The sequence below is a fragment of the Anopheles moucheti genome, chromosome 3, assembly GCF_943734755.1.
Source record: "Anopheles moucheti chromosome 3, idAnoMoucSN_F20_07, whole genome shotgun sequence".
NCBI classification, from domain to species: Eukaryota; Metazoa; Arthropoda; class Insecta; order Diptera; family Culicidae; genus Anopheles; species Anopheles moucheti.
The window spans coordinates 19,390,248-19,678,605 of record NC_069141.1 but is presented as its reverse complement, the minus strand read 5'-3'; the positions used below and the strand labels follow the sequence as shown (position 1 = coordinate 19,678,605).

At 43.0% G+C, this 288,358-nt stretch overlaps 14 protein-coding genes across 17 annotated transcripts; 5 read left to right on the top strand and 9 right to left on the bottom strand.

Annotated features, from left to right (window-relative positions):
- Positions 1-83,253: 83,253 nt before the first annotated feature.
- Positions 83,254-207,988, top strand: LOC128300609 (dual specificity calcium/calmodulin-dependent 3',5'-cyclic nucleotide phosphodiesterase 1). Its single transcript, XM_053036735.1, has 8 exons — positions 83,254-83,614; positions 161,901-162,299; positions 167,271-167,691; positions 167,849-167,962; positions 170,611-170,871; positions 197,455-197,704; positions 202,538-203,837; positions 203,938-207,988. Exons 1-8 carry the CDS (start codon positions 83,254-83,256, stop codon positions 204,078-204,080), a joined length of 3,249 nt encoding a protein of 1,082 aa, XP_052892695.1. The 3' UTR covers positions 204,081-207,988.
- Positions 122,193-124,157, bottom strand: LOC128300614 (alpha-glucosidase-like). The gene is given in 4 exon segments (XM_053036740.1): positions 122,193-122,328; positions 122,404-122,840; positions 122,902-124,070; positions 124,073-124,157. Coding segments are annotated over 4 exon segments (1,827 nt in total).
- LOC128300615 (maltase 2-like) lies at positions 136,788-138,737 on the bottom strand. Its single transcript, XM_053036741.1, has 3 exons — positions 138,234-138,737; positions 137,808-138,169; positions 136,788-137,742 (listed from the first exon to the last, which is right to left on the bottom strand). The coding sequence occupies exons 1-3, from the start codon at positions 138,735-138,737 to the stop codon at positions 136,788-136,790; spliced, it is 1,821 nt and encodes a 606-aa protein (XP_052892701.1).
- Positions 139,576-141,833, bottom strand: LOC128300612 (maltase A1-like). Its single transcript, XM_053036738.1, has 2 exons — positions 141,318-141,833; positions 139,576-141,228 (listed from the first exon to the last, which is right to left on the bottom strand). The coding sequence occupies exons 1-2, from the start codon at positions 141,831-141,833 to the stop codon at positions 139,930-139,932; spliced, it is 1,815 nt and encodes a 604-aa protein (XP_052892698.1). The 3' UTR covers positions 139,576-139,929.
- LOC128300613 (maltase A1-like) lies at positions 142,460-144,547 on the bottom strand. The gene is made up of 4 exons (XM_053036739.1): positions 144,014-144,547; positions 143,657-143,941; positions 143,193-143,582; positions 142,460-143,122 (listed from the first exon to the last, which is right to left on the bottom strand). The coding sequence occupies exons 1-4, from the start codon at positions 144,545-144,547 to the stop codon at positions 142,460-142,462; spliced, it is 1,872 nt and encodes a 623-aa protein (XP_052892699.1).
- On the bottom strand, positions 144,891-150,221 carry LOC128300611 (maltase 2-like). The gene is made up of 5 exons (XM_053036737.1): positions 149,679-150,221; positions 149,282-149,569; positions 148,212-149,104; positions 148,038-148,115; positions 144,891-146,288 (listed from the first exon to the last, which is right to left on the bottom strand). Exons 1-5 carry the CDS (start codon positions 150,219-150,221, stop codon positions 146,117-146,119), a joined length of 1,974 nt encoding a protein of 657 aa, XP_052892697.1. The 3' UTR covers positions 144,891-146,116.
- LOC128300617 (mesoderm induction early response protein 1) lies at positions 198,378-202,378 on the bottom strand. The gene is made up of 4 exons (XM_053036742.1): positions 201,661-202,378; positions 201,000-201,583; positions 200,660-200,921; positions 198,378-200,405 (listed from the first exon to the last, which is right to left on the bottom strand). The coding sequence occupies exons 1-4, from the start codon at positions 202,376-202,378 to the stop codon at positions 200,362-200,364; spliced, it is 1,608 nt and encodes a 535-aa protein (XP_052892702.1). The 3' UTR covers positions 198,378-200,361.
- Positions 207,989-228,922: 20,934 nt separating the features above from the next.
- Positions 228,923-230,859, top strand: LOC128300618 (cyclin-Y-like protein 1). The gene has a single exon (XM_053036743.1). It carries the CDS (start codon positions 229,192-229,194, stop codon positions 230,293-230,295), a length of 1,104 nt encoding a protein of 367 aa, XP_052892703.1. The 5' UTR covers positions 228,923-229,191; the 3' UTR covers positions 230,296-230,859.
- A 2,972-nt stretch (positions 230,860-233,831) lies between these two features.
- LOC128300608 (nuclear pore complex protein Nup214) lies at positions 233,832-239,785 on the bottom strand. The gene is made up of 2 exons (XM_053036733.1): positions 239,731-239,785; positions 233,832-239,655 (listed from the first exon to the last, which is right to left on the bottom strand). Exons 1-2 carry the CDS (start codon positions 239,764-239,766, stop codon positions 233,962-233,964), a joined length of 5,730 nt encoding a protein of 1,909 aa, XP_052892693.1. The 5' UTR covers positions 239,767-239,785; the 3' UTR covers positions 233,832-233,961.
- An 867-nt stretch (positions 239,786-240,652) lies between these two features.
- Positions 240,653-243,355, bottom strand: LOC128300610 (SET and MYND domain-containing protein 4-like). Its single transcript, XM_053036736.1, has 6 exons — positions 243,231-243,355; positions 242,644-243,165; positions 242,399-242,575; positions 242,003-242,327; positions 241,223-241,934; positions 240,653-241,155 (listed from the first exon to the last, which is right to left on the bottom strand). Exons 1-6 carry the CDS (start codon positions 243,353-243,355, stop codon positions 240,710-240,712), a joined length of 2,307 nt encoding a protein of 768 aa, XP_052892696.1. The 3' UTR covers positions 240,653-240,709.
- Positions 243,356-243,530: 175 nt separating this feature from the next.
- On the top strand, positions 243,531-245,005 carry LOC128303477 (protein cornichon). The gene is made up of 5 exons (XM_053040442.1): positions 243,531-243,652; positions 243,719-243,952; positions 244,052-244,164; positions 244,266-244,409; positions 244,485-245,005. Exons 2-5 carry the CDS (start codon positions 243,803-243,805, stop codon positions 244,510-244,512), a joined length of 435 nt encoding a protein of 144 aa, XP_052896402.1. The 5' UTR covers positions 243,531-243,652; positions 243,719-243,802; the 3' UTR covers positions 244,513-245,005.
- A 748-nt stretch (positions 245,006-245,753) lies between these two features.
- LOC128300629 (protein maelstrom homolog) lies at positions 245,754-247,460 on the top strand. The gene is made up of 2 exons (XM_053036755.1): positions 245,754-245,889; positions 245,955-247,460. Exons 1-2 carry the CDS (start codon positions 245,754-245,756, stop codon positions 247,013-247,015), a joined length of 1,197 nt encoding a protein of 398 aa, XP_052892715.1. The 3' UTR covers positions 247,016-247,460.
- Positions 247,461-251,998: 4,538 nt separating this feature from the next.
- Positions 251,999-285,911, bottom strand: LOC128305318 (protein held out wings). 4 transcript variants are annotated; one of them, XM_053042704.1, is made up of 3 exons: positions 278,620-278,692; positions 275,325-276,765; positions 251,999-252,727 (listed from the first exon to the last, which is right to left on the bottom strand). In XM_053042704.1, the coding sequence occupies exons 2-3, from the start codon at positions 276,345-276,347 to the stop codon at positions 252,695-252,697; spliced, it is 1,056 nt and encodes a 351-aa protein (XP_052898664.1). In that variant the 5' UTR covers positions 276,348-276,765; positions 278,620-278,692; the 3' UTR covers positions 251,999-252,694. The 4 variants fall into 4 exon arrangements, with proteins under 4 accessions (XP_052898664.1, XP_052898663.1, XP_052898666.1 ...); XM_053042703.1 differs by lacking the exon at positions 251,999-252,727 and adding an exon at positions 254,397-254,923; XM_053042706.1 differs by lacking the exons at positions 251,999-252,727; positions 278,620-278,692 and adding an exon at positions 285,894-285,911 and having other exon boundaries at positions 274,069-276,272.
- Positions 279,707-281,461, top strand: LOC128305317 (potassium/sodium hyperpolarization-activated cyclic nucleotide-gated channel 3-like). The gene has a single exon (XM_053042701.1). It carries the CDS (start codon positions 279,707-279,709, stop codon positions 281,459-281,461), a length of 1,755 nt encoding a protein of 584 aa, XP_052898661.1.
- Positions 285,912-288,358: the final 2,447 nt, after the last annotated feature.

Genomic DNA, 288,358 nt, shown 5'->3' with positions numbered 1-288,358 from the left:
CTCCAATAGAGACTTTCCTCATGAGAGCGTTTTATTGATTTAGGTGCAACCACACATCAACCGACATGCTATTGTTGGAGCACATCATTGATATCCTTCACCGCTAGCCTACTTTCCATTCAAGCTTCGTTCCGTATTGATCCGATGGCTGCCGTGTCCGGTGTACGTATGTGCCCATTGTGAGCTGTACGAGTTCCAGAGGATTTCCAAACGCTAAGGTAATATATTGCAATTCATATTGCCTGGACAGATATATCAGCTTCCCGGACGGTTCCCATTCGCATTGCTGTGCATATCACCTCTTCTGTTCCATTAGTCACACTAACCTTTCCACTAGGTGACCTTTTGTCCAGTGTTTCAGGGAGCTGTACAAAATGGGTGGGTGAGAGAGGGACAGTTTTCGCAGAGTTTTAAGTCAGCTCAGAACGGACGGGTTGGACGAAAAGGACATTCTGCTCCTTCGATCGAATGGACCAATTATCTGCTCACAATAACTCTCGCACGTCACACAATAAAGCTATCGAATGGAAGGTCTCAGGCTCCGGCCGGTTGTCGTACGGTTTCCCCGGTCACCTTAAGGTTTCACATTGCATGCCCGATTGCATTTCGCACCCGTCTTGGTGTGCTGTGGCTGGAAATCTTTGGCCGCCAACTGTACAAGATAGGTGTGTGTCCCGGGAACGTAATAAATTCAAGGCCATCGATTATGCTCCAGAAATAACCTGATCCAGTTCGGTGCCGAGTTTCTGATCGCGTTGTTTTTTTTTTTTTGCTTCTCGCTGCTGTGCCATCGTGCTAGTCGGGCATCTTGCGGGTGTTCTGCTGTTTCCATCGCCACGTGACATGATTCGTTAGCGGACGCCACCGGCTCGGTGCATCGTTATTGCATCGTTCCCTGACCTTGCTCCAGATGGTTCTCGGTGGACGTGCGCGCCCGCCAACGGTACGCTGCGTAAAGGCATCGAGTCCTGTCAACGGGCTGGTGCAAAATGTGGTCCGTTTGGTTGGAGGCTTCTGTGTTCGATTCGGGCGAAATGGTGAAAAGGTGCCGATGGTTGTTGGTTCGAGTGCAGCAGCCAATAGTTTTGGATTTTATTGGAGCACTATGGGCTAGGATAATATAAAGATGATTAATATTTGAAATTTTGAATGATTAATATTTTGTGTTTGTTTATTAAAAATTTGGCCAAAAACATTAGCAATATCTTGATAGAACTTTGCTGTCCACAATCAACGAATCACTATCGATTAAAATGTTTTGACCAAAAACCTTGCCAACGACGAACCATTGTCGTAAAGCTGCAGACAAGACAAGACATCCACTTCAGCGCATTGCCACACAAGCTCCCCCGAGGCCATCGTTTGGACCGTTGGCTCACTGCTGCCCTTTTCCATCGGCACAAAAACCAGGCGTATACGAACCGGGCAACGCAGATAGACGCAGATGACCGCGAAACCTGGGGACGAAAGTCCAACGCCGCCAGTCGCCGACAGTCGATGATTCAATCTTTTACGAGGGCAATTAATCAGAACAGCGTGTGTTCTCGGTCATTTCACGGCTACCATTTCCTTGCCGATTAAGGGTTTTTTTTTTGCGATGCGAAGCGACCAGACGAACGGCACCAAAAAATGGAAGCCAAATAAAGGAATTTTGAACCCTTGCTTTTGGGGAGCTTTCTGTTCGGATCGTTTTCATTCATTCGTTCTGGCTTATGAATGATGTGTTGTTTTTTTTTTGGGGGGGAAGGTTTTTGTTGCTCTTATCATTATGTTTTGTGTGGACGATTGTGAAAGCATTATTATTAATGACACCGTTTTCCGCTTTTGTTCGATAAATCATCTTTTATCGTGTGCACTGACGAGGAAGTGGTTCAGTATAGAGTGCTTTTAAATGTCAAATAAGTTCTTGATCACACACATGTTTTGGGTTATTACGAATATGTTCTAGATAATCTTAGAAAATTATCTATTTTTTAAAATGTTTCGACAGCAAACCATAAATTATAATTACAGAAATAATGATAATAACGATTAAAACAAGACAATTTTCGTCTACCTTGTAGCTAAATTGCCTGCTCAATCCCTTCTAGGCATGTTTCGTTTCTAGCATCGATTAAAGTGTTGTATTTTCCTCACCAAACAACTATCATAAATGTCAAGCATATTTAAGACAATCCATTTTAACTAGCCAGCATTCCTGAGTTGCTCTGCCTTCGGGATACTTCGGGTGGTATATATCTTTTCCAGCATTAATTAATCGTTCGCCTTTTAGCTTTTCCGTGTGCTTGTTTCGGTCGGTATGGTTTGCCTTTTGAACGCAAGCCTGCGGTGCTGAAACTGCAATCGATACAGCAACGTCCCAAATTGCCCATTAAAAGCCTGATTAACAATTAAAACCCTACCACAGCGCAACTGTCACCGCTTCCGAGTATCGCGGTCCGATCGGGAAATTCTAGGTTACCCATTTGGAACGGGTGATTGTGGGAGAGTGTCATAAAGGGGAGTCGGTCATATTTCAAACCTACCCCTGAATAGCCCTGGATGCGCACGATCCCTGGCCACCGTTCAGAAATTAAGGTTACGAACCCGAACAAATTAACCGGCATAACCTCACCGGTATTTGGTCAGCCGTGAATCATGTGACGGTGTCCCTTCTACAGTGCCGCGTTCTAGAATTGTTGCGGTATCGCCCGAATAGCACACCGTTGACGATAGCTTGTTGATCCAACGTTTTTATTTTCGAAAAAAACAAACCACCTCCATCAGGATATGCGTGACCCAGACAACCTGGTCCAAAATGGGGGCAACATAACCCAGTGCGACACTATCACCAACTGAGCTTTCAACCGCGGGTCAAGGTCACTGTGTGGTTACGGCAACGGTGTTGAAGATATGTTACAGTCTGATAAACGACGAGAGCGAAAGGTTTCGAGTTTATTTTTCGCCGAAATAGTTTTGCACCCTTCGGTCGGTGTTTAATTTATGATTTTTTGACTGGCAGTGCAAAGGAAATGTAAAACACTCATTGCTCCGGTTAACTGATCGTAGACATGCGATTACATTGCGCTTGGGAGGTTAAAAAAGGCACGTAATATTGTCTTTAAACACGAGTTTGATTATTTCTCTTCACGTTTTACATTTGTAAAGTTGGTTTTAGCGCGTAAAAGAGTAATTGTTTCCTGTGCATTATTACCATAAAAACCTTCTGTAATTGATCTTTTCTTGCACGGTTCAATACAATCCACATGATAAACAGAGCTATAGCATACAACAGATATCCTTGAAACATAATAATGAGACATAAATTGGATGCGACACGTTTGTGCTAACAGAGGAAAGCAAAAAGGCTCCTAATTGTTTCCGTGAACGTTATACACCATGGCAAAGACATTCTGAAGCTATAGAACCAGAGTGACACGTGTGTCATAAAAATTAAGCTGATGGCATTGAATGACAACAACCCAATACGAGGTAGGAGCTATTTACCTCTAAAGACTAGCTGATTTGCTTCAAGAAATGGAAGAACATAAAAATAATAACGACACGAGGACAAGTTTTTGAGGTGGGAATACAACGAAGAGCCTGTCTTTTATTAATACGATTGACATCTTCTGCAGTGTTTATTTATTAAAGTGATAAGGAGAATGGTAATTACTGGTTTATTTATAGAAAGAGATTATTCTTCGTATTCTTTCTTTGGTACTTTTTAAGAAATGTAAAATAGATTGAACAGCTCATTAACGCAAAGTGCTGTACAGTGCGCAACATAACTTTATGGTCAGGAGTTTTTTTTTTGGGAATTAAAAAGGATATGTCGAAAAGCTCGTTTTAAATAAAAAAGTACTGCGTTGTTAGATTCATGGATGACACCATCTTAGTTTGGACACATGGACTTTACTGATTAGATTATCCGGAACCATTTTAATGACATGAACAGTCCGCCTTATCGTAGCGAATCTAACTTGTGGCTTCGTCATTAATGCGGCATTGTTCCTTCACACATCAAAAAAAAAAAAACAAAAATCCTCTTGAGCTCTCTTTGTCTCGAATATGGCAAAGGAACGCTAGTTTTAGACAGAGAATCTAAAAAAGTTCTATATAGTCCCAGCTTCGATCGCAGTTGTTTTAAGTGGTTAAAAACTGTTTAATATATGCTTTTAAATTTCAGCTGAAAAAAACACTCCCATTAAATGGGTAATATTCATTTCCTTATTACCATCCCCGCTTCCTTCTGAACATATCGCAGGATCCCTGTAGCACTGCACGCTACCGTCCGTAATTGATCGGCCGTACAATTGATGTTTGATTCATTGCTCATTAATTTAGCGGCCCACTTTAACCGGTAATTGCCATATGCGTGACAGCAATTGTAGCCAAGTCGATTATTAAAGTTCATCCCAGCCTGGCTATCCATGCGTTCGTCACCATGACATTTCCGTTCCGGGCAGAACCGTTCCATTTGTTTGCGTGCCATCACCATCCCCTGTCTTCGGGCGCACCTTCGAAGGACGTGCTGCACGTCAACTCAATTTCGACCCCGGTAAAGAAGCGACCGCTACGCCTGGGCGATAATTATGCAACACAACCGACCGTCAGCCGTCATCGCATGATCCATCGGTACAACCTTCGGTCGGTTGTCTTTGCACGCGCTCGGTGCAAACCAATCAACGGCGCAACATCCGCCGGCAACCACAGATCATTTAGCCACCGTAACCCGGTGGCGAAAGAATGATTGACACGGTCAGGTTATCGGGGGTACGGTTCAAATCTTTCGCTGCTTTCCGTACCGCACTGTTGCAGTGTGCAAAGCTTTGAAAGCACATCGTTGTAACATTAAACAGGGCTGGCAGGAAACTGGAGCATTATCTTGTAGGATTTCCCTTGCTTCCCTTCAACATCACTACTCACATCCGCTCCAGAGCATTACCTTCCGGCGCCGTTTACGTTCAGGCCTGCAGGATGCTAATTAAAATCCCATAAAACCAACTCAGGATGCAAAGTGATACTCCGCTCACCTGCCATCCAGTGTGTGCCAGTGGTATTAAAACGAGTCGTTTTGTCGGGTCGGTTACCTCCCATTCCGGCTTTGACCTCCAGACTGCACTGCCAGGGCCCACGCGGCGCAAGATGATTACATTTTAAACATTGTTTGTCTTCGTCTGCAATCACATCCTTTCTGCGTGCGTAGGATCAAAGTGATACCGATCTGGTGGGGAAACACCGAATTTTTGTCGTTTTCTCTCGTCCAAATCGAGATATTCCGGGCTTGGCAGAGGATGGTGGGCGATAAAAAAAAGGCTAAAAGAAAGCAAAAGTAATGAAAAAAAAATAGAATTGCTTCCCATCGTTACACTCTTTCATCCTGTTGCTTGGTGGCAAAAATGTTACAAATCATCTTCAAATTATGGGGTATTGGTAAAAGGTCGGATGGCGATGACATTGCTCGCAATGTGTTCGCAACAAATACGGTCGCTGGTACGCTTTGATGATATATCTGTTGACGAAAGGAAAATATCAGCAAAGCGATGAGCCAAAATCAAGAGAAAAATCGGATGTACCCTACGCTAAGGAAGCGGTAATCTTTTAAGCATCCTTTTTGAGACTTTTGCAAACGTGATTATATACGTAAGGTGGAAAAGAGCGAAGCATTAGGTTATGTGACATTTAAAAGGATAACTTAACGTGTTTGAAAATAACAAATAATTCAGTTATTTATTTGTTAATTTGTTTATTGTTTATTTTGGTTATTTTGGTTTGGGACGTCAATTTAATTAAATTGCAATATTTTATTCCATTAATTTTAAGGGTAAACTGAACAAATCAACTGTAAAAAGTTTCTCAGGTACCTTTCTGACAATTCTGCCTGCTACCATTTTACAATTCACATTCACAAGGCAAAGCAAAACTTTACAATACTGAAATAAAAATTGCTTCACGACACTCCACCAACTATTTATTATTACTCTTTAATTAGTAAACACTCATTTGTAACGAAGCGTGCGGTGTTGTTTGTGCATCGGTTTACCTCTGCATTACATGTTCTCACCAAGCATCGCTGGTGGCATTCATTCCCCGAATGACACGATCACGGTCTGCACGCGTTCATAAATAACGATTTGTGGTGTGATTTTGCGGTTCACCAGCCAGTCGTCGCCTGTGGCCGGTAACCACAGCGGAACAAGTTGTAATCTTTTTGTATAATTTCATTTATGCTCTGCCGTACCCAGACACGAGTACAGCGTCAATAGCATGTTGGGTTGCGTTGGTGGTGCACATAATCGAAAGTTCCGCTCAGAGGAGTTTCCGTGCGAGAATGATGTTGCGGGTTGGTTGGAAAACCCGTAAATGTAAAATAAAACACATCTCGGCACAACCACGCAGTTTGTCCGGCACAGCACAGGTCCATGGGAGACAGAAGTGTTGATGTTGCACATTGTTCATTAGCACGTGTGACATTCTTTTACGTGTGAGTTCATTTATCTATTTCTGTGCTTTTTACTGATCACGTTGAGGTGGAGTAACTTTTTTCGCTCAATTCCGGAGTTCTCGGGCGTGTAGATTGCACTTTTCCATCTGTGCTACTGATAACTTGACCTTTGGTAACAATCGAGTGTTTGATTGAGGAAAACTCTTCCTGTGTGTGTTCCCTTGGGGACAAGTGATAGAAATTCATTCACTACACGAAGCAGAGTAGAACAGAGCTTTTTCTGGAATAAAAATCAATTCTTCTAAAATATTTTATATAAAGTGTTTGATAAAATCTTTCGTTTTTCATTATTTTTAATATTTTTGCTTCACTATTTCAATTGATTTTGCAATATTTAAATTGAACATAACACCATTGGATGAATCACACCAAAACAAAACAGTTTCATTCCCGCTGATATCAATTGCTCAGAGCTTCGGGGGAGATTTTCCCAGATCGCACTCCATCATCCCATCGGTGAACCGTTTACATGGCAACCAGAAAACAATATTGTAACCACACACGCCATCCGAGTAGGGGGATAATAAATCATTTCAAGCTCACCGGAGTTGTTTTGTTTATTGGTGGCCGGGGCTTGCGTCTTCACAAGCACGCTCCAGTGCGCCTCATTTCACCCGGGGACCTTTGAGTTGAGCCATCGATTGATTCCATATCACAGGTTCACGGTGCACGGTGCGGTCATATGTTCAATGCTGCAACTTACATGCGTATTACCATCACCTACCCCTAGTGGCGTACCGTTGTGTTGAAAGAAAACGGCAGGTTAACGGCAGGATGGGCGAAGCAGTGAAGGAAATGATTAAAGCACGATTAATTTATGGCCTATTGGAGACGGTTTCCACGGAAAACGAAAGAGAAGATAAGGAGAAGGACGGCACACAAGTGGACTGGTTTATGTTGCATAAAGGTTTCGGAGCTAAACGGAGGCATAATGGTGGAAGAAATATGGAGCGTACGAAAACGAAAGCAAAAAGGCAACCATTGAAGAACACGACCGTAGGTTAAGGTTTTTGCATCCGGGCACGAGCAGAAACTGGAAACTTGTAAACACGACGCCACACCAGGGTACGGACGCACGCACGCACGGCATGCCATACCATACTGGCGGGAAAGGATGCGAAATATGGTTTGGTGCGAACCCCGGGGTGCAAGGAGGACAGCATAATTGAATACTTTTGAAAACGTTGACATAATTTATTAGCGCTCATTGTCTGCTGCCCGGGAGGGTGAAAAACGGCATCGGAATACGCTTCTCGCACCCGTTGCGTCCGATAATCGAAAGCAAAGAAGAATTCGATTGGATACACTCACGGGGGGAGCTGGGGTGGCTACGCTATGCCGCTGCAAGTGGCCTGAGGATAATTTAATATAGTAACCTCCCGGATCTGACCCGGTCGGGATCCTGGACGCGGGGTGCTGCTAAACGGTGCCCGGGAAACTGGTCCCGTATCGGCCGTCCCCGTGCGCGGGTACCAGAGCAGAGCTTTTCCTTTCCCGGCGTATGGTCGGGTTTGTTCCCGTAACCTTGCTCCAGTTTCGATGCCAACGGTGTGACCTTTCGGGTGGGCCGAGGTTGTAAATCAGACTCCGAGGGAGCATCATGCACATGAGGATGGGCACGCAGTGATGGTAGACCTATTTTGCGAGCAATCGATTTGGGGTGCGCTTATGTTGGGGCCAGCAAATCGTGAACAAATTATTCACCCAATCTGTTCGACCCGGTTGGGGGGTGAAGTTCAATCAGGATATATTGGTGAGCCGTTGGGAGTTGGCGAATGAAAGGGTAAATATAGGAGCTTTTACCTTTCCTGTGGAATTCAATCTAGCCAAGAGCAAACTCGTTTACAATGTTGACATAAACTTATGATTTTATTGTAGCAACTTTTAGGGCAGATTTATTAAAATTGAACGATTCTTTTTCGGGATTGAAAAAAAAAACATTCAAATACCATTACCGACAACTTAGCCTGATTGTGATACTCTAAAAAAAATGCAGTGAAATTTGTGTCATTTGTAAAATTTAAATGTTACTAGGAGCTTTACTGACAAATGTTTTATGTTCAATTACTCTATGCTAATAACTTATCATTACACCTTATTGGGTGAAAATGTAAATGTCGGTTATCCAAGAATAATTTGAGATAATCTAAGAGTAATTCAATGCACACTACAAATAGTTGATGAATAATGCTTTGATAATGTTATTCTTTCACTTAAAAATAATAACAACGTTGATTGTTGATGTTAAAAGGTGATTGCTGAAGACTGAATTTAGAAATTAATGAGTTAAATCGAACACATTTTCCGCGAAAACATAATTAAAATAATTGTTGCTCTTTGATACGAACTCTTAATTTACAACCTTTCAAAGCAGTTTTGCTTATTGGTGAGCTGTTGTTTGCTAATTATTGTAATTCAAGGAGAAACCTTAATATTACTTCGTGTTTTATACAGCCATTCTTTCTTGTTTGTTTCTCCCATCGATCAGACCACGTGTTGCACAGCATTACGTGTGTGTTTTCATCTCTCAAGTCACGTTGCTTATTGGATTTTATGTACGCGCTCCGCCACTTGCCATGTTCAGCGATCTATTGATTTCTGTAATCAATATCTGTCATATCGCTTAGCTGACAGTCAAGCGTAAATTCTTCTCTCTTCACTGACCATTTTCAAAATTAGATCCCTTTGATATCCCAACTGTCAATGGAACGGAACGCACGACTAAGCACGCTGAGCTCGCTCCACCACATGCGAAACAGTGCGTAAGCCCCTACAAATCGCTCATTTAATGGCATTTTGTTGCAACTGCACCGGGGTCAATTGCGATCAATCGTTCTCAAAACCCACCTCTATCGGTTCGCCGTTTACAACATCATCGCACATGGCAGCCAGGTGTCCGGTTGAAATCGAACCTCCGCCTCAAAAGCGCCCAGCCACTCGAAATCGATTAATGCGGAAAGCGAACTGGTCTCGGGCGTTGTGATTTGTTAAGTGGCTCGGGCGACTCGTTAATCATATCACGATCGCGAGGGCGATCGATCGTGCCGAGCGGGTGAAATGGATGACGCACTTGCTATCAGCGCTGCAGCTGCAGCCGTCTGCAAGTGTCTGCAATTGCCGAACGGTATTTCGAGCAATATTTCGACAATCATTGCCTTGCGAAAGCGTGATTCGGGTTTTCAGGCCACCGACGGGGAATGGAGCTACAATCCCTTTTTGGGTTGGCCCCGAGGGGAAGCACTCTGTTTGACGCTTGGCGGGAAATTGAATTTCACCACGTGTCTCGTACCGTTACACCGCCCGCCCTTACACCAGGGTGAAAACATGAACGAATTATTTAATGGCATTATGATTAGGGAGGCCGTCTGTGTGCCTGTGTGTGTGCATTAGTTAAGTTTCAGTCCAAGCACACCTGTAATGCGAACCGATGACGGGAATTGGGTGTTGCGCTATCAGCATTATCCTTCGTGCGTTAAACAGGAGATTGAAAACTATTTATCTTTTCATTCTCAATTTGTTGCAACGCACAGGGTTGGATAATGAACAGTGCTGAGTGCTGGGAAAATGGATTACACACATGTGCCGGACAGGGTAAATTAATCGAAACGCTATGCACCACACTCTGCGGACGCAACATACTGACCCACGCAAATCTGTCTGTTATGCCGCAGTGTAAAGATTAGTCCATGCTGAATGGAATTGATGGCGTTCGTTTTGCATGTGTTTTGTTAAACCAAGTAAAACAGATTGGAGTTAAGGGGGGAAAATGGTAGCCGCTGACCGAATAAAACGCAGACAGGGCTGCTTTTTCGGAAATGTTTATTTAGCTGCGTTGCAATTTTGGATTAAACTTTCCACGAACATATTCAGCTGACCAACGCAGCCCATCGACACCTTACCGTAAATCGATTTTACTTTAATTGATAGTGAGTTTATCCACAGCATGCATATTTTATTCAAACATTGAACATTGAAACATTGAAAACCTCCTTACTCCCCCTCCAGCTGAAAGGTGTTGGTCTTAATCAATTTAAAATTTGAAAAGGAAAAATGATGTTTTATAATATGTTAAAAGCAATACGATCTTCTCATATTAAAAGCAGGTTTAGTTTATCAAAGTAACAATAAACAAAAATTAAACGGTTTTAGTCGTAGTTGTCAGTTGTAATAAAATAATTAAAGAGTCAAGCTGTTTTTAATATGTTTTAAATCAAAACTCCAGTCTGCTTTTAGATTTTAAACATAAAAATTTTATTTTGAAAATTTTGGTTTTAAAATAAAACTTACTGCTCAAGCTGTGAATTTATTTGATAAATCAATAATGTTTAATAACGATAATAAGTTGAGGGATCAAAATATCCAACAAAAGCAATATATTTGTTGCAATCATCTTCAATTGATCGTGAAACTAATGCTAATGCTTGATCATGCCATCCACACTGCATAAATACATATCCTACGTTGTTATCGATTGGAAAAACATCTTTCGGTCTACCACTTGCTCCATAAAAGATGACAAACTTATCACGAACACGAAGGAAGAGCATCGAGCTTTAACGAGCAAGCAGGCAAAAAGAAAAACGTAATCGATAATTGGATTTACAACAGTGAGCAATTTCTCCAAACGGCAAAGCTCAACCGAGCACGGGCACAGGCAGTGAGCGAATGTTCTAAAATGTGCACACCTCGGCAACAAAACCAACCAATCTTTGACTAACTTTAAAGTAATCGATACTTCCACATATCGTAAAACTTTTTCCCCATCCACCCACAACGCATCATCATCGTCACCGTCCATGGGCACCGATAATCGTACCAGGTGCAGCACGGTGCGTCCATCCGGTCGGCAGATGGCAAGATATTTGGGTCGACGATAATGTCATTACTTCAGCAAAGTCTTTCCCCGCACTCGACGTTATGACGAGCAAGTTTTCTGGCTCGAGCGGTAACGAGGGTAGTGCGGAAGGCTATTGCATCCAGACCGGGGCGGATAAGCTTCGCATACCATTAGGTGGAATTATTTACATAAATTATTCAAACTTCTAGCATCGCCGTCAGTTCGTCAACACTTCAGACCGGCAAGAAGCAAGTGTTGCAAGTGTTTTCACATTGACCGTGGTTTATTGCACACTCACACGTACACGAAACCGTGGTAAAGATATCGCTTTAGCATCGAAAGGGCAAATTTGAGCATCGACCAAAGGAGCTGGTGTTGTTGACTTGAAGATAATCCAATTCCCTTGCTGACCGTCGCCCGCTCCCCCAAAGGACGATCCTGAGCATATCGCTAGAGATTCGAAGCTTCCCACATGTGTTGCGAAATGTAACCACCGCCACAGAGCATGTAAGCATTAAAATATTCTAATTTGTCAGCAGGCAGTCGATCGATCCATTGCCGGTGCGATTTGAAGCGCGTTTGGTAAAGGCCCCAGCCGCACGGTGCGCTTCGTAGGAAGTGAGCATAACTCAATAAACGGCTTCATCAACATGTAATTCGATTTCATGCTGCATCGCCCTTGGGAGAGTGTTACTCGAGTCACATTCCATGCTACGTAGCGCTTACGTCTCGATCATCGCTTTCCACCATCTCCGGTGGTGGCGTGACTGATGGATTATGTTAGCTGTGTGCATATCGGTACTTTGTGGTAGAGTGATTATTAGGCTAAAGTGGTTGGAAAATTGGTTTGTAATGTAACAATAGTAATGACAGTATTAAGGTGTTGTAATACGTAATTGAAGGGTGGTAATGGATAATAGGGAAATAATTGTCCATTATTGATCGTTTCACAGCAAGACAAGATGATCAAGTACGGTATGGTAACAATGACGATAATTTGAGCAGAGCTGATCAATTTTTGTACACTTTGAAATGCAACTTCTGGATTAGATATGATTTGTTTTTATATCTTTCTGCTTGAAACTACAGAGCCTTTATTTAACATCCATATGGTGCTTGATGAGCTAACCTCGATAAAGTATCTTAGGGCAAAATTGACAGAACAGGACAAAATTGCATTTTAGCGGCTGTGGACTGCATCAGGAGCTCTACAATTAAAACACTAACAATGCAGAATTCTAAAAGTCCACATAACTCTCCACAACATATTCTACTCACAATCGATTATACGACAACGTAAGCCCTTCGAATAATTTATTAATTATGATGTCATGAAACAGAGACGCTGATGTGCTATTATAGTTTATTTGAAACATTTCTATGTTTCAACATAATGGAGCCAAACATAATACATGTTACTCTATACGTCACTGAGGCATCTGCCATAATTTAAGCTTTTGCACATTTGTCAATCAATCAATCACAAATAAGTCAACAACATTGAGCCGTCGGTGACATGGAGGGTGACAAAACACCCATCTCCCGTTTCAAATTGTATGACACTGACAAGCTCGAACCATCATCATCCTCCATGGTCCTTTGTAATAATCTTGCACCGAATGACACGAACCACCAACACTAAGATCTGACGAGTGTCATCACTCATCAACCGTTTTTTCCGAGAGCTACCGTACTGATTGTCGCTCCTGCTGGGTAACAGCAACGGCCAGTAGTGCTCAAAACTGACGCGCTATTCACAACCAGGCGTTGGACCAGGTGTCCTTTGGCCATCATCGTTACCATCACCCACGACACGGATCGGACGCTTGTTTGCCAAAGGATTTTATTATTTTGACAAGTGCCACTAACCTTTGCATCCTGGATCATGCAGAGTGCAATTTCACAGCTTGAACCTCAAAACCGAACTCCCCATCGTATCACCTTCGTATACCTGAATGTGAACCGAAAGGCCGTCCTCGCTGACAATACTCTTTCCATTCCGTTCCGTCCCCAAACAACGACGCTTGCAAGTTAAAACAAATACCAAACTCACACAAACGGTGGGTCGGTTTTGTTCGGTAGTTGATTTGGATTTCAAATTTCTTCTCTATTTGCAGATCATTAATGGAGCACTAAGCATCGATCCGTGCTTTCGCAGGTTGCAAGGAAGTGTGTAGAACGGACCGTTATGCGGGACGGTCACTGATTTGGTATGATGGATTTAGAGCAGTTGGCCGAGTAGCGGGTGACGATTGTCCTCGCAGATACGTACGCACTTGAACGCGGTGGCTAAAGCAGTGACAAAAAACAGTTGGAAAGGTGGTAAACGCGTTGAAGTTCATCCCGGAAGAAGCGAAAACTCTACCATGGGCACTGTGGTTTGCCTTCCGGCTGGACCGGATTTGATATCACAGTGCAACCGTTGCGCTGCCTGCCTCCCGAAAGCGTTTGGTAAACGAGGTAAGGATATATTCTATGTTATTTGCTGTTATACTAAGATATTAAGTAATGGTACAAGCAAGTGTACTAATGCAAAACCTGTGGAAAATTCCATCTAAATATATTTGAAAAATTACGACGATTTACGATTTATTGAGCTTACTTTGGTGATGCAAATTAACTTTTTCTCGTTAGCGAAATTTTACATTTGATTATTAAAACAAAAATTGTACGAGTAAACTTAAATTAGAGATTGGAAAATTAGTTGAACATTGAGCAAACAGTATGTGTGGAAAACACGTGTTGGCAAGAGATTTGCAAAACTGTGTTGATACTAAAATCTGAGCCATTCTTTTTAATGAGCTCGTGAATTAACTCTATTTTCCCTAAAAGCAACTCTTTTGGATTTACGAAATACCAAAAAACTTTTTGCAGTCAGGATTCTATGTTTCACTGTCTACATATGCGAACAGCCTTCTTCCCTTGAAAGGTTGGGTGTTAGTTTGTTAGCTTAGTCATTTTTACGCGACGAGAAAGTACAACTAGTAATTGAGTTGCGGGATTGATTCAATGAACATTAAAGAAAGGAAAGAATTGATTCGAAATTCAACTTTTTTGAAAGAGTGACTAATTGTGAACCACTTTTTTGAAACAGTAGTAAAACACATCTCTCCCTACAGCAGTAATCAAAGGATTCTGTGGGGGATAGGGACCAAGGAGGAAAAAGGGCAAAGTGAACCATAAAGTTGAAATATTTCGTTGACAGCGGGACGGGGCGATCACCATGTGTATGCATGCACGTGTCAATGTATACATGCACGTGTCAATATATGCATGCACGTGTCACTTTGTGGTTCCGTTATTATTAAACAGAACAAAAAAAAACTTTTAACGAAATTTTAAAGCTTGCAGTTTTTGAAATATTTCATACGTATTCGAAAAAATATGAATAACGTATGAAATATTTCAAAAAAGCTTCCCAGCTCCCTGCCATGAACGAAATATTTCAACGTTATGGTTCACTCGATATTATTATGGTTCGTTTCAAGTCTTCCACAGAATCCTTTAATTACTGTTGTAAATAGAGATGTGTTTTACTACTCTAATTCTTTTATTCTATTCTCGTCGAATGCTTATTCTATTCTTTGCGGAATTAAAACTTACTACTCCTTTGAAATTCTTTACGGATTTCAAGCGAATTGTTCTTTCAACATGCAGTTATGGAATATGTATTTTTTCAGCTACACATTATTAAATGATTTTGGAATTATTACTGTGACAAAAACTACTATTCACTCGAGTTGGTTTTCTGAACGTGCAACTTCTCGTTAATTTCCGAACACTGCCTACTGGTGTTCAAAAGTTGGTCTTAATATCCTGACTCGCTACGCAACACATAACCTGCTTCCTTCATACTATCCTTGCCTTGAATCACATTTTTGGTTGGAATCTCCTTATTAGGACATCAAATCGATCCAGCCAATCCGATCACTAACCGAGCGTCGATCGAGGATCCTTTTGCCGAACCTACTTCGGCTCCTAGTGTCACCTAGTGTGTGGTCCCCTAAACAATCTCGCTATACAGGCAGTCCCAGAGATACTCGGTTCCTCTTATACACGGATTCCGACGATGATCTAGGCAGACGGGCTAGTTTATTGCACTATATCTAAGCAAAAAGGTGAAAATTGACCGAAAATACCTTTTTTGTCGTATAAAACATTTCTTTCTAACTTATTTTAAGGTATGCTTTCTAAAAATCGCCTGATTCGGGCAATAAATTAAGTGCTGGGAGGGAAATCGACTCTATGACGAAATATACATATTACGTATAAACAAAATTGCACCAGGATTCGACTTACGCGGAAATTCGAGTTGCGCCGTTTTTTGCCGGGTAATAGCGTTTCGCTTTAATAGCGTATCTCGGGAACTGCCTGTTTTCACCTACACTAGGTGACAACTGCCCGGTTCCTGACAAGGCGTTGTTTACAACAGCTCCGCGTGGTTAACAAATCGTGCCAACACTCCAGTTCGTAAAATCTATAGTTCGCGAGAATTAGCTTATAACTAGCACGATTAGTGTAGCTGAAGTGTAGTGTAGTGAAGTGTTGTTTGCGATCCCATAATGCGTTTGTTAGTACACGACTTCTCTTGTAGCTACCTCGGAGTGGTTCTGCCACATCCGGACAGGGTGCCAGAAGTGTTTTTGTTCCGGAAGAACTTCCTCGAAGAAAAATGTTTGGAGAGAGGGCTTCTTTAGTTCCCGAGGTGAGTGGCATATAACATAATGGACGCGAATTGATCAAATTCACAGCGTCCGCCAGAACCGTAAGCAAAATCTCATCGTTTAGGCTCCGTCCACCATCGCGCGCCTGCGACGCTTTCTTGACGCTTCTTACCCTGCTTTCCCACACACCCATGTGCGGTGGCGATGGTGGGTTAAAGGCCCATGTGGTGCGGGCGTTGTTAAAGGTGTCGGTAGCGTCGTGGGTCCTTAGAGCAAATTCTCGTTTTAGCTCGTTATTAGCTCCTACAAAGTTAGTGCCATTGTCAGAAAATATGTGAGTCGGAGAACCGTTCCGTGAGACAAATTTTTTCACTGCCATAATGAAAGAATCGGTGGATAGCTAATGCGCATCTTCCAAGTGAATTGCCCTAGTGACGAGACATGTGAATACTGCTACGTATCTTTTCTCCTTTCGTCTACCAATCACTACATCCAGTGGACCCAGGTAATCTACGCCTTCGTGGCTAAACGGGTGAGTGTGCGTGCTTAGTCGTTTCGCCGGTAACGGTGCTATTCTAGGATAATATTGCTTGCACTTATATACCTTACAGTGTTGGCAGTCCCTCGTCCTTCTATCAACCAACGATCTTAGATTAGATATGAAATATCGCTGGCACATCTCGTTCACGATGGTTTCACGGTTTGCATGCACAAAATTAAAATGGTAGCTGTCTACAATCAGATTTGTTACCGGATGCGGGTTCGGTAATATCACTGGATACCGAGCATCGTAACTGACATGGTCAGCGTTAGCAGTTTGCCCATCAAATCGCAGCAGTCCGTTTTTGTCCAGTAATGGGGACAATTTGTGTAGTGAACTTCTCCTTGCTATACGTCTGTTAGTGTCGTCTTCGTCACACAGAGTAGTAAGTTCGCTTCTGTAGCATTCTTGTTGGGCCATACGAAGCAAAAATATCTCAGCCTTGCGATATTCCTCACTGTTCAGGGAAACTTCAGTCGAATTGATCGATCGTTTGATTAGTTTACCCTGTTGATCTTGAATGTATCTTCCACCGAATCCCTGGACATATCATTGCTGTTTTTCCATGTTGACAAAGTCGACGTTGGACGGTGGGTGATTGGTCGTTTCGCCTAGACTGGTTAAGACATTTCTACTGTTGCTAATCCAATTGCGCATGTTAAATCCGGCGCAAGAGTGAATTGTCTTAATTTCTTGCGCACATCCAATGGTCTTCTGTGTCACAGCTGTCGAAATACTCATCCATAGATGTTATATGTTGAATGGCTTTTGCGGAAAGTGGAAATTGGATGTCCCGTTTTGTTGCATACGGGACATGGCATAACTGACATCTCGTATGGTTTTGACTTCGCGTGGTTAGCAAATCGTGCCAACAATTACTGTCGGTAAAATCGGAAAATTTTGTCTACGCACAGTTTTTTTTTTTGTATTTCACAAATCCAAAAGAGTTTCTTATAGTAAAAATAGAGAATTAATTCACTTACTCATTGAAAAGAATGGCTCGTATTACATAATCAACTCATTTTACCACATCTTTAGTTTAAACCGTTATAAAACCGTCTAATATCAGTCTGAATATGGCCAGATATCGGTTTTTGGCCAACAGGGGTTGTCGGTTTTTTTTTTTCATAATCATTATTTCATATCCTTTCATTTGATTTATTGTTCATTTGAAGTTAAGTCTTTGGTGTTAAGTTTGGAGATATTTTTATTTTTTTTTATTTATTTCTTTTGGTTATTTGATTGATCCTCCGTTGTTTTCCGTGAGTTCTTCTCCTTTTTTCAGCGATAGTAACGACAGGATGTGTGAATTATTAAGTAATTGATTGTTGTAAGAGAAACTCTTCTTGAAAGGATTTTAAAAAATCTTTGAGGGGAATAATTTATATTTTTATAGGCAAATTCTATAAAATTTTAATGTGTTATTGTTTTAAATTGGGGAACATTATCTAGGACTTCAAAAATACGGGTTTCATTATTTATTATCAAATTTGTACGATTCAAAATTACCCTTTTCTAACTTTTTGCAGGAGTCGCTACGCACTGTCCAACAGTGCCATCAAGTGATAGTGTCTATAGGCTTGCCGTAAGTCCTTACTCGATACCTGCGTGTGTATGTATGTGTGTGTCTAAGTGTGTGCGTGTGTATATTTGGTGTTATCCTTGCGATCTATGATCGCTGTTTGTTCTGTGTGACTATTTCGATCTCTTTCCTACTTTCTTTACCTATCTGCTGCAATTGTACATGTGTAATTTGTGGGCGTTCGTGTGCGACGCGTGTCTTTGATGTATTCATTTTGCCATAACTGTCCCTTCTGCATTTATGTGTGTGTGTGTCCCTCAATCTGTCTCTCCTTCTTTTTAAGTTGATTCAAAAGCTCACTTTTCTTGCACAATTTGGTTTTAAAAGAGAAAAAGATTTTGCTTCCAACCCAGCGTAACTGATGCGCTTTAGTTACGCGCGAAACCCCCCATTTCGGTTCGATGTACATTTTGCAACGAATGATTTCACCCGAATACAAGTTATAAATACAAAGGGTTTGCACAAAAGGGGTGATGTAAACGAGCAACATCGGAACTGTTTGCTGTAATCCTACTTTTTCTTCGTCCATTTTAGTTGTTTCATGGTAAAATGGAACTGTTTTCAGGCGTACATATTCGACATTATATCGACTCCTCCCTACGATTTCACTTTTCTCACTGATGATTGTTTTGTTTTATGTTTGTAAGGTACAATCCGCACCTTTTCTTGCATTTCTATATCTCGTTTACCTTCTCCAACGCCTACCAACTGTTTCTGTTTGATGTTAAGTGAAGTGTAAATAAGGGTTTCCGCGAATTGTTAGCTGTATCTTTTAGCACATCCATCTGTTTGTGTTTTTTTTTGTTTAACATGTGACACATACTTAAAATTTCTAAGAGAAGCATTCACACCCTTAGTATTTTATTTATTTTAAATGTAATTTTAAAAATGTATATTGATTTATGTTAACTTTCACAGGTTTTCAAATAATTTCATCAAGAAACATTTTCCTTCTATCTACCTACTAAACAGCAGTTTAAGTAAATTGTTAACATTTTGCACTATTGGTAGACGTAATTTAAATACAAACCTAACGCAGAGCTCTACTATTTGTTACAGGAAGCCCATCAAAGCAGTGACGGATCGGTAACTCATCGCCTAATTGAAGGTAAGTACATACATTAAACATCATTTTACCATCCTCAATTGGTGCATAGCTCGATTGTAAACGTAGCTTTCAAGAAACGGAAAGATAATGCCCACATTCAAAGTGGATTACACCAGGAGACACCTGAAAGCCAATAAGCTTTTCGAAAGCTGCGCATAATCTTATTTCACTTACTCGATACTATTTGTTGCATGTTACCTTTCTTTTCGAATTTTGAAAGACCGTTTCATCTTGTGAAACATTTTAAATCCCAAAACGAACAACCAGATGGAAAAATGGCACACGCACAAGGAGAAAAAATCGTCACAATCGTTTTACCTTCTATTACATTTTTTTGGGTTTCTCACAGGCTGGAACGAGACGTTCAGCCTACGCGATCCGATGCAATGATTACGATTTGAATAGATTTTCATTTTCCCCAAAACAGGATGCGAAGGATCGTGTCACGTTGAAAGGAAGTTGGTCACGGTTTTCCAAATCCCACCCATTCTCAAAACGCCCCACCACTGTTTGTCCTTGCGCTGGCCATTCTCGGCCATCCGACGGTAATGAATGTCGATGTGCCAATAGAAGAACCCGGGGTTGAAAGGAAAACTCTCAATTTCCACCGGGGAATGGATGTTTCTTTTTTATGCTTTCGGCCAAGCCCTTTATTTTACGTTTTCTCGCGTCAACCATGGTCCGAGCGCAGCGAGATAACGTAGCCAAAGCAGGTCAAACCCCAAACCGAATCAGGGTTCGGTGTCCGGTCCGCTGGTCGAAACATCAAACGGCAATCGATATCCTGTTGTTTCAGTATTTATTGCTCCGGCAAGCTCATCTTACCCGAAAAAAGCTTTCCCTTGCTGGGGAAAGTGGACACAACGGTGGTGAAAATGCCAAAAAACAACCCTTCCCGGTGAAGATGGGTGTGATTTTTGTGTCCCTCGTGGACGTTCCTTTTACTAGCTCCATCCGCTTTATATTTATCTTACCGTTGGTCGACACCCGCTTCGTGCACCTTGTGTCCCGTTTTAGTTTCACCAAAAATGGGAAAAGGAAACATCCTTCCGTTTCGGTGGGACTGCAGCAAATTGGACCTGGGTGGGATCTGGCAAGGACGAGGGTAATTTTCCCCTATTTTACAACCGTCCGGCAATGATTGAGAACGACGGGTCCGGACGTTACGGTTAGACAATCCTGTCAGCCAAAGGCAAGCTTTATCGAAAAAAAAAGAACCCAAACACCCACCTTCCTTTGGGGAGTATCCTTTGGGGGGCGAAGCTTCAAGCGTGCACGAAGGTGGGAATAAAATCGAAACTAAAATAAAATAAAATAATACTACCATAAAAATCACGATCACCACCATCGCATGTCCTTCGACAGCACCCGGGGGCAAACGAGGTTGACCTTGACGAAACAATGCTCCTATACGCGTTATAATCAGTAGATCTTAAAGGCAATAGCAAAACAACAATAAGTAAGCTTCCTTTAGTGGTTCTGACGTGCATAAAGTTGTGCAAAATAAGAATAAAAAAACCCAACACACACCCCGTGTCAATCCCGGTTAGAAGTCGTTGGCACCCTGTGGAAAGGATTTCCTGGAAGCCGTTCGGCTTCACACCGGCATGCTTTGGCAGGGAATGTGTGAAGTTCGTCTTTTCGGGTTCGGCTCGCCACTGCCTGACACAGTGAGCATCCCAGTAGAAGTTTAGTAACGACTTCCCACCCGAATGGGAATCTCAAGATCTTTTCCTTAACCGTATTTCCGTAAGTGAACCCAGCACCGGGCGTCTCCATCGGTGGGTGTGGGAAATGTTAATTCTATTGATTTTTACGACCCGAATCCCGGGTCCCGCTTCTGTTGCACGTGGCGTACACAACGGTCGGCCACACAAGCAAAACCTGATAGAAGCGACCGTTTCCAAGAAGGAAGGTAAGGAACACTCGGGTGTACCTTTTTCCCTGCTTTCCAACTTGCTTTTGCCACAGCTCCAGCCTACACGGTGTGGAGCTGCGGATGGAGAAGAACAGAGATAAATAATACGAAAGCGGTTCACATTTAGCGGCGAGCGGAATGTTCGGCACTCGAGCGCGGGACTTTTACCGTCCGCTGGTTGCACGGTTTCGAAAGGATAAATGCGCCATTCACTTAATGAATGCAAGAGGGATGCCTTTCGGGAAGGACACGACATGTTCGAGGGCAAGGGACAGGAGTGTTTTGAAGGTTTGTGCGTGTATCAGTGTGTGCATTTCGTAAGGAAACCCACGTGCGTTGCGCACAACAGCACTCGAGAAAACGGTGAAGTAATGCGATGGCAAATATTTTATTTACTGAGCAACATAATCGAATCGATGCTGACTTCGAAAGTTCAGTTGCCCTAGGACATTGTGTTATTCGTATGTGTGTTACATGCAGTAGTGTTGGAATGTGGTGAGGGAGAAAAGATTTTCTCGGAGGGTTGTTCACTTCCCCAAAGCTAACTGAGCTTGGCTTTCACAAAAGGTTCCAGCCCGCCACCTCATGCTTTTGGGAAGTTTGGGAAGGCAACAAAAAAAGGACGACCAGCCTGCTGTGTTGCTGTTGGTATTCTATTTTTCTTTTCCCATTTTTCATTTGCTGTCGTTAGGTACAACCACCTGACCGCAGTAGAATCGATTGGCGGTGTATTGAATTCTAATGTGATTTCGTCGAAAGTGTGGATTGTACGTCGTTTCGAGCCGCGAGTACGTACGACAACGCAAAATATGTGTGCGCTCAAGCACACACACTCGCGCGTCGTGATGCGTAAAGTCGAAAACAACGGAAAGAATCGAAAGTGGATGATTGTGCTGATAATAGACGTGTACCGTTCCCGTTCTGCTATAGTCTTGCTTGGAGTATCATGCGGAGTGAAAGGAATGTGAAAGTCAATAATGAATTCAGTGAATAACTAACTGCCTGCCCTTTTATTATTCATTATTGTGCGCTGTGGAGTGTGTGAGAGCGTGAAGAAGAGTGAATAGGAGAAGGACAAAAAATAAGCACGGTACTGATCGGTGCTGCTATTGATTAGGAAATTCCGATGTTTCACGGAAGCTAAAGAGCTTTTGATGGAAGGAAAATGCGTAAATTACTTCTGTACATTTTCCTTCTTCTTTGCAGCCGAGAGGAGAAAACTAGGAACGTCTAGATTGTTTGGAACGCAAGGGGCCTAATTCCGCATGGAGGAGTTTTAGAAAACGGTACTTAAAAATTAAGTAGGAACTTGTTGCTTTGAGTGTGTTTACGGTGAAATTTACCGTAGTTTATGAAGGAATATCCATCCTCGATCCATCCTTTTCATTAGCAGCCTGTATGGAACATCTCCTTTTAGACGTGAAACTATTATAAAAATATTTAAACATTTCACAAACAGAGACAAACATATTTTATCACAATATTAGTAATAAAGCTTAACCATACTAAAAATTGTAAATTTAAATTCATTATGCCCAGGTATGTTAACAGAAAAGATCGCATATGTCTGGAGTTTATTTTTTTAGGATACAATTACAGTGCCAGTTCAATTCTTCTGTTTAAAACACTGTTTCAAAAAAGTCTTATATAAGGCTTTTGCTATCCTAAATTACACTTGAAGATTCCTTGTTGTTGCCAAAATTTTGCTTGGAAATTTAGTCAAAAATATCTTATCAATAACTCAACTTCGCATATCAACGGATGCTTTAAAATTTATTTTATGACAATTCAAAACCATCATAATTGATATCTAAGGACATGGACTAGTTAAGTTTTCCTTGATTTTTTAATACCTTTCCAAGCACAACAAGTTACAAGCTACCTTCTCTACGTCTTTCCCTCATACGAATTCCAACGATAACACGAAAGCTCAATTAAACTTTACAACCCGTCAGCACGCATCATCTAAATAATAAATGCCGGACAGTTATGGTTGAATTCGCTGGATTCGTGTTCGTTACAAATTCATTAGCATTTGATTACCATTTCACGATGGAAGGGGTGATACACCGTTCCCACCACTTTGCTCGATATGAGAGGCCTTAATTAATGAGCAATCGATCAGACGGAACGGAACGTATCATCACCTTGGCCATTGGGAAATAACGAACGAACCGGTTCCACCTTTAGCCCGTCTTAACTTCCCATGCCAGCCCTTGCTGTGTGTTCGACACCGTTCGCTCGTTTCTGCACAGCAAAAGATCGATTTCGATGCTTTGATTTCACTGCGCAAGCCAGCATGCAATTTGCAAAAAAAAATTGCGCCAGCTATTTTGTTTAGCCTCGGCGAAAGGTCCTGTCCATAAAATGAACAGATCCCGCATCAAGCCGGCTGGGCAAAACGGTGGGATGACACGGTTTTGCACGATGCCGGGCGATATCTGTAGCCTTTTTTAATTAAAAAGCTCTCGGGGCGACTTTTATGTTCCTGCTGGTTCCCGTAAGCGGATGGGTAGCTGTGTGTGTGTGTGTGTGTTTGGGGGTGTTAGTACAAGCCTATCGTTTTCTTTTGTTACTGCGTCACTGAGCTCCTCGTTCCGGGTGTCCTTGTACATCCGAGGAACCACTGAATGACTGGTTGGAACTTTACTCTCGTTCGCTCTCTCCTTCACGCGCAGTTCTCAGTTTATACTTCCTTTCCTAATTGGTTCATTACTAAAACCGGTGTCGGCCAATGTATGGGTGCAGCCAGTATTGTTATGCTGCCACACACCGTCCGAAAGGATGTGCAAATGCCCATCGACCATAGTATCACCTTTTGCACACCGATGGAATGGGCGTTGCAGGTCCGCCGCTTTGAATGTCCCCCGAAGGGTACTGAGGTTAAATGGGGCGTAAAAGATACGAACTAGAGTAGCCGTGCATTAATAATACGACATGATACGACCGGGGCGAGATTTCTGGTCCCATGAAATGACATTCCGGGATCAATTATAACACGCTGAGATGGGTGAAAATCTCCCGGTTGGTGATAAATTATGCTCAAAAATACCACCAACTGATCTGAACTTATTAAACAAAAGGCGTCTTAAATGTACACGGACAGCTCGAAAAAAGAGTCGTTTGAGGATAATCAGGTATTACAGTAAACACTACACAACGGGAGCAAGACAAATTACTGTACCCTGCATAATGTGGCAGCAACCGAACCCTAATGGAGAATCAGAGAACAATGTTTTTTTAAAGCGACCATCCTTCAGGGATGGAGAAATTGAAACAATGGAAAAATAAAAGATGGCCAACTTTCCCAAATTTTTCCTACTGCATCGTTTAAGGGAAAACGGATGAAACCCGGTCTTATCGTACGAAAGCTCGGCAAGAATGTAGCACTGTTTGCTTTCACATCCTTTCCCGGCTTTCAGCACATTTGAGCGTAAAGAAAAAACCTTCTAACCAGGAAGTCGAGCCCTTAAGCGTTCCTTTACATTCCCACAGCGGCACGGGAGCAGCTTTCGCAGTCTCGGGATATTTCCTCCATTCTTTATATTGGTTCGTTTCGTTTTTCTTTCTACCACTCACGATGGCCTTAAATTTCCATCCCATCTCGTTCTCTCTCAATTTTGGGCTTACTTCGAGTGGTTTCAATCCTCTGATTGTCGTCGTCCCTTAACATGGCAAACAACAGACACACACATACAGACGGATTTAAAAAAAAAACCTTCCTTACGAGCCTTCACAGCCAAAAGTACGGGATTGCGCATCCATGTCACAAAGGAGAAGCCCTTGAAACAAAAGGCAAAACAGTGCAGGCGATTTCATGATTCATGCGATTTTGCAAACGACGAGGCTCAGAAATATAAAGCCAAAGCGGAGAAGAAAGATAGAAGAAAGCATAAAAAAAAGATCACACGAAACATTAGGCGACAAATGGCAACATAAGGGAACAATAAAAACGCTACGACCGGGAGGCTGCTGGATTGCCTCGATGGGTGGATGGGACAAAGACAAAGCCCGTTAGAAACAACTGCTTGAGCGGAAGAGCGTGGAGTGGAACAACGTGGCAGAAGGGAAGTGTGGCGTCTGGCTGTTATTGTTAGCGGAAAGTAGCCTAAGCTTAAGTGCTTCTGGCGGGAAACCCCGGGCGGACGAAAGGGAGCGAGCTATTTGCGCGTTGTTTTGGGGGTCTGTCAACGCGCGCGCCAACTCCGGCAGTTCACGGTATGGGCCGCCCCGAACCGCGGTACAGGTCGCACACTCGACTCGCTTCTTGAGGCTAACAAAAGTACACTCGACTCGGTTTTGCCTAACGAACCCACCTGGACGTGTCAAGAGCGAACCGGGACAGATATTGAGCTGGAGCGGAATTAAGGCGGGGGGAATAGGCAGTAAAGCGAGGGGCAACAAAGAACGGCCGAGCAGGGAAACATAAAAGCCACACACATACATATGGGGACGATGCTTCTTTTACCAAGCCGTATCACTTCCTGATGGTCGTCGTCGATAGCGCCGGTATAGATGTCACTCATATATGTGCAGTGGAACTGCGCGCACAGTTCGGCCATTTTGGTTTGGGGGCAGAAGATGCAGACGCTGTTTCATAAATCCTTCCACCGGCGTTATGATGGTGCTCCAGGTGGAAGGCAAAAAGGCTCGCCTAATGGTGCGCTGGGGACGTCCTAGACTGGGGCAGTTCGATGCCGAGCACTAAAAATATCTTCAACGATGGCAGCTTCTCGGGGCCTGAGTGCCAATAGAAGTGCGTTCGGTGGAGTACGTATTTTAGATGGCATTATTGTGTATTATTTTTGGCGGTCGCTAAAGTAGCACCGGAACTCAATCCAATAAACGGTGAGCGGTGGCTCAAGTGTTCACGAAAGTGGTTTTTTTTGTAATTAAAGGAAAGGAAAAGGACTTGTTATTTATTACAAAATCTCAAAACATTCACAGAAAGAAGGCAATTGACAAATAAAAAAATGCTTAATTTTAAATAATATAATTTGATCTTGAAGATCAGACTTTCCCTCGGACTTTGAAAAAAAAAAAATCCATTGAAGTTGAAGACCTGCATTTTTAAGAACTTGTTGAACATCACAACGTGCAACCGATCGCGGATCAGTTAGCAAACAATAGCTTCGGGAAGAATTTCCCCTGAACAAACCCATCGTCTTAATCGTCCATTTATCAAATAAATAATTTCTCAATTGAACAGCCATAAAAGAACCTAAATTGCACCGCAAATAAAATAAGACCATTCGGTTGCAATTTATGGACCGTCCCGATAATAGGGCGAGTAAATAGTTTAAGCCAACAAGATCATTTCACTTTTCCGTACAGTCAGCACCAACCGACAGTGAAGTCGATGGCATCCGCTCGCAATTGTGCAACACTTTCAAAAGCACAAATAAAAAGCAAATATCAAGTCAAAAACGGCTCCCTGGCACAAGTTGTAACCCGTTGCAATAAAGTGGTTGCAAGTGTCCAACCATAAAAATGTACCACAAACACTTTGGCGCAGCAGCAGCTGGAATGCAACTGGTGGTGAGATTGGTTTAGGTTGGAAGGAAGCTGGAATTGTGAGCGCTTTTCTTCCGTTTCTAATTTGAGAGTGTGTATTTGTCGAACGAATGATTGGACGTGAACAGGCGAACTTGCGAGGAGTGTAATTCGGGTTCGAGCCAGCACTGGGTTTCGGGGGTGCATTTTTGTCCTCCACCCAAACAACACGACACGCGCGATCGATACAGCGCACTGCAATACGTAATATCTGTTTGGCGACAGTTTTGGGGCAGACGCCGGGGAGGACAGCAATGGTTGGCTGGATATAGTTGTAAATTCGTCGACAGTTGTACCATTTTGTTGCCTCGTAGTACGTTACCAAACACGCGAAAGGATAACATGGTTTCCCTCTCCCCGAACTGGGAAGAATCCGGCAAAACAACACGCGACGGGTGTTGAAATGTTGGGCAGGAATTCTTGCGATGGCAAAATGTGTTTGGGAAAGATATTTTCAACTTTAGATGAAATTGACACTGTACTGCAGTGAGTTTGTTTCGGGGAAGATGTAGTCAAACAAAAATAAGAAAATAGGAAAAGGAACCGAAAGCCATGGCGCAAGAAGAGGTCCTTTGGGAAAAGAAACCCCAAAAAATCGATCTAACCCAAAACAAAAAACGCTTCCAGTAAATCATTGCCTTGAGCGCGATGCTAAGAATAAACAAGTCTTACTGCTGTGACACAGAAGAATCCTTGGGAATCCTGAGCAGAATCCTGAAACAGAGGATGGATAAAAAATGTAACATCTTTTCGTATGAATTGTTTCGTGCAGTCTTATTCTGTGTGACGAAAATTTTCCCCATTCGACTGTTCGATGGCGGACTGTGGGAAACTTTTGGTGGCTTTCGTTGCCTTTCCTTTGGCATCAATCTCAACCAGATGACTGTTCGTTTTGATGCCAAACCGCACACGATGCTTTATTCTCTCGGTGTACTTCTCTTATTGTACAATCGTTGCGTAACGAAGCACTACTTGCACGTACTTAAATCACTCCCGCAACGGATTGAAGTTTCAAAAAGGTTTTGTCGTTCGAAGCATCGCTTGGCTAAAGTGAGCACAAAATTAAATTTTCATACGTGTAGCATAGCCTGGGGAGAGCTGAGTTCTTCAAAAAATGGAACAAATTGTGCAAGAATTCACCGAAAACACACTGCAAAAGCAGCTCAGTGTGTTCACGTAAAGCGAAGGCGTATGGAATAAGAGAATTACTTAAGTGGAATTTGTAATGCTTTTATTGTGTCATTTGCAATTTATCACAATTCAGCAAACTTTGATCAATCAAACACATCTGAAAACCATCCTTCAAACCTTTCCAAAATTAGAGGAAAATCCATGCGCCATTCTCAATCTTTCTGTTCTACCAGCCTTGTGACGATCGGTAAAATGAAAGAATCCTGCTGCTGGATTGATTGATCCAATGGATCATTTCTTGCAAAACGTCTACCTCACATACGCTGCTGACATGCAGCCGATTGACATCCGGTTCGGAGCTCGCTACCGGAAATAACGAAAACCTTTCACCAACATTGAATCATACAATCAAATAGACCATTAGTTCAAGGGCCCCTACGAAGATACCGTTCCGGAAAGACGCATCCTTTTGGCATAAACCAGATTTTAATCATGTATGACAGCGTGCCATCAACATTTGATTGCAAAATTATCATCCGAGCCGAGCCGAATCATCAAACAAAACATGCATTGGTGTTCTTCCCAGCATCCTCCTTATCGCGAACGCGTATCCGCTAAGGAATTGGAATTTTATTTTTAACTTCAACTACCCTCTACTGGTCCTTCAAGTAATGGATCCCTCGGTCTGCTATTGTCGTCTCGGACACTGGTAGCAGACATTCGCCAAAGCTAATTCCACTTTATAGCAAGCTAATAAATCTTATTAGCCGCATCTGATGGCCCGCACAAGCTTCAATAGCGAAATTGATTCACCGAAACCTCGTGCCACGCTTCGCTGCAAACGAAAGTCAAAAATTCATTCAAATTACATGAACCGAGCATGATTTCGTACCCATCCACATCATCCTCCAGTGGCAGCATGACGGTCGATTGACGGTCGGCCGGGACGTGAGGGAAATCAGGCAAAAAGGTAAACACACACAGAGCTTCAAGTAGCAACAACGCAAAGCCAAACTGCAATGTGGCTTCCTGTCCCTGTACGGTTGCAAGGTCGTTGCCTTCCTTTCTCGGGGGAAGGGGCGTTTTTTCGAGTCTCAGTACGGAATGGAAAACTCGTGGAAGTGGAATTTTCTCGTTACATCTTCACGTTCACGCCACCCATCGATTGGCCTTGAAATCTAACCCGCGAGCAAACGGCGTAACATCACTCAAACAGCCTCAATTGCGCACGCTGGCAACAGTTTTCTTCCGCTTCCGGGCACCAGGTTGGTCTTGTGATTCGCTCCCCAGCAGACTCGTTACGAATGCAGGCGAAATGATTTGCCCGCGTAATAGATTGGCTTCGGGTTTTGGTTTCGATTTCGGGCCTGCTTCAGGTGGTTCGGAAGGTAACGGCATGAAATTGTATACGAAATGAAATAAAATTTGTGAAAACCCGCTCTAGCTTGAACGCGAAAGCGTGAACACAGCGCTTCGGGTAATGGATGGGACCAAAAATCGGAACGGTAGCTGATAGATCGACGTTGCAGTGCTTCAACAGGTTGTTTTTAAGGTTAGGATTTCGGTGAAAGGAAGCGTCTTACAGTGCGTTTTGAGTGCGAGAGACGTTTCAAGGACATCGTTGATTTTTTTTTAAACATAATAAATGGAAAAAAGGCGAACAAATTGCTGACATGTCTAATATTTAGGAGCTATTCTTTTGTATTGTGAGATCAATCTGGAACTCGCAAGTCTGCTCAGTCTCTTTGAGTTTGCCTGAGTCGGGTGCCTGAGACGTACGTGAAATATAAAACAGCTAAAGAATCAAAAATGAATCTTGTTTCTTGTGCGTTATTCTCTAAATTATTCTTGTCACATGATTTATTCTCGTACGTTTTCCATTACCAAAGGTGTAAATACAGATTGAATTTAAAAGACATGTGGCCTGTTAGGGCGCCGAAATCCCAAATATGAATAATTGAAATCGTACACATGTATTCCATTGAAACGAACAATAGTAAACACTTTTATCACATATACTTAAAATCAAAATCACAAATCGCACACTCCAATTCTAACAGCAAAACTCATTAACATTCTCAAACGCAGCATACACATATTGCTCAAATCAGGCTTTCAATTTAATCCAATTGAAAAGCTCCCCAAGCTGACTCACCCCGATGCTTACAGGTAAGCGGGTGAATATTCTCATTCATATAAATAGATTCACTCCAAATTCGCGCACTATTGCCACCCGAGGGTTTTATGGCATGGCGTGAAATGGCGTGAACACAAAAATCCATGCTCGCCAAACGACAGTGCGCGCGACACTCATCCGCAAAGCTCGTGCATAGTAAAATATGCATAGTTTAATTATTGTGACGGAAATTGACAGTACTCAAATACCCGCGGGATTTCCATGCTCGATGTTGAAGCACGGCGGCCCCCGCTGACCGCAATGACGGTCATTCTGGTAAAGCGCGGAAACTTTATCGTAATGATGCGTGATGATGATGCAACACAAAAGTCGAAACACATTTTCGCTGGTAAGTTAATGTGCTACCAAACCTTCCGTTTCACTCGTACCATCTGCTCGCATTTGGCAATAAAACTGATGTTCTGAGAGCTTCCTTTCGGGGCTAAATAGGAACCGAAAATGTTTCGATCGATATTTTCATTAACAGCTTGAAGGTGCATCCTGGCGCTGGTGATGAGAGCCAGCGCGCACACAAAGTTTGCACAGTAAGCGAACCGAACTTACTGACCCACCGTAATGATGGCCTACGTCTAAGGGGGTTGTGAATTTATCGCAATGCCGAAGTACCGTGCAGTTCAACTTCACGTCACGTCATCACGCGTCCAGACACGGCTGTTTCGTCCGAAAAGCTCGTTAATATCCATTACCGGATCTCATTAAGCTGCCCTCCCCTGCCCGGAACAAGATGCCGGCGGATGACCTGACGGCATATGAGCTGAGTCGTTTCTTCTGATTAATACCTATGGACGGTGTATCGGTGGTGTCGGCCATGCTTACCTACGCCCAAAAACCCAACACCATCTCTGCGAGGGAATGAATGTTGTTTAATTCATGCTGCAGTGCAAATACTTATCTCTGTCGGTGCTGCGTGTTTGAATACGTAATCTAAAACATTGGCGTGAATAGCGTTGCTGCCAAGAAGCAATTAATTATAAGTGAGATATTTTGACCTTAAGCGATTGAAGATCTTTTATTAAAGAAACGGTTTTTTTTCTACAGCCGAGATTTCGTTAAACAATCTCGCTCCAACCATGAGATCTGCCCCAAACTGGCATCCGTTATTCAATTAGTTGCTTGATTTATAGCGTACAACGCTTGTGGGCCGGTCGCGCGGAAGGTAACGCGAACCAGGTGAGATAATTAACTTCATCGCCCACAGGGCAAATCAGGAATCGGGCAAATAGTTAGCCAAGGCCAAATCTCATTCCCCTCAGCACGGGCGTTAATCCGATGGGTCTAAGCGTCTTTCACAGCTTTATGGTACATCGTCCATCCGACCTTTCAGGATCGATACTTCCGGCAAAGGACCTTGGGCTGAGGATGATGTGCCGAAAAAAGAGGAAACAAAACCCCGCAGAGAAAAAAAACGAACAAAAACAGGCAAGCAATAAGTGGTGCAAACAATCCCACTATGAATTGTTCGCCCGTTCCATGGTCACTCCAGCCGAAAGAATGATTCCCGCCGTGTGCTAATGGGAATAATCGAAATTGATCCCTAATTTATGCGGCCAGGAAATTTCTTCCTTGCGCACCGCTCTCGTTGGCTCATTTGCATAAATGATAATGAAATTCCGTGTCTTGCCAGCGTTTTCTTGCACTTGTTATTGTGCGGGGGCACACGAACCTTTTCCTCGTGTAAGCGGTGCTTGTTTGTGGTCGAGTTGTTGCAGTAGTAGTAGCTGGTTTTGTTGTGTGCAGATCGCTTTCGTTTCTGACCTTGCCAGAGCCTTCTGGAGAGAGCAACGTCACCAATGCAATGGTGCTTAGGATTCCCTTTTTTTGTTGCTTTTTGTACTGCCCGAGCAGGAACGAGATAATCCGTATTCGTTTGAGCTCGTGAAGTGGAGTTAAAAAGGATTGCACTCAATAGAGTTCATGCAAATGGTGGTTTGCGAACAATTTGTAGCAATTGTTTCACAAGAGAAAACTAATGAACCTCTTCATTGGATGATTGAGCTAAAGCGACAAATGGAAATTAAGACAAGCGAGAAGACTCTTCAGGTAGTGGCGTTTATTGGGGCTGTTAGCTCGTTGATTGTTCATTGCAGGAACTCAATTAATCTAATGAAGTAAAATGCATTTTAACAAAAATAATGAGATTTATTAGAAAATTGAGGGGTAGATATTGACGCGTTAGCTCCAAAAAATAGACGTGTTGTTTTCTTTATTAAATTTAGGACTATCACTGCAACATGGTTAACGACAAGTTTGAAAAAAAGATGATTTTCCTCAAAATGCTAAGAAAAAATTGTTTGTTAGCCACAAATATCAGCAACATTGTAATCGGGAATTTGTTATCATCACTACATAATGCTTCCCAAGCACGGTTCTCTAGTCTCGGGCTTGCTACATATGGGAACAACATTGTCCAAATGCACTATTCAGACATTCGTTTATTTTTGCTATTCGTTCCCTTGCTTTGCTGCGAATGTTTTCTCCCTTCAAGCTCGATCGATTTATCTCCAGCCAGTCACCAGTCCACCAGTGCAAATCTGCACTGCCTGATGATAGATCGATAGCGAAACTGTACACTTGCGGCAACTGCTGCCACTTACTATTCATGCATAATACAACCAGTTGCTGTATGGCGAACGGTAGAGTAAACCCCACATAACTCCTGTGGGCCGGCAGGGAAAAACACAACAGGGAAGCGGACGGAACGTACAAAGGCGAAAGTTTTGTAACGGAACTGACAACTAACCTACATGCACATATACTCACCAGGGGAAAAAGGCAAGGGAAGATGTGGTGTGGGTGTGAGTGCCGGAAAGGACGAATAAAATGGCATTCCAAAAACGCGGGACGGATGGCGTCGAGATGAACGCGCGCACCATCAGAACTGTGTGCGCCGGGGATGAAAAATCGAGACGTTTCGCCGAGGAGACAAATCATCGTTTCCATTTCTGGCAAGGTTGCGAACGAAAGCGTCACAAGCGGCCTGTGGGCCACCATCCGACAATGGGAATGTGGTAACGCAGGGGACATTTTCGGGGGGTAAAACAGGGTGGAAGAAGGGATTATTTACGAAATGCATTTTGCAAACTGCATCGCTTGCGTTCTTCCCATTCCAGGAGAAGTACTGCAGGAGTTGGATTGTGTGCTACCATTTGTCTGGCTTATTGTTTCAGCGAAATTGCACAGTTGATCATGCCAAACCCGGGCATAGTTATTCTTTCGATACTGTGAAAGTTTTATTGTTTTGCTAGCATAATTCTAGGCTAACACACACAGGCCGATGATCAATAGGCCTGTTAAGTGTAGTCGAGAGTTATTGATCGTTGTCGTTGTGTGGCAATGTGTTGCAATAATACATTCTCGCGATGAAAGCTTTAAGCTCCAAATTTATATTTATATTCAAGTTCGATAATAAAACAAAACTCATCTACAGTAACGGAAATTTCCCTTTTTTTACTTTACTTAGTTACTTTTACTGAGGTTCTGGTGAAAATAATGGCAAAAAAACACATGCATGAAATGACAGCCCTTTCGATGGTTCTAATTTATGAGCTGCGGTACGTAAAACTCTCACGCGTGCCCAGAAAACGAGAATCTGCATTCCGAGTTAGACAGGCATATGAATGAAGTTAGCATTTTTATTGCTTACCCAAACAACGTAACGAAACGAAAGCACAGCGCTAAAGCTCACCCACGACGGTGCTGCACATTCCACAACTCGCTGGCAAAGGAAGGATGCTACGACCAAGGGCTGCGCGGTGCCATGTTTGCTCTGCTTGTTTATCGTCAATTTTATACGCCATGTTTTGCTTACTTTACCAAAAACTTTCGCCTGGCATGGGAATGCAAATTGCACGCTCTATATGATCTCGTTTCGCGTTTTGCCAGCGTTTTCTCCATTGCACGCTGAAGCCGGTCGTTGCGTGTGAGATTTTAATTAAAAAGCACTCATTCGCAACCTTCCATTATCCCCGCACGGATGCCACTTTGTTGACGGGTGGATCGGTGGGTGGCCGTTTCGTCCTTTCGCGTACAACCGGCACCTCCAAAAACGCAAAACCCAAAATCGATGATAAACTGCCAGCACTACCTGTGGGAAACAGGCTGAACGCGTTATAACAACATCACCGGGTGAGTTTTACTTTTTTCGCCCGTTCTCCTTGAGCTTAGTCATCTGTGAGAGCGAAAGTGAGCGACCATTACGAGAACAATTGGTGGGATGGGCTTTTGGGGGGCTGGGGAAAAAACGCGCTTAACGTTATGGCGGGAAAGTGCCATTCAGTTGCCCGTACGCAGTACCGTTCCCTTAACGTTCCAACCCAAAAACTAAACTCCCACTTGGACGGTTAATGATACAATTTCGCAATTTTCATACACCCCTCCCCCCCGGAAACCTCTGGCGTGGTGCAATGGGGCAAAGAAAAGTGGCGAAAAAAGCACCACGGGAACGTTCTGGAAATGAGTCATTTATCATATTACGTCCATGTTCGTACGCAACATGCTATCCAGGTCGTCGATGTCAAGCGTAGTTTCCGTGCGACGACGATTGAAATATGACCTGCGTATGTTTTTTTTTCTCGCTTCCTTCCGCTTCCGATGCGTCGGGGCTGGCATGGAATGGACCCCACGGGAGCCTTCCCGAGGTGCTCGCCAAAGGTTCTATTCTGGGGAAAACTACTTTTAGCCAGCTCTAGTGGGAGCTATTTTCGCTTGAAGGTGAATATTAAGAAGGTGACCATTCATTTCGCAAGCGAACATTCTTTGTTTAATTCTGGCTGAAGGAATGAATGAAGGTAATTAAAAACCTTTTGGGCGTAAAACATTTGAAGGCATTCGTTGACAAGAGCTTATCGTGGTTGTTGCTTTGTGTGCAAAATTGAATGCTTAATTATTAAAGCAAACATGTCGAACGTCTGCAAGGCGCATGAATAGTTTTAATAAATCAAATACAGTTTGATAAAAAATAATAGGAATACTTGGTTTGTCAAGAGTTAAAAAAATAAATTCAAATCCTTGATATGTCATAATAATACATGATATCTGATATTAAAACGAAAAAGCAAAGCTTTAAAATACCTTTTAAACGTATTAACAAAATGAATTGTTAACTGGAGTTGTTGAGAAAGTTGGAACAAGTGGTTGACAGGTTGAACAGACATATTAAACAATTGTTAACCTGATGTATCTTAATAATTCAAGGCACTTTAATGTTAAAGTGTTTTATTGCATAAAAATTGAAACAAACATTTTTTTTATTACGAAGACTTTAGCTTATAAAATTGACAACTTTCATTAAAAATCTGTCTATTGTGCTTTACTGCTTGCTACTACTTTTACTACTATTTAACTGTGGATATGTGGATATCTCAGTAACTTAAATTATTATTCGTAGTGTTACGATAATTAATTTATCAAATGTAACATTACAAACTTATGAGTCATTGATATAGGAAAAGCTTTTCCTTTTCATGTTTCCAGATGCACGAAACTCTCGTTCAGCATAACAACTCAATTTTGAAACCACCGTTCCCGTTTAGCACTCCCCACACACATACGCATCCACACGAACAAGATCCTTTCAATCCCAGCGGAGCAAAACACCTGCATGAGCTCCGCATTGACAGCGCGGTAAACATAAGCAAAATAGAAACATTTCTCACAAACAACACCGAAACAACTTCATACAACATTTCGCTAAAATGGGTCATAAAACCGCGCCATTTCTCTTGCAAAATAAAAAAAAGAAGCCAAGCGCGAGCCCATTTCACGCCCGTCTCATGACGGTTGTTTGGATGAGGGCTGTTTCGTACTGCAACAACCGCTCCCGGGCATTCTTCCTCACTGGCAAACATGTATTGGGCTTTTTGCATACGAAAGTACCCCACATCACACATGTGAAAATAAGCTTCACCGGCGGTGAAGTTGTTGTTTTGCGTTGCCACCACGAAATACTCTTAATGACGGTGCTCGTAAGGATCGGCGCACCCGTCTACCTACAGGCAACGAGACCAAGTGCTAGCAGCTGGGAAATCACTTTTACTTTGCCATCGTCATCGTCATTGCCCCAGTCGCCGGCAATGGCTGCGTGGCTCGGTGACGCGATGTTATTGTGTGCGGTGGTGAGTATTTTTTTGGAAAGTGAAACATGCCGCCATTCCTTTTTACATTTTCCTTATTTTTGCTCCACGCCAAAAATGATCCTCAGGTGCGGCAAAAATTAATGAATTTATGCTTCCCAACTCCCCAGCGTATGCGGGCTGTGTGAACGGTCGGTCAGAGTGGACCGTTTTAATGCCGCTTTTGCAGACCATTACGCGACTCGACCTTTGAATGCCACAAAACGCTTTTTCCGCAATAGGAAAGTGTGTGAAATGGATGGCCGGTTGGTTGTTTTTTTGTTTTTAATTCTTTGTCTCTCCCTCTCTTTTGTGTCACATCAATGCGTTGCAGTGGTGTTGATGGGAAATTATGAGTCTCGGCTGCAAAGGCTCACCGGGGGCTTTGTATTTTGTCAGTAAATTATGTCAAGCTTTACACCTTTCGGTGAAAAGCCGAACCACTCACGCATTCCGTTTGTTGAGTTTTTTTTTTTCGTCTTCTTAATTCCGTTTCGGCCATCATGCCGTCATCATACCTTGGCGAGCCTTTTACACGACTTGGTAAAGTGCTCACGGTGTGACACCCTTGCCGCTGCCAAGATCAAACGCTTCCTGGAAGGATACGGAACACTAAATATGCTGACGAATTCACATTGCAAACCGACGCGAGGCAGTGAAACGGAGACCGACTGGTGCTAAACTCGTGCTTACCATGTGAGTTTTGCATACGGAACGACAGTCTCTGTCTACTGCTCTGTGGACAGCTTTAGCTTTCCCTGCTCAAACACGAATTCATAAGCGTGCAATTGAATTTCAAAACCCTCCTCGATCGTGACAGACAAACTTTGCGGGTACTATTCCCCTATTGCTTGTGTGGTGTGCGTTAAACATCCCTAGAGGACGTGGTGGTGCGGACTCACGCATTTCATTGGGACGACAGGAAATCAAACAACCTTCAACAGATTATACCGACTTCTGGCCAACCGTTGCACTATCACTCTGTGCACCTCGTATCATCTTCCGAAACGAGAGAAATCCAAAGATGCTCAAGTTGCACAAACATCCTTTTTTGTGCATGTTGATTTCAACACCTTTTCCACACCGGCAAAGCATCGGGGGGAGCTTCAATTCACCACGTATCGCAGTGCAATGAAGGCTTGGTGAAGTGCAATCGTTTGTGCGCAAGCACAGTTCAAACCGGCTCTGTGTATTCGAAGTGGGTAAAATGTGCATAACAAATGTCAAACAAGTCGATAGAATGCAAATTGCGCTTTTCCAGATCATTGAGCGTTTGCCATGTAGGCTTTTGGTGAGGTCTTTCGTGTGTCCCAACATAAATGTCACTAAAATTGGTAGGAAGGATTTTTTAAGGCACAATAGCTGAATTTTCCAATTGTTTTGAACTGTTTGGTATAAAATTATAGAGCCTGGAAAATTGAAAGCTAAACTATGTTGGTTAGTGGTTTTTTTTATTGTTCCTGGGAACTCGAGTTCAATGTCAATGGCAATATCAGCTTCATTTTCGTATACGGGTCTTTATAGCTTTTATTCAGGTAGAGGAGAATATTGCGAGCTTTCTGCTCAAAGCTTTCTCAATGGCTACATCAATCATATACGATAACTTAAATATGTGCAAATTGAGAAGGCATCACGCAGGATCAATTTTAAACTTAAAAATGCTTGCCAAAGATTGAAAGAATTCTGATTTCATTATACATATTCTACTATTTCTTTGAAAGAATTCAGAAAAGCTTATATACTTTATCGTATCATCTTAAATCCTCTGTGCATACATCGTTATATTCGTTTATTTACTTAAATATTACTTATCAAGTTTTTTCCAATAAGTATTAATAAAGTATTCTAAGGCGATACATTTTTTTTAAGGAAAGATTTCATGAACCTTCACACTATGTATTGACATACATAAAAAAAAGCTAATCGCAGCATATAATACATGCCACACTCAGACGTCAAATACCATAAAGCTTAAGATTTGTGCTAAAAGAGTGAAACAACATCTAAACTGCCTTCCTAAGTCCAAGTTAATAGTTCTGCGAAATCAATATCGTCCAACTGCTTGAAGAAGAACACATTTTCCAAGAACCCAACACTCAACGAAACTTTTGCGCAGTTAATTTGAGACCCTTCGGCGCAACGAAACCCATCGAGATAAAGCCTAATGACAAAATCAACGACCCCAATGCCATCAGCGTCAAGAGGCAACACATTACTGTTTTAACGTTTCGATCGTTTTTTTTTTTTCGTGCTGCCGGCGCACACTCTCGGACATCGGACCCATCGGCCCGGGCGGCTACTAATGCCACTCAGGTATGGGGGCAAAACTAATTCTCTACCACAATTACGCACCCTAATCGAATCCGTTAACTTCATTTCGGCCCTGGTTGCAGATTGTTTCGCTTTTGGCCGCTCGTTCCACACTGTGTCCCGTTCGTTATTCCTTTCGAACAAGGTGGAAACGACTGTTGTGCCGGAACGAATACTGCTGTCTGCTCCTAATTACCCATTTCCGGCACCCATTCCCAAAAATCCATCAACAAGTGGAAAGCCACGGTTCTCTACCGTGTGCCAAACTGTCAAAGATTGCACCAGCTAAAAAGCTTTTTCGGGGCTCGAGCTCCCAAGACTCGAGTGTGACAAAAATCAACAGTTTTCCGATGAACCAGCTGAACTCTTCGCAGGTGGAAAACTTGTCTGGTCAGTTTGGTTTTAGGTTGGTGCGTGTTTCTGTGTGTGCGTTTGGAGTGAGCTAAGGGAGACATGGAAACAGATATTGGCTAGTCACATCATCCACCTCTACCCTCTACTATCCAACGCAAGGACACACGCAGAATTGGGGTTCGCTCGTTTCGTCCAACTATTTGGCAAACGCAAAAGTTTTCCGATGATGAATGGCGCCTGAAGCGAAAGTGAACTGTCCAGATCTTTCCCGTACCTGTGCGCCAGTGTCATTAGTCTCGATTGAGAGACACTCCCTCTCCATACATACACCCTCTTCCAGCCGTTTTCCGCGTGGAAATGTGTCAAATTAGCGGTGGTGAAAGTTAATTTATGGTTGCACTTTCATCGTTCCCAAGCAACGGCCCAAGGACGCTATGTTTGTCGCTTGATCCTGCTGTCAATTCAACGACAAACTGACCAATGAGAGTTGTTGTTTGCGTGCGTGTGTGTGTTTGTGTGCGAGAACTAAGTGAAGGTGTGCAGTTCGATTATGAGACCACGTTATACGACGGAACAGCTTTCGCCGTCCATTCGTGCTCACTTTTATGAACTCTACGGTGTCTACTACCTGGTACGCTTTGGCTTTCTGTTGACCCATTTGCCCCCAAACCAGAACTGACCCGTGTACCGTCGAAAAAGTGTTGTCAGATAGTCTCATCGGGATGTCGCAGGACTCGACACCAATATTGGGGCCCGCTACTCATTTGTTCGGTCGTTTATTTTTGGCCCTTTGCTCAACGTTGACCGGCGCACGGAAAGACTACCAGCGCAACAACTGATATGAAATCGTCGACAACAGATGACCGGAACGAGGATAAAAGCTCGTTTGCTTTTCTCATTCTCTCCCGATTTTTTCTTTTATCACACTTTCAAAATGAACAGGTATATAAGGGATGGGACATTTCCCCAAAAAAGAAACTCATTCTAGTAGCAGCAAAAAAACAGGACGAAGCTAAATGAATCGCCTGAAAATATTTTCCACGCATAGTTAAAGCACCTGAAGCTGGAGGAATATCAAAACACACAGACAGAGGAACACACACACACACATTTAAACACCAGAAAGTATCAGAGAAACAGAAGAGACGATAGATAAGACACCCGGGCGAAATAGATGCAATGTAAGGCAGGAAACAAAATATGCTGACGGTAAATGTGGGTGAAGAACGTCCATGATACAGCAAATCATGGCTTGTAGCGCAACAAACTGGGTTTGGTGCAAAATTGCGGCCAGAGTCGCGGCTAGGCGAAAAGAAAGATGGGCGAATATCTATTATTATGTTGTTAATCGTGGCTCACGTACGGTGCGGGCCGCGACGAATCGATAAATGTGAATGAAGGAAAATGTAGCAGAATAATGGGGGTGAAAATAAGGAGGACATAGCGCTAAAACACATTAAGATCTTTAATTTATTTCACTTCTCCGCAGTTCGTTTTGCCTGGTGTTATTACACACTTTTATACGCTGCTGTCTTACCTTTGTGGAGTTGAAGCGACAATGGTTCGGGTTGGTGTTCTAGTTTTCTACCTTTACAAGTGCGCGACATCATTTAAATTCTTTTGCGAGCCATTTTTGATGCCATTTTCTTCGTCGGTTTTTTTTAAATTGAAAGAAGAAAGCTCACATAAAAATATTATCAGTAAGAGATAATTAAGTTTGAAAGCAACTTACAAATATCTCAAAAAGGAACTGAAAAGAATATAAACCGAAGTGACAAAATACAAAACTTATATTAGATGGTTTTAACGTAATATGGAGCCATTTATTTCATTTTTGGTGGATTTATATCAAATATAACTGGAATATGCAGACAAAGATAAGGAATCTTATCTGATTTTTGTTTAAATTTAATGAACAGTGTTTTTACTGAACTTTTCGCACATCATGTTGGAAAGCTTAGCGAGTATTGGAGTTAAGAAAACGTTCCGCAAAACCCTGAGCAACTTGCAACTCTACAAACAAATAGTATGAAGCAAAATAGGGAAAATATCACATTTTTGGAATTTTAAATAGCAAATACCGTCCAGAAGTCTAGAATTAATTTATTCTTTTCACATTTTCTCCTTTCTCCAAGGCAAAATGCTAAAGTTCTGCAATACCGGCCATAACTTCTTCGCTCTAATTATAGGTCTCTTCGCAGAGTCATAAGTCTTTCTGGCGTTGTCGCGTTCGCTGGCGGCTATTATTTGTCCGTTATAAATCGCTCGCAATGACTCGATAGTCTCGAAAGCCTACCGGAAGTGACGCACGCAAATGTTCCTTTTTCAGGCGTTCGCACTCGTAACACATCGTACGGGTGGCCGTTCATACACATACCCCAAAACCGATGTCATCGGTGCTAACAGGCTGAAAGGAAATATTTTCTTTCGCTTTTTTCGTGCACACAAACAACCGGCGTATTTTTTCTTTTTTTTATTAAAATGGTGCTAAATTAAATGAGTGGAAAAATATGATAATGGAAAATGCTTCAGATAGCATTCATTGGATCTGAATAACTGGCTCCCATCCGGCCCGATTCCACCCGCGGCCGTACAAACCCCGAAAGGGTGTCCGGTGTTCGATGCTGGAAGGAATTTCGCGTACGGCCATGACAAAAGGAATCGATAGCATGAAACCAGCAAAGCGTTAGACCGCAAAGTACTTGCGGCCAAAAGGCCCCGAGAGGCTGTATGTCCGTGTGGAGCTCGTCTCTCTTCCCGCGTGTTTGGAAACTTTTCAAATGGCCGCTACTAATAGCTTCAGTCACACATTGAATCCTCCCGATCGGATGCCGGTTTGGGCCCAACAGTCTGGATGGGATAATTTCCGTTTGAAATAATGAAGCCATGCCGTGCGATGGGACCCATCGATGACGACATGGGAAAATTGTCATACCACAAAACGCTTACATGAATGGACCGAGCTTTGTCGAGCGTGCTTTGTGTGATGGTTTGGCCTTTTTGTACGATCATTAGGCGAATGTGTGTGTGGGGACAGTGTCCCCCTTTAATAAAAAAGGTTCCTCTCTGGTAAGATCGTCCAAAATTCAAAGTCATTGCTAAAATATTCATACGTAGAATCTCGGTTGATGTTTCCGGAGGCTGCACAATAAAAGGGTTTCTAATGAAGGCGTACCAAAGTGGTGATATGGAGTGGAAGATAACAGATAGTTAATACTTCGTCAGGACTGATGCTCTTTACAACATTTGTGTTCCGCATGTTTATAGCTTTCTTCGCGTTTGATACAAAGTGGCATACATATTTCAACCCGATTTTCTCCCGTAATACAAGTAATCACTTCTTTTTATACAATATAAAATAAAACTTTATACACTCTCAACCACAAACTGTTGCTTCGAACGATTAGTGTGGCACACGCACTTCCTTTTATGATTCATAAATGAGCGCAGTGTACGTAGGTATTAAATTTTCCCAATGAAACGGTTTGTACAAAATCTTACACCCCGAATAACCGAGATAAAACAGAAACTCGTAAAATACATGCTGTCATAAACCGTAAAACACCGCGTCCAATGCTCGACAACAAGCTCATCTGTCATCTACGACAGCTTTTGCAGCAGATTTTCCGTGCGCTTGATGATAAAGTTTCCCATCCAAGTAGACCGGCCATTTTTTGTTGTTCTTGTCTCACAGCTGCTTCAAGTAGCTGTTTCGAGTAACTCACGCTGGTGTCGATGATGGGTGTTTTTTGGAGCTGGTTAAGGAGTTTTCGTTACGTACAGCAGCTCATCAAGCTGCTCCGTCAACTGTACCGGGGTGCAATAATATTTCCCTTTTTTTATTTTTGCTCGGGAAACTTTTACGCTAACCGGTGGCGGGCTTAATAAAATAATTTCTTCACCACTCTCACACACACCGCCGCGAGGGGCGTATCTGTCGGTTCGTGTCCGTGATGTGTGAAACGATCCGTGATGAGATTTTTCATCTTAATTAACTGCACTGTGTACGTGGTTTATTGGGGTGAAAAATTTAATATTTTTTTGCGTATTTCGATGCTTTGAATAAGGAGGAAACACATTTACGAATTACTAGTTTCACATTTAGTGCAACAATATTTTAAAACTTCGTTCATCTACATTAAGCATGAATTCATACAATCAGCACTCATAATTTAACTTCACCCCGTGTGGACAAAATGAAACAGTGTAAAGCAATTTTTAAACGTTGCTTTCCACAATAAGAGGAAAATGCTAACTTTTTCCCTAACAGTCGTTCAGCACAAGTTAGCTTTATTCCTTTGAAGCACCGGCTTAAACGCAGTGGAAACTTATGCGTGTGAGAATAAGATACTTATTCGAACCGGGAGAATGGAAAGAAAAGCTTGAAGGTTACTTAAAATATATTTTAAACTCACATTTTCTTTCCTCCTCCCATTTTTATAAACTTCATCCGCCAGGTTACGTTATATTTCCCTCTCCTTAAAAGAAGCTTCCACACGAACTCCCAAACGAGCGAACACCTTGAAAGAAACGAACGGAACGGATTTGTTTACTTCCGTCTTTACGTGTTTCTCGCCAAATAAAAAAATACCCCGAAAAAGCGAAGAAAGTGAAACGTCGTGTACCCCGATCTTCAAACAGTTTTCCACACAAACACACACAAATACACACACACGCACTCACCCAAACGTGGCCATGGCCTCTGGAAATCGTGCGCACTTTGACGCAGCCATTTGCTGGAGACGCTGCTGGACTCGGTAATTGAGTTTTAGGGAGCAGACGGGCACACGCAGGTGGCTGCGGGTGTTGGCCACGGCTAAAAATAGAACCCCGTCGTCGTGGTCGTGACTTCACACACCGGAAAAGCCGCGTGCCGCGCGTTTTTTGACAGCTTTCTGTCAAACGCACACGGAAATACACACACTCACACACACACCCACACACGGGCGTATATTTTCCGAGCCGAACGCAACCAGTCAGCGGCCGGAACCGAAGGCGAAAGTCGAAACCCGAACCCACCGTGCCGAGGCGGTCGAACCGGCCGAACACAACCGTCCGGCCAAACCAGTCACCCAACGACCGGGAAAGCGAACGGTGGCGTGAATTTTCTCTGTTCCTCCAGGTGAAAGTCAGTGAAACCGAGAAAGCGGAACCTGTTTCATGGTGTTCTTTATCGTTGTGGTGCGTTTTGTGCAAGTGTTGTTAGCTGTCTGATTCGGTCTGCAAGTAAGTTGTGGGCCTCCGGTAATGTGGTTACAGAATCCTGCAAAAGTTCCTGTGTGACAGTGGCACCAGCGCCCAGGTGCCCTAGCGCCAGTACATAAATGCGGGCGAAATCAATACGAATGCGTTGTGTGTTGTGTGCTGCTACTGTTGTGATGGAATTTTCACTACCGGAAAATAGTAAAAGCAACCAGCAAAGGAGTACTGGCGAATGAAATAAACAAACATTGCGAAGCATTTCTCTTCCCCAAAGAAAGTTCTCGGTTTACAAATAAAATGAAGAATGCCTCAAGAAACTGGTAAAATAATAGCATAATATGATTTAAACAGTGTTCCCACTGAACGAATGATAATGGTTGCGCGAGTTAAACAATTTTCACCTTAAACAAGATAAGTAGGAAAAGGAAACCAAGCGATAGGGAAAAGCAAACTCTAGAACGGTGTAAAATGGCAACTGCAGTGCTTCTTTTCTGCTGGGAAACCGCTCAACACAACTCTAAGCCCGCAACTATCTTTCAAACTAATTATAGCTGGAACTGGAACGTCGTTCTTAAAAAACCTGTTCCTCCTACACCCGGTTCCCCGTTCCCGTATGCACCATCATTCCCCTTTGCTGTTGTGCACTGTTTAGTTATGCTGCTTTATTTTACATTTTCACGCCTCACCACCGTCAGATCGTCTCGTCCCGCACCAACTACCCATGGCGCAGTTGGAAATTTACCTTTTTCCTTTTTTTCCTTTTGGGATTTTTGCTTTGAATTATTTTTCCAAATGGTCTTTTGTTTGCGCTTTTCCAACTGTTCCTATGTCCTCTAGGCACAATTTTGTTTTTGTTCCTTCCTTTTCCCCCGGTGCAGTGCTTAAGAGTGAAGAGGAAAAATACGATCCACTCTTGCTCTGTTCTGCATACCGAAGTTTTACAGTGCAACTCTATTGACAATCGCTGTACGTCGTGTGTGTATTTATTTTTCACATTATTTTGCTGACGTTTTCGAGTCACCTTTTGCACGGTTGTCGGTCCGGTATGCACATGTGGCGATACAAAAATAATTGCAAAACCATTGCGCCGGATTTCAGCGTGTTTGTGTGCCCGTTGGCAAGTGGGATTTGCATTTTGTTTCCCTTTCTTCCGTGCAAATTTTTATTTTTCCTTCACAAAATTTGTTTAATGTTTTCCATTTCGATTCGTAAAAGCTTTGTCGAGTGCAGCATTGCAATCGCCGTTTTATTTCTATTGTATTCTTGCTTTTAAAAGTGGAGCAAATAAAACGAACGCATCCAACATGAATGCGGCACATTGTCGTGCTTCGTGCTTTGTTATTTTATTCATCGTTTCATCTGCAATCGGTCAAACCAATGGTGTGACAATTGTTGGAAAAGATTTATTATTTACCATTGATTTGAGTTTTTGGACGAGCTTATTCCGCTCTGTGAAGATAACTAAATAGACTGACCGTTTAACCTAAAATCCTAAATTCTAGGAATAATCTTTCATGCATTCCAGCAATCCAATTATCACGATCTATACGTCATCATGCGCTTTTGGAACTTCTGTTCTTCTCACTGCTCACATTTTCCTGTAGTTTGTGTTGCAAGAAATTTAGAATGATAATGCCTCACATTGCACACTCTTTCGGGTCCAATCGGACGTTGCTCTCTATTGCATCTGTCACTCAGCAAGCTGTGAGTAGACGTATAAACACAACAGCAAGTGCCTCACTGTGCAGCCTTTTCTCGACGACCAGTTTCAGCCTAGCTGTATGAACCGTACACTACTACGTACGTGCAGCAGGATATTACCATACGAACCTTTACGTCCGGAGGCAATTTCCTACGTTCGCCTACCGGAGAAGAGTGTCTCACAAGTGTGTCAGGTCAACGGCAGATGGTTCTAGTTTTAGGAGTGGGAGTGCGAAGTGGTTCTAAGCGTTCCCAAGCACGGTCGCGTTAGTGTCCATTGTGAGTAAATATGTGCTAGTGAAGGGGAAACGTGTTTCACACCGCCACAAGCACGACGGTACCCAACGTTTTCGGAAGGAACAGTGAACGCATACAGCGAGGTCCCAAAACCAGAACAGAATTGTTCCTCCACATTGCCAGACTCCAACAATGATAGGTCTTTTTTCCGATTTCGCTTAAGAAAGGTGATAAAACCCGAGGGGTAAAATCACTATTCCTACGACGAAAGGAATTTACAGCGGTGTTACGCCGTGCGGATAAGGTTACGGGTGCTACTGTGTTTTAAGCGCTGAGCCGATTGAATAGATAATTGTATTAGTTTCGAGTCTGGCTCGACAGTGTTTCTGTGCTAGTGTGTGACTACGAGTGTGGTGTGTGAGTGTGTCGATGTCGTTTTTTTTGTGCCTCTTCTAACCAATTTTCCATTTTCTCTGACCCCTTTTACCCTCTGCGCGTGTTTATTCTCATCAAAAATGTTTATTCGTGCGCAATCCGAAGGGTAGCGCGCAACGGTGGTGTAGGAATTTAATTTAACGTCCAGCTAGATTGGATTTTGATTGAGCAGAAGAAGTGCCGATTTGTGAGCGCGCGCGCGCCTCTCGAACTACGGCCACTCGTACAACGCTCAGTGCACAAAACAACAAGTGGATTTCAACACTTCACACCCAGCAGTAAAAGGATCAGCTGGTCACTGGCAACAGGAAGACGAAAAAAAAACCCCAAGCACTCGGCCCTGGAGGGAAACGCACGCTGAAAGATAAGTGGAAGATTTTCCCCCGCCTTGCTTGCTACGGTCGTTAGGAGCTTGTGTCACACAATTAAGGTACGTACCGGTTTCGTTCCGGATCACCAGCTACATCTCGTGTCTATGGGATAGGCAACACACGACGCGGTAGTGGAAGGTGATAGAGGAAGCTTCTGGGTAGCATCTGGTATTCAATTTGTGTCCCTTGTCCCACCGGCCGATCCCCCTAGCGGCAATCGATTTTAATCTAATTCATCGGTTGAATTGAGAGGTTATTGAATTTTTGCAATTAATAATGCCATATTTTTCGGAGCGGGAGTTGAAAAATGGAACCCCACCCATGGAGACGCCTAGTTACCGATGTGCTAATTAATCGTGTTACGAAATGTGAGCGCCACCAGGCGTCTCCATTACCCCGACACCAAAACAAACCAGTCCCACTTGTTATCTCTTGTAATGCTTTTCCGCCATTATGAAGCATTCCGCATGAAGAATGTTACGAATTATGGCGCTTGTGCTTAGAAATCGTTCGAAGAAGATATAATTAAACTAATTGATTTAATGTATCCATGTACGCGTGTTTGTCGGAAAGGATATTACCGTGACGAATAATGTAAATAATCCATTTCACATTAAACCAACTTTCCCTCCCCCCCAATGCTATTCCGGTTCATTCCGCACCCACTTCTAAACGGCACTGGTTGTTTGTTAACAAAATATGGATAAACAATTTTACTGCACTGCAATCAATACGACTTTCAGGCGAGTAAATATTTAATACCAATCCAAACCTCGATTGGCTCGACATTCGTTCCCCGGCCTGCTCCTTCATTCCATTCCTACACATGGATTATGGTGTTGCGATACCATTGCTTCAAATTCATTGCTCCAGCTCAATCCAATTGATCTCCACAGTTGGCACACGAGATTGTTATTACAGTCATCGATTTAAATCAATACATGAGCGCTTTGCGTTCCGTTACATGGGGTTTCGATTTTTCTTTTTTCTGCACATGGTTGTGCACAGGTTCCGTGTAGCTGGAGAGTGAAAAAAGTGAAACGTAAATCCCCTTGCTGGCGATGGACCGGTATCGGATTGACTGGGCGGGAAACGTTGACTGCATGCATGTAAGGGGAACAAGTTACACATTAAAGGATGTGCTCTCGGCTATCGCAAACATGCACCAAGGACTCTGGCAAACGAACGTTTGGTTGATTTATACTGTTGAATCCAATCGTTTCACAATCTTCTGTGTGGTCGTGTGATGTAATTGCTGATATTTCTAATGGGTTATTAGTTTCATCACACCAAGATTTGATCATAACCACACATGTATGTAACGCTGATTAAATTACCTTCACAATGATCAATGATTCATAAGATGATCCCCATGATCCCAAAACTTCCTGTTACAAAAAATGGACTGTAACAATGATGTACTTTTTGTTTCGAAATGAATTAAAGTGAATTAAAGCTTGTTTTGTTCGAAATAATATTAAAAAAACCTTTAAGTGCTGGACAAGAGCCAAAGGCTTTCATTTACTTAAACACTTTGTTTTGGTTCTCCGGCGTACCAAACCAACTATCTCATATTTATACTTTCCTCCTAAGAATTTCCCACTTTTTTCGTTGATTAATTGCTCCCTCGAGGATCGAGATGGCTACTTCGATTTCGGGTCACTCTCCCGAAGCAATTTCCAGACTGCTACCTGCCCAGGAGGTTTGGTTTCCGTCTTGGTTCAATTTGCTGGAAAAAGCCACTCCGGAAATCTTTACCTTATTGCTCTCCCACACCAAACAACAGTTTGCCCCGGCTGTAATCTATCCACACCTTGCCCATCTGTCTCTGTCTCTTCTTGCTGTTCCATCGATTGCCGCAAGCAAGGGCGGGGAATTATGGGAACTCGTGGGAGTTCTTCGATTTCATCATCGGTTAACGATGATTGCACCGGGGAGCTGGTACCCAGGCGCTGCTGACTGGCGGCCGAGTATAGTAAATTGGAAAAAATCATCATGTAATCAGGCAGGTGGCCGTGTCGCGGCCAGGAACGAAAATTAAAGAACAGCAGTCGATGATGGGAAAGGAAAACGGAAAAAACCAAAAATCGTTCCCCCGCATGGCTGAAGGTGTTTCATAACGGTCAAAAGCGGTGGGAATAATTTATTTAGCCGCGTTTTGTGTATGAGGACGCATGAGGGTAGAACGAACAGCACGAAATTTAATGGGAAACTTTAGACCACAAACAACGTGCGGTGTTGAGTTTATTAAAAATAAATTATTTTCCCATACCACATCATCGTGTGTTGGGATGGTTATCGATCCGTAAGATGAGGGAAATTTTGGGTTTGTCAGGTTTGAAGGTTTGTCGACAAGAGTAGCACAAATGACGCATGTTCTCATCCTGACAGGTTAAACAACCTCTATCTACACTAACAAACTTATTCCTTTTAAATTCCCAGTGGCACACAAAGCATTCGCATCCTTTTAATGATGATTGTACATTAATGTAAGGCACGGTAAGGTAGAAACATTTGCTCGTCTTCACTTCCCATTAACAAACACTCGCCTCAATTATCACACGCACCAGGGTTCCTTTTGTGAGATAATTATAAGCTCATTGGCACACGGCAAAAGTTTGTCCTCGCTTGATGACCCATTATGACGAAAGCCTTAAAGTCCAGGACAGCTAAACAATGGGCTGTACAATGCACAAATGGGCACTCTAATCGTAAGTATAAAGCTAGTTACGCGCTAGTTCTAATTTAGTTGATTGATGATCCGCTTATCCGGGAGTGAAATGGGCTCCGTTGGTTCCGTTTTTTTCCATCGATACACACCTAATGGGTTGTTGTAATGGTTGCCGGTACGATTATAGTGCCATTAATCGCACTGTACGGCTGTAGAACTTTCATGGCGGTGGATCAATCAAGCAACAAGAGAACCGGTGGCTGCAGACCCTTAAGCGCTGCTGCTAAATGAAAGGCACGCAATACGTTACACCTCATTGAACCTGTAGCTACATGCATATGTTAACACGCGCGCGTGTGCTAAATGGATGTGCAGAGCGTCAAGCGCGTCAACATTAACAACATGGATGTGCAACATAAAAGTGCTTAACTTATCATGTAATCAGTACGGCTGAACAGATTGCAGCGCACGTTTGCATTATTGATGTTATGCGATGAGCAATTATGCGATCGAACAAAATGGAGCAAATATTAATATTGATCACTTAATTAGCATCAGCAACAGTAAGGGAGTCATGACGTCTTGTGGAACACATCGGTTTATTATTGATAACAACAAATGTGACATCTATTTTATTAGATTTAAAAATATTTTTCAGCTAAGAAGGGTGTAATACTGCAATATCTCCTTCATCAATTATTCTTACAACTATGGATAACGTGGTGTTTGCATCTGAAGTTGTTTATTGAATATGTTCACTTCCTGTCCCAACAATCAATTTGAGACTATCGCACGGATATGTTAAACTTGTTAGGGAAACTAAAAACAAAAAAACAGATAAACCTCTCCACCCACGAATGGCAACATTTTACAACACGAACACCAAACTTTTCACCCGATGGCCATGGGTTTCATTGAACTCGAACCATATTTCATATAACCTTGGGCACACAAACACGCACACCCGGTTGTGCACAAATTGACATCGGCCCAACTATGGTTTCACCGTAAGCAAATGCAGACAGCGTTAGCCCACTCGAGCGTCGGCTCGTTTCCGGCTTTTCCGGCCAGCGCACTGTGTAACGGTTGGTTGGGCATGTGGGCCAACATTACCGCGCACCGCCCTGTGTGCCACATGGGCGATGGTACATTCGCCCCATCCAATGCTCAAGCACCATGAGATGTGGTCCATCTCTCGGGTGCAAGAAGAACATAAATTGGTTTTTATGTTATCCCATCCTTCATCGTCGCGTCCTTCATGCACCATGTCGAACCAATTGCAGCAAAAAGGGTGGCGTTTTTCGGCACCAACAAGGACACGCGGGTGCGGATGTTTTAAAACATAAACATTGCCAAAGTCATCCGGGTTCTAAACGGTGTGGGAGTTGTCCCCAATCGGTGAGGGAAGCTCTATGAGCTCCTCGAAGTTTTCACAAACCTGTCGAACTAAGAGCATCGGGTAGAGCATTGATTCGTTGATTCGATCCATCCAATTCATAGTCCCTTTTTGCACAGGACCGTTTCTATCCGTCGAAAAGGCCTGCAATGTGCGTCAGTTGGTTGGTGTTTTTTTTTTGTTTTGCTAACAATATTTATCGCCACCAGGAGGCTAAACGTGTCCTACCGAACACATCCGCATTGTGTGATGTTCGTTCGTTCCTAAAGGCCTGTAAAAAACCTTCATGCTTCGCACTTCATACCCTCCTCGAATATGGGATGTTGATGCTATTTTCCACCATTTTCCAGCAACGATCCAACCGAACCTCTGCGGGAGTACTAACAACGCCTGTTTACTCGTTTGCTTTTAGTTAGCGCCTGGCTATGGTTGGTGCTATTTTAGAATTGTTAAAAGTAACACCGGGAAGCCGCATGAGGATGGAAACATTGCACACACACTTAGCTATGTCCACAGAAAACCTCGTTCACGACACTTGGGAAGCTTTTCATGTAGTTTATGCCTATTTATCGGACCAAACAGCAGCTAGCTCAGAGTGATTACCTTTCCGAACCGGGCAAAGAATCTTTTGCCATTCTATTTTGCTCACCGTCGGATATTTATAGCTCTCACGAGAGCCTTGGCGCTTGTCCATCCGCGAAAGCCCAGATGTCCCTTCCCGGGGCTTCCTGGATATACCGGCCGCAACAACATTACCGGCAAACGCTGTCATCCTGATAATGGTGAAATCCGACGTATGCCCGACGCGGCCCACTACCCACCTAACCCGGCCAGCCTGGGTGAAATGGAACGAAATTAAATAAAAAAGTATGATGCATGACCCGTCCACATGAGGATTGCCCGTTACTTAAAGCTGCCCCGATATCTTGGCCCGGCTAGACTCATTCCGATGGCCATTGAATCAGTGCGCTTGATCGTTCACTCGGCAGCAGGCTTTGCTATTTACCACGCGGAACGCGAAGCAGACAGCAATAAGCCCCACATACATAACGAACCAAACTTACCATGGGCAAATGGGAAAAGTCACAACATCTCATGGTGGAAACGTTTCCCGGTTAGCAGTGTGTGACTATTTCTCTGCTTTTAGTTTGACCGAAAAGAGCTGGTGTAATAGAAACGATAGACAGCATCAGAAAAAAAACATCTTCTGCTAAAGAAGAAAAAGCGAACGATGGAGTAGATGGTTTGATTGAGGATGATTTGATTATTTTCTCTTTAAGAACCGATTGATGCTGTATAAAAAATGATGCTATATAAAATCGAAATCGATTGAGACGGACGCTGATAGTCTGAGCAGCTTCATAAATATTGCATGCTGTGATTTGCTTAAAGTTCGTGTTGATTTTTTTTCTCATCAAAAGATTAAAGAAGCATTTGGAAGTGGAGCGGTTTAGCTATAGACGACACTAGTAAATTTACTCAGATTTCACCAGATTTTTACCTCAAATGTTTGATAATTTTATATCTTAAGTGTAAAAAATTTCTTGGTGTTTTTTAGTAAATCTATATATGAATTCGAATGTAGCATTTTCGAATAATCTGACCGATCGCTATGATACTCATCTATAAACATTTAAAAGTGCTTGTTGGCAGATACTTCAAGTTCATTAAGATTCGTCAGATATTGACATTCACTGTCAACTGGTCAGAGCTAGATCAGAAACATCTTGGCAAATAGTGAACCAAAATTCTTTTTTTATAATTCCGGACTATTCCAGAATATTAATAATATTGAACACGGACTCATTTTATAATAAATTGTATTAATATGATATTCAGAACGTGAGAGTTGTTGCTTTTTCTTGGAAGTAGTTTTCGTTAAACCATGTTTTGATTTTTATTGCATTGCATACACAATTTTTTAAAATATTTCGAAATATAACTTAATTATGATGAAGTGGGAGAATGTACTTCTAGATAGTACTTATCGGTCATCAGAATAAATATTGAACTTCTCATTTTTCCGTAAATTGTTTACCAATAAGAGTTATTTTACCTCAAATATTACTTTAATTGCTGATGGTTATTATTCTAAATTTTATATTATCCACAAAACAGATCAATACGTCAGATAAAGGTTCCAATCTGACAAACAAATTTCATACGCAGTTCGGCGTTGACTGTTTAGTTAGAAGAGTTGTAATCAACAAATAATCAATGATTAGGCCACCTTCAGTTGTGGACCTAAACAACACGTAGTAAATCAAATTTTAATGTAGTAGATGAATGTTGTGCATACCGTCTTAATTCAGTGGAAAATTGAATCTTCAATTCTTTGAGCGCTGTTGAAAATATTTTACGTGATCATTCATAATTTCATCGGTTCCTTATAGCATACCGTATGAAATTTTCCTTTTGAAATATAACCATGCACACAACCCTTCCTGTTTCATCTGAATTCATTCGAACACTCAATTGTTTACACGTCTGGTGTACGTTGCTCATCACTTTCCCGCCGCGAGTTTTGATTAACGTAGTGGGGCGTGTAACATGAAGATCCGCTTTGGAGCTTGAGTTTTCCGTTCTGAGTGCGTTTTACGTGCGCCCGAGTGTTGCAGGTTTTGTGTACACCTTTTTTGTTGTTCCATCCGGTTTGTTGAATGATTGGTCGGATTTCTTACGTTCAGTTGTGGGATAGCATATCAAGAAACAATTTTTACGATTACATTCGGCTCCGAATCGGCATGTGTGCCCTGTTTCCCATCCATCATCCGACACAATAAAGCGAGCCAAAAAGGAAGCGTTTGTAATTGAAGCCCAAATCTATCACTGCACCAAAGCTGTCGGTTACAAATTGTTCATACACTTCGCGCTGCCTGGGGCAATTGCTTACATCTGCGACTAAGCCCCTCCCGCCCCAACACACTGCGCAAAAAGATAGATGAAGGCACAAAAATGATCCAAATAAAATCCTCCACCATCCAATAACGAAGGTACACACGCACGAATCGGTCGTTATTTACAACCCCGTACCCCACCCCGGTATGTGGACTTTGGACTCCAATCGGCACTACGGAACAATTTACTGCAGTGTGCGAATTGTATTGTGAGCGGTTTGGTAGGAGATTTCACCATTGCGCCAGTGATCTTCACGGCGACGGAAAACCGTCCTGATCCCCGGGGTGTTCCTGTGTGTGTTTTCGGACACAAAGCCACAAAGCTCTGGCTGCTGGTAGAACAACACCCGATTCTCACGTGTGAATTGATCCTCTGCAGGGAACCTCAATGGACGTGGACGGACCTTTCCCATGTTTATGAAATCGTCCCTCAAACGCGATTATTGCCAAAGGGATTCCTACTTCGGATGCTCGTAAAACGCATCTTTACGTCTCGGGCGATGATCGTAAAAATATGAAATAAAGGTAAATAAACGATGATATAAAGGCAGCTAGCGAATTGTTACGGTACACGGATACGGCCGACTACGGATGCCCATGCCCCAGCCACCGTTGGCTTTGATGTGGATTAACGCAAAATGGGATGGCGATTGAGATGTGGGCCGTTTCGGGTTTGGATAGATTTTTGCATATTAAACTCCGTTCGCACCCGTCTAAACGATCTCATTTCACGCACCCCAAATGAGGATGTACCGACACTGGAGCTGTAATGCACGTTCGTGGCGGCAACAATTCGTGAAAGGGCGCGCACTGTTTACGGTGCGGCAATCTGCTAATGTAGCAAAGATTGAAACAAAACGTCCAACAGCAGCACATTACATTCTCTTTCAGCTGATTTTCCACCGAGCGCACGTACCGGCATGATGACGGTTTGGTATTTGGCGTAGTAGGGTTTTTCCTCCCCTGCCCGAAACGATGCGAACCGTTCGTAGAAAAACGTCAATCACGGCGATGCGCCTCCATCAAGCGGGTACGGCGGGTTTGTAAGCTGACTTGAAAAGTCAATCGACCAACAAATTATTCCATCAAAACAAAGTCTATTCCGCTTGTCGGTGTGACCAGCAACAGGCCACTTTGGACAAACAAACACACCACACTGTAGTCCGTTACGAGGTCTTTTATTTAAATGTTTCATTGGAAGTGACTTGTACGAGCTAAGCCGCCTCATGCCTTTGCCGCTTTTCTTCCCAGGAATCGCCCCATGTTATGACCGTCGCCCACCCAACTCGCTACTCGGTTGGACGGTTCAATAAGGTGAATAAAATTGAATCGTAATTAACTGCCATTTTGAGGGAAAATTGAATTCGCTACGAAAATAAACACGCTACTCGCGGTTACGCTGGTGTGCGAGGGTACTGTTTTAACGGACCGACTTAATCTTACGCATCAGCGAACAATTGGCTCGACACGGTGGACACGTTCTTTTTTTTCCCAAACGGAAAGTCACAACAACGCTTCAACAAAAACGTGGTTGGTGGTTCGTTTTTAGTATATTGGAATAGCGATTGCGTAGGCTATCGAACCCAGTTGTGAGCTGCTAGTTGGTGTGTTTTTTTCAGCCATTTTATTGGAAAATTGGTATCAGGAAGGTGCATTAAACATTAATACCATTTAATTTCTACCGGGAAACGGCTTCGTAATGCATGATGGTGATGGCACATTTGAAGGATGCAAAAGCTATGTTGAAATGTTTTGTACGCGAGCCATTAACTTTAACAGCTTTTAATTAATACCCCTTGTGACTGGAACAAGGTTTTGTGACGCGCTTATAAATCTTTCCTGCATTTACAAGGCATTATGTCCATTAAACGAAAAAAGTGACACACAAGAAGAGTGAATTATTTCGCATTGAATTTCTGGTTTTTGTTCATGTTTTTTTTTATATTACTATTTCAGAGACTTCTATAACTTTCATTTCTATGACTTTGTGGGAATTTGAGTGGATATGATTTAAACTTTTATGTCATAGGGACGGTTTATCTTATTTAATCCCATTTCTTTAAACTTTTCCAACCAACTTTTCATATCTTACTATTATTAGACTATCTTCATTGAACATCGAATGAAAAAAACCCAACAACAGTTAAATGAAATGAAGAAAAATAAATTGTACAAATTTAGAACATTGTAGTTACAATTCATTTCAAGAATAAACTTAGGTTTCAATCAAGAATTTTTACAAATTTACTTCAGTAAAGTTTGCAACATATTTATTTGCATATTTGTACAACAATTATTTCAACGGTTTTTAGAATTCTATCAGTACTGTTGCTTAACAGGGCTTGCAACAAACTTTCGTTTAAATTCATTTCATAAGAAACAACCTAAGATTTAAAAATTCCTTTCATATCAGTCGTTTGATCGAATCACTGTTCCAGATGTTTCCTTGAAACACACGTGAAAGAACCAAAACCCCTGATTTTTAAAGGAATATCTTTCAAAACAAAAATTCTTCAAACAACCACCAAACGATGCGTCGATTGACGCAAGAGAGATTGTTTTTCAAACGACCACCGCCATTGCTCCAACGTCGGGCACGGTTTCGTTGCGGTGTGGCCAAGGTGATACGTACCCATCTGTTTCGTGCGATCGTGTGAAACGGGAAATTGATCCCGAACGCTAGCGGTGGCTCATTCACGCACGGCGGCTCACGGTTTATTTGCTCTACCGAATAGATCACCCGATGGTTAAATTCTACCACCATATCCCGGCCGATAAACGATCGATTTTCCAACTCAAATCGAATCGATTTTCACTTTGATTAACATCGCAGCATGTGATTTCCGTTTCGATCCGAGTCGTTTTGCATCCGTCCCGGCGCTTCCATTGCACCCTGCGTACCGTGCGTAGTTCACCACAACGGTCGGGAAAAAGGCCAAGACATTTACGGTGTAAGGATGGATTGAGTGAAAAACCAAATCACATTCCCAAAACATCCATAAAACAGAAGAATGAGAGTGAGTTTCAGCAACAACTGAGCACAGCACACAGAAAAAAAGGTGGAAAGAAATACGAGAAAAAGTAGCAACACATTCAGCAACCGTGTTCTGTCCGTGCTTCGTTCTGACAGCATATTCCAGCCAGCGAGCGCTCATTGATGGCATTTGTAAACAAACGTGTCGCTTTCGGTAACGCTGTAAGAAGAACCAGTGAGAGCGAAAGATACTTTCGGGTGGTTATTTTCCGTGCGATGCGTGGTTGCTTCAGCGGCTTTTGTTTTGGTACCGGCCACCATCTAGCGCCCCGAAGGTCCGTGCAAATGATGGTTGGATTCAATGACGGTTTCATTTCTCGTTTCACAGTTCATTCAGCTGTTGATCGCTCTTGGTGGCCATCTAATAGAGCGTAGAAGCGACGAGTACCCAGCTCACGCGGGACCCGTACCGGGTGTGTTCGTATTTAGATTTTCCCTTTTTGGCAACCCAGTTCTCCTTCCCATTACGGGTTTCCTTAACGTGCTTCGGCCAGCAACAAAATAAACAGACATTTTCCCTTAACTCTAACCTTACAATCAACCCGACACCCTACCGTCACACCGGGCCAGTGGGTTGCTTGTTCCATTCTCTAACCTTGCCCTTCCCAAATGACGTCACGCCCGCGTTCAACTAACGAACGAAATACGAAAGCATACGGTGTGTAATCCACGAAAATGTACCTCATTTTCCCGTTTCCATCATTCTACGGGTGGTAACAATTCGCGAGATCCAACGGAAAACCAAAAAACCAGGCACACACCCAAGAAGTGGCAAGGAACCCATCCCGTGTTGGCCATCACAAAAAATAGCTTAATTTGGCCCTTTAAGTTTGCTAGGGCCGAGTGAAAAAACGAAAGATTTTTCCCTCCCAAAAATACCTTTAATGTGAGCGAGAGAACGCTAAAGGAAAAAAAAAACACACTCACACTCGGGGCCAAAACTGCCATTCCGAACCGATAGGGCGTAGTGGATGTAGACGGATTTCCAATTTATTACAATTAGCTAAGCCGTTTGGTGCTGGCAGAGAAGGTGTTTGTTTGTTCAAACCGTCCTACCGTCACTACAGCAAAGCGGACGCACGAAATGCCAGACCTGTTCATGCTGTGTTCGAGGATTTTTGACAATTACGGTAAGCCCTTACCGTGGGTGGCAACACCGAGCGCCTGTTCCTTGGTCCTGACCGTTCGGCTGGTCGATTGGTTACGTTTAATTTTGCTGTCGGTGTTAGCTGGTGCTGTTAATTAGCAGCATGCTTTATGCGTACCAGCACCGAAGGACACGTTCGGCCGAGAAAAAAGGTTTTCCCAAACGTGCGAACGTACACTGCCCGCCCTTGCATGCAACAAAATCATTCGAATGGTTTATGCTTTTACCAAAAGGTTAATAGTGCGTATTTTTGTACGGGACCGCTCCACCATTTCGACGCGAGTTGGCAAGCGAGAAAACCGTTTCGTACCGTACAAAAAGTCACAAGTAAGCCCATCAATCAATAGCTCTCATTAGCAGCGCTTTTAATGCAGTAACGTTTTAATGATTTGACGAAAGCGACCGTACGCAATACAGCTAAATTATTTATCGAGTTGAGATGCTTAATCTTACATTAACTACTTGGTGCTTAAGGACAAGTTGTGTGTCAACTGGGTTTTTTTTCTCTAAATGTGTCCTTTAACAATCCTAATCATCCTATCGCAATAGAGGTAGGAAAATATTATAAAGAAAATCAGTCAAAAAAAGGTATTTTTATTCAAGGTCTGAGAAGTAAACTGCTATAGTTAGATACACTCCTATCTATGACTTATTGGACCTTACATAATTCATACTGAATACTACTTTCTAATCTAAAGTTGCCAAATTATAAACCATCCAAGAAGGCAGTTTTTGTGTTTAAAATATTGTTTTCTGTGTTGTATACTTACTATAATATCCTGACAAAAAGATTTAAGTCAGCTTTAAGTGGACTTCAACGCTACCGATCGTGCATCTAAAAGGTCCTTCCAACACGTGTAATACCAATTTCAAGACAAGGATCGGCTAGAAACATAATTAAAACTTTCCTCAAATGTAACCAGTGAGAATTGAGTCATTCGTCATAAATTCTAATCGAAAAAAGGCTGCCAGTAAGAATAACCCACCTCAGTCAGAAACACGCAATGAGGTTCAAAAAATAACTATGGAACGTTTGCGTTGTGCCACATCGAGCTCGTACTAAACATGTATGAATAATTCCTGCGCTCGTGTTACAAGCGCACATGAACAAATCCCTCCCGGATGTCGGCGTGTTAAAGCCAATCTATGGCCGTCGTGCCGGGCGGTGCTTTTTCATATCTCCCCCTATCATAAGTTTGGCCCCCGTTAGTGCTGTACGACACATTCCGGTACAGTTTATACACGCACGGGAACACATAATACCAAAATTGGGGACTTTACCCGCTCCCACCTTTAGCAGGCGCATGATAAACGACAGCAACATGTACTAGTGGGGCTAGTGAACCCGTCACCTGTGTGTCGGTAAAGGGTCCAAATCCAAATCTGGAAAAGGGTCCTAATTTGACTAAGAAACATGTCACGGTGGCAGTGAATTAATGTCAAGTCTCCGGGAATCAATATCTCGGCAAACAATTCGTGCGTCGGGAACCATTTTTATCAAGAACAGAACAAGCACAACAGAGAAAAAGGTGAAGCACATAAACATTGATTGGATGTGGACCACAACCATGCGTTTGATAACATTGTCCAAACTTAGGAGGATTTCATTTATTCATTAACATCTGGCAGTGGTGTGGAGTTCCACTCAACGTTCCAGAATGGAAAATGGTTATGGAACTTTTCGGGAGGGATATGATGGACGTCATTGACCCTAATAATAAAAACTTTACAACCAATCATTACACACCCAGACTGTGGGAGCCTTCTAGGTATTCGGAACCATGCACACAGGTTCACTAGCTCGTCTAAGTTTGTTTCTACGTCTCAAGGATGTGTGTGTATGGGTGTAGTTCCGTTTTCAATATAAAACCTGTTCCTAAAGTGAAATTGAATTTTTCCATTAATTTTCAACGTAGCTTAGTAAAGAAATTACTAAGTTTGAACAAAATTTGTCTACAATATGAGTTTGTCAAGAATCATCATTTTAAGAATTCAAAACACTTATATTTTATGTTTTATATTAATTGGCAATTTAAACACAATTAAGTACACTTAAATTTGCTCGGAAATATCAGAATCTTTTCACAACAATCACGCACTTAATCTATCATACATGAAAGACGAAAAACAAAAGAAAACTCCCTCGCGTGTCTCGCTTGTGTTTGCCAGCCGGCGGAAGTGAATTTACGGTTAATTGAAGCTGATGGTAAAATGAAGTGTAAATTATTTTTCAACAAACCTTCCCTTTTTACTGTGCACCCAACTGCAACATACATACCATCGGTACGCCCGGTTCCTGCTTCATAATTTATATCCGACAATCGTGCCCGGGCGGTTGGGCACTTTGTGGTGAAGATCCCGTGCAGAGCCCTGCGGACCACGTGGCGTCGGAGGTGTTGAGATGGAGGAGGAATATAAAATCCAGTGCATGTTTACGGATTGTCCAGATAAATATTTATTCAACCGATTTTCTGCACCGGAAGATGCAGCGCCAATGATAAACGACTGTATGCTTTCGCTTGGTTAGAACAATTCATTGTTCGTTGTACGTCGTGACGGATGGTGTAAGGATGGTGTACCGAATGGGAGAAGTATGGTGGTTTGTGATTGTGTTTTAAAAAAACGTCCATCATATTGCCTGTATGAAATCTTTAGACATCATGGTGCTTTATTATTCACATGTGTAAATGACTCTATATGATGAAATTTAAAGTTGAACAAAAACAGACTTAATAAATGTTAAACAAATTGTAATGGGTTACTATCTAAAAGGATGTATAAATTTTCTCATAATTTTAAAGAATTGTGTTCTATTATGACACGTTGTAATATTAATCAATTGCCGCTGAATTATCAAAAAGATTGAAACTTTGATACCCCAGAGCAACCACTCATATGCTGCATGTACGCTAATAAATATAGACCGAACAATATGCTTCACATTAGCACTGTAATTGACATGTCGTGTCATTTCCTCCAGCAATGTTGACGAAAACTTTGTTAAATTACGTGTCGGTTCATTTTGCTAGCCAAAGCTTTGCTCGTTCTTCTCCCATGTCGCTAATGCAATTCAAGTAATCTTGTGCCATTGTTTGTGTAGTTGCAAAAAAAAACAAAACATTTCAAACTCGGCACCCAATCCAAGTCTGACGATGTGGTAATTCTTGGACAGCCCATGAGCAACAAGTCCATACAGAGGGCTTTTTTTTGGAGTGGCGCCTTCCCGTAACACTCGAGCCGACTGGGGGAAAAAAAGAAGGCCGTTGTAGACTTCCGAAAGAATGTTGTTAGAACCGATGTGAAAAAGTGGCCCATCCTCGGGGAGTGTTTTAAGTAGCGAAAGCGAACGAAACGAACATAACACTGCATACACGGTTTATCGAACGTTTGACGAAGAGGTGGAAAACTCTTGTCCGAAGAGAGGGATACGGATCGGTCTCGTTTTCGCGTTGTACGTACCACCTCGTGTACCCGGGGCGATAAAGTCTTGCCTTGTTGAACATCGCTGTCGACAAGTGAAGCGCGCGAGCGTTCAATGAATTTCTTCCGGCGGGCGAACATCAGTTTTCCAGTAGCCTCATACTTCGCAAGACGGAAAGCACCCGCACTCTCAGGAAACTCAGCCGAAAACGTGGTTCGCCTCGGTGCGTAACAGTAGCAACCAACGTGACGCATTGGGGGTGGTTTCCCGTCCTGTCCCGCGTGCGACTGCTAACAGTGTCACATATCCACCGCCATCGAGCCCCAATCACTCACTGCGATGCTTTCGGTCGGAAGCGAACGAAGAAAAAATGATATCCAATATGTTATGTAACGTGGTCGCGTTCGCTTTCATGGTTCGTCGACGATGAAATAAATTGGAAGTGGAAATGAAAACCGACCGAAGGGCCCATCACAAACCAGTAGTAGCGTAGCAGCTGGCCTAGGATGGAGCAAGGAGACAAGAAAAATGTGTGGGAACATAACCTTCGCTGCTGGCACAGGAATCGAACAGGCATGGGAGAAGATCCCATTCCCAGGAGGCGATAAGCGAAGATAGAAAATCCCTCCCAATAAACCCCCGAACCCCGAAATGCCTGGGCACATAAAAAAAACCCCCAGACACACACAAGATCGATATAACAAGGAGAAATAATTTACCTCCACTTTTTCTTTCCCTTACATCCCCACCACCACCATGACCGGAAATGCTATAAGAAGTCAATGGGTGGAACGGAAACATGTTTACGGCGAATGGAGATCGTGTTTGTAGAGACAAGCCATAAGGGTAAAGTTGTTGCGGTGTAAGGCATAGGATCATGGAAAAGTTTTGCGCCACTAATCACTCAGCAAAGCGTGCGAGACTGCGGCTCGGGAATGTTCACTCACCGGAACAACCGGTGTCCTATTACAATGAGCGAGCTTGTGCCAGGCCAGCCTATGGGAAAGCACTCAATTCACAGTCGCTGCAAAGGTGAGCACCTTTTTCGGTGCTGTGCTGGAATTTCTGGCACCATTCCGTGGATGATAGTTTTTAACACGCTACGTCAACTTCACACCCGAACAGTTGTACAACATCATTAAACTTGCTGGAATTCGTTTCGTTATGCTGGGACAGGCAAATGAAAATAATGAATAATAGACGGAACGGATACAGGGCTTCATTTTCCTGACAATCTTTGAAAGGCTGTGACTGCTATGATGAATGAGATTTCTTGAAGGAATTAAATGTAGGATTTCCGTGGGAATTAGAATTGTAATTAGTTTCTCGGGATGGAAGCAAGAAACATGTCCACTGATTCAGCCATTTCACACATCTTCATCGCGATATATTTGTTCGCGAATCAAATGTGGGTTCCATGTAGGCTTGTTGAGAGTGATTATAAATGTGATTTTATACAAAACTGACAACTTACCTACAATATTACAATTCAACACATTGATGCTTTTCGACTTTAATCTCACGAATTGTTTTAGTGCGTTTCAAACTCTACAAAATAATCACACAACGATAAAAAAATATTTAATTTATAAAAAAAAATATTTTATTAACAATGAATTTCGTAAACATTATTTATATTTTAAATTTTTTTCAAGTATCACAACAAATATGATACAAATATCAAATATCGAGGTAAAAAACTCACCATTTTGTGAGAATTTATATAATATTACTTTTACATTCTATCCGATGATTTACTCTTCCATTATCCAATCGAAGCTTTCCGTTCGACTTCAAGCTTTATCTTTTAAAGCGATTTATTTTTTGTTCGCTCCCCTCTCGCTCTAGCACATAACTGCATGTCGATGAAATATTCTGAACATCATCACAACAAAAGAACAGCGAACGAATCGCTTTTCCAGACTCCAACCGCTCCATGCGCGGCTTGAAACAATTCCAGCCCCCGTCATCATCATCATCATCATTCGGATTGTTCTGGTTTGATTGGTTTCTTTAGAAACAATCAACCGCTCCGAGTGTGGGATCAACTGTTGGGCCCGAGCTGTGCAAAAGACGTGTGCACGATACATAAAGGGGATCGTTCATCCGCTTCCTCTAGCTTACAACGCTTACATTTGCCATCCCATCGTCGTCCGACCGAGAAGTGATCATCGGACAGAACAAAAAGAAAACATGCAGGGCCATTCAGTCGCCAGCATCGTTATCGTGAACGTTGTACAATGGCAGGAAAAAAAATAGAAAAACCTTTGCTCAACAAGCCGCATTTGTGGCACCGACAATTGTCAAAGGACTGCAAAATGGTTCACGGTTCTGTCCACCGAGCAGTGTCGCAGGCGCGTTGTTCGATTCCGTACCAGCCTATGCGCACTGTGTTCGGGGTTTCGGTTGCATCGTTCTGCTCAAACCCGGGTTCAGGCGAAGGGAACCCTCTAGACAATTTATGGACACGTCCCGTTTTACCTTTGGGATGTGGCTGCAGCTAACATAAGTTGTAAGCTGCGTGCATTCCCTGTTGTGTTGCATCCCGTCCCGTTGCAAGCAAAACCCCTCCACAAAGCATGTGCCACAAATCGTGTCACCACCACCGTGCGACGGAGGCAAAACACATTGCACTCCACAATCGGTGCTGAATAATCGATAAGCGTCGGTCGCATCCCACCAAACATGGGTCATGACAGAAAGCGAGGTTTACATTCGATACCGTCATCACCGGGGGCCGGGGGCCTTCTTGCAACGCTCTACCCCCATATCGTTACAGGTGTACTTAGCGAATTTTGTAGGTCACAGCTAGAATGTCACGAAACGGTTACAAAATTCGCTTTGTAAAGCGTCGCAACCGCGTTGCTTGCATTGCTACGTGCACACGAGCCGCAGAGTTCATTTGTGCCACGAATGATTTCCTTTGATTTGATTACGGATTGCGTGGCACTCGGGAGCTTAGTAATTTGCACGAGCAACGTTACAAATGGTACGGTTTTGCTCGGTTCCGATCGTAGTCTCTAATCTCGTACAGTACAGTTTTCATGATCGTCCAGCCGCTTCTGAAACTTTGTTGCGTGGATGCATTGGATGTCCGACCAAGTTCATTTGATGGTAGTTTGTGCTGCATGGAAGTGCAAGCGAAATGAAGTTGGCTGAACAGTATAATTTAATCACTCAGATTGTAGTGCATTCACGATGAAGGTTATTTACATCGTCTTTGCATAAGAGGTAGTTGCTTCACGTTCACTGAGTATGTAGTTTCACACTTCTACTTTGATTTTGTGGAGCGTTTATTATAAATATATTCATTATTCTTTAAAAACTAAGGACTTACGGGCTGGGCCGTCCGGTGTCATTCTTGTGACATGACCACCCGACTATGACCACCCACGCTGTACGACAGTAAGTTCAACGTACAGCTGGTACGTAACTAATCCATGAAATGTGCCTTCATAATATTGTATTACAAAATTACCTCATCAATGTTTCATTAATACCCTCGATCTGCATCAGCTTGCAGTCGCCAACCACACATCCGCACAAAATTCCGCCAACCCGCAAACTGAACAATACGTTAGCACAAAGTAGCAATACGGACCGTTACAGCTACGTAATAACCGTCCCGACACCCACCCAATCCCCAACTCCTCTCGACAACAAATGCCCAATAAATCAACCGTTCGCTACTTGCATGCATCTTGTTGCTGAATAAGTTCACTCTGCTTCCTTCTCGAATTTGAAAACCAACTGCTCGTCAGATCGTCAAACACAGTATCGCGCTAGTATGATGAACAATATCCTCCCCCTGCTAAGTAGATGCTCGTAGTTGCGGTACGAGAACGGACGCGGCTCGGTGGCGCGAGGGCAATGAAAGCAATGAAAATCATTCTGCCATAAAACTGCCACCGAAGCGGTAAATCACGCGCAATGAAATCTTCATATTTCAAGTGTCTAGTTCGTTTGTTCAACGGTGTTCGGTTGGTGATTTTGGCGTTTCGGTATTCAGTATCCGGTGATTATGAAACTATCAAGCGAACTGCATGCAAATATTGTGGTGGAAAATATGCCGTAAAAATGCGATAAAGTTCCATGTAACACGTGCAAGCTGGTTGTAATACGGTACACCCCGTAATTTGACAATGTAACGGTTTGGTTTTTGCTTGGTTTTAGTCGCGTTTACTTTGCGATCGGAGCGGCAGCCTTGCCGGATATTGGTTTACAGCATGTTTTTTTGTGTTGCACGAAATATGAGAACGGTCTCCAGATGCTAAGAGCGTAACAAAAACAGTACTTGCAAACTCAATATCATCTTTTTAAAGTATTATTTGTATTATACATTTCATTGCTTTTTTACGTATGCTTTACGTACAGAATGATTAAAATTTATTACGTTTCCGATTTAATTTAGCTAATATGAAAATATTAATTCCACAGGATTACCCTCCATCGATTATCCAGCACTTTGTTTTCTTGAAAATCTCCAAGCTTTAAGCTAGAAAAATTCCTCTTAAACTGCTCTATTTATTACTCGCATCCTCTTACATTGTTCACCCAAAACCCTTATATTTTTAATAATATTGATTATCTACCCTAGATGGTCGTTATGCCTTTTTTTGAGCTCACAACAATTCAAGCAAAAGATAATATTTTTAGGTCATTTATATTGACAACGATCGATAAATACTCTCCCTCCACGGCCCTAGATTGATGATGATGGTTTAAATTTACGCTGGTCTCTAAAGGAGTGTCTTGGTTTAAAGTTTCACTAGCTATCCCGTGGTATCCACCAACCCGAAACCCTTCTGAAGGACACGTCCGTATCCTTTTTTGGGAGCTATACGCTGTGGGAAGGGAAATAAGGCGAAGTGAGTGTGATTTGTTTAAGCAAACAGGCAGACAATATAATACATATCAGGCTCTTGCCATTTAAACCACGACAATCTTTAACACAGCCCTGCTTTCTGGGCCGAAAGTGGTCGAGCTGAAAGAGATCTAAAAGTGAAAAAAATAAACTCTTAACAAACAGGCCAAACTGATCCCTTGGAAGGGCGACAGTCAACCCGTCCGTCCTTTTTCCTTTCCGTCTGGAAGCAATCCTTACCCAAGTGCAGTGTAAAAGATAGTCCACCAGTAATTTGTCATAATTATCTGTCACGACGCGAGCCAAACAGTATCATGCAGAAGAAAAACAAACCACCCACAACAACGGCAAAGATCAGAGCTTTGCGAGCTGCATGTGATCATTTTTCTCGTAGCTACCACACCATGCGCCACCAGGCGCCTCCATCGTTACATGCACTCATCGCATGACAATCATGCTTCTGACGAAACGATGGCCGATGCTCTGCGAAATGGGGCGATGATTTATGGATGGGCTTTGCTGGAACCGATCCAGCTCGCTCAAGTACAATCCTTTCCTGGGAAAGCAACCCACGAAGAAATACGCACCACTACCCGACGTAAACCGTGCGACTCCGAAGGATGAAAGGGTGAACCAAACAAAATGACCAAACAACCCACCACAGCCCACAACCGAAGGCCAGTAAAGGATGGTCGAAGGCTTCAAAACAAATGGGTTGAGCTGTTTTTCGTGCATTTATGGGCAATAAAAACAAACCGTTAGCCAAAAAGTAACACGGGCAATCAACGAGCAGCTGGACACAATCAACCATTTGAACGGTCCGTCCTGCTAGAGAGCGAACCGAAATCTAACCATCTAATGCTAACGAAGATGATAAGCAGAACACTCTCTTCGGAGGCATCGAGTTGACACGGAGACTGAAGTGAGCTAAAGTGTAATTTTATTGTCACTCAACTCGCATCCGCTACAGTCGGTCGCACCAGTGTCCTAGCGGGGTCGTAGAAAATTGGTACGACATTTTCCATTCCTCATGTCAATAGAGAGCTACGGCCACTAATATTCTAATGGAAGCGGGTCGTAAATATTGGTTTACCAAGTAGTGTCCTCCTGTGCGTTCGGTCCGGGAACCGGTCATAATTATTGTCGTGACCCGGGTAGTGTCGTGTTCCGTGTTGTCGTATGGACACGTCTCTACCTCACTGGAAGGACGACGGTTGTGGCTAATTATCACGATGGTATAAACAGGCTCAAATAATGCACACATAGGCACTATGGCTGATCAATAGATTGCAAGGTAAACGAAACGACAAGCGACAGTTTAAGCCTCTTGATTTACTCTGCTCCTTTGCAGCTATCAATGACTTACATACTTTGACAGCTGTCGTTGCGATTAAAACGATGCCACAACAAACGTACTCTACAGTTACACTCCAAAGTGAACCAAGATCTTCTACTGTGATTTGAATATTGTGGACTTTCTGTTTGGGTAATCAAATTCTAGACCTCACTCCACGAATAGCAGTAGTTGATATTTTTTTGTATATTCATGAAAGATGTCATTAACTTTTATGAACTCAGATCATATCCAACTTCCTTTAAGTGCGATGTGTCTGTTGCCTTACTACGTATGTTCTACACAACCTTTCGAGTTGCCCTATCCAGTCAAGAGGGCCAGAACGATTCTAAAAGTCAACCACTTTGAAGTTTTCTTTGAATTTCCTCCCATCAGTTCGTTTACCCCGTCTCTGTCGCGTGTCAGTTGTAGTTGTGTGCGGTTGAGAATGTACGTACGTGAATCTTGATTGGCCTGTGGAAGCAAGCTTGAGCCTAGTTAACCCCCCTTACTCACTGTACCCTGTGCGAGCCTTCCTAACCGCACTACCCGACCTGGCCAAGGTTAAAGGGCTGCGTACCTTTTCCTCCTAGTCGCAGTTTTACAGTTGTGGCGAAAGTTTTAATTAAAGAAGCAATACCTTCCTTACTCTTCCCAAAGGGCACGCAAGATGGCGTGCTCAAGCGCACGGTGTACAACGGAGCAGAGCTTCATTTATGCTGCCTTCGGAGTCCGCAGGGCAGACATTTTGTTTGAGTGTGTTTTCAAGTATATCGCATGCCCACGGGGAAACATTACACCCTCTACACGCACGTCATCGTCAACGTGGTGTCTGTGCCTAGGATTGCGCCGTAACGATGATACGGGGATGGGTTAGGTAGAAGAAACAAGAAAAAAAAGGGTTACATATGAATGATCCTAGTCGCCGTAATGGAGACCATTGGGTGGGTAGCGGGTCCTAGCGTAGAAAGAAAGCGAGACGAGGTAAATATACTTTCAAATTTGTTCGTTACGGCTTGCCAAAGCAAACATGCCACAGGCTAATGGGGCCACCAACTTCTCAGTTTCGAAATTTTACTAAGCAAGCAACAGTTGGAACGGGTGCGGGCTCCCGTTGGAGCTGGTTCTAGTTATTGCATTCTCGTCCCACTGTCTTTTTCCCCGCAAAGAAGCAGACAAACTAACAGACAGAGAAAGATAGAGTGAAACGTGAAGCCCCCGTTATTTAAATATAATCATGTTTAGTTTGGTTTTTACGTGTGGGTAACTGCTTTGGGAATAAAAGCTTAGCTCCGGACAAACCAAATCAATTAGAAGTCATTTGTGGAATGATTTGATTAATTACACACCATCAAACTTCAAAGGTTGCAACAAACATTTACGACAAATTTTGTGGCAACATTAGTATGGAGAAAAACTTCAGCTCTCCAGCTAGCACAACAACAAGCACAAAAAGAAATACCCACATATATTTTTAGAAACCAAGTTCACTTCACGATTGCGAGCATTAACTCTTTCAATTACGGTACACGTTATCTTCAGTACCGCAAAGTGATCATTCATGCAGTCAGTTGCAATGGCATGCAAGAGATAAAAAAGCAAATTGGATGGAACGTCCACAGCAAAAATTGAAATTCTTCCCCGCGAAAGCATTCACAAAAAACTTAAAAGAACTCTATTCCATGTGGGAGACTGCAAAACAGCGTTCTGCGTACCGGTGCACCATTCTTCAGGATGATAACGGCCATATATTATTCATTCTTGTTTATCCGTTTTTGAAAGCTGCCTTGCTTTATCTCGAAAAATCATGAGCATCGTAAGAAATCGTATCAGTTAATCAAGAACTTTGTGTTAAGTTGTGATTCGCTTTTTTGTTGTTTGAAACTAGATTAATTCCATAATAGTCACGTTAACAATACAATTTGATGCTGCACATGTTTCATGTTATCAAAATAAATTGCTTTATCTTAAACTTTAAATGCCTGTCACAAAACATAGGATTATGTTAAAAACAGAAACATGTTTTGAAAAGCGTCTCCATCGATTCCATCGCAAGATTTCAAGGTTCGGCTAGCGGTCGCTAGATGGCAACACTGTGGTTGACCGAAACGCAAAATTGATCGAAGCAAAAGATTGGCTCTTTATGGGTTCAACAACAGGTTCAACAGCAGGATTGTTGAGCTCACAGAAGAGGGTGGGGGAGAGGGATGGAGAGGGGGGAAGGAAAAAGACTCGAAGAAGAGGACATTCGCTCCCAAACCGCTTTCTTGATAATGAATTCAGCAGCATCGGAAGCACCTTTGACTCTAGTGACTGTATCGGGAACAACATCGTCGGTCAGCCTCTTCCAAGAACTATGGAGGTGTTAACACGGGGGATTAGGCTCCTACGACCGTGTTTGGAATATGTTATGCAGTCCGGGTTTATTCAAAATGTGGACTCAAAGGAACAATTTCATTTTCAGCCTCGAGATAGCAGGACGGAATTGGAAGAGTTCGATCGTTTCGTTGGTACAGACGACTGCTACAGAGGTAACCTGGTGCGACGCATCACACTATATTCTTCTTAGCGTCATAGATGTAGTGAGTTCGAAGTCCCTATTTGCGCAATGCAAATTTTACGTGTAAAAAAGGGGAAGATTCCGCTGATGTGTTTTGGCAACGTGCTGCGGCTGTTCCAACAGCTAGGAAACCTTCAGGACGACCAGGTTAAATCGTTGTTTGCTAAAATAAACGGAAAATACACATCAATGAGAACATTTAACCGGCGAAAGGAAGCCTACCTAACCGGATCACCTGACAATCCCTGGTGACCTGACCGTGAAAGTTTTCAGTTTTCCGTTTAAGTATTAAGTATCATTTAATTTTTAATGCAAATGAAAATCTTCAAAATAAGCTACATTCCTTAGCTTAATGTAGTTTAAAGGATCATTCTGAATTATTTTAAAAGCAAACATTGACTGGCACAACAACTAGGAGAGACCTAGAACCCTGCAGTTTCTGGCTTTTTTGACTTCATTAACCTGTAGCCGAATAATCATTCCATAGACTATTGGCCCCCTCAAGGTCGGGGCCCCCGCGGCCGCTCAATCCACTTATAGGAATATTCTCCTCTTCTGACGAGGATTTCGTTGAGCTTAATTTCTCCAAAGTATTTCATTCGACTAACACCACTATTGGTACTAGAACCAATATTACTCTTACCTATTGTTACCCTTACCATATTGTTACGTATTGGTTCCACAATCGTGTTTTACTAGCGCTTTAAGCGAGCATCAAACACGAACCAATTCGTTCGTAAAGAGAAAAGAAACCATTTTCGTTAATTTCTTCTCCACAAAAACAATCCCGATATCCTGCGGAACATGCATCTCAGTGCCACCATTCTATCGATAAATTCTTCCGATGTAAAAATTGTAAAATCATCTACGGTAAAGCATCGCAGCATCCCAAACGAAAAGCCTGATCCAATTTCGCTTTTACAATGTTTCGCTTCGATACATGTTTTTTCGAATCGATCCTTCCCCATCAGCATCGTCATCGTAGTCGGCATCAGGCAGCAACTTCATTTCATGGATTAACGAACTGTAGCCCGTGTAGCTCGTGGCGAGAAACAACAAGGTTCACGATTTTTCTAAGAACTACGAGTACCACCCAAACATATATGAGCTTCTTGTAACTTTCTGTCCTTCATCTTCTTCTTCTCTGTTACACACCAACAGACACACGTACGGACGCGTACAAGGCACACAAGCACATGATAAACATCAGGGATGATATGGTTACTTTATGTCTGCTAAAAATATCGCGCCACCTAAAAGATCATTAGATTCTCGTGTTTCGAAGAGCTGCTCGTTACAGCAGCCACTTTATTTCTGCTACGGTGAAAGCAGCGGTTGGCGTAGTTTCTTTGAAGCAAAAAGCGAAGAAACACCTTCACCGAGAAAGAACGCTGAAAGCAGGTTGTTTTTATCCTGCAACGCTCAGTAAAACACAAGAATGAAAAAGCACTTGCGAGCGTAACGTAATTGATTATAATGTAATTGCGTTGCATTGCAGCAAAATAATGATTAATATAAGCACTTAACTAGTCAATTTTCGTGCATCGGTAGTGGCAGTTTGTTTTTATTACCGTTCTGTAAATTACCACCGAAACAGACGAGTAAATATTTTATGTTGACAAGATTGCTTACGGAGCTATTAATTGTCACACAAAATGAGCAACTACCATCATCATTGCGACAGATGCTCTGCTGTTAGATTAGCTTCATGCGCTCATATAAAGAAAAGTAAAATTTATTTATCATATAACTTAAAAATTTTCCTGTTAAACTATTAGAATAGGTAAAATTCAAAACGTTTTTTTGTTGTAAATTTAAGTTAATTTGTTATTAATTTACCTCCCAAATTTACATCGTTCGAAGCACAAGGTGATAAAGGATACGAACCGGTGCAGAAAAAAGCCCAAAATTCAATAATTCAAAGTAAACCTATTCAGATGGAAAAACAACATATAATTCTTTAACTTTTTCTCTTGCATCCTATTTGCGGCTGGTTGCCTTTTTGCCGCCGAGGTAAACGAAACACAGCGCAACGAACCGTAAAGGGTTCGGTTCCCATTTCAATTAGCCGAATGGTTACGATTGAAAAGCAGCTCTGAGAAACTAGATTCAATGTTTTCGAATACCATTCAAGGTCAACAACGGGAACGTGAACAGGGGAACAGTGTGTGAAGCATACGATAACCTCCAGTTAGTGGTGGTGCCTCACCATAGAAAAGATTTTTCGATTTCAAGTTTTCTTTTGTTTACTAAAATTATCTCTTAAATATTTAATAGCAGTTATAAATGAAAATTATTCAATTTCTCTAATCACGTTATTTTATGTTTTCTATTTTCAGGTAAGTGTATCAACAGTCCGTGACCTTTCTATTGGGTAATTATAGTAAGTATAAAAAATCTAAATATATAAATATAATATGTGTAAACATTGGATTTCAAGTACTTTCTAATCACTATCGTCGAAACCCTTCTCATCGTGTTGTTGGTGATGAAGAACCTTTTCTATGATCTGAATGATGATGAAGTTATTAAAAGTTTTAATAGCAAAAGGCTACCAGCCTTAGTTATTCTTCGAATTATAATCAATTTAGTAGCGATCACAATGTTAAGACCTTCGCTTTATCATCAAAGTAACTTTCAACGGGAGAAAATTGGGAACTTTCTATACGATGTACCGCAAATACTCAAAAGGGTAAAGATTTCTATGCTTAGAAATGTTATCATAAATGATACAAATATCTACAAAACATTATTAAGTTCAGACGTTACTCTATCTGTACTCTGTTAATTAATGTTACGCAACACAAATAACCTCAATTTCGTTTGCGATTATTCTCCATATGAGAACAAGGCATAGTTTTCATCGGTATACATCAATCAGTAGTTTACATTTTAAATAATCGCATGCTAAAGAAAAGATTAATGTTTTATACAAATTCGAAACGAAAATGGTTATTAACAATTCCCTTTCTTTACCATGAACTTCAAAAACTTCAACCGTACATTCCGTACCGGCCGAATTGGGAACAGCTTGGCAAACTAGTTCTCGCGAAGTGAATCCCTTGTCATACAAATAGACGACGGCGCACCGTTTCGCATAGCATAACCTCAAGCTCACAAATCCATTACGGCTCCCAAGTGTCTCCTTTATTGGGTTACCAATGCCGATGGGAGGAATTTCCCGGCTGTCAGCTAACCAGCGGATTTATTTTACGGCCGTTGACCTTACCCACCAACCGCTAGCACCCGGCGTCTCCGTTCGCACCGTGTTCGGATGGAAATCGGTGGAAAAAGCACTAAAAATAGCACCGAACATTATCAAAAGCAAATGGATCTCGGTACGGTTGATACCTTGATGCAATCATCTCCTAGGCAACGGGCCCCCGGCACAGTTACCGTGCGAACCGTTGCGACATTGCCGACATAGGATATGACCGGAGGACTATTGTCCTTGATGGAATGGCCCAGCGCGAGGGTCCTAGACGTAAGGATGTTTACCTATGCAAAAGTTTTGCGTGCAAAGACATAAAGCATGATCATTGTCGTACTTTGAATAACCGCAGGATTGAAACCGCCGATCGCATACATTCGCATTGCCATTTGCATTAATGTGAATTGTGGGATTTTCATGTATGCCAATGATGACATTCTATCCAAAATGTTTTGTTTATTGGTTAACTTTAAAAATTGATGTTATGGACAATATAAAGCTGAATGTAAAGGAAATTTCTAGTTAAAACTCTATCTTTGCCAGGATAGAATATGCAGCTACGTCATGTTAAAAGATTAACTGTGCAAGAGCTTTTTGAAGTACCATTACCACAGCATCTTCACCGCGGAAAGCTTTCCCTGAGAGTTTTTCCATAAAATCTCACTCTCACAACATATCGTCGGCTATTTTCGGTTCTCAGGCGTCAGGTGCTCGGTTCGGGTTGCCATTAGCAGCGCACCAACACAAACACCATGCCACAGATGCCACACAATCTCACCGCTATTGTGCGTTATTTCGTATACATTAAACAAAACTTTCTGCCACTGTATTTGCGTTGCCGTACAACTGCCAACCAGCTGGTAGGTAGAGCTGGTTTGTATGAAAAATACACGTGTCATCTTCCCTCTCCGGAAAGCCATGCGTTAAGTTGGCCACGTGTCTGTATGAGTTTGCGTGTAGCAATATATCTCTCCACAAGCCCGCCTCGTCGTAACCAAGGCAAAATAAATACCGTACAGCGGTATAGCAGTCGTCGTGCAAAACGCACCGTTGGCATTGAAATGATGCCGCGCTGTCCATGTGGTGGTACGAGCGGGCGGACCTTTTGTTTTGGTTGCCACAGTAGCGTTCGGCAGCAGCAAAAACGGTGCAGTTCGCAGCTCGAGGCTCTGATTTACGAGCCCCCGTGTATGGAATCCGATAGCGGAGTTTTCCGCGAGCGCTTGTGAATGAGTTGTGTGTGGGATGGTGAACTCGTTGGCAAATAGGAAAATAGCGTCCGTTTGGTGAGCTTTCCCATCGGTTTGGTTCAGTTCCGATCGGGAAAACGGATGCGTCGGACGCGCTTCAGGTTGGTTTGGCATTGTTTTACACTCGGAGCCGCAGGGCAAGTGACCAAATTGTGCTAGGATTAAGGTTGAATTATGGAATTATGGTTTTGAAGTGGTGAAAATGCGAGCAATTTTGCAAGTTTCGTTGAATTCAAAAAATATTTAAAACGACAGGAATATGTGTGAAAGATTTTATGCTAATGTGAGATAACAGTACGTCAAATGTCGTTAGCATAATATAAATAAATAATAACACTACGTGCGATGTGAAATTTGTTGAGTGCAATTTGTTTTTGAGTTTGGGAATGATTCATATAGTGACCAAGTTCTTTACAATAGTGATCATTATGTAGTTTGAAAAGTGAATGTGTTATAAATTGTAATGCAAATAATTGTAATATCATAATAGAGGAATGAGTTATACATAACATTCATGCATACAGGAAATGATTGTTTTTATTTTTTGCAATAAAACATCATAACTGTCATTTTAACTGATTTACATTGTTTGGGTAAATTCGTCGATATTTAAGCGACATTATGCTTTACCTGCCAGAAAGTTTTTAACAGAATTTATAAAAGCATATTAAGAAAACTTAATAAACTAATAATGAATTAAAATTCCCTGGTTAATGCTTCCACCATAAGGGATGCAGATTATTACTTATCGCATGGTAAACACCAAAACCATTCTCACCAAACTACATCAAACTTGATAATTTCCATAAAAGGGCACATCGGTGTGGTTTTCCCTAAATAGTCACAATGGCCTGCCGTAATTTACTAGCAATTGTTTGTGATTCTACCAAACGAACTTCACCGCGGTGGTTGCGGTTACTCTGCATAATGCATGTCTGTTTTCGGCGGTGGTCAATTGGTGGACATCTCCAATCATTCCTGTGGAGCAAATCGGTCGATCGGTATTGCAAACGTACTCAAAATCAAATTATCGCCATTGGGATGGGCTCTGATGGCGTTTGCAAGTGAACAATAGTTTGCATTTTGTATTGCATTTTGTGGTGCATAATGATGGTGTACTTAATTTGAACTACATCCAAGTGCTTGTGGTCAGACACGTGTTATTTATTTAAGTTGTTTGACACGTTTTATTGTTGAGTACGGTGAAAACATTTGCAACCATTGTTGGGCTAGTTTTTTTTTCACTGTGTTACAATAATATCAATTGTTTGTCCGGCAGCGCAGTTCATTCGAGAATACTTATTTCATGCAAATAAACAAGTCTTCGAAGAACATCCAATTGAAAGACTTGCCACATCAACTTCACTCCATCATAATCTGTACGTTGCTTCATTGCGCGAACGATTTGCTCTTCCATTGCCATGAAACGTCGACCTCAGCAGTTATGGCGAACCGTGGCGAGCATGTCAATCTATTTCCCGTCCATTGAAGCTGCTCGGACTGATGAGCAGCCACAGGCGAAATGACCATTCGAGAGGAAAAAAACCTACGATATCTAGTGGCACTAAGCGAGTGCAATTGAAAGCGAGATAGAACGAGATGTTTCGTCACTGGCGTTTATCCACTGGCGCTGATTGGGAAACGTAAGAATCGAAATGGAACAAGAGAAATAAGAATGAAAAATCAATCACCGTAGCAATATACCGGGAAGTATATTTATAAAGATCCAATTTCACAGATTATTGCCCATGATTTTCTTTAATGTGGATGTAGGAGTATGGATATTACACAGACTCTCCCTTTCTCTCTCTCTCTCTCTTTCCTTTAAACGAGCTCTTTTTCGTGGTGTCTTAGACGTTGACCCCATGTCGCATGATGTCACACTTCAAAACCGATGGTAAATTCCGTATGTCACACAGGATTCACCGGTTTGACTCTGCCGTCCATTTTCATTACTCGTACATTTGCCCACGGAACGGATGCGTCGTTCCGTCCTGCTCCGTAACAGGAATGAATGGCATTTTTCAATCAAATGAAATATAACGTCATTCACTCCGCCAACGAAGTCGATCGTCTGCTGTAAAAGCTTAGACTGATAATGGAGGCGCCTGGTGTCTGACAGCGCATCTTTAAATGAGCATTCAGGAAACCGTTTTCCCCGAACCAACAGGAAGCTGTGTCAGGTGGAATGTCGTTTTGCGTAATAGCGAATATATCTTGTGCTTCATCATGGACTTGTTTTGCTTGTAATGTGATCACAATCATGACTTGTCAGTAAAAATCAACTCTTGCGCGATGAGCATGCTGCATGTATGAAAGATCTCATCGCTCCAGTGCGTTGAGGTTTTAGTAAGAATTTTTCGATTAAAGTTTTACATCACCCTTTAGCGACGATGGTAGCTGACCACATCATCTTCCCATTGGGTCAGCATAGTCAAACATATCAAACAATATTTCATGACAACGTGACTCTTCACTCGGCACAATTTTTCATCGTTCCACACATAAAGTTGAGCAGACGATTTTTCAACGATTTCTTTCTTCACGGATGTATAAATGAACACAGAACCGCATTTTGAAGCTGTGTCTTTGGAAAGGAAACGCGCAATGGCCTCATGACCGGGGTATCATACCTCTGTTTTTTTCATAAAACAAAGACAAAGGTGGATTCAGAGAAGAATGTTTGTGTTATGACAGTAACTGGAAAATGCACGAAAACTATTCTTCAGATTCGTTGCTACACGTTACTTCGTTCTTATAAACTTAGCTATCCATTCAGATCACTTTTTTCTGCATGTGAGTGTAGATATTAAAGAAATAAAATATTCAATTTTAAAGCAGCGTTCTATGACACAATTCTCATTGTGTTTAGGCAAATGGCAGTGTTTAGGCTCCACAAGTTCCTATACTGTAGCAACAAGAGTTAAGTCACTTTAAAAAGCATACTTTCATGTCCCCAAACCAAATACAATCTACACGCAGTGCAATATCTCCCAAGTGTCGATCTGGCGAAGAGCCCTTGCCATATTTCATGCTCACCCGACTTTTACGAGCATGATAAAACGAAACGGAGAATTATGCTTTAAGTAAATGCACCAATAGCGATCCAAAGTCGTTTGCCGAGCGCTTACCATCTACTGAGGAGGACCATCCGAAAAATGTGCAAATCATCCAAGCCTTTAGTGTAGGAAAGCATATTAACGGGTGTCCCTTGTGTTACCATAAAAAAACCCCTCGCTACCTAACGCACAATGACAGTGTAGCACTCAGGGACCAAACAAAGCAAAACAAAAAAAGTTAATGCGCTTGGTAGACAATACGATGCAAATGATGTCATAAAGCTGGGTTTTGAAATATTTTGACTGAAATTGGCCCATAAAAAATAATGAATGATACACTTGTGGAAGAAAGATTGCGGAAAAGATATGTTATTTATCTTAGGCAGACGACAATTAGCCATTTAAGGGTAATTATGCGGTAAAGAAAAGATATTTCTTACAAAAGCTTTCAAGAAAAGGGTAAAAAATGCATTTATATTTATAAAAAAAAATCCATACCAGCAATAGCTCCGTCATTGATAGGCAGAATTTAACTAGCGAATCATCAAGTTCAGCTTAAAGATCAGAGTTAGCACGCTAATTAACTTTAAATATTTCACCAAGAAGGAACACCTTCTGCTGCTCAGTGCCGAGCGACTGAAACACTCGTGAAGCAGGAAAAAGAAAACTTCATCAAGTCAATTAAGTACGCCCGCAGGAAGTTTCGTTTCTACTCCCTCTTTTAACTCGTTTCCAAGCACCGTAGGCCCTGAGGGCATTCACTGATGCTGCGATAAGATGTTTAAATATTGAAAGTTAACCACTTGGTAACTTCAATCCAAACTTTGATGTTACAAAGGAGAAGCAAACAAGAAAAAAGCAAAGCGCAACTCTTTAAAGCCAAATTCTGATTCAACTCCCGTCGTTTTCGACCAGCAACACGCAGTACGCCTTCGGTGCGAATTTAACTGGATGCCCTTGCGAAGGCTTTTGATCATCGAGTGATTATTGCCGGCGAAGCCACGCTTTACAACACCAAAAGCTCACAGTTTGCCCATCTACCATTTTCCCTTTACTTTCGGCTATTCGTTTTTCTTCCTCAGTCCAGCTATACATGTGCCTTCATCAACCAGCGCGTAGGTTGAGGCGCACTGGCATGGAAGCCATTTCGATAAGCGCAAAATAATTGCCATCGATTATTTGAGGTTTCATTTTTCCAACTGCGGGAAAATGGGTTTTATTTTTCTAAGAAAAAAAAACATTTCCATGAATGTGCGAAAGGACAAAAGCGTTCATTATGGTCAAATGATTCCGATCGCTTTGTGTGATCACGAGCTGGGGCGTGATTGTAAAGCGGTTTGCTAAATTCTAGCTGAGTATTTAAAGAAAGTTGTAAGCTCATGGCGAAGAACTTCTGATGACTAAAATTCATTGTCATGGAACTGTTATTGTTATCTTTACTTTGTAGAAAAAATGTGTTTAGTTTTGTTGATTCGGTTAATAATCAATATATTGTGTTTTGACTTAAAAGTCAAGTCAGTCAAAAGTCTGTTTTGTTTTCTTTATGACTACAAAACATAAACAAATTTTGACACAGATTGTACAAGTGTTATAACTATCTTTCTTCAGATTTGCCTCAGTTGGACCTTAACGCTTCGAAAATTTATGGTGTTTTCCATTTTCTCTAGTTGTTCCCTATCACACGAACAATAAAAAAAACCTCCACGTTTAAAAAAACTTCATAAAAACAACATAAATTTCAACATCATTGTCGCCCAAATCTACCGGCATCGTGTTTCGGACATTTTTCGTACCTCTTAATGATGTGATTTATTTCGATCGTTAGCGATAAGCAAGTGCGTGGAAGAAAAATTGTACCAGACATTCGCGTTTCCTCGCGAGAAACTCAAACGGGGCCGGCACCTGGGCTGATCGAAAAAAGTAAATCTTTTCCCACAGGCAACCCATCGGCTTAGCGTCAAGCGAAATTCAGCAAATGGGGGGAAAAAAAGGGATGCACTAAATCAGTATCAGTGTACTCCGACACATGTTCGTTGATGAACTCGACAACATTTGCAATATTTCACTGTATGCTCGTATTCACATGTATGCGTATAGTTGTGTCCGTAACGCGTTTAACCTTTGTTTAATGACGATGATGTCAACAGTATGATAGATTTTGTTTTTCTGTACCTCCTATTCACATCCAACATACAATTTTCGGTAGCTCGGATAAAAGATAAGCATATCAGTGCTGCATTCGTGCCTCCCCGTACATGTCACTGATAGTCAAATCGATTTGTGGACAATAATATTTCACAAGACAAACCAGGGAAAGCTCATTCTCATTCTGGCCACTGCTACCCGAACCGATTTTCACACGATGTAACCCTTACTACACCTACTCTCCGGGGGTAGGCGTTTGCCCAGAGGGTTTGTATGGCAGTTCATGATGACGGCGGAACTGATTTCGTTCTTAATTGATTCAATTAAGGTCACGGCGCATGGTAACCGGATGTACATAGTGAGGCAAATTTTTATCCGTTAATCGATCAACGAAAATCATATTATTTTTTTATGGAAAATTTGAGGTGAAAGTTGCAATATTTTTTTTTTTGTAAAAAATACTACTACATCATTTCACTAAAGTCCACTAACTACCAGATACTTTTGTGCAAAAATAAATGCCTTCCACCGACGCATTAAGTATTTAAACTTTCATCAAACAATTTCACACTCAAAAGCTTTTTGCATCCTAATCTCGTTTACACTCGCATAATCAAGTTAAGTAATCACTAGCGCAAGTAAAAGTTACCGCGATAACGACATAAATAGCCCGTAGCGGTAATTTAATATTTATGAAAAAAAAAACCCAAACCTCGCCACTAACCTGCAACCGGGGCCGGGTGGGGCGAATTACTGCCCAGCGGCACTAAGCACATTGGTCCGTTGGGAACGGTGACGAACTTCAAGCGTATCATAATTTAGAGCATCACATTTAATCAAACTGTGGCTGTGATCTGCGTCATATTTTCCTGCTCGTACACCGGCTCTCCGGCTGAATAAGCTTATTTCATCGTTTGTAAGTTTTTCTTATGTTTAAACATTTTTTTCGGCACTTTGCGTTTTTTTTTTGCACTTTTATACCCTGCAACGAAAGCCACATGGGACGAACGGACGAGAAGTTTCACTGTTGTACATTGGCAAAAAGTAAAATCGCAGTAGTGTCTTCGCGTACCTCACACAACAAATACTTGCGAGAAGTTTTCCTTCGCTTGCGTATTGTTCTTATTGTTTTTTTTCGTTTTCTTTTTCTGCATCGCATTTTCCACCACTGGACAGTGATTATTTTTATTCTCAACGCTATACGGCCTGCAGCACGGCTTCGTGGATAGCTCGCCTTCTTCAGGTATTTGCAGTGTGTGTGTGTGTGTGTGATTTTTTTTGTGTCGCTTATGCGAATACTGGCGCTGAAAGGCGATTGCTTTTCCGTGAAGAGCAGTTCTTGGAAAAGTTTTGCTCGAATGTACATGATTACGTGATAAAATATTCACGCACTTACAACCATTTCGTTGCCTCAGTCTGTCAATACTTGTTCTGTAGTATATCTCATCGTGCAACGCGCAGAAAGGACCGTTTTCACTTCATCTTTAATTTAAATCGCTTATGGTGAGGGTGTGTAAGTACGTTGCTAGCTAAACACAGCTCAAATTAATTTTCATCGGTGAAAACCAGGAGATGAAATGGTTGGGTAACTGACGAAGTAAATTATAATTTGCAAATCTGTAAAGAATTAGAAAAACTTCTTTGAGCACGAACAGCAAGTAAGAGTACGAAATATACAATTGACCCACTTCGCAGTCTCACTCTACGGATATGTTTTTCATTCAAAGACAAGAACAAAGCTAAACTATAAGCAACAAACGCAGAAAAAGAGACTAACGAACAGATGTTTTCTGTTCATCGTGTAGCACGAAAAACCAACAAAAAAAAGATTAGATATAAGGGATGAAGCCTAGCATAGTTATGTAGAGCTATTAAACAAATTATTTTGCTTTTAGTCATAATTGAAAAACTTAATGAAACGTTTTTACGGTTTCATTTTATACAGAACAACTGTAAATGATCTGAATGAAGCAACGAAAACAATCTACTAATGGCGTGGCCATGCTAGAAATTATGAACATTCATAATGCCTTTCCCGTTCATCAATCAATGCTTGGTCACGATCTCATTTTGGAATGAAATTAATTTTCCATTCAGAAAGCTTCCGATTGTATTCTACAGTTTCTGCTTCCAGTAAATTACGTCAGTTAATTTCGGTTAAAAATTAAAACGCATGACAAGAGAGGCGCCATAAAATCAACACCGATTCGATCGATGGCTTAACAATAGTGCCCAATTCGAAGGGAACAATGATGTAATTGTTCCTGGATCAGAAAAAAAAGCGGAGGCGAATAAACGCGCAAAACCGCAACGTGATTGCTCAAAATAGAAAACGAAGAATGTCAAGAGCTTTCGCTTCCGCCTACATAATTCTAATTTATTCCATTGCTCCAGCAAACGGAGAGGAATGACGAAAAACTCAAGAAGGAATACAGCACCGTAACTGCAAATAAAAATACCAAAACCAACACCATCGGGCCTGTGACTCAATCGTTCGTGCTCAACAATCGATGCTTTTGCATGCTTCAGAGTCAGAGACAAACTCGCACGGCCCAATCCAGCCACCTTCCACTTGGGTTTGGGTCCCTGGTCTGCACGAAGCGTAACGAATCCCATTCCGATGGCATTGTTGTTGTTCATTCTAGAAGAAGCATAGCAAAACCATTCCCACACTCACTCACTCACACACTTTTTCATTTACTTTTGCGCTGCGTTTAAAGATCCATTTTTTTCGGTAAAGGCTCAGGCACGGCTCAGTTTGCACTCGGTGGATTTAGATGCCGGGCCAATTGGACCCCAAATCGAACAGAATTTATTTGCCGCAACTGAGTCCGTCAAATTCGGCAAAGTAATATAATCCCTCTGTTTGTACATCAACCTGATCCAGCGAGTAAGAGATTTGTTATTCTACTAATGGAATATTTGAGGGATTGCGCGAAAAGTAAGCTGGGATTTATGAGTTGCTTGCTGTAATGTTGTTAACAATGTCACGCTACACTAATGGATTTATTTGTAAAATTGTGAAATCAGTAAAAATGTCAGTGCGTCTGGTGATTCTGATTATTATACTGAGCAACAGCAAGACGTCTTAAAATATCTTTCTAGTTCATCCTACCGTGCAGTTGATAATTCGTAAATGTGTTTGGTGGGCTAACAGTGTTTCTGAATTGCTGCCAAGTGAATCGTGTTCTCAGCAGTATACATCTCGTCAGAAATTAACATGCCTTCATGCCAGCATCCTCTTAGTTATATGTGCTTAATTATGAGAGGCAGTGTTCATTTACCCCGTTCTAATGCAACCAAAACGGCTTCATCTAAATCCTTAATGGAGACGCCTGGTAGGTGGTAAAAATGACTCCACCTCCACGCCGGCCGCAATCAATATTGACCCAACGTATTGAACTGCCCGAACCGTACGCGTCCCACCGGCTTCGAGATTGAGCCACCAATCAGTGTGCTATGCGAACGAAGCTGCTAAGTTTACCCACGAAGTACCAGCCTCAAAGCGCCGGTGTATAAAGGACACGATGGCAAACCAAACCAATCAATCATTGAAAAGTAATAATCCTTCGTCAGTGCCTCCGCCACCACCTTCAACGACCACGTCCACGGCGGCCGCCACAACCATGACCAAAGATTCCCGCTCCCATCGATCGTCACTGTACGATCGATCGCATCCGGTTGCGTCACGGCCAGCATCATTGCCGACGGTCTCAGCGTACTCAGCCCCATTGCCGGGCACCGCCATGAGTTCGCGACCTTCGCGAAGTGTCACACGCCCGGTGGGTGTGGGATCGAACCCGTTCGCCTCCCAGACGGCGGGTATGCGCGTGTTCAAGAAGTGCAAAAGCGCCACGTTTCAGATCGATGGACACACCTACACCATAGGTAAGTATTGCTGGGTGTGCTCTTTCACCGAAAAAGGGTTCCGCCACTTTCGGAACGCGTTGCCCGGGAAGTGGATTGTAAGTTCCAGGGCAAGGGTAAAATTTTCACCGCACCGGCCAAAGTGCGTGTTGAAGAAAAACAGTGCCGTGCCGTGCCGTGCCGTGCGTCTCTTTCACTTTTGAGAAGGGTACGTCAGCGTATGGAAGGATAAGTTCCGGCCATGGATAAACTGCCAAGGCGTCATTAATCTTGCGGTGAAACAAATAGCTGTCACAGGGGGTGATATGATAACGAACAGATTTAGGATCGAAAATGCGCTGCCCGGTATCAGGCCCCCTTTCTCCCATTCACCACATAACCGTCACCGTCTAGAAAAGGTGAGAAGCGCTGAGGCTCAACGCCGGATAAGGGGGAAATATTTGACAAGTTTTATTCGAGCCCTCCCCTCCTGCTGTGACGCACCGATTGGGTGAGATAAAGTTTCGAAGCCAGCCTCAACCGGCAAATGGCGATGTCTAACAGACTTTCTGATGGGCTTTCGATGTTGTGACCGTGGGACGCGGTTACGCCTCGGTGTCCTGGTAATGGTTTCCCCAGGGAAATGAAGGTTGTTCGAAATGACAAATCTGGCTGTTGTCTATTCCCTCCTGGGGCTTTATTAATGACGCCAGAGGACCACAAAACACCTTCATCAAGGAGGAAGAATCTAATAATAAAATGATAATGTGCTTTGGTGCGATGCTGTTAGTGATAGTAGCTGCTTTCGGTCGATTGAGACAGCCGACGATTGGAGGAGTTTGAGATGTTTGAAATTTCCCATTGGAGAAGTGATGATGCTCCATAATTAATTTGAGTTGTATAATGTTTTTTTGTTCTTTTATTCCAAAATGACAAAAAATTGATTCAATTATACATGAGTATCTTCAATTTCCATGTATCAAACCTAATCTCACAGTGATTTGATTGTAAATAGCCTTAAAAAAGGAAAATGGAGCAACGTCCTAGTCGCTTTTTAACCGTGTGTAGAATCACCACTACTACCATCATACACGTGCACCCGAACACAGCTGGGCACATTGTCGACACACATCCATCAAATCGTTATCCGATTGTTATCACTCATTCCCGTTTTCTTGCCTCATCCAGTACTTCCACACCTCAGTCAACAAGTCCGCCGAATGCGGAAGGAAGCTGTTTAACGCTTCTCGGTGCTATCTCAGCCATGAAATACACCGATCGCACATGGTGTACGCAACATGGCGGACGGTCCGTGAGACAAACGACCGACAGACACTGTACAGTGCGAACACGCCTCAAGGATGCAGCCCTACACGGCTGAACAAATACACGCACACACACACCGTGAAAAGAAAAACATTGTCCGTTGGCTGTTTTGTTCCGCTTCCTTGAGGTTTTCCCGTATCTTTTTTTTTTCCTCGTTGGTCTGAATCGCTTGCCAACCGTATCGATCTTTTCTCTCGTTGTTTATCTATAACGCACGCTGGTCACGCGAGCTCGTGGGTCGAAGATAATTTGCTCAATCATCATCAGTTAAATTTGTTTGCCGTTCGTTTGTTTGGGTTTCCCATTTCGAACTGTTTGCAGTTGTATATTTGAAGCGGAATCCGTAACTGCTATGATTAAAGTGTTGATGTACTATTCTACTGCAAGGCTCTTGTTGGCTATCCTTTTACACTTATTAACTAATGCACTGAGATTCTCAGTAATCCCCAATCGTAATCATCAAATGTTTCACTGATATGACATAAAACTTCCTTGAAGATGAAGATGAAAGTTGCAAAAATAAACCAATCTCATCGCTTCAATCGCGCGTTGACGCTGTATGCTCACCGAAAGCTCCACTGCATCCACCGAGCTTCCGTGCCAGTTGATTTGGATTTTCAGATCCCACGGTCTACACATCATGCCACCGCTTTTCTTGTGATGCCGACATAAGCAAAAATGATTAGGATATTGATTTTCTTTCCGTTAACTCGACTTCCTGTGGTGTGTAACGCTAAGGCACTAGGGGAGACGTAGAAACAACGTTGAACTAAAGGCGCACCGATTTCATGCACATTGAAGCCGTCTGGTAAAAAAGGGAAGGAATGTACACCGAAAAGCGTACCGAGCGGAATAAAAACGACATTGTGTGTATGAAATGAAAAATGTGTCCACCACCCGCTGCGGTGGTAAGCAAATCTCATTTCGGTCTGACAGAAACTGACTTCTGTTAACGAGCAGCGAAGAATACGGGGTATTCAAAACAAAGTACTTTGGATAAATAGGCAGAAGGAATACAAGTACCTAGAAAGGCTCAAAGCAATTTTAAAGAAATGTAAGGCAAGGATATGCGTCTCAGTGCTAAATCAAACGAATCACTGAGCAAATGTGAAACGAAACGAGTCCCGTCAAACCGCATCCCATGCCGGATATTTAAAGGTTAAACTTTCTTCTGAGAATTCATTCATTTTTGTTCCTTCTTTCAATACCCTTCATTTTTGAACATATTCATTTAGCAGTTATACAGACAACACAAGTTTGATCAGAAGCAATTTAGGGCCCATATTTTATCCGAAATGCATCAAATTTCGCATACTTGCATTTAAGAACTTTAACCATATAAAAATAACTTACTCTATTTGATTATTGATTGATTGATAAAATGAAGCTCATTAGAATTTATTTGAACTTTTTTGACAGTTTTAGAAAATTGCGTTAATTGCAACTAAGGGGGGGTTCTACTGCAAGCATGCTCAAAATAATTGAATATTTCATTACTTATTTTTCTCGAAGGCATCAGGCACTAAGAAATCACTCAACAGATGCAATGTAAATCTGACAACCAGTGGACTAGATATTTTCATCAGGTCCCTTTGTACAAAAATTTTTATATCTTGTCAATGTTATACATTTTCTTAATTACTTTGTTAATTCAAGACAATATACTGAAAAATTCTACACTATCTCAGTAATCAATAAACATGTTAACTTCTACATGTTGACTTGTCAAGCATTTGATTATGGTTAGCTTTATACTGTTTGTGAAACGCCAGAGGGCTATGTAAACTCATTTTTATTTATGTTTGCCTAAAGTACAATTCTAAAAGTCATACTTCCATTTGAAAACAATTAAATATGATCGTAATCCCTTCAATATTCCTGACCCTAATCCCTGCTTAACTCCTCTCCATGCAATAATGTTGAAAGCTGTCCTTCCATTTAACAGACTCTCTATTCGCCGAATGGCTGTGGAGTTTATTTATTTTACGAATCACTTTTCAAGATCTACAAATATCATTCCTTCTTCACTTCACTGAACCGCCTCACCTCTGGCACCATGCTTGCTTGCTGGTGTCAAACATGGTGAAAAATCAAACCCCGTATAGGAAGACGCACGACACGCCAGGTACCTCGATGCCGGCCGATGCGACCCGGCCGTGGGAGGAATTCCGTTTCCCGTTACGGTTGACGCTAAATTTGTGTAAACAAACCTCTGCGAGGCGTGCGTTTTCGGGTGAACGGAATTCGACGGCATGCTGTCGCACGTTTACGCCCTAACCTCGCTGCCCAGGGTTTGCAACCGTGCTGTGTGTCTCGGTAGCTCGGATGGGATGCTGTACCCATGCGGGAAAATCTAATTTCACGTGCATGTTATTCAATTTCGTAGTGATTTTAATGAATGAAATTATAGATTACACGTACATGGGCACACGGTTGGTTGGGTCGAGCAGTGCCCACAAATCGCACACTCCGGACGTATGTCTCATGTACCGGGTTTGCATGGGTCCTTGGGTGCTCGGATGCGATGCTCATGTTGGCAGAGCGAACTCGGCGTTGGATGGTTTGAAGTACGTTTGTGTTAAATTTGTTGCGCTTGTAAATCACGACGATTTATTGCGATTTGCAGCAAATTATTTCACGAGATTGCGCACCATCTCGAGTTCTTCTACAGTAATTAACAAGTTAAGCTGGATGTAGCAGATTTGTATTAATCACGATCTTGTCTTAAAGAATGAAAAATAATGACAAAATACGGTTCATGGAGCCATGTAGTGTTCAATGGGATGTATTTTTATTAATTGTTCAAGGTTCTTTTGAAAATGACATTCAGCTTATATGTAATATTTTAAATTGTTATTCATTGTTATGATAATTTTGCTGACATTTCCTTTAAACCAAAAAACAAATGTCTTTCTTTTTGGACACCAAAGATGTTTTCAGCTTGTTTTGTTCATATCTTAGTCTAACTTTCCCCAACAGAAACTTTACCTGAATATTTAATTCCTGAATGTTAAGTTGCCAGTGCCCTGCAGCGGAACTTTCTACACATTTGGAGTGAAATACTGTATGCAAATCATGACTCTGTATTTTCGGTAAACTACGTACCTCAAGGGTTTCATCACTCTAGGGTGAGATCTAACCCAGCACCGTTCGATAACTACGACCAGCCAGGGATATCATGCCGCTTTTATCGTTTGTCTTTTCTCTCTCTCACTACCATCCGGGCTTCCTTTTGTGCCAAACCACAGCACCAGCGAGGGAAGAGAATTCTTTCAATTCTACCCTAGGGTGTCTGATGTGCTCAAAGTCATCCATTGTTGGGAACCTACGGACGAATAGAAGAACTTTTGTTTTATTTACAGCTTTGCTCTATATTAAACATTCCATAGTTTGCAATTTAGATGACACCGAGAAGTGGCACCGTTCTCCCAGTCGCTGCCACTGAAAGGATTACGCAGAACATGGAGCCCTCCTTGCAAACGCGTGGTCGCCGAGAGGTCACTTGCAGTTGGAAGATACTGCACGCTCGATTAGAGCACGATAGGATGACATGAATGTTGAATAATACGGTGTATGGGATGGAATGCTGTGCCCAGTGCACACAGTCAACCGGTTGTTGGTCGATAAATGTTCAAGGTTAATGGGGATAGGCAGTGGAGTCATTTTCGGTGTTTTAAAGTGACTAACATGGGCTTCAAATTTATGTGGGAAGTAATGGAGGATGATGTAATATTTTTTGTATAAAACTGAACAAAGCTAGTCAGGTTATGCAGGACATTCAAGAGTAATATTTAGGCACTTATTCCTATGAGTAACTTATTCCTAATGAATGTGAATGAGTGATTTGTCGTTGTATTATAGTATCTTATTGCTAACATTGTTCTATTCTTTTCTAATTGCAGGTAAGGCATCTCATTGATCAACTATCATATCATACATCGTACTTAGCCTATGGTATGTCTCAATTTATAAAATTTATAACAATTGGATAATATTGTTACAAGATTAATATTTAATATATGAAAAGGATATCTTACGCACTAATTTGCAAATTCGGAAACGCTCAAGCACACCGGAAACACTAACGGTTGGAAATCCTGCACTAAAGTTGCTAGTTGCTATTCCAGCTTTTCGTAGCTCCAGTCTATGACACTGATCCAAAAGAAATGACAAAAAGCTTCACCTCTACAGAATCGCAACAATCCGGATGTAAGGAGCGCATTCAGAACGGAAGGATAAAATTCACCGCTGAAGTATGTTCCCGACGAGGTTCATTATGTTGCGCCGTAGCGTCCTGCCGGAACAGGGCACAAGGGATGAAATGGAACGTGTCGCAACATGAACTGTACGTGACCGGTAGCATTGTCGCTAGCGTTGTGATAAATGCACCAGCTAGCGAGAAACTTATCATTATAACCACTCGCAAGTTTGCTGGCTTTAAAAACTTAAACATTCTCTTCCTTTTTTCCATCAGTGGGGACAATTTTAAAACGGTGCTTTTGTTTTCGTTTCTAAAGCCATCGGCCCCGGTGCGAACAGGGTGCGGGAAAAAGTGAAACTAAAAGAATGCAATCAAAAGTAGTAAAATTTCTATGACCTTTCATGGCCACGATGAAGCGAAAGTTTTCACATAATAAATTGCACTCAGCCAGAGAAGTGAAAGACTTTTACAACAAAGACACCATTTCTGGAGGGAGTTCTTTTTTTCTCACTTTTCTCACTTTCACTGTGCCATTGTGGAATCTTTCGAATAGTTCTTTTCTCGCCCAGCGTATGTTCCATAACTTTGCTTTCGAAAGGAAGTAATTTGTTATAAGAAACACATTTTTTGCTCACGGAATGCAGCTTTCTTTATTAACAGAAATATGAGCATTAAAATCTTGCTTCACAAGCAGGAAGTTGACGAGATATTACAATTTATAATAGAATCCTTTTTCGGCCGCACTGCTAATAAGCCCACTGTGTTGCATTCATTACAAATCCGAGTTACTTTCATCCAGCGCAAAAGCAGCCTGAACCATGATTAAATGATCGGTCACCAGCACCGGCAGCAATTAGAGCCAGACAATCCGTCAGTCACTCAGTCAGCAGTTCAGCGTCTGTGCAGTTGATCCACCATTAAACTTGGGTTTTCAAACGTTTTGTGACAAACTGTAATTGCTAGGATAAAGTCGGGTTCGAGCAAAAGGTACGTCGCAATCCTTGGATTCTCATGGCGGTCTTGTCTCCCCCCGATCACCGTGAAACGTGGTTGCTTCAAGCGCCCACCCATCCAGTGTAAATGGGGCTAGTGCCCATTGGCTTTTAGCATCTGGAACCATTCCGGAACCTAACGAGCCCTGTTGTAGCATCACTCTATACCGTACCGTAAATCCTGGCAGGGCAATTTTTCATTCCGCTTCATCTTGTGGGTTTCTCTCCTTTTCCCGGTCCTTACATTCAGGATGGAGCGCATAATCCTTAAGTGAAACATTTAATCCATATTACATTTATCCCAGGCACCCGTTTCGCCGTGTCATCTTCGCGTGTGAAATAGCACCCAACGGTTTGCGGTGAAACGAGTTGCAAAGCTCACAAACGACAGTGTGCGACGATGCAATTTAGTTTGCTGTTGGAATGGGTTTTTTTTCTCTCTCTTACGCTCCTTATGCGCCATCGAAAAGTAACCATACTTGAAGCTGAGTGAACCTCTGTTCCTAGCTACAATCGGGCGAATGCGACACAGGGCTACAAACTCACTAAGCCGTATCAGAAGCTTCAGGACACTTCTGTCAAGTGTGCGACCGTGGTCATTCCGACAAACAAGGTTACCGGTCCGTTGCTTTCCGAATCCATTTGTACCGAATGAGGTATGCTGGTAAATCACAGCCACATGTTTTAGTTTAAAATTTTTAAAGCATTCCATACATCCACCTACAAAGCAATTACTCATTGTTAGGGGATGTGAATCTATTGCGATAAAATATTTATATTGCCAGTCAATCAAATCACGATGTAAAAATGGCCACAATGGTTGGTGGTTGGAGCTAAAGATTTTGCATCCCATTGAACATTGAATGATGAAATCAATTCAACGAATAACAAATATTAGCCAAACGAAATGGTTTTCCTATTAAACCGCAAGATACATTTCGATTTCATTGAATTTCGAAGCATGAGCACCGTGTTACAGTGGAATTCCATGTACTCCTCGATATGATTGGCAACAATACTGAACGAAAGATTGTATTTTTTGGGAGCAGGTCACGTGGGATGTACGGTTCCGGTCCCAAAGCTTCCTCTTTATGAAAAATTTTACATGATCCTTCTAGTGAAATTTATTCCCACACAAAGGATATTTTCGTTTCGAACTAATAGGAAAAAATGATTTAATTTGTATGAAAATGAAGCATTCTATTACACGAACAAATGGAAGCGGTTCAGTTTGATATTTTTAATCAAAAAGTAAACATCAAATCATCAAATATTGTAAGGAAGCAGAGGCTGTTTTCGATTATTGATACTTCTTCGAACCGAATGTATTCTTAAAATCTCATTCGAACTCCTTTTTCACATGCCGGCGGCATTTCGTAGGAAATATTTCCTTACAATTTACATTTACTAGCCATGCCTTGCGTCGTACATCATTTAAATGTTCAAAACGTCCACGTCCAGTACTCGACACCATGTCCGTACGATTTGCTAGATAAAACTTTTGCAAAATTACAAACGTACGCAATTGAAAAGTCACATAAAAAGTTGCTCGTCATAAAGCCATGCCCGTAAACAACGGCACGACTCGTTCACGCCACAATCCATCTCCTGTGCGGTGCGTGGAAACGATAGCAATTATGCTGGCGGTGATCATTATGGAAAACTTTTCATCATTCCTAGAAAATGACCTTAGGGCATCCCTGGGACAATTATATCAACACTTCAGCGTACTCTACAAACGTGCATCGGGCGTACCGTGGCGGATGTGGAATTTCGGCCCATCAGCGATTTCCACTTGACGCAACCGAGCAAAAACCAGACCATAGGTAATCTGGTATTCCGTACCGTAAGGTGAACATTTTCTCGTGACAAAGATGCAGCATTGAAAGGGCGGTAAAATGAACATTGTCAACAGACTGATAAAATCAACGAAACTTTGGTTTGTGAGCGCTAATTACGTCGTTAAAGCGTACTTCCTGCCCTTACTTGCTGTGTTACGATTCAAGGTGAATGATAAATGATGTGTGAACTAATTGATTCTGCTCATCATTCTCTTGCAATTGATTCTGAGAATAAATAATAGTTAGAAACACAATAAACTAAACTCACTGAAACAAATTTCATGATTCCTGTAAGTTCTGGTAGGCTATTTATAAATGCACAATTGCCTGTAAACCATCACCGGCCATTTAATTAGAACTTTTTCCTTCCTTTATTCATCCTCTATTCACAATGGAAATCCAACCAAGGCAAGTTTATTTTAACAATAGCTTACTTGCCTGCACTTTTCTATCAGATTCTTTTCATAGACTTTTTCGCTGTACATTCTACTGGCCAAACAACAATCATCCCGGGGTTTGAAATGAATTGCCTGCCAACAACCTGTCCATCTGTATTACGAATTTAATTGAAATTCTCTACCGAGTCCGAACCGTCAATCATTGCGGCTAGAGCTATAATTTGAAAATGTTAAGCTTTTTTAATTAAATTTGATGCATTTTAAAAATAGTATGTTATGTTGCAAATATCCTGGATAGCAAATCACTATTACAATCACTCATCCGCTTCAGCAATTAAAAGCGATACTTAATGTGGAAAATAATTTTATGAGGATATTTCATGAACTATACATTGTTAACCAAACTATTTACTTATAAACAATACGTTATGTTTAATAAGTACATTCTTTAACAATTTCGGTGTAACATAATGTAAAGAACTTTTCCAAAACTTCCAATAGGTCAGCATCTCACGGTTGCTAACAGTTAATTGCAATAAATCTGTTCATTCGACCATTGCCTCGGCTCACAACACATGAAGAATCATTATGCACCATTTGCGGAAAACTAATTAGCCCATCTGTCACGTGGCCCGCCAGTTGGCTAGGTCAGACTCGCGTAGGTCAAACTGCCACCGGCACTCGGAGAGCCAAGATTTACGAGATTTTCCACCGATTTCGGTCCCCATGCCATGGTGATGGACAGCCGAACCGAAGAACGGAAGCAGCGCGAAACGACACCTGTTGCGCTTACGATTTTTCGCTTCATTATTTCCGTGATGATTACTGTCCAGAGAGTGAGAGTGAGAGAGTTGCTAGGGGGTCAAAGAGAGAGTGTATCATTCAAAGCTCGAGAGAAACGGGTTTGATGCGCTCTGGAGCTTTTCACAAAAAAAAACACAATAAAAGCTTTATAGCATCAGGATGAAGACAAAAAAAATAATACAAAAGAAAACAAACACACAACCAAAAAAGCTTTTCAACCCTATGTTAGAGCTTTCGATAAAAGCTCCAAAGCTGCCATAAAGCTTTTGTTTTTAGGGGATGATTTTAATACCATTTTCTCAACTCTCATAAATTTGATTACTTTTTTATTAAATATAGTAACCTTAAACTATTCAGTGCTTACCTCAGAGCTAACATGAAAAGCAACAAAAAATAGAATCATAAATCGTTTTGAGGGAACCATCAATGCCATAACTTTAACTCACCTCAGGCCTACCACGCCGCCGTTACTTGACTCGATGTAGAGGACTAAAAAGGGACCTTAAGGACTTTATCATCCAGCGCCTTTCTAATGATATAGCAATCCTTCTTGATTGCGGTGAAGTTAAATGCAAACCGTACAATGTACGAATTGCACTGCTACTCTCGAACGAGCAGCAACACGTATCATCACACAGTCCACTTAACTCATTCATTACTATCCGCGAACATGAAACAATTGCTTATTGTCCTTAATGCCATGTTAACGCAGCAAAAATAACAAACAGGAGCGAACGTCAATATCAATACAATCAATCAAATAAACACCACCAATTACACCGGTTCGAGTGCTTTCAGTCGTGTCATTTCTCGCGAAACATGCGTTGATTTCTCAAAAGCTGAGAGAAACAAAACCCAACAAAAAAAAAACTATCATCATCGGACATTGTGCAGCATAACTCACTGTTTTGGTAGCCCGTTTTTTTTTGCGAGTGACCTTAAACATTTATCATTTTTTTATGTTTATCTGCTTTGTTTTCGATTCATTTCGATATCGTTCGTTCGATCGTTCGTCTGCAAAACGGTGGCGGTCACACATTAAGCATTCCCGTGGAAAAAAGGTGCACTGCCAAGCCAAGTGAACGTTGTTTCGGCAGCGTTACTTTACCGTGGGCTTTAAACTGCACACAACCGCAGCGTTGTGCCGTCAGAATTGCTTGAAGGGAAATAAAATGGGCAAATATCGAAACTGCAACCGGCATTGCCCCAAACCGGTTTGGCAGTGCGAACTGCAGCGAGAAGGCAAATATTTCATCAATATTTATTTTCTCACCCTCCTCGACAAGCTTCGCCCTGTTTGCGTGTGCAAGAAGTAAACGCACCGGATCGAAAAAAAAACGCACAGATACAATCTTCGCACTGCAACCAAAATACAGCAACAAAACATTCAACACGGCATGGAACAAGCGGCGTGCCTTACTGCGTGCATGCTTGATTTACATGCGAACGTGCGTGCGTGCGACCCACCTTCCGAAAGCCAGACGATCTTCCTTGCTGGCCTGCTGCAGCATCCAAGGCACCAAGGCGTGTGTGAGTATGTGAAGTGAGCAAAAACTGAATCCACCGCGAAGAGAAAAAAAAACGAAACGAACCACCACCGGGCTGCAGCATGGACAGCATGGGCACAAGACACACACCGGGCAATGACATGCACGTTGGCGGGAGCGATGTTTTGCGTATCGCCGGACACTAATTGGCTTAATACCAGTCACTTTGGACTGATTACGACCGAACACGTGTAAGATGGTTAGCGGGAGAGATGTTTTAAGCAGATTATTTGAAAAGATAATCACACCATCGGACAGTAGCAGCAAACCAACAACAAAAAAAACAGCCACACACACAAAATGATGCGCTGTCGGCTGTTTAGCACTCATTATGTTGGGAGCGAACACATACACACACACAACGGGGTAGTAATTTGTTAGCAATTAAGTTCCCTTTTTTGTCGGTCGGTTGCTACCGATTGAAAGGATTAACATGAACATGCCTTACAGAAACACCTCAACACGGACGGGTTATCCATGTTCATGTAGAATTAAGTTTAATAGAAGGATTAAATTGTCTGCAGGTTTTTTTTTGGAGTTTCCTTTATTTACTTAATAGCTTTCATAGGCGTGGATAAAATTTCCCATGTGCAGCAGTACTTAAAGTTTTTTTTATGTTCTATTCAAATATAATTGCAGATGGATTTTTATGCTTTTTTGTCTGTGGTCTTGGCTATTCATTGTCATGACCTGTTTAGGACTGCAAATTATTGGATTATCTTATGTGAAACATTTAAACAATCACACTTCACTAATTATTTCCATGTACGATGAAGGCTAGGTTACTGCATATCATCATCACTCATTTAACGTGCTAATCATTGATTTGAGAGGTCACTTTTGAAAAATACTTTGTAATGACACAGCCGCTGGAGCTCATTCTTTTGGGATCTGCTGCTCTGGTACGAACGAACATGATAAAAATAGCCAACTTCATGCCTTGCTCCCGATGTACTTTAAGCACCTTTCTGCTGTCTTAATGCTGAAAATAGACTCCTATTTGTAGCTCTAGTTTGTTTAAAATTATGCTGTAGATAGTTTTCATAGTTGAAAGACCATATTGATAGTTTTTAAATTATATTAAAAGTTTATTTTATGTCTAAAAATTGTTAACGAAATCAACATATATTTCAAGTGCTCTTTTTGTCTTATAAAATATGTAACCTTCGTTTACTTTGAACACAATTACAACACACCAAAAACATTGACTAATCTAGCTCTAAAAAAATGCTCAAACTTGCTCTCCTTGGCTTAACAGCCTTGCACCTGTTAAAAAACAATACGCTCGACAATCGTTCCACAACCAAACCCTTTAATCCCTCCAAGCCTAACACACCGGATCAGAAGAACTAAAAACAAAACAAAAAAAACAGAAACAACAAACAACCCTTCCAAGGTCCACTTGACACTCGACGGCGAGTAGCCTCCGTTAGGTAGCCCAGGTGGTGACAGCATAAAAATGACAGGGTATTCATTGCACAGGAAAACCCCATCCGAATGGAACTTTGCGCTGACGTTTAATTGGTTTCAGACGCACTGTGTACGACGCGACCCGGTCGACCCTAGGCCAGGCGCTGAACACAATGTATCAACGGCCTGGCCCAGCAATCCGCTATCGAAACTAATCTGTCTATCGAGCGCTGTCAAAGAATGGCAAAAGGTGTGCGTAACGACACCGTGATTGTATCGGCACATGCGACACCCAGTCCGAACATCGATCGAAAGCTAATGAGTGATGCTGTCCGAGTAGGGTCAACGATCATATCGGAAAGGGACACACACTCTAGTGGGGCAGAAAATGGTGTTTGATAAAGTGTTTCTATTAATATCCAGCGGAAAGTGCGCTTTTCCAAGGATACATCTCGCATCGGAGTGTTGATTCGAGCGGACATTCTTCTTACAATCGGCATTCAATATATCCTCTGCTAGAGCAGTTTTTGAACCATAAATCACTAGCATTCTAATAGAGCTATGCTGCAAAAGAGCATCGAACTTTACATCACAGTTAATTTTAATCCCGTTTCAACTGGTGTCACTGTTCGAACCACGTTCATTACTCACACCCGGACCGGCGCCCTCCGATGCTGGTACTCCATTGTTCCATCAAACCCACGTCCATTAATCCGTTCGGTTAGCTGGTCGATTTGCAAAGTGCATCAAAGAGCAACCACATTTTCGCGTACATCGATCACCATAACCGGATCAAAAAGTCGCCTCGCCAACAATATGCCAGACTTAATTAATATGTGCTAATCTGCAAACGGACTCTGGCACACGTACCCTGCGGTGAGATTATGTGCACTCCCCGTCCGTCCGTACATGGCACGTCCCCAGGCCCGTACGGATGGTTTAAAAATGAAAAATTGATTCATTACCCGCACACGAGCGTCAAGCAAAACGGAACGAACAGCACCACTTACTACGGGACGGGGCGATCACCGAACGCGTTCGCCACGCGACATTATCTCTCCCAGCTGGTGCAGAACGTCACTGAATAAGGCTTGTGCTCACCTATGGAGCTGTCCACCGTATGGGGGCGACTACAAAAAAACCCGGCATCAGGCCGTACATTCGGGCCTTTTCTTTCGGGAGCCCCTTTCCGAAACGCTGTTTTGACTCGGAACTCGTCCTAATGGGCAAACGGTGCAACTAGTTGCCCGCACAAACATTAATGTGCGTGTTATGAGCCGCAACACAAGGCAAGGCGAGCAGAAAACTAAAACCTCCCCCCCTCGATCGCAGCATGCATTCCCGTCACGATGGCAACCCGAAAGTATCGCAAACCGGGTGCGGCTCCGGTTGCGTGAGGTTTGAAAGGAATGAAACTGTTGCAGTTAGTTGGGTACGGTTCCACATTACCCGGCCGCATAGCTGTATTCGGTGTGTCTTAATCTTGGAAACAATCACTGTCTCACCGATGCTGGGTGATGATGGTTTTTTTTTTGCCCCCATCTCAAAACCATTTCCTTGCGTTTCTTTGTCGGAGCGGCCTTAGAACCGCTACATTTTAATCTGCCGTGTCTAAAAAGGTAAACGATTCGTTCGTGTGATGTTGTGGTTTGTGGTTTACTGTGAGTACGATTGGATAAACTGTGCTCTGCCACTCCCCAGTATTTATTAGAGTAACACTTTTACAGTGTGTTGATAAAAGTAATAAATAACAAATTTTAAAACAAAAATAGTTAATCGAAACGTTTCTAATATTAGAAATAACATTTATAACAAAATAGAAAAAGTAATAAAGAAGACTAAAAATGTTCTTTAAAGCATTTTAGAATTCATAAAAAATATATAAATTTTAATAATCCCACGCGCGACATCAGTGCTAAACACATCAACAAAGATAGTAAACTAGCTATCAACACCGGACCATTTACTGAGAACCAATGTCCGTGCACTCGTGCGCCATTTAATAAATGTTAAATAATGACAAAAACTACAAATCAAAACACGAGAATGGAAATGGTACACAAAAGGTGTACATCGCTTCTGCTGCGTCACCACACCAGGTGACCCAGTGCGCGCACACCGCAACCCATCCGGTAACCGTTGCGTGCGTTTGCGCAAGTAAAAGAACCATGTTCGCGTGCGCCTTCACACTCTCTGGTGCTGGTGCGTGATTGAAATTGTGTATGCTGTTGTTATTTTGCTGTGTTTTTGTTTTCGCTCTTTCTGCTTTTTTTGTTTACGTTGCATCTCCCACATGAACCGGTGCGTGCCTCGGCCGAATAGTTTTCCGAAATGGCGATGGTGGGAAGCACTCGAACGGGCTCCGGTCGAGCAAAGCGCAAGTGTTTCTGCGCACGCGTAAGGTACGCCGGCGTCGCTTTACGCAGACGCCAAAGCCACAGTTGCCGAAGAACGGTATGCCCGGTACTTAACCTTACTGCCCGACAGTACCACCTAGTGTGTGCCTTTCAGTGAACACCGCCATAGCGATGGCAGTGCAGTGCGCCGGCTAAGCTTGCAGCATCCGATTTACACTTATTAACCCTTGATGGAGACGGTTTTTTTTTATAGCTTTACTCATCTTAGTTACCCCTGGCATATTATTCCCATTACTTGTTGGACTTTCGAGAGGAAATTAATGTAATTTCAGATAATTTTAAATAATAAACATAAATTCGAAACGTCACTTTATCGCATTCGCCAAACCAAGGGTTAACATATCAAAGATGATGAATTGATAGAGCTTCGGGGGGTTTGCACGACACCCTTTTGCTCCGACGGTCTAGGCAGACAATGGTAGACAGTGGAGCAACACAGGGCTGCATGGATGGGGGGGGGGGGGGGGGTTGATGTTGGCGGAGGCATTAAAAATGACAACAATACCAACAGCACCAACACTAGCAGCAGCAGCACCAGCGCAAAACATCATTAAACCGAAAAGCTTACGCCACCTCGTCTTTGCCACTTTAATAAGATCGTTTCGATCATCTCGTGTGTTCGGTCGTCCGTTCATGCCACTTCGTTTCGATCCACTCGATCGTGAACCTGATCGTGGCCGAGAGCAGCCCCCGTGTTGTGTTGTATGGAGATAAGTTCAGTTTCACTTTTTAACGCAACTCGTGCGCACTTTGGTACACGGTCCCGCGGTTTTTATATGTTGCACACTCCGGGCCGGGTTTGGTGCATCGGGATTTAGTGAAGTTAATTTGCAGCGCTTCGATACCGATATCGTTTGCAAACGTTCTACTTCGTGTGAGTCTGCTGTTTGCCCTTTTTCCATCTGTGTGCATTAGTGTTGTTTGGTGTGATGTATCTAAATAGTTTCGCTTTGTGCAGCGCAGTACAATTAGCAAGGCTTGCCAAACAAGTTCTCCCACGTCAAGGGCACATCGGGGCCCTCCCCAGTAATGTGCATGTTGTTTCGCATAAGACGAACAAAAAGAAAACCTGCTCAAAATTGTTCTTTCGACATTAAATAATTCTATCATCAACATTGTTGCCCTAGTGTACGCCCTGTTTTTGCATTAAAGCATCGTTATGTATCGTGAGGTGAATTTTCATAATGTGCTCTTACTGCTCGGCTTAAAAAAGTGTATCTAACGATGTTGTCCACATCATTTATTTAAGCGTTTTAACCTTTTAATAGTAGACAATTTTAATTCACTATTAAACAAAAAAATTGATTAGCTTGATTGTTGAATGCTTACTAAACAATCGACATCATACAGACCAAAACTATTAATATGATTACTAGCTAAAATGCTGGCTCTATAATTTTAGTGTGAAGCAGATGAAGTCGTGTGAATATTTTGTTTTCTTCCATTTTATTTATGTTTGTGAAATAATTCAATAGTTTGAGGCGGTTTTTCACTTTGCCATCGATGCACCAATGAACGATACTCGAATCATACACTTCACTCTCGAGTTAAATATTTTTTTTACCCTGCAAAGTCTTCTTAGTTAGTTATACTAGAAAAAAAAACTTAATTATCGTGATTTTCCGTTTGCCACGTTTGAATGTCACCAATCGCTCATTTGTTTGAAGTTCGATGCAACCATTATTAAGCTCCCTTTTCTGCATCTAAATACATTCCCAACGCGTACACAATTCAACCGTTCCGTATCTAACAACCAAACCAAAAGACCAGGCCAGGAAGGGAACCGAAAGGCATTTTAATGATGTGCCACAGTAAGTGTACGAAAAAACGTCGCCTGCACTTCGCCTGAAACCGGCCCATACCACATTCGGTGACTTCTTAATTATTTATTTCACCAAACCGCTCGGCCCGGCGCGCGGCATGCATACTGCACAACCGCCAAGCATTGGCCGCAGCTCAAACGCGCCCGATAATGTGATGCCCGGGCCGAATTCCCCTTCATCGAACGACGTCGCGTACCGCATAAACAGATACCTGAATTCATTGAATACGGCCAGCGCTGGACTGGGCGGTGGTGAAACGCGAGCGACGCAAAATCAAATAATTAGTTTCTGTCCGATCGGTACGAAGCGGCACGCTCGAGTCAGCCAAGGACTACTGACCCCATGCGACATGCCAGAAAAATTGGTCAAGTCAGCGAAACATACCCAAACGAAAGCATTCGGCAAAACGGGTGCTGCTCGACGCAGTGCGGTCCGCTACCAATTGGTTGGCCGATCGGTGTGAAAATTCGTTTAGCAATCTCGCTGCCGGGTGAAAACCTTTTGCATCGTGTGCGCGTTTTCGCTGTAATAAACTTGTTAAAAATGCTGCTCCCTCCCCAAACAAACTCGATTATTCTTCGGGACTAATTGAATCCCTCGAGACGGCGTACTCCGTTCTGTCTTCTACGCACACAACGAAATGCGAAATCGTTGTGGACTATCGTCGGCTTTCCTTGTGAAGTAATTTGTTGCACGATGGACCGTGCGAAAGGCGAACGAAATTGTGTTGAAAAATGTGCGGAAAAGTACGGCAATGTGGAAGCCTTTACCATCGGAACGTAAAGAATATTTCCAGAAACTGTGTCGTTCTTAGGGACGTTGGTCGTCGCACTTGAGGAAGAAAATCAGAAATGTATTCAAACAAAGAAAGAATTGTTAACCACCGAAGAATAATATACTTTTAATTTACTATCTGCGACGGTTAGAGTCTTCAACATAACTACACGCGTTCACTTTTTTGCAGCAGACAAAGTTGAAGAAATATTTCGGAATAAAAACTTTTGCAAAAATTAATAACTCAAAGTACCTTAAAACTATCAATATTATTAAACGAACTTTACCTTGGCAGCTGCGCAAGTTTGTCAAATAGCGTTGAAAACCTGTTAAAAGAATCTATCAAAATGTGTCATATATACGCGAGTGTGAATTTGTAGAAACCATGGAAATTCATATTGTTTTACTTCGACTAACAATATGAATTTCCTATTTCCTACGAGTTACTATTCATAACAACTTCGAAAGTCAATATAATTTCTTATTTAGCTTACATAAAAAAAATAAATCACCGTATAGTTATGGCACGCACTGTACAAGAAATACACATTTTGTTTCTTATTTTCGTTGTAGCTCGTTATAGCTAATAATAGTTAATAATATTAACAATGGAAAGGAAAACAAAATGCTCATGAATCTACAGACAAATAATTGCTTCCAGGTTGGCATGGTTGATATTATTTAATCGATAAATTTCAATTGAAAGCTATCAATCAATTTTATTAATCATTCCTTCCCATAATTATGGAAAACGATTTATGTGTAATCACATAGAAAAACATTCCTCAATAAACTTCGATTCCGAAGCAATCGATTTTACAACTCCTTCTTTATGCTGCACCGCCAATGTCAAGGATGCTCAAGAAATCCAAATAGCAAAATCAAATTGAAAAAGTCAACTACAATAAACTTACTTACTCGCATCAGCCCTTAGACGGTAACGGTGCGATACGAATGGTTCATAAGTTTGCGGTGATGATTTCATTATTTCCGCTGCAATCGCTTCTTCACACACAGCACAACGCGCTGTGAAAGGACAAAGGATCGGGAATTGCATTCAAGACAGTAAAGGTATAGAACGAAGAAAAACCAAAATAGTACGCAAAGGAAGATCGCAGTGATTTCAGTGTATCGTGTGGACGAAAATATAAGTACACAGCGAACGAGAACGTGTGCCTGCTACTCGGCTCGAAAATGCCCAAGCGAGTGAAACAGTGTCGCAGCAAGGACATTGTAATTACCGGCGACAAAAACGAAACCAACGTCACGGACAGCAGCAACGGCAAAGGCAATGGTTGCATAAGCGCTGTCAAAAGCAGCAGCATCAGCGATACTCCAGCCACCACGCGCAAAGGAACTGGTGCCAAAGGAACGCACACCGGTACCGTTGCCGGCAGTGTGCCACGCTGCTGCGATGCACCTCTATGCAACAATAGCAGGAAGTGCATCGTGCGTCAGAAATCACAAAAAATTGTTCTGGCACCGTCGAGCGGGGAAGATCACATTTATCACATTTACGGTAGGTGTGACGGTGTGCGGTCGCCCATTCGGGAGTGTTTTATTGTAGACAGGAAGGAAGTACAGTCAGTACAAAATGCTCCATCACACTGTAAACACCCAAAGCAACCAAAAAGTTGGGATAGTGATTGTAATTGCTTTAGCTTTAGATATATTCATGGGTACAGTGCTTTAGTTTCATTAAATTACGGATGGAAAGGATGGAAAAAAACAAAAGCTACAATCCGTTCATGTTGTTCATACGAGCGTTATGGAAATTTTCTGAAAGATTTTAATGACATTTACTAAAAATATTCATCCCCTTGGTTTTGCTTTCCATCGTGAGTGCACAGTGAACAGCAATGCAATCGCTCGTCTTTCCCATGTACCGTAAATTCAATGTTCCCTCATGTTTATCATTACCCATTTGCCTCAAATTGATTTGCGCAAGGGTGAAATTGAATAATTGCACTTGCACCGCGCAACATTATGTCATCAATAAAAGCATTTCCCCTTTTTTTACTTTGTGTGGTTGTGAAAATATTTATTGCGAACGGCGCAGAGATTTATCGACGGTAAACTTTGAGTGGGCCGTTGTAAAAGAAGAATAACGGTTGATAGTAACAAAAAATTAAAATTATTTTTGTTTTTTTACATTTTTGGTTAGCTGTTTCTTGAGGATTAACACAGAAGTAGCATGAATTTTGATAATGTTTGTTTAAATGCAAATTTTTTATTAACCTAATGTTGATTAATAATAATTTAAGGGAAGATTGTTAACATAAAATTGTCCTAGGTTCAGAAAATAAAAGAATTATTCGTTCTTCGATCAAATTTCAACCGAATATTGGAGCACTTCATCATGGGACGTTTTCAGCCAATGATATTCAATTCAATACAAGAAAAAAAACTTAATACATATGGAGTTTTGGCTTGGGTTAAAGTTTATTGCTCTTCATGCTATTGTACACACTTACCATGTTAATTAACGATACAATTCATATTTTATTTATATTTGTTAATTTATTGTAACAACAACTAATCATTCTCAACATTCTTTTCATTCCGTTCCAGGTAAGTGGAAAAGATCGCTTAAACTACTATTCGTACGGGTAAGAAAACCGGAACGCCTAGCTCGGATGATATACTAAACTAATTAAAAGATGTTTATTTATTCATTGTTCCGACGCATAAATAATGTAAATCTTACTGCGCTGGGTTCCATCATGGATCTTTGCGGAGGGAAAAAAATTATGAAACCCTTCACACATTCTTCGCTACATCGATAATGTTGCGCTGGGTAAAATCCCTTATCGATTTTCTACCATCATCATTTATTTTTAACCACCGAGTTCAATAATCTGCCCTCGTCTTCGATTAATTGCGCCAACCGCCCGGTTATCGGACACAACTCTTGCGCTTTAAAGTCGTGCAGTGTCGTGCGCGGAGCATAGCGGAAGCCAATGGGACGGATTGAAGCTTTAAAAGCACCCACCAAGTAAACTTTGCGCTGGATAAAGTTGCCCTTAATTATTCGTATACTGCACAAGAAAAACTACTCCTTCGCTTCGGGTGTACAAACAAAAACCAACGATTTTCCACCAACCCGGCTTCCGTCCGACTTTTCCACCCACCACAACCGTGTCCCCCCAGTTTGGCCAAACTATCAAAGTGATGCAAAGCGGAAAAAGAACAAACATATTAACCATCCGGGAACGGGAAACCCGAGGCACGCTTCCTTCCACGCAGCGCGGGTCCAGTTCCGATCGATTTCCCTAGCAGTGCTGGTTGGTAGTGCTGGTTGCTGAAGCAGGACAAGGGTATGTTGCGAAAACATATGATTTGCGCCGACTGTTGTGCGCCAGAGCGGGATCAATCTGGCTGGCCCGGGCCCGGTTAAAAATGCTGCTGGAAATACACGATTTGCGCCAGAAAATGGGAAACAACAACCTGCTGCATGCTCGGGGAAAAATCCGAACGAAATGGGTTCATTTCGAATGAACAGTTTGCACAGTGTGCGAGAGAACATTATGCTACGCTCTCGGGCAGTGCAGCATAAAAGTTCATGCACTTATGGAGGTTAAACATGATTTTTAAATTCTGTCAAAATTCAGCTGCTTACCTCTTAAAATTAGTATCTTCATTAAGAGTCTGATAAAATCATAAAATGACGGACACAAATTAAAAGACTTTCGGAAAACCAGAAATTCATTTTTCATCAGAGAATTCACTTCTCTTCGATCAAGCCATCGTCACATCCTCCGGGAACTCATTTATCTATTGTTCCCTGTCTAACGTAGGTCTACAGCCTTTCAGCTTCACTGGCGCATAAAACAACCCATGGCCTGCCACAATCTCCAGCTTCACCACGAGAGCTATCGCCTTCTCGGCGACCTTGTTCGTTTCTTTTATGTATCTTTTGCTGCTCCTGCATCTCCTGGCCATACTTCGATCTCCGTGCGCTTATTACTCGATGATGCCGTGCCGTCGTCGTAACTCAAGCGCATGTTACAGTTATGTCATGTCGGCGAACGTTCGCTTTCCCGGTTCCAATCAACAACAAAACCATCAGCAACATTGGCTGCAGTGGTAGCAGCAGCAGCAGCATGCAAAATCGAACGATACGGAGACTGAAGTTGAGATTAAAGGGAAGAAAAAGAAAGAAAGAAATTGAGACAGGTTTGGGTGAAGATATAAAACGAACGGAGGTGAAAAAAAAGCAACACAAACTAAAGCATGAAATCTATGCTAAAGCAAGGCGCGAACATGGCAGGTTGTACTGGTTGGAGCTTAATCCACCTAGGAGGGGTGTTCCCATAACTCGTTCGCTTCTAACAGGTGGGCTGATAATTGTTTGGCCTAACACATTTATCGTGCTAGAAGATTTTTATCCATATCATATTTCGTTTGTAGCAACCTTCAAACGAATTCTGTCCAAATTTGACAGCACTCGGGCCACAACCTAATGAGCTAGAGCATTTTGTGTGACGCAACTTTTGTGTTTTGAGTAATCATGGAAAAGAAGGAATTTCGCGTGATGATAAAATATTAGTTTTTGAAGGGGAAACATATAGTTAAAGCCAAAAATTGGCTTGATGAAGAGTCTTTGGACACTGCTCTACCAAAATTAACCATCAGATATTGGTATGCTAAATTTAAAAGTGGTAAAATGAGCACTGAAGATGGTGAACACAGTGGACGCCCAAAAGAGGTGGTTACTGACGAGAACATTAAAAAAATCCACAAAATTAATAAAAGCAACCGTAGTGTGAAGCTGATCGAGATAGCTGACACCCTAAAGATGTCTAAGGAACGTGTTGGACATATCGTTCACGAGTATTTGGATATGCGATAGCTCTGTGCAAAATGGCTGCCGCGCGAGCTCATATTTGAACAAAAACAAGAACAAGTTGATGATTCGGAGCTGTGTTTGGAGCTGTTTAAGCGAAATAAATCCGAGTTTTTGCGTCAATATGTTACTGTGGAAGAGTGTTGGCTTCTCCACTTCACTCCAAAGTCCAAAAGACAGTCTGGACTGGACGCAATGAATTTGCTTCAAAACGGGGGAAAACGCAACAATCAGTTGGCAAGGTTATGGCCTCAGTTTTTTAAGGTTTCGCAAGGAATAATCTTCATCGACTATCTTGAGAAAGGAAAGACAATTAATTGCGACTACTATATCAAGTTATTGGAGCGTTTCGAGGACGAAATCACCAAAAAACGCCCACATTTGAAGAAAAAAAATTTGCTTCACCAAGACAACGCACCGTGCCACAAATCAGTGAAAACATTGGCAAAAATTCATGAATTAGACTACGAAATGCTTTGCCACCCACCGTATTTCGTAGATCTGGCTCCCAGTGACTAACTCCATTTCTCAGATACCAAAAAGATGTCTTCTGAGAAGAAATTTTCGTGGGATAAAGAGGTGATCGCCGAAACAAAGACGTTTTTTGAGGCAAAGGACAAATACTACTACAAAAAGGGTATCGAAAAATTTAAAGACCGCTAAAATCGGTGTATCGCCCTTGAAGGGACGTATGTCGAATACAAAAAAATAATTTGGCCAAAATAAAGTGTTTTACTGTCATAGGCCAAACAATTATCAGCCCACCTGTTATTCAAACCTTTCTTAAAAACTTCTTCATTACCGCAGAGAATTCCTGAACCGATTTGATACATCGAAATTAGTACCCCTCATCAAACCAACAAATCTCCAGTCCATCGTGCGAACGTAAAACGTAAAACGAAGTGGTTATTTCCGGAGTCAATTAGATGGCGCCCTCTGGCAACAACGTGCGCCCATGTATGGAACTCCAAAGTCCGACTCCGTTATGCATTTATTGCTTTTTGAACACTCACTGTTAATTAAGCCACCAGTGTAAATCGATGGTAGCTGTCTGCCAGCATCAATTGTGTTATTTATGGGGGGCTTATTAATTTGTAACACAAATTTGCCTAAAATGGTTCAATACGTCGTGTTTTATTTTTGTGCAACTGTCATTTAACGTGACGTTATGTTTTTAAGTAAAGGTGTGCGATACGTCAACCAGCTGTATCGTGAGTAGCACCTTCTTGTGAAAGATGGGAGATAAGTTTTAACAGCAGGAAATGGAAACACAATTCTCGTAGAATTCAGTTTCACTCTTTGGTATGAATGTATCTCTGCTGATTTCATTTCACTAGGTCAACATTCGGCCTTATAGTCGTTGCCGTCCGATTTTGCTTCTAAGTCATGTCCATAGGTACCAATTTTTGTGTCTACGCTATCAATTTGTATTTACAATGAAAGCAAAAACTAATGCCGTAGAAATAAAAATTCATGACCTAATGGCAAAACCATTTATCGTTTTACAGTTCAACAATTCGTAAACCTTCTGAGTAATGCAAAGTTTACTCAATATTTTAAATCAAACATCACATATCAGCACGGGGAAAGAAATACACAACGCATGTTTGTGTTTTAAAACAAATGTTGACCTTCACTCTCTCTCTGTGCATCCCATAGTGGGGAGCTCACCGAAGGGTGCAGTAGCTCATTTCACCCCAGCAAATCATTTCGAATGCCACGCTCGCACACTCATCCATCCGCGGGCTCATACCGCCGGTGTTCATTTTCCGCACGAAAGGCGGAGATCCAAGCTTGGCCGAGAAAGAGATGCTGTTCTCTTTTGAATTGGAACCGCGCTTGTGCGTGCGTGAACCCTCCAAGAGAGAGAACTGTTTCACAGCGGTTTGGCCCCAGCGGCGTACAATACACGGGAGGAATACAAAAAAAAACGCGTGGCCCTAACGAGGACGTCTCGCGACACAAACCAACTCGCAAAAGAAACAGTTTGTTTCAAGAAAGCATCGCGTTCGCGTGCACCCATCGCGGCGTCTGAACCGATAACGGCAACGGGGTTTTTCGCGCGTCGCATTTCACACGGTCGCAAATTTGTCGGGACGAAGTACATACAGAGCGTATGAGTAAAGTACGTTTCGTTGGCTAGAAGAGCCCATTTCAAGCTCACAGCTTCATAGAGCACCACTAAACGGCCACGCGAAGCAAAGGATCGGTCGTTCGCAAGGACAATTTCGGGAACGCGCGCGCGGGTTGCATTAAATCGGCGGGTTTTATTTCTCATTTCCGTGACCTTCGCAACGATCGATTACGCGTTTAATCGTGGCAGGCATCCTATTTTTTTTCGCGTACAAAGCGGCATAAAAGCACCATCCCGGGGAAAATGATTAAAACTAGTACCGTGATGCACAGCCCGAATTGTGCTTCTCGCGGGCACTTATCGGGATTGAAACCGCACAGTTAAATGAGAGCATAACATACATAACCCAACGAAGAAAAAAAACCGAGGAGCACAAAAAAAACCAATCCAAACTACCAATCACAACCGGAAACATTAAATTCAGATTCGGTTACGGTTACGAATCGTCCATTCGGTACTTCGGTGGACCGGTTTTATTTTTTTTGCTGTGCGAGATAAAATTACATCCCAACGGAATCGCCCCACCCCGTTGGTGATTGGAATCGGTCCGGGTCCGCGTTTCAGTGCGTACAAATCGGAGCAGAAAAGTAAATAAATAATCGCATTAAATACTGCCCTTTTAAATCAATCCAAACCAACCGGTGCACCTCATCGGTGAAGGCAAATAGTTCAAATAGTTACAACATTGCGTGTGTAGGTGCGTTGTGCGTACGATGTGTTATGTGTGTGTGTGTGGCATAATTTTCGGGGTTGATAAAATTATGTGTAAAGCTCTTGTCGCTGGCTTTGCTGGCCCCCGCTGTGAAGTTGTGTGCGAATGAGCAAAGTAAATAAATAGTGTTCCCATAATATCGTGCAACACTATCCATACGGTGGTGTCAGGTGAAGCAAAAAGAAAAAAAAGGTGTGCTGTTATGTGGAAAATAGCGAAAAAGCGAAAAGCTCATGCTGTTATAATTTAGAAAGCAACGAAGAGAACATATCTCCACTCCAGACGTTTTCCACACGGTCCCATGGAAGTCACAGGATCTGCACACAGGGAAAGGTTTTTTTTTATTATTGCCAGTCGAATGTCGAATTTCGTGCCCATTTCTTCGGAACAAAATTCCGATTAAGCTAAAAGCAAAAGATTTTTCCCGAACGTATCAATACACAGCGAACACAAACACACGCTCCTGCTCGAGTAACATTATCCACCTGCTATTATCAAACGTGTAGGAAAATTTTCGAGCAAAAACAAATCCCAACCCCCGGCACCCATTGCGATATGAGATATTGTTCCTTTCTACGTAAATTTGCTTGCTGTGCGTTGAACCTATCGGCGATTACGCGCGTTGCAACACACTTTCTTTTGAAAATCTCCCTACAAATCGAATGAAATCGTACCGTACGTGCAAAGTACGCACTTATGAAATAAACAAATAAGTAAACAAATTAGTGTCAGTAACACACACACATACCAGTCGAATAAATAAACCGATCCTCATCCGGTTGATGCAAAATTACTTGTAAGGGGGGCGAAAAAAAAAAGAAATGGTGAACGTTATCCAGGGGTTTGTGGGGCGTTTAAGTTAGCCATAGTGGAGTGTGCATATTGGTTTGCAAGACCAAAGAGATCACAGAGCCCAGAGAGAGAGAGGAAAAAAAGCTTGTTTATTGCAAAACCTTTCGCTTTAGACACATGGATGAATGTATGGTTTGTAATGGTGGAAAAAATTTACGTCACCGGATGTTTTACGGGATGTGTATGAAAGTGGATGTGGCACGTACGCAAACCCTAGATTCTCGAACAGGCGATTTAATGCAGATCAGTATTTTCAACCGGTGCATTTTCCTCTACTATTTGTGAATTCCACACCCAATGCAAGAGCATGAAAGCAATATTAATTGATTAGATCTAATTAATTGTCATTTAAGGCTTAAAACCACTCTTTTGGAATGAGTTTCACTATTTGAACATTTAAAACATTTAACCGAGCGAATCCGTGAAACCTCTGCCATGCTTTTTATCTCCGACAAGAGAACCCATATACAATAAGCCAATGAGGGTTAAACTACTTCATCAATCTCAATACCACCGGTCGCGAATCGATGAGTGAACCAAATGGACAACATTAAATCATGCTTTCATGCGAACAACGACAACACCAGCAATAATGCTCTCAGCTCACCCCAAACAGATAGAGAAAGAAAGCAAACGAGGCTGTCCGAAGTTGACTGACAAGTTGCTGTACAACACCAAACTACCTTGTGGGGTTTGTGAGCTTTATTTTTTATGTCTTTTTAATACCCATCCTACCAAGACGTATGTGAATTGACTTTTCAACACTCGATCGAAAACGTTACCCGCATTCAAAACCAGCTGTTTCATCTTTTTTTTGCCATAAAGAAGTGAACCATTCTTCTTGCTGTAGTGACGGGGACGAAACGAACTGCCAGCCCATTTCACCCAAAAACCGGCGTGGAAACCAGCCGGTGCGTAACCTTATTAGGCACGTGTGAGGCACCGTTAGGGTAAGAGTTCGTGTGTACGGGTGCACTAATGATGTGTCCACACAATCCGTCTCGACCCGCAACGTCCTTGCATGGCGGATTATCAACTCGCATAACGATGAAGGAGTGATGAATGGGAAGCAATTTTGTGGTGAAGCCTATATCTCGTGCCCACCTTGTGGACGTGGGCATTAGTTCCATCCCTTAACAATAGCTATTAATAACGAACGCGCCTCTCGCAGCGCTTTTCAACGTTCGGTATTCAATTTGATGGTAGATGAGTCGAAAATTAATATCGACCTTTCCTAAGCCTGTCATTTGTCACGTTAAGGTTAATTTGGTATAAAGACATATCTGTGCAACATAATCAATGGCTGAGCTTTGTTAAAGCTCAGCCCCTTGTAGTCCTCGATTTACGTACCTTTAGATCAGATGAAACTTCGAAATTCTAAGCGTTTGTTTAGCACAGCTTTATCTCGAATCAAGCCATTGTGTAAACAGGTCTCGAGAAAACCCGCTGAGGCAATCAACTACTCTTAATTTAATCAGTTAACAGTTTTATGACTTTCGGGGTTGATCCAACCGTCTGTTGCCGACCGGTAAAGCAAACAATAATTTCTGCAAATCTTCCCTTCTCCATCCGACAACACACTTATCAACATGTTTTTGTACAAAACGTTTTTCGCACTAAACCCCGCAACTTGTGAACTGGCTCACCTGTCTCATAAAATTTCCTACAAAGTCAAACCCCAGCCCACGGCTTGATTATGGGCAGATAATGATGTTTCTAGCAACCACGACCTACCAGTAAAACCCTTTTCCGAAGCGGCGTTGAAACCGTTGCACTAGTTTGTAAGAGAGTTAGGATGTACGAGGAAGTGTAGTTAACCGTAAATCACGGATGTGCCTTCCAACCACGATACTGTGCTGTGCCCGTTTCTTAACGGAATCAAGTGGTACATGGGTGAGTTTGATGAAACAGGAAGCATAAAAGTACTGCCCCCGACATTGCTTAAACACTCCTCCTGCACAACTGTCGGGCGGAAATCGAGTGGGAAGAAACCAAAACACAGGATAACAACCGCAGAAACACATTAAATCGTTTGCGGTTAGTTTCCTCATTTCAATTTTCAATTTCCCAGGCCCACTGTTTGGTGCTTGATGTTTGGTAGGAGGATGTTGAAAATGTAGCATAGTCGGTAACAAAAACGTTTCATGTCGAAAAAAAAAACGCAAAACATACAAAATGTATGGAGGCACGTTTTTGGGGAAGAAAATAAGTTCGAGATTGAGGCACTTGTTGAAACCACTGCTGGCGTGATAAGGATGGCGGCACGTGCGTCACAAACATTCCTCCTTGGGAGTAGTATATTTTTCATCCCCAGAGATCAAATGCAATTCCGTCAGTTGTCTAAATCAGATACACTTACATCAGCTTTGATTATAGCCTATTAATTATTATACTTATTCATTCAATTCAAAGCAATCCTAAAGGCTGAACTAAATTAAACTAGAAAAAGTTTTGTTAAAAATCCTCAGATAACTAACTCGTAGCACCAGGAGCTATTGCTAAAACTGTAGCATAATTCATTACCTTAATATTTACAAAGTATTTAATATTTACTTCAAGAATTGCCTTAAAATCATCTAATACGATGAGCCGTCTCATTTCAAAACATTTTGTAAATTGAATTATAATACTGTCATCTTAATATCCAACAAAACCCATCAGATTGTTTTCGCGAGCTGTAAACAAAACACGATTAATTAGCATGCTCCAGTTGATGCATGCCCTGTTGCAATACGTTCCTTAAAAGTCTGCCAAATATTTAGCACCAATAATTTAACACTTTTCCTAATGAATGTGTTGTACACTCGCTTGCCAAAACCGGAGCGCCTCGTTTTTTGTGTGTCATTATAATCTTCGACGCAGAAACAGCACGTGGTCGAAGCAACGCAGATGTGAGTGTGGTAAGATGCACAATCCCATCTCGATAACAATTCACCCAGCGCAAAGCATCCCGTTCACCAACGACTGCCAACTGATGAAGCCAACTTTCCGATCGACCGACCGTACCATAAGTGATTGTATTTTAATGCACTCGGCTCAGCCTCACATATCACATGGTTTTGCCAATTAAATCACCGGCATCAGGCGGCTGCTCGATGCTTTAAAACCCAGCGCGGTTCGTGACTCAAACCGGACGCGAGTTAGTTTTTGGGACCGTGGAAAAGCTTGGCGCGCGCTATCACGCGACATCTCGACATCGTGATCGGGTACGATCCCCAAAACGGGGACCAACGGCTAGGGGAATCCACGCTGACAAGCGCGGCTCATTAATCACGGGGCCTTTGGCATCACCGCAAAGGCACACCGGCACACGAGTGACACCCTTTCTGTTTCGTTTACACTGGGTTCGCTGGTGAAGTGTTTTCAATTAATTATGATTTTATATTGTCAGCACCCGTGAGCGCTGATCTTGGGACAGCGATTTACAAAAATAGCCCTTTCGGTCTATGGTGGCCTTGGTGGTTTCGGGGCTTTCGTGCTACCGGTGGCAGCCAAGGGACAACTGGGACAGGATGCAACAGATTAGGTACAAACTAGGAGGTTAATTTTGCCCTCCCTTTTTTCACCGCGCCCGGTACGCGATGGTACGGTGAAACAACCCAGCACAATCTCCGCTAATGGTCAACCGTGGTGTTTGAAGATCGCTAAAGAATTCGGCCGATGTTGGTTAGCGCAAGGGGAGCAACGTTGTGACGGAAAGGAAGGGCAGTATGTAAACAAGTCGTAAAATTAGACTGCAGAAACTGAACCGATCGATGGCCGTGAATGGGGCCAATGGTATGGGTCTGGCGGACTGGGCTCGCTGTGTCTGTGGTTTTGTTGATACTGACACAAAGGTGGATATTTTGCTTCCTTTTCCCTGCTTTTAAGCGTCGAAACGACAAACACACTGGTTAGGTTTAAAATCCGAATTTTATTTCGAGTTTATAAACAATAGTTTACCTCAATTTGGAAAATAGTTATGCTCTGGTATATTATCTTTTTTCATAGTATTGGACTAATAGTTATAAACAGAAAATCTCACTATGTTATGACGCTTCTTTTTGGTTAGGCTAAAATTAGCACTTCCGATAATTTTTTTGTTCACATTTCACCATGTAGCGTCACACAGCTAATCTTCCCATCGAGGTCCATCACCTTGACGGTGTACCGTGGGATAATCAGAATGACCTCCATCGTATGTCCAAATCGGAGTAGGTAGGGGATGGTATAGCGACCACCAAAACTATGACCGCCACTCACTCAGACAAACAACCCCTTTACCACTTCCCGCTAAAAATTATCAAACTTCCTGCGCGAAGGTCACGGTGAGCCGGAATTCCGGAAGGAACACGATGGACCGATTCACCATCTATTAACGTATCACCAAAGCGTCACAGTGAGCTCAGCCGTCGGCATCCATCTGTTTCTTGCGGGTTTAATTGATTTTTTGTGATAACATTGTGTTGCGGGAATATTGCGAAAGGGTACAAGTCAATGATGGGTAGTTAGACATCGATTGACGGATATTGATTTTCTATGTTTGAAGTTAAACGAATGGCTTATAAATAGTTCCAGAGGTTATGGCACGACATTTAAAGTATGCTCTGCTGCGAATGTTATTCTTTTAATGTATAATTATTTATAGATTAAGCAAGATTAGTTTTTTGCTCTCACCGTTCCTGCATTGTTCAATTTAAAAAAAACCCTCAATAGTTTTTTTATTAAACCACAAAGATATCAAAAAGTTCTATATCATGAATGATGATAAAACAAATATACTGATACAATATGTATCGCAACTATATGGAACAACATTGGAGGCTAAACACATTTGCGTCACTTTAGCGTCATGTCTCTCACACTCGCGTTATCAATTAACTTAATTGACATGATCTTCCTACCATGGGATTTACTGGTGACACGAAACGTCCCTTTGCAAACCCCTGTTCAACCACGGGAGACCACGCATTTTAGCACGCACTTGTGAACACATTCACCATGGAAACTTTAGCCAAAAAGGACGTACTGAATGGATGTCAGTGTCGATAGCAATACCCGATTCCATCCAACTTGACGCGCGCCTGTTACGAACTGATGCTGTAAAATACACACACACGAGCCCAGACACGACCAACAAAATGGGCCGATGTCCTTGAACACTGCCGGAAAGAAAGAACCCGTTGGATATTGTGTTTTCCAACATTTTTTTTCGGTACCATTTCCTTCGAAAAAAAAGGATCAATCAAATCAATTTTAATCGTGTGTCCCATCGGTCGATCTATTTGATATCCGTTTTATCACTTTCGCCTAGCCATGCGTTTGTGTGCTTCGTGTCTGTAGGATGGTGACAGTGTTACGTTCCGTTTCGTTGATCCAATTTTCCATACTTGTTCTTTTTTTCCTGGAGATTATTTTCTACGCCTTTCACTATTTGTGGAAAAAAGAAACTTCAGGAATATGTAACTCCTTACACCACATTATCACGTGCGTGAAAGCTTGTGTGATTCAAATGTAGGAATTTATTGATATCCCAGTGATCGGATCTTTTGGCGTCGTATCATAAGATCATCCGGTATAACTACTAACACCAACCATAATCTTCCTCGTCAACACAAGACAACCCGTGAGTGTGAGTTTGAAAAGGGGTTTCACCTTGAAAAAAAGAAAAATTTACATATTTTCCATCTCCATTCTGCACGGCTTGGGCGGCAAAAGCAGCAAAACAGGCGATCTTTTTCCTTCAAATTTCACTCAACCCAAACCGTATCCAACAACGCGTGTTGGTGGATGGGTTGTGAACAAGTGGCGCATATTTCGGGTTTTGTGGACACGCCACTGACAGCATGAACAGAGGGAGTACACGTACGCAATTTTCACGCAAATTTTCCTTTTTTCTCGTCGGCAGCCTGTGAAGCGACGTTATCTTCCACCAGGTGTCCTTGAAATGCTTTGCAAACCATTCGAGCCCCGGCCAAAGCGTACGTTTGACAGCCCGCACCAGAAGCAACCATCTGATTTGATCGCGGGCAAATCTTCAGTCGCAGTATCAGTGCTTTTCTTTTTGTGCCCCTGATGTCCTTCAAACCGTTGAATAGCAAATGTCGAAATCTCAAGTTGCCAGAACCAGGAAGGGCCTGAATGACACGCGATGAAGAGGGTTTTTATTAAGGGCGACATTTCGTATGACATATCTTTCCCAACGCGCAGGGCTGGTACTTTTCGGTTACTGTGGCTTTCGTCGAGCCCGGTTGGTGAAGGAAACAAAACAGAACCAAACGGGGTGTTTGCCATCAAGATGAACTGCCGTCTTGGTGCCTTATTCTCTTGTCTTTTAGTACCTTTTTTTCAAATTTTCCACCAGAAGGACTACATTATAGCAAGATGGCGCCATTTCCTCTACCATTTTAACTGTATGCGTGTGTGCGTGTTCCTGGAGCATGCAGCCCAAGACAAAGCAAAGAGCAAAATGTGGAGCTAAGATTGTGCCGGAAAAGTAAAATTTCTAACCCGTCGAACGATGAAAGACGTGTACCGTGTGATTTTCGTTATAGTCAGCTCGTCAAGGCATGTGTCTGTCCTGTCGTCAAATCAAAGAGAAAAGTAGCGAAAATAAGACATTCAAGTTTTTTCCCTTCGAAAACCAAAACGGATCCCCAATTCGCTGAACACATTCACTTCAAGCACCACACGGAAGTGGCATCCGGCTTCGCAATACTTTTCCACACTCGAGAGCATTACCATTACAGCTTCATGGTTAGGAGATGTAAAGCTCTGTTTTCATGAGCTGTTGATAAACTTAATGTTGGACAGATTATGCAAGGTTTATTCTCCTATCCACTACGATAAGCCACGTGTTCCAAGGTACAATATTATTGCTCCGATATAAATCCCTAATCTTTTCACGTGAAGGACCTTTTCATCTCTGTTAACTTTCTTCTCTGACATAAAAATGCACTAAGCGTTTAAAATGCTGTCCGACGTTCGATTGCTTAATCTAATGCACGGTAAGCAAAGCGAACTTCCAACGATTCTTCTAAACCACTCTTTACAGGCTTACCGCAGTGAACAATGATTCTCCATTATGAGTGCGTTGTGAACCGCTCAAGTACAGAAAAATAAAAGATCTTTTAAAGCTAAGCTCTCCTTCAAATCAGCAATCAGCGATGCTCAAACGGCAGAACCCATTTCATTGATGGTTCTGCTTGCGTTTTTTTTTGTCAAGCACCAAATGATCAAACTACACAACTGGCGGACTGGCGGGTGTAACTGGCAAAATGTAATCCTCTTTGCCGTGCCACATTTGTTCGTACATGATCGGTTCTGGGCGGAAATAAATCCTCCCTTTTTACAACGTATCGTAATCCTACACAAGTTACTTCCACCGTGCCGCCGCATCGAAATTATGAAAATGCTGACAGAATTCGTTCATGAAAGCATGTGTCTTTGGAAATGGTTGAGCATTTTGGAGCTGGTGTGTGGCGGGAGAACGAGCGGCTCGTGTGCTGTACAGCGCAGCAAGTGAACCGTGCGCACGTATCTAGATTTTAATGCTGGCATTAAAGCGCGTCTAAAGTGCGATGAATAGGGCCCAGGAACACCGACATCATTACAGCGCATTAATCTTGTTTTACAAACAGTATTACTGGGCTGCTTGCGTGTAAACGAGGAGAAAGAAGAGCAAAACAGAAGGAGAAGATGATGGAATTGAGTTTAATTTCATTTATAAATGCTTGTTTATAATGTTAACAAACACCTTGTCTATTTTTTACTTCAATTAATATAAAACTAGTTGAATAATTATATTTTTGTTTTAATTTTTTTTAATTTCTTGACAAGGTATTTGATCGGAAAGAGAGGGTGCAACTTACAGCAAGCCTCTCATTATCAGTATTTGATGTGATTCGCATAAAGATAATTTTTCAATTATGAACACTGAACGCCCCCGAAGGCCGATCGTCCCATGTAACGGAAAGTTATACTATTTAATGAAGATTTTTCTACTTTTTCTAGGAAATGTTTAATGCTGCGTTTTTTCCTATACAATTTCCATCCTTAAGGGCAGCTTTTGTGAATCTAACGACTTACGCTATCGATTTTTTATCTTCTCTCGACGGTGAAGAGCTTTCACATCGCATGCTTGCTTTGCGTTCGGAAACCGAATATTGTTTTACGCCCAAAAACAAGCACCCCCCCTCAAAGCATAATAGGAGGCACAACAAAAAATAACGCACCCACCACCAAAACGTACTTACGGGAATGGCAATGAAAATCAATATCCACATTCGTGCAATGAATCCGGTGGCCCACGGGTACGATAAAGGATGGCCTTACGGCGTGCTTGACTTGTTGGTGAATTTTTGGCTTTGGATGAGAAGTACCGCATGGTGCGAAAGGTACGGCTAGGGATGAAAGGAAAAACCAACCAACCAACGATCGTTTGAATTGATTTTACCGTAAAATCTGCTTTTGATCAGAACGAGATGCGCATATTTTGGGCATGGACAACTTCACACCTTTCCTTTGAGATACACAATCACGGATGAAAGTGATACAGATTTGACAGAAAGCAAAAACAAATAATTACTGAAACGTGATCATACAGTACGTGTAAAACAACACTTTTGAAATAATAATTCACTCGCATGTCAACAAATAAAGGATACACAATCAAAAGCCTTCTTTGCATCTAAAGAGGTCACACTTTTCCGAAGCACTTTGCGTGATTAAATTCTCCCATAACGATCTATTCCATATCGAAGCTTTACCGCTGACGCCATACTGAATAAATCTAACCCTCGTTGGCAGTCGTTCTAAACCGAGCAATTGCTCATTTCCTATTCTAACTTTACGTATTTCAAACCGACCCACAAACTACTCAACACTACTTCTGCTTTCATGCGGAAAAATCACGCCTGGCTTCATCGGAAAGGTTAAAAGTAGTAGAAAGTCATATGTTGTTACACTCTACACCACCGTCTGATCTGATCTCTGATGCCAAACCTTTCGAGTCACAGAAATGGGATTAAAAATTTTATTACATTTTCAATAAAGCAAAACTTTGCTTCTGGACTTCAGCCCTGGAAAGTGGTTGTGCCACATCGGTTTTTCCTCACTGGTTGGAAAATTCGTACACGGACAGTGGTTTTGCGTCACTATCGTTACGACGGAAAAAACAGGAAAAACTTATTATCAACGGACAACGATGCCTGATATGAGCCCTCTGTACCGATGGATCATACATATTTATGAGTATTCTCTAACGGTCACAAACGTGAAACAAGGAAATTATTATTTTAAAATAATTCTTTCGTTCATGGAAAGGCAATAAGTTCAATAAGACTAGGTAAAGCAATAGGGCCAGAACAAACTACATTTATTTTCTAATAAATGCAATAATAATAGAAGCTAAAATTAACTCCAATTCAAATAACCTTAAAAATGTTATTCACTTCAAACTAAATCAATATTTAATCAATCGCATTAAACCACATTCATTGTGGTTTCCCTATAAAACCCACCCCCTCGAATAGGGGCGGGAATAGCCAACTCTAACCACCACCACTCGTCACTGCAATCGAACCGAATCGATGACGCGGTGCGTAGATGTCATAAAATTATCATACCTCCTAGCTCACAATATTTGCTGTTGCGAACGCGTCATTCCCCTGCGCGAATCGGTACACCATGCTCGGTTCGTCCAACTTTTCCAATCAATTCAACCCGGGGTCCGGAGCGAGTGTGTATATGTGTAGCATTTAAATAGCAATGCCCTTTGCTTTCTGGACATCAAACCATTATCAAACTACAACGTAACCGTCCATAATGCCGATCGGCGCGCCTATCGATAAAAAAAGTGGGGTGAAAAATGGGTAAAGTTTTACCCTTCAATCGATACGCACGACTGCACCAATACTTTGGTCGAAGGAGTAGCACCAAGCAGCTGCAGTTCCCCGTCGTACTTTATACACACAACCACCACCGCACATTTATGTCTGCGTCCTGCGGGTGTTTGTGTTTGCCGCACAGGGCGCGTTGCTTGTAACCTCGTTATCAGTTTCAGCAAAACTAGTTTCCCCATTTACGTTGCCACGCGGTTTTTCCCACACACACACACACACACACACAGATACACGGACGCACACCCTTTAACCGGAACACGTGTTTCGCAGACTTTCCGTCTCCACGCGAGAGAATTGCTCGCTAGGTATTTGTGATAAATCGCTGACCCGATTACAGCTGTTTCGTCCTCGGTTTTGGGCTGGTGGCAAAAATCCTTTTTTCCACCACGCGTCCATCCGTCGCAATGACCTCCAAAACTGGACCGACATGTGCACATAAATCGTGTTGCGATTTGCGTTCATGTTTTTTCTCTCGATGGCGATCCTTGCCTCGATTCCTTTTTGCTTCCGCCCCAGTGACAAACAATCATTTTCCTCGTGCCGGAAATGGACCAACCAGTCCATCATTGTGCTTTCAAACATTCAAGCAAAATCGTTTCAGTTTCGCCAAGAACGCGATAAAGGCCGGCTCGAACAAAACTACCCTCAAACCCCCAAAACTGACCCGAACCACTGACGCCTGGGAGATGGGTTCCCTGGGATCTGTCAGGGGAGGGGGGGGGGGGGGGGGGGGGGCGAGGGGTATTGGGGTGGGCGAGAAATAAAAACATCTCCCGAGAGTGGTCAGCGCTTAAAAGCATTCGGACAGGAAGTTGGGAATGTGTCTACGAGGTTCTACACCGTCTATACGGCTTGTCCAGGCCATCGGTATCGGTCATTTTCTTCGTTTATTGTTATTCTTGCAGCATTTTATTGCTTCCATACGATTTTCCCGTCACAGAAAACCGGTCCAAAATGGTTTGTTGTGTTATTTGTTTTTTTTTCACGTGCCCAATCGGGTACTTCGTACTCCGTTATCGTTTTGCTTGCGTTGGCCATTGAGCTGTTAGTAAAATTGAAACTGAAACCTTCTAATAATTGCTTTATTCTGTTTTCTGATTGTCCTTCTCGTGCACCGGTGAAATTTATCCGATCCCGGGGTTCTAAAACAAATATTTGGAGTTTACCTTTCGTTAGAGAAAGTTTTCTCCAATTAATAGGAATTAAGTTTCATTTAATTACATAATAACGCATTTGTGCAACCACAATTCCTTGTGATCTTAAAAAATTCAACAAAACTGAAGCAATCACTTACAATGCAGACTTAAAACTTGCTTCTCCATAATAAAAGCTCAACCTTCTCTTTATACATCTTGTCATAAATTACACTTCACCTGCGCTGAGTTTGTAACAACATAAAACCCCAGGAATTAGCTTTTACATTTTCTTTCGCTTCAAACTAGTTTTCCCCAACAAAGAACCTCAAACCCATTTCCCGGTACAGCTCTAGATCCAGATTTAGTTTCGCTGGCATGGATTATATTCCGCAAACTCTTCTTCTCTCGTTTTTTCCCCTATTTTCTCTAATATCAGATCTCACTCTTCTGGGAAGATGTTCACAAAACCGTTCTTCAAACTCAAGCAAAACATTAAACTTCGTCTTCAGTCTTCAAGCCATAGATTAAGAAAACGATCTTAAACTTCAAATCCCTCTCCACCAGAATGATCCATCATATCAGACGAAGAATGATTTAGGTTCATACATATTGCACCGTTCGGTTCCGAGCGCTCTGGCACAAGTTGGACGAGCGTGTAACGCTTCCCGTCGTCCAGCTGTGCCAAAAACCGACACTCGACCGGTTCAGACTCGACCTCGACGGTCAAGTACAAGTAGACCCCAGGAAGCTACTTTTCAGAAAACGGCCAACCAATGCTCCACTGCTTGTGCTTACTTTCCCCAAGCTTATGCACAACTTCCCAACCCCCTGGATAGACATCGTTGTAATTACTCTCATAACACCGCGCTACCGCGACCCTCTCACGGGTTTCACTGCTTGTTCTTCCGGCGACTGTCAGTGCCGGAGTTGGCTAACACAGATTGCACTCTCCATCACCGAAAGGGGTTTTGCTAGTCCCCTGCCTGCTCACTGCAACACTACCCAGGCCTTTCTCCAGCTTGGGGAGCAATGCGTTTTTTTTTCGAGCACCTTGCAAAGCGCCTGCTCTGCCCGAAACGAGTCTGCCGGAAACAATTAATTACGAGCGACAACACGCGAATTTCTTCGCGAAAACCCCCGGGCACACGGAATGTGTAGCACACCGGGCACAAACGGTTTGCTGCATACTGCACCGGTGGTGGGGCCTCCGTAGTTTTGCATGGGTTGATGATGGTTTCGTCACGCCAAAGTGTCGCTCCAATTGGTAAAGTTTAAATAAGCACTGCCGCCAGAACTGTTTTTTCAATTATAGTTCGTTGTTTGGAAGAGGTTGTGTCGTGTTAGCCGCTACTGATGTGTACCTTCACAGCACGAACGGATGCCTTTTGCGTTTCGTTAATTGTTTTCCCCCTCGTACACAGGGAAAGGTATGCTGTTGGTATGCTAAAACTGACTGTACAAATTAACTACACGATACGTTTATTACCCGCGTTTACAAATTGTGTTATAACAAAAAAAAACTGTCCCTAAAACAAGTGTTTAACAGCTGCCAACAGCATAACAATCAGCGATAGCTTAATACCAGCTGCTCCCGAAACAACCGCTCTCAGTACGACAGAATCGTGCTTCAGCAGGGTCACTTGGTGAATATCAATTTCATCCCTAAAATAAAATTAAACTCCTATTTAAAACGGTGCTCCCATCATTTAATGAACCAACCCTTCTTCGCGCACTCACCCTGCTTTGTAGTTCGAGTCCGGCTGTGCTATTTCCACCTTCATCCGGTGAGGCAGGTTCACAAAGTCTCCCAAATCGACCGTACGGTTACTGGCGGCCATGTTGAGCACGGTGAGTAGTGTATCCTCCCCGTGAAGCTCTCGGCTAAATGCGTACACATCCGCCCCAACCGTGCGATGCACAAACTCACCGTGCACGAGCGAAGGATGGCGCCTGAGTGCCGTAAGCGTGCGGAAATGTTTCAGCGTACTCTTCTCCGCTGCCTCCTGCATCATGACGTTGCGCGTCGGATAGTCGGGATGGAGTCGTAACCAGGTGGTACGGTTCGTGCTGAACCCAGCCGATATCGTATTGTCCCACTGCATCGGTGTACGATTTGGGTCGCGATTATCGTACGTTTCAGCTTCCTTAAAATCAAACATACCGATCTCTTCGCCCTAGAAAAAACATGATGATCTTGTTCATTATGGCTCTAATCACTGAGATGACTCATCTTACGTAGTACGTGATGCTTGTGCCCGGTAGCGTGTGCAGTAGCGTTAGCACCTGATCAACATGCACCAATCCAACTCGTGTAGCCACTCGAGAGTGATCGTGCGATCCCGCCACCCAGCTCGGTGTATGACGGGCCGGCATATGGTTGATCCAGAAGTCGATCGACTGTTTCAATCCGATCGCGTTCTGATCGTTTCGGAAGTCGTAGATCAGCTGGAAGTTGAAGGGCATATGTGCACCCTGCCGCGTACCGGTCGCATCTTCGTAGTACAACATCGTGTTCTCGATTGAAGCGTACGCCTCGGTCATAATAATGATCGTTTTATCGAACCTTCGCCCGTAGTCTTCACACAGCTCCCGCCAGCTGTAAACGACACCGTACGTGTCTGGGTTATCTTTCGTGTAGATATGATCCAGCTCGTCGTACGTCCCGGAAGCTCCCCAACCGGGCGGCTCATCCCTTAGCTGGGGATCCTCAAACATATGATTGATTGCATCGAGCCGGAACCCGTCGACACCCTTCTCCAACCAGAACGTCAGCATGTCCGTCATCTCCTGCACCACGGCCGGATTGCGGTAGTTAAGATCGGCCTGCTTCTTCGTGAACTGATGCAGGTAGAACTCACCGCGACGCGCATCGTACGTCCAGGCCGGTCCACCAAACACCGATATCCAGTTGTTCGGAGGTTCTAGCGCCCCCGTCACACCGTTCACCTTTCCCGGGCGCCAGATGTAGTAGTCACGGTACTTGGCATTCCCGGTGGCCGACTGTACGAACCAATCGTGCTCATCGCTGCTGTGATTCGGTATAAAGTCCAACATCAGCTTGATACCGTGACGGTGCGCCTCGGCGATCAACTCCTCCATATCCGCCTTCGTACCGTACTCGGGCTGGATGTTGTAGAAATCGGCCACATCGTACCCAAAATCGGCCAACGGTGACACGAACGGGGGGCTGAGCCAGGTCGCATCGATACCCAGACCGGCGAGATACGCCATCCTCGAGGTGATGCCCTTGAGATCTCCTATACCATCGCCGTTACTATCTTGAAACGAGCGTGGGTAGATCTGATAGAACGTGGCATGCTGGTACCAATCCTTGTCGTCTGCCGCCTGTAAACCACACACCAAAACTACCACAGTGACCAATAATGGTCGGAAAACCTTCATCTCCGTTGCGTATCGTACCGCACAGAACGGTAGTTGCCCTGACACTGATAGATGGGTGGCACGGTGCGGCCTCTGCTGGAGGCCCGCATTATTTTATGTCGATTTTCTTTTTTCCCTTCGCTCAACCGAACGGCTGATGATAATGATAACGACATTATTAAACTTTTGTTATTTTCACATCGATCCATGAATCGGCGGCCTAACCGCCGTGCGAGTGAGATTACGAAGCTTGGCGATAAGATAGCCAGCCAACGGCATGCTAAATTGAACCGCTCTTTATGGCGTCAGATGATATTGTTTTACTGTTGGAGCATTGGGTGAAGAAATCGATGGGTCGCATAGTGGAAAAAGGCTGGAGCTTATGGTACGATTCCGATTGTGAAATATTGATGCTCCAATAACGCCACAATAGTTCTTTTACAAGCAACTCCATCTCCAGCAATTCTTCGCTCATTCTCTTTTGAATTGACATTTTTAATTGAACTTGGTTGGTAATAAATGAAACAAATCAGTTGATGATATCTTGTCTCATCAAATCGTGTATAATGTAACATTAATGCCACATCTTAAATACTTTGTTGAGAAGCGAAGAGATCGTCAAAAGATATAGTTGCATTGAACACAGTTTTTCACAACTTCCAAATTGGTCACCTTTTATAACTTATATGAAGACTCAGCCGCCCAAAACATAAAAAGCTAATAAAATTGGAGCATCTCTTGAAGGAAAAAAAACGACCAGCTCGACAAGAACACTAAGTCATAAAACACTGCCACACGATCAATGTACCGGTTTTATGATGCTTCAAGATCAAAACTTTTCGCGGTCAAATCAAGTGGTTAAGATTATGGACTGTTACGGGTAAACTTTCCCTCCAAACACTGAAGCAGCAGCAGCAGCATCACAAAATTATCCTTACTCGAGTCACACACATACAACCCGGTGACGATGTGTTGTGATGACACATTCGCTAACTTTGCGCAATTTTCCGTGGCCAAAAAAAAAACTTCCTGGCGACATCTGGATCTGGAGATCCGTTCGTGCATTATGGAGTATTGCAAAAACCGATGCGGGAAATTGTTCTTTTCTGTGGGACGTATCGGACCCCACGGAGAAGGTTTCGGTTCGCGCGCTTTATTGAAAGTAGGCAAGACAACAGCTCCACTATAAACATCGATTCCTCATGATGGCGATGATAATAATGGTTGATGATTGGTTTTATGACCACGAAACGTCTACCATTTCCCTCAGTTAAGCTCACCCGTTGATGATGGGAGCGCTGTGTGAAGGAGAGTTCGGAAAAAAATGAATTGCGCTGATAAACATGCGCTAGTGGACGGCAAGGCACGTACATTGGTAGCCGTAATAGGAATTTATCTCACCTCCTGTGTTTTGTGGGAACGAATTGGTTTGCAAGAAACGTGAAAAATCGAAACCGGGGTAGATAATTGAACAATCGAACGCGATAGATATAACGCTGGGGGTTAAGGTGGCCGTCGTCCGAGTTCCCCCGGTTCCATTGTTGTTTTCTTCGTTGTGGCACTATCTCGATGCACAATTAAACACCACCGTACCGTACGAAATCTTCATGATTCATTTTCACCCACCGGGAAAATATTCATTCACCATTTACGTCGCTGCAAAAAAAGCCGTACTTTTGTTTTTGTTAGCAGTTGGCCACCAGGCCACCCGCTATGGGAAAATGCTTCGAGCACCGGAGAACCCTTTTCGTTATGTGCCGCTTCTATCGCACCGGAGATTCAGCACCTTCGCGAGCGCGATGGAGATCGTAATCAATTAATTAATTACTCGATTAACCTAGAAATCGAATTGACCATCGCGCGCACACACACACCAACTATGTCGCTAGCCCGTTAAACACACGATGGGCCAATGGGTGGGATAAAAGATCACCTCAACTAGCAATGCAGTTTTCTCATCCTCGCGCCACAAACCACCCAGCAGTAGACAGACCGACGGTTGAAGATGAATTATTGATGACCCGAAGCCGTCAGTCGCACAAGAAAGTCCATTGCTTTCCCGTACAATTACAAACCAATTACCGGGACCACCGTCCCTATGCACCGGTCCGCACCGGTCCCAATGCCCCGCATCTGCCCGTATTTTGCAATGATGAGGCCAAAGGCGATCATCCAGTTACGTTCCCGGTATGCTAGCATTAACTGAAGCTGTTCGGCTGCAAGCAGCGCGATGGTATCGGGCGGTTCGCCGGTTGTCCGGCTCTGCACCGGGAGTTCCCAGCGTGGAATGAGAAACTGCAGCTTTGCTTGCAGTGAAAAGACTGTCCGAGTATGCAGTACGCCGCAGGTGATGGGAGTTGCAACAAAAGTACTTTCCACCTGATGATTAATGCATGACCAACGATCCGGTCCACACGTTCGGTATTCGGAGCCATAAAATGGTGCCAGTGTGTGGGGCACTGAAGGTGCATCTTGACTTAGTTTGCGCAGCGAATGTCTAGTTAAGATTTCCCCCGAGTATCGTCTATAAACGTTCGGACGATTAACTTCACGACGGTTTGGAACGTCTTTCTGGGTTAAATTGGTTCGCTGTTTACAGGCAATTCTAGGCCCTTTCAATATCCGGCAGACTTCTATTCTTGGAGTAAAAAAATACAATTTAATGTAATCCGTCAAGTTTTATCAAGTTACCAACCCCCGTTGACACGCCGTGGTGTACATTTCAACGTCCTGTCAGGAAGGTAACTACGTCAACACTTTAGTTTTGTAAATCCCTCGATACCCATCCGTTTTAATGTTAGCCCCATTTCCTGTGGGGAAACCTTTTCTGAATCGATACACCGCCGGAGCGGTATAAATTGGGTGCACTCCTCACCGAGATGTACGCCAAACCATGCCCAGAAAGGATGAATATTGTACCACGAGAGCCTGTAAGTTGGTTACCATGCCCCAGAGCGCCTAGGTACTACCACTTGTCCGAGGTCTTTCAAGGTCTGGTACACACCTAAGTGCTGCTTCTGGATATTCTTAAAAGGAATCCAATCACTGCCTTACTGGTGACCCTTCTCAAAACACTTCAGCGGCCAAGGGGTCAATCGTGATGCTCGGAGAATGTTTGTGCTTCCACCGCAATACCTGACCTAAATTTTGATCGAGTGTTTTGCTTGTGCTCGCACTTGAAACGGGAGATCGAAACTGATTGGCAGCAACCCATGACGAAAAGCTTTATCAAGTAGAAGCTTTTTTTAAATGGAGTTACTAGATTGAAGAGAAACGTCTTGAAGTTTTAAAGAAGTTGATCAAGAAGTTGTGTTTTTGGTTTGATTATTTCTAGCTATTTCGTCCTTATGAACTCGTAAACATGTGAACCGAGGACGTGCCTACTGTTTTAAGCTTTCAATTTACAACGACAAAGCTTAGTACGGTGCTTTCCTTATTAAATCAAGACATGCCTCGTTTCTTGGTTTTGTGGTCTACAATATTGCTCCAGACATATCTTATTCTCATTCAATTATATTTACCATTTCTTAAACTGAAAATCCATAAAACAAATCACCAACCATTGCTGCACGGCTACCGTACTGTACACCACATTTAAAGCTTTTCTCATTGCCATTTTCCAGAACATGAGAAAGAAGCCGACCCTTTCGTCACCTCCTTTTTTTGTGAACTAGCATTTATTGTTTTTTTTTTTGACAAAAGTTATATTGTGCGCCATTTTTGCGCCAAACGGATTGGCCGAAATGTTGGGCCTCTGCCATTGTGTCGTTTTGTCCCCGGGGCGAAACAACCGACTCATGACATATTTATGACCTAGGGAGGAAAACCTTGCGAAAAATAAAAATAAAAAAGAGAAATACCAGCATTCCCACCCTAAACACCCTGAAATGTCGTCACAAAATAGGACCGGCGGAATGTCCTCCTACAATGGAAGAAGACCGACAGCAACCGAAAGCCACGCAAGACAAACGTAAGCTGGCACCAGAGGGTCGTAACACACGTGGGCGTTGAATGGAGCCGTAAACTGCACGCGTGCGCTAGCCGTCCTGTAGCCCGCCGTCCGTACGTGTACTGGCACGGGCAGTGCTCCACTGTTCGAACCCCGGCGAAGGATTTGGACGACGAATTTGTTTATTTTATTGCCAGCACTTGTACACGGTGAACTCGTAACGGCCGGTGGGATGAAATCAAACCGTAATGGAAGCGGAACGAGAAATGGGCCCACCAGTGCAAACAAACCGATAGGAAATGATCGGCGTAAGTGTCGGCGCCTTGAGTGGCATAGTAAGTGGTCCGTTTTGATGGTTGCCCATTCATGGTACACGTTACGAGCACGTTTGTAGTGACAAGTCGATGAGCCTTTTACAATCACATCTTGTCGTAAATTAGTGGAACCAATTTGATGCGTGTGTTATGGCGAATTTTATACCGCACTGCAGACATCGCATAGCCAAAAGCATCCGAGCGAGGTGGAACTTTTTGTATAAGTTTAAACAAACTTTTCTCCCAAAAGGGAACCTTTTTCTCTCCGCCACTTCCAATTTACGCATCAAAGTCGAAACGAGTTTGTTGCAGTAGGAAAAGTGGACGCTAATTATCATGCTGTATACTTTTAGCTCTTCCGACGGTTGGCTGTTCTGACACTGTGTGTGTCGGTTTGCCAGTTCGGTAGAAAGTTGCTCTAAAATCCCTAATGATCAATATCGTATGCAGGGCAGGGCTGCAGGGCCCCAAACCATTCTCGAACCTCCGTGGTGCATGGAAGGAAAAATATGATACCCATGGTGATGACAGGACGTCCAAAGTTCAACTTCTAATGGGTCGTTTGGGAAACTTGTTCCCCAACCCAGCTCGTAAGTGAAAGCGATCATGGGTATTTGGACTTTCACTCATTGTTAAAAAGTTAATGCGTGGTATGATCTTTGGACAAGTTGCACAAATTTGGTGCCATATGGAGTTAATTTAATGTTCGTGATGCATATTTCGCAATAAATCTGTTTATAAATAGCTTTTCGATATATTTTCTCAGTAAAAAATATGATGTCATTTCTCTTAACGACTTTTGGAGTAAAGTGCTTTTTATTGGACCTCGGCAACACATTTTCTAAAATCACGCCCTGTAATCATTTTGCGTTTCTCCGCTAACTCTACCGAAAACAAATTCAATCGTCTTGTGTGCAAATGTTGTCAAAGGTCTAATATGCTTTATCATTGCGGCTACCATTAATCGCTAGCAAGCTTCATTCCGCTTGTTAGAAAACCCTAAGCAATGACAATACAGTTGCTTTCTGGTACAAAAAACCGCCATAGTCGGAGTATTACAATGATCAAATTGGCTCATGTTTGCCAAGCACTGATGGCAAAAAATCTTAACTCTAGAAGGCTGAAAGATGATTTGTTTTCGTGTAAAAGGCTTAACAAAATGTATAACAACTCACAGACAGGCATATAACAATATAAAACGCAATACAATTGTTAAAAAGGTTTATTCACATGCTTTTGCTGGAGTTGTTATCTGATCCGTTCATTACTTGTATATTGTTTAAATCATCAATCAATTTGCTCATTGTTTATACTAAAAGAAACTAATAACAAACCTAAAAAAACTACAAAAATAAATGATCAAAGAAGATTAATTGACAGTATGCAAAAAAATATTTCCAGGCATAGAGAATGAAACTGAGAAAAAAAAACAGAACCAACCCAATAGAGAGGAAAAAGAGGAAAATGTTTATATTTTCACCCTTCGCGTTCTCACCGGAACGCTTTGTGACCTTTACCATAACATTGAACTTATTGTTTTCTTTACCCACTATCTAACCTCCCACATAACGCTTTGCCAGATTATCGGCATCTTTTATTTTACCCATCCGATTGGGTTAAGTTTATGCTGGTTTCGTGCCGCAGCATATTCGAACTCGCTTATATCGGACGGCAAGCCAGGACACCGCAACGACCCCGAAAAAGCGAGCATTCGCTGCTCTTTTGTTACAGTCTAACGTTGCCAACATCCCACGTTCACGCCCACCTCGAAGCCATCCCCAAATTTCGTGCCCTTTCCATACCATTGTCTCGCACTCAAATCGCATCCGCAGCACTGCTACGATTCTTCCTCGCAGCACAACTTCGATTCATGCCTTTTGCATTGGAACGATTTTTCCCATGCCCCCGTTGCTGCTGCAGCACTGGCAAAAGCGCTCGTAAAAGATCCTTTAAGTAAAGTGCTTTGCTCGCTTTTGTGCTTTTTGGCTTCTGCTTTCCATTCGGTTCTGCTGGAAGTTTTTCGTGTGCTTTTTTTTCGTCTTCATGAAAGCCATTTTGTTGCTGGTGTTTCCAATGCTGGGAAGATGTTCTGAGCGGTATTACCGGTCTCCTTAACGTTTTCCTTAAAAGACTGGGTAGCATTCGCTTTGTGTATGAAAGTATGAAAGTGACCGAAATAATGGCACCTTCTCCGTCAACAGGATGCACAGAAGACGGCAACCAAACGGCACCGCCACCGGTTCATCGTCATGATTATGCAAATTATTTATGCTACGAGATCCATTTGTGTACGCTTGGTTCCGTTTTTTTTGTGTGCTGCTACTTGGCGGGAAAGTTGTTTGCCAAAAACAAAAATATTATTTGCCAGCAATATGCTGCGAGTTTGGTGCGCACTAAAAGCATCGTACAAAACTTCACGATCGTAATAAGCATGTTGTCTAACTGTGACGAAGCAATTCTGTCGACCTCGAGTTGATCGACAGTGTTTTCGAGTGGTTTCATTAAAGATATGACGGGTTGTTGTTAGCTTTCTTCATGAATATAATTAATAACAGTTGTTTAGACATAGATTTTGAAGATAATGTTTATGATTTATATGATAAAGTGTTAAATATTTGCTTTAAAAATAATCCTTAACTCATATTCTAACTTCTCTAAAAATTGCCCCAAATCAAAAAAAGACATTGCTAGGTTAAGAAACAAAAGCTCCCGGTGTAGAAAGGTCAAATTATGAAATGATAAGCGCAAGCAGAGCTTAAACCGGTCTCAATATTACGGTATTCATTCTGATAAACTCTCCTCAATGATTGTTTCCACCGATCGTTGCCATTGAAGTCCCCTTTTTGGGGGGATCTGCTTCTAACGAGCACTGCGAACGGATCCCATCGACCCCATCATCAGATAAATGGCAGCGTGATAACAACATGAAACGAATCCTCGAGCGCACAACTAGAACCATAAAGCTTCAGTAGCTTTGAATGCCAACTTTTTGCCCTCGCCATTGGATGAAGCTGGATGAGAGGAAGGCGTATTGCGCTGATTCGGTATTTCCACTGGGTTCCACTCCGGGAATGAAAAGTGTTGCCAGGGCAAGCAAGAATCCACCGTCTCACACAGACCCGTTTCGCAATCCACCATCAATCGCCCGGTCGCGCAGCAAACGCTGTTGGACACGCCGAGAGTCGCACGAGCGCATTAATAAATTATACGACGAAATGTTCCCGATAACGGGCGAACAATTTCACAAAACGAAGATTCCGGACCGTGTCTGTTTCGTGTGTACACGTGCACCAGAGCAGATCCTTTTGCGACTTCTTGACTTTTCTGCACGAACGTTGTAGGTCGCGAAGGTGTGTTAAGGTAACGTTTGCCCATTTGTCCTCATTGTTTTGGAAGACAGGCGGGGGGGAGCGATGGGGATCGCACGGCTGGAGAAATAAGGACAATTTTCAAGGATATTTAATGCCTGCCTAACCTTTTCACTTATTCTACGATGCCTGAACGCAGCCGGTAAAAGGTGGCAGGGGTGGGTTTAAAGGAAAAATAATTTACTGTTGCTCGGTACACCCTCAACTCACGTCACGTTCCATTTTATTATCTCAACGTACCACGGAAGAAGCGTTTGCAAAAGAGGTTTATAGCATCCAATGAAGTCCAATTAAAATCACACAAAAAGGTACGGGCAGGATCAATACGCATTTAATGGTACGGGTTGAAGGAATTTGCGAAACGAAGCAATAACCATTGGCAGTATTATTGTTAAGTGTATCTTTTCCGCTTCTCATAATCATAACTGGTGGCACTGTTTAGCATGGAGATTTGGTTTTATTTTCTTCCCTTTTCTGGACAGTCTTGATTCGCGTTCGGTTTGCTTTCTTCCGTTCATTTCGCTTGGGCTACGACGAAAGTTGATCCCTTCTGTGCCATTTTCTGCTTTCGCTGGTGCTTGAAACATAATTTCTGGGTGGGTCCCGTAAAGAATAAGCCGCTTTACGAATTGTTTCCCATTTCCCGCAGGGCTTTTACTTCGGTCGGTATGGAAATCTCATCAGTAGCGGCTATAGTGGCCATGCGAATATAAGCGAGAAAAAGAGAGAGACAGAAAGAGCATCACACATCTATGTTTGGAGAAACAACTACAAAGAAACACGAATGTATATAAAAATAAAAAGCATTGGCCTCGCCAAAGGCGTCACAAAAGTGGATTTTCAGTTCCAAAATACTTTATACGAGTTTGCTGTAAGCCCTTATACTTATTCACTTCCAAAGCCCTGGAAACGATTAGCCTGGTTTCGAAAATCAAGTTCTCAGGAAAGAACATTGCTAGAAGTGTGAGGCCCCAAAAAAAAGACAAGAGACGGCCAGAAATGTAAAACATTCCAATTGTACACACACACACATACTTACAAAACAAACAAACACAAGCAAACTCACTGATTTCTTTTGTGGAAGTTTTGCGAGCTTTCGCATATTTGGCAAAAGCCTCACAATCTTGCGTTGGGTACTGGAGCTTGGCTTCCGAAATTGAATTGCAGTAAGCTGCCATGCAGCCGGCTTCGATACTTTCCTTGACGTCAGGGACCCCAAACCAAGACACCGCTATTCCCTATGTCCCAATTCCCAAACGGAACATGTTTCTCCACTCTTAGTGCTTCTCCAGGGACGTTCCTTCCCTTCCGTTGCGGGCGTGAATACGTACGTTCATTTTCAGTCTAATCAAATTTTCCCTTGGCGCGAGGAAAATTGAGCATTAACAAGACGAAGCAACTACAAGAAAAAAAAAACCTAGTATCTGCCATTAAGCGTTTATGTCTCAATTTTCACCAGCCGGGTCGAGCAAATCCCCATGTGTTGGGCATTTTGTTGGCTCCCTCGTGCAGGGGGAAAAGGTTAACGATCGGTGCGGATCGCGAACGTGCAACGCTTCAGCTATGAAGTGCTAAAACGAGCATAAGAAAGTAAGCTTTAAGAGAAAAAAAGCTCACGCCAAGACAATCTTGCGACAGCAAACGAAGCATGGCTAAAGGAGCTCAGAATGGTGGAAAGGAAAATGTAACAACAAAATGCAACAAAAAAAAGCGAAAGAGCAAGCAACAAAACGTAAACGGAAAAATAATATCTTCACTTATGTACCTACATGGAGGATGGGCTGCCCTTACCGATGGTACGATCATCCTTCGTGACTCGTGGGACAAATTTACCATTTTACCGCAAACCTCGTTGAAGGAGCAATAATTTACTTGACACCCAACAGCACCAGAGGAGCCCCAAGCGATGGAAGATGAAACGGTGGTACGGTACGCCCGGTCCGGGGACTTTGCGACCGAAGACAAATCGCAGGGCTTTTGTGTTCCGTACGGTTTGCCTTTCGCCACGAGGCGAATGCTTTTCATCAGAAGGAAAATTTACCATCAGCGCACTTCATTTCCGATGGCACGGTGTCTTTTGAAGGCTTTGATTTAGTTTCTCTTTTTATGTGGAACGGTTTTTTTTCTTTAGAGAAATGTGCACCTTCCTGCAGCAAGGTTGAATGAATGAATAGCCAATTTTTACCCAACAGGTTCAGGAAGCATGAAATGCATTACAAAATAAATAATTACATTACATTACTTTTAGACCAAAAATACTAAAACTAGATAATTAAAATTAAAAGAATAATTCTCATCCACGTGATCTTCCTAACCGCAACCAAAGCGTTTGGAGTGTTCTCATTTGCTTGTCGAATGGAATGAAAATTCTCGAATTCTCTGTTCATTTCATTATTAATGTTTAAAAAAAGTGATCGTATACCTTGCGTGTGTGTATGTTGAAATAAATCAAGCTCGACATACGGTGAAGTGTTACCGTGCATGCAGACATCATTAGTCATCTTTACCCCGGGGTGTATCGACAGCTGGCACAACGTGGGAAACCTCAACATTCATCGCTCAACGCATCGAGGGAAAACATTCGTCCACCTCATCAATTGTCCACTCATCCCATCGAAACGGTCGTTAACGAATAGTTCGTTTAACTCGCGTGAAATTCGGTGCATGCGTGTAACGTGTAAACTCTTCTTAATGTGTCTCATATACTACCCAGTCATGAAAAGCACGAACTCCAATTAATGAATAAAATTGTCAAATATTTCATCGTGACTTGAAGCTTGCAAAAAAACGGCTTTAAAAAAGCTCCATCCGTTCTGTTTTGTTTCCTGCCTGGTTCGTTTAATCCCACCCGGCACGTAGTCCGTCCGACAACGAAAAGAGACTGTACAAATTGTGATTTCGATTTCGGTAGTGCGCTTGATTGATTGTGATTTCGAACGTGATGTGATTAGATGGCTATAATTTAAAGGAGAAAATTGTGATTTATTTACGACACACGTAATGCATGGGAGCGAATTGCACCACTGTTGCTGGTGAATTTCGAATACAAAACGCCACCGGAAAACAAACATTCAATAACGTTCCTTCGATGCATCCAATGCTGCCGTGTGCTGGGCGAATTAATTGAGAAGTCGCTTCCAGTCGAAAACCAAAAACAAGCCAAAGAGAACACACTACATCATCATGGCGGGTGATTCAAACTCGAGCGACGAAGAGCTTCAGCAGCTCGCACAGGCGCTGGAACGGGGCCCGGCCAAGTGTCACGAGTGCTACGGTGACTGTGTGGACTGCGTGCCGGACTGCTGCAAGGATACGACCGTGCACAAGTGCCATCTCGATGGTGGGCCCGGTCGTTTCCAGACTGGCAAGAATCTGCTCACACGGGCGCTTCGCTATCCGCCCGGTACCGCCACCAGGAAGTGTGTCCTGACGCTCGACGGGTACTCGTACGTAATTGGTAAGTGATATTTGTCTTCGGTTCGATTGATTGATTACCACCATGCTGGTAGTACGGCAATCAGACGGTCCAAGATGTGTGTGTGTGTGTCCTTGGATGATTTGCTGGGCAGTAAATAATGCAACAAATTACGAAAAGTTTTATTAGTATTTCAGGACCAATGAGCCGATGATAATCGATGTTAGTTCGTGGAAGGGACATGATACTGGATGATATTATATATTGAGGACGATAAATACAATCTATATTTATAAAGCTTATCTGATTTGGGAAATGATTTATGTTTTTTTCTGTGCTAGTCTTAGATCGACCAGTGAAATAGTATAGTCAGAGACACATATATTAGTAGTCTGAGTCTGCAACGGTCCAGTTATTGTCAGAGCAAAGTTTGTCTTTTGACTAATTTTGGGCTCTAAGAACTTCAAGCCACAAACTGTAGCAGAGTCGTATACCTACGATATTGTCAGTAAATTGTCCGTCAATATTTCTTCAACACATTATAAAAATGAGAAAAGTTTAAGCTAACTCAGTGTGCACATTTTTAAACCACTTCCATAGTCTGTGAGAAATATGTACCAACTCCGCGTACAAAAAATACCTCCAGCAAATAGTAATCTTATCTCGGAAGCGTCATAAAGTACGCTTGCTAAATAACAACACAACCAGCAAGCTAATCAGATTAATTTCTATGATAATAACGTGAAGCTGATCACATTACCGGCGTCGTATTCCGTGGGTATTCCACAGAAATCGCATAAGGCAATCCTGCGCCCATCCTCAAGCAATCTTTTGCTGGACAATGTGATATTTAACGACGATGGAAAAGTAGTTTTTCCTGGAATTATCTTTAACGGATGATCACAAGGGATGGTTGTTTTTTGCCGAACACAGCCCCAAGGGAAAAATTATTAACCTTGCCAACTGAAAACTCGATTAATGGTAAAATTTTCAGCTTTAAGTTGAAAAGAAAAACATACACTCCAACATACACTTTTGCTTAGAACCGGTCCAATGGGGAAAGGAACAACACCGTGCGCTACGGAATCGATTTTCCCGAGTTGCCCAGTTTTCCCGAAGGTTATGCGAAGACGAAGCGACGCATGTGACAATAAATCAACTTCAAGTTAAATTTAGCTCGCCTGAAAGTGTCATCATTCGTGAAGGGGACGTTCAAGAAAGCTCTACTGGATTGGGGTTTTCTTTTTTGCTTTACTTTGTTGAACCAGACATCATCCACCGCCCACCCAAGAGCACTTTCATGCGAGGGGCGCGAATGTTTACAAATAATTCAACCTTCATCAATTTTTTCTCCCGCTTCCAAATGCAGGACGACGATGATGGTTCCTTCAAGGAAATTGTTTTTTACTTGCGTTAACGCACACACACACGTAAACAGGCGCCAGCCAAACTTGCCACGTCATAGTGCTGCGATACGGCAGTACGGTGACGCCACAGCAATCAAGGCGGAAAAAAACGGAATTGTCATCCCAGACTGGCACGTGTGTATTTAGCCTTAACGGCTTAATCTTCGAACGCAATACAAATCCTACATGCGAAAACGACAATAGTGTACGCTGGGTGTAGTGCAAGGGGGTATTTATTGCCCTGGCATTATAATCGGTGACAAAAGAAAAACCAATTGATAAAAAGGTCTAGAAGAGGAGCGATTTTACCACCGCTACGATGAGTAATCCAATGGAAAGCACAGCCCGTACTCCACCCGACACCGGACCGAGCACGATCGAGTCCCATGGTCCGAGCGAGACCTGCTTGGCATCCAGCAGACGACCGACCTTGTGTCGCGATTCCGTACCGACGAGATACACCTGCGTTCGGTTGCGGATTTCGTACAGATCGTTTACGTCGATCGTTATATGCTGGTCGTAGAAATTGATCAGCACCACCCGGTAGGGATCGTCCATTCGGTCCTCATATTCGCGCAGGTAACGCACAAACGCGAACACACCGTCCCCGAAGGCGTGCGATTTGAAGTGGCCGTGGGTGAAGATGCGATGCTTGCGCATTGCCACTGCATCCAGATAGAACTTGTAGTGGCTGTAGTCGGCCTCCTGTTGCTTCAGCAGGTTCGTCTGCCGATAGTACGGATGTACCGGGAGCCAAGTACGGGGTGCGTTCGAGAACCCAGCATTATACGAATCGTCCCACTGGTACGGTATGCGCTGCGGATCGCGCGAAGCATCCCTGTAGTTGTTCGGCCCAAGATTGCAACCCTGCGGATCGAGCGTGTCCTCGTACGAGATGTCCCGATGGTCGATCATACCCAGCTCATCGCCATTGTACGTGACGGCCACACCGGGCAACATCAGCACCAGCAACTGCATGCCATCGACACGCTCCTCGCCGAATCGGCTCGCAACACGCGGCTTATCATGGTTGCCCAACACCCAGTTGGTAGTCTTACCGCGCGGCACATTGCCCAACCAACGGTCGATAACGCGCTTAAAGTCCTTAGCGTTTGACCATGCGCCCAATTCCTCGATCATGACAAAGTTGAAGGGGAAGTGAGCCCGCTGCTGCTTACCATCGTCCGACTCGTAGTAGCGTAGGGTCATCGTCAAGTTGGCGTACGCTTCCGTCATCATAATGCTGTAAGACGAAGCGAACGTTCAGTGCCTTAAAATGGAACACGACCAATGCAACACCCTACTTACACAGCATCACGGCCCTGTTGGCGCGAAAAGTCATCCAAAACCGTGCGCCAGTGAGCGATTACGTCGTACGTCTCCAGAAGGTCCTTCGTGTAGATGTGATGCGTGTACCCGTAACTGTTCGGATCTTCCGGATTGTTTATGGGCTCGTCGATAAAGTCCGGATGCTCGAACATGTGATTGATGGCATCGACACGGAATCCGGCCGCTCCACGCTCCATCCAATAACGCAGCACTTCATCAAATTCGGCAATTACCGCCGGATTGCGGTAGTTAAGATCCGGCTGTCCTTTAGCGAACTGGTGCAGATAATACTCGCCTCGCAATTCACTCCACTCCCAGGCAGACCCGTAGAATACCGATTGCTGCAAACCGAAAAACCCCGTGAAGCTTATTACTTCTCCTTAACCTCAGTTATCGTTCTCATACCCAATTGTTTGGCGGCATCCGCTGCCCATTCACCATCCTTGCCGGGCGCCACACATAGTAATCCCGGTACGGCGCAATACCACGCTCCGAATCGATGAACCACCGGTGCTGATTGCTCGTATGGTTCGGCACAAAGTCCAGCACAATCTTCACTCCCAGCTTGTTCGCTTCGGCAAACAGTTGCTCCAGATCGGCATTCGTGCCGAACAGCGGATCGACCTGCTTAAAGTCGGACACATCGTACCCGAAGTCTTCCTGTGGTGAGCTAAAGATCGGACTCAGCCACGTTGCATCAATGCCCGTATCCTTCAGGTATTGCAGCTTCGCCGTAACACCACGCACATCTCCCACACCGTCATCATTCGTGTCGTAGAACGATCGTGGATAGATCTGGTAGAACAGTGCCGTTTCCCACCACTCTTTGTCGGAGGGTGAGCTCTCCTGGGACTGTGCGGTGCCTACCAGCACCACCGCTAATAACACCAAACACCAACGGACACCCATCATTGACCGCTGTCGCGAGCGTACTATTCTCTGCCATCAATTGAACTTGGATGGATTGCCATGCTATCGCTCGTCAATTGATGTAATTGATGCATTCAATTGTTCCGCGATTGGACGGCACGGGACCTAGAGGGATTGCATCACCGTATCTAGAAGATGCCCGTTTCAACCCGACATACCTGGCGGCATTCGTATCAGGATCGTTATCCCACGGGATCTCTGCGATAACGGCATGACGATTGCAACACGCTGTATATATTATGATACAACGATCAGTCGCACTAACAGGGAGAGGGGTTGATAATAGCACCCTACTCAAACCGTTCATTTCCATTGAAAGAAGGTTTATGGCACCTGGGATGTGTTACAGTACGTTATATTATCAAGAGTTATGGGTGATCCTCAAGTCTTCAATTCTGGAAAGGAATTTAAAATGCCCTTTACTCAATATTTCAAAACTACCTCAGATAATAGATGTTAAAACTATGTTCTCTGTTTATTTTTCTTTCAGGTAAGCTTCCGGACATGATCACCTTCAAATAACTGGCATTAAACATTACCCTTACATACCTCCTGAAACACTTCACTTCGTAAGTACACACTGTATTGTTAATCTGTTCCAACCAATTCAACCTTACGTAATGACGCTAAACAAGTAAAACATTCTCAATTTCGAACTCGACAAATAAGCGGCCCAATAAAAGGCCGATTCTTCTACCTATTTATGCTCTTCCCTGCATGGCACACCTAATAGGGCCGTGTGTGCCATCCTTCATCAAATCCGAATTGGTTACTATCGATTGAAGCATTAATCTTATCTCACCGCACCCAATCCGTCATATCGGAACGACGTTTGCCGATTGATCGGTTGTCAAGCTGTCCAATAAGGGGTTTGTTGTAAAATATGAGACTGTTTTCGGCGTCTATGCTGCTATGGAATCTATTTTCAACCTGTTCCAACCTACACCACGGCTTGGTGGCGCGTGACTTGGGGCAGGTTTCGGATGATAACGAATCAGGCGGTAATATCTCCATTAACGCACTGAAACCTCATCAAACTTCGGAACGAAAAAAAAAAAAAGAAACAAAAGCCTATTCATCGACACATCTTGCCCAAAACACGGAGTGTGGCACGGGGTTCTTTATCGAATAAATTACAATTACACTACAGATAGGTTCGGACACGTGAGACTTAGAAGAGTGTGCGCAGGATCGATGCGACCAGCAGCATAACCATCGACACGCCGATCGTGCTGGCTGACGATGCAATCTCGAACACAACCGCATCGTACCGGCCGAGAATGATGTGGAACACCTCCGTCACCTCGTCGCCCTCCTTCAGGCGGGCATCGAGCGACGTCAGTTTCACCTTAACCGCACCAATATCTTCGTGCAGCTCCTGCAGATTCACGTTCACATCGTTATCGTTCAAGTTGACCACCACGGCGTACGATTGCTCACCATCGAGCGTGCGCGTGTACCCAAACACGTTGTTCAGCAGCACCTTCGACTCGAACCTGCCGTGCATGAACGTGTGCTCCTTGCGCAGCTTGATCAACTTCTGGTACAGCTTAAACATGCTCTCGTTGGCCATCTTCTGGGCGGCGAGATTAACTTCCCGAAAATTGGGATGCACCGGTAGCCACGTTTTTTGAGCCGTCGCCGCCGTAAATCCGGCGTACGGTGTAGCGTCCCACTGGAACGGTGTGCGGACGGGATCGCGTGTGAACTGTTGGTACACCTCCGGGTTCGTGTTGGCGGCTTGCGGATCTTGCGTTTCCTCAAACGTAATGTCCCGGTTGTCCTCCATGCCGATCTCTTCGCCGTAGTACACGACGGCAATACCGGGCAGTGTCATTTCCAACACCGCCAAGCTGGCAGCCCGATCGCGCCCAAAGCGCGATGCAATGCGAGGGCGATCGTGATTGCCCAGCACCCAGTTCGCCTGAGCACCGGCCGGCATAGCGTTAAGCCACTCGTCGATAACCTCCTTAAAGTCGTTTGCCCGCGAGTCTATCGACAGGCGGTTAATCATGGCGAAGTTGAACGGGATGTGGGAACCCTTACGGTTTCCGTTTCCATACCACAGCATGGTCTGTTCCAAGCTGGCATACGCCTCCGTCATCATGAGGCGCGTCACATTGTCGGCAGCCTTATACGTGTCGAAGAGCTCGCGCCAGTCGTAGATCAGATCGTAACACTCTGGCAAATTCTGCGTGTACTCGTGGTCCAGGTTCTCCCAGATCAATTCCCCACTCGGGTCGATGAGTCTTTCGTCGCGGAACTGTGGATCCTCGTACGCGTGGTTGATTGCATCGATACGGAACCCATCAATGCCCTTGTCCAACCAGAAGCGCACCATATCAGCCATTTCCTCCTTTACTTTCGGGTTGCGGTAGTTCAGATCCGGTTGCTTCTTGTCAAACTGATGGAGATAGTATTGCGTTTGACCGGGGAGCAGCGTCCAGGCAGGCGTATGGAAGACGGATTGCTATCGAAACCACAGGAGAAACAAACGCAATAAGCTCAGGAACATCTTACGAACTTGCAAAGACACATTGATGTCCCTTCGTCACTTACCCAATTGTTGGGAGTTCCTTGGTTTGTGCCTGCGTTGCGCCAAACATAGTAATCCCGGTAGTCTCCTTCGTTGTTCACTGATTTCACGAACCACTCGTGCTCGTCGCTCGTGTGGTTTGGAACAAAGTCAAGAATCACCTTAATGCCGAGCTGCTTTGCCTTCTGGACCATTCGGTCCAGATCCGCCATGCTGCCGAAAATTGGATCGACATCGCGGAAGTCGGCAATATCGTATCCAAAGTCGGCCATGGGCGATTTGAACACTGGACTCAGCCACACACCGGTCACACCAAGATCGGCCAGATGTTCAAGCTTTTCCGTTATACCGGCCAGATCACCTACTCCGTCACCATCGTTGTCTTTGAATGATCGTGGGTATATTTGATAAAACACGCCCGACTCCCACCAATCCATCTCGGCCCCATGCTGTTTCCCAGAGATCACCGACGATTTGCCACTGACCGTGGCCAGCAAACCGACGGTTACCAGTAATAGTGCACACACGGCGATCCGCATCCTGGATGAAAACTCACTCTGTCAACACTGTTGCGCTGTTCGAAGCGCAATCGTGCCGGTCGAGGTGGAAGATACAATTTATAGGCTACTCTGCATTCCATCAAGCAAATGGGACGCTGCGTTATCTTCCACTAGATAGGCTGATAACAAAATAGTGGAATACTTCGAGCTTCGAGGTGCGAGATATGATACTGAGTTGTGCCAAATGATTCCCATGACGATGGATACACAACCGGAGAGCAAAGTCACCAACACCTTTACCAATATCTCGTAGCTACCGGAGCACTTATTGATGGACGGCTCAATGTGAAGGTTATCAACATCGACACACTCTGCTATATTACGAACGACTGCACCTAATGGGGTTTGATAAAACATGACCAGTTTGCTTTATTCCTCGAGCCGGATACTATGTATAGCAAGCTTTCCCTTGACTCACGACATCTACAATCGAACGAATTACGGAAACGGCCTATAAATTCACGTTATCAAAGTCCGGCTTTTCTATCCACCGATCAGAACGCGTAACTTATGATTCAAATGCTACATTTAGCCATTGTTTTGTGTTTGTGTCTGGTAGAGGGATTAAAGATTTCTTTGTTTGTTGGGGACCTCAACCTGCTGGCCTATATTCTGACCTTAGTAATGATCGCTAAACTACTTAGCATTACTAGCATTTGGGCGTTCAACACTCTCGCCCAAATCGCCCCTGATGACAGCTCCAAAATAACTGCTTCATATGCACCGAGTGCGATATTCGTAACATCCTTCATGCACTCATCCACCTCGTAGCTTCCTTCGGGAGACGTAAACGCTATCTTTGACCGTGTCGCATACCGATGTACGCGGCTCAGGTTGAACGTTACCGCGTGTGAATTACCGTTCAGCACCGTGGCATATTCTTTCTCCCCCAGCAGCGAGCGCAACACCGCAAACACATTGTTCGGCAGTACGAACGATTGGTACGAACCGTAGCGCAGCGTGACCGATTGTTGGTGCCATCTTATCAGCCCACGGTACAGATGATACATCGACCGGTTGGACGATTTCTCCCGTGCCAAATTGAGCAACGCATAGTTGCCGTTCACCGGAAGCCATGGTTCGGTTTTCACCTGCGCGGATGTGGACGTAAATCCTGCCCATTCGTTGCTCGCATCCCACTGGAACGGTGTCCGGGCGGGATCGCGCGAATAACGCGCAAAAACCGTTCCGTTCGTACTGCAACCGAGCGGATCTTGCGTTTGTTTCCACGAAATCCCGTCGTTATCTTCCATGCCGATTTCATCGCCCTGTAAATGAGTAACAGGAGTCTTTAATTGGGGATGCCCGATTCGTTACAGCTTCCGGGAAATGTCTCACATAGTACACGAATACCATCCCGGGAAGGGTGAAGCACAGCATCGCCAATCCAGCGGCACGTTCCCGCCCAAAGCGGGACGCCACGCGTCGAAAGTCGGGATTGCTCAGCACCCAATTTGCCACCCCATTTGGGGGCAGCGCATTCAGCCATCCGTCGATTAGAAGTTTGAAGTCTTCCGCGCGGGATGCGTTGGAGATTTCCCGCAGCAGGCCAAAGTTTTGCGCGATATGGGCACCGACCTGGTTCGCTGTACCGAACCATTTCATTGTGCTTTCGAGGGTCCCGGTGTAGGCGGACGTTATCATGAGCTTTCTGTCCGTGGCACCGTCTGCCGTGTTGTACTCTTCGAACAGTGCGCGCCAATCGAAGGCAAGGGCGTAGTTGTCGGCCTGAAACGAAACGAAGGTGGTTACGAACTACCGAACACAAACAGACGCGGAAAGTTATTTTCCCATTTGCTTACCAAATCACGTGTGTGGATGTGGTTCAAGTTTTCGTAGCTAATGGTTCCTTCCGCATTGATCAGAGGCTCGTCGCGAAATTGTGAATCCTCGTACAGATGATTGACCTGCATGAGGCGCAACCCATCGATATCCCGATCCAGCCAAAACCGCATCGCGTCTTCCATCTCCTGGCGCACCTTCACGTTCCGATAGTTCAGATCCGGTTCCGTCTCACCGAACTGATGCATATAGAACTCGGTGCCACGCACGTTCTTACTCCAGGCCGACCCACGGTACAGTGATTGCTGTCACATAAAGAAAACCCACAACGGATGAATACAATCAAGCGTGGACGAACAAATCAACTGCTTACGCACCCAGTTGTTTGGCGGGGTACTCTCTTTGTCCTCGTCCTCCCCTGCTCCATCAGGCAGGATGTAATAGTCACGGTATGTTTCATCCTTTCGCACACTCTTCTGGAACCATTCGTGCTGCTCGCTCGTATGGTTCGGCACAAAATCCAACACCACCTTCAGGCCGGCTGCCTTCGCCCGTTGCACTACCTGCACGAAATCGTCCATCGAACCGTACAGCGGATCAATGTCACGATAGTCGGCAATGTCGTATCCAGCGTCACGCATCGGTGAACGAAACACCGGACCCAAACAAACGCCCGTTACACCCAGCTCGATCAAGTGATCGAACCGGTCGAGCAAACCGCGCAGATCACCGCTGCCGTCACCGTTGCTGTCACGAAAGGAGCGTGGCAACAGTTGGTACAGGACGGCCGATTCCCACCAGTTCCCGGTGACCGGTGGATCCTGCCGGGGACCGTACTGCGCGGTGGATTCCACTTGACAGGCGATCTGTAGCACGAAACCAATCACTACAACGAGGCGGTATGGTTCCATCGCGGGACAGCGAAATTTTACTTCTGTCAGGGAAATTTCATCGACGCTCGATGGCACGCTATTTATACCACCGTTCCGCGGAAAAGGCCCCCACGAGGGACGATTTAACATGGCGGATGGTAAATGTTACACGTGCCAAAAGCTTATCGCCAAATTGGAAGTTTCCTTTTGACAGGTACACGTCCAATAATGTTCCGGCTGTGCTGTGATGGCTTGCCGTTGAAATGGTGCGTTTTGTGATGTTTGATTTGCGTTATACGGCGGATTAGGTTAGCAAACTAATTACGCGTTTATTTTTGGTTTGTTTCCAGCAATGTGAAATAAACATGACAGCTTCCCAGTATAATTAAGTATAATTTTAAAACGAATTGCTATTCTCTACCTAATATGGCGGCCGTAATTCAATTAAATCTTGCTCCCCTCATCGTACAATACTTGATGGGGAGCACAATGCGATATCGATGTTTAAAAACGCCTGGATCACTTTTGGACAAACTCGTTGATAGTAAATTAAGCCGATTTCCTATCTTATCAAACCTTTCCATTGATTCACGTTCCTGGTGCCTGATTGTTTCCTGTCACGTTCCTCGATTCGATTGCTGTGAACGGAACAGCCATAGCACATCCGACACTGTATCCGATCGAATGTCGTTTTGTTTGTATACAAGCGATTTTACAATTTAATGGTCGATTATTTCGCACTCTTCATTGATCACAAGCGGGGGTCCTCTACAATCAATCAAAACGATAGCAATATATTACATGATCTCTTATCTTTGCAATTATTATAGTCTCAGTGTCGGCGACCCACTGGGAGTTCGTATGTATGTCGCAATAGCTAAAACAATCTTACATGCCTTAACCGGATCGAATCTTCGTGATGTAGCGGGGTAAGCATTTGCTTATCAAATTATCTCGTGACATAAATTATCTGCACTCTGTTCGAGCACCATTCCCGAACAATCTGGAGAGTGTGACATTACCGTGATTAATTTGATTCCGCGTGCTGTGTTTTGTGCTCTATTTAATTTAAAGCACTCGTACCGAGATTAACTGCAAAACTAAACAACTAATGTTGACATCTTCATTTGATTACCGAAAACACACCATCGCGTCCTGTGTTCTGCATAAAACCTGTTTTCTATTCACACCCGGAAGGTCTTTTAGAAAAAATGTACCCTCACTCAAATTCTTCATTCACTAACTAACCACAGTGCGGTGAAATAAAATTAGAATAAATAATGGTTAAATTAACCAAAAGCACTCGCTGCACAACAACACCGCTAACAAACATGCAAACAAGCGACACATTTCCTACGCCCAATTGGGGAAAGAAATGAACAATAATGATTATTTGAATTGCGAGGCTCGGTGTGTCGGTGTATTCATTTATGTGTGTGTTTTTTTTTTCTTCCTAGCTTTCCATCCGTCCGTTTCCATTCGAAAGCACTTGCGCTGCTTCGCCACTAGTGCACTGTGCCCCGTTGCAAAGAGCAAAAGAAGCACCCGTGTCCTTAATGTGCTCCGTGTTGCGAGACCCGCGCGCGATGGCCTGGCTTATGGTTGTCATTATTTTTTCAAACTACCCCGGGCAGTCCACTTGCCGATGGTTTGCCATGGCTGAAGCCCGTAGTAGCTGGAACCGAGCGCAATTATGATAGACGCAATTACTGCTGCGTCCTTCACCGTGCGCCAAAGGACAGCTAAATTTGTACTCGGCATCGCATCGCGGTCCCGCGTTCTGTGATAAGACATGAATAGAAAGAGAAAGAGAGAGAAAGAAAGGGGAAAGGAGAGTGTGGAAAGAAAAATTAAAACGTACACACATACACACAAGCGCCCAGCGTGGAAATGTAAAAACAAATGTCGTACGGTGCTGGAACTGTGTGAACAACGTCACAGCCAACAGCAAAGCGGTGAAAGGATAGAAGTTTTGCTTTTCCACCATAGAAACGCCCGTAAAATGGCCATTCGGGTAGAAGTGTAAAGAATGCCGCTGATGAAATGATAGATGATGAGGGCTTCAAGTTGGGTTGGTGTCGCAGTGCAGAGCTCGGCATCCCTGCGAATCGTCCCCGGCGTCCTCCATTTGCGAAAAGAAAGCTGAGCTTCATTTTTTAATTAAAGCACACCCTTTGCTAACCTATCTTGCGCGCTCCAGCTTCTGCCCATCCCTTCAACCATCGTTAAAGTGACATCTCAGGTGGATGACCCAGCGAATGATCCCGAGACAGCGTTGGTGTCTTCTTGCGCGTCGGTGGAGCTACACACCAGTAGGCAAATTGGAAATGGTACCAGCTAGAACAAACAGCCGCAGCATGTTCGTTTTGTGCTCGACAATGGTGAAAAGAACAACGGAGGTAAATCTTTTTCCAGCAGACCGAGCCCTCCAAAAAAAAAAACACCCAACACCCAACACGACCTGGAAGTGGAAGAGGACACACGTGCCAGTAAGAAGATCGCGGCGATATCAAGTGGAAAGTGGGTAATGGAAATGTCAAGCTTCATATTTTTCATACTACCTAGAAAAAAGGGACTGGGATGGACTTGCCTTATGCCTTAGCTCTCCAAGTTTAAGGGAGCAGCAGCAGAAGCAGAAAAAAAATGCTTGCTCCAGCAGAATGTGCCGGAACGCGTCTTGTAGCAACAGCTGCAGAATGGAGCGGTTCAATTAATTTCATCATTAATTTTCTCGAGTGAAATCAATGAAGCACGATATTCGATTAGTGAAACGAGCATCATGAATGCATTTTTCACGGTGGATTGATTTGCTAGCTATGTTCTACCGTATGTGGACCCGGTAGTGAGAGTGCTGTACTAACGATGTAACATTATTTACATCTAAAAGTGTTTAAAACAATTCATAAAAGTGCTTTTACACCATTGTGTTGTTTAATCCAACGATTTCCACGACACACAACTCAACAACAATGCAGCAAGCATTTTATTCTGCTAATGGAACCCGCTACATATTCGCTTCAATCAAAGCCCTACATTCCCAACCGTCCAAAAAAAAAGGTCAACAATGGCAGTGGTTCACAAATTTTAATTCAATGTTTCCACTCCGCATTCCCTAATCTCTCATCCCGTTTAGACGCTTGAGAAAAGCATCAAACGAAAACAAAAGCTGGTGAATGGGAAACTTTTCTAATTCGACGGTGTTTGTTGCTTTGTGTTTAGCAAAATGTTTCACTCCGCACTGCAGCTAAAACAGCCTCAGGCGTGTGTGTTTTATGTTTCGGAAAACAATTTCGATAAAACTTTGCTCCCCTGCAATGCAACACTGCGCTGTGCAGGTCCCAGGTTGGGTGGAAATTTAATTAGGATGTGATTTTTTAATCTAATCACTAAACTTCATTACGAAATCACAAACCCCGTTTAATTTGTTGTATGTTAACGCACGTGAACGCAGAAATGGAATTTCTTTGCTTGGATAATCGAGCCTTCGTTTTGCCTTCCCGTTTCTTCTAACGCTTGTTGTATAATTTACCTCGACGTCAACGGCATACTTTGTAAGACTAGCCCTTCATATCCGCCTACGACCAGTTTGTCCGACTGCACGATATCTCTGGTGGCAATGTGATGAAAAGGGGAAAATAATCGAAAGTAAGATACAAATTTAGAATGTTGAAATATTAAATTCACCACCTACAGCTACACTTACCCCGCACGATAGTTGGACTCGGAACCACTCGAAGCGACCGTTAGTTCGAGCGAAAGTCTTGGAAATATTGATGCCAAATCGACCGATCGATCGGTACCACCGGACAGGTTGATCACCACCACAAACGTGTCCGTATCCTGGTGCTCGCGCACGTACACGATAATGCTGTCCGAGTACGGGACGAGCTGGATCGAACCCTTCCGGAACGTTTCGTGAGCTCGCAAGCGTACCAACGCTTGGTAGGTTTTGTAATGGCTCCGGGCGGAACGTTTCTCCGCAGCCAAATTTAGCCGGCGATAGTTTGGGTGTACCGGTAGCCAGGTCGATGGACCCGTGGAAAAGCCCGCATTTGCGGTGTCATCCCACTGGAACGGGGTTCTTTCGGGATCGCGTGAAAACACAATAAAAGCATCACCACCACCGGCGACAGAGTCACCCTGGCCGTTACTACTGATCGCATCCGGATTGTCCAACATTCCGATCTCTTCGCCGTAGTACGTGACCGCAATACCCGGAAGGGTTAGCAGCAGTGTGTGGATCGCATCAATACGTTCCGGTCCGTACCGGGTGCCAACTCTCGGTTGATCGTGATTACCGAGCACCCAGTTAGCGGTGGCACCACCCTTGCGCGGCATATACGTGAGCCATTTATTGATCGTGAAGACAAAATCTTGAGCCGTTGAGGCACGGTTCAGGTCGGTGATGAGCAGAAAGTTAAAGGGCATGTGTGACCCTTGCCGGGATGAGGATTCTTCACCGGACCGATAGTACTTCATCGTGAAGGTAATGTTTGCGTACGCTTCCGTCATAATGATGCGACGGTCTCCTCCGTGTTCTTCCGTCCAATCGTCCAACAGCTTTCGCCACTGGTACACCATATCGTAGTCTTCGAGCTAAAATGTAAAACACACTATTAAAGCGAATCCTATTAGTGCTGTGTAATTGGCCACTAATTCAACACCAAAGTTATGGAAGGGTTACCCAAAAGGACACGGCTCCCGCCCTCCGTAAAATCGTGACCAGAAACGTTAAGTTTCGTTGCCTTATCTAGTGGCCCTGACTCTGCTTACCAAATCCTTCGTGTAGATGTGGTGCGTAAAGCCGTACGAAAGCGGATCCCGGTCGGTGCCCGTTTCCGGCTCGTCCGGAAACCCCTCCACCTCGAACAGATGATTTACCGCATCGATGCGAAAGCCGGCCACTCCTTTGCGCAACCAGAACCGCAACACCGCGCGCATCTCGTCCACCACGGCCGGGTTGCGAAAGTTCAGATCCGGTTGCTGGGCGGTAAACTGATGCAAATAGTACTGACCACGCACCGGATGAAGCGTCCAGGCGGAACCATAGAAAACGGATTGCTGTGGAGAAGGAGGAGGACGTTTTGAGAACAAAAAACCATCATACAATGTTGTCCAGTTTTTTCAGCAGCTTCATTTACGACCATCTGGTTCGTGGTGGCAAACTTACCCAGTTATTCGGTGGCAACCGGGTTCCGTTGCTGGTGGACGGATCCATGCGACCATCATGCCACACATAGTAGTCGGTGTACGGTTCTTCGCGCGCCACCGAACGCTGGAACCATTCGCACCGGTCGCTCGTGTGGTTCGGCACAAAATCAAGGATAATCTTGATACCGAGCCGTTCCGCTTCTGCCAGTAACGCTTCGAAATCGGCCATCGTCCCATACTCCGGCTGGATCGCGGTGTAGTCCGCGATGTCGTACCCGAAATCCACCATTGGCGATAGGAAGATGGGCGATAGCCAGGTTGCCCCGATACCGGCATCCTTGAGATGTGCCAGCCGGCTAGTAATGCCGCGCAAATCACCCACCCCGTCGCCGTTCGAGTCCATAAACGAGCGTGGATAAATTTGATAAAACACCGTCCTTTGCCACCATTCGTCGCGCGATGCTTCCTCCGCGCTACAGCTCGCCCGACTTATTGCGACCAGCAGCACAAAGTAAAGCCACCGCCATTCGACACCACAGTTCGGCCGATGTTGGTTCACCATCATCACCAGAAGACCACACGCACGAATTGGTACGGTACGGAATGTCACGTAGCTTGCGGATGATTTATGCAAATCGAGAATCAACTATCACCCTGCAATGCAACACACACAGAGAGTGGCTCTCTTTTTTTTTCGTATTCGTTTTTTTTTTTGTTGCACTCACCAATGCGAAAAGGCTAACGATCGATGATGCCGGCACGGTCGAGGTTTTGAATAAATTTAATCACACGTTCTGTGTGATTGCCACCAATATGGTGCACCGATGCACCCGCTCGTGATGCACTCACAGGGGATACTGCAATCTGTTCGTTCACCTAGAAAAGGGAGACAATAAAAAAAAACCAGAAATACGATAGTGCAAACGCTTGCACCGAACGCTTCTCCGCTTGTGTTTTGGTTTTGACTGTGAAAACGATCAACGATCGGTTGGTGGGTTGCGTTCACACCTACCGCGAGACGCCGATGAAATGCAATACCAACACAATTAAAGCGTGAATCAAAACAAACACAGAGTGCGCTATCAATAGTGCGCTATTTTGTTTTTTTCGACCAACGAACAACGAAACGCGTCAAGACATTGGATTTATTTTCTTCACCGATCGGAAACCGTGTAAGAAATTTAAGAAAATTTTAAATGCAATATTTTCACTGTCTGCAGGTTTTAATAATCGTAAGAAAAAGAGAAAATAACGAAACAAAACATACAGTGCAAAATTCGCAAGAAATACTTGTAGTTACGTCTTGCGAAATTCTTGTTCATGCCAGGTCTAGCGTGCAATGTCGATAGCTACAATTCGGTGATTTATGGTTAAGAATAACGTATGATACCATGGACACTACAAACGACATGTGTTCAGCATCTCAGACACGTTCGAGCGTAAAAAAAAGGAAAAACAAAAAATACTCCCAATTCGAAACGATTCATTTTCGTTTCCTACTGACATCAAGCCCCGTAGTTCACTTCCGTCACGCATCCGTTGCTTTTGGCACAAGTGAAGTGACTGGAAGGAACGTTCAAGCAACCACCAACCATGACCATGACGGGACCCCATTGCTCTGGGGTTGGTTTCATGTCTAAAGGAATGTCCGCTCACATTCCCCACCATCGCCATCTTCGAACACCATTGGTGGTCTCCAAGGGAAAATGGCTGGGAACTTAGGGTCGCCCATTTTCTGCTGGAACTCCACACCACACGAAACCCAATTTCTGCTGCAGAACTAGGATTGCTAAGTGCGCTTTAGCACAGTTCCAAATAGGAAAACTTTCTGCTACATCCGGCTCGCAACCAGCGAGTCAGCGATTATTGTTTCATGTTCAGCATAAATTCACCTTCAGCCAACAGCAGTGGCGTCACACCTACACCGATCGCATACGCATAATCTGAGTGGCGTTATTTTAGACACTCATCAATCCACGATCTTTGCGTCGCACAACCATACCAAACAAAAAGCCAAACCGTTTGCCAAAGACCAACTTTGCTCCGCTGAGGCTTTCCTACGGAAGATTCCAAACTTTACACCCGTCACAACACCGTACAACCGTTCCCACGAGGGTACTTCTTAGCTCTCGGAAAATGCTCCAAAAACCCAACTTTTATGCTTCAGTGGTCGGCAGGTAGCGGTTTGCTGCCGGAAGCAGAATTCATGTGTTCGTGCGTCAAGCGAACAACCGCTTGATGTTCTTTATGGCTCATGGCCCCTGGCTGCCCCGTATCGCACCGAAGCATCATCGAATATAATGCAAATTTATGGAATATTTTACCGAAGAAATTATTGTCCGCTTGCCTGGCTAAAACTCACGGCCCTCAGCGGGGTGGGGCCACTAACTACTACGTACGCACCGTCCGTGTCCTACCCTGACACACGCCATGACGAAAAAAAGGCACAGCCCAGGTTCAAAGCCCGCTCCGAGGCTGGTAGTGTGTAATTGAAGTTTGATTCCGTTGCGGTGGCGCGCTGGTACGACTTATTTAGGATTTTTACTCCCGAGGTGAGACACCGACTAAACCGAGCCCGATAATACTACTGTGGCCAACAGCAGAACAAAGACCAACAAAAGCTGCCCGCGTGGACGTGGTTTTTGCTGCGTGAAATCGTTTTATGGACGACCGCATGATGTGGGGGGGGGGGAACGAACCGTTCCGTTTATCTTCTGGATTTGGCAAGAGGGAATTAAAAAACTTTTACGTTTGCAGCGTGTTTTGTTTTTTTTTTCGTTCGAGCGCGTTGTCCGCAAACGGCAACATGGATTTAAATGGGTCGTTTATTTATTTGGTTTTTTTTTTGCTTCTACTGCCCACTGCCAGGACTTGCAACACTTTGCCAGACAGTCATAAAGTTGCAGAGGCAGCCGAAACGAGATTATTATATTTATCGTTATCCCCAAGGTGGTGCCGGTTTTATGCTGTGCTTATAGCAATTAAAAGCTTGCCCCTGCTCTCTGAACTTTGATATGAAAAAGCTTGATTTAAGTGATTATGTGGAACCAGACATGCGACATTTTGATAAAGAAATAAATGTCCATCCGAAACTTCGTCCATCTTGCACCGCTAGAATGAACGATTTAATCTGTTCGCATAATAATCGCAACATTACTGCATGTACAAAACAGCGCACAATTTACAAGCAATCAAAACAAACATTTAACTATCTTATCAGCCCATTCTGGCCGGAGCATAACGTACCCATTGTATCCTGGCAAAACTTTCCCAACCGCTGCTGTGCAGATACTCTCGGCGCTACTTCAACCTGTCCACTCCAGCGAACCAGCACCTACTTCAGACGCTGTCTGCCAGTCTGCCCAATCGAAAGCACTGCCTCGGGAGAAGACCGCTCGTTATTAGTATCATATCGTAAACGAATTTATTAGTATATTTTACGACTAGGCGAACTGACCGTGCTGACACGGTGCTGACGGTGGCGAGAAGCGCGAAGTTGTTAGCAAACTTGAGCTGGACTTTTTTTTTCCCTCTGTTTCTTTCGCTTGTCCTGCTTGCGTGAAAAAGCGATCGAGCAAAATGTTCCATGATGCTTCGCCTCTAGTATCCAGTCATCGTATTACCCAATGTTTGACCATTATCATCAAGATGTGATACTCTGTCATCGTGATACACCGGTATTGGTATCGCCTTTTGCAGCGTTTTTTTTTGCCATCCTTCACAAAAGGCGGCCCAAAAATTGCCTACAACCAGGCGGAAAAGTGTACTGCACGGACCAATTTCAGCACCAATCGCTATGCGTTTGCTAAATGGGCGCAATAATGAAGAAACGCACCGCCATCAGTTTGATCGGTTTGATGAGTAATATGAGAACGAACGTATTTTGAAGCGAGAATCGCTGGCGAAACTCTAAATCCAACGCCACAGCGGCGAGTTTTGTGGTGCGTTGTTGTATCAAATCGCGCACGAAACCAGTTAGCCGTCACCGAACACCAATCATTTTTATCTGTCTAGCAGGATTTGGTCGGGTTTTTTTTTGGCCTCGTACAGTATGATCGTACACCGCCTATCTTTATACGGTTTTGCGATCCGAATCCTCACCGGTTGCCCGAAAAAGTGCGAACCGATTGTGTGTCAACAAATCTGGCAATGAGTGCACGTCGGAAAGGACGTGGTGCATTAGCGTCGAGCGTTCGTATGTGTGAGGGGTTTTTCGAGTGTGAGATTGCTCAAATCTATCCAATCATTCGAGACGGTGTAATCCCCTACTCCGAGACCGAGACCCATGAATGGCCAGGCGTACCGATGGTTCGGCAGCTACGTGATGAGAATTCTGTTCTAATTCTTGCTTGAAGCATTCTGCCACCATCCTCAGCGCAGGTTTTGTTTAGTCCTGTTCTGCGTTGTTCGGTTTGCTGTATTCAGGCATTGATTGGATTTTGATTATATTACTTGGAAAGGAGACGAATTTTGAGCCACCAGCTTGTATGTCCGTCCCGATTGGATTACATTGTGATATTTTTCTGAAAAGAAGGAACTACTGCTACTTTCTCATTGACAGTTTCATTTCACAGTCAACATTAAATTGCAGGAGTTTAAAACACTTTAATGCCTGCTGAAGATGGATTCCTATTCACATTAGTTAGTGCTGACTTCTCCATCAGTTTTTCCATGGATTAGCTAAATAGTAATGGAAATTGATTATGGATTTGTAAAAGATATAGCTTCCATCTTTATATTAAGAGAAAACCAACAAGAACATCTTCTAGTGGTAAGAAATTCCCCTATCAATATTGTTGCAAAAGCACCTGAAAAGCTTCGATTTCTTCTGCAAGCACTCTAAACCTTCGAACCAATGCATTAAATTAAAAGCAAATCATATCGGCTTGGTTGTATTGCTTGTTCTGTTTTTCTTCATCCATCCACTCAACGTACTTTTCTATCCGCACAGAAAAGCGCCTAGGTGGGAAAGATTGTGGTGTGCTCCTAAAGAAAGCTAACGACTTTTTCCAACCATCACCGTCAATACGTTGGGAGGGAAAAACTCGAGCAATGGGGATGCCCATGGATGCACGCTGCAATATGCAACCACTTAAGCATGCTTATAACGCATTTTCCTTCAGAGCCATACTCAAGCAACCCAGCAATAGTCGGGTTGGGCGGGGTTTCTGTCCGCTTGGCACTGTGAAGCAAACTGGCGCATCCACTTCGCAGCACATTTTCAAAACAAAGCGCACGATGCACAGGAAAGCTTTCGATGGACTAGAATCGGGTGCAAGCGGAAAATGACATTCAGTTAATATAAAAAAGAAAACGTCTTTCAGGAGAGTCTTTCTTCGTCCCCCGACGGGCGCATTGATGCACTGACAGTTGAGGGAATTACTAGCGCGCACTAGTGTTAAGTTTATTTTGTTCTCATTTCACAGGGGCTTGAAAAGTTTGATATAATAGAGGTTTAAGAGTTTTCACCAGCGTTAAATTAATTTAGTTAACAGTGATGATGCCGGTTGAGATGCATTTACATTTACATACACCAATGTCTTACATATTCCTCAACTAATTGTGCGAAATAACAAATGCTAGATATTTAAAATAATGATATCTGAATACTAAATCAGCAAATTTTTGCTGTTAAAATTAATGCTTTGTATTGGTATTTCAAAAACTTTCTTTTTGCGCTGAATCAACATAATACAAAGCACCCTCGCTACCTTTTTTAGAGCGGCGAAACAAAATCATGTTGACAGATGCTTTTTGAAGCGTACACCCGCAGAGCGTACACTTTCAAACCACAATTACTGGCAGCAAACCGGCATTATGATTCTTCGAAACTCCCGTACCTGTTTCAGACTTTTCCGCGCGGTTTCATAATGGGTAACAGCAAGCAATACTTTTCCCAACGTTAGCCCCCTTCCGATGAACTTTCCCTTTCAAACGAGTGGCAGTGTTCTTTTGCGTACTGTTTCTTTTTTTTAACAACCACCACCAAACCAAACGAAGGTCTGCCTGCAAATCGAACCAAAACTTGCGAGACCCGGTCGTTTCCGGTCGATTGGAAAAATGCTTCCCAATCACGGAGGGTTTTCCCTTAGCCTAGGTTGCGTTACCGCTTTGTTTTCCGTGTCTGCTCTGCTCGCACACGTCGCAATCTCGCGAGGTCCAATTTTCGCAGCATCAAATATTCGCGACCGTGCATTCAGCGGGCACCAACCCCCGGCACGGTAAGCCGCCACAATCCAAATACAAACAACCGTAACTTCCATTAATGGGTTGCATGCCGCTTTAGCAATGGGACTTCCTAACGCCCGTGCCAAATACCACGCGCCCGTTCATTCGCGAGGTTCAGATTCGTGAGTATTAAATATTAATGGTCCCCGTAATAACTTTGCCACACTTAAATCCATCACGTACCATCTAGCAGTGGAGGATCAGTCCCCTTGGAGGCCCAGGGCGGAATTATAGTTGGGGCCTCTAATTTTAAAAACGACGCAGGAGGGAAGGGGGACACTTGAAATGAGACAAGGCAAAAAGCGCAGTAAGAAGGGGCCTACTCCGCCTACCGTTTAATCCGCCGCTGCCATCTTGGGAACACCCCCCGGGATGTATGAGTGAGGTACAACAGGTACGACTTTACAGGTGACGTTGAGCACCGAATTTTACAAACCTTTTTCGCACAGATCCTTACGCGGGCGCGATAAATTATAGCAAAATTTCTTTCCACCCGCATAAAAACACGGTAAAAGTCTTGCGTACGTTCCGGCGCCGGAATCAGCCCGGGGGGTTAAGTGGAACAAATTATCAGCACCTTTCCATCAGTAAATCCCCTTGGAGTGATAAGGTGAACTCTTTTGTTCGAATGAACACACAACATCGTCGTGTGTGTATTCAACAACGTTGATTTTAATTGTTCATGAATTATTAAGCCATATTTCATTGCTGCAGAGGCCATTTGTTAGCGTTAGCTTAATGATTGAATCATAAAAATTAATTTTTATCTCACTGTATCGTGTACGCAGTGGTAGTACATTTAATTGTGATTTACAACAGTCCTCTTACCGCCTGAAGAGTGCTGTAACATTTGCTAATGCCTTTTATTTTAGATTAATGGTTTACGCCTATTAATTCATGCCTGCGAGATTTAACTTATTTCTCTCTCACTGGATTTTTGTGTAGCTCAATAACCTTAGTACAAGAATATGGAGCTGATGATATTCTGTACATGACACACGGACTATTAAGGATGGATCGGGAGTCCTCGTCAGTCGCTCAGTAGAAATTCCCAGAACGCAGTAGATTTGATCATGGAATTCTAAAGGGATAGTTTTTGTCTTGCTTAAATAAGTAATTATAAATCTATGATACATTTTTCTCCTAAACAACACAAACAAACCATAACCTTCGAAAGCATCAACAGATAATCTAATGGTTGTAGATACGCAAACTTTCACCCTTGATTAAGTGTCCGTTATCTATGCATTCGTGGAATGACTTGATCCTATTTCTTCGTGTGTCTTCGTTAGAGAGAAACATATAACGATATTACAAATAGGCTATCTAAAATCTAACAAATCATATCCGAACCGACGACCGTAAAGCTCGTATTCCAATCAATTAAAAGCACCCATTGCTTAATGGGCTGTAGACGCTAGCAATCTATAACTCTAAAGACTGTTTCAACATTTCCGCAAACAGTGCTTTCCATTCCATCCAATCATCCACTCACAAACTACACATCGTTTCTCCTTGGTAACGAACCCTCTTTCCAAGAGTGGCAAAGGTTGCCCTCCAAAGCTCACTATCGACGTCTGGCCTGATGATGGGCAGCAACATAAGAAGTCAGCAGTCGTGTGTGGGATATCAAAAACTAACATTTCATAATAATGGTCCAGCCAGCCAGACAATCTTCCGCACAGAAGCAGACCATCATTTCGAAGGAAATTCAATGCCATGCCGGGGTGTGCAACTCAGCAAAACGGTTCGCTCCAAACACACCCCGTGCAAGAAGGAGTTCAACAAGGAAATGTTACATTTTCACCTCCAGTGTGAAGTTGACTTTGCACCCTGACCGGTGGTGAGTAGTTCGTTGAGTTACTGAACCACAGGCGATGGTCCAACTGCTTACGCTCGGTTGGACCTGTCATAAAAATATGACTTTATTTTTCCCGGAGAAAATGAACACATTGCGTCGAATGGGACAGAAGACACAAGACACTGGTGCTTATCCGGTTGAAGATGGTTATGATGTAGCTGCTTATCCGTTTACATGATTTATAACGTCCTTTCCGTAGATACCCCATTTTGTTCCAGCTGTCCCGGTGTGCGGATGAGTTCATAAATGTTCATGTTCACCTCTGCCGTAAACCCTTAGTACACTTGCTTGTTTGCAATTGTTTGTAGAATCGTAAACCCATCGCAAATGTACGCCATTGGCCATATAACGAATCAATCCCATTAGGATGAAATTCAATGGCGGTAACATGATGCATTTCGCGTTAATCTATGAACTTAAACATGGCGCACTCTATTACGCAATAATTTAATTCAACCAGAAATGTCAGCAACAGTTTCCATTCTGTTCAATTCACCATTAAACAACACATCACCACTAATGCCCACACGCCAGTCAAGGGGCAAATTGTTGAACGCATTCCGGACAGCTGTCGGACATAGTTTTCACACATAATCGTGCGTAATTGTATAATGGTTGCATCGAACAATTAGACACGTGACACACTATTCATATGTAAGCACAGACACGGGAGCTGAATGATACAATCGCATAACGGAAATGGTTCGAGTTCCGAGCCGGTCGCGGTACGGTGCGATCGTTTACAGCTACTAATTAAAACAAGGCCCAGCTACGCATCGACCGCAATGTGTTCCATTTGCATCGCAAGTAGGAATACACGCCGAGCACCATTTGTCACAATAAAATGCCATCCTCGGTGACCTGCCTGAATGTCGTTAGAAACTGTCAGCTGCTGGAAGTACCGTGGCTGGTTGAAGGCTTTAATTAACGTAAGGGAAGGATTATGGTGATAGTGTCAAACTTTGGTCACGAATTGAAAATAATATTCCAATACGATTCAAATGCATACCACAAACACTTTGCGGGTTTAACGTCATTCGATACATCACAGTACAATGGAGGCGCCTGGTTGGTTGTAGTAGCGTTGGGGAACTTTCACATAATTAAACTAATGCGTAGCGAGTCGATAGCGTTCAAAATATTGCTTCAAGTAGTTTCAAAATATGCTAGACTTTAAAAATACTGCTTCCAATAGTTATCCGCTTGCTAGTAGTGCGATTTTGACATTTAATTGATTTAATTTAATTAAAAGAGATGCATACTAATGTTCGAAAAAGTTTTGCAAACTATTGTATGCGCGATTCGTATGTTATCTTTTCTAGATAGAAACTCGTATGCTGTATACCAAAATATTACCCGTTACTTCTTAAAGTAGACTTTCAACTTCAAATATAAGCATCTATAACCATCTTTCAGGACTGTAAATATTACATTTTAGCATGTGAATGTAAGCATAAATAATACAAAAGGTAAGATCGAATTAATCGAAACTGAATGCAATGAAAATACGATCGATGCAGATGTTTTATTTTAATCTTCTTCCGGTACGTTCCTTGCAAATTGCATCTTGAGGATTGTAATGTCTATGACTTGAAGCAATATTTTACAAACAAATATATCAATTAACTTCCACATTTTCTAAATTTTTTAACTCTTCATTTCCCAATTGATGTTCAATACCGCACCAATACTTAATGTGAAATTTTCTCTCTTACCGCGCAAATAGACATGTAGCGATTTTTCTCAGTGAAACATTCCGCAATGCTATTCGATGAAATGAGATGATAAGTTAATATATAAAAAACGGCTAGCCGTTTTCATCGCGTATCAATTTTGGCTGTCATTGATTACAATCACAAATAACAAATCGATGTAGGTTGTGTTTAAAATTATATTTTTTGTAAGGTTGTAGGTTATAAACGAATTTATTCAACAATGAAAAGAATGAGGACACGCATTTGGGCAAGACAGAGCCGACTGATGCATTCGATTTTGCATGATAACGAGCCGGCTTGTAAAACAATGCAATGATTTGACAGCCTCAGTAGGCGCTAAATTGTCCCGAAATGAAATGTGGGTTTTTTTTACAAGATTTTGCAGCTATTTTGCGAAATTTCACTCTAAGAAAAATCGCTGCATGTCTATTTGCACGGTTAGATAAATTAAATGCAGAGAAGAATATCGACTCTGTAATTCAAAAGTATAAGCGAAATTGCACCAAAATTTCCGAATGTATAGTACCAGGAGAGCATCCACGGAAGAGGTAGCACCTAATACAGCAATTTTGGTCGAAAAACGCCAAAAGGTATGCAATGTTTAAACACTAACTTTCCCGTTGGTCGAGAAAAATTTCTTCGAAAACTACCAGTTTCCGAATGTATAGTACCAGGAGAGCATCCACGGAAGAGGTAGCTCCTGGTACTGCGCCGTAAGGTATGCAATGTTTATACACTAACTTTGCAACCAACTTGCATTGCAATGCGCCGTAAGGTATGCAATGTTTATACACTAACTTTGCAACCAACTTGCAATGCAAGTATGGTGCATGCAAGAAACTTGCAAGATGGCGGCCAACTTCGTACTTGTATGCAACAAACTTGCATACAAACTTGCATGCAATCTTGCATGCAAGTTTTTGCATGCAATTTCTTGCATGCAAACTTGCATGCAAGTTTGTATGCAAGTTCTTGCATGCAAGATTGCATGCAAGTTTGCATGCAAGTTTGTATGCAAGTTCTTGCATGCAAGATTGCATGCAAGTTCTTGCATGCAAGATTGTATACAAGATTGCATGCAAGTTTGCATGCAAGTTCTTGCATGCAAGATTGCATGCAAGTTTGTATGCAAGTTCTTGCATGCAAGATTGCATGCAAGTTCTTGCATGCAAGATTGTATACAAGATTGCATGCAAGTTTGCATGCAAGTTCTTGCATGCAAGTTTGCATGCAAGAAATTGTATGCAAAAACTTGCATGCAAGATTGCATGCAAGTTTGTTGGATGCAAGTACGAAGTTGGGCGCCATCTTGCAAGTTTCTTGCATGCACCATACTTGCATTGCAAGTTGGTTGCAAAGTTAGTGTATAAACATTGCATACCTTACGGCGCATTGCAACGCAAGTTGGTTGCAAAGTTAGTGTATAAACATTGCATACCTTACGGCGCAGTACCAGGAGCTACCTCTTCCGTGGATGCTCTCCTGGTACTATACATTCGGAAACTGGTAGTTTTCGAAGAAATTTTTCTCGACCAACGGGAAAGTTAGTGTTTAAACATTGCATACCTTTTGGCGTTTTTCGACCAAAATTGCTGTATTAGGTGCTACCTCTTCCGTGGATGCTCTCCTGGTACTATACATTCGGAAATTTTGGTGCAATTTCGCTTATACTTTTGAATTACAGAGTCGATATTCTTCTCTGCATTTAATTTATCTAACCGTGCAAATAGACATGCAGCGATTTTTCTTAGAGCGAAATTTCGCAAAATAGCTGCAAAATCTTGTAAAAAAAACCCACATTTCATTTCGGGACAATTTAGCGCCTACTGAGGCTGTCAAATCATTGCATTGTTTTACAAGCCGGCTCGTTATCATGCAAAATCGAATGCATCAGTCGGCTCTGTCTTGCCCAAATGCGTGTCCTCATTCTTTTCATTGTTGAATAAATTCGTTTATAACCTACAACCTTACAAAAAATATAATTTTAAACACAACCTACATCGATTTGTTATTTGTGTTTGTAATCAATGACAGCCAAAATTGATACGCGATGAAAACGGCTAGCCGTTTTTTATATATTAACTTATCATCTCATTTCATCGAATAGCAATGCGAAATATTGCACTGAGAAAGATCGCCACATGACTATTTGCACGGTTAAACATATCAATTAAAAACAAAAACAGTAAATTATTTTATTCTACTACAAATGTATACGACTAAGCAGTTTGTACAACATTAAACTCCCAAATACAACACGCACACACATGATGCATTCAATTCAACCTGCACACCCCCTTCAGTTCCACATGTTGTCGTATACGATTTTTTTCTATTTTTCTTGCTTTTCCTCTTTTTCTCTTTTTTCACTCTCGTGTATTCGATACCTCTCTGCATTCTCAATTCATCGCATGTATTGGGCGCTCGTCGCAAACAGTCGCTAGCTCACCAGAGAATAAGTTTACCAAAGATGATATAACGCTCGCCGGTGCTGGCCCGGGGCGCGAACAGTTGCCCTGCTGCGATCCGGCCACGTGTCCAGGCCCAGGTCCCACAACCAGCTACGGAGCGTGCGGATCTACCGCACCAATCGGATCGGTACCGCCGGCCGGTATCACGTCGGGTGCAACGGGCAGCGGCGTCAGTGGTTCCGCATTGTCGCAAAACCACCAGCAGCAACAATCATCATCATCATCAACTCAGCAGCAACAGCAACAACAGCAGTCCTCTGGCAGCTGCTATCCGTATCATCATCACTTTCATCACCACCACCATCACCATCATTGCCATCAGCTAGTGCGAGCGGATTGTCACTCACGGAACGGACAGATAGCAAGTAAGTAGTGGTACTGTTTGTTGTATTTGAAGTTTGTATGCTTGTACGAGTTGTTTGTTTGTTGTTTTCTACGTATATGTTGTGCCTGTTTATTGCAATTATATGCGTATAGTCATATTTATAATCGTATTTATTAACCAATCCGTACCTTGAACTTTAATCGTTCAAAACAAAGCCACCAACCCAAGATGGCGTTTGGTTACGTTGAACGCTAATAAATAATAGTTAGAAAATATAATATAAAGCTACTTTATTTCCGGTTCTAGTTTATCGTTTCAATGAGAGGACTCAAAAATATACCAAAAGTTCTCATTTTTGCCATTTGTAATAGAAGTTTGTACTAAGTGCTTGTACTAAAATACTATACCTGTGTGCTGAGGGCTGTATGAAAACCCATTACCAGCTCCTATATTCTTCAAGCACAAAAGCAATAGTTCAAACATCCTACATGATTCATTAAGCATCTTACCCCAAATCCCGAACGCCTTCCAATGTTTGAAGACATTATTCCAACCCTTACCGTGTGCTGTGGGCGCCCGGTGCATCACAATCATAAAGTGCAACTGTGCAAAATCAACACCACTCAATTAGGGCCATTTCTCTCTTCGCCCAGCTACGCGCATAATGCGTTTGCAGCGTATGCACGTAGCCTTCCGGCTAATGAATGCTACCACCATCCTTGCTTTGTCTATCGAAGTGCATCAAAGCAGAAAAAGCATCTCCACATTGTCTTGAACCCCGGCACACACAAGACACAAGCAGCTGTAAAGTGATATTCATTTCAATTAGGCACACTCTTTCACCTCTTCCAATTGGCTGCTATGCATACGATCCTTGTAACGATGGACTTGCTTCTTGAACAGGGCTAGATCTCGAGAACGTTAGTGCTGTGCGTGGCACAACGGAACGTATCTGCCTCGGGGTGTGGGAGCATAACGCACACGAACGCAGCTAATCGGACCGATCGATATGCAGAAACGTTGCCTAATGCATTTCACCTATAGAGTAGAATACCTGGCTCTATGTTTACCGCAAACATCGACCACATTGAATCTCAACTCGTAAGCTTGAGCACCGGCACAAACATCAGGTCAGGCACCACATTAAGTGCATTGTACGTGCGAGGCAAAAGTCAAAACCAGACAACCATCCTCAGTGCTAATCTAAGGCGCACCGTCATATCCCGGTGCTTACAGCATCGAAAACGACTTCTTCGCTACTGGCAGGGCGGCTGTCTGTCCCCCGGAAGGTATGCGCGTACTCATGAAAGAGGATGTAATCAAGTGAAATGTTTCCAACCGTATTCGATTTGCTCGCTGCTGTGCAACAAAGCAATTTCTCATTAAGCCGGATAGGACGGTTCGAGGCATGGTACCTGGCATTGGGATTAATGAGAATACTGCTGCAGTAATTCTTGAATCCCAGAGAAGTTTAACCTTTGAGGCACCTTCCTGAATCTTTTCAAAGCATTCTCAGTAAATAAAGTGACGGCGAGGACAACGTCGACAACGTGAAGGTGCACAATTCAAGGGAATGGGAATTTGTTTTATTAAATTTTGCTGCTGCAGTAATATTATCCATGCACTGAATGTTTGATCTTTCCATCGTTAGTATGGAAGGTAAATCCCTAGGCACTCTCTCGATGCAAAAAGTTAATAAAGTAAAAGACGTAAAAGACGAATTTACGTCTGCAGGAAAAATAACTAACTTTTTAGAAAAAGCCTCAAGGCAAAAAAGTACATAAAATTACTTGTTATACACATCGTGAGATTACAGTCAGTTAAATAATTATAGCATATGTAATAAAATTAAACTACGTTCTTTACATAATTCATTATAACCCAGAATACTTGAACACAAAACACAATATAGAAAACTAAACTGCTTCCGTAGTTTACATAGAACGGAGCTACGCTTTTCTAAACGATGATCATGTCGAAGTTCATCAAATAATTGAATAACACAACAAATCCCCAGGCAGGAGCACATATGGTACAACACTAGAGTAGATTGCAAGCAGGCGAAAGTTTGTGGATGGAATCTGTAGTGCATGGAGCGAGCGAACTAACATAATTTTACCTACCTGTGGTACAGATGTGAGGTGATAACCACATGCATAAGCCCCCCAACTACAAAACCGATGCTAACGAACTGAACCTTAACTTCATTTATGGTGGTGTTGTTGTTAAACCACACACGCCCACAAATCCAAGCCTTTTGTTGTTAGTTTCTCCATTTGTTACATTCACCGGTACGTGAATGAATTACTTTTAAACAAAGGATTTAAATACTTGCATAATTGTTTGTTTGTATAGTATGGGTAACTTGTTACGCGTTTTACTAGAACATTTGATATACTTGTAGTAAAGTATAACAATATGAAAAGCGCTGTTTAGACGAAATTTTATCCTTCCTTGTTTTGTTACTTTATGGAAATGATCACTTCTCGGGTTTACAACTTAACTACAATGATAAAAAAACACAATATTATTATTTAAACATTGTTCTATGAAATGCTCCTAAGAACTTATCATTTCTCTTGGGAAAGTGCTACACTCGCTGGTGGTAAAACCACCCTTACCATCAGAACGGGAGAGAAAGCTCGTACGCACAGAAGTTGTACTGAAAGCAGCAGATACAACATCAAATCCCATACCAAAAACACACCATGTACCGGTGCAGGTCGGATTAGCTTACAATTCCGGTATCCGATATAATGGTCAGCATCGTCAACATCAGTTAGTTGGTTTGGCTTTCTCCTGCTATTGCTACATGCGTGTGGTTTTTGCAAACGGAATATACGTTCATATGAAATATGCGTGAAGCATGGCTGCAGTACTTGGTGGTTAGTAAATTGAAATTCGTGGTAAATGGTACCATTTTAATTCTCTCTCTCTCTTCCTAACTCTTCTGGTCGCTCGCTACCATTGACAAACGAGCTTTGAACTTGTAGTTGAATGCAAAAATGATGCACCCGTTTGGTGGTTGCATTGGTTGACTGTAATTTCCGAGCATGGTTTGTTGAGGGATCCAAACATGTCCCTAAAAGTCCGGAGTGGTTGAATACCTCCATCGTTATATTTATAAATACTTTATTGCCTTACTGCGTTTGAAATGCAATACGCACAATTTTTGCTAAAGGATTTCGTGAATTTAAAAGGAATCCTTTATTTTATTACTTTTAAAGTTAAAATTGTTTGAAAAATGAGCTTAAATGGTGTAGATATTAACAACATTTAAAACCATAAACCCTTAACAATTTTTCAATAAAAAAAACCTAATAAAGCTAAAGGAAATAATATTACGCATCGGGACAGTCAAACTCATAATTGTACTACCATTGAGCAAAACTAGCACAACAGGAGGTCCCCTTCCTAATCAACAATTAATTAGTGAGCGAATCGAGAGAAGAAAAAAAAACCCACCCCTATATGACGCCACTCATTAAGAAAGTGAGAAAAACACAGCCAAGGTTACGAAGAAAACGTCAGCTGAAAATTGACCACAAACAAAACCAAAACCTCTGAAGACAGTTGACTTTTGCGTAATTGATCGTTAACCTTCAACACCAGAACCATCGGACCGGCAATCGGTTCGAACGGGACCAGGCGTCTCCATCAGCCGAGCAACAGTGCCGATAATGATGACCGCACGACATTATAAACGTTAGCCTCCACCATTGACCTTCCCAACGGAACAATGAACGGTTTGACATTCAATCGGAAAGAAGTGCTGTAGTAGGGGGCTAGAGCATGAATACTAAGGGATTTCTCATACAGCGAAACGATGTGTACATGAATCATTTTATGTAATTGCTCGCAATGCTCTATTTATAATTGGTTCACGGAATAACTTTTTTTATTTCTGCAGAAAACGAACACAAATTTGCAATTACTGATGTGGGTAGTGTGCAATTGATCTCTCGATTCGGTAAAGAAATTCCGGCTTGCCGGCGATCTATGGTGGATGATGCATTTATGGTGCACCGAAATGGAATAGCATAAAAGTAATCAATCTTTCCGCTTGTTTGCTATGCACTTTAAAATGTGTTTATAAGAACAAGCAGCGTTACGCCTTTATCGACTCTTTCCAAAAGTGTGACTCAACAAATGTTCACTCCGCTTCTCGTTCATTCTTCCTTTTCTGATCTTGAAGAATCTGATTAATGCTATGGTGGAGAGGATCTTAAGGGAAAAAAGCGCAATGATGCATCTGTTGATGCATTACACGTTCAGATTGAAGCGTTACCTAGAACAACACTTTACCAACCAAAACCACTTTGCTTGCATGTTGCTCACCAGCAATAGGGTAAAGTGAGCGATGATGGACTAAAAGAAACAGTTTGCACATACTCTATTTCACCACCATCCATCTTAACAAAGTTGGGTCTTAAGCTGACATTTAAATCTCGTACATCTAGGTTTATTGAATTTTCTTCTATTAAAAACAAAAAAACAACGAAAAATGTTGCAGCGGATGAATGCTTTTTTAAGTTGTTTAGTTGTAAGAAAACAGAATATTGATTTAATTTAAAAAATTAACAACTCATGGCTGACTAATTCATTCTAAGACTTATTATCACATTCTATGCATAATGTATACTCCATCTCCTTTTAACTTAACTTATCAGATGATAAAATCCTTATTGCACTAATCTAATTGATCCATATCAAGAAGGAATGGTATCTGAAGCTTGTTTTGGTTAGAACGGCCACCTAGTCCTAGCTACGGGGGTTCGGTCCCGATGGGATTTTTCTCGGTCCTATCAAGGGAAAACCGGCGCCGTTACCAATATAACACCGGACCGCGCCTAATGGTATCTGACCTTAATATTTGAATAGTTCTATCACCTCGTTTACAGTACCAAACGACGAAAATCTTTCTTGAACCTTTTCTGTGCAAACCTAAATCTGTGAATGGTCCATCTAACAGTAAATGTTTGTTTTTGCTCCCATTTACTTCCATCCACAGAACAGGGTAGCCTTACGATCGTTCGGCGAACCAATAGCAGAAAAAATACCAACGTCCAGCAGCAGCTCCAGTATCAGGAAGCGTTGGACGAGTCGGAGTACCAGCCGCCATACGGTAACGACTCTGGTGCCGAGGGTAGTGGTGGTGGCAGAGGTGGAGGGGGAAGTGGTGGTGGCGGTGGCGGTTCGGAGGCCGAAGGGTACGGTCAGCAGTATCCGCCCCTGTCCGAGTCGGAACTCGCCTTCGTCAACAGCCAGCTAAGTCGGGAGCTCGAGAGCATGCAACCGACGTCCGGGACCGTTAGTGTCGTCGCGAACCGTACCGAATCGACGACCGGGGATGAGCTGGACAATGTGGACCTAGCGACGGACAACCTGCCGGCTGTCGATACACCAGATGCATGTGATAAGGCCGCAGTCAGGTGAGTCGAATCAATCCGTTTACCGTGGCAAGCGAATGCTATTTTTTTTTTTTTTTCAAAGGAGTTTTGTTTTATAAAAATATTGACCAAACTTGTTGCTTGTTTTTTTCAAAGATTAAATCGACCTAATCCACTGTTCTGTTCCGTCCCATTACAGACTACGATGTCTGCTGCGGCAACTGCAGCGCGGCGAAATTTCCGCCGAGCTGCTGCAGAAAAACCTTCATTACGCCGCGCGCGTACTTGAAGCCGTTTTTATCGACGAGACAAAGTAAGTATGAAACCATTCGCAGCGTATCAATCTATACCGTCCGTATCATACGTATCACGTCACGAATCGAGTCATGATGGACTGAACGCGTTAAATCAGCGTGCTTCCGTGGAAGGACGTAAAGTCCTTCGTATCATTCGCGTTTATAGCGATTAAAACATGCAATTTCCATCAATAATCTTTAGCAACGCAAGTTAGTTTGAAATGTGTTGAAGTTGATCAATTTTTCATTATTATCGCAATCGTGCTAAGAAGTTCGTTCGTTCCAAAAGGGTTCAAATCAATTTTAGCTAGCTCTGTTTGATTCTTTGGTTTTCTCTTTACTCAAAAGTTTACTCAAAAGATCTGTAAAGTAAAGCAAATGATCTGACATGTGTTGTAAGTGCAAATATCCTTTTGACTCAATCAAACATTATTCTTGTGAATTTCGAATGCCCATTACCACCGGCAGGGGCTGAGAAAAGTACCGCAGTGTACTTGGAACTCGATGTCTGCCGTCTGGATTTAGGTTTTTAACAACCTTGTAACTCACACTCATAGCCGATTCATCACCTCAAATCCTTCGCACTGTCTCTCGCCCGTTGTCAGGCAAAGCTTCCTTTGCGTGGTAATCAAATTTACACACCACATGAATTTCGCAAATGGTGCGGGTTTTTGCAAAATCCAATTTTCGCGTCCGCTGGTGCAAGATTTTATCATCCCTCCCCATACATTGGCAAACACCAGACACAATCCGAGCTTTATCCTGCCCTGCATTAGAATGATGGTGACTATAAAAAGTAGCTACATTACAACAAAATCACACCCGCACGCAGCAGTGCGCGTAGCACCGTCAGCCAAAGCTGTTCCCAAAATTAATGACACCGCCCGGCTAATTCCCTTACGAGCTTTGCCAGAAGCCAGAAATAGCATTCGCATTAGGATTTGGTAGAATCTACTTCAATTTGATAAGTAAATATCACCATCAATCCCCATGATTCGCGTGGGTCACCCGGCACAAAACCGGATGTCGATAAAAATACAATCTCACATGCTCACAGCGACTGAGGAAGGAGGCAACAGTGTTCCATTTGCGATTCTGGTTCTGACCGTGAGTGGTGGCACACGCAACAATGGATAACATCACGCGCACCACCAACGCTAATGGAGATCGTCGTCGAGAAAATCATCATCGGACATCATGCAATTTTTACCGATCCGTACGATCACCAACCGTCCGTGCAGAGGGGCGATGGCTAACAATAGGGGACAATCCAATTTCTGGTGAAACAATTTTAACATCATCCGAACCCATGCTGGTGCCTGATGCTGATGTAATGTAATTTTACCTATCTCATGCCTTTTTTGTCCCCCTGCTCCGGAGCTGGAGCTGTGATCTGACAGGCGGGGAATTCAATGCCGGGGGAGTTGACAGACCATCGTGTGCACTTCCAAGTCAGAAGCTTTCCCGTTTTTTTTCTTCTGTTTCGTCCCTGCGACACAACACGTCAGCGACTGCGAAATGGGAAGCATTTATTTTCATTTAAAAATCGTTCCCTCTAACTGTTATTGTTTCATTCGCAACCACTCCACGCTGGCGTCACGGAACGGAAAAGGCAAGCGTCCGTAAAGCGAGATAGGAAGATTGAGAGGTCACACGTGTAAATGGTGTATCTACCGAGCTGCAAGCTTCTTTATCCATGTACCGGGAAACCTGGACACGTTTCTTTTCGTCTTACGTTCAGCATTCTTACCTACGCAGTGGGATGCTTTGTTAGTCGATGCTTTGACATGTAATTTGTGTGAAAAGGTATGAGTGACATAATGTCCCCAGTGAAATGTACGCGCTGATCATATGGGATCGCGTCCTTACAGAGCAACTACCATAATGTGGACAGTGAAGAAGTCTTATTTACACTAGCTATGAGTTGAGTAATTTTCAGTTAAACATAACGTTAAGTGTATTGAGCTTTGAAAGATTTGAACCCGCTTGGAATGACTGCTTTGTTAGCTGCTAGAAACCAATTCCATCTATTCCATGAGATTAATATCAATCAGAACAACAATCCCTACATAAGCTATTCGTTTTGCTAAACAGCACCAGGGAGTGAAATATTTTCATCGTCTCATTATTCTCAAGAAGAATAATAAATTGCAATTAACTAATCAAAATTAGCTACAATTTATTGAATTGTATTAAAAACTGTGAATTCGATTATTATAAAATCAATCATTTTTCCATTACAAAAAATAATCAACAACGCGCCGATGAGGTACAAACCAACATGTTGCTAATCAAAATTGAATTATTTTCTATCCAAACCATCCAACCATCCAAAAAACGAAAACCCCGTGGGCAAACATGAACTCAATCCGAAAAAACAAAACCCCTCTGAATTCTGCCTACCCGTCCGACCAATAATTGATTCGAAAATGTGATTTTTCGATTCGCAACATTAAAAAAAACCCCAACCACCACTGCTCGACTGATGTGATAAATGAACAAATATAAAATTACAAATAAATTGCACACAACCGCGCGCGCCTCTCTGGTAATTGGTTACAACTATTATTGCTGCAAACGAACAAACAAAAAATACGTACGCTGCAACTGCATTGTAACTCTTTGCCAACACCCGGCCACGTCCACGGGCTTAACACGACGACAGTCAGGATGGTGGTACCGGAGGAGGCAGCGGTGGTGGTGGTGGTGGTGGTGGTGGCCCGGGTGCTAACAACGCTGGTGGCGGTAGTGGTAGTGGTACAGACGGCACCAGCAATACACCGAATGTCAACGCGAGCAGCAAGGAGCCGCACCGGGGGTCAACAACGTCCGCTCCGCCAACGCACGGTGGTCCCACGGGGCCACCGGTCAACAAAGGTGTCATACAGAGGCGTCGCTTACGGGCTCCAGTGTGGGCTCGGTCCATGTACGGCAAACAAAAAAATGGCAATACGAACGGGAAAAACACCCCGTTCTATTCCTTCTCTTACTTTTGCTCCTCATTTGTTCCAAACCGTAGTAACTGACCCTTCATTGTTTGATGTTTAGTTCTACTAATACATTGTTTGTTTGTTTTTTTTCGTCTTTCTTTAGTTTTAACCCAACCTTTTTTAATCTTTCTTTTGCACTCTCGAGTTATTATAATACTTTTGTGTGTTCTTGCTAGAAACTACAAAGCATATTAAAGAACTCTTTCCTTTCTTTTCTTTACCACCGATCGTACGAATGACTTGACCAAGCAATTAGTTTGTCCATTGCTGGACTTTACAAAACTATTTATAATCAATTTACCTTCAATTATCTCTAATAGTTACTGTTATCTTTAATGGATTTGTGCAGAAAATCTTGCTTCGACTATTCGCACGCGTACCAGGAAGTTCGTTCAGCCTTTTCATACTGTCTACAATTCCATTACCATATTTATTAACTACTCCCATTCCTTCGGCATCGAAGCAGTGGGATCCTTGGCAATACGGAACCTCCCCGAGAGACGCTTTCTGTTGCACAAAACTTTTAATTAATCTTGAAATGTCAGCGCCCGACGACATTCAGCGGGATCGCTTCCATCCCCGTAGCACATCTTTACTGTGCCTCACTGGAGCACCCAAGCACTGTTTTCCTGCGTTTTTGTCAAGATGAACAACGCTACTGTGAAGTTGCTAGCAACCGCACGGGACCTTCAATGTGTACATCCTTTTGTATCACTAGCAAAGGTTTGGTAACTTTTGTTGCTTCGCGCTGAGAATATTCCCCCCTGAGCCGATCCAACTGCAGATGATAGTCCCCGATAAATTGTTGGGTAAAGAGAGAAGGTTAAAAGAGTACCCTTTCGAGATACGAGAACGATGATCCTTTGAGGTTTTCTAAAGAATGACAATCTGAGGTGCAAATGAGAATGGGGAAAAGTTTTATCAGTAGACTGACTAACAAAAAATGCCCATTTCACTTGCAACCTCAAAAGGGAATTTCCGCTATTATTATTTAAATTATAAAAAAGTACCAATGATGCTGATACAGGCGAAGAACTTTGCGGGAAGTCTTGGTGGTGGTACTTTAATCAGTTTTAATTAGTTTCGACTTCGTTTTCAAATGATTAGCTGGGCATTGAGTTTTGTTTGATTTTTCGATTTTCTGTACTCGCCTAATATTGATACAATTTCTTCAGCTTCAATCGTGTCCAACAGCTCATTATTTAAATGCTTATCAGTTACTCAGTATCAGAGATTTATCGTTACTATTTTGACTTGACGTCAACAAATAAATCTTATTTTGCACATACAAAAAATAAACACAAAAATAGCAAAATGTTACAAGCTAGAAGTTCACCATCGAATGGTACAAAATCTTCGCACACATAAAACTTTCATCCCCATGCCCAATGAAGCATTAAATTATTGATTCCGTGCGCCTGCTGTCGGCAATCAGGTCGATGAATAAATCTTCATCTCGCTCCGGCCCACCAATAGCCTGCGGGCATACACCAACGACAACAACCCGTCCCATTTCTAATCAATTACACAAAACACAAACTCAGCTTAGAAAGCAGCAGAAAATGCTGAAAGGTTTACTGAATTTTCCGGGCGAGAGAGTGGATTCGAAAATAAACACGCACATGCACGCAAAAAACGGAGAGCACCGAAAGCTTCACCATCCGACTCGATGGGACCACCATCGCAAGAAAACCTTTCCCCCTGTAGTATAGCTTGTCTTTCGAGGCGTTCGAAAGTCGGAACCGAATTTGCCTTTCTCGTAATCGAAAGGCAAATAGAATCATCCCAACCGGATGAAACCGTCCGGTCTAGCAGCGGACGAAACATGGAATAGAAGTGAATTAAATTTAACTTCTTAATGAAGTGTGATTGGTGTTATTTTGTGCAAAGATGAGGCTATTTGGGGTTTGAGAAATATTGAGCTACAGAAGACCCCTGAGGGGGGGTGGAAAAGGTTTTGGGCACGAGAACAATACAGCCACACATCATCGAATCGCATGCGAGTGGTATTTAATTTGTGTTTCGAACGAAGCGTATCGAAACGCGCCAGCTATCCTTTTGTCCGTTGTTTTGTTATTTCCCTTAAAGCTTTCTCTGGAAATCCCTTTTTTCTGTTTTTTTTCCCCTTCAGACCAATACATCGGCAAAAATATCATCCGATCGGGTATGCACGCGGTTTGAGCGCTCCACCAAACAACGGTTCGACGAAAGGTTTCGATTGCCTACCACGGACCAGGTCTGTTTACGAACCTTGTTGTGCTGCTGCCGTGCCATAGCTGCTGTGTGGCTCGGGTCAGAATCAATTTGTTGTGCTTGCCAGGCGTAAGGATTGCATATGGACCGGTTTTCCTACGCCGGCCGATCGAAAACTTTGCCAAACCCCCCGAAGACAAGGGTTTTTCGATCAGTGCAAAGGTTGTTGATGTTTAGCTTACGGATATGTGCGCGCAATTGTTGTAACGAAGTTCGGGATCGAATCCTTTATGGCGGCACTGATACTGCCACTGCCAAAAACAAACCAATCGGTGTCTAGATTGGAGAGCAATACACGTTGCTTAGATATTCGGTGTTGTTTTTATCGTAACTTTCATTAGACATAAAATAAAACATTAAGTTGTATAGTCGGTGTTGTGCAAAATAAAAACACTATTAAGCTGTTGTTAGTAGTAGCCGTGTTTTATCCGGACGAAATGGAATGGAAATCACATCGAATGAAAGCAAACAAATAACGTTTTGATTTTCACCACCGTAACATTACCATTTCTACGCTTGATGTTTGACATTTTGGTCCGTGTCGGGCAACAGCAATAGCACATTGGGCGATATTGCACAGATATTTCCAGCCCACTATGTTCGCCGGTACACCTAAATGCATTTCACCTCGTGCTTAACCATTGACAGCAATGCGATGGTTATATGGTCAGACTAATAAACGGCTGATGCCTGCACAAATCCGACCAAAGCGCACTGCACCCACACGTGCACACGTACGAATAGATCCACATAGAGACTCGCACACCACTCGCAACACCAACTAACACCCTAGGACACATTATTCGGCCGAGATACTTTGGGAGCAAATATTTACACTGCGGTGGCTTTTCACGATCGTAATTTATGCCCAAATGGTGCGAAACGTTTAAGGCGTAGTGGGTGGCACCTTGTTTGTGGACTGCGTTGGTTGAGGGCATTACGTGGGAGTAGAAACAATAACAGAGAGGTCCATGCGTACATGCAAATCCCGGAGTGGCCGCTTCAATTTTGGCCAGATCCGCACGTCTACTCGTTAAGAGCTACTCAACCGAATGCTGATTGTTGAAGGTGGAATGATAAGTTACGAGTGTCCAGATACTGTTTTTATGCTTCTTAGAGCTACAAATAATATCGTTCTCTTGAATCTTTACATTGTGCTACAATCTGTTTGGTTACAGTAAATCTCAAACAGTTTACAACAAAACGTTTTCTTAAAATTTTAACAAATAACAAATAAGTTATTTAAAAACAAATATGTTATGTTTCACAAAACATAACCAAAATTCGTTTGCGTTCGTGAAAATTATGAACAACATCAATTTAATAATTTAAATGTATTTCCCATTTTCAATTCATACAACTTATCAACTTTTGCAACATGAATGTGATTGAAGCCTTTGGTGACTACCGGCCGTCAAACAACCATAACATACAGGTCAAACACACAGAAACAGTGCTGATCGTTCTGCGTTTATCCACGCACGGTTGTTTGCGTTTAATGCTTTTCGAAGCCGTTATTGGTTGTGGCAAAAATTGTACCCAATAATGTACGGAACATGGTGATTCGTATTTTAATGTGATCAACGCTATGAAATAGAAAAGTTTGTATACGTTTCCAGCCATCTGTTAGCGCATATATAGAAGCACATCGAAACCCACCAAAAGCTCCAATGCAATGGAAGCTTACCTCAAGCGGATTCTAGCCTAAGTGCCACAATTTATAACAATTATCATATTATATCCACTTCTTCCCACTCCATCCCCATGTGTTTCATTTAAAAGTCTAGGTGTTGAATAGCGAATAGAAGAGAAGCAAACACAGCGGTACGCAGGAGAGAATCACACAATAGAGTTGGCTAAATCTTCGCCATGGCGCGGTGAAAACTCTAACTGGCTAAAAACAAAAATTGTGACCGATTAATAATACCCATTTTGCGCCACGAGTCAAAAATCGTTTGCCGTAAAAATAAATCGAGCGATCAAACGAGCGGGTGCTTCTGCGTCACAAAACATTTGCATTCGTTATACATAAAGTGGGGGTGACTTATTTTTCCACATTCACCACACGTCTGCCAGCCGATTTGTCCGAGTGGGCAGTTTGCGTCATGCCACTAATAATCATAATCATTTCTGCAGGCTATTTTCATGCCACCAAATCATCAGGCAACATTATTCTACAGGAGTACAAAAACAACTCACTAAGTGAATGTATCGAAAGGAAATCATAATGCAGCAAACGTTTGCAAAATAGGCTTAAAAGGCAAAGCAACACACACGTACACACTAAACCTCTCATTACTGTTAATTGGCCATGTTTTGACAATGGCTAAATTTGGCAGATGGGAGCATTTCTGTCCAATTTTCAACGGTAAACATAGTCAAGATTTCCCACTTCGTAGAAATAAGATGTATACAAACAAATGATCCATGGACCCACGCACAAAAAAATCGCCAATTCTCAGGAAGTAATTTGATAAAAACATCTTCGCAACAGAAGTGACCGTCCATTACAGCGCTGTCTCATTATCTCAATTGAAGGTGGAAAAAATAGGACACTCGAAAAAATAGACCGCTTTTGGAATGTGCAACAAATCATTTCACTTATTGGTGCCATCTCTAAGCCACCCATCATTAACCGAGCGAATAAACGATGGAACCATCAGCAGCAATTTATTATGACTAACAAACTCATTAAAACAAACTACGATTACGATTGGCATACTATCACTAATAGGACACCGTTTTGATGGATTATGAAAATATTTTCACTTTCCCTTCATTTCTCACCCGGTAACGCTAGGGTAGCAGTGCGATCGAGTTTATTTTGCTTGTAGTAATGGTTTTTCTTTAATTAAAATCACGATAATTATTCAAGCTAGATGCTAAAAGTAGTGCCTTATTTATTTATTTACAACTTGCGCTCATTATTGCAGTCCTTCGATCGTTATTAATCACTAGCACAACAACCAAACAAAATAAGCTTGATTGTGTGCAAAACTTAGTTTGAGGTACGGGTCAGGGAGAAAAACACTGCTCGCACCAGCACAGTGGGCAACCAAAGCCATAACTTTTAATTGCTAGCAACGGAATAAATCGCAAGCTTACCCCGTTCGCTGTTCTTATTTCCAACTGCTCAATGGAATGACCTTCATCATAAACGGTCTCGACATTAGCGATTAAATCTAACCTACACCTAGCAACTGACCGGATGAAACCGGAGGTCAGAAACCAAATGGACGCTGAAAAGGTGGAAAAAGATGCTGGTTTTAAGAAATTATGAGTAAACAAACAGTAATTCGAATTGGATTTTTCTTGTTCTTTTGCATCTGGGTTTGACTGTATTTTATTGCAAATTATTAAATTATACAAAATCTGGAAACGTTGTTTTTATAGAAAAATAATTGCATATCCAATAAAACGGAATCCATCAATTCCCATTCCTTCTAGAGTTCCTTCGGAACTTCAAATCCTCTGAGTATTGTTTTATTTCAAACACCCACCAATTGCGATGGATTTCTTCGAAAGACCCTTGTCAAGCTGATTTAATTTTGATTCCAGCAATGGATTTAACTGAACGTGATGCTACACTCAAGTGTCCACGTAAGAAGCATTCTATTGAGAAGAGGCAAAAAATTTACGAGCCTAATATCGAATGCATTCGATGGTTTCGGTTCTGAAACGACCAGATGCGGTACAGAGCCAGATGGATATAGCACTATTTTCCCTTTCATCATATTTGAGGAAAATTAGATAATCGGAAAACAATGAACTATTCTGGTTTATTTCTGCATTAACGATCACTGCAGCTTCTTTTATCGAATTTCTGTGACTTGATATAGTTCCATGGAACTTTACAAGTAAAGGCAGAATGCATTGGTATGTGTGTGTTTTTTAGTTTACCAATAAAGTACTTTAAAATCGCAATTAAACGGAAAAACAATTTGCGATTGGACGAAAATTTTATTTTATTGTGAAAAGCACCAGGCGTCTCCATCGACCGACCACGTGGCCATAAAACCTGTGCGTCTATTCCTTAAACATTTATTTTACCATATGCCCTTTTTGCACCATAAGCACTACAGTGAACTGCACCGTTTACCATGATCACCCTTCTCACTACTCCTTCTCGAAATTGGTGAACAGTTTTTACAAACAGAAACATATTGCTTAATACGAACGGCAAACGGCTACATCGGCAGTGTCCTTCGTCGTCACCCCTTTTTATCCTTTCGTCCATGAATTCGTTGCAAAGCATAATCTGGTTTGTCATATCCTATGCCGCATACATGGTGCCTCCCTTTTAACACTGACAAAAAACGGGAAACGAAACGAAACGAAATGTTCTTACTTGTCACAGCTTTCCATTATGCTCTACCTTGTACCTTGTAACTGCAACGTTCATATTTCACACACCGACCTCAATTCCAGTTCTCAGTTGCACCTCACGGTTGGCCCTGCTCTTCGCATTAGCTTCGCAACCCGCTCGAGTTACATTCACTTCACTTCCGCTATTTCCACATGAATTACTGCAGATTCCGGTGGTCTGATTCGCCGTGTGCACAGGGAGCGGGGATGCGAGTGTCACCCGTGCTTGCTTGAATCAAGAATTCTGTTTGACTTGTCACCGGCAGCTCTATAGCCCAGAGTTCCGCCAGCCGCGCAGCAAAGAAGATGCAAGGCAAATTGTATTACAAGAAAAAAAGACGGAAACTTCCAAAAACTTCCGGAAAATAGCTGTACACGCTAGTTTGTAGCGATGTGCTCCACTGTTTGCTTCGATCAGGGTTTCTTTTTTGCCCGCCCCAGAGCCAGAAGAAAATGTTAAGCCCCCCCTGGGAGGAGAAATAAATCCTCACCACTTACATAATTTTCCGTCAAACTCAGCACGGACATATTGTATAAGTTGCTTTCAATGGAACAGCGCTTAAAATGGGGATGTAGAAAGCGAGCACTCACAAGCACACCAGTGAAGTATAAAACCTTCTAACGGGACACGATTAATACTCGTGTCACTTGGTGTACGGATATCCCCGAGATGTAGCGTGTGGAAGTAAAACAAGGAAAATCCCAATCCCGACGGTAATGCATTTTAAATACGAAATGCAAGCGTTGCCCTAGAATGGAAACATTAATGCAGAAGGTTGTTGCAGCCGAGCAAATAACCTTTCGAGCACGAAATTTTTGCAAGCTACAGGTGCTCGCACTTCCATTCCAGGTTCCTGAATTTCTGGTTTGTTCAAGCAGCACTTGCATGTGCATTCCAACTGGAAAGTCAATTTAAACGACCCCCCAAAACCCTCTTATGCTTTCCTTTCGAGTGGTAAATGCAAATATGCCCACTCAAACCGGTTGCCATTTAAATTCAATTGAATATTTAATACGGAAAATCGCTTCGTTTGTTTAGCATCGTTTTGGTGCATACAAAACATGAATTTATTCGCTACGGCCATTTTAAAATTTTTATTGAATTAATTTTTATTTTCATCACAACTTAATTGGGTGAAAGGCTCTCTGTTATCCATAAACCATTGGGTAAACAAACCTCCCTGCTCATAATTATCCAATAAATGGTACATATTAAATATGATGCAGAGTACTGCGTCGTTAATCGCCACAATGGCGTTTGGAGGATTTCTTCACGAACTCATGTCCTCATCCAAGCTGTCTATTTCAATATACTTTTCTAATTACACTCTCTCACCTCTGACATATCTTTTCACTCACTGTAATGCCATGTTCTTCGCTTCTGTCACTCCAACACCAAAAAAGGCCACTTTCTTTTAGCGTTTCTCACGAAAACTCACTGGGCACACGGGATCGAAAAGGGAAAGGCAAATATTTGCCTGTTTGTTTATTTGTTTGTCCACTGTTTGCTCTGACACGTACAGAAGCCCGTGGACAGTGCCCGTGGCACATGTTCGTGCACTGGCCCAGAGACGAGAGTTGAACCAGAAGACGAGACGCCTAATTGCACTCTCGATAGTGAGTTTTGTCCTTCCTAAAAATGGGTATCAAATGAGGAAAATGGGAAAAACTAACACAACTCTCAACAGCACCGGTGGAAGGGTTGATTAATTCCGAGATATCAAACACGTTTCTGGTGCCTTACAGTTCATTCTTTTTATATCTATTTACTTTCATGTCGGTTCGTCCGCCGATTCGTCCACGGTGTGGGCCATCGTGTGCTGCCTGCTTGCTGCTGCACTCGGGCGATGTAATTGTCTTAAATCACCGGGTTTTAGTAGCGTCGGAAGAAGCGAACGCAGAAAAAAAACACGGATCCCGAACACTTGCCCGGTGTTCAGTTTAATTGAGAATCAATTAGAGCCTGACACGGCACACGGTTCTATCCTTACATCATCGTACTTTCACAGCTACAGGTGTAACTTGTTCCTTTCTCTAGTGATTATCGGGTGCTTTTCGAAAGCACTTACACTCTTCTTTTCGACCTAAATATACCCACCGTGGACCCATTCAATCAATAGCTGGGTTCCAATGTGGTACTGTCTCTACTCTAGTATTACATCGGGTTTTTTTACGTCCAAAGAAATCGATTTCCCATCGCATGACTGATGGAAGATTCGGCAACCCTTCTTCAATAATTCCTCCCCGTTTAAGAGGTCCCCTGTGAGTCCCCTGTGAAGAGTCTCGCCATGTTAATGTTTTCTCTGTCCGCGACACAACTACAAACTAGCCAGAATTTTGTGCGTGCCAACAACCACATCTACAATGTAAATTCGAGAAATAACCCCCCGCTGAACCACAATTCCAAGTGCGGTTTAGTAGCGCATTGAACGTCAAACGTGTCACAAGGTTGTGTAGCAGTTGGAAACGAATTTAAAAGAATTCGTCGAGTGCATAACCGTAAGCGTAATTACGCGAATAATTCGCCACACCTGCTTCGATGAACCCCAGTGCGCGGTAGTGCAGTGAACTTTGTGCCGATTTTCCGTACAAAAAGGCGAACGTCGCGATGTTTAGACGATGCGAACACACATTTCGGACAGTGGATAGGATGGAGAAAGGATTTTCCTCGTCAACTACAATAACGGCCGGGACGACCGTATCGACGATAAAGTGCCGTCATCAGAGCCCAGCCTTTTGCCACGAGCACTGCCGCTCGGTAGCGATAGATCTGGTGAATTTTCTCATACGCTACCAGTACGGGAACAGGTAAGAATGTTGACCACCAGCGGGTCTCTATATTGCCAATAAAGCGTGCAAAATGGAGAGCCGTTGGGGGAAGGGAGCTGTTTGTTTCACTGGCTGACTGCTTTCATTACCATTGCGCCCGAAAGCTATCGGACAAAATGATGAGCACCGAGTTCCGTATGTGACATTCCTGCCGCAGTGTTGAAATTGTTGGAATTGTTCCACCCAATAGCCCATATTCTATTTGCCCTTCAAATAGAAGCATTCTTGAGAGACTGGAATGTTCTGTTTCAATTCGAACTATTCGGAAGTACTCGAACCGTATGGGAACATCTGGAATGCTCGACCAATTATCAAATATTGGAAAGGAAATGAAAAACGAAGTTCGGTTCAGCTGTGTTCAGCCCAATTTTCCCACCGAATTGCTCCGTACGCCATATTTTCATCATACAAACAATACGCACCAATTGCACTGACCTCTCGTACGCTCAAGTCTCACATTTTGACCTACAATCGTGCGCGCAGTATAAACACAAAACCCCCGAAACGTCAAGTACAATTGACAGTTCTCGCTAACGTGAGCTTCCGCTCAATTGTGTGCTTTTTACTCGTTGCCATAGCACCGCTACGACCTGTGGTTTGTAGCAGGTCGGCCGAAGCGATACTTTGTTTCGAGCTGGCATTGTTCAAACTGGTTGAAACAACACACTCCAACCCAGGTGAGCCAGTTGAAAGGTGCAATTGAAACGGTACAATAACAATGGTTCGTTCGGTTACCGTTTGCTAACTTTTCCCGTTTTATTGAATCTGCCACAGCTTCATCGCTCTGGACGTGCTTTGTATTTACATTTTTCATTAGAAAATGTGTTAGATGAGGGTTTCCTCATTGAAATGAAACCACATTACTGAATCGAAACAAGCGGACATTATTGAAGCTTTTTGTGCGGGATATATTTAATGGCGGCGGTATTATTCGCTATAAAATGCAAATAAAAAGCCCAATGAAAGTGAATTTCAAAATTATAAAACTTTTAATTGAAAAAAATATTTATATAATTACAACTGCATCTAATGAACACGTCATTTGATTTTATTATCAGCTTTATTACAAAATATCTTTCAATTCAAATATTAAATATTTAATCAAGCTATATACGAAACATTCTATTACACCAATCTATTTTGCCAACCTGAACCTAGGCTGCATTTCTAGCGTCCAACATTAGCGAACAAATTCCAATGAAATAATGTTCCAAATTAAGAAAAACGTCCACCAACATCAAATCTCCTATCCTTTCCTTTAAGAGCCACCTCTCGAGACACAGACCAAAGCCAAACGGTTAAGATAAGAGCGTACTCGAGCGAAAGGTGATAATCCCATTGGACCAAACTGTAATCACAATGCTGCGAATGGCCGTTAATGTAATTAAAGCTCGACCACGGATAAGCTACACCGTAGGATATCTTCTGCTCCTTATTGCCAAGACCAGGAAGCACCAGCAAAAAAATAATTAGCCAAGAACGCCGTGTCAAGCCTTTGTCCAAGGTGAAAAACTTACCTAGGATCAGCGTATAAAAACCTACCCGCCGTAACCTCGGTAATGTAGGCTTAATTCGAGGCCCTGAACACCGAAAAACCGCAGGACACCAACACCGGAAATCCTATCAAGCACCAACCGAAATCGCTGGTCGAGTTTTCACGGTCGCAAACCAGTGTGGATAGCTTATTAAATTTTCATCAACCCACCACTTTGGGAACCGCCCAATTTTTGGCATTAATCAAAAAGATTAGGTCAGAAAGGCTTTATCGTCCCCAAACTGGAATGGTGGCGTTCGGTGGCGTTATGCTCAAGATTCTTAGTACGTTTTGAGTAACGTAATAATGCATTGAAAAAAAAAAGAAATCTATTCTAAAGGCTTACGGAAAGGATAAAATCACAAAAGCTTCGATGATAGATCATCTGAATGTGTGCGCTTGTTTTCCTTCCTTCAATTCCCGCATGCCTAAATAAACATTATTTGCTCCAAATGGCCGACATTTCATAAGTGTTCGCTCATATCATACAGCACACTAACGTTTAAATGCGTCGTATAACCTCGTTCTGTTCTGGCCTGTCAGAAAACAATGATTTATGGGGTCTACACTAAAGACATGCCGTACACATCACTTCCGGGTGCTGATTCTCCATAATGTGCCGATATCCTGCAAAACGAGAATTATGCAGCGGTACACCATCGAATATCTACTACGATCCAAGGAGCCGGGTGGTCGACAACACTCGGTCGATGTGGTGTATCGTAGCGATGTTCAAGGCCATTTAAGTGGTCCCTCTTCTAGACTGCAATCAATGAGCGGGAGCAGACAAGAGAATCGATCTGTCACGATGCTTTTATTGAACCCTGACAATGCTATCCTTTTGAAGCGGTCTGATACGGTACTACCGGATGCTTAACGTGTGCCTGCCGATGGAGACGCCTGGTGGCTCTGGTAGAGAGGCCTGCCGATGGAGACGCCTGGTGGCTCTGGTAGCGAAAATGAGGCCACACGCAAAACAATGCCAAGATTATTCATGAGCTCGTAAATCAGTCAATGAGTTGGAACACAACGCATAAGGTTGTAAGTGATCATCCCCGGTTGTCCCCTGTACATTCAACCACCTTGCACCGCAATTTATAAAGCAATTCGATCTCTTATGCTTGACCAACGTCTAAACACAACATCCACCAGCTTATGAAGCCGTTAAAGCATATCGTACCATACCGAAGAGCTGAAGCAAAGTGTGTGTTGGTTAATTTTAGCTTCGGACTATTGTTTTTGTATCAGCGCAAATCGTCCATATGGCTCAGTATTATCCATTCACTGATTCGATTATGTTTTCTATTTCTATCCCACACTGCTGTGTCGATGAAAATCGATCAGCATCGCCACAAAACCAACCACCAATAGAAGAGCAAAGGGTAACAAATCCGCGTGAGTATATGCGTGTAACCGTGGCTGATTATTAAACCAATTAACCGTCTTTGAATACAATTATCTACACCCAACCACTCCACCAAACTTATTATCCAGCCTGATAAAGCAGCTTGTGCAGTAAGTAATTACAATTCAAATAGGATAAAGTAAGAACGCTCTTAATGTAAACAATGGGCGCTCGTACACAGCTAATCAAAAGTAATCTTTAGCGCTTTTCGCTATGTAAAAACTCTGCTAGTCAATCGTATCATAAGCAAATTGTGCATTGAGCGTAGAGTAAAGTTGTGCTGCTGAAAGGAAATGATTTCCAGTGGTAACAACTTTACACCAAACGCCACGGTTATTAGCGTGCCGTGCAGATAGTTTAGTTTCGCGGCTCTAATGAACACACTGAGGTCTGTAGAACAAGTGATGTACCATTATGGGAGCTGCTTCAGTGCAACCCAGTAGATAGGGAGCAGAAAACTCACACCAAACCTAAACCGACAGCAAAAGTTACTATAGCGCGGTAAAAGCATAAAAAAACAATCCACAAAAACCTCTTCCGGTTACGAAGCTACAAACAGTGTACATTGAACAAACTCCACCCCATAGTATAAATGTTTATTTTAATGCACTCAACGGAACGGGAAAGCGAAAAATGAAAATATAAATAAACAAATTGGAAATAGAAATCGTTCGTAGAGGGCAGCAAAATGTATCACAATAGTACAACGCCGTAAAGCAGCGGTCCGCAACGAAGTGGTAAAAGTATAACAAAGGCGAAACTTTAGTTGCGGTGTAATGCTTTGTTACCCTTTTAGGGTGGACATCATCTCCCAAAATAAATGGACCGTCCTTCATGTGAATAAATTCTGAATATCCTCTTGTAGCTTTAGAAAATTAGTAATTTAACTAGTTGTTGGATCCATCGACATACTAAGCAGTACAATAGACTGTTAGTATGATTACATTTATAAAAGTTATTGAAAGGTGTTGTATTTCATTTGAGAAACAATCCCTCATTTTTGCGTGTAAATGAAAAGGGTATTTTAATAATTTAACTCTCATAGATGTTGTGATATTTATTGGTGAAAAATTCAACATTTAAACGATCTTGATCAACCTTTAATCACTCAGGATGCTTTGGGTTATAAGAAAAAGGTATCAAGCGCTTAGTGCCAGACCTGCCTATATTGCCGAAGTATTAGTCCAAGACAAATTTAAAACTTATAATAGATGATTTTCAACTTCAACTCTGATTATTTTTGGGAATTTAATCGCTGTGATTGGAGAAAAAAATGACATTTTGAACTCCAACCTAATAAAATAACGCAAAAACATCCCATCGAATATGCCACAATATTTCATCGAAGAACTTTTCTGCTACTTCCATTTAACCTCATTTACCTTTATTACTTAACTATTAAAAGGTGTCCCAAGCAATGGCATTAAATCATAAAACCAACTCAGCAGAAAAAAAACGCCTAAACCCCAAAACCACCTCCAAACACTGTGCCAACAGGAAGCTTTCTCCTTCCTAAATTTTTAGCTACACAAAACGTTACTCAATTGTTGCGGCAGCAGTACGCTAGAGGAAAATCGAATCACAATCCTTTCAATCCTGGTCAAAAGTTAGTCGTTACCGTGTGGAGCTAAATTGCGTTTTGTGGGGTGCCAAAACGCTGATTGAGCTTTGGTAAAAGTTCCCGTGCGGTTACGTTCCGGTGGCGATTACCACTTTGCTGTCAATTCTGGATCGAAAAGTTTGGTACGCGTCGATGGAAAGCGTCGTGAACGTGCCGTAAACGAGGTGAAAATTCAATTTGTTGCCCCATGCCACACCTTACATTATGCTTTGTTTCACACTGCTGGTGGGGAAAACAAAGCAAAGTTTAAGCTAGCTGACTTGCATTTGTGGTACGGGCAGAATATCGTATGGAACTGGGAGATTTAATTGATATCACACAGAGACACAATTTTTATCTAAATTATGATAACTAGAAAGGTCCACAAAGAAGAGCATTTGAGATGGCATATAATTGTGCTCTATTATTGCGCCTATTTATCTTTAGCCGTATAGAACAATTTAAGTTCCGTACACCCTATTGTCGCTTTGTCTTTTTTAAGATCATTTCCGGTAATTTTGTACGCTTCTTCAGCAGTAGCAAGAGCATTAACCAATGGCAATGACAATGAATTTTACCATCCTTTGCAAAATGGCACTCGAGGTCGGACTGTACATCCGGGGCGCCGTCACAAAACGAAGCCCCCCATTTAGACACTAGTGCTGTAAATCCAATTGCGCAAAACAGCAGGAGATATATGCTCGCTCTGCTTTAGATGATAAGCCTGTCACCTCTCTTGGCACGTGCACGAGCCTTTCACAGATTTCACCCAAGGTTTCACAACAATAAAAGTGTCCAGCGAAAAGATCCACCGAAAATTACACGGCAAGGTCCTTTGCGGCCACTCTGTTTACGCCCGTAAAGCTACTCGGTGAATCACGAACAGAACGATAATTTATGCTTCTGTGGCTAAATCGAAAAGACTCTACGGGTCCCGCCGTGCCGCACAACCCCCTTTTTCTCTCCTTGTTGGAGTTTCGCATTCGATTTGCGTTTAAACAATGGCGAAGGTTCATGCCTGTTCGCGTTTATGTGCATTTTCTTTTTGTTTGTCTGAGGAACGAACCAACCGCACAGCAAAAGCGGTACCGACGGCGCCAGAACACTTTTCGCGAAAAGGGCATTGGACCAAACGAACCCGAAACACATCCTCATGCTTTCGCACAATTCTCTCGGGTGCGCAACACATCCACAGTTGGAACCGTTCCAAGCAGCTGTTTTTCCCGGTGCAAACAATTTTCGGAACATGAACCTGCGGTAGGAACCCGTGGGAAGCAGTGAACTAATAAATTATCTCGCTTTACTCCACCGGAGAATTCGTACGCTGTCGAAAATGGGAACGTTTTACAGTGGCACGTCCCGGAGGCGACAGCAAAACTGGAGCAATCGGGGCAAACGGTTTCACTAACGAGTACCAGAAGAGAGAAAGAAAAAATATCTGAACTGAAAGAAGCTATTTCTTCTGTTTGCTTTGTAGCAAAGTAACACACAATGGAAAGATTTCTTTTTGGTTCTAAGAAGAAGTCGCTCTTACTGACGCTTAGTGCTGATACTACGCGTACCAGCTGTGTGAGTTTCCACTATTAATGCAAAAAGATGCATTACTCGCTTCGAGACACTGTTCCTCCCCATTTGTAAGACATATTTAAACCTTAAAACCCCAAATAAATGAGCTTGTCTAATTGTGGCTCGTGAGAATGAATGCATTATTTTGCTCTTCACGTTCACAATGATTCGTTTAAGCCGTGCATGAGTTTCCACCGAATAATGCTTATATGCCAACACCGACGTCTACACCTTTTCAATTCCAAATAATATCCATACTCGACGTGAAATGATCCTTTCCGGGCGGACGGCAGACAGACCAATCCCGGAACGAACTGTTTCAGGTAGTTCGAAAATTTGAATTTCGCGCAACGGATGCACAGGGCGAAACTCATTTCATTGTAAAGCTGTCTTTCATCTACGTCCCACAACGATGGAACAATAACTTCTATTCTGCTGAAGGATAGTGAAGCCTTTGACGCCACATGAACGCGCACCACACGCAGCAAACTCAGGGACTCAGTTCGCAAAACCCATCATAAGCTTCATCATTTCACAGAAGCATACCAAATCTGTTCATCAATCGAATGTTCATGGAAAAGGACCATCACCCTTTGGTCCAACTGATATTAACCACAGCATGCAAAACGGACCACAAGCACAGTTTGGTATAAGCCCCCAAAATCGGACCGACAACACGATCGGTCTCTCTTTTTTTTTGCAATGGACATTCTATAAGTTTTTATTGTTGCTAAAAATCTGAAATAGGAAATCTTAACTATCCCACACTCCGTATCCTATCATTCAATATCTTCACAAAGATACGGTAAGAACGAGATGGAGCGGTAAATTGGCCTAAAAATGGCCGGTCAAGTACGAACACGAACTTATAATCCCCAGCTAGAGCCGGGTCGGCCCAGAAAGTGGGACCTCGTTTTTCCGAAATAGAACATTTCCGCCAATGATGAAGCTTTTCGCATGACACTCCCATACACCGGCATCCATCCCACCATAGTGGAGGATCGAGCGGGTTCCACGAAACCGTTAAGCTCTGGGTCGAAATAGGGTAAATGGGAGGACACAAAAGGACACTTTCGCTGTGCACACCAAATAAGCCTAATGATGAGTAAATGGGGCAGAAACGCGAATCCTTTTTTCTTTGTTTTTGTTTTGTTACCAGCAATGTCACAGCACCATCAAGCTGTAAATGATTAATTTTCATCTAAAAAGCACTCGACGCGCGATGAGCTTCGGTATTTATAGTGGAGGGTTTTAATTAGATGCGACGAATGAGAACATTTCGTTTGGCAAGTATTAAGCAGCACTTAATCTTTACGAACCGCTCGCGTCGGCCTATGGCACCTACTAATCCGGTGCAAATTGTCAACGTCAGGAGTCACAGCGATGGGTGAAGCTGTTCTAGCTAATTTAGGGGTGCAACAAAAACATGAAGTTGCCAGCTGTTTCGCTACATAGTACGTGCTAACGCATTTCGTTTAAGCGATTAATTATTCTTCGAGTGGATTGAACGTTTTTGCGTTTGTTATGCTCTATTGAGCATTGGACTTTTATTAGAATGTGCGAAGTTCTTTTGAAGTTGTGGGAGAATTAACAATAAATTTACAGTAATCCTGTTGAATATTATTCAACGGTCGATTCAAATGCGACTACTGGTGTCGACCGGAGCGGAGCAACCGATCGAGCCGAGCACGCCCGAACTAAAAGGATCTACGATCAAGAGTACAGGCAATCTATAAAGCTAACCCGGTGAACGAGGACGTGATTTTTTAGAATGTTGCCACAGCGGCAACCGACTCTTGTCACCAGATTTATATTTAAATGAAGACAATCGCCGCTTAATAAAGTCATTTGTAAAAAACGCGATTGTTTTCATTTAAATATCAAGAGTCGGGCTGAGAAGCGCGTGGTTATGACATGTTTTAGTGAGAACCTAGCACAACTAGTTATATTACTTAAAAAGCCTAGTTACAGCTTCGTTTAGGCCAGGTAGGGTTTGAGATTTGAACCCAGGTCGGGAATGTTGTTAGAACCGTGCTTTGCTGTAGACTATCTTTTCAATCAGCGATCGAATCAGCGAATTTCCCAACACCGTGAATTGCAAAAAATATTCTTCGTATCTAAACGCTTACCAGCTTTAAGTTTAATAATAAAACAAAACTCAGTACACCGCATTAAAGCTTGCATTAAAATGTTAAAACGGTTTACCCAAGCTATCGCACCAGAAATGGCTTCATAAAGATGTTTTCTTGCACAAATTTCACCAACTTGTTTCGGCCCGCACTAATAAACGCTCAGATATATATCCCATTTATGACTTCATTTCACGAAATACACATCGTTACATAAAGCAAACACCACCAGCTCTATCCGCAGCATATCAGCAACGTATTGGGCGTAACATTCCTAACTAAACAAAAATTCCTCAAGTAGATATCCGATCCAATCATGAGGAGAGCGACACGCTCAATTTGGCCATGTCGCACAGAAAGACATCAAAAGCGACATACCGGGGTCTGGTTTGAAGCGTTTGAAACTGGAGAAACACGGAAATAAATTCCTGTCCCGGCTACGTACATCATCATTTCGCTCGCTTGGAGCCGTGGAATCTGCCCGTACAGCTGTGGTATAATTTCATTACAAAAACATACCAAGCGCACACATACAGAAACGCTCCACCGCAGGAGCCCTGGAAAGACGGGGACAGAGTTTGCATACTTTCAGACGCCTTCAGAACCAACCCAACCCCGTCGTATGTACACCGAATTTATTCGCAATAATCACTTAAGGATATGGAATTTTAATGGCACATGGAGGAGTACTGCGGTGTACGTGTGCGCCTGATGCGGGAGAAATGGTTGCCGGTTTGGTACATGGTGGCGTGATGCATGTCGCCATGTACCGTGTAAACGGGGGACTGGTGAACCACTCCGGGCCCCCGGGTTGAATATGTTTCGCATCTAATTGAACGAAGCGTTTAAATGTAAACACATCCCAATACGTGCCCAACACGGTACCCGACGGACTCCGCTGCACATCGGTGATGGGGTGCTGTAAATTACGTCCGGAAGAAAATGTCGGCAAAAGTGGTAGATAAGAAGGGGATGGAAGACAGAGGGGTGATGTGCAACGGACATCCGGTCCGGTTGAAAGTCGTCGTACCCCCAGTGCTTTTCCCTGGTGGATCATTTCTCTTCCCAGGCGAGGTCCGAGGCGAGGTTGACGTTCTTGTTCAGTCTTCCAACCCGCTCACCTTCACCGTTTGAGGATAAGCTTTCAACGATGTTAAAGAGACAACGCTTGGCAGCACGGATCCCTCAGGAGGAGGCTCGACATACCCGGCCAAATGCCAAATCCAGAGCAGAAGCAAAAACTCCTTCACCAATGTTTCACATACTTTCCACCAACCGAGCTTGGGTGGCCACATGCATGCTTTCCATGCTTTTATTTTTACTTTAGCTTGCCCTTCTTCGCCAGTTCAACTCCCCGAGGTACGTTGGATGTTATGTCTCGCCACAGAGGTTGCGGTGTAGCGTGATGTCGGCACCAGCGAACCCCATGCGAACTCACTCAACCATTCCACTACAGCTCGTGAAAGGAGATGATTTAAAATTTATAACGAAATGCTGGGAACGAGATACCGTTGGAGCGTTGCTTCGAACAAGAAAAGGAGAAGATTGCTCCGAAACGGCTTTTATGTGAGCTTTTACCGATGAGCAGTATCAGGACTCCTCCAGAAGTCCTCCAGTGGAAGAGCAATCCTTCCAAACCGAACCGTTCTCCAAAGGGAAGTAAATCTTCACGAAAATCTACACGCGTTACGAGAGTTTTATCCGGGGAGTTTTGTTTTTTTTTTCGTCTTCTCCCGCGATGGTTCAGTCACTGTCAATGATATGCTTTGCATAACTCATAAGCTATCCGGCAAAACGAAACGCGTCTACGGTGGTGTGCGCTTCATTCCTGAATGCTTTTGCGGAATACGTTCTGAATCGAGGTGTTTTGTTCGCCCTGCCCGTGCTTGTTTCCCTTACTTAGGACGGTGTCAAGCACAAGCACAGTACACATCATGCTGTGCAAGTACCGTCGAAGAACCGTTGATTAAAAGCATCATATGAGCCACCGTTAATAGAGTGGCGTTATTTCTGTTTCGAGCTTATGCATTCCTTTGGGTGCGAAGAGTTAGAATTTCACACAGACCGAAGCCCGTAGAATTTGAACACATCCAGCACGGGTTGTGGAGTATTAAGTATGCAACAAGTATGCAAGTGTAATACTCCATAATGATGATAATAATATTCTTCGCAAGACGTTTCATCAGAGCACTTTTTTAAAATAATAATAAATATGCTTGTAATTATTTTTCGGTCCAAGTGTGCATACTTTGACGTTTTCTACGTAACGGTGCCCATAGTGAGACAGACGAAAGCTCTAAACAATTCATCTCACTCAATCACTTGTATCACCATTTGCTTGATCCGGACTGTCTGATCCGTCTTTCACTCTAGTTATATTTAATTCATTCACTTCAATAGAAGCGTATTTCATCTTCCTTCATTCCACCATCTTATTAACACCGTGAATATTGTGAATAACCCCAAGCAAAACATCTCACCACAACGAGCGCTCTGAAGAAATATGATCACCAGACACAAACGATTTTTGCCGAAAGCTGTTCTAAAGATTTAGAATTAGCCTCTTGCTCGTTATCTTCATCTTCCAACCGAGCACACTGTTTGACAATCAAATCAGTACATTATTCTCACATTACCACTTCATCGCTAGTAATCGGATAGAAAAGTGTTGGCCTAATGGTACTTCTGGTGCTCCATCTCGAAGTACTTGAGATGATAAATGTTTTACAGCACACAGGCCTGCCTCTTAATTACACCAGCCGGCGCAGCCCTAATTAATGATTCTTTGACGAGTTTAACATGAACCGAAGCTAACACGGTTTTCCCTTTGTCGAAATGTTAAATTCCCATTAAAGCCAATGATTGTGTGATAATGTTCCCTCGTTCTTCAATTCGCTAGAAATAGAATGAGTACCTTTTTAAGCAAGAATCTAAATCCCAAACAAAAGAACGTTTACATTATCACGTTTACGTTGTCAATAGAGCCTGTGTGTTGTTTTCTTCATTACAAAACATTCATTCAACACAATACCGTTGCTCATTGAAAAGAGTTGCAAAACATCATCTCATTGTTGATAGGCATCTTGCCATAAACATTTACCCGTATTCTTCGTCTAACACTTTCCTATTCATTACTCTTATCTGTTCCGAGCTTTGCGCTCAATACACTCGCTCCTACTTTTTTATCCTAAAACAATGTAAACAAAGGCACAAAGGCAACACTTTTGATTTTGGCTTCATGAATAGTTTCTGCGATAGCTCTTCATCCGAAGAGCAGGAACTACCGCGTGCTGTTGATGGATGGTGGATGAGATATAGCCCCCACACCAAGGCTCGGCTTTCCGTACGCTCCATCTATTGTAAGCCGAAGTTTTCAGCCGACAAGCGCTTAGAAAATCACTGAACCAGCTCAACGATAAGGCACCCGTGAATTGCCGTCCCTAATTCATGTAAGAAGCAAAATTACTTTTAGTGTCGAACTTTTACCTTCCAGAACGGTGCTATCTTGTACGTCACGGTTGGATCTCTACATGGCAAGCATAGCTTGTTTTCGTACGGAATCGGATACGAGTAGTTGTGCCAGCATTTGTTATTTTTAATCCATCGACTGGTAGCTAACAGTGGCCGCCTAATCATGGATCCGGCGTAGCTTCTGCAGTGATGAGATAAAGCTTTAAATTAAGCTTACCTTGACGAAGCAGAATTCTTCCCTAGCGCACGATCATTCCTGCAGAATGAAAGAAAAACGGTTAGCAACATTAGCGCGCAACTATGAGCTTAACAATTCTACCCAATCGAAATCGTGCTCTGACTTTTCTTTACAGTGAACGATCAACAGTTTAACCGAAAAACCAAAATGTACAACACTTTGAAAGTCAAACTCAAACTTTAACCAAACAGCGTGCACCGGTCGGGGAAAGCAAACTTTCCATCCCCCATTAGACATCCCCAAAACTTCGGAAAGTGGAAGTATGTTTTGTGCGTCATATCCGGTGGGTAAAAGAACGTTCCCTTTCATGCGTTTCCCCGCACAAAACCATTCCTCCATTTTTTAAACAAAACTTTAAACAAACTGGAAAGGTGGAATTAAATGTGGCTAAAGATTTCCATCTGGCAGCTTTCCCGCAGCCCCGCAGTAACAGTGTGCACCGTGGTCAGACAATAAACCAAGATATGGGTTTCTCTTGCAAACAAACAGGTTCATGAACGATAAAGCGAAGGAGAGATAGCTAATACTTCTCGTGTATGCATCGTGCAACATGCATACGCTTCGGGCAGAACTCAAGTCAACTTTGCCCGGTTACCGTAGCCAAGTTTAATTAACTAAAACATTCCGATGCTAGCTACCCAAGACGATATGGTGATGGTATTTTACTACGGGTGGTAAACAATAGAGCGGATTAGATGACTTCAAACGGGTGAAGGATCAAATCAAGAGTCTACAAAAGGGAGAACACAGCTTTTGCTGTGTATGATTAGCACTGAGTACTAATTTAGACGCAAAGCATGTGGTTTAGATTATGTGTCATCCAGTAGTTTGTACACTACTGCTATGAAATGTAATATCGTACGCACTTTATGACTTTTTTTTATTTCTTTCTGTCAACTGAAACTTATTTAATTGTATTATTTCAATTAAATATTTAAAACGTGTGTTTTCAATGGATTTATCTATTAGCTACAATAAAAGCATTGCTCCAATTTGTTTCATTCTCTGTAATTCTCTGTAATACAACATTTATGCATTACTGAAAGGAAACAAATTTCAGGCTTATGGCTTCAATTATCGGTCTCTAATTTACTACCGCTTGATGGAGGCGCCCGGTGGTTCAATGGAAATGGGACCGAACATTAAACGACTACTATTAAACGATAATTCTATCAATATTCTGCTGCTGGTTAAAAATAGCCATAGGAAACCTTGTTTTTCACTGCAAAACCTCCGATGAAACAATGAATTTCTACAAAAAATGAGAAATGCTATGTATCATGGAGGCGCCTGGTAGTTCAATAATAGCTGTGCAGAATTTCAGCGCAACAGGACCGGTATTAAATTCCTCTCGGACCTTTCTTTTTTACAATGCATATCATATATAGTTATTTAATTTTAAACATTACTTTATAACAGTGCGAATTTCCGTTGAAAATTTCTGTAGAGAAAGACAAAACATACAACCAATATTAAAATTTCCATAAACCGTTGCGCACATTAGCACAACATAAAACACAGGAATGCACCATTAAAAATTGCGTAAAATCACAGTAAAAATACAACCAATAAACACTTTGAATGTTTCATAATAATTTTCAAATTTTAATGGCATCCCATAATGAACGCCAGCATAAACGCTACAACAGCTCCATCTGATGCCGGGTGATCCTAATTACGGCCTGGCGGCACTACCGGCACGATCCTAGCGCATAATAAAAGCAAACGTTGCGCTTAAAACAATACCAAACTAAATATCATTTTCCGCAATTACATACCCTACCATCGCCACCAATTTGTTTCGTCGGGCCTGCCCCGTTCAGGGGAAGGCTGGCTCAGACCGTCACCAGTCATTATAAAGCGATTCGAGCGGGTCGTTTCGGTCGGCTTGCTGTCCTGCCGCCCGGTTGGATTGGAAAGCATTGTTCTTTCTTTTTTTTTGTTTTAACCCCACAAGGTGCAGTTGGGTTTGCAATAAAAAAAAGGGCAGGAATCGGTCCCGCTGTTTCCTGCCCATCTAATGACCCATTAACGCGAACCGGAAGTTGTCGTTAATTGCACCGGCTGGTAACGGTATGGGTAGGTTGGTATGTTGGCAAGCTTTATGCGTTCGACTCTCGGAAGTAATCGACTAAAGCCGGGGGTGCCCTGGCTGGAGGGCAGAAATTATGTACTCGTTTTGTTGGTGGGGGATGATTTTTTTTCTATTTACCTTTTCCCTTCGGTCCTAACTATTTCTACAGGCGACCTCGAACTTGTACAGTCGGGGAAATAATGGGTATACCGCTGCTATGTTACCTTCCGGTGTACATTTGCGTTGTTTTACAGCACGCAGCACTTTCCGTTGCATGTCACTTTTAATGAAGCATCCGCCAGGAACCGTGATTATAATGTTCAAACACTTCACTTAACATACGAAACAATTGTGTTGCTTCCGTTTGCAATATATCGTTGCATATTTCGCACAGGGGGCAGTTTTAGCACAGCGGATCGTTTTCAACCTTTTGGTAATTAATTCCGCCAACGCATACGTTTTCCAACTTGGTTTGCAATGGAAACCCAAATTCTCGAAAAAAAAACAGTTAAAATAATATTTTTCCCATCATTCCGAACTGAGGGAAGATTTTTTTCTTTCCACTACATAACTACCGCACAGGTATTGCCATTTTCCGGCAAAAGGTGCAGATGAATGATTTTATTTTGATATTCCCCTTTTTCTGTTGCTCGACTTTGCTTTCCGTTTCACTTCATTTATTTTACATCACAGTAAAAAAATTCCAATTTGATTTTCACACCGGTCTTTACCATTGTTTTCCGCGGTTTTGTTGATTAAACCGTTCACTCAACCATGACGTATGAAAAAAAATATGAATTAATTGAAAAAAAAACCCTGCTAATGGTGGAATCTGTTCCAGAGCACCAATGGAAAAAAGGTTACTAAATGTTACAACAAACAGAATCACATTTTTCAATTATGGAATTCCCAGACTCCGTGGGTGGTATTTACCCTGCGCAAGGAGTGTGATGGAATTGAAATGGGAAAAAAATAATAAAATTTTGGTTTCGCGTTTCTTTGTCAGGCTTCATCAATTGATTGATTTACTGAAAATAAATCCCCATTTTTCACGAGAGTTAAACCACGCGAGTGATTCACAATGCTTTTTAATAGTTTATTCGCTTGAGGAAATATTTTAAAACACTTAAACCCCTCACTATTGTAGCAACTACAGAACGATTATTGACGGTATTTGTGCCATATTTTTCTTTGCTTGAAATATACTTTCAATATGCAATAAAAAAAACACACAATTCAGTACTCAACGGGGAAACTTTGTAGCCATGTTTCAATTGTAACATAATCAAAAGTATGCAGGGGATCATAAAATTTCCACTTTATCGTCAACGCGCCCGATAAAAGACCATAAAACCCCTGTTACCTTCCGGGCGCTACTGGTAACCCCCGAACCGGAAATCTGGTTTGGTCGGAGTGGAGGACGATGATTTTATGTTTTACCAATCAGCAATTCAATCCATCAAAAGTGCGTTATTATAGCGCTTCCTTGCAGCAGGTTTTACCGCTGCAATTCTTTCACTCCAATGTTTCATACATATTACAGTGCGACTGAATTGAAAATACTTCCCCATCCGCTTGTGGGAAAATTAAATTATGCCCAACTGTTAAAGATACGACTGGCGGTGCAGATGTAAAGGCATTAAAATTTCAAACAAAAAAGCGGCAGGAGAATTATATCACAAAAATGCTTTTAGTTGGATTATATGAAAAGTATTGAAGAAAAAACAATACTTCCACGCTCGTATTGTACCTTAATTCGTTCCAATTCGTACACCGTCCTGGAAATGCAGGACAACACACGACATTCACACATTACTAATCCACGCATTGTGACCGGTGACCACTAGGAGTAATAAACTTTCTAACAAAAACAAATAACCCATTTCGAAAGTTAGCAAGGGTTTCCCGCAAAACTGGAAAACCGCGACCATAAAGCGTTCATAATGGAGTTCGAAAGTTGAATAAAAAACAAAACACAATCCACAGAGCAGAAGCACTAGGAAATCTATAGCATTAGCACCCATAAAACCCGGACCCCGAACGGTCAACGAACTACCGGTAAGCCCACGGGCAAAACGATGGGTCACGACGACGGGACAATAAAGAATAAGGTGCCATTGCACCATAGACACACACTCGCACACTCTGCCAACTTCTAATAAACTGCACTTTTGCACGCCATTTCAAAGTCGGAACTAGAACTGGCAGACAGATCGAATGAAACTGCCCCCTCATGCCCTGTGCTTTAGACAACGTGCCAATTTCCTTGAAGTTCGAAAGTTCGAAAGGAAAGTTTACTGTACAACTTCTTTGCGAACAATTTGATCGTTATCGTTGCACATTCGTATGCTGCTAACGAGCTAAAACATACTGCAAAAGACGCGCAAACGAAACCCCCTAAAGAAGCTGACAACATTCACATTTTTACTGAATATTCACCACAACCGAGATGGTGTCGATTGATGTCGATAAATAATAATAAATAATTTAATATTTTTCGTTGCACTAGTATAGGAGTAGTGGCAGAAGACTATTTGCCGGACACAGAGCCACATTCAGCGTCCGTGAAAAAATACCCAGCAAAAGGACACACAAAACGGACAAAATACGTCACATTCTTCTGTCTGTCTGCTCCTATTAATTTGTTGTTTTTTTCTGTCATTCTCGTTTATTCTTGTGTTGTCTTTTGTCTCTTTTTTCTATTTAGTTTTAGTGCATATTAGACAACTTACAGCTTGTAACATGTGTTTTACAGCTAACATTTCTTTTCTTTTCTTTTTACGTAAATTACTCTTTATGATATGCTACCTTTGTTTGTCACTAACTCCCAGTGTGTGTGCTTTTATTATTTGTTTCCTCCTGTTTTGATCCCACCGAAGTATTGGATTATTTTTTCACTATTTATTTCTTTGTTTTCCTTTTTGTGAATCGAATTTTCTCATCCTATACTAACTGAAGCTTTGTTTACTCTCGTTTCTTCCCACGCGCTATTTTTTATCTCCCAAATGGTTGCGGTCCCATTTGCGAAATAAAAAAAAACACGAAACAAACACAGGCGCCTGGCGGATGAAGACGATGAACTGTCGGAGGTGCAGCCGGACGCGGTACCACCGGAGGTGCGGGAATGGTTGGCGTCCACCTTCACCCGGCAGCTCGCAACGACGCGGAAGAAGTCGGACGAGAAGCCCAAGTTCCGCTCGGTGGCGCACGCCATCCGGGCCGGCATCTTTGTCGATCGGATCTATCGGCGCGTTTCCAGCACCGCTCTGATGCAATTTCCGCCCGAAGTCGTACGCGTGCTAAAGGTGAGTAGTAGTAAACCCACACCCGATTGCAGTTCCCTCCCGCCATGACAGCCCCATGAAATAGCAATACACTTTGCTTGCAAAAAAGAGGTTTAGATTTCGTTTCGGTTCTGACCGCCCTCCCGTGCCCAAGTCACATCCCGTTGCAAGCTCCACAAGATGTATAAAAGGAAACAAAATCAATTACACGCCGTCCACCATCGCTTGTGCCAACTGCATCTTTTACAATGGGTTGGGTGTTGCGCATCTCTTCCATTCCGATACGGTCCAGCTGCAAGCGTTCATTCGTGAACGGGACAAACTGTCCCGCTTTCTTCAGTGAAAACTCACTGCCACTGATGATGGAAATAGTTTGTTCCATTGTGTTTATTGTTCGACGGACATCCCACTAGCTTCCCACGCTATCGTTTCCGCAATAGTATCTTCGCTCATCGGAAATTGAAAACGATATTTCTTCCTCCTTACTCTGCGAAACATGCGCCCAAGTTCGGTCGAGCAACCATTTATCAGCAGTGATAAATGTTAACATTTGAATGCACTTCCGGGAAGAAAATTTGGAACGTTAACTGTGAGAGAGCAAACAATTGCGTTTCCTTCCTTCGGGTCTACTTTGCATGCTGCCAGATGATGGAAAGTTTTTTGAGAAGTTGTGCAAATAAAACGTAATGACAGAACAGCAGACGTACACTTATAAAGTAACAATACACAAAATCTACGTTTGTTTGCTTGTGAAATTATGGTTTTTTACTTTGTAATCATTGTATTGTTGTTACATTGTTCACCATTTTGCTCCCAACTCGTCTGGGCTCCACTGTCCACCACTTGACACCTTGTACAAACGTCACCATTTATGTGTGCGCGAATGAATTGCCAAAATTAGCGATTAATGTGTATGCTCCTTTCATTTTGCGTCCTAGAATTATTTCCATAAATGCATGTATTTTGTTACATATCGAATTTTGTTTGTTTGATTATGTCGAAAAGGTAGAACGTTCCAAGAGTGCACACACAAGTAGTGGTTTAATTTTTGATTTAATACTTTAGCTTTTCCTCAATTCATTGCACTTTTCATGTTCATGTTTCGTGTAATAATTTTGTTTGTAATCGATTTGTTTTGCTTCAAATATATTTTTTGTTTTGTTGTTTTGTTTTCTGCTGCTTCACACATAAAGCGATTGACATTTTCTTTTATTTGTTTCCTTACTTTTTTCTCCCTTTTTTGTAGCCTTTTCTCTCAAAAACACAAACCTTCCCCTCCTACTATTTACCATGTTTTCTAAGGAATTTTTATACAAAAATAATATGAAAATACTTGTCTTACACATCCTTCCGTGTACTACCAACACAATCTAACGCAACCTGCATCTTCCTACCGGCTTATACATACTTCCCATTTCTATATGACTATCCGCTGCTCACATGCTCTCTTACTTGTACAAACAAACATTCAACATATACTGCCGGGGTACTCTGTTAACGCTTTTTACAGTGTTTCGTGTTGGGGATGTAGGGTGCTCATAAGATGGCATTCTATAAATTAATGTTTTCACTGTATGATGAATAATATCCTTGTTTACACGCTGTTTTTATCTTAACGATCCTCGCGCACACTCGCGCAAGAGTAAATTTTACAATAAACTCTACCTACTGCGTAACCTACAACTCGAACCTGCGATCACCGCTGTAGGGATAATTGTGTGCGTTTCCAATAAAAAAGCAATAATAATAATAAACCTGCCCGAAGCGTTTCGTATCCGACATCTGTATCCTGTATCTGTACATGAAAAAATTGCATTAATTTAAACACCATTTGTCGGTCTTTCTGTCCTTCTTTCATGGTTTATCTCACGATAGCTCTCGTACTTATAAAAACGAATCCACAAAATAAACTAAAAATTCTCCTCGCTATGTTGAAAACAAATGTTCGTACCGATTGCGATGTTATTTTACCATTTATTTTCACAATCACGCACAAAAAAACACCAAAGCACCATTCATGTAAAGAAATCTTCTTTCACACCTGGCTGACTAAGCGAAACTAATAGATCAACAGTAGCAAAAAACGATGTATTCTATCGTCCTTTTCTTTGCTCATCGAACATACACCATGTTTGGTACTGTTTACCAATATTTGCTGTGTTACATTCTACATGTATAGGCGTTTAACAAACTGGTATTGGTCTGAGTTGTTGTCTCTGGTCTAGTTCTAACAAATCCTGACAAAGCATCGATACAAAAGCTACTCATAACACCGATCGATCTACACGCAATAGTACGGTTAAGGTTCCTGCCTTCAGTTCCTAGCGCGAATTCTATCCTCAGCTAACAATTGTACGGTCATTCCCACGAAGAATTTATTGTAAAGCTAGTTGATAAAACTCGGTTTTTCAATTCTGCGCTATTGGGCAGATCTGTCTGTGTTTGTGCCGATTGTTACCCGTTGCGCACTGTGCCTATCCACTGACCGCCGCGGATAGATGATGTGCCGGTTGGCACAAAATGATGATTTCATTGGCGATGATAGCGAAGATCATCGTTGCCCCGTGATCGTGACGAAAGGCTGTGTCGATAGTTGTGGCCTGTCTGCTTCCCCCCGAAAAAACCGCTTATTTGCGCTCCTTCAGCCGCAACTTCAATCCCTTCCGCCTAACCACGAGTCACAGATTCGAGGCGGAACGTTTCGAGGAGGCAGTGTTGTTCTCTGTCAGCAGGAGAAGAAACAGAAACGGAAGAAAAGATGCATCCCCATCAGGCAAAGAGAACCCCCGCGAAAGAAACAAAGAGAAACAAAAGAACCCCCGAGAAAGAGTGAACCCGGTCGACACCACCGGATATCGGAACCACACGGCTCTGCCCCATTCATGTATGGAAACGCTCGATAGTCTTACGGTTCACAGGCGATGACACGGCTTCTCGAGAGCGCGCAGGACAGAGCAATGACTCCAAAAGACTAACCTTTCGAGTCGAGCAGCCGCTGTCGCTTCGCTTCCGAGGCGCTATTGTACAAACTGTTGAAGCCCGGTGACGAACTGCGGTCACCGAACCCGGTACTGTTTTCCTGCTCCTCCAGAAACCGATCCATATGGTCGGTTAAGCCGGGATGAAGGTTGTACTTTTTCTTCTCCAACCGTGCCTTGCTGGCGAACAGGTCGTGCCGTTCGGTTTTCTTCCAAAGGTAGTAAAACTGTACCAGCTCACCGACGGATCGGGTGCGAACCTGGGGAAGTTTGCAACCAAAGGCAAAGCATTAAATCAATCTGCTGCCAGCCATTTCGCAACCAGCGCCGTCGCTCACCTTCGTCTGTTGGATCATGTGGAAGTCCTTCCCGTGCACGCGCAACCCATTCTCAAAGTTCCGACATTCTTCCTCCGACCATATGCTCATCTGCTGCTCGGGCACTGGAACGGAGTTGTTGCTGATGCGCTTTCGGCGCAATGCTTCGTCCACGTTGTGTCCGCACTGTTGCAGCAGATAGAGCGACTGTTCGTCGTCCCGCAGATGATTTCCGAGCGGTATCGCATACACACTGTTCGACTGGGGATCGCTCGTGGCGGTACCGCCAGCTGAACCAGCTGCGCTTTTCTGTTGCCCACCACCACCGCCACCAGCAGCAACAGCACCACCACCACCCGCGGTTCCTAAACCACCCGCAGGACCGGTGATTTTCACGAGATACTCCTCAATCGCTTGCTCGTTCAGTATGGTCGGGTTCCAAAGTAGTTTGTCCTCGTTCTCGTACGGCAATGCATCATCATACCTGCATAAACCCTCCGGTATAACGGCCTGGAAGTCACTCCCTACCATGATCGTCTTTTTCACCTCCTCGTCCGGTATGTAATCACCATCCTCCTCGTCTTCACTCAGCGCCTGTGCATCATCTAAAGGAAGACAACAACAGTTACCGCGATTTGAATATCTTATCTTTGTTAAAGCCTTATCTTTGTTAAACACTCACTGATCGGTTCGAACAGCTGCCTCAACTCTGACGGTTCCTCGCCCTCGTCCTCATCGTCCTCCTCGTCATCCTCATAGAACTGACCACCGGTCGGTGTTTGAGACTGATCCTGTCGCTGGTGTGCCGCATTGTGACCTGATTCTTCTTCATTGGTGTAACTACCCTCACTTCGCTGTTTGTTGCTGCGTTGTTGTGACTGTTGCTGATGTTGCTGTTGCTCCTCCTGCTCCTCATTATCACCCGGTTCTTCATCATCGTCTTCCTCCTCCTCGTCGTCCTCTTCCGCTCGACTCGCAACCGGTGTCGACACTTTTTCTACTGCAGGAACTGCATCCGTCGAAGGAACGGAGGAGGTATGCTGTTGATGCTGGGGACTAGATTCTGTTTTTATTACCTCCGACAAGGGTTCTGTTTTTACGCGCCCAGACGCGTTACTGCTGTCGGCTGAAGAGTCAACCTCTGGTTTGACGCCATCGTCGCCAGTGTTGTCTGTGGCAGAGACCGGCTCTGTTTTTATTTGTGCAGGTTTGCTGTCTTCTACCGGCGGTCGTTCCGCTGTGGATGTGTCAGACTTTTGTTCGTGCTCCGCTATCGTTTCACTGGCAGGTTTTGTTTCAAGATTTTCCTTACTTGCGGTGGGTGCTGGTTGATCCTTCTGCTGCCCATCACTATTGCCAGGTTGTTCCTCCTCGGTAGGCATATTTTCGATCTTTAGCATTGAAAGGGAGAGAAGGTATGATCTTGAATAACAAAAAAAGAGGGCTTGTGTGTATTTTATTGTAGCAGTTATTTATTATTTCCCATCAACAAGCAAATCGATAACAATTTCTAACTAATTCTATTCCCTATTCTGCATTCTTCTGTAAAATTCCCACAGACTCTTGACGATTGGTCATTCGATGTGTTTGCGTTGGCCGAGGCCGGTAACTGTCAGCCGGTCAAGTATCTTGGTTACGATCTGCTGAACCGGTACGGCATGATACACAAGTTCAAGGTACCGCCGGCCACACTCGAAACCTTCCTGACGCGCATCGAGGAAGGCTACTGCCGGTTCCGGAACCCGTACCACAACAACCTGCATGCAGCCGATGTCGCACAAACCGTACACCACGTGCTCTGCCAGACCGGCCTGATGCACTGGCTGACGGATCTGGAAATATTCGCCACGCTGCTGGCAGCGCTTATCCACGACTACGAGCACACGGGGACAACCAACAACTTCCACGTTATGTCCGGCTCGGACACGGCCATGCTGTACAATGATCGGGCCGTGCTGGAAAACCACCACATCAGTGCGGCGTTCCGCGTGCTCAAGGAGGACGACTGCAACGTGCTGCAGAACCTGTCGCGGGACGAGTACCGCGAGCTCCGCACGCTCATCATCGATATGGTCCTGGCGACCGACATGTCCTTCCACTTTCAGCAGCTGAAGAACATGCGCAACCTGCTGACGCTGGCCGAACCGCAGGTGGACAAATCGAAGGCCCTCTCGCTGGTGCTGCACTGTTGTGATATTTCGCACCCGGCCAAACGCTGGGACATCCATCACAAGTGGACGATGCTGCTGCTGGAGGAGTTCTTCCGCCAGGGCGATCTCGAGCGAGAGCTCGGCCTACCGTTCAGCCCGCTCTGCGACAGAAACAACACGCTCGTGGCCGAATCGCAGATCGGTTTTATCGAATTTATCGTCGAGCCGAGCATGACCGTCTGTGCGGATATGCTCGAGATCGTACTCGCACCGATCGCACCGATCACCTGTAACGCATCGAGCAGTGCCGGTGCGACGGCACCCGGCAGCAGTAGCAGTAGTGGCGGCGGTGGTGCGGCCAACAATACGTCTAGTAGTAATAGTAGCAACAATAATAATAATAATAACAACAACAACAATAATATTAATAGTAATACCAACGTCAACAATAATAGTAGCATTAAAAGTACTACCAATACTCTTAGCGTACCGAACAACAATACGAACAACAATGAAGCAATAAGTAGTGGAGCGGAGGGCAAGGGTGGCGGTGCCGAGGCGGGCCAGGGTGCCGGTAGCGGGGGCACCACCGCGACGAAGAACGGCAGTGCCGATCCGAACGAGAAGCCGAACCGCTTCAAAATACGCAAACCCTGGACGACCTGTCTGGCGGAGAATAAGAAAATCTGGAAGGAACAAGCCGTCCGTGGTAGGTAGCGCGCTGTGCCGTGGGATGGATGTTGGGACCTATTCTAACGCGTGCTTCTTTCTTTCTTCTTTCTTCTTTCTTTCTTCCATTCCGAACACAGATGCGGAAGCAAGGGCTGCAGCAGCAGCGGCAGAAGCGGCCGCAGCAGCAGCCGCAGCAGAAACTAACGAATCTTCCGATGGACAAATCACGGCTGATGGTGGCACCGAAGAGCCAAAGCCAGACGAAGCGGACACAACCTAAAGAGGAGCGGAGAAATCCTGGCGAATGCGCATTGAGGCGCATTACAGTAGCAAGTATTTTTACGGGAAAGCCACACACACACACTAACCCACAGCAGAGACGCAGAGTGGAGTTGGTAGAGTGGGCCAGAAGGTGACAAGAATAGAAAACTATAGTAAAAGAGAGAAAAAAAAACAACCTACAACAAGATGATAGTAACTTTAAAACAAACTTTATTAAGCGTGCAAAGAGATGCGTAGAGAGGAACGCTAAAAGTAGTGGCTATACTGATCGACAGTGTGATGATCAGTAATGAAGCACGCACGCGGTTGGACAAGGTAAATAATGGAACAAACAAAGCAGTTGAATATTTATTGGTACTGAATAAAACAAAAACCCAAATCACCATCAGCATGTTGTGTTAGTAGTACACTTTAGCCAACCACCTGGCAAATGGGGGCCAGGTTTTCGAGAAGATCAGTCCTGCAAATCGCTGATTACATTACAAAGCAAACTGTGTGCTCTAGGCCCGGGTTAGGCAATTGGATCCGAACACACACTAGCGGCGATATGCAAGCAATCAGAAATCAGAACAAAACATATATTTACAAAACACTCCCCCGCGCGAAAAAAAACCGCTCTATTTCTTACAGCTTACAAGAGTTACACAACTTCGGTCGATCATCAAGACACGCGCACACATTGATTAGTAATGATGAAAGAATCTTAAGGCACGAGCTCACCACATCCAGTCTCGATCACCATTATTAGCATATTCAGAATACTACTTAGCCTGCTCGTTAGCAGAGCAAAACGCGCGGTAGCAAAAAAAGCACAGATTTGATAGAGACAAAATGACTTCTTCTAGCGCTACCTGACGAGTTGTTAACGAAAGTAATAAAACCAGCTATTGCGGATCAAAACGAATGCAGAGCATGGTGTAAAACATTTACATTTATTTGATCAGATTCTTTTTTTCTTTTTGCTGCTTAAAAAAACAACCAACTGATTCTTGACAATCAGCAAACTGCAAAACATCGAGTCAGCGTTAGCGAATTTCTTTACGCTTCTTTTTAAGCAAGAGATTAATAAAAACTCTGACCATTTTTGTTATCTCAACTTACATTAAATACAATAGGATGAAACTTTTGCACCCATAATTGACATAATAGATCGATAATAATAATAATGGCACTGATTATTGTAACGTTGCTTCCTTCCGTATCTTCACCCAAACCCAGCGCTCGGTTTTCCGAAATGTTTCCACCCAATAATAGGCACTCTCACGCGCTTTAATTAAGTCTGCAAATTAGTGCTCAAACTGCCAGTCAGTTCTCACTTTTTTCGTAGTTTTTCCATAACAAAAAGGTTCGCTCCAACACGAAACATGAGGGACTCACATTTCCCTCTGCAAGGGGACCTCTCCAGGTTATTAATTATTACCCATTAAACAGCCACAGTTAATAATGATCTGGAAATGGGAAGTAATTGGTTTAAGCAAAGGGGGAGCACGAACACGTAAAAACCTTTATGCTTTATGAAATGGATGGATTAATGCATGGCTTTATTGTGTTGCTTTAAAATCATGCACTCGTACACAATTTCACCCAGACGTATGAAACAAAAGGATATTGTTGTTAAAAAGAAGTACTAAAACCCTAGTGGTATAATAGAAACCCGTTTAATGAACAATTTTTAATACAAATTAAGCGAAGTGCGCTATTTTCGGTAGAATTTTTTAAAACATTCTTTTGATACCACTATACCAGCAGATGGAACGCAACCCCGCCACCCACGATTAAATCCGATCTACCAAAAAGCGGTAAATTGTTTAACAAAACTGATTGTTTTTATATTTTTAACACACATTTCCAACCAGTATACAACTTGCCTATCCGTCACAATAAAAGTATATTTTTTATATAAAATCAAACTATTAACAAGAAGTATCCTTTCGGACTTTGGTATTTTGTAGTAAAATAGCTTTGTATCAAAAAAAACAAAACAAAAAACCGTCGTACTGCAGCAGCTCCATAATAATCTTTAGAAAGAGCGAAACGAGGTTGAGTTTGCAGATAGACATCAACCTCGGAACACTTAGACAAGAAGCAACTCATTCACAAAACACAGCAGAAAAGAAACTTCCCCCCAAATCGAATTCGAACGGCCTTCTAATGCTAACTCTAAAACCTGTGTTTGTTAGGAAACGATTATCACCTCAGCTTTCACCTAAAATGATCCACAACACGGCTAGGAATACTCAATATTCTAGCTACTTAAATCGTGTACACACCGCCAATGGTTGGGATGAAGATTTAAATCTGTTATCGGTTTGGTGCAGAGAGTTTACTCCACATTGAGATCTTCGCAGCTAATACTGCTAACAAAGTAATGTGCAAAACTAAAGAGAATTTATCCACCTAATTGTTACGATACCCAGCTGTTATCCAATTGTTACTAGGTAGCCAACAAAACTCTTCGACTTACGGTTTTACAACATTGTTTCACACGTTCCTCTCTTTGCTGATCTTTAAAAGAATATATGAAACGAAACGAGTTCGGAGGAGATAGAAGATGTTCTTATATAAAAAAGAAGCACAAAACTGAACACAAAACTGAGAGACAAAGAAAAACAAACGAAAACACAAACACACACGCAAGCAAACAAGAAACGAGGAGAATAAAAATAATTAACGTACGAACTCATAATTATCTACTGTTCATAAAAATGAGATGAAATAATTGCAAATCTTGCAATCACACACAGGCCAACAAATACAAACATACCGAAGCGTAATCATGGCAACATGCTTGAGCTCCTGTGTAAGATTAGTGCGATAGACTTAAGCGGAATTCCTAGCATGACTCCGAAGGCATGCTAGAAATTGGGAATCTTTCCCGAATTCAAGAACGTCACTTGTTTTATTTTTTTTCTTGGTTTGTATGGTTTGCGAGTTAATGTAGAAAAAGAACCACTGGTAGATTATTCAAACAAATGTTATAAAAGTGTTGTTATCATTTCGCTGTTGTCCTCCAAGATGAAGGATTTTGTTGATAATAGTGATACCCAGAATTAAACAAAAAAACAAAGAGCCTATAACCTAATTTCCTCGGAAAAGAACACGACCAGCATGGGGGCCTAAATCATTTGAACAATATTCGTCCGACCAATGCAAGATTAGACTTTAGCTGACCTGACCTTTCTTCCTAGACGAACTCCGCGAGACACGCCACAACCTCCGTCAGCAACCTCCCAGTTAATGAGCATCATCCAACACAGGGCCATGCTGTGAGGTGTCCATTGCTAGCGAAACTAAACGTAGCACACATTTGCGTCTGTGATACACACGAATCTCTGCTGTCTGCTGTCTGTTGAATGAATTTTCGACCGATCATCAAGCGACATCACCACCACCTTATCATATACACCCCGATGATCGTTTGAACCGTGTCCGTCTCCCGTTTTTTTTGTTGTTGCGTTTATTCAAATATAAACACAACATGTCCGCCTGCTGATTTGTTTACTTTTCTTCTTTTCGTTTTATGCTAAATTCGCTTCGCATTGAAGTTTGTTTTACATTAATTCTGTCTGGATTGACGGTGACGGTGAGGCAACCGGTGCGAGACCTAGACCTCACTATCAATCTGCTACAAAAGAAGCAGATTGTAACACAAGCCACATAAACGAAAAAAAAACTTCTAAGAAATCACACTTGTTTGACGATTACGGCCTACGTACACCCAAGGGGTTTCTAATCGAAAATGGCCAGGAAGCGCTTTTGAGAGAAGATGGTACACCCCATGGAGATGAACTGGCGTATTTAAATGGAATTGACACGTAGCCATTACATCACAGTTGCGTCCCGTGTGTCGATCAGTGAGGATCACTACCACAACTGCTTTTCTGCCCGCGTTATCATTCAAACGGTTCATCCACAACCATGAAGCTGCTGTTTCTGTTGAGCTTCCTGCTGTGCGCAATTCTGGCCGCGGCCGGAAAGTATCCGTGCCCGGCATGCCCGGCTAACTATCTGCCCGTGTGCGGTACCGATGGCAAAACGTACGCCAACGAGTGTATCGTGGAGTGTACCGTGGCACCGAGAGTTCAGGTGGCCCGTTCCGGCGAGTGCTAGAAGTGCCAGTTAACGACCAGCCCCAACGACACACACGACTCTTCAACTGCAATATGCCGAAGGGAGCTAGCTGGATGTTAGAACGCTCAATTATCTCAGTTATTATTTTCTTCTGTTTGCCAAAACGAATAAAACCTATGTGCTAGATACAACCTGCTACAACGTACAAGCCCTGGGAGATAATTCCCTGTCCGCTTTCAATAGTTCCCCTTGGAAAACAATCTCCAACAAATCGAAGGAAAGAAAATAGCGAATATTAACAATTACTATAACAGTTTAATGCTTCTCCAAAAGCCTCCCAGCATACCCATCTTGTGCTTGTCGTGTTCTAGTGTTGTAAAGGAAATGCGGGAAGAGACTCTTCTCTCTCTCTCTATCTCTCTCGACGAGACTCGCTACGCGGGAAGCGGCAGTAAAGGAAAACTTTGTAACAAAACATTAATCTGTAAGACACATGCCCCAGGCTGGCTCTGTGTGTGTATGTATGTATGTATGTGTGTACACGTACGATAAACTGGGGGAAAATGTACAGTTCTAGCATTACCTATCTGTAAACTAATACAAAATACGCTAAAACGTTTTAAGTTTTTCGATGTTTTCAGTTCGATTATCACAAAATAGACAGCCGCAAGATGGAACTAAACAGGCCACAACTTACACTACTTCTAAAACATGACAGCAACACACGAATTACAAACTGTAAAATCACGCTCAGTGTGAGCAATATCTTCGTGTGCAAGAAAAACAAACAAAAAACTACCACCCCCCCCAACTTACACAACTTACACACACACACCAAAAATACACTCATTTTTTCTAACATGTCTGATTGAGGGACCAGTCTTTTAAGTTTCGCCATTGCTCATTACGCATCTCAAAATATGCCAACCAACGCGTTGTTACAAAATGCGCCCGTTTTCTAGCTAATAACGTTTCCAGTTACAGCAATCTTTCAGCTTTGAAATAACATTTAATAATAACAAAAAGCGTACTCTCTTTGCCCCAAACTCCAAACTTTTTAGCACATTTTGTGCGCACGGAAAGCGTGGGGTATATAAACTTTTGCGCAAAACTGTTGCTTGCCACACTTGCCCACTCACACTCAATCTTTCACTCCCATTGTTTTGTTTTTCAAAGCAACTCGATCTTCACATTTTCACTGGCTCAAGAAACGAGTAGAGTTAAGATATTAATGGGAGAAAACCAGAATAAAAAGGGTAGCAACTTGTACTGATGTATAGCGAGAATTGTGGAGTTTTTTTCTACGGTGCAATACACACGTGTTAGAGGCAACTAGCATTATCTAACATTTTTAATACAACTCCAAAAAATCACATATGATACACATGATAAACAGTAGTAGAATTTAGAGAGCACACCAAACACGAAGGGAAATATTTTTTCGATCATAACATCAGCGATCCAGAGGTGTCTGATGCTGTTTGCTATTGGTAAAGTATCCGTTTTACGGGAGCCAAAGGCACTCCCGAAAGCTCTCCCAGCATCTCCATTTCCTCCGGGAGTGCTGGCCCAAACATTTGGCGTACATTTTCAGAAAACTTTAAACCAATTGGCGCACGATTTGGCGCACCCATTTCTCGACACACCAACACACATTTTGATGGCCCCGTGAGCAATGGTGACGTAGCTTAGCAGTAAGGTGCCGTTATCAGCTGAAATTGGGATCATAGCTTTATTACATAATAGGATTAGCAAAACCCAACAAAAAAGGGGGCTAAGAAGCAAAACCGGGGAAATTTCGGCGCGAGAAAATCCCGTCGAAGCCGAGCGTACTGGGCGACGCAGCACGGTGGGAAGAAGAGCTTGGTGTGCGTGGTGGCGAGGATCGATCGAATGATTGCGAAATGCACACCATGCTTTGTAAATAGGACTGCATGCTCTAATGCTACACTAACTTGGGTGCGGGAATTGCGATTGCTATATACGAATAAGGCAAACAAACAAAACATTATACTTAACTAATTGCAAATGTGTAACACAACTCCACTGTACGGAGGTGTTGCGCCTGTCTTGCAAACTATATGCACAATGTGTAGAGATGAACAACCGATAGAACAAGCTAGTGTTCGTGTGTGTGTGTGTGTGTGTATGTATGCATGTATGTGGTACATTTACTATCATCAGCAGCTAGCTAAACCTAACTTCCTAATACCCGCTCCTCCTGATGTTTGTCCATAAATAAGTTTTGCTTAAAGTGTGTACATAGGAGAACAAATATTATAGCAAAAACTGAATATAAAAGAATTTTGAAAATGCCCAAAAATGGGGAAGACATCAAATTGCAAACGCGTAAGAAACGTGTAAGAAAAAGTGGTATTACAAATACTATGGAAAGCAAACTCCAAGCAAGAGGAACAAAATAAAAAATAAAAACAAAAACAGAATTGATCCGAAATCGTAAACTAGAAAGCTAACCATTTCTGTATGTCGATATGCGGATCGTATTGAAGATCGGAGAGAACGCACGCGGATGATAGTAGCAATTAGATGACATAATTATGCCACCCCCGCTGGTAGGGATTAATGCATTAGATGAGTAGAAAGGAATGCTTTCTAAACTTTATAAAAATATAAGTATCTACAACAAGGCAGAAAGGAGGAAAAAATACATTACAAAAACAAGAAAAAACCCACATTATTACACCCATATTGGCTAATGTTGAAGTGTATTTAAGCGACACACACACACACACCAGTAGCGTGTAACAACCATAGCAGACACACGGGCAGCATGTAAGGATCGAGAAAAAGGACACAAAGCTTCAGCGTAAGCGTGTGAAAATGATTATGCACCAAGATTTCAAATGAGGAAAGAAAATAAATAAAATTAATGAAATAAAAAAACAAACCAAAGGAGATCGGAACGTACGGGAGGAATGGGTAATGGAATGGAACAATGCAAGAGAGCTTCATTTGTACGAAAAACTATACATGGTTATATAAGCTGAACGGTATCGATAGCGGTGGGGGTACGAAAAGCAAACGGTTAGATTTGTATCACTGGCTCATAGTCAAAACTAGGAATTGAATGTGTTTTCCAACCCTCCTTTTTAGGCTGACCTTTTCTTCAACAGATATTGCTTCTCCTAGGCAAGGCTCGATGGTAGCAGAGCAAACATGCGTCTCCTTAAGACCACTCTAGGTTCAGAGAGCGAAAAGAATAGGGAAACGATTTTCAAACGGTCGTTGAAATGGAAACGATTTCCTTTTGTTATTGTGTGCTCTTCTAAGCGACACGAGCAACAAGCCTAGCGTTGCTACCGATCGGCAAGCGAGTTTAGAACAAATCAAAACAATAAAAAAATACACGATATCTAATATCGGACTATCTCAGTTGCTTCATTGCAAAAGGGTTTGCGTAGAAACGTGATGCTGATAATGATAACGACACGTGTGTGTTAAAACTTTCCTCTCCGAACACTAGGCAATGCGGGAGTGAATCAAGTTTAGCATTGGGAAACGACTAGCAAACAAGCAAACTAGCGGCACACTAGCAAAAACTTTATTTCTACACACTAAATTCACCGTGCAGCGTGCTGCTCATACTTCCGGTTCGAGCGGAGCTACCGTAGGAAGAATATATTCAGTCTAGACTATCCTAAAACTCTGTACATATTTTGATTACTTTATAACTGACGAAATAAAACATCTATTTAATTTGTTCTTGTAACGATTTTGTGCCATTCTGATGACATCATGGTTAATTCAGTGTAAGTGTAAGGAAAAGAACTATTACTGAGGCCCAACAAATCTTTTATATGATATATACTCGTTGGGAATGTTTCTTCATTAAAGCAGGAGTGGTTGTACCGCTTTTTGGTATTTAAAGGCATATCCAACCCAAATATGCGAATAGAAGATAACATATATTTATAATAATCTCCATCGTCGCTGTAGAAATCTATAGTCTATAGTCTCATACGTTATGTACATTTAATTTCCCTTGACGCGGCTCTTGCGCATGGATTATTCAACATCGATTACAAATTGTCAAATTTCCATCAAGTGATGAGGCTATATGTTCGTCAAAGTCCGAGATCATTAATAGTGGACGGTTTATATCGGAGGATTTCCACTCCAATCATTCGATGATTCAACTCCAATATATTTTAAGTCCTGCTACGAACAGACGATCCGGAAGGAAAATGGTACCCGTACCGTCGTTTGAAACACGGGTGCCAGTACTGCAGTTCAAACGACCCGCTCCTACAAAGTACAGAGTTCGGGAGTCATCTAATGTTCCAGAGCTTTGATATTAGCTACAGTTTTTTTTTAAATTCTCCTCAGAATTGAATGGTTGATTGGCTGTGATTATGATGCATAAACTTAAGTTATGATAGGCGATAAATGTGACCGGTGGTTGGATTGGAAGTGTATTTTCCTGAAGTGCAGAAAAAGAGCCTGTAAAATAATCTATTGTAACAAGCTAGGTGTGCTTATGTTAACAACAACTAGCTTGCCTATAGTGAAAGAAACATTCATCTGCCTATATATGGTCTTTCCTACCATGGACTCAACTTGCAAATCTTGACATTGACATTACTCAAAAATACAGGTTATTAAAAGACGATTGTCTTCAACGCTTCAACATCGTGTAAAAGTATAAAAATGCACTAATCACATAAAACTGTGCAAATCCACATCGGCACATTCGTTTATCGTGAACCAAGCTTGAGGTTGACAGTACTATTACCAGATTAAGTAAACAAACATAATTTCCCCATGCATTATCCCAATCCGTTTATGGACGCTTTGGATTTTCATTCAATACCGGTGGTAGAATGCATTTGTCCGATCTTACATGCATCTTGCGCTAGATCCGCGCCCTTCCCGTCGTAAGACAAAGAAAACACTTACCACCTGCAATGAGAACAAAGATATAAGCAATATGTTTGGAAACTGTGTGTTTAACAATGTATACGTACGAGATCAGCAATAGATAAACTGCTGAATTTCAACACCAAGCTTTGGCCGAGTTCTGTACCACAATTAACCGACCGGATATTGCCGTAGAACTTCTGCGGTAGTAACCTGCAGTCGGCAATTTTATGAACACAACAAAAATCACGTACGCCCGCCGCTTCACTCAAATGACGGTGACGGCGGCGACGGCAACAGCGGCAAACACAATCGGTGCGCGGGATTTCACGTTAACTTAACACAATTACCAAACTGTTTGGCACACAAACGGAACACTAAACACACGTAAAAAACGAATAACGAACAATAAACGTGAAAATTTGGCTGGAGATGGTAATTTGATCGCACTTCTCGGCCAGCAAAGAAATATAAACATCACTGGCTTGATACAACACGTTGACAGTTGTGAAAATCGTTGTGCCCCCGGTGGCAAAACACGCAATGCAGTCCAGCATAGAATAATTTATATTCGATGGAAAAAATTAAATGAAGAATACGCAAAAATTAAAACTGTCCGTGAAGGTAATAAATAAAACACGGTACAACATACAATTGATAACATAATTGAGTCGTAACTCATCGTAACGGTATTCATTTCCCAGCTAACAACATTCAGCACTACCGCACACAGAAAACATAAACAATAAAACTACCCATATTTGATGTACGACAGTATTGTTTTGTTGCTGTAAAATACGTAATATATATGTTAGTTTCGTATTAACCACATGTAAAATATTATTACCCGGGATGTCAAAGATTATCACAAACCGGATCGTCAAATAACTATTGCTATTTGCATCTTTATGTGACTGCACACTATGAGGCCGAAACCGGTACTTGGGTGTTAAGCAATAGAAATGTCTTGACTTTTGGAACAACAACGGGATGTTTGTGTGTGAGGAAAAAACGGCTCCGTAAAGTGAAGGAAAAAACGCGACCCAAATGGTGTGAAAACGGTGCGTTTTGTGGCAGTGAACGGGCGTCAAACGTGAGCAAATGCATCCCATCGCATCCACTTCCGTGGTAGCTGCATAAAGCATACGACTCCGGTGAAATGTTAACACTTTCCGTGCGCTGTACATAATTCGCGCAACACCCTGAACAATATCGTCTCTGCCGTGCGTTCCGGATTCGCATTCGTATGTGTGTGTGTGGCGCTGTGCAATTTGTGTTTCGTGCGTTGTGCGAATCTTCCTCTAGCTGCAGGTTCTGCGTGCCTTTTCTGTGCTCTTTTTCGGATATCGATGTGATTTTTGCTGTTGTTGTTGTTATCCAACAGTGGCTCTATCCACCTGTAACGATAGCATTCCCTTTGTTCGACAGGGCATCGACTAAGCGCAGCACATAAAAAAGTGGGTGGTAAAAGGGTGCGGATGGGTGAGAAAGCGAATCGGCGAAGGATAAAAATTGTGTGACAGTGTCCTTTTTCACATAGCAGCAGCAACTTCACTTTCTGCAGCACACCGGTACAATTATCTACATCATCTAGCCTACTATGCGAACCGGTCCTCATTGATGACGGTGGCAGAGACGTGGTGATGCGTGTGCAGTCCGAAACATCCTTCCTTTCTGCCCGTTCAGTGCCGCGATGAGATGCGTGGTTCCGTTTAGTAGAAAAGCCCTCCTCCGCAACTTCGTTCACAGCATTCGCTTCGGTGCTGGAGTTCGGTGCGATACGTAGGGTGTGAGCAAAACAGAGTGTGTGTATGTGCTAAGCGCGGTGGCGGAAATAGAACGCATCGCGGACGGAGCAAGTCGGAGCGCTATTATTGGAGCCTACCAAAGTCTATTACGAGTTTCTGGTGCAGAAATTGACCGAATCAGAGATCCGGTGTTATCCAACGGTGAAGAATGTTTGGATACCTTTGTCCCAATGCAGCAAACCCAAGTTCCATCTAGTTCACTTTAAAGAATTATGAATTATGCAAAGTATTTCGTTAATGTTTCATTTACTGCGATAGAAACTTGGAATATCATGATGAAGAACATGAACGTGACTTCATATACTACTCTCAAGGCTTACACATAAAAGTGATTTTTATGCATTCATTTCCTTGAGATCGTTACTTCAACATGTTGATAGATGATCTTCAACGATATTTGTGTTCCTATTTGCAGCATAAAAACAGTACCAAAAGAAGATTCATTTCATACGGTACTACGGTACAGTGCATGTGAACGAATGTATGTCCGTGTTCCTGAAGTGTAATGTAAGTTTTACAGTGTACAGTTACGAGTATACAACGTTATATTGCAGAAGTGCAAGCAAGCAATAGTCACCAACTACAACCGAATGCAGGTTAATTGTTTATGCTGAAGAGCATCACAACGCCTCCGTGTATCTGTTGCACCACACAGTCCATCCTATGACCGGTAAGTACCTTTTGAACGTTCATTAGAATGTAAGAATTCATATTAAATGTATAACTACGTGTGACTCATTTATACCTTTGTTTCATCAGTTAGCTATATTAGTAATCTTTAGGTATGGGAATGTTACCCCACGTTGCTTATCGATAACGGTTGCTTTGTACGCACGCATCGATGATTCAAAAGGTAGATAAGAAGCTGATGTTTGAACAGTTTTCTACCGGCAACTTGGTACATTGAAAGTGAAATTTGCTGTCATGCTTTTTTTTTCACTTCGAGTAACTTCTCTCCACAATGGAAGGTTTTGTTTTCCGGAACAAACGAGCACAGCAGTTGGATTTAAAGGTTTACATGAGTTAGATACAGATACAGAACCTGCCATAACACCTTCAGGGTCATAATTAGTTTACCTCCCTCTATCTGTTACCTTGTTTGCATTTGTATTCATTAATGTGTCTGTTGTTCTTGGTCTCTTTAATACTTCTTCAACTTATTGAATGTATAACGCATTAATGGAGTTGATTGTTCTTAAACGTACTTCAACGATGTTCATTGTTTTATCTGAAGTCGTATTATTTTTCTGTTTTACTAAGCAATACGAATATGTTTTACCTGTTTTATTTGTTTATTATTATGTTTTTTATATCATTGTTGGTTGATAAATTTAGGAAATAAATGTCGATTAATAAAATAGATAATTAAATATTCTACATTGACTCTATTACACAATTAAATATTATAATCATTTGAAAAAAAAGATTGTTATTTCCCTAACAAAATCCCTTTTAATTATATAATTAGTTTTATATGGCATTTACTTAAAATAACAGTTCATATTATTGCAATAAACAACACTTTTGAAACATTTATTCCTTTTTAATGGTATAACAATTAAGCGGAATATCTCTAAAGATGCAGCGTGATTGATTGGCGGACTTCATGGTGATTCTACATTTAAAATAGTATAACATAGTAACATTTTCATTATTATTCTCCAATAAATTTCCTGCCATCATACGCAGAATTTTCCGTTTTTGACTGCGTTCCGTAACGATTTGCCTTAGTGCGTGGCCTCTAGTCTTTGGAGCGAAGCACGAATGAATTTCAGCTAACGCTTATGCATAAAGTAGAATCCGACATCCATAGAAATTTTAATCCTAATACACCAATGCAAAGTGGACTACCCCCTAAAGACCTTTGCCATTCCGGCAAACAGCACGCCCAGCCGACATTGATATGGCATCAATGTTGTTGCTTACCTTGTGCAGCACCGTCGGAACATCCACATCCGGAACCGTTTGCCACCAAGCATGAATGGGCTTACTGATTTCACAGCACAGATGTTTTCGGGTGACTTCTTCGCACGTTTCGCATCTCGCATCGCTGTCACTAAATTATGATACGCCTTGCGGGCAGATCATACGACAACACACACGCACGCGGCCGCGCGATCGCTCGCTATTCACGTCACACAAAACATCCAACGAACATTGCACGAAACATAATCGTTCCCTTGCTTCGAGTTGAATTATTTTCGTTTGTCTGCTTTCACCCTCCCGATTGGGCGAACCGATGGGGACAACAGCTCAATGATGAGTGTTGGTGAATGTTTCTTCGATAGAAGAAAGTGGAATATATTGTTAGTTATGGAATAGGAAACTTATTAAAGTTCGCCAACCGCTTTCGCTTTAATTGTTAAACTATCTCTAATCTTCCCTTGATCGCGCTGTAAGGTGGTTTTATACAGGCTTTAGCTATAACTTGCCAAAACTAGCCTTTACTTTTTAAACATCAAATGGTTTTTCACGCTATCATCGACAGGAATTTGTTCTATTTTGTTTAGTGTCGCTTCACTTCACTATCTATTAGCAACTTTAATATTTGAGCATATTTCGCACCCGGTAGCGCCACATTCCGTTAATTTTCATGATGTCATAGCACGTTCCGTGGTTCCGCCGGAATCCGAAGACTTCAAAAAAAGAATGCCGCCCCGATTCGTTTTGTGCCCCCATTCGCCATCGTGTCGATTAGCGGTGCGGAGTGTAAAGCTCTGTAGTGGACGCTTTTGGAACGCCTCGGGTGCTTGTAGATTTAGCGTATTTGCATTTGCGTTGCAATTTGAATTGATAACGAAGCCGCGGCGCTAAGCTCGTTTACAATGTTGGAGACAACACCTACAGGTACCGCCGCTCAGGGAGGATCTTGCCCGATGAAGCATTCTAATGGCGCGCTATATCGTCCGGAACGTATGTGCGAATGTAGCAATGATTCGTGTACTACCAGGGATGATGCAACTACGTACGATCCTCACCGTCGGAGAACTACCGATCGGTGTCAGTCGCGTGTGCTCTCGATGTCCTACTTATGCTACTACCGCTAGCCTTTATCACGCCGGCCACCGTTGGAGCGTAAAGCAAATGTTGTGCTTCGCGAGAATGCACCCGAACACCCACGGTAGTGATTAAATTAGGTTCCGTTTTGGATGAGAGGTGCAGCAACCCGGCTAGTAGAGACGTTACGGCAAAAGAGCACAACAACCGTTCAAAAACTCCACTGCCAGCTAAATGGGGGGGGGGGGGGGTAGCAGAGTGTGGAAATGTTTCGGAAAAGAATGCTCAAAACTTGCATCAAATTTAATTTAAAACTTAACTTCATTTAATGAAAACTTTTGGAAAGCATCTTAAACCAATCCAATTCCCTTGGAGTTCCCAGCATCCACGAATGGTACATTAAAAGAAACACGTTCTTATGATGCTCCCGCTCAATAAAATATGCTTTCATCGAAAATACAACCTTCAGTTGCAATAGATAACGTCTTCCCCGGCCTGCCGATTCTAAGCACTTTCCACACACCACGCAAGAATAGCTGGCGACTGTCTGATTAAATTTAGTACTCTACGCTTCTTACGTAGGGAAAGAGTACGCAAAAGCTTTCGCTGGCACTGATTATGGTAATGAATTCTTCTTTTTTTGTTTTCAATAAATAGTACATTAAATTATCCGACTGTCGTCCATCATCATCATCATGTACGGACTGTATAGTGGTAGATCGTTGTCATTGTCATCATCATCGTGAATAGCCGTCGTCTATGGATGGAAGCTTTCTTTATGCCTTTCACTTCTCCTGCAAGTGCCGCATTTTTTTAAGGTGTGTGACGATATTGACGTCATATATCGGAACGCAAGCATAGCATTAGCCGAGCAGGAGATTTTCATGTTGTACTTTCGTGCAGCCTTGAAATGAAACGCGTTTCTTTAAGGTAACGTTGAGGATAATGTTGTGCACATTAAATTATTCATCATTCAGGCCACAAAGTCTCTATAAAATGATTGTAGAGAAAGAGGTCTGAAATTCTTCCCAGTTTATGGATCTTATATGCAAGCTAAGATCAATTCGGCTTAAAGTTAGTCACATATTTGCTTAATGCTTCCAGTGTGTGTCAAATAGAGTCGAGTTCAACTTGTAAAAGTGGAAGAAAGTGAGAAAACTTCCCAAACTACCTCGTCTCTTTTAAAATCAACAGATTCTTCTTGATCAGATCCCTGGAATTATTCACTGGAACTTCCTCACTGGAACTCGCAAATCACGTATTGAAGCAAACTTAAGCTCCTGAAGGTTGGAAGGATTCCAGATTGACGTATTCTAGCTCAACTTGAACAAAACCCCAAAAAAGCCACCAACATCTAGAACTCCAAAACTTCTGTACTAATAATTTGAAGCAGACTATTAAAACCTGTAACATAGAAAGCAGAAAAGAAAGAAAAGCAGAAAAGTTAGAAAGCTTAAGCTCTGTCCTGTTAAATCTGTTAAATAATACACGAATCGGACTGTATCGTTCTGAACAGGTTCGTAAAGGACATAGCATTTTGACATATAGGATGACATACGGGATCATTTTGAAAAAATACATTTAAAAAATCTTTTAAAGTTCAGAAAGTCAACTTTAAATTTATTTTATTTGCAACAAATGTTAAGTCTAAAAATCTGGTTCAAAAATCATGTTTTTGCTGTTTTCATAAAACATGTTTGTTTACATTTTTGACGTACGCGAAACATGGCGTAACCTTGTTCAAACCAGCCATGTTTTGACATATGTCAAGCAACTGATCGTACTTATCATTATGAAAACAATCTAATCCTTTTTTCCTAGGCTTAACTTGGTTTGCTATTTGTATGGGGAACTGTAAGCGCATTAGCCTGAAAATGTCATTTGACGCATTTTAAAAAAAAACTAACTTAGAGTATGATTCTGGCCAATGATACCATCATGCATGCTGATTCTTGGGATGATAAGGCTATTTAGTATAATTATTTGGCAAAAAGTGTATTCAAAGGATCAAAATATCAATCCTCATGCAGGATCCATCTGGGCAAAGTACAGATGGCAAGGTTGTTGGGGTATGTACCTGACAATGTCATGTCACTTCAGCAAATAATGGAGCCATATTACATCCGCGCGAGACTGCAGCTGCCTAACGACCAACGATCACGTGTCGGAAAATCATTACCATTTTTCCGCGACAGGTTGAAGATTGAAGCGTCGTGTACGGTGCTTACCATCTAGGACTGATTGCTTGGCCGTTATGTATGCGTTAAAAATACGCAAACATACGGCCAGGACACGCTAGCTTCAATAGTCTCGGATAGGCTTCGCAAGTTACGATTGCACTACCCATTCTCTCTCGTTTTCGTTTCGTTTCGTTTCAGTTTTATTCGCAACCTGTAGCACCTGGCATATATTAGCGCGCGTACCACTCAGACCGTACCAAACCGTACCTCCAGCTGCGATCAAATCGGCTATTTTGATGTGACGGAGGAAGCGTTTGGGCTGGCGGTTCGATGGCGGTCTCCTAGGTTCCATGTTTGGGAGGGGAAATTTTTTGGTAGCTTTGGTTTTGTTGTTGCTTTGCAACCACCCACGACAGACCGCACACGCGTGCTGTGGAAACGCCCGTCCGTTGAACGGTCGTGACATCCAATTACCTTCGACGCTGTCGATGACGGTCGCGGCCGGGAAAAATCGAAACAAAATCCGCAACCCAAACACACACACACACACACAGAGAAAGACTGCTGCTGGCAAACTCTATGTTCCGCCCGTCTCGTTACGGGGCACTCGGCACTGGGGATGCGAAAGAGGACACATTCGGCGCCAGATAAATGGCCTTGGGTTGCTATTTTGCATACGTACCCTAAAGGCGTATTGGTGGACTGGCGGAATAAATAGCATGCTTTAAAATGCTTTTAAATGGGTAAAACACACAACAACCAGCAGCAGCGGCATGATTGCAAATCTATGTGCGATAATAATACGAGATCTATTCGATAATTGAACTAAACAATGTGCCACCTAATGATATCACACCGTAATAAGGCAATAGAAAAGCGGAAGAAGCGCACCTTCAGGCTGACATAACATTATGGAACGCGGTCATAAACAACGATAAATGAACAGTTCGCGAACAGCGAACTCCGACCAAAGGCCATCCGTTTTGGTGTGTGGAGGGAGAGCCTATATTTCAATCATCGTCCACTCAAAACGCAATACGATGATGCTGTGGAACACCTTTTTGCTTTATTGCACCGCTGTGCTCCTATCGATCAACGGGATGGGATGTCTGTCTGAACAGGGGCCCACGGTTCTGGCACCACTGCTCATTATGGCCCATCGCTTATGGGTCGTGTTGTATACGGAGCTTTCGATGTCCTTTATTGGATTATATAGATTAAAGCTTTGTGGCATCGCCGAACAGCATCGCCATCACCTAATGTTTAAAGCAGTTCCGTTTGGTAGATTTTGTTCGGCGTTTGGCCGTCTGCCAGAGCGGTGACATTACGATTTCGTTGCTGTCTAATAAACCAAACGCTAAAACACAGCGCAAGATTAGAGCCATCCACAACGGCATGTCAATCAATGAAAAAAATGATCGTTGGCTTTTGGGCCACATCGATGTTTTAATGCCATGCCGATATCATCCTGTCCGATTCGACTAATTTGATTATTGATTCGCAGCGTGCGAATGGGAAGGATTTTTGTTGCACATCCTCACTACGTACGTGGGTCATTGTGTAAGTGTCTGTCGACCACAGAAAATGATAGGAAAATTGAGATAGATTTCTCAAAGAAAAGAGGAATCGTCATCAGAAATTCAAGCCATCAATCTTTTTGTCGAAGTGATATCGAGGATCACAAGTTGTTTTATCGAATTTCTCAATGTTTTCTTCACACAGTTTAACAAACGCAACCCTTATTTTTGCTCATTTCATAAACGTTTCAGTTCTACCATTTCGTTGTTTCGTTCACTGTTTTTATTTGTATAAAACATCCCCTACTTTGCCCGTACTTTGCCACATCCAAGCTGTCAAACAAACTCTTTACTTCCCACAGCACACTTCGATGAAGATAAAAGGATATGACTCCCCGTGGAGCGAATCGGATTGGTTTCCTTCCTGGAAAGCAGCATGTGTACTATTTATGTAAACAGATCGGCTGCTGTTATTGGTTGATTGATTGGTTGGTCCAAAGAAGGAAAAACAAAGGATGCTTGTACAGTTTATCACGCATGGTAATCCTTGTTCGTTTCGTGTGGTTGATTGTCTGAATTATGTTCGCTTTCGGTTTGAAGATATTCCGTTTAAGTTGGACTTGTTGATCACACAAACTTCAGACAACTTAATGGATCTCAAACCGAATCGAGCCTTAAAGTTGAGCCGACCTTCCGAAGACTCTGTTAAGGAATGAACTCTAGGGGATAAACATATGCTAATTTATTTATAGTAAACCGCAAAGGGGAATGTATGAATGTTGACGTACCACATCACAGCCATAAATCGAATTTTATCGAGATGTCCAAACTATGTCGATAGTGTCACATACTTTCAGTTATTTTTTTATTACTATCAACGATTATTATTACAACAAAATCAACAATTCCCCGTACAAAAGCGTGTCCGTCTATCGGTTCCATCTTGAAGATTCAAGTGCATCGTTAACCTTACCTATTAAAATGTTGACACATCTCTCACCCGGCAAGGCTCGGGCTCGTCGATTTGACAGGTTTCCGCCGCTACACTCACAGGGGACATGTAATGATGATGTAATAACAATATCTTGTAGCCACATCAGTGACCAACATTTCACTCTCAGTGCACCAGTGCTACACCAGCACACCAGCAGGCAGACAGATAGATGTATCTCGCGGGGCGGCACGCAAGAAGATAACCAGTTTGTCTGCTTCACTTGGGTCTCCGGACACCGCGTTTTTTTTTTTTTTTGTTGCCGCTCATTTCTCTTATCCGATTTCCGAGATGGGTAGCCAATATGTGTGGTATCTATGAAATCAACGGCATTAAACGGGTAGCCGGGGTGTACACGACGGTATATGTATTTCTGGGTGCTAACAACAGATTTGCCGATAAGAAAGGAAACCCGTCACCGTACGCGTCACATGGTGGTTCGCACGGATGCCCATTACTTCCTGCCATGTCGGAACGTTGGCCTTCTTTGTGTGGGCCAAAGTTATCTACTTCGTGATAGTGCAGAGGTTCGGTTCGGTTATCATTTCGTCACGAGTTCTCCGGTTGCAGTTGTAGAACAAATTGAATAGTATTGTTTGAGATATTGTTGGGTGTCTCTCTGTTGTGAAGTTGCACGACTTCTTGGACCATCCCCGTAATATGAGTTCTCGTTTCGGGGAACTGCCGAGACACCAAGAAATTCTACTTCTCCAAACAATTTCTTCGTTTATCAATGCTATTCATAACATTCAATATTACCACTTCAAATTCCCCACCGAGCTTAAACTCATATACTTCCGAAGGGTCTAGATTTGTGGCCTGGTTTACTTAGGGTTAGAATTTCCGCTGCCCGTCTATCTGATGGTAGCACCATCAGTGCAAACAACCATTCGTTTACTGCGCCACGGTTAACCGGCGTGCGGTTGTGTGGTACAGTTTGCGTTAGTTTAATGAATTCATTTAATCTCGCCATTCCAACACATAAGACCCGGTGGTCCCGGGTGGAGTTTTTACTGCCGGTGGTGATGCAACTAGATATACATTCGAGCTGTACCTTTCTTCGTCCGTCCGCGCTAGTGTACGATAAGGGTTGCTTGCAAAAGGTTGCATGGTCCGAGGAGATGGCCAACGATCGAGCTGCCGAGATTTCCCACCCTTTCGAAAGTTAAACCAATTAAGGAAAGTTTTAATTTTTATTAGAACAACAGGCGTAGTGATTTACTTTTCTTTTCGCTTTCGAGTTCATTGTAAAGCATTTGGGTAAGTTGTGCTGAATAGGAGAAGCCTGTATCTATATCCTTTAACGTGCATCCGCTTCCAGTTATTGAAACGAAACGAAGTTGGCGTTCCGGTACCGGTGGCCCATTGTGGCTATATTATCCTTTTATCCAAAAAGGTGGAAAGTCATGCCTTTTACCACAAAAGGAAGGAATACTGTACTTCCCATTTTTTTTACCTTTAACGAATAACCCGTACGGACCGGATATGTGTAAGGGTTTTTAGTATCCGTTTTTTTTTTCGTTCTTCTCTGCCATCAACTTCCCATACCTCCCTGTGTGACCCAGTTTTTCCTCTGCGCTGGAGTTGATTTTCCCACCCAGGCCCATTTCCCGGTTGGCTCTTTTTTGTATTAAATATTTAATGTGTTTCTTTAGAGTTAGGGCTGGGGGAGGGTTTTCTTGGTTTCTTTATTTTTGCAAAGGGCATTTGCTGTACATCTTTCCTTCTCTTTTTCTCACACTCTCTTTAAAATGGTCCAAATGTTTAAAAAAACCCGATTCAAAGTTCATCCAACACCATCCAACTGCTGCCACAACAAATGCTAACAAGCAAATAAGTGCGCTTGTGGCTATATGGCCACAAATTTCCCTCATTTATGCATTCCTGCCTGTGGAAGAGAGAGAGAGAGTGGTTGCATTCCCGAACAAGAATAGGCTTGTTACAGAGGTCATGTGTATTTTTGACCTTTCTTCTTCGTCGATAACTTCAGCCCTTCTGGTGGAGTAGCACTGGAAGAACCTTTATGCCGTGTGGGCGCGCTCGTCGACGGTTGACTTTTATCGTTTCGATGTTGCTGGCATACATACGTGGATGGATATCCTCGGATGGATGGACACTGATGGTGGATGGTGGTGGTTGAAGTTCAATCCAATCCTCCATCCTGTGGTTGTTTTGCCGTACTGGATTCTCCTTTGGACGTCACGGGGAAAAAAGGAGTATTGGACTCAAAAGTGTTGATTCTTGGGACGGTTCTTATTGCCTTTGTAAGAAACACTGTATCACCACGTACTCTGTCCCCGACGTGGTGTGGTTTGTCCTTGTTTGGAGCTCAGTAACGAATCTGCCGCAGTGACTGACCACGGCAAAGCCATAACAAGTGTAACATTATGGATGTCAGCTGGACAAAGAGATCCTGAAGACAATCCTGGAGGTGTGTTGTTGTTTGATTCCTAACAAGCCTTAACCTACATTTCCCGACCATTTTTAGTGGCTAGCATGAAGAAGAGAGGATAGTTTTACAGTTCTTTTCATAGCCTTTACTATAAGAATGTGCTGAAGAATGGTGCCCTATATTCTTCGTTGTAACAGTTAATTATTTATATATCTCTAGATTTCTCTATTTCTCCAAAACTTCTTATGGAAGCACTTTGCTATATTTGCACGATTTTCTTTATCCCACAAACATTGATATCACATGTATCCCCCAGCTGGTTTTTTGTTTGCCGTCGTCGAACACTACAAACCACCGACCCGCATAATATTTACACGCCGTTGTTAAAATTAATTACGTTTGATTTGAATTGCCCCCGGGGGTGACGCCATATCGCTTGCCACCTCTTCGTACTCCCAGAACGCAACCATCGTTCTGGTATTTGCTAACAAACACCACAAACTAACAATCGGCCATATTCGCATATTTGATATAGAGCTGAGTTCCCCAGTTCTGGGCTTTTCTCGCCCAGGGCTTTAGGCCGAAAACTTTAAACAAACCAACAAGAGCGGACTTGCGGAGATGAGAAAGGCCGTTGCCCCCGTTGTTGCCGAGCAAGACGATACCGCTTACTCCCCCCGAATGGTATTACGGCGGTGACATCATTAAGTTATGTTTGAGCACGGCCATTCATTAAATTGATATAGCAAATGAAGCAAATCACTTAATTATTTTTGCAAACACTAGTCCCACTTCTAGCGATCCTCACCTTCTCCTAGACGTCGTAGTCCGCCGTAGAACTGGAAAACGTTAGCCAAAAGTTGATTTAAACTCGTGCATCCTCCTCCCCCGCAGAAACACATTTTTTTATTTCGCTTTCGATGTTTCTATTTTCCTTGCTCTGTTCTCCCTGTTTTGCACTACAACCCCTTGCGATACTAGCGTTCGGGGTTGAAGGTTGGACATTTTGCTGGTGAAAGTGAATGCCCACAGCACTGGACCAGCGGGTATCCTTCTTTTTTTTTGCCACGTTCCGACAACCGTTCCGGTGCACATTGCGGTCCACAGTGTGGATGCTGTGGTTTTCATAATTAAATTCTAACCAAACCAGGCAAACGGAGACCGAACGGTCATCTGGTTGGTACACCGAGTGCCGTCCGACAGCCGTCCGAGAGTTTGAATATTTCATTCGGTTTTCGGGCCCCCGAAAAGTTGCATGTAATACACCACGTTGATGTTGTGCTCTACGAAAGCACTGATTAATTGGACCTATAAATTGGAAACGGAAGCAATTTCACTGTGTCAAAATAACACTTTGCACAAACTGTTCGTTTCAAAAATTAAACTAAATTAAAAGTTCTTCATACCACCCCTCAGCGCACGACAGCGGACACTTTTGGCTTACACAGCTTTAAGTGGTTTGTTTTGAAAATTAGTTGGCGGTTTGTGTTTCGATCTTATTTAAGCTTTCTCCTCTTTATCTTTTTTTTTCCCTGTTGGCAGTTTCAAAATGCATCTTTCTTCTATTTTCACCATTGGGTGGCGCACAACTAAAACGGTGACTTTCCAACTGGCCATTTTTTGTTTTCGATTTTTGTGTGTTTAGCACCGGTTTTTTTGGTGATCGTGAGATGGCGTAATTATGATTTCCTCACTACTAGCCAACCGAAAGCGTGATACACAGTGTCCGGTCGGTCTATCAGTTTATGGTTCGTTGCATTCCACACTACGCTTATTGCCATCAAGCGAAACAATCACGCATCGATCGTCTGTTCGCGTCTTCAATGCATTTGGAGGAATTCCTTGAAGGTTTTCTTTTGCAGTACAAGTGCAAGATCACATCAATAATTGAATTTTATCTCAATGTTTCTTACCCACTATTGCATATTGTGTGGCGCAGCATAAGATCCAAAAGTTCTCGCCGTTCCGGCGGTAGTTTGACGACAGAAAATGTCCGACAAACGTTCGCCGCTGCTATATAAAATCTTCCATTTTATGGGGAAAAATGCACTGACACTTGCACGGCGACCGACGATGCACTAAACGCTCCGCGGACATTTTCCCCGTCCACGGAATGTGTGCCATGTGTGTTACACAAACCGAACATTAATTTTCCACCTTTGTTCGCAGCACCTTCCGCTGCACGGAATGCAGCAGTAGAGTCACTGTTTTATGGCTGCATATGACTGTGCACCTTGGCCGTATCCGTCACTTTCTACGAATAGGAATCACTGTGCCGTGCTCTAGTGCGTGTTTCCTTCCAGTGGCGATGATTGAAGTGAGCGGAAAAGGGGAGGTGAGGTTGCATTTACCGATCGTGACACCACTCGAGCACGAGAGTCACGCAAGTCCGAGTCACACCGGCGTCCGAGAGGTGAAAACCGTTCCCGTTCGGTCCACTTTCTGCCATATTTCGTGACAGGCGATTGGGTTGTTCGATTTGGTTGGCCACAGTCAAGGCAGGGGGGAGGTTTTAAGATGTTTAGATGTGTTTTCTTTTCTTTTTTGTTCGATAGCCTTTCCTTTTGTAAAACTTTCACTAAAATAGTGCAATATATGTTATGCTTGTCAACGTTAATCGATTTTATCGCGACGAGATGATCGTCCGAAATATACTTTACATTTTTATACAAACTTCTCACTGTGTTTAATTGTATGTTAAGCTTTGCGTTGTGCTTAAAGAATCATTTGAGAAGAGCCGTTCATATGAATCTTTAATCGCGTGCCGGCAAAATCAGCATCATAAATCATGCCATTCTGAACGGAGAATCTTCCTTTTCATTTGAAATCACTTAAAGCACAAAGTAAGAGAAGAAACAGTTGGATGACAATTTCCTATCAGTTTGACACGAAATAATGACATAACATGTGTACATGGCTGCTACTACCTTGGCGTATCAGGGCATGTAGCGTGTTCTTGCTGTTGTCCCATGTACCGAACACCTGTTGTGTGGTGCCGGTCGAGGCGGTTGATAAATGATAATTATTGGGTAGCTCGTTTTGTCGCTGCTTGACAAACTTAATGATCGATGGCTGTTGTTGCGCTGACGTTTGCCTAACTAACTACTCTTTGAAATACCAGAAGATGTTGTTGTGCCTAATCCTGCTTTTTATTTTCTTTTCTAATTTCATTCCAGGACGTGTGGGTTAGGCGGAAACGTGGTTGCTGTCATTGGTATCGAACAGCAAGGAACGAAATCTTCCTAAACTTTGTATTTTACGGAACTGTAACTACAGGTCCACTGTCCACTACAGGAGAACGTATCGGATGTGCAATTTCACCCTAGAAAACAACACAAAACAGGCAAACGCTTCGCTTTCTCAACGTCAACATCTTCAGGCCATACAAGGATCTAGTGCCAAATTTTATCCGTTAAGAACCACAAGATAGTCACAACGAACTCTCGATGCGCACTGTTGAAAAAATTGTCGTACAGCGTAAAACGATACCAATATACAAACGAACAACTACGGCAATGAAGAGAGAGAATAACAAAATTTAAAACGAAATTATTCCCACAAAGAAAAGGGGAAAAAGGAACTTAATATTCACTGACGTCTTGAAGACAATTTTGGCAAAAAAAAACTGTTAACTCTAACGGAATATCAGTAGCGCTAAGCAAATACAAAACTTTCTTAAACGCAGGAAAGGAAACTAAAACGGCAGCACACAATCCGAGAGAGAACGAGAACATTCATTTGTTTCCCTCATCTTCTAGTCATCCAGTCATCCGGTAAAGGCACCCCCCGGTATGAAACCGATAATACGCGACAATTGCCAAATTTAGCTTCATCCCGCCGTCTGCCATTTGCTAATACTCTGGAAATAATTCTGCGGTAGAATAGCGGTGGAATCGTGAAATTGCGGTTTATTCTTTTCTTACCTTCCCATCGGTTCGTTTGCTGATTTTGGAATTGGTTCCAATAGCGATAGCAGATCGCTTCATCCATCGACGAAGATAGCAGCATCCCATTCCCCGCCGAGTGTAGTACAATACGTACTACATTCATACCATTTCAAGAGCGCAACCGGTAACGGTTGGCCAGTATGCTGCAAGCGAAGAAGCTTTGCTGATTGCTGCCAAAAATACACTTAACCGACGGGAGAACAGCGTAAAAACAGCGTACACAAGTTGGTGTGGATCACCGTTCGCAAAGGGAGTTTGATCCCTTAAAAGCATCCACAAAGATCCGCATACGTAGCACGAAGCGAAGGAGGTTGCACAGTTCGGCAGGATGGGAAACAAAACGTCATGCTGCTCGTACTCGAGTCCGCCGCCAACGCGCAAAGCGAAGGAAGCGCCCGTATTCGAGGAGCACATGCCCGAGGGTGAGCTGTCCGCTAACAATCTGCAACACATTTCCGAACGTGAAGGAGACGACGGTGAACATGATCCGTCGGTCGATCCGTCCGCTGGCACCATGTTCCTGGAGCGCTCGAAACAAAGTCTCGAAAATGGCATCACGCGCAAAAAGTCTCAGCATCAGATCGTACCCCAGGGTGGCGGTGGTCCCGGTGGCGGAGGAGGGGGTGGTGGTGGAGGTGGAGGAGGCGGTGGTGGTGGTGGAGGTGGTGGCGGTGGCGGTGTGCTGAAGAAGAGCAGCAGCTGTTCGACGATCTACCTGGATGACAGTACCGTGTCGCAGCCGAACCTGAAGAATACGGTCAAGTGTGTGTCGTTGGCGATCTACTATCACATCAAGAACCGTACCAGCGAGCGGAGGATAGACATCTTCGACGAGAAGCTGCACCCGCTAACGCGTGACCCGGTGCCGGATGATTACGATCGGCACAATCCGGAGCATCGGCAGATCTACAAGTTCGTGCGGACACTCTTCAATGCCGCACAGCTGACGGCCGAGTGTGCCATCATTACGCTGGTGTATCTCGAGCGCTTGCTGACCTACGCCGAGCTGGACATTGCGTCCTGCAACTGGAAGCGAATAGTGCTCGGTGCGATTCTGCTCGCGAGTAAAGTGTGGGATGACCAGGCCGTATGGAACGTCGATTACTGTCAAATCCTGAAGGACATTACGGTGGAGGATATGAACGAGCTGGAGCGCCAGTTTTTGGAGCTGCTGCAGTTCAACATCAACGTACCGTCGTCCGTGTACGCGAAGTACTACTTCGATCTGCGCACGCTAGCCGAAGCGAACGATCTATCCTTCCCGACCGAGCCGCTGTCGAAGGAGCGCGCCCAGAAGCTGGAAGCGATGTCACGCGTTATGCAGGATAAGGCGACAGCAGAAGCGCTTAAAAATGGCATGAAGAAGTGGTCCTCGATCGATAACATCCACCAGCAGGGTGGCATCCGGCGCAGTGTTGCCATCCTGTCGTGATTTTCTTCCATCCCGACACCGTCGCACGTGAGCATGATAACGGTGATGGTTATCGCATAAATGGCAACCCCCCACCCCGCTCCCGCCATAACACCTGCCGACGTCGACGACAGTCCGTGGGTGCCTGATGTCCTGGCGATGGACGCTTGGAGAGCAGCTAGACACTGCTATAAACTAGGCTTAGGGTGTAACTATCGTCGTTAGTACGCAACCGCTACTCTTACTATCGCTGTAATTGTAAACCGATACTGCTATTGTAATTATTATCACTCACGCTAACAACTGCATCATATTTCACAAACTCTCACCGGTAATAACTAGCCGGTCAGGATACGCTGTTAGAACTGTATAATGCCGTCACCTTTGATGCTGCGATGGAATCTAATTTTCGGGTAAGGTGCACTTACACGCGATCGTCGCGAAGGTTGAAAAGATAACGTTGTCTATCGTCTTTTACGTTTTAAAAAGAACAAACTTAAGTCTTCATGTACCCACACACTCACACATACAAACTCATACTTACACAACTATGGGCTCGAAATGAAAGCTGATGATCATGAGGAGTACATGATCTCCGTAAGGCTTTAGAAACAGAAATCGTTAGAAGACTAGATATCGGTATGAGGTTCTATGTTCAAAGAGCAGGATTATAAAGACGCAGGATTTCTTTGGACACTAAGCGTACTGAATGCGGAATGCTGTTCAGTTCTTTGAAGCAAAGCAGGTCGGAACAAACATGGTGTCAATTTAGAACATTTTGCAGAAGAAATAACTAACCTCTGGCCACTCCGGAGGTTAGGTCTTTAAGCAAGGGCAACTTTTAAAACCTACAGCACAGTACACAAGCAGCTAGAAACCAGGAAAAGATTTGTAAGGATCCAATATTTTTCTATTGTGCAACACCATTTAAACTACACGGACGAGAAGCGAATTGAAAACAACGATTACATCAATGTGAAGAAAGCTGTTTTATGTTCGTTTGTTGAGCTATTTAATTTTTATCTTCCTTCAGAAATCTTTTCAAAATTTTAAATTAAGCTTTCAACAAATTATTCGATTTCCGAGCTAAGTTTTCATGACATTTTGTGTTAGAACAATTATGTTTCTTTCCATTTTAAATCGATTTGAATTCTATTTATTTGAAGCTTCTCGTTTGAATGTCATTGCGTCGTGTTTAATCTTTTCTGGTTATATTTTTAACTCGATTTATCGACTATTCTTAAAGATGGTGAGTGTAGATTGCATTCCCCTATTTCAATTCTACACGCCTTACTGTTCTCCATTGCCGTTCTCCGCCTGCAAAATGTGTGTAGGGTAGAATGCATTTTCTAGTGATATTTCTTGTGCGCCACTAAAGCTACTACGACTCCTATCTTGTGAAAGCAGTAATGGAAACCATTTGTAAAAAAAACTAAATAAATATACAAAAAAACACACACAAACAGAAATGAAACACTCCTAAAAGTAATAATTGCGCACCCGCTGCTAGTGCTAATCGCGATAGCGTCGAAAATCTGTCTTTGTAGCAGTCAAATCTCAGTTCAGAGCGCAAAGGTGGAAGCACCCGTGGCGCTTTTACTCTTAATGTCGGAGGGTGACGACGCTTTTTTATAGTGCAACAAAATGAAGCATGTGTCGATAAACGTATAAAGTATAAAAACAAATCAGAAACGGTTACATTCAGGAGTAAAACCCACTTAAAACGAGCCGTACACGATCCGGGAGAGAAAACGAACACACACTACAATGCAATAGGTATTAGTTTAAAAAGAAAGTATACAATGTAGAAAGTGCAAACCGTTTTGTGAAGAAGATAACGAAGGGTAATAATAAAGCAACAAAAAAACGGTTAAAGTATCAGTAGCACATAAAATCAACTAAAGAAAACAAAAAGCATCCCACGGTAATGTGCTAGACGAATGACCAAAACAAAAACCATCGCAAAACAAATTTTTACCAAATTCAGCCAGTATGTGTGCGTGTGTGTGAGCGTGCCGAAAAGAAAGGTTTTAAACTAATTTGCCAACAAAAGTGTGGCATGATGCAATCATTATGCTGTGTGTGTGTGTACAATTTAGACATCCAAACCTTATGGTCCTCTGCAGATATTTAGGGCCCCTTTTCTTCGCTTAACCTCGGAACAGTCTTCAATCCTGACCGTATGTTTTATTTCCATACCTTCATCTTGCACATCTAACTAACAACACTAACTAGTCGAACCTCCCAATCCTTTATCCCTCCTCAGGTCCACAACATTATTATTGTATCTTGTATATTAAATACTGTAGTCTCATTTTGTTTCGCTTGTCGGGTTGCTTTTCCTTCGGCCACTAATCTATTCAAGCAACTAAGTCATATAGGTTTTCCCGTTTTACTATATCTACCAAAATGGAACGGAATGCGTGAAATGGGAAAGTAAAACACGCAAGGAAGGCAAGAAATGGATAGAGAATTATGAACCAACCTGTAGGACCTCACAGTATGAACCAGAAGAGTTTATACTCCTAAGGACGTGAAAGATATAAAAAGAAGGAAACAAAACTCATGTTCGATCCACTTCAAAGGATAAAACGCTACTTCCATAATGATAAAAGAATGCCCAAAATGAACACGATTAGTCAAAAACAGATAAAAAAATCATGTGTATAAAAATTATTTGTTTTCCCTTCATTTTTCGATTTATTTGGACGTTTGGTTAAGTAAATTACTGCACAAGATATAGTCAAAAAGATGTTACAGGACTAAACAAAATCCAGTCGCACACACATATGGGAAAAATTGATAAGGGAAAAAAAAGAAAATGTTAGTTTGTATCGAGGAACAAAAGCTAAAGCGCTGACTGAGGGTTAAATAAAATTAAAGATGAAGCATCGGGTACTCTTGTGACATTTTTAGTAACAGACAAAGTGGAAATGCGAATAAAACAAAAAAAACTGAGAGAAAGCGTAACAGTAGTAGTAGTAGTAGTAAGAAAGATAACCGAAATAGTCATAACAAGAAACGAAGCAAGACAGGAAAGCGAAAAACAACTACACTAAACACTGAAAACACATGAGCAACATACAATTCCGTTCGAAACCGATGATAGCAATCGAAAAGAAGATATTGTCTAATAGGAATCAATAAACGTATATAAAATATAAAACAAAAACGAAACGTGACCGATCAAGAAGAAAAGAGTGTGCGGCAAATGGGCTTTGATTGGAAGCCCGTTAGAGAGAATGTCCGAAGAGTTCGGCAGGCCCCCGATTGTGAAAAGCCGTGAATTGGCCGTGGAATGGCAACGGATGGAATATCGTACCAATTTATATAGGAAGGAATCGTAACTTGTAAGCTATTGTCGCGAAAGAAGTATAGTCTCATGATGATAAAAACAAGAATTAAAAATCGAGTAAAGCAAAAAAAAAGGTAAAAATAAATCCGAAGGACAAAACAATTTAAAAAGGAAACACGAGTTCGTTTGATTGGTATAAGAATATCAAGCGGAAAATTGCACACATTTCGGTAAGTAGAACAATAAGAAACAGATACATATGTGGGTTGTAATGTTCGTGTTTATCCCAGTATTGACAATAAGAAGAAAAGTTCTCTTTTAAACTGTATCTACTAGCGGCACGTCAATCTGCGCCTTTCTGTTAGGATAAAATCCAAAACGTTGTAAGCGGGTTACGAGCGCCAGCTGGAGAAGGACGACCCTCCAAACTGGGTTGGTTTTTGTGCCTGTTGTGCCGCCAGCCCCCCGAAGGATACACCAGACGAGGAGGACCCTAGCTGCTCGAACAGATTGTTGGACGTCGTTGGTGAACCGATGGCCGGCGAACTTCCAGCACCACCGAACGGTGATCCGCCGCCGAACGAGGCCTTTGGGCTGCCGAACGTGGCCGCACCACCGAAGGTGGGTGCACCGCCAAACGTGGGCGCTCCACCGAACGTTGGTGCACCGCCAAACGTTGGAGGTGCTCCAAAAGCGGGCGGCTTGCTGAAAGCCGACGTAGCACTACCGGCACCGGTTGGTGAAGCGAACGCATTCACACCCGATGTGCCTGTGCCACCGCCACTGCTGAACGGTCCCGGACTAGCGGTGGCCACGGAACCAAACGCTCCTGGTGAAGCTGTACTACCACCTCCACCGAAGATGGATTGTGTTGAAGAGACGGGTTGCGTGACCGAACCGAACAAACCCGTACCACCGGATGCCGGAACGGATGCGACGGGACTGCCAAAAATGTTTCCACCAGCAGCAGGCCCGGTACTGGCACCGATCGTTGCCCCGAACGCGGACGAACCACCGAAAATAGAGCCACCACCACCGGGTGTACTGTTGGTGGTGTTCCCAAACAATCCTCCAGAGCCGGTTGTGGGACTAGCCGTTGTAGCATTACCAAAAATATTGGCCGTCGTCGTAGCCGGAGCGCTCGATCCGAAGATGGAACCGCCCGCGGTACTCACACCGCTGCCGAAGAATGAACCCGTCGATGGTGTACTGGTGGCGGCTGCGGTTGTTGCTGGAGCTCCACCAGTTCCAAAGAATCCACCGAAAATGTTACCACCACTAGCAGGAGCAGCAGTAGCGGTGGCAGTTGCTGGTGCAGTAGAAGCCACACTTGGTTGTACAACCGAAGAGAACAGACCGACGGGTGCTGGTGTTGTTGCGGCCCCACCAAACGTGCCTGATGTAGTAGCGGCTGGTTTCGCGGTACCGAACATTGATCCACCAGATGATGAAACACCACCAGCGCTACCAAAGATGTTGGTCGTATCCGTTGCCGGCTTTGGAGAACCAAACGTCGCCGAAGTGAAGATATTGCCACCGGTAATGGAGGGACTCTTGGCACTGGTGGATGTGGCCGTGCTCGGTGAGCAGATACTAATCGAACTGAACAGATTGCTCGCCGTCTCTGCTACTGCTGTTGTTGGAGCAGCAACCGTTGTTGGTACAGCAGCATCCGAGGCTGCCGTTGAAGCAGTAACTGTCGATGCAACAGTTGCAACGGGTTTTTCCAGGGATAACTTACCGAAAGAAAATGCACCCGGTGCGGTCGTTGATGAAGTGCTGTTGGCGGAGACAGTCCCAAATCCGAAGCTCGTCGGAGCTGTAGTAGTAGCAGTTGTGGCGATCGATTCCACCTTCGCATCCAATTTGATCGGTTCGTCGCTTGTGGTGACAGCCGTTGATGCAGTCACTGAAGAAGTTAATGTAGGAGCTATGGACGATGTGTCTGCTGCAGAAAAAGTGGGCTTAGAAACTCCAAACCCAGACGACGTAAAGCTATTGCTTCCGAATGTTAAACCCACGGAGCTTGCTGGAGTTGCAACTGTTGGTGCTCCATTTCCATTAGCACCAGCACCAGCAGTAGGTTTGATACCGCCAAAAAAGGATCCATCCGGCAACGGTGTGTTGCCTTCACCGCCTGTCCCAGTTGCAGCAGGAGTAGCGAATGTTGGCGTTACGGTGAGTGAACCGAATGATATTCCCGAAAATAAACCAGCCGTCGGTTTGACCGCCTCGTTCGTTGCTGTTGTTGCCGTTGTTGAGGTCGTCACTGTGAATGCTGGTTTGGCACTAACACTACCAAAAAGGCCGCCCGATCCGAAACTAGTTCCACCGGTAATGCTACCGAAAAGACCTCCACCGCTGGGCTTTGGCTGAGTCGGCACGCTCTTCACGGTAAGATCCACCGATGAGTCAACCTTCTGGAGGAGGCTGGTAAGGGCCGGCAGTGGCGCTTTTGACGATGGGGCCGGTTCCACTGGTCCGAAGGAGGGTGGCAAAGGTTTATCCTTCTGTATGTCCTCTATCGGTGGTACATTTTCATTAGCAACCGTTGGTTTCGGTTTTCCCAAACTTAATGATCCTTCCGAAGGTCCTCCCATGTTGAAAGAAATTGCAGCCCCATTACCCGCGGACGTTGCAGTAGGCAGATCGAACGAAAAGTTGGGTTTCGCAAGCGAACCAAACGTCAATCCGGACGGTTGGCTGTTACTGGTGCCGTTATTGGCCTCTGTTCCGACGCTACCGAATGAAAATACGGGTTTCGCAGTAGCGCTAGAAGCAGAGGAGGATTCCACCGAAGATGACATAAAAGCTCCCGACGGAGTGCTCATAGCAGCGCCGGACACAAAACTGAATGGAGTAGATGAAGGTTTCGAGACGGTTGTGGTCGGTGCGGTATTGACAGGGACGTTTTCCTTCCCACCCAAGCTGCCGATCGTATCCTTTTTATCTCTTTCGCTTTCCTTACTAGCGGAAACGCCAAAGCTCAACCCGGTACTAATACTTCCCCCATTCGGCGTTGGTTTCATGGCGGTTTCGGTCGCAGGCATCGGTGTAATTGTTGTCTGTCCAAACGAAAAGCTACCGGCACTGGGTGCTGCTGGAGCTTGCGAACCAAATGAGAACGCTTTATTGGCTGTCGCTGTTCCCATTGGTTTTATGGCCGGTTTTGAGTGTTGTTGAGCTACACGTTGCTGCTGCTGTTGCTGTTGTGGTTGAGTTTCCTTGCTGGAAGCAACATTTGGCGCCTTGAGTGTCGCCGTTTGTTGTTGCGTCACTTTCGCCTTTTCCTGCTCCACATGCAGTCTTCTGACTTGATCGCGTCGCTCACGTACTACCTCGGAACTAAGCCCCACTCGATCGGGACGCTGCGGCTTCACCGTTACTACCTTCCGTCCCACGAGCGCTCGCCTTAAGGCGGATAGTTTAGATTCGCTTAGCTTCCTAGTGTCTGCCGCCACCTGATCACCGAGCGTCATCGATATGATCGAGTCCGTCAGCGATTCGATCGCGCTCTCGGATGTATCCGTCATATCGCCGGCATGCTGTTTGTTCAGTCCCTTCGCACTGCTGGTACGATCCTCCAAACCTTTCAAATTACTTCGCAGTCCGAGCTTACTCTTGAGATACGATAACTTCTCACCCTGCCGGTTCAGAATGTCTTGCTGCTTGGAGAGCGTTTGATACAATACTTCCAGGCTAGGGATGTGCATACGCTGCTTGACGCGCGCTTGTTTCGCCTCTTCCAAGCACATCAGCTGTGCCTTCAATTGTTTCGTCACGGTTTGGAGCTGGTTTTCATTCACCTGCAGCATATTTTCCAGTGCGCTCAGCTGCCGTCGACTCGTCTGTGACATGCCGTGTGCTTCCTGGTACTGATGTACGGTCGGATTGTTGTAGATCGCACTCTTACTATTCGCTTCGGCTACCATCGCAAACGCTTCATTTAGTCCGAGCCGCAACGTCTGCAGGTCCGATACGAGCGACTGGGTGCTTTCATTCGCTTGCGCAATAATGTCTTCCAGTTCGCGCAAATTGCGAATGATCTGAGCCGATTCTTCTTTCAGCCCGATTTGAACGTTTAGCGAGCGGTTACGCTGCTGCAGATTGGCCAGTTCGCGGGTAAAACGATTCAGCTCATCGATCGTCAGTGTTCGTATGATCGCGTTACTATCCTCGGAGGAGAATTCTGACTTCTTCTGCGTACTAGCTGCTTGTGGTCGGGTTGATCCGGTTCCACTATTTTGGTTTTGGTGGGTTTGTTGTTGAGCCGAAGGAACGTACGTAGGAGGAACGGTGACGAGCGGTTTATTTGCATCCGGACCCATTGTGGGTGGGGCAGCAGCGAGCGTTGATCCCATCGATGTCATGGCGGCTTGGAAGGGTGGAGCAGACATTGTTGGAAGACCACTGGCACTTGTCCCCACTGCTGTACCACTGTTAAACGTGCTTGCTGCTGTAGCCGGTGCCGAAAATCCGGCGAAGGAAGATTTCTTATCGCTAGCACCTCCTATTCCAGCTTGCGATCCGAGCGTTCCTCCCGCTAGTGTTGATCCAAAGGAAATCTGTTTGCCGAATGTTGGTGCAATTGTGGCAGGTTTTTGTTGTTGTTGCTGCTGCTGACCGCTGACTGCACCGCCTCCACCAAATAGGTTTACAGGAGACTTTTGTACAGCGTCTGTAAGTCCAGGATTGAAGAATGATTTTGATTTCGCAATGGCAGGTGTTGATGTTGCACCATTTGGCACGGCGAACGACATTTCCGACGGAGGCAACATTCCCGCCGATGATGTCACCGGAACATTTGGCACCGCAGTGGGCTGCTGGTGTGAAGTTATACCAGCTGTCGGTACGGACTTTTCCACATCCAACTTCACGAATGCTCCACCGGAAAGATCCTGCACCGGTTTGGGAGGTGAGCAAATGTTCGGTACATTCGGGAGCATGTTAAGCACGTTGAACGAAACCAGCTGACCGTACGTGGAAAGCAGATGAATCATCGGCATCACCGGGAACGTTTGTTCACCGATTACCAGTTCGTGTGTGCATCCTGTCTCGAGCACCAATCCGATGGGGAACGTTTCCTGTTTATCGGTCGTCAGTGGTAGCTCAGCACGTGCCTCATCTGTCGTCGTCCACTGGCACCAGATGGGTGCTTCTCCGCTTTCCGTTGTGCCCAATATACCGACCTCCATGCTGTTGGCCGATGCCATCAGCAGTAAATTCCAGGGCAGTACATGTTGCAGAAACACTTGCCCTTTGCGTGGCCCACTCTGACTGTAACAGATGTCGTCGTAATTGATAAAAACTGGATTGCCCACTTTGGGAGCGTTCACGATGAATAGTGCCGGAACAGAGTCTTCCGCGTGTGGTAGAAGTACGGCCGCAAATTGGTACGTACTGAGCCACTGGACTGCCAGTACATCGAACCCACCGCCACCCTCCAACACCCCAGCTGGACAGACGATTGTTCGGGCCGGTTTCAGATCGGGTTTGTACTGTACCAACTTTCCATTTACGAACGCTACCACCAACTGCTTACCCTTCGGACTCCAGCAGGCACACTGAGCCCGCTCGGCGGGATTGTTCGTATCGAGCGAGTGGAACTCTAAACCGGCCGGTTCCTTTAGTGTGTATACGGAAAGGCCTCCTGCGTCGGTACGCACTGCAAGCACGTTATGCATTACGGGATTCCAGCAGAGCTGCGTGCTACGCACGTTGGGCTGTGCGGATGTTTTGATTTCATGCGTCTTCACAATCGAACCGGTCAAGAATGACGGTACGGAGTAGATGTACACGAATGGCACTCCGTTTGCGATGAGATCCACCGCTAGCAATCCATTGTCGCAGCTAACGGCCAACTGGTACGGTTCGCTTGGCAGTGGAACCGTGCGCAGCGGGACAATTTCATCCTTCGCCCGCTCATTGGTGATGTCTTTCAGCTTGAGAACACGCAACTCACAACCCACAGTACCGGCAAACACCAGTCCATGTACGCTGGCCGTGGCAAGCAAATTGCAACCGTTTTTTGCATTTCCATCTCCTTTGAAAACCGGAACCTTACTCTGCAGCTTAAATTTCAATTCCTATCAAGTGGAAAAATATATAAATCACAGCGTTAACATCATCAAAACGTAAACATAACCTATGTTTAAGCTTACCGTAACATCCAATCCAAGCGGTGCCGGTTGTGCCATTTTCAAATTACGTCGTCGTTGACCACCTACCACCTAGTCAGTCACCAGCTAATTATGCGTATTCACTTTTAGCGGATCTATTTTTTGCACGGCAGTCAGTAACGTAAAATAATCAGCGTAACACACAGCTCTCGTTCCACAAACAAACCCGCTTTTTTCACTTTCGATAGCTGGCAGCACTTTGGCAGTAGCGACAGCTGTATGAAGAAGTTGAATGAAGGTGTATCTACACTAGCGTTCGATTGTTGTGGATAATTTTTAATTTAGTTCGAAATATAAATGCATGGGTAATATGGTACTGCTTTATATTATTTTTATACTGCTTTGAGTGTATTTTATCATTTGCCATCTAAATTAATGATTATTAAATTCAGCGTAAATTGCAATCTCCTCCTTCCGTAGATACCATTTGCAACATCGATGGGTGGAAATATACCTTAAAAAACGTGAAAATTCATCGCAACAGAGAAAAACATCGTTGATATTTACCATTCGCCCAGCCATACTGGTAGTGCTTGAGATACGCGGAATCGTAGGTACGAAGAATTTTAAATTACACAACACAAAAGTTTTGTGAAAAATTGTACTTTCGACGTTAATTCGTTAATTCGACGCATAATGTTAATTACGAACAAATTCATAGTGACAAATGAATGTTTACGATAACGTCAAAAAACAAATTAAAGAAAACCATGGATCAATGTGGATTCATCGTAACTCATGATTTAAACCAGAGGGTCTCGCGCGAACGCTGTGAAACCACAGCGAACGGATTTACGGTTATAAGGTTAATGGCTTTATAATGGCCGTTATAAGGTTACATGGGTTAAAGAACATTAGTGCTAACACAGATAGAAAAAAGAAATTAATGTATTTGTAGCTTAATAAACTTAACATAAATTCTGAACCTAACAATCACTGAGGACGGACGTAATTTAATGAGCTATAAAAGAGGAACCCAGCAATCATATGGGGTTTCCTCGTCCAAAATTACGTTTTGCTTCATGTATGCAGAAATCAGCGCACGAGTGTCCTCGCCGACCATGCTAAGCGCTGCACGAAACTCATTCAAGGCGGTGAGTTCTTCCGGTTTCAATGTAACCCCCTCATCGCCTACGTGACGATAATATTCGGCCCAAATATCCAAGAGATAGAAACATGCGGTAAGATATTCCATACTCATGAAGCCAAACTGATTTCGCCTCATTGTTACAAATTCCAGACAATAATCACGAAGGGTGAAGAACGATTCCGCTTCCATAAGGCCAGCATATTGGGTGTAGCTGTCAAGGATGTTCTGCAGTATGGTGGCTTTCGTTTGATTGGAATCTACCAATAAGCTACTGCAATAATCGTAGTGTTTAATGACTCGCTTAAAATCCGACGAGGCTGCAAATAGATTTGTTAGGTGTATTTTTAATTGGTAATCAATAATCCCATTATGTATTATACTTACAATGCTCTAGCATGTCGAACCTGCTATTCGAAAGATATCTATATAATTCCGTACCGAGTTGTTGAAAACACTCGGGGCATGCTGTTGGTTGACCTTGGAAATCATACCGAAAGCTACTCATAAAATCCTCCAAGTTTAGCTCCATAGAAAAATTATGCCTGCACCGGGGACACCGAATCGTGTTGAATTGTTTGAGGTATGTATCATCCCCCGTCCGACATCGCGTACAATTACAGTCAAAACAATACTGCTGGTGAAGATGCATCAGGCGCGTCTCTACGGGCATTAGCCTGTAGTGTGGACCGTAACAGTTCACGATCTCACTCCCGGCAGGGATGGAACGTGTAGCATACACCTTGAGTGTCGCACGGTCAAAGTGATTGCGTATGTTCGGATCACAATCGTGGTTAAACATACTGATTCGTGGAAAAATCGCTGTAAATACGCGCGAACTGTGCAAATAACGATGCAACAAAATGACTGGTGGCAGAAGGTTCTCTTCCGCTCTAGTTAAAGTGTAATCGAAGCGTACTGAAGCTCTTAGTTCGCTGATCGCATGCCCGTTGCATACGAGCTGTCCAATGTGACGCATTATTAACGCTCCAAGCAATACACGCAGATCGGATGCCGACATCGTATCATCCCGTGACAAACCATGCACACTTACAAAATCGGTACAGTCGATCAGATAAATAGACAGCATTAAACCGGCCTGAAAATAAACGAAATGTAAACGAATCTATACACGAATGTATAACGAACGACACGAATATTACTCACCAACGCATAGCGTAGTACATCGTCTTTGTCCATTTTTTTGAAATTCGTCACCAATCGAAACACTTTTCCATAGTCGCCCAACTCATTCTCTTCGCCGCTGGTCATTTCGAGCAGCCGCTTATAGCAAGCTGTTGCACTGTTTGCCTTCAATATTTCATTGCGAATCGTGTCGAACCCATCGAGCAGACATCGTATTCCCAGGTGAGCAATCCCAATTGAAAACCACAAACGCTTCTGATATCCGTAGCACTCAAAGCGATGCACACTTTGATGGTTTTCGCGGCACTGTGGGCTACAGTAGCAAGCTCTGCCGCACGTGGCACATCTGAAGGAATGGTTTGTGAATGGTTGGTTTACTTAGTGTATGCATTGTAACGTGTGGTTTAGTTCACTTACACAAAAGGGATCACATTTACGCGAGCACATTTTTGGCAATCATTACTAGCTAACGTGTTGCGGGCGTTGGGTTCATACACAGGTACAAACGAAAAGGCAGTTTCAGTCGCAATTATGTCGTTCACCTCTATTGCTTCGTTGGCAATAACGTGTCGCCCTTGAGTCGGTGAATCAACGCTTGAGAATGGAAAAGGATTGTTACTTAATATTTCATGCTCAATATTTAAACCAAAGGTTCTACCTACACCTTTAATGATGCTTCGTATCGACTCTCGGGTTCTGATGCTGTTTGTGTAATTCCCACCGTACATTTCTCAGCTGCCGCGTATTTTGCCTTAAGCATTTGTAATTTTGCTTGTCCATTTTCCGACAGCTCCTTCGTGTCGTTCGCCTTCGAAATGCCCTCGATAATCGGACCCAACTTACTGGGTTCGTCTAAGCTTTCAACGCATTCTGCCTGCCGGAAGTAAACTTTCAATCGCAATTCCTCGGGATAATCTCCGTCCAGCGCTAGCTGACAGTCATAAAACGCTTCCCGATAGCGCCCTACACGAATTAGAATAATGGCACGATTTGCGTACCCAAGCGCCATAGCTCTTGACCCTTTTGGAGCAGCTGCGATAGCTGTGTTGTACGCGGCCAGTACCACAATAGGGTCTCTATTCTCCTTGAAAAGCTTATTACCTTTGGCGCGTAAATCATTGGACATATCCGGCCCAATTGGAAGGACCCTCGGTAGGTTACGTAACCAGGAGAGCAATTTCGCACTAAAATAAGCAAAACAACTTTATAAGAAAATGGGAAATGTACTGTATCATTGCAGCAAAATTACCAGATCTCCGAATTCGCCAAACGGTACATAATGTCCACTTCATCGGTAAAACGTGCTGGCAGCGATTTGTGTAAACCATTATTCGCAATTGTTGCTTCAATAAACGTATCCCACGCACTTCCCATGTTGATTTTTTAAATAAATTAATAAGAAAAGCAAATACACGCTCTCTGTAGCACGAGTTGCGTGTTTCGGAATTACAAACAAATCGCTTGACTGACAGTTCCCGTGAAAAGCCGGTATTCGATGTTTATATGCGATGAGTTTAGCTGAAATTTTGACATATCTTTGATGTTGTACCGTGTAATCACACCATGAGAGGCGAGTTGCGAATCTGAGTTTTCATCGCAGTAAAAATATACACGGCTTGTGATTGAGCAGAAAATAAGCCCCGAAAGTTTCAACGCGATTCAGCAAAACTCGTAAAGTTATTTATTTCTACGAAAGTGAATCAATTGCTTAACGTGTGTACATTTGTTTGTTTGCAGCACCGCTCACCGAACAATATTGGACGCTTTCGTACGTTGAGAAAATTCTGACCATTCGGACCATACCAGCACCGCAGATAAAAGATGGCTTTCAGCTTCCCCGCATTCAGCTACATCGTGGCGTTAATTATCGATGCGTTTCTAATATTCTTTTCCATCTTCCACGTGATTGCCTTTGACGAGCTGAAAACGGATTACAAAAACCCGATCGATCAGTGCAATTCACTCAACCCGGTAGTTATGTTTGTTTGGTCGCAGATCTACGACAAACACCCGGCCTTCCGGGCCCGCTGCGATCGATAATGATTAACCGTATGCGTTTCATATTTTAAGCTCGTCCTGCCGGAATATGGTTTACATATACTGTTCAACTTGCTGTTCTTATTTTCTGGCGAATGGTTATCACTTGCCCTTAATATTCCGCTTATTGCATACCATATATGGAGGTTAGCATCTTATCATCCCCACGATTGTGTTTGCACACCTCTGCAAACAGATGAATTTATGTGTGTTTTGATTTTTTTTCTTACTATAATGCACATTCTAGGTACGCTAATCGACCGGTTATGTCGCAACCAGGACTGTACGATCCAACGAGTATCATGAATACGGATGTATTACGAGCATGCTTACGCGAAGGCTGGATTAAGCTTGCGGTGTATCTGTTATCGTTCTTCTACTACCTTTACGGGTAAGTGACGTTCTGAACAGTAAGCAATTAATCGAATAGTGAGCAAATTAAAAAAGTTTTTTCCATTCGTTGTAGCATGATCATGGCACTAATTGCCTCTTAAACGAGGCGCTCATCATGTCGATGGTAGGACAAGAATTTTTGAGTAAGTTTTTTTGTTGTAAAAAGGAAAAAACATTACTCCAAAATTTAAAAACCACTCCAATTTGTGTGAGTTGCCATTCTTTCATGGTTGTAAAGACCTCGTCTCGTGCACCACTGTTTGGGTGTAGTTTCGGTTGAGCATCGGAACGTAATTTTTATTTTACCCTTATGTCAATCATCCAAAACCAAGCTCGGGAAAAATCACTGATCGTTCCGATGGCTTATGACGATAGTGAATACTTATTTATTCCGTTCATTCATACATGTTTCTTTCGCTGTTATCATTGGAACTGACGCCAGCGTACATGGGACGATCTTGACGATAATCAAAAGCGTTTCTTGAGACTCTGATCATAATAGATCCAATTATGTGTAGTAGCCAATACTAATGACCATGTACAGTTTATCTGTTCGAAATAAATCATACTGAGCGTTTTATGCGAAACGTGTAGCACCGTAATTTACTATAATTAATCATATTTTCCTATCGAAAGTGTGTGAACACTGAATGATACTTACTGTTCTCTGCTGAAAGAATGTAGTTGAAATTTGTGTGATAACATCACCATTCCCTTTTATTCAGTCCTATTTAAATTTAAGTAATTTACAGCCCTAATGCGGTTTGGATTGGATTAGATCAATTCCGCACACAAAAGTTATCACGGAAAGGAACTGCTTCCCTTGCAATGGTGATCTTAAGACTAAATAATGGTGTTCAAGAGCACAAAAAATAGGCTTCGCCATACAAAAGTGTTCCCGGAGCGTTAGATTCTCAATTATTGGATCGAATCACACCAACAGTTTCATCTCCAATTCGCAAACACTATGGTCATTTCCTGAGGTACAAGGATAATGAGTGCCAAAGAATAGTATATACAATAGTTCGGGCAGCTTTTTTAACAAATTCATTAGTAAAAATCGTTTTAAAAGGACTATTTATTCACGAAAGTACGACACAGGCCGTAGATCTGAGCTAGACAAACCATGTTTTAATTTTTACGCTTGAATTTTGTGTTATAAACTACCTCAGCTGTCAAATTTTAAAAACCGCGTATCTCGGACACTGCCTGCATCCAGGCTCTTTTCGCAGAAACAATCACATCGTGTTGAGAGTTCATTTCCAAGTGCTATCAGAACAATTAAAGCGTATCAACATCTGTGAAAATGGACGATAAATCAGTGACATGTTTGCAAAGGAAAATGAAGCAAATTGAATTAAAACCGAAGAACAACTCTGTTGAACAGCATCTGCAAAAGGTACACGCAAAGGCACAACTTGAAGACTTGAAGAACCGTTTGATTAACGAACGGATGCAGCGGGCTAAACTCAAAAACGGTAAGACAATAAAAAAATGTTTCTGTTGGTTAGTGAAACTGATTTGTACCTGTATCTTTTTACAGAACTCACGAAGGAATATTTTTACGTAATTTCGATGGCATACTTTTGCCGTACGATTGACAACGATTACATTCCGGCTGAGCTAGGTGTGATAAAGTACAGCCTGCATGGCGGTGCTCAGAACCAACTTCACATGCATATAAATCCCGGCAAACTTCCATTCGGGTTAGCCCATGAGGCGCAGCGTCATTCGAAAAATTCCCATGAACTACCGATTCCACCAAAAGCGTTGGGGTTAACAGATTACCATGGTATAGCGATAAAGTTGCTTCGCTTCCTGGAAATGGAAAAGAATACCCCTTTACTGCTATTCACGGACCCAAAGGATGTGCCAAAGGTGGAAAGTATGCTTAATGCCATATTGGGCAATCGTATTGCGGAGGGAATGCTGTACGTGTGCTCCCTTCCGGAACTGTTCCATCAGCTGCAACTTGCCGTGGGAGCTTACGAAAAGGAACACGAGGACACACCATCAGACGTGCATAAGGCACAGAATATCCTGGATATGGATTATTTTAGCTACACGTCGGGCATCAGTTGCGATTACCACGAATCTAACGAGTTGTTGGTGCACTGTGCGTTGTCCCAATGCATGCGTTGGTCGTATACTATTTCCAAAGTGTGCTGTGTGCTTCTGGGCATCGATTTGATTGCAGGACGACATATACCTCCAGTGATGACTATGGCACGTCCCGCAATAAGTAAGGATGATTCCGAAGATGACAATTCGGATTATGACGATAATGTATCCGTTGATCGTTTTACGTTCGATTCGTATGCAACGGATTATACTGAGATGCTGCCGGCGGAAGTTGAGACATATGCCGGATCTGTGTGTAGCGATAGTGAAAGCGTCATCAGAAAGAATGGCTTACTGGAGTTAATTGGGAAAGGAAAAATGAAACCGGCAATGGAAACACTCAGTGCCAAAACAGGAAATAGCAAGGAATCGTTCAATTTTCATAAATACTTACTTAAATCCAAAACCGGAAACTATTCTTCATCATCTAATGGCCGTGGTTTGTTATATGAAAGTTCAAATAATGGACACGACAATTGTTGAAAGGCTGGTTGGAAATTTACATCTTACCTTGATGTTGATGAAATGTTTTCTTTGTTGCCAAAAGAATAATTTACTTTTCGGAAACATTACGATATTACACAGCATCCCATTTGGATTGGATAACTTTTTTTCCATATGTTTTTAAAACTACTCATTTTGCTTTTCGTTTATTCCTATAAAATGGTTCCATTATCTGGTAAAAAATGAACTATAAATGGCTAACACATTGAATGTTTGTATGCTTCATTATCGCATATCCCCCTCCTTGTCGGTTTCGTCGGATGTGCAATCAGAAGGGCATTTCTGCCCACCTTTGTGCCGGATATTCTTAAGTTTTTGCGCTACATGAAATCATCGCGACGTCTATCATCATCCTCCTGTGCCTGTGGCAAGGAGTTTTTCTAATTTAGATTAAGCTAAATATTCTAACTCTAAATGTATACAATATATAGCTGCAAATCGAACATGTTTTATAAATAAGAAGTACAATCAGCATAGCTTGGATATTTGCTCTGTTCCATGCAACAAAACGTTCAATATAATGTTTGTTTTTCTTTATTTCTAAACTTTCCTTTTGTCCAGCTGCTTGCTACTGAGAAAGTGGGAAAGGACTTAAATTGGCAGGGATGGAGAGAGTGTAGAGTAGCAAGTAAGAAGGTATCAGCTTCCGAGCGCTGCAACGTACCACTCGTTCCTTCATTATGCTCTGACAAAAACGTTTCTTCTTCGGGCCGCTGCTACGTACTAAAACTAAGAGCTATCGCAGTTGTCCTTAAAATCGCACACCCCGTTCGCACCAATCGGCCCGTCATTCTATAAGTTATTGGAGAACTAAACTTAAGCATCAAATAATACTAGTTCGTTTTTTGCCGCCAAAGATCACGACGCATTGCTTGCATCGGCTTCGCCAGTTTGTTGTTCGACTTAAAACTTAAACGTACACGCGCGGGATAGACTAGTTTGCCACAACTTACAACCTACATTTGCGTCCTTGCGGGTGCCGGTCCGATTGCTCCCTGTTTTTCAGTTGACATGCGACCGTTTGCATGGCGTATAAAACCATTTAGAATAAAGTACTACAATCGTTTCCCTACTTATAAAACAAACACATTGTTCCGCATGTACAAGAATTGCGGTGATCCTGTGTGCATTAGCGTATGGTTTTGATATGGCCCTGGGGTGGAGTATTTAACACACACACACACACGTGTATACCTAAGCACGCTCTCTAACTATAATGAACAACAAATACTTGGTAACTGTTCAATTTTGGGATCATTTTCTTTATCAGTTACGAGCATATATGGGATGTTCTTCCCAATATTCGCAACATTCTGGTACCATCTCGTCTACGGACACACTGGAACGATTCACGCAACGATCACTCACTCATTTCTGTAGTGGAGAGGGGTTTGTTTTCCACTCCCTTATGCTTCTGTCTTTAAACTACACGTTCACCAAACGGTGTGTGGTCCCTTATGGCCTCTCACCACCGTACCAAGGGTGTATGGCTTTCGTCCGAAAGTTGGCATTTCTGTGACCTCTCCTATCGTTGATGAATAAGATCTAGCGTAGCTTGCGTTCCGTTGTCTAAGCTTAGCCATACTTAAGAAACACATTTTACCGATGTCTGCGAAGCATCGCATGCTTTCCGTTCTTCACGCTAGTGTTCTGCTTTTGAAGCATTCGCATTTGAAGATGTTGTTTTATTTATTTTTTTTCATATGCGGATCTCCTCTTGATCTACCTTAACTTCATGCCGGTTTTGTAGTTGCACTTCTTCATCACCGCTTCAAAAACACGTTTCACCCATCCGGGCCTTCCTTTCATTGCTCCTTGCTTTTCACCCTTCGTCCACGTGGACACACTCCATTTGTCACGGTGCACCACCGCGCGTGACCCCCTTATCCATCCATTTCACCCGTTTGCCTGTTTCTTTACAATGATTTTTGTGTCTCGGTTTCAAGTGCTGCTAAATCAACTGTCCTGACGCCCATCCCCACTGGTTGGCTTGTAACGGTAGTTATGGAATGTATGCACATCAATTTCATTATGTCACAAGAAAAAAAAATTAATCGGGGAGTCGAAACCATGCAATGATAACTGCAATGCGCATGGATATAAAAAATGTGAAGGAAATTATGTCCTCAAAAGAATGGATCGCAAACTTCCATTGTGGAGGCATTCCACTGGTACTACTAAACCTATCTGTGCATTGGCTTTCACGCTGCTCATAGTGGATGGATGAATACAATTTTCTAACATTGCCTTTACTGTGTTCCCCCTTTTTGTTTTCTACCAACAAAAAATGAAATAGTTTTGGCCATTGCGGCAAATAAAAAAACAAAAACGAACCCTTACAATTATACATATTTCCTCCAACGATCTCCTCGACGATTTTGCTAACGAATTCACACTATTTACTAATCGATCGCGGTATCGCATTACGATCGTATGGTGATAAATACTTTCACTGTACCGTGTGTGTGTTTCACACACCGAACTGGACCGGCCACACCACCAGCGTTTGCCTTCAGCACATCTCCCCGAAGGTTGTTAAATCAGTCGTTGTTTGTTGCTTTCTTTGCTGTCCAGATTTGTCCGCGGTTGTTTTCACTGTTTCGTGTTGCGTGTTCGTGCGATACATGCAGATGATGTCACCATAATGATCCCCGGTAATGATCGGAACTTGCGTCTTTCACGATCCATCGCACATTAACGATGCGTTTGGGTGTCGGGTTTTGAAGAAGAATCTGTAAAAGAAAGGCAAACGAAGACATAACATTAATTGTGTGGAATGTTTCGGCTATCGATACGAACGATTAAATAATGTTATTGTGTAATAACACGGCTGTTTATCTGTTATCTACTAATTTGTTTTAGAGCAAAGTGTTGCAATAATTTGTCAACTCTGTATCAGTGTTTGAATGATGTGATATTTTCTATTACACCTATACGAAATCTGTTGCAAACTTGCAGTAATATGCAGCACTGTCCTTAGTTGGAAATTTTACCTAACTCGGCTATTTTTTCCGACCAGTCCCACCAGCGCAGACCCATTATCACAGACCTTGCTGGACCACCTTTTTTGTATGTCTGTGCTGTTTGCGCTAGTTGTTTCGATTTTCCCGTTTTCGGATTTTCCAACCAGAAAAGAACCGAAAGAAGGGCAAACAGTTATCATGCGCGTGGCGTTTAAAAAAGCGAGACGAAACATTTCTCAAGCCTTCCCTCCCCCCCCCCCCCCCTCACCCCCTCGCCACGAAACCCAGATTTGTTCATTTTCCCGGGGACGTCTCGAGTCGCCGGTCGATCCGGTAGCAACGCCGGGGCAGCACCGAGGGCAGCAAACAACAAAAAAAAAAAGCATTCCAGAGATATTTTTACACTTCACACTCCGAGGGCGGTTTGTGCTGCTGTGCCCACCGGACCGGTCGAGTCGAAGAACTACCACACACACGCACACACGCGCGCGAGGTATGGAAAAACGAGTTTTTCCTGGCTTAATGCCGCACATGCTGATCTCCTGTGGGGAATTTTTCAACGCGTTGCAATGGGAAGAAGTTAAAATTCTCCGCCTTTTTTTTTGAGCCGATGTTGAATTCGTTGTTTTCCGGTTGAAGCACATGTTACTCATGTCTCTATTGCATCAGATCGTATTATTGACACGATTGCATCTGTTAGATGGCGCAATGAATGAATGGATTACTGGCTTCTTCTAACCTCCGAATTAATGATCATGCCCCAGCTCTTAAAATTGTTTTTCATCAAAATCTCTTTTTAATAATTTAACTACAATCTGAAGATTTAGCTCCTATTTAGTGTTACACTGATCTAAAGCCTCGCCTCGACACACTGAAGATCCGCATGTGTGATCTGGCAATGCCCCGCGTATCAAGGACTTCGCTTTCCGATCAAGTAGTAATGAAGAAACTGAGAAGCAGTACAAAAACGCTAGCAACCCGCCATATTACCGCCATGACCTTAGTATGTCGCTAATCCAAGGAAAACAGAGAGCCATCAAACTAATGTTTATATGCAGATAATCATCAACTAATGAAAACAATTTGTTATCGCTCAGCAATGTGTCGCGTACCAACAAGGACATCACACACAACTTGCATTAACGTATTGCATCGAGAGAAGATACTTGTAAAACATTGACCTTCAAAATACGGATTGACATCTTACCATATTGTATTTAGAGAATTTTTGACAGAAATTTCTATGCTTCATACATCTTAATTACTTTGCAGTATGATTTTATAACGTGTCTACACATGCTGTGATTAAGGTTTGTTAAAAATGTTTGATCTTCAATAAGTTTAACACAAGTTTTCTGATAGCAAACCTTCCTTTGGGTACACCATTCTTTCTTATAGCCCTCAGCACCATAATAAGATAATTTTACGATCGAATGAAACGGCTTCTTTGCAATTCTTCATCCGTTACGATAACGGATTATCCAGAGATCCTTTCGCAACGTTCTGTACTTTACAAGGATCAGAGATTATGTTCTTTACATCTATCAACATCAAGTTAGCCTTGTTGAGGCTAACCCCAATAGAAGTCGAAGTGACTAATTCCATGTCTAATCTTACCTCTCGAACATAGTTGAAAGTGATCCGTCCGCATCCGCCTCATGTCACCTTCACATGCTGCTTTTGAGCGCTGGTATGGTATGGATTTTTATGATAATTTACTACAAATACACAATACTACACCAACGGTGTGCACACTCTAAACCAGCGCCCGCCACATTCCAGCACGGCAGTGTAATAGCGGACGTAAAACCTGAACACTTGTGGGTCACAACACCGTAGAGAAGAAAGACACACAAAAAAAAAACGTCAGCGTAACGCACACTCGGACCATTCACCTCGCATAACGACACCACGCGACACTAACTACACTCATACAATCCACTTCCGTAACGCATGAATAAATAACACATAAACCACCGCTATTTAGACAACGGCCGAAAAGCGTATATGAAAAAAGGGTGAACCAAGAAAACAGCATCGACACTGGACAGCATGAAGTCACACACGGGAACGTCCAAAAGCGCACCCCTATTCGCTTCACGTTCACCTGCCGCCGCCGCCGCTCCGTCATCGATCGTTTCCGGCCTATTGGTCAATAATGGCGACATAAGGCTGGCCCCGCGCACACACCAGGTTATGATGATGATCGGCTAGGTGGTATTTACCCAAAACTCTCGCACATACAAACCACGCACTCACACACTTTTCCTTCCGGTGATGCGTTCCAAACCAGGCGCTTGACGCGCGAGAGTTCTGTTTAACACTTGAACGCGTCGCCCCCGCACTCGTTACGGCTGATCTGTCACCGCCGGTATTCGGCAGAGTCCGGGCTGACCACACCGGGTCGATCCAGCCGGATGAAGCAAAAGGCCTAGCGGAGACGGTGCGGCTGATGGGTATGGCGTAGCGGTTGTGCCCGGTGGTGAAGTAGCTGCTGATACTGGAACGACGGATGCTGATAGAGCTGGGGCAAGTGGTACTGTGGCTGGCCGTTGTGGTACGGCGAATAGAATGGCTCCGGTGTCTGCTGCTGGTGGTACGGATGGTACGGCGATGGCGACCCATATCCATGCACCCGGACCGTACGCATATGGCCGTTCGGTTGCGCCATCGTGAGGAGATCGTTGTTTTCGTTTCAGAATTGCCGGACCTGGAACATTGAAAGAGACTAAGATAAATCTAAATTATAATTCGGAGTTTCACACGCCCGCGTGCGCAACAAACATTGCATGCAAGATGGAAAGATGTGAGAGTGCTATGAAGATGATCAAACTGTTGCAGGTTTTCCTTGAGGATTAGTAAGGTCGAAGCTGGCGTTTGCCCCAATTTCCTTAGTAGATTAATAGGCGCCGTTGCTCCGAAGCTGCGAGGGTAAGTAGTAGCGTGTGTTATGCGATGTTGGTTTGCTGCTCGATTCACCGATTTGTGGCTGAAATTGCACTTCATACTCGATCGATTTATTGGTCAATCTTCGACGGGGGCACATGGTCCTCAGGTCACACGTCTATCATACCAGATCAAAACCAAACACCCAAATCTCGGCGCGTAATGTTGGGTCCGATGACGTATGAATGGTTCCACTCCAATCGAACCATGTCCTAACTCACCCACCCCGAACTACCTTTTTCCATTATTTGCCGAAGAATGGTGCTAAAATTAAAGCCGTTTTTTAGGGTAATCACTGCAAGTGTGAAAATTAGCAGCTCGGTACAGCCAGCCGGGAGGGAGGGAGTTGGCGTCGTTGAGGAACACCGGTGGTCGCGCATTGCGACTGAATCGCACACGCGCACAGTTGGAGTTGCTCTCCCGGGGTGGAGTAAAAGATTGGAATTTCCCGGCACATCCTGGCACAGCACGGCCTACCCGGGAGGAAGCATTCAGAGTAGATGGGTGTTGAGCTTCCCAGAATGTGTAACTCATTTTGCGCATGAATGGTACACTTTGGTACACCGACCGTGCTGCTTCTAGCAAACAAACGGATGGGGATCTTCGTGCAACTCCGTGATCGCGCTGTGAATGATCGCGAGATCGTTCAGCATTGAATTGAGATGTTACTAAACTAACTCAAACATCATTTCCTTTTTGGAAGGAAGGAATATCTTTCCAGTGTAACATAATTTTAATTGGGATATTCTTTAGAACTATTGGAGAATTCCTTGGAATGGAATTGGTCTAAAAGATGCCATCATTACTTCCAATTAAAAAACCAGTGCCTGCAGCCTTCCCAGCTTTAGAAACACTACCGTAGAACTATCGGAACTATTTTTAAAACCTTTACGCCCACGCTAGCAACCATTGCACTGCCATCGTAACGCAGTGTTATGCCTCATATTTCACGCCCATGGCATGTGTACCACGACCCCGCCAAGATGTCGAATGTTCTCAAATTTAGCTACCATCATTCATGCCACCATACATTCAAACACGTGTTAGCTTCATGCCGGTACATGCGGAGGAACGCCTGGTTGACCGAAACCGTGTACTAAATAATTAGGGAAACAAATGTTCTCTAACGCTACTACGTAAAGGAATTCTTGCGGGACGTATACTCCCCTTTTGGGAGGGAGTTTGTCGAAAGTCGGGGACCCTAACAAGCATAAAGGAAACATCGCATACATGCAGGCTAAAGGGAAATGTTTTCTACGTGAATTTCCCAACCCCACTCCAATCCCACAACTACAACTACCATGGAAGGAAAGTCTGCTAACGTACTTGAAGCTGGGTATAAGGAACAGGCAAACCAAACAACTATGGCAAAACTTCACTAAACCTTACAGTTGTGGAACGCGGTCGCGGTTGTATCTGTTTGTTGTGTGTGCCATATGTGCGCTCTAGCCGTTCTGCGCGATTGCTCTGTCCATTTCTGCACTTTCCGGTCGGTCGGGCTTTTCCAATAACAATGTTTTTTTTTGTTGCTTCTTTTATGAACGAATTTCCACTAGCTTTTCTTCCGCTGAAGTTCTGCTAGTGTTTTGTCTTGTTTTTTTTTTTGCTTTGTCCTTTTTTCGATCGATGCTTGTGCGATGATCAGCAGTCAAGCAGCAGGTTCCGATAGACAGAGATAGAGAGCGCGTTGAAAAGGGAAATGATTTTCTTTTTGTGTTCGGGGGGGGGATGCATTCCAAAATGGAGGGATGATGATCGCGCGCACATGCCCCAACCAGTAGTGTTAAGCCCAACAAATGGGCTGAACTGGGACTGTGAATGAAATGGGCTTGAAGGGGGGGAGGGTGCTCTCTCTGTTTGTGTGTGTGTGTGTTTATGTTTATTATTTGTTTCTTAATCGTGTTTGGGGTGTTTGCAGTTTTCCTTAGACTTTCATCTGCCCCTGGCGGGGTCCAGCGTAGCACCCGAGCCGTGAGAACTAGAAGTATAATAAAGAGAAAGAGAGCAAACACAATCACGATCACAGAATGGTTACGATGAGAAATCAGCACGCCGTTGTGAACGGTGAAACAATAGAGGCACAATATGCTAAGATGTACTAAATGAAGTGGTTGTTGGGGCGTTTTGTGTGTGTGTGTGTTTTTTTTTTTTTAAATAAGATTACAAGAAAGATGCATCGAGAGGGAAGCTAACTGCAGCGCTAGCTAGCGACTCCCCAACCGCAAAGGCCGAGCAGGGTCGAGACAGAAGAGATATTACGACAGAAATACGCTACACAAACAGACAGAGGGTTAGTTAAAGTTAGCGAAGAAAGGAACATGAAACTCGAGCTAGCGAAAACATAAAGTCATTCCAACTGTACCATAAATAATAATGGTCTTACGCTACTTTCACTGTCTGTTTATTTCATTAAATCAAACAGTTCAGATGACGGATATATACGATCGTCGGTGGGTCATCTCACCATCTCCATCCAAGCCGGATGATTTCGTCAAATTTTATACTTTAATATTTTTGCGCTACTCCTCCTTACACTTCTCCTGGTGTCGGTGCGTTTCTTCTGTCATTTCATTGCCACTCAGTACCGTGGGGACATCCCGGCGCAACCGATCATAAAAAAAAATTGGTGTGCACGCGAAACATGCTGTTGGTCCATTTGAAACGAGAAAATGAAAGCACAAACCGGTCGCGTCATGAAGAAAATCGACTTCGTTTGTGCAGGGCGCGTCTTCACCGAACTCGGCAAAGGGAATGATCATTCGTGGATCGCGTGCGGGAGAGAGGCGAAGGTGGGAAAAAAAAACGGAGCGAACTCCACACCACCCCACACAGGTGGGAAAATATGAAAATTCTATTATTACACTTTTTGGGGCAGTAAAACGTCCTCCTCCCCCTCTATGGTTGTTGCCGGTGGTTGACGGTTGACGGTGATTCATGCTGAGTCTTCTACCCGCTCTCACACGGGGAAGTTAGCGTTACGGACGATAAGGGATGGCCGAACAGTGAATGGCACGTGGATGCTGTTTCAAATAAATTTGCATACTCGATCGTACTTTAGAAAGGTTGTTTAAATAATCTAAATAATAAAAAATCGTACAAAATTATAAGGCTGATCTCTAATTTAATTTTAAGGACCACAAACATACTCTTCCGATCGGAACGTGCCTAAAAGTTGACTCTACTACAATGTACACTGTAGGACACTAAAATAAGTGTATTATTTTACGCATTGTGGAAAACATCCTTTTCTTTTAAAAAATAAAACTCAACTTTAAAAATCATCACAGCATGTGATCATTTGTCATTCATTAGAATACTCAACAATCTTTGAGAATTCATTAAACTTTGAAGATTTAGGAACTGTCAAAATATAGGTTCAGGATTCAGTTAGGATCAGAAGTTACTGTTGATTTCATAGAATTTTAAAATTAAACTAACAATGTATGTCAGTTCGAAAGTGACCTTATTTTACTGGCCACCACTGTGCGTTTCTGCTACCGTACAGCGTGTGCGCGTGTGTGACTCACCCAACGAAGCAAAACAACGAAAAAAAACACAACGAGATGAACCTTTGCGGCTCACATTTAAAACATTGCACCAAACAGGGTGGAGGCAAAACACACAAAACCGTAGTGCCTATCTGTTGAAAGGTTGATGATGAGCCAACCGACAAAAGGCTTCGTTCGGCATCGCGGTGTCTAATGATAAAAATAAATGCCCCATTCGCCCCGCGCCGGCAACGCAGTCCCTCGCGGCATCGCCGGGGGGGTGGGGGGACCGGACGGTCCCTAAAAACAGAAAACTAATCGTCCCAAATTGGCCACCGTACCGGGTTGTATAGTGGTGCCGGAAACAAAGCGCACATACACGCGCTGTTTGTACAGCGATTAACACGCCGGCGGCCGATGTTTTAGAGGACATCTTATCCTGCTGCCCAAGAACGCCCGTCACTGCGAACGTATCGGGTGCGAATGTGTGGGCGAAAAGGTGGAAAGTTTTGCTACATTAAGCCGATGCGAAACAATCGCCGCCAGATGAATGATTTGTACGCAATGATAGCCATATGTTTGCCGGTCAATAGGATGGAACTTGAGTTTTTGGGGTAACATTTTAACAACATGTTGGAATTTTTGAGACCAAAAAGTCTTGCACCACAACGCGGCAACGCCTCCACAAGCTTTGGTAAGTAATCGCCACCCACGGGAAGCTTCACAAAAGAGGACACACCGTGGGTGAACGCCTGCAAAACGGCCATCGCAGTTCACTCCCCTGCGGCCAGAATTGGGGAGTTGTGGAGTTGAAGTGACCTGTGCAAGTCCCAGGCTGAGTCCCTGGGACCGGGAGATCACTAATCGATTCGCTACCCCAAAAACGGTACCACCACTGCTAAGACCATGATCACACAAGAGCGTTTCAACGGTCTGACAAGTGCTCCCCAGTGCTGAGTGATGCAATCGCGAAATATAAAGTCCAGCGTCCACCGTTTTTGGAGCACCCACCTACACTACTGCTCATCCTTGTACGGATGGTAGCCAATCTTGCGATCTGGAAGATCTTACCCGAAACAGCCAAAAACACCGTCAGCCGAGATGGAGGGCGGAAAGCATTGCCGCTTCCCCTAAATAGTCCCGAGCGATCGCCTGAGTTTGCTGTGTTTGTGTCAGGTCCAAGTTTCCAACCCCCACACACGGTGTGTATACACAGCGATGGGATGGGAAACAGTCGTTAAGGTGACAAATATGGCACGAAGACATGATCCGAAAGTGTGAGCTCACTTGGTGGCTGGATAATCGCCAAAAATTGCATATGACCATCATACCTACTGACGCGTGAGTCACACATGACCCTCAAATAAATAACCGGGAGTTCTTCCAAAATGACCATTTTACGAAGGCGTCGCATGATGGCCACTATAGAGCAACTAGTTAGGAAGAAACTCACTAACGCAAATATATGCGTCGGGTTTAAACGGTTCAAGCGGGATTAAGATTGTCTGCAAAGTTCCCAAGTTTTAGGGTGTACGAAAGTGTAGTCATTGCAACATTCAAGCGGTGCTCCAAGCAGGGAAGAGAAAAACACGCTCTGTCGTAACGTGTCCCACAAATTCCTTCGAGGAATTATGTTATTCAAAACACATCCAAATCTTTCCGTGGCCCATAATGCTAGCGGGTATAACATTCCGATTAAACTATATCCCATGCCGCAGTGTGTAGTGTTCACCATCAGAACTCTCACGCGCAAACAAGCAGGCCACCATTAATGCCCCTTGATCTCAACATTTTTGTTTTTGTCCGCAACATGCTGCCGTGATATACGTTTCGTGGTAGCACGCGGCCCGGATCGCTTACCCGATGCCCGATGGTTCTCGGGCACTTTTGTACACCATACGGTGGTCACCCGTGATCGAAAAGATTTTCGGAGGCAATTTAACGTCTTTAGCCAGTAGCAAGTTATATCTCTGTCCCTCCTGGCTAAAGTGACCACCGTGAGCTCACTTCCCCCGAGAAAATCCCTTACAGAAGGGAGAAAGAGAGATCGAGTGAGTGTGGTATTATGAGGTATTTGTCCTGCAGGTGGGTGTCCATGGTCTAACCCTACGGTCCATGCGGTGTGGGATAAGGTAGATCTTGTTTTCTTTTCTGCCACCCCAAACACTCGCGTGGGAATACGGGAAACTAAATGGGTCCGCGGGATCCGGCGCACAATGTAGCGCCAATAGAGACGACGTGAGCGTGAATGTAGGTGTTTACCTGATGAAATCCGGATCGTTAGCATAGGTAGGCTCACATGACGAACGTCCCCCCAGCTAGATCTCACCGGTTGGCAGTAAGAAGACCAAGAATGGAAGGCCTACAGGCCTGTTCCTACACACTGGCCCCCAAAACGTGCGGATTAGTAACGCGCCGAACGTTAAGTCCACCAGTGCAGTGCCTTCACGCCATTGGATCAGTTTTGGTACCATCGTGTCGCCCGCCCGCACGTCCATGTCACATGCATGGGCGGAAACAATTTAGCGCCATCTGGTAACACCGGATCGAGAGGAGGTTGCGCTGAAGGAAGTGATTGTGCAATGCTCATCATAGACCCGTAGATGCATTACAGACTAACGCCGCCTGTCACAAAATGGTCATCGATGGTGCAGAATGGCAACAGAGGGTAAAAAAGCAACTCCTCTAACGCCTGCGCACATTACGCGGACGTAACAAATTTGGTGTCCTACCTGTAAGCGGCACTCCACCACCGCTTGGTGCAGTTCACAGTCATTTGGAGCGATAGCTCTGACGCTCTTTACACGGCACACGCAACGCCAATATCGGTGATGGATGTGTAGTATACCCGTCCGGGTAGCAGCAAACTCGTGGGACTCGTGCCGTCCGAGGAACGCCATCGACGAAACTAATTTGAATTTAATTAGAGTTGAGCTTCAAGCAAGATGTCGAACTGAGGACTTTGCGTTTTTTTCCTTCCTTCCTTCGCTCTCCCTTCCAACTTGGACCGTGTGTGTTTCTTGTCCGTTTTCACAGGTAGATCGCAAAGATTGGTGATGCCAACCGATCGGCGGTGTTTCTCCCACGCTGCGCAAAGGAGACCCCTTTTACGACATTGAGGCGGCGCGGCCACCTCGACGGCCTAATGGCAAATGACTTACGATGATGATTGAGACGGCACTTTGCCATAGGACTACGGGTCGCGCTCAACCGTTTAGGTCCGGTTGATAGATTTACGATTTGGTGGGCTTAGTTTGGATAGAATGGCGCGCCACATCATCTCTATGTCCCTCTGAGCATGAAACCGTAGCCCTGTGAGTGAAAAGTTGACACCATTTTGCTGGGGTCAGGGAACGAACATAATTTCTGTACTGGGAACGTGTTAAACTTCTTGCAGCTCTTGCGGGTTCTATCTGGTCAACTACAGTCCATGGCGTACCTTCATTTTTAAATCTTTAGAAACCGTACTAAAATACCATCTTCGCTAAGATGGTTAGCATTGCCACGGCTAGGCGCACACCTGGTGCAGCATTCCAGGGTGAGGCAAAAAAAAACAGGTGTAATATTAGGACCGTGGCAAGTAGGTCGTCGTTCCGGTCATAAACTATGTGCGAACCCCGTAATCAGAACAGGTGTAACGCACGCCGTGTTCTAAATTGGTGCGTTCTTTTTGGCACAGTTTTTGGTGTGACTCTACTTTGTACGGAGTCGTTTGCGTTTTGTAAAATTGTGTCTTAAAAGTGGTATTAATTCACGCTATTTTACTAGAATTTATGGATGGTTTTTCGTTGATTGTATGGTACGGTTTTCAACTCAGGTCCTAAACATATTTGTATGTTTCAACGAATTGGCCATTGGATTCTTCTCTCTGGCAACTTTGGAGATTTGTACTCCTAGAAACCTTTTAAGACAATTTAAATATACATCCAGCTTTTGGACTTCTCGAAAGATCACTGAAGGGACACTGAATACTAGTTGACTGTACCAGCGCCATCTATGTTGAAACGGCGGAAACTAACCACCAGACCATACGACGCACAACTACTTGGTAATTGCTGAAATTAAAAGTAACAACATCACGTCGTACAACCGTGCCAATCGCTTTAGTTTTGCATGCTAATAACACCGTATATTGTGGTGCCAAGCTGGTCGCACCAGAATCCCCATGATGGGGATGAGAACGCACGACAAATCTCACGCATGGTAGTAGTGGGTATCGGTGCGCGAGCCGTGCTGTAGTTGAACGATTAGTTACACGAATTTAGTGACGGAAGACGAGAAGAGACAAACGCAACCACAGTCCAGAAACGAAAGGAAAGCGAACAACGACAAGAAATCAAGACGTACTCATACAGAGGCACCCGCGACACGAGATGAGGAGTGTTAGCGATAGTTTCGACCGGAAAATCGTTCAATGCTTTCGGCAGGGCCAGGTGGAAAGATTAATTTGATACATTTTCAAAAACCCCCAAGGGCATTCTCCAACTGTTAGGCGCATGGAGTCTCTTTCGCGCATGGTGCACGGATGATGATCAACACGAGTTAGGCCACAGATGATTGATCGACAGTGAGGAAAACGCTAGAAGTACCCGAGCGGAAAGGTAGAGCTTGTAGGTTTTGGGAGGAAGAAGTGTGGAGAAGAAAGAAATTGAAAGGAAAATTTATGGAAAGGTTACAAAGCTTGACAGAGCTTGTTCCAGCCTTTTCTCCTTTTCTGACGATCAAGTCTGTTTCTCAACATTTTTTTTTTTTTGACAATTTCTTCCTTCTCCATCAGAGAGTTGCTCAATATAAAAATAAGATATTAATATGCATTACAACATTACATTCAAAAACCGTCCCGGTGGATTTTTCTTTGCAAGCAAATTGCAAGATCACGCGATTAGAATGCCTACGGCTAAGGGTTTGAGAATTAAAGAAAGAGACCTATAGACAGTGAAATGAGGAAGCGTTTCCCACGAAAACGGAAGGCTGGGGCTTTTTTTTCTTTACGATCGAGACTTGGATGTTTTTCAACGGCGATTACGAAATTTGAGTATGAATGTCAGAGGGGGAGGTGTCAGAGATGCGTAGTACACAAACACGATAGAGGTAGTAGTGAACAAAGTCCCCGGAAGTTTGGGATCTTCCTTTTTTATGGTGGTATGTGGGTGGGTGGGTGGCGGGGGGCAGGTGGGGTCAGATACGATCAGGATAAGAAAGGCGGGTTAAACACGGCGTAATTAAAAACTAACAGATGAGTGAGTTATTTTTATTAAACTTTGAGCAAACTGTATTATTCCAGAGAGTGAGAAAAAATAAGAATATTATTAATTAATATTATTAATATTATTTTCTTTAGCGCTGGTTTGTTTGTTTTTTTTTTTTTAGGTGGTTGTGGTTGGTGGTTGGTGGTGAATTCTCAGTTTCATTCCTGTAGCTATTAAAATTATTATTGTTGATTATTATTACGATTATTATTACTCGTTTCCCCCTTTTTTTTTTGCTGCGCACTGGCGCGAAAGCTTTGTACGTGCGTTTGGCTCTTTCGCTAACCCAACGTGTGTTTTATTTGTTTTGTCCTAAAAAAACCACCTACGGTTTAGGGGGGTCCTGTTTTGTTTGTAGCTTTATGTTGCTTATGAATTCTGGCTGCCAGAGGGCGCGTTTTGTACGAGCCTTTAGTTAAAACGGTATTAGAGTGATTTGTGTTAGGAGGAGTATCGAAAAGGTACGTCCACAGAGTGGACTTGTGTTGCTGTTGTGATGAAGGTGAAAGAGTTTGCTCTCGGTGTGTAACTCTGAAGGTGTAAGAGTAACAATGGCTGTGTGAATAGTTCTATATGTGTGTGTTTTGTGTGTGTGTGTGTACATGTTGGTTATAGAATAATTATAAAGTAATATTATTACAGTACAACAATACTAAGTAGCAGCGACAGTATAAGAAAACCGAAAAGAATCATTGCCGGCACGCGGGCATATTAGGGCGTAGGAGGCATCATTATATGGCGCATTATATTATCATACCCTGGCCGTACTCTCCATTTGCATTTGTAATTTGTCGGAGGGACAATGAAAAATTAAAACAATGCACCGCATCACTTGCCTTGCGTCTGGGTGTTGGTTTCTTTTTCCATCGCCAGACAGAAGACCGGGAGCGACCCATTTGGACGGTGTTTCCCCCCCATTTGTCTCTCCTCAATGCGTTTTGTTTCCCGTTTAGCTAGCGCTCAATCTACACTTACTCTAAACACATTTAGTCAACACTTAATAACAGAGCGATTAATTATGGCATTCGGTTGTGTTTTGAGTTCGGTCGCTGGACCTTCGGTTTGCTGCTAAACTGCTGCTTGTTGCAATGCGCGAACCGATCCTAACCCCTCTCCTGCATTAATAAGAGCACGTGTGTGTGCAATTGAATGGCATTCGTCCAGGAGTGATCAACTGATTCATTGTTATGTTAAAAACGGTTCCGTGTTACCGTGTTATGCTGGAAAGCTCGCTTTGTAAGTATTGGTTGGCTCGCTTTACGCTTTCTATTCTAACACTTTAGCACAGTTGAACTAAGTATACATTTATTTAATAAAACAAAAGGGTAATGGACCTGGTGCGGTGCTCTTATGTAAATAAAATAAAACTTTTATCATTAATAACACGAAAAACAAATGAAATAAATTAGCATTCAAACCACAAAAAAAGGACACGTTTTTAAAAACCACAATTACACCTACGGTTAAAATTCGAACCTAACGATTGTACTTGGCATACTGATCCGTAAATACAATTATTACACATAACGCGCATTAAGTATTTGTTGTTTTTTTGTTTCTGTTTTGTTTGTTTAATAATAGTTAAAACAACATCAAAAATTGTCGCTGCATCTTATCGTTTTAAAAATTGCCTAGCGAATATTAACAGGGAGTATTAAAATGATGCTAGTCCACATGGTTAAGAATCGATATGGTTGAGATTACGCTTACATATTGGGTTTTTAGTTTTTACTCTTTTTTACACACTACACTTTATCTTTCGTCTACGAATGCGGGCATGGCGATTGGATGGACACGTTTGCTTTCCACTACAATTTTTCACATTTCCTCCCTAAAGATGATATTATGTGTGCATTATTTACTGCTACTGTGTCTGCCTGTGGTTTGATGTTCCATTTAGTTAATCTTCAAACTGTTATCATGCTAGCTGGACGGGGTACAGTTAAGTGACAAAGCACGTACACAAACACACGCAACACTTACAGCATCCAGCGAAAGATCTGATCCTACGTCTTGCTTGCGTCACCTTACCGGTGTCGCGCGTGTCTCTACGGTGTTTGAAGGCATCTCGATTACGAATAGTTTACAAATGCGCTTTATATTAGAACAATCGGTTGTTTTTTTTTTGTTGACCCATTTACTTGGCCTACATAGTTTGCTCTTGCTGTGTTGTTGCGTATAGAGTATGCGTGTGAGTATTTGTGTTGGTAGATGTAGATTACATGTTTGATTATGAATTAATCACAACTATTTTTGTAGCTAGTTTAGTAGAACCCCTTTTTCTGATGCGCTCATCTCTGGCTTGCGCGACGCTTCTGTTTTATGGCATTGACACACCACAGACACATACACACATCGTACTAATAACTTCTAAGCGGTGAAGATGTTAGGAGTTTAGAATATTAGTGAGGAAGGACATGGTGGAAGGATGTACATAACGAAAAGGACACGAAAACACAGCAAAGTCATGGAAAGTTGTACAGACTTACGATGTTTGATGTTGGATACTAAGAACATAAAAATTACATTTAATACCGATTTTGTTCCTAAATGGCTAAACGTCATTTGAACGTCGATACAGTCCAAAATAAGAGAGATATGTGTTTGTATCCTGCTTTTCTAAAATGTTTATATGTACACGTGGTTTCTGGCACCTAGACAATAATCTTGATCGTCTATTGCGATCATGCACAACATATAACAAATAGAGCACCGTGAGGAGTATATAGTACGGAGGTGATGTAAATATACATTAGTTAAAATCTAGTTAACTTAAACAATGAGACTCACTAAACAATCTCATCAAAAGGTATTAAATAAAATAAATATGTTCTATTTTTAATAGAAGAACTATTTTCACTAACAGAGAGACTTAAAACGGGAGAAAGAGTGAACAGGGCTGTAATGTTTTGCGTTACGAATCCAGCATTAAGAGGAGCATTAAGAGAGCTTCTTCTGCAAGCGTTGCAAGTACTCCGATCGAGGCCACTACTATGTGTAATAAAAACACTGTCCTCACTAGTAGCGGCATGAGTGTCAATGTTTGTCTCCACGGCACTGGGCAACTCCCATCTCACAGAGACGCGTGCACCAGACCCAAACGATCAATCATCGATGCGCGAAGCACAATTTTCATCATGGATCGGCGCTGCAATATTTCTATTTATTTACCCCATTCCCGCGCCTTAGGGTGGACGACGCAATCGGTCACACTCGGCGGGCAGGGCCGCCGCGCGACCGTGTGTGGATGTGGTTCAGTTTGTTTGCTTAAATGTGTTTCACATACCGCACACACATGCACGAGAGCATGAACCCGGCGATAATGTATCTTCCAGATTCCGGTTTGCAAGGGCGTAACCAATGCTGATGCTGGCGTTTGGCGCCTTCCTCCATTCGCCATCTGTTGGAGGCGTAGCAGCGGCAGCCGCACAGCAGTAGTTTGCCACTTTTCAACAGCTTTACGAACAATTCTTTCAAACCCCGATCCCGGCGTAGAGACTGAAATTTTGCATTCCTTCACAGCTCGTACGCACAAGGGTAAAGAATGTAGCTTCCATCCGGGGATGGTGAGTTTATTGCTTTATACTCCAACGTACTGGCCACTATCCAGAGCTAATCAAAATATGCTTCGCGAGGGAGTTTACGGTTCGCGCAGTGTTATCGATGCCTGGTGCGGGTTTTCGCATATCTAGACACATATACCCCCTCGAACAGCTATATGCACGATCTTTGCCCTTTTTTTTGAGCTGTTTTGTTTTGGGCGACATCATATTTGCATACCCATCGTGCTTCTTTCCTGTTTCCACGCCCGATCGGGGTGAAGATTTTGTCGAAGCGGGTGTTACTGAGTGGTGGTCAACACAAACAGCATATGCGATCTCCAAACGCGTTCGTCATTCTGGTCAGGAAAGTTGGAGAACGCACATAAAATGAGAAAACATGCTCCCTCACTCCCTCCTTCCCTCCCTCCCACCCAGAGAACGACCCAGTGGCGAAGGTGCGCACCCCGAGAGAAGTGCTTGATTAGTTGGACCGGTTTTTCTCGCTTCAAAAGCTTCCCCGAGTGCCACTTCCACCGCAGCAACACTGTCAAGCGTGTGTAGCGGCAGCAGTAACCAAGGGGACAAAACTCTTTTCGCGTCGCATGGATTTCGGAGCCCGCCAGTGTCCGATACGCGGTGGCGTAGGTCTGAGACTCGCGTGACATACAGCAAACTTGTCAAGGTTATCGATGGATCGCGAGGGCACAGGCACAGTTTACGTTTGCAGTATCTGCGTAGACCGCTTTGGAGCACAGGATCTGCGTCAAGATCTCGGGTTTTGGACGTTGGGTGACGTTGGCCAACAATATCTCTCCACAATTTGGGATAATCGATGCTTATCGATATTGACTCATGTGTGTCGTCTTTTGGAAGATGTGAAGGACGTTATCTAACGAACGATGTGTCATCTCTGAACTATGCGGTGGTCCGCATCCTCCCGAGAAAGCAAAGAATCAACCGGAAATTCTGAAAGCTTTCGTAAGTAGGAACCCCTCAAAATGGGTGCTGTTGTTTGCTTACGATTCCACCCTTTCTGTGCCTTAGCCTAGCAAGCTTATCGACTATGTGTAACCAGATGGAACGTGCCTGTCCGACCGGCAAGTGAGGCTATGGGCGGACACGTGAGTTGGGAACAGTTGTGCCATTAAACAAAACAGTCCACACCATTTGCGGCTAGAGAACGTTCGAACACAATCGTTCGTTGTCATGGAGCATCGCAGCTCTGACGGCAGTGCAAGTGTGTGTTGTCTTCGACACTGTGCACTTTCCGATGAAATGCACAACATATAACAAAAGCATCATCGCTGCAGTAAATTTGTTTTCCTTTCCGTGTATATTTTGCATCATTATGATGTCGCCTTCCTGACCGATCGGGTCCGGTACGGGTGATGCATCTCGGGCGCGTAGAGAAATTTCTTTGCAAACCAGCACATCATTAATCAGATCGCACATTTTGCTGTACGCGCAATGCACATGCCCAGCGACGTAGGTCAAGGACTGGGTGATCTGCGTGCGTTGCTGTACACACCAGAGCTTTTGCCGGTGATGATGACAGTTAAACCCCGTCGTCTTCGCTGTAACACTGTGGTGTACTCGCGATCAAGCCGGCAATTACAGTTCGAGCCGTTGTTTTTTTTTTTTTTTGTTACCACATTCCACGATCGGATGCTGATGAAAGAGAAGCTGATGGGCCTTTCTTCGTGCTTAATTAAACCGATTGACCCTAGGCGGTGGGTGCGTCGCCAACACGAGCCACCCACCGTGGCTGTCTCGTCGCCTGTTGTGTTTCTTCTGTCGCCGCCTTTTCGCACTGCGGCAAAGGTTCTACTATCAACCCTTCAACGGTCCCAGCTACGCGAAGGGCATGCGTAAAAATCGGCAAGGTTCGGGTTGGAGGAATATTACTTCCGCGAGAAATTAACCACAGCAGCACAAAAGTAATTATTTACCACAACAACAGCGCCAGCAACAGCAAAAACCTCCAGTTTTTATGACACCAGAGATATTTTTTGTTGCTGTCCGAAATTGCTTTTCACCAAAACTGCTGCGGGGGTTTGGGGCAACATCTCAACCAACCAATCCCCCGAAGCCAATGAGCAACGCAAGCAGCAACGCACTAAACTTTAAATTGGATTTTTCACAACAGCATTCTGGTTGAGCGGGGCGCGCCCGCGGGCAATGTTCTGGGGGGGGCCATTAGATATTTCTTCATTACCGGCCCCCATTCATTGCAGGTGGAAAATGCGCGTTGCTCAGCATTTTATTCGCGCACGGTAAGCTTGTGTAGTTGAGTAGGGGGGTCGTCTTTTTTTGTTGCTTCCTTTTTGCTAAAGCCGTCCGTATCCGTAGGTGGATTTCCTGTTTCTACCTCAAGTGCGATGACGTACCAGGCCCCGCTGATATGCTGGGGCCTGTGGTGCGCTGTGGCCTACATGGACGTTTAGTCCAAAAAACCGGATGCGACTTCAAACCGGACAAGTTACCACCACTGCCTTGTAGTGCTGGTTTTGTGGACCAGTGCGAAGGGACATACTCCACGTTGTCGGAAAGATCGGCAACAATGCATACACTCGCGGCGAGACACGCAAGAGACAAACACGATATGTCCAATGACCTTTTTTTACGACTCTTTTTCCTTAATACCCTTCGAAGTTCCGTTGAAACAACGATAGCATACGCGTTATAGGGCGTGTGGAAGCTGCATGCTGGTTCGCGAGTTCGCGTTTGCTTTCCTGCCTCTCTCGGTGTGGTGTGTGTGTCACGGGCTATAAATAATTTAGCGCAACCGCCACCACCGTGGTGGTTTTCGTGGTTCTGACTATTTTGGATGCATGCCCGATCTCCCTCGCGTAGCAATCATCCCGTTGCTGTGCACACGTCCCAAGCTCGAACGCGAACGGATCGTTCATCGGTTGTCTGTAACCATGCCACTCTGCATGGTACCATCCAACAGGCCGAATGGGAGAAAACAATGGAAATCATGAAATAGATTTCAAGCCGACAGATAAAATTGACCATTCGATATCATCATCCTCACCCTAGGGAAAACACGTGGTGTTCCGACGTTTTCTGTCGTTCTCGTGATGGCCTCACATACGATGATGATCAGTGGAATCGGATCTTCGGCTTGTTCGAGGTTGAGAATTCTCCATACGAACTTGATGGATTGATGTAGAAGACACTAAACACAGATCATTTTACATCAGCGATTCTTCGGAAACGAAGGATCATTTCAAATGCCGCAAGTCCCGGGATGTACACACTGGTGGACAAATTATCTTTTCCGTCTGTTATTCGGGGAAAATATGTTGTGCCCTTTATGGTCACTCTGGAAGCATTGATTGGAGCTGTCGTAATAGGCTAATGCTTAAGCGAACGCGCTAATACACTCGAAGATCGTGGATCGAATCCAATATTTCTGGATCTTCATTCCCAATAGCCAAAACAAGGAATATGGAGTACTAAAACGAAAACCCTCACAAGAAAAAAGGAAACAATTTGTGAAAAATAAATATGTTTGTTGAGTAGATAACTCTAGCAGCAGTGCAGGAAAAATGTTCTTGAATACGAAGCAGCAAATAAAGCCGTTCTAAATGCCAAGACACATGACCCCTTACAGTGTTGTTATGCTAATTAAGATAACTTCCGATAAGTGCGCTTCTCCTGTACGTGTTTTGCCCCAGCGATAAGCAAGAATGGTCGTGGTACAACACCCTATGCTGTGTTCTTCGGTAGTCTTTAATGGCATGTCCCAGAGCTGCTCTCTTATCATGCTGACAAGGTTATTATACAGCAATAGGCTTATGGGAGATGGGGTCTTTTAGCAGAAAAAAAAACTTCAAATTTAATTTCCTTTCTTCCCTCGCAGTTAACTTATCTCCCACCAGTGTGTCAAACGTAATTCTTACGGTTAAAGAGACACAACAATTTAACAACAAAAAAATACAATCAAGTCGACAATCGTTCTATATAAGCACCCAAACCCAATATCTTTTCACGCAACCCCTCCATAGCATGTGGCTTTGGTTAGCAAAAGATGTTATTAGAAATATATTTTGTAAACCATTACATCCCACCATCCATACATACATAGGTGAAGCTGATTGCGTAGTAGTAGTAGTAGGTAGCAGATTAGGAAGGAGCAGTTGTTTTTTTTTATTACCGGATACATATGTGTGTTTGTTGTGGGTGGGTGGTTAATCGATGGTTGAATTATTGTCCGATGGATTGCGCATCAGCAACGTTGAGGAGGCCAAGAGTGTGTTTTTTTTTTCACAAACCATGGGGTTACATTTCTTTCAGACTGATGTTAAAGTTCCGGGAAAGGATCGGGATTTGAAACAAAAAAGGGGAACATAGAGGATGTTTAGCAGAATAGGAAGGAACGTACGAAACAGCAGATTACTCAGATTTTGGATTTTAGAAAATACATTTACATAGCATTTTGTTCATCTGCTGCTTCGTCTTCGCGCACTTGGTTAGGATACACATATTAATTGTTGGCACAGTCATGAGAGCGATCGGATTACTATTAGGAAGGTGTGATGGATGAGGATGGGAGAAAGATAAGTAACAATAACTAATAAAAACTAATCCGGTTAAAGTTTTGCCAGCATATAATGGTTTATTAATAATTGTTTTGATTAAACGGATGGTAGTAGTGGATAGTAGTTGCAAGGGAGGAGGGAATGGGAGGATTTTGGTTGTTGTTGCTAGTAGTAGAAGTAGCTAAAATAGTATTAAAAGTAGAAGTAGATGATTAATATAGTAGTGCAATATTAAGCTTTATTATCAGTTTTATTATTTCTTGCTGTAGTAAATGGTTTACCTCATCCGTTTTTTTGTTGTTGTTTTGTTACCAGACCAGAAGGGAGTAGTGGTTATAGACTGCAGTTATCCTGATGCTGTTTGCGGGGCCATATTATAAAAAAGCAGTATTAATGTTTTCGTTTTCATACCACCAACCGGTTAGAGGCACAAATTCCACACACACGCACATTGGGTGTGGAAATGCGGGTGAGCAATTTAGTAGTAAGGTGTTGTTTTGCATAATACACTGCTAGCTATTAAACATATCCTATGAACATATTGGTGTTATTGCATGTCCGGGGTCAGTGAGATATAATTGTTAACATCTTTCTTGTTTCTCTTCTATGTGCTTAGGTTAAGAGCGAATTTTCGAATTTTCTGTGTGCGTTTGTTTACGTTATTGATCGGTTATACATTTTAGCGCAGTTTATCTTTTTTTACGCAACGCTGGTATTAATCAGTTCGCTGTACAATGTTTTCTGTTAGCAGTATCAGTAGTACTTTGTTTACGGTGTGGTTATTTTGTATTTTGCTTTCTGCTGTTATATGTTTCAACAACGATTGAAATGGTTTTACCATTGCTGTAATGCACCGAATTTTTGAAACAAAAATTTATCAAAAGCAAAAGAAATATTGCGTTGCTTTCTTCACAATTAACAGAACATATTTCAAGCGACGGAGTAATTGCAAACAGTAGTTGGATGGTGCTTACTTATATTTCTAAATAGTGTTGCTATTGTTGTATGGTTAAATTGTTGCTCTAGATGGTTATCATTTTTAATTCGTTTGTTTGCTTACTGTTTCGCTAATCAATTCGAGATGAAAAAATACCGCCTACCACACGGTATTAGCCACGATGGTATCTGTGTGTATGCGTATTTGTTAGAAGTAGTTTGTTAAGGGCTACAGATAAAATTAGTGATTATAAAAACTAGCATTACCGTACGGAGCTTAGCTACGGAGGGTTTGTAGAAGAGATTTCTTGATAAAGGTTGCGCATTTTGATCTCAACTTTACACACCACTTAGCACTATTTGCTAATCAATGTAAGGCATTCTTTAAACTTCAGATATATATTTCACTGTCAAAAACTCCCCTTCGACGTAGAGTTTTGCATGGTACTTTATACGTGTGATTGCATTATATTTTAATACAGTTGTTCTCACGAAGTATCCAACTCGCGATTCTACGCATCCCGTGTGACATAAATTTTCCGGCTTAACCGGCTACAAAACACTAACCGTAGTCGTCGTTACTCCACCTACTTTCACTTGCTATCAGCAGACGATTCTATAGCTGAGATTACTTCAAAATGGTTCGATTAAAAATAGTAAGAAAACACATCAAACAACACGATTTGCTTATTTAATAAACGTTGATGAAACGCTTTTCGCAATCGAAATCTAAAGTTTCTGATTTCATCCTCAACCAATTCCACTTTAGTACAGGCGTTATATTCCAACTATTTCACCATAAAAGATATATTGCCATATGGTTAAAAATCGCGCACCACCATCACGATGGCCTAATATAGCTGAGGGTGCACACATATAACACGCCAAAGTGATATAACGGTTGCGATTGATTGCCTTTATATAAAGAAAACAACACACGGGCTTAAAATCGATTAGTCGGGAAAGGGGGATGGAAGCATATGATTTTGTTCAGAAACTTTGTTTCTTTAATGTGCCATTCCCGCCCGATATTTGTTTATCCTGTGTGAGGGAATAAGCATTAAAATTGCATCAGTGCAACTAACCAACTTAGTATGATATAAAAAAGGAAGCACTTAAAAATATTATTTCCGTTATGCGCGTGCGTGTTTGTTTGTGAGACAACGGATTTGCTATTCTATTTTGTAAAAGAAGCTGTAGTTTAGACGAAACGCAATCTATCCTGCATAATAAGACGAAAATAATATTGGATATGAGATTTCCTGTTATCTTGATCGATTAATTGCTGATTTTATATACTTGCGATCATGCGTCGTCTAAACTAACTGTAATGCTGCGCTTTTTCGTGACGATGGCACCACAAATTATGCTCACAAATGCGTCTCAAATCTCGTAAAGAGGAATCTTGTTGGAAGTTCTGGATTAAATGAACCTGTACGGTTCATCGATTCTTATGCTTATGTTGCTCTACTACTGATCAGATCAGAGTTTGAATACACTCTCCCTTCGTTTATGGTGACACGATAAGGTCGAGATTTTAACTCAGATTTCCGACTGTACTATTTGAACGGGGTTCTTCTTTTTCTTCTTTAGCGGCACAGTAACCTCAAGAGGTTTAGGCCTTTCATTGTCTTGATATACTCGTAGCAGGATAGTTCGTCCTGCGTACGGGGGATCAGCTGTACGGTTGTCACTACCGAATCGCTTCATTTGACCGGTATTATTACAAAAATCGAGCACTTTTAAAGAATCGTTCGAATAGCTGAGGTTCCAAGGATACCTTAATCTTAACCTGGCATTCCAGAATCTCGTCGTCGTCAGCGTGTTTCATTAATCCATCCTCCACGTCGTTTAACTGTTCTTTGTACTTTTTCTGGTTTAGAATCAACAGAACCATTCATCCGATTAATATCCCCCAGCGATCACACTATCCATATGCAGATCTACCCTTTAATAATCCCAACAGCAGAGTATTATGCTCTCGTTTCCTTCCATCTTTCCACCATGACCATGATGCATCAAAGCAGCGACACACATCCGCAGTATATGTGCATTAAAAACCAAACCCCCGCAGCGGAAACCGACTGATCTCTGGAAGATCGTATCGATGTGATCAAAAGTGATCTCATGACTGCTTTTTTTTTTGGCTGTGGTGGGTTGCATCGCTTCGCCGGAAGACAAATTTTGAAACAAACCTTCAACCTCCCTCTCATCAACTCCTCCACATCTCGCCCACTCTTTCCCCTCTTTTCCGTCTCTCGTTCTTGTTCCCATCGGCCCATCAGGTTTAATAATACTTTGGCACATGAGTATAAAGATGACGCACAGAAAAAAAAACTAACAAAACAAGATCGGCCAACAGAGCTTGGCGAAATGTTTAAGTTTTTTTTTGTGTTTTGGCGAATAAAATCGATCGATATTAATCACAAACATATGGGAGGATCGGACCGGTTAAAGATCGTTAATTATTTAAGTGTTAAACTAGTTTCAATACCTAACATAACGACTAGTAACTCATCATGTTGTTGGGGGTGTGTTAACGAACAAAATAAGTGAGATTATGCATTATTAGACCGAAAGCTTTCTATCTTATCCTTGGGATTGTTGTGTGCATTGGTTTACTCGGTTAAAATATCAGTGCTAAAGCTGGTAGTGGGTAAAAATTGAAATGGAAGCGAGAGAAAAGGAGCGAGAGCACAGTCAGCGTTCCGCGGGAGTTAATCAGATGAATGATACATTGTTGGTTTTGGAGCATTATTGTGTGGAGAGGAAAACGACGGTATGATTCGAAACATAACTCTGCAACGCATCAATACACACTGGGTGCGTGATGCTTAATTTTACTGCAGTTGTTTCAAGAACAAACAAAAAACAAGCCCAAATTATATGCCAATGACATACGAAAAGTTATTACACATCCCAAAAGCCATGTTTCCCTGGCAGGATCATAATCCTTTCTAGCCATGAAATGAAGTGCTCGAAATGTATGTATCAAAAAGAAATTTCTTGTCGTTTGTACAGAAGGTGTTCAACCGTGTGTGTGAGACTTTATAGCATGACATTCTTTATAGCACGCGTTACGCGTTACGTTACGGTGGTATAAGTAGTATCTGCTGCACATTCGGTTAGCACGTGCATTCCCTTCCAAACCGTTCCCTCAGGACGAGAGACACGGTGTGTGTTTGTAAGTACAACTTTTCTTTTGCTGTACTAGTTTTGCATTAAAATAAATGGATAAGGAACACTTGGGAGACAGAGTAAGGAGGGTGGAACGGTGGAAGGAAAAAAAAAGTTCTTGTTACAATGCGTAGTGAGTAGTGGTTGTGGTAGCGATAAGAATGATACTGTAGTAAATTGCTAAAGTTCAGCTGACATTTAGTAGTATTGTGCAAGAGTTAATCGTTTCTGTGTCCTTTTAAGTTCCATCTGGGGTAGTGTAAATACATGATGTTTTCGCACTAATACACAATATCGTGTATCGTTAACAATTAATTAAATTCAGTTATGTTATTGTTATTGCGCACAATTTGCATAGCACATGGCAATATGCTTCACTCCTTTTTCGCCTGCCTCCTCTCCTCTTAATACTAATACCTATCGACGGATTAGTGTACGCACCGTTTCCCGTCTCTTATGGTACAGCACATCTACGCACTATTTTAATGTTTCATTCGTTTGCTATCTCTTGTTCACGGTTCATGCGACTTTCATTGCGCTCAGATCTAATGTTGCACTAGGTCCATTAAAGGGTTTGAGATAAAAAAAAACACCACGTATTTTAATTAAAGTAGTTAAATGAGTAGAAAATAAACGGATTAAGTAATGTATAACGTAGGTTAAAATGTATCCCTATCAAACGAATCTCTTGTAAATGTTGTTTTTTTTATCGAAATTAAATTTAAAGCAATAAGAAAATAGAAAATAAACCAGAACGGAGATGGTGAATGAATTTGCTCCTTATTATACACAATACGACATTTCAATGCGTTAATCGACAAAAACTAGTAGTTTGAGATAATTGTGCTTTGCTTTCTCATCCAGCAGATTGCGCTATCCTTGGCGTTATTGGTGTGTATGCAGTATGCAGTATTACTATAACTAAAGTTTGTTATTAATAGTATTATTAATATTTTTGTATGAATATTATTCGAAACAACAAAAGTGGAGATAGAGCAAAGTAAAAAAAAACTAAACAAATATAAGTTTAGATAGAGTGTATGTGTGGGTGTGTGTGTTTGTGTGTTTGTGTGGGGTGGGTGGCGTGAAGTGTAAATTAATATAAAAGAAAAATTATTTATAGATACTTGTCATATTAGATAAATTATTGCCCCACCGCCCGGGTAGTATTGCCAATAACAAAAAAGGGGTGAATTGTTGTTGTTTGTAGTAGTAGAATGCTGTTGCACTTTTTTGTTTTTGCAAGGCGTTTTTTGTTGTTGGACATTTGCGCTTATTTGCATACTAAAATTATTGTTTTTTTTTTGTTTGTGATTTTGCAACACGCTATTTTGCTATTTTGTTGTTTGTTGATTTGTTTTTGTTTTATCGAGGGGTTTGTTTTTAGTAAGGATGATCGCGAGACGCATATTGTCTTCTTGGATTTTTGATTGCACCTACGCTGTGTTCGGGGTACTCTGCGAGGAGCGGATTGCCGGCGGCCGCCAGCGCGTAGCTGTAGTCCGTGTAGGGTGAGGCGTAGATCAGTCCGGTCGTGTGATCGATCGTGGGCGGTGGCCCCGACCCGGGTATGAGGCTGGCAGCGGTTGTCGGGACGGTGATGCGGGGCGACAGGATGATCGGTGCCCCGAGCGGGTTCGGTGCGGTGCGGCCTGCTAACGAGTTAGCCGCGGCCAGGTTGGCCAGTGTCGCCTGGTTGAGCATGCGCGAATCGGCTGCAGCCGCTGCCGCCGCCATCTTCCACCGTTCGTCGGTGTACTGTTGCGGGTCGAAGTTGAAGGTGTTGTCCGCCGGCGCTACTTTGGTGGTCGAATCCCGGTACGTACCGTTGATGATGGCCAGCTCCATTAGCTGCCGTTTCTTGAGCTCGTCCTCGCCTTCGGCGTGCGGTACGAGCAACTTTTTCACCTCGTCCAGCGCACGCTTCAGCTTGATCGAGGCCCGGTTCTCTGTGTCCTCCACGGTGATCAGCACGTGCAGATCGTCCGATAGGTGCTCCCAGTTTGGCTTGCCTCGGTTTGCGTCCTCCTTTTTCTTGTCCCGCATCGAGCCCTTCCCTCGGACCATAATCTTGCAGCCCGTTTCCTGTTCCAACTGCTTGGCGGTCATGCCGCGCGGGCCAAGTATGCGCCCGACGAAGTTAAAGTCCGGATACTCCTTCACCGGGACGTACACCTTCTCGTTCATGGTGATCGATTCGCCCTCCGGTTCTGGTAGCTGCAGCGGTTCCTTCGTCACACCGTTGATGTGGAACAGTGAGGCACGCACCTTCGCTATTTCCTCATCGAGCAGCCGCTCCATGTGTAGGAACACGTTCGGGAAGGCGGCCAACTGTTTGCGGTCCTTCAGCAGCTGTGCCAGATAGTCGGCAATGCTTTGTGTCGACTGCTGGTTCGGGCCACTGTTCTCAGTGGTGGCACCGTACGAGTTCATGATGTGATGGTGATTGTGTTGCTGATTCATGGGACAAGTTTTACCGCTTGCTTGGTTGGGTATTTATTTGATATATTCCCAAAGTGCCGTACCAAATACGCGCACTCACACACACACTCGTTGAAGCACGCGTTTTTTCCACAGTACCGGTGTACTGGGTGAAGAATTCACTTTACTAGCGTCAAATTAAATCACATCAACCACACGCACTCTCGGGGACGTGGTGTCGGGTGGTGTCTTAGGACTCTTCTAGCGAACAACGTATCAGCATTGTTTATATGCACTTTCCTCTCTCTCTTTATTTCGACACTATATTAGTTTGCACCAATACCGCCGGCACTATTTTATTTCTTTTTTTATATCAGGCCCAAATATCGCTTACAAACGTGGACCCTACACAACAAAACACTCACAAACTCTGCTATTGTGACGCACGCACTTTTTGTACCTTGAAGAAGTAGGAGAAAGGGAAACAAAACATTCTTAACACACGCACAATACATTCACCACAAAAAAGCAATTTAAATCATACAAATAACTACAAACAACACACAATTCTAGGGCACACCCTGGCCAGTTCACATTCCCGTTTCACGTCACCTTCATCGATCGAGTTTGATCGATACACTTGCCGATCACCTGTGACGATCGATGAACCGAATACGCAACGCGAAAAAGAGTAATTGCGATGATCGTCCATTTCCCATTGTTGTTTTTTGTTATTCTTTTCACCAAATCTCACTTATCAGCTATTTTTGCTTTCTCTTTAACGCAGTGTGATCGTTTTTCGTGCTACTTTCGTTTTTTTAACGTGGAAATGTCAACAAGTTTTTCCGTACTATGTATGCGTGTTTTATAAACACACAAAATAATCGTGCAACTGTCATAAAACAAGCTTTACGATCTAAAAAACGTAAGTTCTATCATAAAAATATAAGCTTAATTTCTGTTATTTTAAAGGTTAATATTTTTCTAAATTCAAGTGTGCGTATGACAGTTCCTTTCATTACAATTGTTTTATTTTGTATGCTTCTTATGTTTGTTTATCACTTGTATACGCTATTTGGCAGTAAGTCAACAGAAAGAAAAAAACAATGAAGGGAATAAATAAAGTGAGCTTCGGTTCGTGCACGATCGTGGAGAATAAAAAAGAAACCCTAACTTTAAACATGTAAATCACACAATTTCTTGTGACGTTTGCTTCTTGTACACGTTTTGTTACAATTTTTCTCACGCCTACAACACAACTCTGAAGATGCTGTGGCGATGATCTGCAACAACGCAGCTACACAAAACAATACCCGCACGCACACAAACACCAACATAGCGCCGCTTAATGGCTGCCTCGCGCGAGAATCACTAGCGCTTACGCACGCAAGAACAACACACAGCGGGCGATTTTTCACCCGCTGTTTGTTTTAGCGATACCAAAGTTTCCAGAGTTTCTTGCGGTATTCTTGGACATTCCCAGAAGGTGTTTGTCGTGCGTGGATCGCGAAATCGTTCTTCACGGCGTGAAAGAAAAAGCAAAAACAGAGGTTTTGTCTGAAGAATTCCACTGAAATGGCAGCACGATAGTCTCTCTCCCTTCCGAAAGAAAGTACATTTTCGATTCCTTTGCGTAACAAGAAGGGCCTCGTTTGACGGGAAAATGCTTCTCAAAAAGCAGGGAAAAACCTTTTAAAACACAGTTACAATTTTCACACGAATCGCGGCGGATCAACAACACATAATTCTCTTCTCGCTCTTTCCTACTCTTCTTTTTGGTTCATCCCTATGTTACTATCGCTCTCGTTCTCTCCGTATGAAATATTTAACTTTTTTTTAGTATTTTTAAGCCTGTGTTTGCGGGGAGCGCGCTCGCTCCGTGGGTCGTACAAGAAGGGTACAAAAAAAAAAACATCACACTACTACTATCGACACTCACTCTACAAGCCATACACCAAGCCGAGAGATAGGCGCATTGATCACTTTTTTTCCTTCTCGTTGAAGAAAACAGGCTTTCTTACGAGACGCACTTGATCGCGACACACAAAAGTGTGTCAAAAGGAAACGTCAAAGTGTCGCGCCGCAGCAGTGTTTTTTTCTCGCTGGAAGTTGTGTTGTTTGCTTTAAAGAATGGGAGAAAACGAAGCAAACGCGCGAGGTACAATCACATCATTGCTGACGCTTCACTGTATGAAAAGTGCCAATTTAGTCGTTTTCGGGCTTTTTATTCACCGCGGTACACAACACTTGCTATTCAACACGCCCCGATTGATCACTGTTACTGCTATCTGCTCGGTAAGTCACTTATTTTTACCTGTGCTTCAAATTCTTGCCAAGTAGGCTTACAACAACGGACCGCACGTACAACCGACTCTGCGCAAGGTTCAGATCGAAATAAGCGCAGGCGAGTGTGCGTTAAAGGCTTACGCCAGCAGTCCGAGCGTTTTACCACACGTAAGCATTCGGTCTCGCTCTGACAACCGTGCTGAGCTCTTTCTCTCTCTGAGCGAGATTGTACCGCACAGTGGGGGAGGACTGTGTATATCACTCGACAAAAGATTGTTTTTCACGCCAAAGTGTATGTACAAAATTGGAAACACACTCCTTTTAAGAAATTGCTAATGAAACTTTTTAGTTAGATAATTATAATGTAAAATAAAGCACTAGTTTCCTGTATTTACCCACAGTGCACTTTAGCAAGGTTTATGCTCTCCGTGTGGCCTCATTCGCGACAATACATTGCTATGAATGATCGGTACCTTTCACGCACACACTACGCGGCGCAGCGAAATTGTTTAGCTGAGTGAGAACCACACCGCCGTGTGAACGAAAGAGAAAGCAAACCTGCTACTCCTATTGCTCTTTAAGCGGTTCTTCTTCTCCCTCATTCTACGCACTTATTCACGCACACAACAATCCAACACACCCACTCAAACTCGCTCGAGAATGTTACTTTCTGTCTCTTTCTTGATCAATTTCTCTTTGCATGATAAAATATCAACGCTCTCTGCGCTCGCAGACATTCCGATGGAGAGAAAGAATCAACCGCAAAGTGTGGAAGAATGTTCTAGGGAGGCGAGCCAAGCAGTGCTGCCAGATTTAAAGATATGATTGTTAGTAATATTTTTTGCAGATATCAGACTATATCAGATTGAAAATATATCTACACCGCTATTTCCTTTGCCGATACATGTGTAACAAGCAATTTCGAATTTAATGAAAAAAAAGAGTTTGAAATTTGATTTGATTTATCTAGAAGCTCCGAAATCGAAGCAACCTCTTAACCACTTGAAAGCATGTCTTCACTCAATTCAATCAGAGTATGTACCGTCGCATACAAAATTCATAATCGTGTTTCCTTCCTATCGTACCCTAAAACCATCACGAAAAAATAACCGAAAATGAGGCAAAGGTTGAAAGAAAGCCGGCACATTTGCACGATAGAAGAGACGCGTATTTCGCAAGCTGAAGATCGTGCCCTTCCAAGGCACATGAAGTTGCTACGCACCTTGCAAAGGCTACGACTCGCATCCGGAAAGCATCCCTCAACAGAGAAGCATCTGAAAAGTTCCTACCAGATCGTGAAGGAAAACGAACGACTGTTGCGTTCATATCCATCGTACATAGTGCATCCGTTTAGCTTGCTCCGACTGTACAGCGATGTGATCGTTTTCATCGTGATGAACCTGCATCTGATGTTGTTACCATTCGCCTTCAGCTTTCTTGCATTTGAGTCTCATCCCACGCGGCATACGGTGGAGTACATAGATCTGTTCCTGTGTTTGGTTCTAGTAGCCGAGTTTGCATTGACATTCTGCACCGGATTTGTAGTTTTCGAAACGAACGAAATTGTGCTGGAACCAAGGAAGATCTTCTTCAACCGTCTACGCCCTTTTCGGTTGATGTACGATTTTTTTCTATTCCTACCATACATACTGCTGCTGGAAGTGTTTGATAAGTTGATTTATGAAGCGGGAGCTGAAACTTGCCTGGGTTTTGTGACGTTTCTGTATTTGGGCCACATTGCACGCTTTCGGGATAGCAATAGATACTTTAACGTCATACCAAGGTCACTGAATCTTCCCGAAAGCAAGACGCGCATTGTGCAGGTGATCATGAACACGCTGTACGTGCTGCATTGGACCACTTGCCTTGGTTACATTATACCGATTCTACTGAAAGCGAACCCGTCCACCCGTTCCTTCGACGAAGAAAGGCTTCTAAGCGTGATGCGAACCCAAATGCAACATCCAAATATATCTGAGGCATTGCAAAACGTCACCAATCCTTTCGTTCGGCTACGGTTAAGCGATTTCGAAACGAACGCATCGACAACGTATCGGTACTTCCGGAGCATGATGGTCACGCTGCGGGTCGGTATGGCATCGAGCGAAAAACAGGACATTGAGCAACATTTCGTGTACCGCTGGGTCATGATGCTCGTCATGTTTCTCGGCTGGCTCTGGTTCAACTACGTTCCCGTGGTGTTGTGCCGGTTCTTTGACTCTCCCGAAATGGCCACCGATCAGTACGATAAGTTTATGGCCAACCTGAATGCGTTTGCCTACAACAAGCATCTGAGCGATTCGTTGCAAAACAAGCTAAGGAATAATTTTGCAACACGATTCCGCACCCGGTACTTTGATGAGGAGATGATCATGGGGCTGTTTCCACAGAATCTGCGCAGCAGCATACGGATGGAAACGTGCCGCCATCTAGTGGCGAGTGTGGATTTGTTTAAAAATCTTCCCTATTTCATACTGACGGACATAGTGAACTGTTTGCGGCTGGAGATTTATCTACAGGATGATATGATTATTACGGCTGGAAGTTATGGTGATTCGATGTACTTCCTAGCAATGGGTACGGTGGCAGTTTATGCGATGAATGGGAAGGAGTTGGGACATCTGACAGATGGTGCATACTTTGGGGAGATATCTCTGATCAAGCGTAATCAGCAAAGGACCGCTAATGTGATCGCCCTGGAACCATGTGAAATTTATCGTCTGTCGTATGAAGATTTTCAAAGCGTTATAAAGCCTCATGCTTATTTGCTGAATCGAATCCGTAAACAGGCCGAGCAGCGGTTGTCGATGTTGAAAAAGAAAAAGGATAAAATGTACGGCAAAAAGCTGATTGAAGGATTTCTACAATGATCAATTTATGACCAAAAAAGGAAATTTTCTTGTATATAATTGTGTCTCAGGGAATATAAAATGAAAACAGTTTTATCTCTTCAACGCTTCAAATAAATGAAATAAAACAATAAGATAAAATATTTCTCTTGTTAACAACTTTACAACTTGACGATCTGGCAACCACTTCTTCTGGTTTAGCTAGAGCGAGACGTGTGTGAGACTATGTTGAGGGTGCGTTGGTAGATTAGCGTAAGTGAGATTGTTGGTTCTCTCTCATTTTCTCGCTCTCTTTTCGCATGTTTAGCTCTTTCTATCTCTTTCGATCATCATCAAATCACGCGCTGACTCAGTTGCTCTCCGCGTGATGCTAAACCCTCTCACGTTTGCTCACCATAAAAGCATGGCTTGCTTCGTTTTGCCCCTTCTTCCCACACCCAGCAGTAGCAGCAGCATACACATACGCATACCAGCATAGCTTAAGTCATCGACCAACAACCCCCGGTGGGATGCGTGAAAAGGCCAAAAGATCCCACAGGGGAACAAAAAAACATGTTGCGCATCGGGGTTTTATTTTATGCTTCGTGTATTAGGTTGTGTTGGTGGGCTGTTAGCAATGAACCGTGCGCAACTGTTCGTGCGGGCGGTAAAACGGGAAGGGGTTGCCAAGAAGTCAAACATAACTCTGACGTTCTGCTTCTTGTCTTCGCGGGATGCGATGCTCATAAGTTCTGTTTTTTTGTTGTTGTTCTGTTTTCTCCCCTCAAAAGTGTTCCCATTTTTCTGAAGGTTCGTCCATAATCTTTCCCGCCATGAACTTTCTTTTCCGCATTTCTTTCAACGATCATTCACATCTCTGAAGCGATTGGGATGGTGAGTTCGGGATGCATGTGGCCTGCAAATAACACTCCTCTTTAGTGTTTGTTGTCGCTTCATTTTTAGTGGCTTTGCGTGCGGAGATCTGGAGTCTTGCTACAGGAAGAGATGATTCCAGAACTGCTTGATCACAGAACACAGATCTCGTATTGCAGCAACGAGAAAAGGCGCCCATAAGTTAATCCCTTGGGTATGTTTTCAAAAGTGTACATATTTTGCTCTCTCTCTCTCTCCTTCTCGCATGATCGTCCGGTTATGTTGCCCCCTTTCGCCCAAGTACACCGATGCATACAAGTACAAATGGTTGTTTTGATTTTTACCCAAGGTAAGCGTATATAGCCCTGCTGTTTTCAAAGTCATCGCCGATGAACATGATGAGCTTTCGAGAGGATCAAGTTTCCGATGAGTGGTGGGCTTGCCGATCAGTCGATACACTCCTCTTTCGCTCCTCATTCTTTGACCTTATAAAGACTGCGTACTTACGGGCAGTCATACAATAATAAAATGGAGAAGACAAAAAAAAACGTTGCGTGCGAAACATGAATATCCGTTGGGGCGATGATACCTTTCTTTCGTATCAAAATACTGCACCCATGCCCAAGATCAAGTGGAAGCGAATGTTTTGAAAGATTTATCGAAACCAGTATTCAAGCATAACGGCACAAAACGGAAAGAACCAAAGGGCAAACCTTGATGCCCTGAGTATGTGTGTGTGTTTTATTTGGTCTTTTTCTCGACCAAGCTCGCTACGCACTTTTGGTTTTGCACAATCGCGAGTGATCTCGCGCGTGAATAGCGCGATCCTCTTTCACAAAAAAAAAACCGTTGCACACCCTCCATCGCGAGTTTCAGTTTTCATGCTTTATCCACTTGAGCACAAGGGCTCCAAAGGAAGATGTTCCGGGTGATGGGTTGATTAAGAGTTTTTTCCTACAAACGGTTCCCAGAGCACGCGTCGTTCACGTTTCGACAGCTTCCGCGATCCCTGATGACCTCCGGTGACCGTTGAACCCAGAACGTGGCGGAAGGGCATACGCAAAACCTCTTCGAGCCGTTGGAGTTGAAGATGGCCATTTGGATTTCATCAGGACTTGGTAGCACTTTAGAACGACATAGCTGTTTGGTGGTTGCCTAATGGGAACTGTGTTGGACTTGAGGTCCTTATGCTTACTTCTGCCGGTTTGTATAGTGAAGGTCGACTGCAGGCAAGATCGTCTCTTTATTCAATAAAACCTTGATAATGGTTCCATTCTAACGATAAATATACCGGCGTTACGCTAGACTGAATTACCCATACACCCCGTGACTCATATTTTGCATTGAAATATTGCTCATTTCTCCAGGGGTGTAAACACTGATATGAGTCCCACTGTTCGCTGGTAATCTTTTTTTTTATATATGCGTGCCTCAACCATCATAGCGCAGTCTAGACATACCGCACAAGCAAACAAACGAGAAAATAGCACTAGGGGGAACGAATAGAAACTATGGCGCAGCGCATCCGGGAGGGTTGTTCGTAGCCGTCTGCGCACTCAGCGAGGGAATTATGGGCACAAAAATAACTCGGTAGCATAAAAACAACTCTCTTCACTTTCTCTCTCTATCTCTCTCTATCTCTCGTTCCTGCTCCGGTAACACCCGCATAGCAATTGGTTCAATTGCGCCGGGTTTTCCAGCGAGCGGTACGGGGATTTTCTTCCACACGAACGAGAATTTCAACGATGTGCCGAGGGAAACACGGCTGGTCCGATGTGGGTCGCAACAAATTCCTTTCAGGGATACGTTTGATGCCTTTTGCTGACTTACTTTACTGGTGTCATGTGTGAATTCTCGTTTACTCATACGTGCGGATGATGAACGGTGTTACCATTGCAAAGTAAAAATGAGGCAACAAATGATGTGTAAAATGTGTGAAACGATGCGGGCGCAAGGATATGGGACGGTGAAAAATCAATTGGTGAAGGACGAATTTAGTAAGGAGTGCCAGAACTAGCGGCGCCATAAGTGCAGATAGGGGTCGCGTGTCTCTACTGATTCGAGGGATGATTCCTGCATATTTATGGGCTAATGATTGCAATTATTTTGATCGTGAGAATTGTGGAACATTTTACACGGACTTTGGTTACTAACGAAATATTCAAACAGAACATATTCAGTTGTCTGTGTCCAAGAGGTTGGGAATTATATTTTTAACAAGGTTTTAGTAATAGATTTTTTCAAACGTATCTGCATACATGCGAGCGACATAGTTCGCCTTCTTTATCGTTACAAACCCCATTACGATCCGCCAATCGCCCTCAAATCACTATCACTAAAAGGTCATCCTAATACATTTTGTCACTCGTGCGGCACTTGGCGTCACCGGCAGCTATTTATCCTGGGGACAACAAACAAACCATTCGCAACCGTAGATCGGTAACGTTGCCGCGATCAAAGCTGGTGCGATCATTTGCATTTCAATTAGCCGTACTGTCCTGCTTCTTCGCGCAACTGTCTCGGGGTTTTGCAAGTAGGTCTATGTGCATGTGCGGATCGCATCATCGCGAATGAACATCAAACGATGCCGATGAAACAAGGCAACAAACCAGGCGCAGTGCGAGCGCACAATTCAGATGACCCAGCGACCGGTGGCAGCAAGAAGGAAATTGGCTTCGTCCCCCGCATCATAGTCCCCCATGGCTGGTAAGCTCGTTGGGAAACACAAAGCTCAACCCGCGCAACATCAGCTGTGCGGTGATTGATCTAGAGGCCCTGGTGGGCCGTTTCTTCGCTCCTGGCAATGTTGTCCGGTGGGAAGTTGATCGGAAACGGTGGCAGCCATGCATTTCACCCCGAGAGCAACCGGAGGTAGTAAGATGGCCGGCGGGCGAATTCCGGAAGAGCCCATTTCAGGCCAAACGGCCACCAGATGGTGGCAAAAAGCTGCGATGTATGCCTTTCGGTGGGTATGCTCGCGAAACCAATCATCTCCGGCATGCCATGCCACTCGCGGTTGGTCGCTCGCACACACATACCGACCGCGATTAAGCCTTCGATTTGGATTTGTGACTTATTTTGCATACAATATGTTCAAGAGGTAAGTTTACAGCGTTAACCCTTGATTGGCAACGCTGCATTAAGTGTGCTGTACGTTATTTAGATATTTTTATATGGATTTAAAAAAATTATGCAACAATACAATCGACTATTTTATTGCATAAGTTACGAGAAGCGAAGTTATGAAATGTTTGTTATGAAAAAATGTTTTAATTGCTATAAACCAAGTGTGTAAGTCTTATAAGGCTTATAAATAATAATAAAACCAGCTATTAAAATATTGCTCCCGAAATCCTTCATCAGGATCCTTTTCTACTATGTAATAAGTCAACGATACAGTCACTGAAAGAAGTAATGTTTATTAGTTCGATTGCAATAATATTTTACTCTTTGTAACTACAAAGTATATCACATGTCAAAATTCTTTCCATGTTGGGATTTATGTTGGTTTATTTATTTCGTTTTAATTTAATCGTTTTTAATTTATTTTTTAAATTTATATTTAGCCTTTTAGTTTTCTTACGCACTGTAGTTCAAAGACGGCACTAGTATCGCACATATATTTTACGATTGCACTCATAAAATGCTCAAAACAAATAAACATGACATTTGTAATGCTCGAACACGACGAAACATGTGTGAAATCTTCCAGGCCTTTGATATAAACCTGATTATAATATTTTTGTCCATGTTTCTTTTAGTGACAGTCGTACATTTATGGGTTAATCGCAGACCAGTCCAGGGCTACACGATCACGCTAATGGTTTCATCGGACAGGGAAGATTAAACTTTCGACGGTGAGCTCCGATCCATCGGGGGCTCCGGGCGTACGGGACCCGAAACCCGGGAGAACGCATGCGAAACGCCATCGAAGGCTGTTAGGAGAATTTAAATAAAACACAAAGCAAACACGCAACCGCTGACCGGAATCCGGATGGGAGCGTACCGGCGGTACGATCGCAATCCAAATTCGATCCGGTACGGTACCGGCGTGACGGATGCGCTCCACGTTCGCTTCCTATCGGAATGTCACCGTGCCGCGCTGCCGATACGCTGCGCCCGGTACGTTATGTTTTGTCTGTTCGGGAAAGTGGTTCGCCATGGTACGCATGCCCGCACGTTGCAATGGTGGATTGATGCATGGATGCACTTTCGGCGTTCCTAAGCCTCCCGCACATTCCCAACATCCGCCAGTACCGTGCAACGCCGGTTTGGAGTCGCTTTATTTTTGTCGCACGATTCGCCCATGTGTAAATAAATGAGCAATCCTTCACGCCCTACCCTCCCACCCTCCGCAATAGGGAGTGTGTGTGTGTGTGTGTGTGGAATTGGACAACAAATAACAACGACAAGCGAAACAGCTATGAACTCGAGGGGGGAAAAACACAGTAACGAAACAAAAAGCCGACCCCAAAACAATTCTTCGGTCCGTGACACCCACACCCAAAAGGTGAGCCGTACGCGCATAGATGGTGCATATATGAGCCTACCCACAAACAATCACGCACAAACACACACACACGCACACCCACACTAATGGCCCACACAGCCGCCCCACACTCGATTGCTCCATTCGGGCGCAAAAGCCAATCAAGCGGTATAAAATGTGCATAAAATATGTAACGAAGGTGAAACCGTCCCGCGCACGAAATAAAATCACTGGCAAACAAAACAAAACCAAACAAAACAAAATCTGCCCTCCTCTGGAACTGGAAACTGGGTCCTCCCTCTGGCCCTCCCCCAGATCGGTTTCTTCCGGATCGAAATCCGAATCGGGTGACCCTTTGTGCGTGCGTATGCATGTGGGAAGCGGTAAGTAAAAAGTGAAAAGCAAAACAATAAACAACACATTAGTTATCACGTCCCTCCCCCCACCCCCTCCCCCCAACTTCTCCACCGAACTCGCGAACTCGTGGGGGTTGTTTAGGAGTACGGAAGTGGGTGGCTTTAGGACCATGACATAGTTTATCTATGCTTTACTACGCTCGAGCGAGTTGAAGTTGCGAACCGTCAATCAGCGGTGTGTAAGGTGAGGCAAACCATTTTGATTGGATCTAGCGAAGAAATGATGTTGTTTTTTTTATTTAGTAATTTTTCAAAAGCGTCCCATAAACATCGGAAAGGAGTTTTATTTTGGTGGCGACATATATTTTTCAATCCTTTTTGGATGGGCCTAATACCCTCTGATCTTGTGGTTTGAATGGAAATTGCCAGCCAGCATGTCGGAATTTGTAACAGTCCGACCGTGTGAATATTGTCATTACTTCCATAAAATACTATTAAAACATTGGAATTCAATTCGGACACAAAAGTATAAGTTGTAAAATAAAAACCAATAGACTAATTAAATGTTAATTTAATAGTTTGATATTAATAAAAACATACTTTAAGAAACAAACTTGCGTGGAGAGATAAATTGTAGGCAATTTCCACAAAATCGTTTATTTTTATTTTTATTTTTATTTTCTCAAAGATCGAACGATCTTATAAATCGGCTACAAATTTCTAAACAATTCACTTAAAACTGACGAGGTTGTAACCCAAAACATACCAACTCAACACGAATCAAACACGCTTCTGTTCAATGTTTGGCTCATAATTTTTGAACAATTTTATCATGATTTATGTCTATTTTATTGTTTATTTTAGATTTCTTAATTGAATTTTGCATTATTTCATTTATTTGGTTATTGTACACTTTATTTAAACAACTTTTAAAATAATTTATTCAAGTTTTGTTAAAAAACACAAAAATTTTCTCGTGATGAAATGTTACGGTGTTTTTAAAAATACTTAATATATGTTAAGAAGTAGTTGGTAGCATATTTATGAACAATCTTTAAACATCTCACAACAGAAGATCATTTCGATAAGCTAAACAACTGAATAAACAAAACCAATCTAAATAAAAAGAAACCCTCCCCTAAAGCACAAAGCGTCGATTTATTCCTTTGCACGTCGCGGAATTCGTAAGGACTTTTCCCTGACCTTTCGCTGCCCGGGCTG

Coding starts and splice junctions, on each gene's coding strand:
- LOC128300612 (XM_053036738.1), bottom strand. CDS start 141,833: ATGCGGATCGCCGTGTGTGCACTATTACTGGTAACCGTCGGTTTGCTG. Junction 141,229..141,317: donor AAGGAACTCCCAACAATTGG/GTAAGTGACGAA, acceptor TGGTTTCGATAG/CAATCCGTCTTCCATACGCC.
- LOC128300613 (XM_053036739.1), bottom strand. CDS start 144,547: ATGGAACCATACCGCCTCGTTGTAGTGATTGGTTTCGTGCTACAGATC. Junction 143,942..144,013: donor GTACCCCGCCAAACAACTGG/GTGCGTAAGCAG, acceptor TTTATGTGACAG/CAATCACTGTACCGTGGGTC. Junction 143,123..143,192: donor GGATGGTATTCGTGTACTAT/GTGAGACATTTC, acceptor ACTCATTTACAG/GGCGATGAAATCGGCATGGA.
- LOC128300610 (XM_053036736.1), bottom strand. CDS start 243,355: ATGGGAAGTGCGTGGGATACGTTTATTGAAGCAACAATTGCGAATAAT. Junction 242,576..242,643: donor TACGAAGCATCATTAAAGGT/GTAGGTAGAACC, acceptor TCCATTCTCAAG/CGTTGATTCACCGACTCAAG. Junction 241,156..241,222: donor GTTCGACATGCTAGAGCATT/GTAAGTATAATA, acceptor ATCTATTTGCAG/CCTCGTCGGATTTTAAGCGA.
- LOC128300611 (XM_053036737.1), bottom strand. CDS start 150,221: ATGGTGAACCAACATCGGCCGAACTGTGGTGTCGAATGGCGGTGGCTT. Junction 149,570..149,678: donor GGTTGCCACCGAATAACTGG/GTAAGTTTGCCA, acceptor CCTTCTCCACAG/CAATCCGTTTTCTATGGTTC. Junction 146,289..148,037: donor AGTATGCCGTTGACGTCGAG/GTAAATTATACA, acceptor GTCTTATCACAG/AACGCGGGACCGCGATGCGA.
- LOC128300629 (XM_053036755.1), top strand. CDS start 245,754: ATGAAGCAAATTGAATTAAAACCGAAGAACAACTCTGTTGAACAGCAT. Junction 245,890..245,954: donor GCGGGCTAAACTCAAAAACG/GTAAGACAATAA, acceptor ATCTTTTTACAG/AACTCACGAAGGAATATTTT.
- LOC128300615 (XM_053036741.1), bottom strand. CDS start 138,737: ATGGGTGTCCGTTGGTGTTTGGTGTTATTAGCGGTGGTGCTGGTAGGC. Junction 138,170..138,233: donor GGATGCCGCCAAACAATTGG/GTATGAGAACGA, acceptor TTCGGTTTGCAG/CAATCGGTATTCTACGGGTC. Junction 137,743..137,807: donor CAACAGGGCCGTGATGCTGT/GTAAGTAGGGTG, acceptor TTCGTCTTACAG/CATTATGATGACGGAAGCGT.
- LOC128300618 (XM_053036743.1), top strand. CDS start 229,192: ATGGGAAACAAAACGTCATGCTGCTCGTACTCGAGTCCGCCGCCAACG.
- LOC128303477 (XM_053040442.1), top strand. CDS start 243,803: ATGGCTTTCAGCTTCCCCGCATTCAGCTACATCGTGGCGTTAATTATC. Junction 243,953..244,051: donor AGTGCAATTCACTCAACCCG/GTAGTTATGTTT, acceptor TCATATTTTAAG/CTCGTCCTGCCGGAATATGG. Junction 244,410..244,484: donor TTCTTCTACTACCTTTACGG/GTAAGTGACGTT, acceptor CATTCGTTGTAG/CATGATCATGGCACTAATTG.
- LOC128305318 (XM_053042702.1), bottom strand. CDS start 276,347: ATGAATCAGCAACACAATCACCATCACATCATGAACTCGTACGGTGCC.
- LOC128300608 (XM_053036733.1), bottom strand. CDS start 239,766: ATGGCACAACCGGCACCGCTTGGATTGGATGTTACG. Junction 239,656..239,730: donor CGCTTGGATTGGATGTTACG/GTAAGCTTAAAC, acceptor TCCACTTGATAG/GAATTGAAATTTAAGCTGCA.
- LOC128300609 (XM_053036735.1), top strand. CDS start 83,254: ATGGCAAACCAAACCAATCAATCATTGAAAAGTAATAATCCTTCGTCA. Junction 83,615..161,900: donor TGGACACACCTACACCATAG/GTAAGTATTGCT, acceptor CGTCGCAAACAG/TCGCTAGCTCACCAGAGAAT. Junction 203,838..203,937: donor GAAGGAACAAGCCGTCCGTG/GTAGGTAGCGCG, acceptor TTCCGAACACAG/ATGCGGAAGCAAGGGCTGCA.
- LOC128305317 (XM_053042701.1), top strand. CDS start 279,707: ATGAGGCAAAGGTTGAAAGAAAGCCGGCACATTTGCACGATAGAAGAG.
- LOC128300617 (XM_053036742.1), bottom strand. CDS start 202,378: ATGCTAAAGATCGAAAATATGCCTACCGAGGAGGAACAACCTGGCAAT. Junction 200,922..200,999: donor ACATGATCCAACAGACGAAG/GTGAGCGACGGC, acceptor AAACTTCCCCAG/GTTCGCACCCGATCCGTCGG. Junction 200,406..200,659: donor GCGGCTGCTCGACTCGAAAG/GTTAGTCTTTTG, acceptor TCCTGCTGACAG/AGAACAACACTGCCTCCTCG.